Source organism: Lampris incognitus, chromosome 7 (genome assembly GCF_029633865.1).
Source record: "Lampris incognitus isolate fLamInc1 chromosome 7, fLamInc1.hap2, whole genome shotgun sequence".
Lineage (NCBI taxonomy): Eukaryota > Metazoa > Chordata > Actinopteri > Lampriformes > Lampridae > Lampris > Lampris incognitus.
This window is the reverse complement of record NC_079217.1, coordinates 55,227,270-55,468,478: the sequence shown is the minus strand read 5'-3', so window position 1 is coordinate 55,468,478 and position 241,209 is coordinate 55,227,270. Positions and strand designations below refer to the sequence as shown.

Here is a 241,209-nt window from a genome sequence, read left to right as displayed (position 1 = left end):
AAATTTTCAAAAACACATGATCGCTAAGATAAGATAAATTTGGTCTTATCTTGAGAGCCATAAGTCAGGCTATACACTGTTGGCCTTCTAAAACAATCATCCACTTCTAAAAACAAGATGAGCAAGGATGGTTGGTTTCACCAAAGAGGGAGCACAGCTGACACTTTGTTAAGTTGACTTTTGGACCAAATCCTGAAGAAAATTTTAAACCTTCGCATTCATCATCATAGCAGAGTTTTGAGGTATTAGCCAGAGTGTTAGGGGAATGTGTTAGGGGAAGTCTTACTGTAAACCTCAGCATACCATGCATGCTGCCAAAAAACCACCCTGGTGGTTTGAAAGGCAGATAATTCAAGGGAGGTGAAGAGTTGAGTTCATTAGTACTGGAGGTGGATTAATAGCATAGTAATTATCACCCTCCTCTGGACCGAGGAAATAACCAGGAAATAGAAATGTCAGTAAAACATGCAGATGTATGCTGACCCGTGTCCAATCCAACCAGTGTTTAATGTAATCAAAACCAAATGTGCCTAAAGGGTCTAATCTACAGTATAACAAGTTGGACTGGCAATTCCACAAAGTGCTTGCAAAATCATTTGAGTCGCAGTATAATACAGAAATTTTGTGACCCATATTTAGAAGATCATATTGAATTTTATCAATGCCAATCAATCCGTAGCTTTTCATCTGACAGCCTGCTTTTAAAGGGAGACATTCAAAGTTAAGGTGGATGTAAAGACAATAGACTAGTTTTAGATTGTCATGCAACCTCCACATTATACACGTTTTTGGAAACTTCCTCTCCTGTACTAATGCAAAATAGATGCAGGATAAAGACATTATACACTGGCTGCCACTTTGTAACAAGACTGGATGCTATCAGTAGACATACAGACATACAACACAGTAAGTGTCATCTGATGAAAGGAAACACAAGTATGCCACCAAAAAAAAAAAAAAAAAGACCTCGATCAAATTACTGGTTAAAACGGATTCATTAACTTCACTTTTCTTGACCACCACAACGCAAACAAACAGGTTTTTCTCAAATTTGCAAACCTCATTCAGCTTGCAGTTCAGACAGTTAACAACCTGCTCCTGGGTATCCTGCCCTTATCTTTGCTAATCTACATAGTATCAGGTATGCAAATGCATGGACTGGAAACCTGGCATGGTGTTTGTTGTTTTATGTCACTCTACAGCAACTATGACACAAAAACTAGGCCACAATTCAAAACAGTTGGGGGCGTGGCCGGGACGTCGAGGATGTAGGACACGTTTCTCTATTGCTCCTGAGTTAGTGACCAAATTTATATATTTAATCTCGCTAAATCGTGCATGTCTTTGGTGGTCAAGCGTCTAAAGAGTCCTTTAAACGATTCACACTATATTTGAGGACTTTGAAGGTGAAATGACATCTAATCGACCGAAAACGGAGTCTGCAAGAGCAGGCCGCAATAAGCCTGCGCCCTCTCCTGAATCTGATCCGCTCCCAACATCGGGTGCTACAGCTAGTGCTGACAGCATGACAGTACTGACCGCGGAAATGCTACAATCCATGATGGGCTCCCTCAAAACCGATATTTTCGGTAAGATTGACACTTCAGCTACCACTCTCAGATCAGAGATGATACTGGTCAAAGACGAGCTTAAAAGATCTATCGAGAGGATCCAGAATAAACTCGACGCACATGGAGTCGTTTTATCAGAGCTGGAGCGCAGTGCTACAGATCACAGCACTCGGATTACCGAGCTAGAGGCGAACGTCGGCTCACTAACAACTAGGGTGACATACCTGGACAACAGATGCGAGGACCTGGAAGGTAGAATGCGGAGGAACAACATCCGTCTTCTGGGAATACCGGAGGGAGTGGAGGGCCCGCGACCGACAGAATTCGTAGCCGGGCTGCTTCAGGAGCTGCTCGGCCTGGATGAGAAGCCGCTGCTAGACCGGGCCCATCGCACCCTGCGGAGCCGACCCCGGGAGGGTGAACCTCCGCGACCATTTGTCATCAGGGTGCATTTCTTTCACGTCCGGAACGACATGCTGAAGAGATCTGGAGATGCGTCTCCTCTCCTCTACAAGGGCAGAAGAGTCTCGATATTTCCGGACTACACCACGGCTGTGGCCAAGAAGCGGGCTAGCTTCGGAGATGTTAAGCGCCAGCTGCGCGCCTGTCCCGGCGTGAAATATGGTCTCATCTACCCTGCGGTTCTGAGACTGACCCTGCCGGACAGCTCCACACACAGGTTTGAGGACCCGGCTGTTGCGGCCGATTTCATCAAAAACAGGGTGAAAAAAGCTGTCATGCCACCGCCGGGTCTGTAGCTCAAAATATCAGTTGGCTGGTCTGGTTAGCAGGCTAGTTAGCGGGCTGGCTGGTAGGCAGATTAGCTAGTGAAGTTGGTCTTGCAGTGCTCATTGTTGACATTTGAACGCAGCTGTTTTTTTATTTTCAGTACATGTTGGAGAGTGAAGCTAGCCTTGCAGTGCTCATTGTTGACACTTGAATGTAGTGGGTTTTTTATTTTTATTTTCAATACATGTTGATGAGTATACAGCGGACTACTCACATTAAGGTGATATAATGTGGAGATATATTTTATTCCACTTACATTACTGCCTACTATTTGTGTCATTCTCATTTCATTTTGTTTTGATCTGAGCTGCCTGCACTGCCAGTATTTGGTTGTTTACATGGTTGAAGTTCAATTTTGCCACTTTATAGATTTTGTACCTCTCTTAACTGAGTTAGTTTTCCTCGGGTCCTAATGTTATTGGAGACCGACTTATGCACATTTGCTTTATTCTAGTTCAATGGTCACAAATCTCAGGTAGCTAAGAGTAAGCTAGCTAAGTTGGTATGCGTTGCTCTAAAGGTTTTTTGTATTTAGGGGTTTGCTTGCATCTCAGTTGGGGAGATGCTTCGGCAAGAGGGATTTTGTGGGAGGGTTTTTTTCCTTCTGTATTTGTGTTTTGTTTTCTTGTGTTTTGTCACTTGTTTTTGTTTTTTGAATTTGCACTATTGAGGTCAGCCAAAATATTTAATTTGCATTATGCCTTGTCCTTAACATGTACTCTCTCTCTTAAGACATGACTCAGCCTGACGTAGCTCATCCTGCTGGAGGGAATGGTTTTAATTTTCTCACTTGGAATTGTAGGGGCATTAACAACCCAGTTAAACGCAGTAAGGTTCTCCACCACCTCCATCAGTTGAAAGCTCACATTATCTTCCTCCAAGAAACTCATCTCAAGGTACCACAACACTCAATACTTAGGTGCAGATGGGTGGGTCAGGTGTTCCATTCCTCATTTCAGAGTAGGTCAAGAGGGGTGGCTATCTTACTTCACAAATCAGTACCTTTTACATGTTCTAATGTGATAGCTGATCCCAATGGTAGATATGTAATTGTCAGTGGTAGGTTATTCGATACGAAGGTGGTTCTTGTTAATGTTTATGGTCCTAATTGGGACAATGGGGATTTTTTCAAATCGGTTTTCTCTACACTCCCTGATATGTCCTCCCATATGCTGATCATAGGCGGTGACTTTAACTGCTGGTTGGACCCACATTTGGATCGATCCTCCACTAAATCTACTACTTTATCAACCTCAGCTGGGGTTGTCCATACCTTTATGTCTGATTTCGCTGTTTCAGACCCTTGGAGAACATTTAATCCATCTGGGAGGGCATACTCTTTTTTCTCTTCGGTACACCACACTTTTACGCGCATAGACTACTTCCTTGTAGATGATAGACTTCTCCATTCCATATCTTCGTGCTTATATAATCCAATTGTGGTTTCGGACCATGCCCCTGTCACTATGGGAGTAGTCTTTCAAACAGCTAATAATCAGAGACCGCCTTGGCGGATTAACACTCAATTACTCAGTAACGAAAATTTTATTAACTTTGCTTCGGCCCAAATTGACTTTTTTATGGATACAAATAGAACCCCAGGTATCTCTGCGTCTACCCTATGGGAAACTTTGAAAGCTTATCTTAGAGGTGAAATTATTTCCTACACCACATATGAGAACAAACTTAAAAAAGATAAATTGTCCATGCTAACACGCCGCATTGCCCAATTAGATAACGCATATTCCGTTTCACCATCTCCAGATATTTATAAGGAGCGCTTAACTTTGCAAGCAGAATTTGACACTTTGCTAACAGATCAAGTTACTGAGCTGCTTGTCAAGTCTAGGAGCACCTACTATGAACAGGGAGACAAAGCCAGTAAGTTATTAGCACACAAGTTGCGTCAAGTTTCATCATCACATCAAATTCCCAAAATTCATACATCATCCGGAATATCATTAGACCCTAGGGAGATAAATGATGAGTTCAGAAGTTTCTACCAGTCTCTATATACTTCTGAAAGTGATGCTGATTTATCAGAATTTGATGACTTCTTCCACTCCCTTGATGTACCTTTAGTCAACCAGGATTTGGTTAAAGAATTAGAACAACCAATCACTGTTGAAGAACTGTCTAGAGCTGTCAAATCCCTTCAATCCGGGAGAAGCCCAGGGCCTGACGGTTACTCGACAGAGTTTTATAAAAAGCTTCTCCCCAAAATAGCCCCTATTCTAATTGAAATGTATAATGAAGCATTTGTTAATGGTATTCTTCCACAGACTCTCACTCAAGCGACTATCTGTTTAATTCTTAAAAATAATAAAGACCCTCTTGAATGTGCATCATATCGTCCAATTAGCCTGTTAAATGTTGACTATAAGATTTTAGCCAAACTTCTGGCAACACGCCTGGAAACAGTTCTCCCATCGATTATCTCTCCTGATCAAACAGGATTTATTAGAAATAGACATTCATTCTTCAATCTTAGGCGACTATTTAATATCATGTACAATTCCTCTGACACCAACACCTCGGAGGCCATTATATCCCTGGATGCGGAGAAGGCGTTTGACAGGGTGGAGTGGAAGTACCTTTTCTATACACTAAATAAATTCGGCTTTGGTTCAAAATTCACTACTTGGGTAAGACTTCTGTATGCGTCCCCCCAAGCCTCTGTCAGGACTAATAACACTCAGTCAGGCTGTTTCCCTCTGCAACGGTCAACACGCCAGGGTTGCCCTCTAAGCCCTTTATTGTTTGCTCTCACCATAGAACCCCTTGCAATAGCACTTCGTTCCAACCCTCTTATCAAAGGTATAGTTAGATACGGACATGAGCGCAAGGTGTCTTTATATGCAGATGACTTATTGCTATACACATCTAATCTTTCTGTTTCTGTTCCTGCTGCCCTTGCTACTATTACATCCTTTGGTCATTTATCAGGGTATAAACTGAATCTCAGTAAAAGCGAATTGATGCCGCTTAATGTGACTGCGGAAAAATTCCCATTACATACCTTGCCATTCAAAGTTGCTCATAGTTGTTTCACTTATCTTGGTGTACAGGTCACGAGTCGATTTGAAAACCTTTTTCGGGCCAACTTTTCCTCGCTTTTAACCCGCACTAAGGATGATTTTGAACGCTGGTCAGTGATGCACCTCTCTTTAGTAGCGAGAATTAATTCTGTTAAAATGAACACACTCCCTAAATTTTTATATCTCTTTCAGTGCCTACCGATTTTTCTTCCCAACACATTTTTCAAAAAAAATAGACGGCCTAATTCTACCTTTCATATGGGATAAGAAGACTCCTAGGATACGAAAACAGCTCTTGCAGAGACCCAAGTCAGACGGAGGTATGGCGCTACCAGATTTTAGATTTTATTATTGGGCGGCTAATCTTAGGGTCATTCAGTTCTGGTTGCGAGGTGGAGAGATGTCCCCGTCCCCAATTTGGTTAAAGATGGAAGCTGCTTCGTCTGTACCGGCATCATTGTCTTCCCTCGCTCACTCCTCCATTACAGGCCCTTATTCCTCTTTCACCAAGAATGTGTGTGTCAAAACAACATTGAGGATCTGGAATCAATTTAGACGCCATTTTGGGTTTCAGACAACCTCCCTTTCTGCTCCGATGGCCTCGAACCCTGCTTTTGCCCCATCTATGGTTGATAGTGCTTTCTCAATATGGTCTAGTCTTGGTATAAAAAGGTTTAAAGATCTCTACATTGACAATACATTTAGTACGTTTGAGCAACTAGCAGTTAAATTCTGGTCTTCCCAGGCATCATTTTTTTAGATTTTTACAGATCCGGAGTTACGTCCGCAATTTGGATCCTCATTTCCCCACCCTTCCTGGTGAAACACAGTTTGACACCTTTCTTACCCCGCTTCCCACTCTGAAAGGTACCTTGTCAATAATTTATAGACAAATTTGTTCTTTAAGAATTGCCTCACTTAATGACATTAAATCCTCATGGGAGGAGGAACTGGGGGAGGGAATATCTGATGGGCTGTGGGAGAGGGCACTCGGAAGGGTACATACCTCTTCGGTCTGCGCCCGACATGGTCTCATTCAATGCAAAATCATTCATAGGGCTCATTGGACCAAAGCGAGACTAGCGAAAATTTACAAAGACATAAATCCTAACTGTGTGAGGTGTAACCAGTCTCCTGCTAACCATGTGCACATGTTTTGGTGTTGCTCATCTCTTGATGGTTTTTGGAAAGATATTTTTAGCACACTTTCAGAAGTATGTGACACACAGATCAAGCCAGACCCTTTTATTGCGCTATTTGGGGTGCCCTCGCCCACATTGCAACTGACCAATATTAATAAGGATTTTATTGCCTTTGTTACCCTGTTGGCGAGACGATTGGTTTTGCTTAGTTGGAAATCCTCTGTACCCCCTTCTCATGCTCTTTGGATTAAGTCTGTTTTAAATTGTATAAAGCTGGAAAAAATTAGGCACACACTCAAAGGGTCCCTAAACAAATTCTGGGCAATGTGGACCCCCTTCTTTTCTTATGTTAAGCGACTTCATTTCCCTGTTATTCCAGAGTGATGTGTGTGTATATATATATGCATATTTTTTCCTTTTTATTGATGTCCTTGTTGGATGGAGGTGGGGGCGTGGCAAGCTCCGGTGATGAAGGAGGTAGGGTGTATGTGTACATGATGTCTGTGAGGGACTGTGCTGGGTTGGCTGGCCTGCGGACAAGTGCATTGGAATATGTGTACTTGTATTTATTTAGTTATTTTTATTTATTTTTTTAATTATTTTAGTTAATTTGTTTTGATTTGATTTGATTTTTTTTTCTCCTTTGAGGGTGTGTTTTTATTCCTCATTGTATTCTGGTGTGTTAGTGTATTGTTGGATGTGTTTTGTGTTCATGCTGTACAACTTACGAGGACAATTATTTTGTAAATGTTGATTATGCGGAAAATTCAATAAACAAAGTTATAAAAAAAAAAACAATTCAAAACAGTTTATGTCAGACAGAATCAGGATACAATAACCTACTGAGCAATAAGGGAGTTGGGAGAGGGGGTCATCCGGGTAGCATAGCGGTCTATTCCGTTGCCTACTAACGCGGGATCTTTGGTACGAACCCCCGTGTTACCTCCGGCTTGGTCGGGCGTCCGTACAGACACAATTGGCCGGGTCTGCGGGTGGGAAGCTGGATGTGGGTATGTGTCCTGGTTGCTGCACTAGTACCTCCGCTGGTTCGTTGGGTTGCCTGTTCAGGAGAGAGGGTGAGCTGGGGAGAATAACGTGATCCTCCCATGCGCTATGTCCCCCTGCCGAAACTCCTCACTGTCAGGTGAAAAGAAGCAGCTGGCGACTCCACGTGTATCGGAGGAGGCATGTGGTAGTCTGCAGCCCCCCTGGCAGAGGGGGTGGATTGGGATGCCTCGGAAGAGTGGTGTAATTGGCCAGATACAATTGGGGAGAAAAAGTGGGGAAAAAATCAACAACAAAAAAAAAACAAGGGAATTGGGGTTTCCCTTACATGGACCAGCTTGTCTGACTTTGAGGAAAAGTTATGCACTAAAAGCACACTGGCATTAAGATCCCACACTGGGTAATAATCCATAGACTCTTAACAAGCAACTTATATGTAATTAACAGGTGTACAGCCACGCTACACAGAAACACACACACCCTTATTCCGCCATTGATTCTGTACTCATAGACAAGCCTAAGGTCACATAAACATCTTGCAACTTACTTGATCTACAGCATGCTCACTACTTTACCCTTGGGTCCCCTTATACCCAAACACCTGGAGGTTCTTTGAAGACATTCACCAGCCCTCCTCTTCCACAGTTTACTCCCTCATGTGGCCTCTCAGCCTCTTTGCTACATATCTGGATCATCTATCTTCATCTTACTGATGGACTGACTGTGCTGATGGCATATACCACTTACCTCAACAAAGAGGCATCCGTGTTAACATTATGGAACATATTGGTCTGTCCTCTGATCATTTTCTCACTCTGTTTTTCTTCTTTTACTTTCCTTTCTTCTCTCTTACACAAACATACACATGCATGCATGCATGCACGCACGCACGCACGCACGCACGCACGCACACACACACACACACACACACACACACAGAAACCCTCAACATGCAAATAAATACTGTACACATTTTTCTTGGAAGTTGAAGAAGGAAGACTGTTGTGTGGCGTTCAGGCAGGAGTTAAGACAGGCACTGGGTAGTAGTGAAGAGTTGCCGGATGGCTGGGCAACCACTGCAGAAATAGTGAGGGAGACAGCTAGGAAGGTACTTGGTGTGTCATCAGGACAGAGGAAGGAAGACAAGGAGACTTGGTGGAATGAGGAAGTACAGCAAAGTATACAGAGGAAGAAGTTGGCAAAGAAGAAGTGGGATAGTCAGATAGATTAAGAAAGTAGACAGGAGTACAAGGAGACGCAGCGTAAAGCGAAGAGAGAGGTGGCAACGGAAAAGGCGTACGGTGAGTTGTATGACAGGTTAGACACTAAGGAAGGAGAAAAGGACTTGTACCGATTGGCTAGACAGAGGGACCGAGCTGTGAAGGATGTGCAGCAAGTTAGGGCGATCAAGGATAGAGATGGAAATGTGCTCACAAGCGAGGAGAGTGTGCTGAGAAGGTGGAAGGAGTACTTTGAGGGGCTGATGAATGAAGAAAATGAGAGCGAGAGAGAAGGTTGGATGATGTAGGGATAGTGAATCAGGAAGTTCAGTGGATTAGCAAGGAGGAAGTAAGGGCAGCTATGAAGACGATGAAGAGTGGAAAGGCAGTTGGTCCTGATGGCATACCTGTGGAGGCATGGAGATGTTTAGGAGAGATGGCAGTGGAGTTTTTAACTCGATTGTTTAACACAATCCTGGAAAGTGAGAGGATGCCTGAGGAGTGGAGAAGAAGCATCGTGGTACCAGTTTTCAAGAACAAGGGCGATGTGCAGAACTGTAGCAACTACAGAGGTATAAAGTTGATCAGCCACAGCATGAAGATATGGGAAAGAGTAATAGAAGCTAGGTTAAGAGGAGAGGTGACGATTAGTGAGCAGCAGTATGGTTTCATGCCACGAAAGAGCACCACAGACGCGATGTTTGCTTTGAGAATGTTGATCGAGAAGTATAGAGATGGCTAGAAAGAGTGACATTGTGTCTCCGTAGATTTAGAGAAAGCATACGACAGGGTGCCGAGAGAGGAGGTGTGGTATTGCATGAGGAAGTCGGGAGTTGCAGAAAAGCATGTAGGAGTGGTGCAGGATATGCATGAGGGAAGTGTGACAATGGTGAGGTGTGCGGTTGGAATGACAGATGGGTTCAAGGTGGAGGTGGGATTACATCAAGGATTGGCTCTTAGCCCTTTCTTGTTTGCAATGGTGATGGACAGGTTGACGGACAAGATCAGGCAGGAGTCTCCATGGACGATGATGTTAAGCGGATGACATTGTGATCTGTAGAAAGAGTAGGGTGCAGGTTGAGGAGAGCCTGGAGAGGTGGAGGTATGCACTGGAGAGAAGAGGAATGAAAGTCAGTAGGAGCAAGACGGGATACCTATGCATGAATGAGAGAGAGGACAGTGAAATGGTCAGGATGCAAGGAGTGGAAGTGACAAAGGCATATGAGTTTAAATACTTGGGGTCAACTGCTCAAAGTAACGGGGAGTGCAGTAGAGAGGTGAAGAAGGGAGTGCAGACAGGGTGGAGTGGGTGGAGAAGAGTGTCAAGAGTGATTTGCGACTGAAGGGCACCAGCAAGAGTTAAAGGGAAGGTTTACAAGATGGTTGTGAGACCAGCTATGTTATATGGTTTGGAGACAGTGGCACTGACGAAAAGACAGGAGGCAGAGCTGGAGGTGGCAGAGTTGAACATGCTAAGATTTTCACTGGGAGTAATGAAGAAGAACAGGATTAGGAACGATTATATTAGAGGGACCGCTCAAGTTGGATGGTTTAGAGACAAAGCAAGAGAGGTAAGATTGAGATGGCTTGGACATGTGTGGAGGAGCGATGCTGGGTATATTGGGAGAAGGATACTGGATATGGAGCTGCCAGGGAAGAGGAAAAGAGGAAGGCCAAAGAGGAGGTTTATGGATGTGGTGAAGGAAGACATGCAGGTGGCTGGTGTGACAGAGGAAGATGCAGAAGACAGGAAGAAATGGAAACAGATGATCCGATGTGGCAACCCCTAACAGGAGCAGCCAAAAGTAGTAGTAGTAGTCAGATAACACGGTCGAAGATGACAAGTTTAGGTTTGCTGAATGAAACTATACCTGTGTTCTAATGTTCTCATTATTGACCAGATGATGTGTTAAAATGCAGTTTTGTCACCTTTGTCAATGTAAACTGATTTCTGTGTCAACTACAAATGGTGTTATAAGAGTTATATATTTTTTTGCCTTCTCTGCAGAGCTGCAGCACATTTTTAAATGTCCCATGAAGTAGCATTTAGAGTATATTAAAATTCTGTGATTTAATGTATATCCAAATGAAACATGATGGCTGGATGAGATTTGTCAGGAGAAGGAGTTTGATGTGACTAACAGCCAATAACAGTCGGGCGTCTTTATTAGAACGTGGACATCAGTATGGTATTGGCTAGTTTCAGTTTGGTGGTAGAAGATCACCCGTCTTCTCTCCATCTCACTCCTAATTCATTCATTGGACATTTTTTGTTAAGTCTGCACCTGCAAGTGCAGGATGGAAAGTAACGTAATGTGATTTAAAATGCACATTAAGGAAAGCCAACAACTCTGATATATTCTAGTGTCTAAAGGAGGAGAGCTTCTTCTTTTGGCTTGTTCCCTGTTTTTCAGGGGTCATCGCAGCAGATTTCAGTTTCCATCGGTACCCTGTGAGGACACAGCACAGCAGCATTGGCATTGTTAACCTGGGCCTCGACCAATCCGGTATGGAGCTTTAATCAATCCGGTATGGAGCCTGGACCGATTCGGTATGGTCTTGTCAATTTGCATACTAATTTGGCAAACTGCTATGTTGGATGCCCTTCCTGACACACCCACTAACCCTGTGGATGTGGTCACAGGTAAACTGCTGGATGCCATCCCAGTGTTCCTGAACTTGCGCCCACGCCTGTCGTTTTAGTTTCAACACACTGCATGAAAACAAATTCCACTGGCCTATCTATCTATCTATCTATCTATCTATCTATCTATCTATCTATCTATCTATCTATCTATCTATCTATCTATCTATCTATCTATCTATCTATCTATCTATCTATCTATCTATCTATCTATCTATCTATCTATCTATCTATCTATCTATCTATCTATTACTAATGCAAGCTTTACATCTCATTTGCTTAGCAGTCCCTACCCTTGAACATAATCTGTCATTTTCCTCTTCTGTCCTCTTTTTCTTCCATCGTTCTCCATCTTTTTTCTTTTTTTTTAACTTTGTGTATTAAGTTTTACATGAAAATACAAGTGCGCCACCAGTGCATTACAAAATGTTTTTATCCAAAACAGGTATAAATATATATGTATATGTACATATACGATAAACTTCTCTATTATCAAAATACTGTAAAAAAGTGACAATCAAAAATGTTATACACAAAAACAGCATTACTGCCTCAGAAAATAAACTGAAAATAACAATAAAAAGGGAAAAAACAAAAAACAAAAAAATTAAGACAAAAACAAAAACGCAGCCAAAAGAGAGAGGAGGGAGAAAAAGAAGAAAACACAGAAAACAAAGAAAAACAAAAAAAACAAAACATCAGTCAGCAAACCGTGGTGTCCCCACTAGACAATACCGTAACGCGCACGGACAAGCAGACACGCCGGCCCCTGACCAACGGGCCAGACCCCCCAGCCAACCGGCCAATGCTGCCGCCCGCGGAGCGGGAGACACGGGCCAGCGCCCCGACTAAAGGGCCCGACCCATCAGCCAAGGACCAACGGGTCCACCCACCCAAGCACGCCACAATACATTGGTATAACAGCAGTTAAACTGCATGCTGCCCAGCATCAGTAGCACTGTAAACCATAAAAAAGTTTATCAGTCCAGGATAAATGGGAAACTTATGTGATTAATAAATTGAAAAAATTGACCCCATAATTTCTTGAATTTATCAGCAGAACCACTCAGTGAAAGTCGAAGTTTTTCTAATTTAAGAAAATAGAGAACGTCTCGAGCCCAATGAAAATAAGAAGGTGACACCTGTGACTTCCATTTAATTACTATTAGTCTCCTTGCCAAAAAAGTGGTAAAAGTGAGGAGGTCTTTTTTTAATTGCAGAGAGAGTTGGTAACATAGGAAAGACTCCAAACAACACACCAAAAGCATCAGGCTCAACTTTTTCCCCACTTATTACAGAAATTATATTAAAAACTTCTGTCCAATATTTATGCAAAGATGGGCAAAGCCAGAACATATGTATAAGATCCGCAGGTGAATGCTGGCATCTGGTGCATGCAGGGGACACCCCATCATAGAACTCTGACAAACAGGCATTAGTATAATAGGTGTGATGAACCAATTTACACTGAATAAGGCTATGCCTCGCGCAAATAGAGGATTTATGAACTCGTTTTAAAATCTCCGCCCAAATTTCCTCTGATATTGCCTCCCCCAAATCCTTCTCCCATAACATCTTAAAGGAATTTAAGGAGTCCGGACGTAAAAGATAAATTTGGTTATAAATATATGAGATCGAGCCTTTTAACCCAGCCACTGAGGATGCACAAGCAGTGCATCCTTAGTGCCGGTCCCAAGCCCGGACAAATGGGGAGGGTTGCGTCAGGAAGGGCATCCGGCGTAAAATCTTTGCCAAATCAAATATGCGGATCATAAATAAGACTTACATACCGGATCGGTCGAGGCCCGGGTTACCAACGACCGCCACCGGTACTGTTAACCAACAGGGTGTCGGTGGAAACTATGCTACTGTTGGGCGAAGGAGAAGGAGAGGGGGAAAGCATGTCCAGAGGCAGCTAGAGAGGAGGAAGGGTAGGCATGTGGAGGTGAGAGTTGGAACTTTGAATGTTGGCACTATGACTGGTAAAGGGAGAGAGCTGGCTGACATGATGGAAAGAAGAAAGGTAGGCATACTGTGTGTGCAAGAGACCAGGTGGAAGGGGAGTAAGGCCAGGAGTATCGGAGGTGGGTTCAAACTCTTCTACCATGGTGTGAATGGGAGGAGAAATGGGGTAGGGGTAATTCTGAAGGAAGAGTATGTCAAGAGCGTGCTGGAGGTGAAGACAGTGTCAGACAGAGTGATGAGTATGAAGCTGGAAATTGAAGGTTTATTGCTAAATGTTATCAGCGCATATGCCCCGCAAGTTGGGTGTGAGATGGATGAAAAAGAAGAATTCTGGAATGAGTTGGACGACATGGTGGAGAGGGTACCCAAGGAGGAGAGAGTGGTGATTGGAGCGGACTTCAATGGACATGTTGGTGAAGGGAACAGAGGTGATGAGGAGGTGATGGGAAGGTATGGAGTCAAGAAGAGAAATGTGGAAGGACAGATGGTGGTCGATTTTGCGAAAAGGATGGAAATGGCTGTGGTGAATACATATTTCAAGAAGAGGGAGGAACACAGGGTGACATACAAGAGTGGAGGAAAGTGCACACAGGTGGACTATATCTTATGTAGAAGGCGCCATCTAAAAGGGATTGGAGACTGCAAGGTGGTGACAGGGGAGAGCGTAGCTAGGCAGCATCGGATGGTGGTCTGTAGGATGACTTTGGAGACCAAGAAGAGGAAGCGAGTGAAGACACAGCCGAAGATCAAATGGTGGAAGTTGAAGAAGGAAGACTGTTGTGTGGAGTTCAGGCAGGAGTTAAGACAGGCACTGGGTGGTAGTGAAGAGTTGCCAGATGGCTGGAAAACCACTGCAGAAATAGTTAGGGAGACAGCTAGGAAGGTACTTGGTGTGTCATCAGGACAGAGGAAGGAAGACAAGGAGACTTGGTGGTGGAATGAGGAAGTACAGCAAATTATACAGAGGAAAAGGTTGGCAAAGAAGAAGTGGGATAGTCAGAGAGATGAAGAAAGTAGACAGGAGTACAAGGAGATGCAGCGTAAAGCAAAGAGAGAGGTGGCAAAGGCAAAGGAAAAGGCATATGGTGAGTTGTATGACAGATTAGACACTAAGGAAGGAGAAAAGGACTTGTACCGATTGGCTAGACAGAGGGACCAAGCTGCAAAGGATGTGCAGCAAGTTAGGGTGATCAAGGATAGAGATGGAAATGTGCTGACAAGTGAGGAAAGTGTGCTAAGAAGGTGGAAGGAATACTTTGAGGGGCTGATGAATGAAGAAAATGAGAGAGAGAGAAGGTTGGATGATGTAGGGATAGTGAATCAGGAAGTTCAGCGGATTAGCAAGGAGGAAGTGAGGGCAGCTATGAAGAGGATGAAGAATGGAAAGGCAGTTGGTCCTGATGACATACCTGTGGAGGCATGGAGATGTTTAGGAGAGATGGCAGTGGAGTTTTTAACTAGATTGTTTAACACAATCCTGGAAAGTGAGAGGATGCCTGAGGAGTGGAGAAGAAGCATACTGGTACCGATTTTCAAGAACAAGGGCGATGTGCAGAACTGTAACAACTACAGAGGCATAAAGTTGATCAGCCACAGCATGAAGATTTGGGAAAGAGTAATAGAAGCTAGGTTAAGAGGAGAGGTGACGATCAGCGAGCAGCAGTATGATTTCATGCCACGAAAGAGCACCACAGATGCGATGTTTGCTTTGAGAATGTTGATTGAGAAGTATAGAGAAGGCCAGAAAGAGTTGCATTGTGTCTTTGTAGATTTAGAGAAAGCTTATGACAGAGTGCCGAGAGAGGAGGTGTGGTATTGTATGAGGAAGTCAGGAGTTGCAGAGAAGTATGTAGGAGTGGTGCAGGATACGTATGAGGGAAGTGTGACAATGGTGAGGTGTGCGGTTGGAATGACAGATGGGTTCAAGGTGGAGGTGGGATTACATCAAGGATCGGCTCTTAGCCCTTTCTTGTTTGCAATGGTGATGGACAGGTTGACAGACAAGATCAGGCAGGAGTCTCCATGGACGATGATGTTCGCGGATGACATTGTGATCTGTAGCGAGAGTAGGGTGCAGGTTGAGGAGAGCCTGGAGAGGTGGAGGTATGCACTGGAGAGAAGAGGAATGAAAGTCAGTAGGAGCAAGACGGAATACCTATGCGTGAATGAGAGAGAGGACAGTGGAATGGTCAGGATGCAAGGAGTGGAGGTGACAAAGGCATTTGAGTTTAAATACTTGGGGTCAACTGTCCAAAGTAACGGGGAGTGCAGTAGAGAGGTGAAAAAGAGAGTGCAGGCAGGTTGGAGTGGGTGGAGAAGTGTGTCAGGAGTGATTTGCGACAGAAGGGTATCAGCAAGAGTTAAAGGGAAAGTTTACAAGATGGTTGTGAGACCAGCTATGTTATATGGTTTGGAGACAGTGGCACTGACGAAAAGACAGGAGGCGGAGCTGGAGGTGGCAGAGTTGAAGATGCTAAGATTTTCACTGGGAGTAACGAAGAAGGACAGGATTAGGAGCGATTATATTAGAGGGACCGCTCAGGTTGGACGGTTTGGGGACAAAGCAAGAGAGGCAAGATTGAGATGGCTTGTACATGTGTGGAGGAGAGATGCTGAGTATATTGGGAGAAGGATGCTGAATATGGAGCTGCCAGGGAAGAGGTGAAGAGGAAGGCCAAAGAGGAGGTTTATGGATGTGGTGAGGGAAGACATGCAGGTGGCTGGTGTGACAGAGGAAGACGCAGAAGACAGGAAGAAATGGAAACGGATGATCCGCTGTGGCGACCCCTAACGGGAGCAGCCGAAAGTAGTAGTAGTAATAGATATGAGATCGAGCCTTTTAAGGTTGGGATTGGTGTCAGGAAACTATCTAGAACAGAATCATTAGGTAGGTGGGGAAACATGGGAAACATGTTATGAGCAAAGCTCCGGACCTGCAGATATCTGAAAAAATGTTGCTTAGGAAGTGAAAATTTGTCTGACAATTGCTGAAAAGAGGCAAAAACATTATCAATATGCAAGTCTTTAAAGGTGTTGATGCCAAGCCTTTCCCACCTTAAAAAACACTATCCATCAGGGAAGGAGGGAAAACATGATTGGCGGCTAGTAGAGCATAGGTAGAAAAAGTCTGTAGGCCAAAGAAGCGCTTAAACTGAACCCAGATTCTAAGAGATGTTTTAACAATTACATTCTTAGTATATGGAGATGTGGAGGAATGGATAGGGGAGTGTAGCAAAGCTTTTAACGACGCAGGTTTAGCCGAATTGGATTCTATGATAAGCCATTCTGGAGGGGGTTGAGAGGCCTCAAGTTGAAGCCAGGATTTAAAAATTCTTATATTGGAAGCCCAATAATAAAATCTAAAGTTAGGCAGTGCCATGCCACCAAGCAGTTTAGGCCTGTGTAGATATTGCTTACGCATTCTAGGAACTTTCTTATTCCATACAAACTCCAGGATCATGCTGTCCACTTTGAGGAAAAACGTCTGAGGGAAGAAAAGAGGTATACATTGAAATAGATAGGAAAAGCGTGGGAGAATATTCATTTTGACCGTATTGACTTGTGCAACCAAAGAAAGATTAAGAACAGACCAGCGATCCAAATCCCCTTTAATTCGGGTCAGCAAAGGGGCAAAATTTGCTTTATAAAGATCCTCCATTTTTTGCGTGACTTTAACTCCCAAATATGTGAAACTGTGTTGGGCAATCTTAAAGGGTAGAGTATGCAAGGTATAATAGTTAGTGGCGGTATTAATAGGAAATATTTCACTTTTGCTCAAATTCAGTTTGTATCCCGATATCAGGCTAAACGACTGAAGAGTGGCGAGTATAGCAGGGACAGAGGTGGGCAAGCCAGAAACGTATAAAAGGAGATCATCCGCGTAAAGCGAGACTTTCAGTTCCATGCCATTTCTTACTATGCCTGTAATATGGGGATTGGATTGAAGCGCTACTGAAGGGGGTTCAATGGCAATAGCAAATAACAAAGGACTTAAGGAGCAGCCCTGTCTTGTAGAGCGGAAAAGGTGAAAGTAGTCAGAGTTAATATTATTCGTCCTGATTGAAGCATGTGGAGAAGAATAGAGTAACTGAATCCATGAAATAAAGTTTTTTCCAAAGCCAAATTTCTCTAAAGTGAAGAAAAGATAATTCCACTCCACTCTATTGAACGCCTTCTCAGCATCTAAAGATATTAAAGCCTCTTTAGTGTCAGAAGACGGAGTATAATAAATTACATTGAACAAACATCTAAGATTAGAGAATGAATGCCTATTTTGAATAAATCCTGTTTGATCTTGAGAAATTATAGAAGGGAGAACAGATTCAAGGCGTAGTGCTAGTAATTTGGATAACAATTTAAAGTCAGCATTCAGTAAACTTATTGGGCGATAAGAGCAGCAAGCTAAGGGATCTTTGTCTTTTTTCAAGAGGAGAGAAATAGAGGCTTGATTAAGAGTTTGAGGAAGACGTCCAGTGACAAGTGATTCGTTAAACATATCTAATAGTAAAGGCGCCAGCTTGTGCCAAAACTTCTTATAAAATTCAGACGGAAAACCATCTGGGCCTGGGCACTTCCCATTTTGCAGAGATGTAGCAGCTGCGTGAAGTTCTGAAATAGTAATTGAATTCTCTAATACTTTCACGTCTGATAGACCAATAGAGGGAATATCTAAATTTTCAAAGAAGGTATCATAATTAGGAGAGATGGACCTTGATCAGAAGAGTAAAGAGATACATAAAATTCCTTAAAAATATTATTAATTTCTAAAGGGTCAGTAGTTTTACCTGAATCTGTTTGGATCTGAGAAATGTGACGCGATGTAGCCATTTGGCGCAACTGGTGTGATAGTAGCTTGCTGGCCTTATCACCATGTTCATAGAACCGGGATCTCGACTGGAGCAAGAGCTCAGTAGTGCGATGAGTCATGAGGACATCGTACTCAGCTTGTAAGGAGACGTTCCTTGTAAATATCTGGGGACTGGGAGGAAGCATACAAGTTATCGAGTTGAGAAATACTCTTTGCCAGCCTAGATAATTTTTCCTCTCTAACTTTTCTCTCATGTCTTGAATAACAAATTATTTCCCCCCTAATACATGCCTTTAATGTCTCCCACAGCAAAGAAGCAGACACATCAGGTGTTTTGTTTACACTCACAAAAACGTCAATCTGTTGTGAAACAAAGTTAACAAAATTCTCATTCGATAGTAAGCATGTATTAAGACGCCATGGTGAGTGCGTGTTGATTATGTTTTTAAAAAAAATGTTCATTGAGATTGGAGCATGGTCAGATATAACAATAGCATTGTATTTACAGTCTGACACCGATGAAAGTAGTCTATTATCAACCAAGAAAAAGTCAATACGGGTGAAAGTGTGATGCACATGGGAGAAGAAAGAATATTCCCTTTTAGAAGAGTTGAAAAAGTGCCAGGCATCAGAAACTGCAAACTCTTCCATGAAAGACTGGATTACTTTGGCAGATTTCGAAGGTGAGCAAACCTTAGAGTGGTCCAACTGAGGATTGAGCCAGCAATTAAAGTCACCTCCTAAAATCAAACAGTGTGAGGACATATCAGGGAGTTGAGAAGAGACGTTTAAAAAAGGCCTCGTCGTCATAATTTGGAGCATATACATTTGCCAAAATCAAGTGAGTGTTATGTATTTGACCAGTAACAATAACAAATCTACCATTTGGATCAGAAATAACAGATGAATAAATAAATGGAAAAGATTTGTGCAGCAGAATGGCAACCCCCGTGATTTACCCTGGAATGTAGAATGTTATATCTGACCCACCCATCCCCTTTTCAATCTGGCATGATCAGAAGCTTTAAGATGGGTTTCTTGTAAAAAGATCACCTGAGCACCAAGAGTGTGAAGATGACGCAACACCTTGCTACGTTTTGTGGGGTTATTGAGTCCTTTACAGTTAAAACTAACGAATTTAATGCCCCCCCCCATATGAGACATGACTAAGCATATACAGTGCTATATACAAGGGCAGCGCGACTGTAGTAGAGCATAACACTGAAAACAAATGCCTGACTGATGCGGAAAAAAGAAAAAAGAGGACCAAGAACAAAAACGAAAAACAAAACCAAAACCAAAACCAAAAGCCCTTCCACCCACCCACTGGCAGAAGCATCCCCCCAAACGGGATGCGCGAAACTTGACCCCAAAAAACACACAAACTATCACGCCTCCTAGTAGCTCTGATAAAAACCCACCAAACACTACTCGGCATCCACTAAGAAAATGTGAAATTTTAAGGAAACAATAAAAATATACAATAATAAACAGGCTTATAGCCTAATAATGTAAATATGTATGGTCTAAGCAGCTACATGTAACTATTCCACCCTAGAAAAAGTAGACAAGCAGCATGAATTTGCAGCATCAAACAAGCTTAACATGAAAGTGACTCCTGTTGTTAAAACTTCGAAGTTGAAGTATTCGTGCATAATTAAACAGCAAACGTGTATTCAAGTTTTAACTGTAAACAACTTACGATTTTTAAAAAAAAGCAGCGAAAAGTGAACAGAAAACAGTGGTAACATCAGTCTCTAGCACAGACTGGTCTCTAACCGTAGGCAATCTAACGTCCCTGAAGCAAGGCACTATGGAAAATGTAGTCTTATCGCCTGGCAGTAGCGGCTAACCAACTAGCCAGTTAGCATGTCAGCTAAACTGCATCAGGATCGACAACTTTTTTAATGTTTTTCTCAACAAAATCTGATGCCAAAGCAGGGTCATCAAACCTGTGAGTTTGTCCACTGGGTAAGGTAATGCGAAGCGTTGCCGGGTAGAGAAGACCAAACTTGATGTTTGGGCAAGAGTGGAGCTCCTTTTTCACTTTGGCAAAGGCGGCTCGTTTCTTGGCCACCGCTGGAGTGAAATCCGGGAAAATCGAGATCCTCCTGCCATTGTAGGAGAGAGGAGAGGCTTCCCCGGCGCGTCGCAGAATCTGGTTCCGAACTTGAAACAGGTTAACCCGAATAACAAGCGGGCGTGGAGGTTCACTATCTTTGGGCCTTGCACGGGGGGTACGATGGGCCCGATCCAGTACAGGTTTGTCATCAAGTCCCAATAGGTCTTGTAAGAGTTGGGCAGTAAACTCGGTGGGTCGCTGGCCTTCCAGACCCTCAGACAGGCCCACCAGGCGTACATTATTCCATCTTGACCGCCCCTCCAGGTCCTCGCATTTCTTGGAGAGAGAGTCGGCCAGGGTGTTAAGCGTGCTAACATTAGCTTGAAGGTCGGCTAGCCTGCTATCGTGGTCGTTAGCCGAGCACTCGAGGTCAGTTATAGTCTCAGTCTGAGAGGCCAGTTTAGCTTCGATTGACTCCAGAGCCGCCGTAATCTCTCTTTTGACAGCACCCGAGAGGATGGATTCAAATTTATTGATGATATCGGAGCGCATTTCGTCCATCATCTGCCTCATATTCATTAACAGGGCTTCATTAGCATCTAGTGGCTGCTGGGGTTCTGGCTCAGGAGAAAGCCGAGGCTTGTTGCCGCGACCTGGTTTGGGAGCGTCGGATATCCCTCTATTTGTCATCATAGATCGTCCTCAGTCGGAAAAAAAATCACTTAAAGCAAGTAGCTGCAAAAGTAAAGCTCGAAAAGCTACAAAAGTGTAAAATAGTGCAAAAAAAGTATAAATTAAGTCACATTTCGGCGGAGCACCTGCAAAACACGTCCTACATCAAGCCTGCTCAGCAGCGCGCCCCCCCCTTAATAGTGAACTTTCTAACAAGGAAATACTCATCCCGCTGTGAGGGCACTTTATGCTCCTCACCCCCATGCTAGCTCAGCATGTAAGTGGGACCTAACATCACTATAGCTAAGCTAGAAAAAGTGCTACATAATGTGTCAGAAACTGTACCAGTAGCTAGCAAGACTGATGCCAAGTTGCACGTAAAACATCTTGTGTTTTTGGTGATATTTGTTGAGCTCTGTTTGAAACGTTGCATTTGAAATTACCTACTAGATGAGAAAAAAGCAACTCCATTTACGTTCACTCCCCTTTCGAAGATAGCAAGATACTGACGATAAGTACCGAGACCGTGAGTTTATTGACATCTAAACACATAATCCCACTGAAGGGAAGAGATGCGAATGGAAAAGGATGTGTTGAGGAGCAGTGTATAGGAAGTGTGGGAAGATAGCGGCGCAAATTCACACTTGCAGCGGCCTCACCCAGTACCAGTGTGAGAGGATGGCGGCACGAATTCACATTTGCGACAGCCTCACCCAGTACCGTCCATGCAATGTCTTTGTCCACGTCTAAGTTCGTCTTCATTTGATGGCTGGGAAAGCTGGTGCTGGATCGGCTGGGAGAGATTGGTCTGCTGCGTCCTGTCGGCCCAGGGACGACAGCCCTGCCTGGAGCTGTGCCCAAAGAGGTATAACACCGAGGGCAGTCTGACAGGACGTGGAAGCAGGGCAGGCTAAGCTAACTGCTAGCCCATGCAGACTGGCAGTTCCAATAACACCGAGGGCAGTCTGGTGGTGGCCTCACCTAGCCTTAACTGTGTTTCTAGTGTTGTTGTGTGGAGTGCGGGGAGGTGTGTTGAAGGTGTCTGGCTGGGAAAGCTGGCATTGGATCGACTGAGAGAGCTTGGTCTGCTGCATCCTGTGGGCCCAAGGACCACGGCCCTGACCGGAGCTGCATCTGAAGAGGAAACACTGAGGGCAGTCTGACAGGACGCAGAAGCAGGGCAGGCTAAGCTTACTGCTAGCCCATGCAGACCAGCAGTTCCGACAGTTATCCTGGCTGGTGTTCGTTCTCCTGGACAATGATTTTTTTTTTTTTAGTTTAGATATATGTGTTAGTTTGGATATATGTGCTCTTGTAGCTTTCTGATATGTGTTTTTGTCTTTATGTTGCAGTGCTGGAGGAAACGATGTTTCATTTCATGTATGCAAGTGCATGAAATTAAATGACTGTTTCTGATTCTTTCTAATTCTGAATGTGGGGGCGGAGCTGTGGGGTAACATTACTTTCTGATTTGTTGAGTGAGTTTCTCGATGGCATCAGCTGGAAGGAAGGTGCCATGTCATTGTTCCGATGGCCCATCTTATCAAAACCCCAACAATCTGAAAAATGCACCACCGGACTGAAAGTCCACCTGTCCAACAGCCCGTCATCCTGAAAACAAAAGCCCACTGCTCTGAAGGTCCGCCACCCCAAAAACACACATTCTCCCCACCCTGGACTTGTTAGTTCAGTGACTGCCAGTGTTACGGATAGCTTAACCTAATGTGATTTATAATGCACATGAAGGAGGGTGAACCACTCTTGACACATTCTAGTGTCCAAACGAGGCAATACCGGTAATAAACGGAATTAAAATAAGCAGCCCAGGTGTAAATCTCGTGTAATTAATGTGATTTAGAACATTCAAATGAATGTTCTAAATACATTGGAGTGTTGGTCCTCTGTAGCCTCATCAAGTTCTACAGGGTTTAGGGGACGGCAGACTGTTTGTATTTCTGATTTGCTGTTTGACACACAAATAGGATCACTTGATAGATAAAACAGAAGCGAGAGAGACTAGAGACACACTCGAGATTGAAGTTTGAAGATGTGAAGATTTTGAAAAAGATGGATGGTGAAACAAGAAAATGGAGAGACAGCAGTAACCTGGACATTAAGATGAAAAAGCAACCAGGCCAAATTGAGAATGATTTGTTGTCAACAGGTACAAGGAAATCTAGCAGGATCCACAGCAGGCTCATGATGTCCACTCTGAGTCCCTGAAACACTTGGAGGGATTCAAAACAACTCTTCCTGACTCTAAACCATCAAGACTGGTAGATGTTAAAGAAGTGGTGACAGGACAGCACTATTTCCATCTGGCAACAAAAACCACGCAGACAAGAAGGGACACAAGGTGCCTTTCAGAAAGTACTGCTGATGATCTCAAGTTGGACAATAAATCAAAGACTCCATCAGAGACCCAAAGATACCTGCCTGTTAGGAAGGATGGGTTGGAGAAGATGTCTACAGATGGAGACAGCCAAATGGTGATGGAAAAAAAGCCATGAGCAAAATCTGGAGGTGAAATTTGGTGAATTTCGCAGTGTCCTGTTTACCACTGAAAGTGAAGAGGTGGACACCAAACGTCCAGAAATGATAGAAGACAAAAGTATTTGGAGATGAATTGCCCTCTTTATCAATGACCAACTCAAGGAGCGAAACCTCTGAAAGATTTCCAGAACGTAAGAGTGTGAAAAGGAGGAGGGCCATCTGAATTATAATAATAATAATAATAATAATAATAATACATTTTATTTGTGGGCACCTTTCAGAACACTCAAGGACACCTTACAGAACACAGTAAAAAACAAGCAGCACTGTACCGGACAGCATAAAATCAAAGCAAAGCAGGGTAGACAATAAAAAGTTAATACAATGGATAAGTATAAAATCATCTTCTGCACAAAACTCAATGAACCGTGGATCAGACTGAATATAACAGTTTGAAAAGGCGCGTTTTGAGATGGGATGTGAAGGTTGAAAGAGGTTGCGGCTGTGTAGTGGAGACCAGAGCCGAGAGAGAGCAAACCAAAAGGGCAAAGCTGCTTCCCGTCTGGAAGAAATAAGACAAAGGTTTGAGGAGCAAATGAAAACCTATTGGGCCAGGAAGAGAGAGAAGAAAGAAGCCCTGAAGAGCAAAGAGGAAGAAAGTTACGAGAAATTGATGGATGAAAATGGACACAGCACAATGAACCCAGACTCTCCTGACACACCGAAAAACAGGATGACCATATGGGAGAAGAGATGGTTAAGGTGCATCATTCATATTCATACTATTTGAAGATAAAATAAGATATTTACATATAGGCATAGACACCAGTGTTGTTGCAAATTAGAAAATGTCTGAAATTTGAAATGGCTTTCTTGTGTTTCAAAGCGAAGGCATTCTTCATGCGTGTGCCTGCCCTGCAAAAATAAACCACCGACCTCTTGCTTCCATCTGAAATCCAGAAAACATCAATGAAGCATTCAAGGACATGACTACACATCAACAAATCAATTAATAAAAATTAATCATTATCAGCTACCATCATTTCCAGAAGCCTTTTTTAGACACTTTAAGTAGGCTTTCTTCTACAGATGCAAAGAACAACATTTTACATTTTGGTCATTCTGAATCTGCATCTGAATGAACAAGAAGGCACTCCCAATAAAACACACACACACACACACACACACACACACACACACACACACACACACAAAATAAAGCTCAAAATATGCATTTGTGTGTGTGTGTGTGTGTGTGTGTGTGTGTGTGTAACACTGACCACACACTTATGGGATACCAACCTATATTTGAAATTCATTGATTCTTTCACATGAGCTGGAGAAGGTTACACATTCCATAAATACTGGCAGGTGTTTGTTCCTTGATAGTTCATGAACAGGGGTGAGAACTGCTTCCCATCAGATATTGGAACAAGTCAACAGCTGCTGGGATACTCTGGTGTCCTCGGCAGGCAAAGACCGGCCACCGAGGCCTGACTTGTCTAGGTGGCGCTGCCCTGTAGGCGACCCAGACAACTGTGCTGCTACAGGGTTGTAATTAAATACAGGAAGAGATATCTGAACACGCATAAAAACTCTTTTTTCATCCCTCTAGCAGTGAATCTCCTAAACTCAGGACATAAGGAGGGTGTGTGAAATGAGGGGCTGAGTTGCATGTATTTGAAGGCACTTTATGTCTGCGCCATGCACTTTATGTCTGTTACTGCACTATCATGTATGTATTTTTTATGTGGCAGCCTTTATGTCCATGACAAATTTCGCTAGAGACAAATAACGTAATCTTGAATCCTGACTTCTGCTCACCTCATTAACTGTTGCTTACAATGCTGGTTCTTTGCATTAAGGGCAACATGTCAGAATTCCTCCAAGGATTGTCTCTCTTTCCACCTTTTAAATACTAACTTGTATAAATGACATAAGTGGCAAACAGATTAGAAGACTTCTGTTAGCTTAGCTCTGTGAATGTGTGTGTGCCTGTGTGTTTGCACATGTGCATACATGAGTTGTTCCTTGGCCTTCGTGATAAAAGCGTTAGAAACTGCAAGTCAAGTTCAGTAAACGAATCAGCAGGCCTGTTTGCAGGCACGTACCTCAGCACAGTGCAATGACTGTGTGGAACACTTCAGTCCCAATCCTCAACATTCGAAACCGATACCAACCCCTTAAGTAATTTATCTCCCTCACAAGCTTGCGTTTGAACTTGAGAAAGGAATGAATTGTATTTCCTGCTTTTGCGAGGTCCTATTCCCACAATAATATTAGAACAACCTAATGAATGCAATCTGGGAAATTGAATTTCATTAGTAATGCTATTTCAATGCAATGGCAATAAGTGAAACTGAAAGTTTTACTAGATGAAATTACCATTTGGCAAAGATTCCAGAGCTCTCTCTGGTAAACATCTGTACTACAATATGCATTCACTCTCCTCTTTTGTTTTTTTCTGTTGAAAAGGGTACAGTGTCAAGATTCAAACATCAGATGAGCAAAACTATTTTCTAGTTTTGCAATTATACCATCCCCTCTGTAAATAGAAACAGGGCATGCATGTAAACTCTCATAACAAGAAACATCCTCCTATGGATCCTTTGCTATTCCAAAAGGTAAGATATCACTACAGTGCCAGAAAAGGAAACAGTAAATTCACAGCTATTTGGCAGTGAGCAGTTGTGATTCGGTGCTGAGAAGACGAAATGACAAGTATTCACTTTTCTGTTTCCACCCCCATCTCCTCTGTTTTGGCCCTGGTGCAGCAGAAGGTCCTGACTACCTGTAATAGATTCACTTTGTTTCACTGCATGCTGAAAACTCCAAGTCGGCCATTTAACTACACGAGGCCTGATATCCACTTATGGCCCTTTTCAAAGGCAAAAAGTAACCTGGAATTTTCCACATGTGAAGGTTTTCAGAACCTATTTAAATTCCAAGATTATTGCTTGGTTCTTTAATTCAAGAACCACAAAGGTTTGGACACGCGACATCCAAAAATAAACAAACAAACAAATAAATAAATAAAAATTACGGCTTCTGTTGTGTGTCAGTTTTCTTGTGAAATGTAGTACTGTAGTGACCTACTTGCAGGTTAGATATTCACCATGCGGGCCAGAGACTGTCCCTTTAAGACAGTGGGCGGGGGTTAGCAAGGGGTATTGTGGGTACGAGGCTGAGGTTTTTAGCAGAATGAACTGTTGACTGAAGAGTTTGTTGGAGGAAATAAACGACCCCACAGCTGTGTGGTCAAAACGAGAAGTGGTCTCGTCTCCTTTCTTTCATCCTCCACATTGGTGACCCCGACATGAGCCATGGAGAACGAAGCTACCAGTGCAGCGGCAGTGACTAACGCCGTCTCGCTCAAACTGCCCGACTCCTGGGAAACGGCTGCGGCAGCATGGTTCGCTCACTTCGAAGTCCTGGTTCGCGATTAGGAATATCCGTGGATGAGACCAAGTACCACTACGTTGTGGCAGCACTCGGCACATCTACGGCGTCACGGATATTGGGCCTACTGCAAGCCCCGCCGCCCGTGGGTAAGTACGGTGCGATTAAAAGACACTTGCTGCAGGCTTTTTGAGCTAGCAGAGGTGGAGCGGGCGGACTGGTTGTTTTCGCTGCAAGGCTTAGGAGACGGCAAGCCATCGGAGCTAATGTACAAGATGCTGAGTATGCTGGGTTTGTGTGACCCCGCCTTCCTTTTAGGCCAGCTGTTCCTCCGTCAATTCCCCCCGCATGTCCATGCTGCCTTGGCCAGCTCCAATTTGTCCACCACCAAAAGTTGCTGGTGGTGCTGACAGGATTTTTCTCGACAGCAGTGTGCGGCCGCTCTGCTGCCTGTCCATGCTCTTCCACCACCGCCGGTTGAGGCTGCGGGCGTCGCCGCGGCAGCAGTTTCTCGTCTGCAGCAGGACTCAGGGGGACTGTGTTTCTACCATGCTAGGTTTGGAACCAAGACAAGCAATGCCGTGCACCATGCACTTTCAGCGGGGTGGGAAAAGCCAGGGCCGGTGCTCAGTATTACCCCTGAGCGTTGGCCAGGAAGGCAGACTGCTGTTTATTCAGGACACCATCTCCGGCCGGCGGTTACTACTTGATTCGGGTGCGCAGCGGAGCATCCTCCCTGCGACACCAGTGGACGCAATGGCTGGCGGATTCGGCCCCCCTATGGATGCTGCTAACGGCACCCCCGTAAGCACCTATGGCACGAGGTATGTGGAGGTCGTTTTTGGAGGTCGGCGGTTCGGCTGGGACTTTGTAATGGCGAAGGTGTCCACTGCCCTCTTGGGTGCGGATTTCCTGCGTGCTTATGGACTGTTGGTAGACGTTAAAAACCGCCGCTTGATTGACGCCGTCTCCTTCTGCTTTACCCATGTACGCTGGGGGAGGCGGTTCCCATCGGCTTGTCCAACATGATTGCCACCGGGAATGAATTTCAGCGTCTGCTCGCTGAGTTTCCGGACCTCACAATGCCCATCTTCTCATCAGCAGTCACCAAGTATGGAGTGGAACACTACATCACCACCACGGGCCCCCCAGTCTACGCCCGCACACGGCGCCTCGACCCAGCCAAGCTCGCCATCGCCAAGGAGGAGTTTGCCAACATGGAGCGCCTCGGCATCGGGCCCTGCTCCGGCAGTCCATGGGCCTCCCTCCCCCCTGCATATGGTCACGAAGGCTAATGGTGGCCGGCGCCCATGTGGTGATTACCGCCGCCTCAACAACGCCACGACGCCAGACCGCTACCCCGTCTGCACACCCAGGACTTCTCCGTGCACTTGCTGGGGCCAGTCATCTTCTCCAAGGTGGACCTCGTGCGCGGATACCAACAGGTGCCGGTCCGCCCACAGGATGTGCCGAAGACAGCAGTAATCATGCCGTTCGGCCTGTTCGAGTTCCTGAGGATGCCGTTTGGGCTCAAGAGGGCTGCACAGACCTTTCAGTGGCTCATAGACTCTGTGCTGTGAGATGTTTGTTTACCTGGACGACATTCTCGTGGCCAGTACGCAGGGGCGTCAATTCACCAGAAGCCAAGGTATGGCAAAGTCAGATGACGTCACATCTGACATCACATGACATCAAATCAAGTCCCTCAAAGTCTCATTCCAGCTCAACCATGTGGCTCTGTGCCGGTAGTTAGCTGCAACCATTTATTTCACTTATACAATGTTGTCACCCTAATACAGTCAGAGCCTTGACTGATTCACCTCAACATTCCTCATCGCCCGCAACGCAATTTTTATCCCCCGCCACAGGTGTAATGCCTTGGCCCTGCTACAGATTATAATATGGCAAGTATATATTATTGTTTTTCATGTTTTCAAAGTGAAACTTTTTTCCACAAAATTAAAGATGGCTACTAAAAACAAAAAAATGGTCACCGGTAAATCGACAAACCCCCACTGGAGAAAACCACACAGTCAACAATTTATTTTTCCAAGAGTATCAACGTTTCAAAATTGCTTTGGAATAAGGCCTGTTGGTCATAAATCTATGCCACTGGGAAATCCAACCACGTAGTTCGACTTTCTGATCAGAAGGGGCAGTTGCCAAATGCAGGTGGCTGGTGTGACAGAGGAAGACGCAGAAGACAGGAAGAAATGGAAACGGATGATCCGCTGTGGCGACCCCTAACGGGAGCAGCCGAAGGTAGTAGTAGTAGTTGCCATAAATAGATGATATAATGAGCGAAAATACGTGGCCTGCATGAACATTCTATTGTGCTCCTCCGCCCATTCTGTTACAATTAAGATGTCCAATAACGCGTGCAGATTGTGTTTTTAACATTTTAACTACACTTTGTTGACATTAGGCACGCTAATGGCAATTATCATGGAAGTGTTTTCCTTTTGCAGTTGCACCCGCAATTAGGCTACAATATTATTGTTTGCATTAAATAAAGCAGCGGTCGGGAACCTATGGCTCGCGAGCCATATATGGCTCTTCCGGTGACGGCATATGGCTCCCAGACAATTTTGAGTGGAAAATTATTTTTTTTTCAAAAAAATCAGTTTGGAACTGATTTTAAAATACTTGTGATATTTCTTAATAATACTGTGTCATTTTAAAGTAAACAGAAATTAGTTTTGAAGATAAATTTCACGGGTCACGGGTCACCCGTGGGTCGGGTCGGGAACCAATGGCTCGCGAGCATGTCCGGGTCATTGTAAAGGTGAAGAAATCAATTTTATCAGATAGCCAACTAGTTTATCCGCTTCAACCCTTGTAACGGAAAAGATGGCGAAAAGAAAAAAAGACGATGATTACCGTGCATTCCAGGCTGCGTGGACAGAGGAATTTGCATTTGTGGAGAGAGCAGGATCTGCGGTATGTCTAATATGCAATGATAAAATTGCATCGATGAAACGGTCAAATATAAAGCGGCACTTCGATACGCACTATGCTTCATTTGCATCGAAATATCCAGCGGGGGACAGCAGGAAAAGGGCATGCGAGGAGCTACAGCGGAGAGTGCAGACGAGTCAGCAGCAACTACGTGTGTGGACCAAGCAAGGTGACGGGAATTCCGCTAGCTTTGCGGGGGCTTTGGCAATAGTAAGGAATGGAAAGTCATTCACAGATGGCGAGTATGCCAAAACATTCATGCTTGATGTGGCCAATGAACTGTTTGATGACTTCCCAAATAAAGACAAGATAATCAAACGAATAAAAGACATGCCCCTGTCAGCAAGAACTGTGCACGATCGTAGCATCATGATGGCAAATCAAGTCGAGGAAACACAAATTAAGGACATAAACGCCGGGACATACTTTTCTCTCGCGTTAGATGAGTCAACAGACGTTAGCCATCTATCTCAGTGGAGTATCATTGCCAGGTATGCTGCAGGTGACACACTGCGTGAGGAAAGCTTGGCTGTTTTGCCAATGAAAGGGACAACAAGAGGAGAGGATTTATTCATGTCTTTCATGGAGTTTGCTAAAGAAAAAAAACTACCGATGGATAAACTTATTTCTGTCTGTACTGATGGTGCACCCTGTATGTTGGGGAAGAACAAAGGATTTGTAGCGCTTCTCTGTGAACATGAAAAGAGAGCCATCCTAAGTTTTCATTGCATCCTGCACCAGGAGGCGCTTTGCGCTCAGACGTGTGGCCAGGAGCTTGGCGAGGTGATGTCTCTGGTCATTCGAGTGGTCAACTTTATTGTTGCCCGAGCTTTAAATGATCGCCAGTTTAAAGCTCTGTTAGAAGAAGTTGGGAATCATTATCCCGGTCTGCTTTTACACAGCAACGTGCGTTGGTTGTCAAGGGGGAAGGTGCTCAGCCGTTTTGCAGCTTGCCTGAGTGAAATCCGGACTTTTCTTGAAATTAAAGGCGTCAAGCATCCTGAGCTAGACAACACTGACTGGCTCCTGCAGTTTCACTATCTCGTGGACATAACTGGCCTTCTGAACCAGCTCAATGTGAAAATGCAAGGTATTGGAAATACAATCTCATCCCTTCAACAAGCAGTGTTTGCATTTGAAAGCAAGCTGGAAGTCTTTCTCAGGGACATTGAAACAGGTCGTCTTCTGCACTTTGAAAGACTGCAACAATTTAGAGATGCATGCTTAGCAAGTGACTCCACTCAACATCTGGATCTCCAGCAGCTAGCTGGCTTTACGTTCAATCTCCTGCAGTCATTCAAAGCACGTTTTGGAGAATTTCGTGCGCGCACTGGTCTTTTCAAGTTCATCACTCATCCACATGAGTGTGCAGTGGACAAAATCGACCTGACATGCATCCCCGGGGTCTCTATCGGAGACTTTGAGCTGGAAGTTGCTGACCTGAAGGCATCAGACATGTGGATGAGTAAGTTCAAGTCACTTAATGGAGAGTTGGAAAGTCTTGCGCGACAGCGAGCAGAGCTGGCGAGGGAACACAAGTGGACAGAAATGAAAAATCTTCAACCTGAAGACCAGCTGATTCTTAAAACTTGGAACGAGCTTCCTGTGACATACCACACAATGCAGCGTGTGAGTATTGCCGTATTGACCATGTTTGGCTCTACATATGCATGTGAACAGTCTTTCTCGCATATGAGGAACATTAAGACCAACCTACGCTCACGTTTAACTGATGGAAGCCTCAACGCCTGCATGAAGCTCAACCTCACCACGTATGAATCAGACTACAAGGCCATCAGCAAAACCATGCAGCACCAGAAGTCGCATTAAAAGTAAGACATATTTAATTTATTATACGTTAAAAATACTATATGGCTCTCAATGAAATATATTTAGAAATATTTGGCTTTTATGGCTCTCCCAGTCAAAAAGGTTCCCGACCCCTGAAATAAAGAAAGAACAGTGTAATGATAGTTTATTGCATCCTCTTGACACTCTCGTAACATTTTATAGGCGAATAATAGGCTACGTTTTACTTATCAACCTAGATTAATTACATAAATAAAAACAAAGGGCCTACTAAAGCTATCCAATTAATTGATTCTGCGAGTTTCTTAAAACATCGTAAACGTAGCTTCTGTGAGGGCAATTCATATTTGATGTTTGCTTACTTTTAATCTTTCACCATGACCTTACATTGCTTAGATGGATGCTTGAAGTCCACGTGTAGTAGAACAAAGGTAGTCTTATAAAGTGTCTTCTCCAGGTGCACAAATAAGGGCCTATTGTTAAATGTTGGCTGTATGAGAGACTCACTGAGTGTATCAAGTCTGTATGCAGTAAATTGGAGAAATGGCCTTGGTGGATGAGAGCTGGAAGACATGAGATAAGGAGGGGAAGAATAGACAACTGTCCTATAAGAGAGACTGTACTGTATTGATCGGTGCACATTCAGGCACCTGGGCTTGGATGCCTATGATCAAATAATCATAAAGAAATACCAACAAGAAATGTTCAAATAAATCATGCACGGTAATAAAGCTCGATCAAAAGTTATGTTGTAGAGCCGAAGTAACGGAGAAGACCGTAGGTTCACACTTTAGCCGTGTAGGCAACTTTCTTTAATTAACGGTAAATCAGCGAGACAAACAAAACCCACAGCTCGACTGAGCGGAGGTGGCAAGAATAACCAGAAAACTGGCTGGACAACCATAACTTAACCCTGCGTTAACCTGCCAGGGCAACCATATGACTTAACCCTTAGTTCCTGGGTTGAATTCTGTCCCCAATACGTGTCCACCACATGAGCCCCCCCAGAATTCGCCCTAGTAATCGAAGTCAGGCAGGCGCGGGTGGACGACAGGCCGTCCGCGGCGGCTCCGGATAACAGGGGCCGGAGTGTCTGTGGGAGGCATTGACGCGGGCCTGTGGAGGTCAGCCTGAGGAGCAGAAGAGGCAGCTCGGGCCTCCACGGGGGGAGGAGGCGGAGCCGGGGGACGACCGCGACGAGGAGGTTGGGCTAACTCCAATGGCTGCGTCAAGTCCAGGTGTGCGGGTTTAACTCGGTCCACTGAAACATGCTCGGCCGTGCCCCCAAAATCCACCACCAGGTGCTTAGTTCCCCGTTCCAGGACGCGGAAGGGGCCGTCATAAGGGGGTTGCAGAGGGGGGCGGTGTGCGTCGTGACGGATGAACACGTAGTCCGCTGACTGCAGACCTGGGGGCACCTGGGACACCGGAGCGCCGTGTTGGGCGGTAGGGACGGGTGTGAAAGCTCTGACCCCGTCCAGCAAGGAGGCTCATTGGTCCACAGCTGACCAGGGACGCGTTGCATTGGGCATGAAATCGCCTGGGACTCGCAGCGGCGTGCCGTACACCAGCTCCGCAGAGGAGGCTTGTAGGTCTTCCTTCGGGGCGGTCCGCAGGCCCAGCATGACCCATGGGAGCTTGTCGACCCAGTTGCAGTCCTTGAGAGTAGCCCGAAGCGCAGCCTTCATGGACCGGTGGAAGCGCTCACATAGGCCGTTCGCCTGAGGGTGGTAGGCGGTAGTGCGATGAAGCTTGACGCCCAGAGCCTCACCCACAGCATTCCATAGCTCTGAGGTAAACTGTGGCCCGCGGTCAGATGAAAGGTCGGAAGGCGTACCGAAACGTGAGACCCACGACCCAATAAAAGCCCGGGCCACATCAGCAGACGTCGTGGATGCCAGGGGAACAGCTTCAGGCCAGCGCGTAGTCCTGTCCACCACAGTGAAGAGGTAGGTGAACCCATGGGAGGGGGGTAGGGGACCAACCAGGTCGACGTGGACATGGTCAAATCGTCTCTCCGGCACTGCGAAGCGTTCCAGGGGCGCCTTAATGTGGCGGTGTATCTTAGCCCGCTGACAGGCAACACACGAGTCGGCCCACGCTTTCACGTCTCTCTTAAGTCCCTCCCACACAAACTTAGCAGAGGTCAGGCGCACGGATGGCTTCCCGCCTGGATGAGAGAGGCCGTGCACAGCTTCAAATACGGGGTGTCTCCAGCTGTGCGGGACGATGGGCCTGGGCTGTCCTGTGGAGACGTCACACAGGAGGGTGACACCTGTGTCGCTGAAAGGAACGTCCTGCAGGCGGAGCCCCGTGTCGGAGGCCCGGAGACGGAGGATGCTCGGGTCCGTGGCCTGGTCAGCAGCCATCTGTGCATAGTCAAGGCCTAGGTGGACCGCTCCAATCACTGCCCTAGAGAGGCAGTCAGCTACCTGGTTAGACTTACCAGCGACGTGCTGGATGTCGGTAGTGAATTCCGAAATGTAGGAGAGTTGTCGCTGCTGGCGAGCGGACCATGGCTCGGCCGTCTTGGACATGGCAAACGTGAGGGGCTTGTGGTCCACGTATGCAGTAAACTCGCGGCCCTCTAGCAGGAAACGGAAATGCCGGACGGCGAGCCAGAGACCGAGGAGTTCCCTGTCAAAAGTACTATACTTGCGCTCTCGGGGTGTAAGCTGGCGACTGAAAAAGGCCAAAGGCTGCCAAGCCCCCCCCACCCACTGTTCGTGAACCGCACCAACAGCATAGTCCGATGCATCCGTGGTTATGGAAATAGGCGCTGTAGGTGAAGGATGCGCTAGCAGGGTAGCCTGGGAGAGCGCAGCTTTAGTCTCGGTGAACGCACGGTCCCGCTCTGCTGTCCAGTCGACCGCCTGGTTGGGGGACATGCCTTTCAGCGCCTCGTACAGTGGCCGGATGATAAAGGCGGCTCGAGGAATGAAGCGGTGGTAGAATGTCACCATCCCGATGAACTCCCTGAGCGCACGAGCTGTTTGGGGGCGCGGAAAGGCCGCCACCGCTTCCACCTTTGAGGGCAGGGGGACTGCCCCGACCCCAGTGATGCGGTGCCCGAGGAAATCAATGGCTGTCAGCCCGAACCGGCACTTCGCCGGGTTGACGATCAGCCCATGCTGGCTGAGGCGTGTGAAGAGGGCATGAAGATGGGACAGGTGTTCTTCCTCGGAGGCGCTGGCGATGAGTATGTCGTCCAAATAGACGAAGATGAAAGGAAGGCCACGGAGCACTGAATCCATCAGCCGCTGAAAGGACTGGGCCGCCTTTTTGAGTCCAAATGGCATTCGTAGGAATTCAAATAGGCCGAATGGGGTTGTCACCGCTGTCTTGGGGATGTCTGAGGGGTGCACGGGAACTTGATGATAACCACGGACCAGGTCGACTTTTGAGAAGACGCATTTGCCAGACAGGTTTGCAGAAAAGTCCTGAATATGCGGGACAGGATAGCGGTCAGGCGTGGTGGCGTCATTTAGTCGGCGGTAGTCCCCGCATGGGCGCCAACCTCCATCAGGCTTAGCGACGATGTGGAGTGGGGACGCCCACGGGCTGTCAGAGCGGCGGATGATCCCCATGCGTTCCAGGTGCTCGAACTCAGACTTGGCAATGGCGAGTTTGGCGGGGTCGAGACGCCTGGCTCTGGCGTAGACCGGGGGCCCCTTCGTAGCAATGTGATGCTCCACCCCATGCTTAGCGGTGGGTGCAGAGAAGGTAGGCTGGGTGAGGTCAGGGAACTCAGCGAGGAGGCGGTTGAACTTGTCTGCCTCTGAGAGAGAGTTGGCTAGACCTGCATAGGCCGCTTCCCTCCGCGTACATGCGAAGGAGGAGAAGGTTAAGGCATCGACCAGACGGCTGTTCTGAATGTCCACTAGCAAACCGTAAGCGCACAAAAAATCAGCTCCGAGGAGGGGAAGCGTTACATTGGCCATGACGAACTCCCACGTGAAACGTTGTCCACCAAAACACAGTTCTACAGACCGCACGCCGTAGGTGTGGATAGGGCTGCCGTCAGCCGTCGCCAACTGGGGGCCCCGCTCCCCGCCCATGATGTCGACGTCAGTAGCAGGGAGCACGCTTCTCTGTGCGCCCGTGTCGCAAAGAAATCGCCGACCGGAGATGGTGTCGAGGATGAAGAGTAGCCTGCTCGTATCGCCAACACTCATGGCCACTACTGAGTGTTGGCCCTCTCGTTTCCCGTCGGCCTGTAGTTGCAGGGGGAACGGCACCGTTTAGCTTTCGCACCAAATCGAGCGTGGTACATACAGAGTCCAGAGGGCTTGTAGCGGTCTGATGCTGTGGCGCCACCGTCGGGCCACGCCCGCGATGTCGGCGGGGGGCCAGTGAAGGTAGGAGCCAGCACCCCGGCATGGGAGGAACGTTGTGTAGCGACGAAGAATCGGTCAGCCTCCTTTGCCAGCTCACGGGGATCAGTGATGGTGGAGTTAGCGAGCGCAGTCTTGACGTGGGGCGGCATGTTGCGCAGAAACGGCTCCATAAACAGGAAACATGGCTTTTCTTGACCCAGTAGGTTTAACATCCTGCTCATTAGCTCCGATGGTTTGCCATCTCCCAAGCCCTGAATTGCGAAGAGGCGACGTGCTCTCTCCGTTGTTGACAGTTCAAAAGTTTCAAGGAGGAGATGTTTAAGTGCGGCGTATTTACCATCGGCCGGTGGGTTGGTTATGAAACCGCTTATCCTGGAAGCCGTAGCGCCCCCCAGCGCTGCCGCTACGTAGTAGTACCTGGTCTCGTCTGCTGTTATGTCTCTGAGCGCGAACTGTGCCTCAGCCTGCGCGAACCATGTAGCCGCGGAAGACTCCCAAAACTCCGGCAGTTTAATTGCAACGGCGTTCGTAGCCATAATGTGTGTGGTTTCAGAAAACTTATCCGAAAACCGACGTCGGGGTCACCAGTGTAGAGCCGAAGTAACGGAGAAGACCGTAGGTTCACACTTTAGCCGTGTAGGCAACTTTCTTTAATTAACGGTAAATCAGCGAGACAAACAAAACCCACAGCTCGACTGAGCGGAGGTGGCAAGAATAACCAGAAAACTGGCTGGACAACCATAACTTAACCCTGCGTTAACCTGCCAGGGCAACCATGACTTAACCCTTAGTTCCTGGGTTGAATTCTGTCCCCAATACGTGTCCACCACAATGTTGCTATTTGCAAAGCCCATTCTCCTTCACCAACTAAAATGGCTACGTCAATAATAAACAAGGTATTATTCTCAGTAATAATATGTATAATTAAGACATTATAATAACCAAATTAAAGACGTCCATTTTCAGGATTATGGCTCACTCTTGCCTGTTTACAAACTTTCAAGACAACAGAGATACTGTTTACAATCAGTGGCGTTGCAAGATGGGGGGGGGGCAACCGCAGTTTCGCTCGCTCGATTCATTTTTCCAGGACAGGAGAGAGATTCACGCATTGGAAATAAAAAACAAAAATTAAGACTTTCTCATCATTTCATTTTTTACTGGTCCCTTCTTTTGGGGGAAGGTTGGCACTATGAATAATCGTCCATTCAGTTAAATTAAAAAAAGTTTATTTCTCGCTGAGGGTAAACTAACCACTAACGACAAATATGGCCACGACCAACAGCCATGATAAAATTGGCTTACCACAGTCACCTGGCCTCTTTGAACACAATTTTGTGTACCTTATGTTTACAACATAGTATAAGATAGCACCGGAATACATGAATTGTCAACATTTGGCATTGACACATTTTAGAATTTACTCGCGAAAGAGTCAACAAACGTTCAATCTTATACAGAATACATGTTTTGGACGAGTTGCAGTTTGCGCCTCTGGACGCTAAGGGGGGCAGTGACCCTACTTGCCCTAGCCAAACTACGCCCATGACTCCAACATAGACCCAGGTTATGATATCTAAAGCAAAATTCCTAGGTGGGATTACAGACATTAAATCTTCTAAGAGTATTACATCTTAGGGTTATATCAGAAGTTCTGATGCAAGTATTTGTGCAATATAAATCGATGCATTATAGTTATATTGTGGGAGTGCAGGAGTGAGGCGACGGAGAGATCGAGTCGAGTCAATTCCTTTTACTCGACACACAAAACGACACCGATACAGCACAATCTCTCGTGGCAACCAGCTAACCGCTAGGCTGCTGCAGAGCCCTAGAAAGAGAGAGTTGCGTCAATGAGGGGTCAGAACACGAGAGGGTCACGTGGTTCATGTAGCCGCCGAATAGTTCCAAACGAAGTTTGGCGGTTCATTTAAATGAACTGCTTAGCCGCGATTTCTGGTAACTACTAACCAATATTTTCAGATTTTTACATTTGTCGCGGTTTTTCTATAGCCCGGATAACTATGGATGGAGGCGGGGACTTTTAGGTGCGACAAACCGGACTTCACCACCGTTAGCTAGATAGCTGCGCCAATGCTAGGGCTAGCCTGCTAGTTAGCTAGTTAGCCGTGTGCTAATGGGTTAGCTAGCTCACCTTGGGACCAGGGCTGGTGATGGAACAGGGCGGCTGAGCTCTAGGCGGGGCGGGAGATGGATGGCTGCTCTCCGGGGTGCGTGTCTCTCTCTCTCTCTGTACTCTGGCTCCGGTGTGACCGGGTGAATGTCTCTCTCAGTCTCTCTGGGGAAGCTCTCGGGGGTAGTCAGCTAGCTACAGGTACCGAGGCAGTCTGCTGCTAACACTACCACTGCTAGCCACCGTATCTACTGTCTAGCCCAGGATACGCTAGGTTTCCCTGCTCTATCCCACGCTAAGGTGACAGTCTACAATATGGTTGCTAAACAGTTCTGGCGCTTTGTCTCTCCCGCGGTGTCTAATATAGTTGCGTCTGTGACAGCGCGAGCTAACCTGTGATTGGTCCTCTAGCTGCACGAGCCCAGTGCAACATTCCAAGTACATCCTCAGGCATTTCCCACTACACTGCCCCCCTCCAGCACTGTTGAGTCCCTTCAACATAAATGAACAACAGACTACAAAGATCAGTCTGATTAATCTAACACGATAAACGGGACAGAACACCCGCGAAATGAACTAGGCCCGGAACAAAGGGCGTCAAACAAATGTGGGTGGTCGCTATCCATACTGGACTCTTGTGACTAGCCTAGTAACCCCCAAGTCAACTAGTCACGTCCATCAAAGTTAGTCTAGGAGCCAGGCGGGCCTCCGGACTGGCCGGCCCCGTCTGGTGGTGTACGGGAGATGGGACTCAGCGGCGTCGGCTTCGTCTCCTTCTGGGTCAGGGGCGTTGGACTGCCCGCCCGGAGCACAGGCTGCTGTCCCACGACGTTGGGTGATTGTCGACTCGCCTGAAGAGTAGCTGGCAGCAGTGTGTTGGAGCGGCTGGAACCGAGCCGGGGAGCCTGGTGTGCTGGGTCCTCCATCGTCGTTTGCGTGGAACAGGTCCTCCAGCCGGAGATCAAGGTCTTCATCGATCTCCTCCTGCTCTGTCACTCCTTCGTACTCCTCTGTTCTCTGCGCCCCCGGCTCCTCCATGTCAGCAGTGGGAGGACCTCCTTCAGGTGTTTCCTGCGGCCCTATGGCTGGTGCTGGAGCAGACAACAGAGCATGGCGCCTCCGCTGATCCTCATCCAACCCTTCACTGGCGGACTCATACAGGGACGACAGATGGTCGGGCAGACCCATAGTTGGTGACGACTCCATCCGTCGGACTGTGGCTGGTTCATTTTTTCGGCTCATGTCGTCCTCTTGTGGGGCCTGAAGCTCCTCTTCCGCCTCCACTAGCACGCCGAGGCAGGCTCCTTTCTTCAGCCTAACTTCTTTCGGCATCAGGTTACACAGTCGCACAGGGACGTGTGGGGCAACGTTGACCAACACACTGCCAGATGAAACTCCCTCGGTGAGGCCAGCAGGCTCCAGGACGGCGGAGATACCTGCCTTGGGGCTTTCCACCACACCCCAGACGTCCTGCTCGCTCTCCGCTGATAGTGTCAAAGAGTCCTGCAGCAGTACGCGAGAGACGGCGTACTCCCCCACGGACATACCCACGATAACTGTGGCCACTGGCTCCCCTTCGACGTAGACCTGGCCTCCCCCGGATACAGTGACATGAGCGGCCAACATGAGATCTAGGCCCAGGAGGAAGGGGTCGCGGATGGGCGCGACGAACACATCCCATTCGATGGTCTTGGGGCCCAAGCGGATGGTCACCCTATACTTCGGGGTTTCAGCCATGTCTTTACCCTCTTCAGCGTTACGCAGAATGGCGATTCCGACGCTCGGCTGGTCGGCCAGATTTAATCGTTGGAATGTGTCTCGGGACATCACCGTGGCTTCGGCCCCTGTGTCAACGATGCACTTCAGCTGCAGGCTGTTCACGGTGATGGGAATGACGAGACTGGGTCCATTCCCCGAGGCTCGGCCGAGATTGACTGATGGCTGCTCGCTGACCTTCCTCGGAGCCCTCGGGCTTGGTTACCGTGAGTTACACTCTCGCTTGAAATGGCCCTCCTCTCCACACTGGTAACAGGTGCCTTTGCTGCGGGAACTTGGGCTCGGGGACCGCTGCGCGCGTTGCCCCGTGTGCGCGTAGGTAGCCCGCTCAAGCGTCCTTCCCCGTTCCACTCCTACTTGTTCTTTGGCCATGTACCGCTCGATGTTTAAGAGCACCTTGTTAATGTTGTCGATGCCACTGGCCAGGGTCTTGAGCTCGGGGGTGCTCATGCTGTCTCCTACCGGCGGAGGACTTGGAGAGCTATCGCGACGCCGCTCGTCTTCCCATGCTACTCGCCGGATTCTCCCTTTTCCTTCAACCTCTCGCCCCAGCGTCGCTTTAAAGTCATACTCGCGTGCCTCAACCTTCCTGATTGCTTCAGCTAGTGTTTTGGGTTCTGCCCCCAGGACTTCATACGCGATGTTTTGGTTCTTCAGCCCGCGCAGAAAGGCTTCTGCAGCGTAGGCCTCCTGCAGTGTAACACCAACCTGCGGGTATGCCAGTGTGACAAGTCTCCTCACTTCCTCGCCAAACTCATAGAGGGTCATCTCTCTGGCCTGCTTAACCTCGCTGAGTTTACGGCGCGCAGTTCCCTCAGGCAGCTCTTTACCGTAGCGGCGGCGTAACTGGGTGATGAGCGCGTGGTAGTCATCTTTTATCGGAGCCGGCTGCGCGATGACAAAAGACATGGCGTTGTCCCTCAGTCGGAGATACAAGGCGTCCAAACAGGTCTCGTCGGTCCAGCCCCTCTTTCTCGCCATCCGTTCGAATGGTCCAACGAAACTATCCCAGTCGCCCTTACCATCAAAAGTGGCGAGGAGCTTGATGTCATTTTCGTGTCCTTGGTCGGGACCTTGTGAGCTTCGGTTGCCGCTCCGACTTTGAAGGTCTCCTGTCTGGCTCTGTTGACCTCTAGAGGAACCTGCCTGCCCTCCAACGCTGTCATCCAGCAGGTTTCGGCCGCCGTTGCTGTCCAGGGACATTTGGCCACCCTGCATCCCGTCGGGGGGTGGTACTGCAGTCGCTCCATTTTTTCCACCATGACCGATCGGAGTGCTGGTAAGTGGTGCGGGCTCACTGGGTCCATTTCCTGTATAGCGCAGGGCTGCTGGGGCCGCTTTGCTGCTCGGCCTGGCTGGCGTCTCCTCGTTGCGCCGGTCGCTCAAGTTAGCCACTGCGGCCATAGCTGCTGGCAACAGGTGATCAGCGCCGTCTCGCTGTCTGGCCCCTGGGTTCTCCCGGGCCGGGGTGAACTGCGAGAGTAGGCTCATGTCTTGCACCGTTCTGCTAGTTCGTTCTCCGAGCACAGCCCCTGCCGACCCTACACCACTATCGCTTTGAGGGCTACTAGGAGAAACCCCTTGCTTCACTACTTGAGCGATGGGTGACAAACCGGGAGGCTCACCTTGGATATCTGAACGATGACGGGCCCAATCGGTGCGCTGAATGGGAGGTGTGGGGGGACGAGATCGCTTAGCCACCGCTTCCGCTAGTCCATCGATACGCGCTGTGAGGGCCTCCATCTGCATCTCTATCTGGCGTTGCATCTTAACCTGGGTCTGGCGTTCCATGTTTTCCATCTGGCGTTGCATCTGAACCTGGGTCTGGTTCATGGTTTCCATCTGCGCCAGGAGGAGCTTCATCCAGGCGTGCTCTCCGGGGTCTTCTGTCCCCACACCAGCACCATCCAGACTCAACTCAGACTGTTCTTTTACATTTTCTTTGTCCTGTGACATTTTTATTTTTCCACTGATTTACGTGACTACTGAAGAAATTACAGTGCTTCACAAAATGGCTGACTCACTCAGTTGCTAGCTAGCTATAGCGATGCCGCCAAAAAGCTGCTAAATGCTGCTTTGAAATGCTGCAGAATGTCAATGCTAATTAGCTAGCGCCACTGGACGTCCTTTTGTGCACTTTCAGGGTGAAACTCGGTGAAAAACAATATCCTCACAGTGTGAATGGCGTTGAGAAACTAATGAGTCTTTTTATTCACTTTTTCGTTTGGGTTCCACTTCATAAAGAAGTACAAAATGGCTTCTTGCTAGCTGGGTTAGCTCACAGTGTGCAGGCTGAATTATGCCGCCATGTGACCGGGGCAGGATCCTCCGGTGTTGAGATTATGGCGAATCCCAACCTTTTATCCCACTTCTGACACCACTTGTCGCGGTTTTTCTATAGCCCGGATAACTATGGATGGAGGCGGGGACTTTTAGGTGCGACAAACCGGGCTTCACCACCGTTAGCTAGATAGCTGCGCCAATGCTAGGGCTAGCCTGCTAGTTAGCTAGTTAGCCGTGTGCTAATGGGTTAGCAAGCTCACCTTGGGACCAGGGCTGGTGATGGAACAGGGCGGCTGAGCTCTAGGCGGGGCGGGAGATGGATGGCTGCTCTCCGGGGTGCGTGTCTCTCTCTCTCTCTGTACTCTGGCTCCGGTGTGACCGGGTGAATGTCTCTCTCAGTCTCTCTGGGGAAGCTCTCGGGGGTAGTCAGCTAGCTACAGGTACCGAGGCAGTCTGCTGCTAACACTACCACTGCTAGCCACCGTATCTACTGTCTAGCCCAGGATACGCTAGGTTTCCCTGCTCTATCCCACGCTAAGGTGACAGTCTACGATATGGTTGCTAAACAGTTCTGGCGCTTTGTCTCTCCCGCGGTGTCTAATATAGTTGCGTCTGTGACAGCGCGAGCTAACCTGTGATTGGTCCTGTAGCTGCACGAGCCCAGTGCAACATTCCAAGTACATCCTCAGGCATTTCCCACTACACATTTATATATTGATATAGATATATTCCAACGTGACACATATTCTATGCGCATGTGTAGGAACATTAAAACTAATATTTTGTTTGAGGCCTCTGGGCTGCTGCAAACATGGCTCACCCCGGAAACCCTAAGCAGTCAGCACTCTGAATGTCTGCCTTGAAGGAGCAGCAGCCCCTGATGAATCTACCCTCATTTGTGTATCACCACAATATACCACTGTATTTTTTCTTGCCACATTTATTCAAATCGGTGAAGAATTATACCTTTCAGAGCACTCGCAAGCTCCATTAAATAGACCAAAACCACAACATTTGACCCATACAACAGTCGCATATTGAAATATTTTCAATTTTTTCATCTGGCACCGTGCACTGAACCATATCTATGCTATCACAATTTCAGAAGAGTAATCATGCACTTGAAATGTGATGCTTAACGGCACGAGTTCATTACATCTTCAGACAGGCTTGGCTAATAACACCCACAACCAGCATACAGAAATAAAAATAAATCCCAGAAAACCAAACAAACTAATTAGGCTACTTCTTACGCACAGTGGTCCAACTCAGCAACACATAGGCTAGTAGTAGCCTACACACTGCTAGGCACGGCGGCCATCAGAACACAGCAGTATAATAATAAACCACTTTTTCATCTTGCCTGTTCGTAGCAATTCCAATAAAGCAGTGAAACGTCACCCACCGAATAACTTGACATGGCAACAGTTCAATAACCCAATCTTTGCCAAATGATCTTTGCCAACTGAACTTGATCAAGGCAACAGTTAAAACAAGTTAGACTATTACTGTTGTCGCAATGAGGTCATTCTGTTTCCATAACGAAGCATTCCCCGACTCATTTGGGATTTTAAGAAGCTCTCCCTTTGAGAGTTTTCGTTTAATTTCAGTCATCCATTGCGTATGCTACAGTTATTAGCTAGCTACACAGTACACATGCTATTCTTCCTCTGTTTCGGGCGCCCGCGTCAGTTAGCACACGTGACACATGTGACACACGTTAACACACGTGACACATGCGCAGAGAGAGGGAAGGAAAAGAGAGAAACAGCTACTCTCACTATTGAGTCAGTGACGACCGAAAGACAGGAGTTGAGCCAAGTGAGGTAGCGATTCACTCAATTTTATTCGACTTCGTGCAATTCATTATTTTGCTAGAGTAATAGGATAATTTAAAACATTGAGAACTGTGTAACTGAAATATATTATTTCACACTGCGCTGGCTGACGCCGCCTTGTTGGCACACCCATCACCAACTGCCCCAGTAGCACTCACCATGGATGCCTCAGATTACACCATGTATCATTGATGAGTGTATGAGCAGTGGGTGGGCGGAACCTGGCAGCCGCTTGCTTTTTTCAGCCGCCAGCTGCGCAGCAGTGAGAGGAAATACAGTACCTTCGACCAGGAGCTTCTTGGCCTGTTTCTCGCCATCCCCCGCTTCCGGTTCCTGCTGGAAGGCTGCCGGTTCTCTGTTTGTGGACCACAAGCCGCTGATATTCGCCATGGCCAAAGCCACCAAGCCATGGTCTGGGTGCCAGCAGAGTCAGCTCTCTTACATCTCTGAGTTCACCACTGACATCCGGCACGTCGCTGGCAAGGACAACTTTGTTGCCGACTGCCTCTCCCGGGCGATGTTGGGGGCCATCCACTTGGGACTCGACTATGCAGCCATGGCTGCAGACCAGACTGCTGACACAGAAGTGCAGGTCTACCAGACTGCTGACACCAGGCTGCAGTTGAAGGATGTGGTGTTCGACGATGCCGGGGCCACGCTTCTCTGTGACATCTCCACGAGTCAGCCCCAGCCCCCATGGGCTGGCGGCGACAGGTTTTCGACGCCATCCATGGCCTTTCACACCCAGGTGTGAAGGCATCAACGAAGTTGGTGGGGGCCAAGTTCATGTGACATGGCCTCCAGAAGGACGTCAAGGACTGGGCAGGCACCTGCGTGGCGTGTCAGCGCTCAAAGGTTCACCGCCACACCAAGGCACCGCTGTCGTTGTTCCCAGTGCCTAGGAGCCGTTTTGACCATGTCAATGTGGACCTAGTAGGACCCCCTCCCTCCTCACGTGGTTTCACTCATCTCCTTACCATGGTGGACAGGACCACTAGGTGGCCAGAGGCTATTCCGTTGTCAACCACCACATCTGCTGAGGTGGCCCGGGTGTTCATCAGGTCCTGGGTGGCCCGGTTTGGCATGCCATCTGACCTCACTTCTGACCAGGGTCTACAGTTTACATCCGAGCTCTGGACTGCAGTCGCTGAAAGCCTAGGGGTGAAGCTGCACCGCACCACGGCGTACAACCCGCAGGGCAAAGGTGTATATGAGTGGTTTCATCGTTCTATGAAGGCCACTCTTCGGGCCAGCCTCACTGACAGTAGCTGGGTCGACCGGCTCCCATGGGGAGCTGGCACCCTGGTCTGCTGCCCGCCAACGGGCTGTGTTCCAGGACGCTGCCAGCGTTTTCACTCCAGTCCCAACTTCGCTGCACGGCCTCCCTCAGTCTTACATCCCCAAGGACCTGCTGGCTCACCTGGACTTGGACAGGCCGGTTCAACTGGCCCAGCCCCCTTGGCGTGGACGCCCCCCTGCCCCTACACCCGTCAAGAGGAGCCGTTTTGGTCGCATTATTCGTCCCCCGCCCCGTTGATTTTTTTTCCTTTTTGTCATGGTGAATTCTGGGGGGCGTGTGTACTGACCTACTTGCAGGTTAGATATTCACCATGCGGGCCAGAGACGGTCCCTTTAAGACAGTGGGTGCGGGTTAGCAAGGGGTATTGTGGGTAGACACGAGGCTGAGGTTTTTAGCAGAATTAACTGTTGACTGAAGAGTTTGTTGGAGGAAATAAACGACCCCACGGCTGTGTGGTCAAAAGGAGAAGTGGTCTTGTCTCTTTTCTTTCATCCTACACAGTACCATAAAGAACAGCTGCAGTGAAAGAAAGAGTAATCTTGTTCTTTTCATGTTTCACTGTTAAATGAGCATGAAATGTAAACTGATGTGATGCCAGAGGCGGGAAGAATTCCAAAAGAAGATGAAAAACTTCCGAGAGAGGAAAGGTGAATTGCAAAATCGACTTGTCAAAGCAACACCATGCATGAGTGACTCGAGGAATCACTATCGACAGCACTCCTAGCTCTATCTGAATGTTCCTGGAACTCAGACTTAGGATCAACTCCTGGCCAAGACCAAAATTAGATTCCAAGAACTCTACCCAGAGCCACGCTGTGACCCATGGAAAGACTTTCGGAAGCAGTAAACTTGGTTTGATGGTGCGGCACACGTCCGTAAGTTCTAATAATGGAAAAATGCTGCATTAGAGTAAGCTGCATGCCCATGTGTTGCAGTTTATCAAATGCCCATTTATCTATGTGAAACCATTCCTCCTTGCTTCCATCCATCCGTCTGTCCGTCCATCTATCCATTTTTCTTTTTACCAGGCACTGGTCTGTTAAAGATTTGATTATGTGTTCATTCCTTCATTCCTTCATTCATTCATTCTGCATTTATTTACTCATTTATGTTTGATTATCTATTTATCTAAAAATTAATTTCTTATTTGATTGTTTCTGAGGGAGAGGGTAACTCTTTTGGGGGTTCTACTCCATGCAGCTATCAAAATTGAGTTCCAGGTATCTGTGCAACAACTGGACAACTATTCAATTATTAATTACAATCATTATTAAGTAAACATGTCAAGAGAACCTTAGTTTCAAAAGAATTCCAAATAAAATGGTAAATTGACTACATTTATATAGCGATTTTCTAGTCTACCGATCACTCACAGCACTTTTTTTCTTTTTCTTTTTTTTGAGATACTTCATTGATTCCCATGGGGAAATTCTTTCTCTGCATTTAACCCATCCTAGCTGTGTAGCTAGGAGCAATGGGCAGCCGTCATGCAGCACCTGGGGACCAACTCCAGTTCATCTTTCCATTACCTTGGTCAGGGGCACAGACAGGAGTATTAAACCTAACATGCATGTCTTTATGATGGTGGGGGAAACCGGAGCACCCGGAGAAAACCCACTGCAGACACGGAGAGAAAATGCAAACTCCGTAAAGAGGACAACCTGGGATGACCCCCAAGGTTGGAAAACCCCGGGGTTTGAACCCAGGACCTTCTTTCTGTGAGGCGACAGCGCTAACAACTGTGCCACCATGCCACCCAATGCATGTTTACAATGTACGCCTCACATTCACCCATTCACACACATTCATATTTACACTGATGGCAGAGGCTGCCATGCAAGGCACCACCAACCTGCTCATCAGGAGCAGTTAAGGGTTCAGTGTCTTACTCAAGGACACGTCAACACACTCTCGACAGGAGCCGGGGATCGAACCAGTGACCTTCTGATTACTAGATGACCTGCTCTATCTCCTGAGCCATTCCTTCAGTTATATTTTTGAGGGGAGGTCAGGTCGCAATATTGCACTCAAACAATATTTGTTGACATAACTGTCAATATACTACATCTGTAGAATACATCTTATGTGTACAGCAAAAATCATGTGACAGGCAAGTTTTTTTCATTCTGTCTGTTATCATTCTATTTTACATTTTACCACCCACCACCATAATCCCTGGCGGGAGGATAGCAAACAAAATACAGATAGTCTCACAGGGTTTACAAATGTCTATGGTTACATCAGGGGGGGCTGGAAAAGCACATGTAACCCAGTGAAGTATTTGGGTTTACAGAATGAATGGTTAAACAAGATAAAATTATTAACTAAAGATTATGGTTAATATTTTCATATGATTTGAGGAGTGGTTTAATTTTATATTGTGCCAGTTGCATTATAGCTGAGCTACTTATTGATTTCAGACGTTTTTACCTTCATAAATAATGAAGGATTTTTATTTTGAAAGCAGGAAGTACGTTTTCTAGTTGAACATGCATGATCCGGTTTGAGCCGGTTGAACCAGAGTGTTGCTTGCTGGTGAAATAAAGTCAACAGAGTTGAGCAGAACGATTGAGAAACGAATTAGAAAGTATTGTATTCAATAGTAAAGTGAAGTATATAAACCACAGAACGCAAGGACGCTGGAAACCTCGGTTTCATCTTTTCTTTTGTGTGTGCCTTGCTGGGACTCGGTAAGCTAAAGCTAAGCTAGGCTAGCTAGCTGCTTTTCATCGCTAGATCTTCACGTTAGTATGGTGGATCGTTTTAAGTTAATTTCGTGCAAATATGTCGTAATTAATTAATGTAGTATGTTTATAAGATGTTGTATGTTGGAACTGGAACCGTTTGGGAAGGTTAAAGAGTGAATTTAATAGTACTATTTGCATATTACTGCAATCGGAAATAGGCGGAAATTAATTCAGTGAGTTGTTGGACCTAGCTAATGTTGGTTAACGTAGCCAACTGTCGCCATACTGTTGCCATACATGGTTATGGGTCACTATTTAGCAGTATGTTGAACAGTTCCAGATAATATAGTTTGTATATTAGATATTACTATATAATTTGATAATATGTATTTGAATTGAATACTTACATGAATGTATTGTGTTCAGCAGTACATTGCTGAATTTAGAATGAGTGATTGTGTTGTACAACAAACAGAATAGAGAAGAGCTGAACCTGTTTCTGTACAGGTCTGGTCTTTTGATTCCATCAAGAACCACCACAGGGATGGTCCCGATCTCAATAGATGGCGAGCTACCCAAATTGGATTTCCAGGATTGCGGATCAACATACTAGAACAGGAGTTTGACCACCATCGGCCTTGTGGTAGGACTGTGCCAGTCAGACTGAGTGGCACAGTGACACATACGTGCATGTCATCCTGAGACATTCTCAGATTCCAAGAGCTCCTACACAAAACTGACTTGACTAGATCTGATCCCAACGGGTCAGATTCGGATTCCAACTTCGACTCCAGACATTGGACACTTTAAAATTCATACAAAGAGACATTCACAGCATTTTATTTTTGGGCCCGTTTATTATTTTCTATATATTGTACATGTATATATGTTGTTGCATAATTTACATACAAGGTTGCAAAGTAAAAGTAGTAACCTTGAAATCAGGTGTGGTTGTGGTTATTGTACTTACCTCATACCTTACTCCTTACGAACCTAGTTTATTCTAGAGCACCTACGTCAACCAAGAGTGGGTTACACACAGCATCCAGGGAAAAGGACTAGAGGTGAAAGATCATTCATAGACAGCTGAGAAGCTTTAAGGAACCTGTCACAGAGAGGAAAGTAAGCATCAACAAGTGGTTCTATGGGAGAAGAAAAGGGAGAAAAAGAATTGTTTTTTTAAGCTTAAAAGCTTGTTTGAGGTTGACCCCTCGGTTAAGTGATGGATGCAGTCAATCACAGCCTCAACAATACCCGTTGAGGTTTGTTTCAAAGAGCACACCATAGTCATTAAGTCCTTATTCAAGTAGATACTGATCAACTGGCTTTTCCTTGTTCTCCATATCGTTGCTTGATTTCCTGTGAAATAGTAAATAGTAGAGACTTGAAATTTTGCACATTCATCAAAAATGTATGAAATGAGGATCTCATGCAATATGGCTTGAACTGAACAGATGATGGCACTATTATTGAAACTGCAAAGTTCTTTCTTTGTAAGGCTGTAACTCCCACATCTGTTTCACATCCAATTGATGTGAAACTTGGTACACATATTCTTCTGAGGGTGTTCTACTAGTCTGCTGGGTTTTTTTTTTTGTAGGTTTTCCACCATTCTACATCAAACTCGTTTCATAGCGGTGCCTGAGACTTTGTAACTATTTTCAAGGATTAGATAAACAATGTGGCAGCCAAAAGCTAATAAACTTTGTAATTGGCATGGTCTAAAAACCAGCTGTAACTCAAATACCGTTGCTGCAATCAATTCAAAACTTGGTATACTTCTTTCAGCAGAGAATCACCAGTTTCTCTGCATGGCATTTTCAAATCCTCCAATACGGGGCGCTACAAAGGCCAAATAACTATCTCCTAATCAAAGAAGGTTGAATCAGTTCGTCTGGATACAATGTTTCTTGACAAATACGTTTCATCACTCATCTAAGTGACATCTAGTTGAGTGATGAAATGTATCTGTCAATAAACTGGATTATTCAGCGTGCATCAAGACATGTATCTCCTACTCCATAAAATGTGATACACTTACTAAATAGCCAAGTAATAATCAAAATCCAGAGTTTGGTTAAAATAATTTCTGGTGGGCATATTTTATCATATAACTTGGCTTATATTATTACAATATGAAATATTTTAACTCAGATAAAAATTGAATATAACTCAGCCACTGAAAACAGTAATAAGTCCATTCAACTTTCTAAATATTTATTATGACATACTCATCAACTGTATATTTCATGTTTCATATTTCACAAGTTAAGTAATACACTGATGTCAGTGGGCCTCAATGACTTTTATTGTATTCATAACTCAACTATGGTTTATCATCTCCACTGAACTTTTAAAACTCTCAGCATCACTGGATGTGGCACGAATATAAAACTAATCTCTGAATGTCCATGTGATTTAAGCCCTCCCACTGAAACGCTTCCGCCTCATCAGTCATGGTTATTAAACCAGGTGGAAAATCTAGAAATGTGTCTGGCTTGCAGCTGTTCCACACCAAACCATGCACAAAACTAAATACCATTGGAACGTTGCTTTCTGCGCTTGGAACTGTCCACCCTTACTGTGGGTAAGAGCCTTTAGTATATCTAACCATACTTGGTACTAGCTACATCCAGTAAAAACTGATGTGAGCCAACTAATGTCAGATTTGACACAACTTCTCATGTTAATAACCGTAACTCAGTAGCCATCCATCACTGTCAAAGTATTCACACATGCTAAGGTTATGAATTGTACAAAAGCCCCTGTTGCTCACCTGTTGGGCTTAATCCCCCATATTGCTTCTTGCAGCTACAGTGGTTAGCACTGTTGCCTCACAGCAAGAAGGTTCTGGGTTGAAACCCCAGGCCATCCCAGGTCCTTTCTGTGTGGAGTTTGCATGTTCTCCCTGTGTCTGTGTGGGTTTCCTCCGTGCTCTGGTTTCCTCCCACCATCAAAAAGACATGCATGTTAGGGTTAATACTCCTGTCTGTGCCCCAGAGCAAGGCAATGTAAGAATACAATGCCAAATAAAGTGGCTTTCTTCCTCTTTCGCTCTTTTTAAACATTGAAATTTGTCTCTCAGATCTACACAATATTTTAATAACCCTGGTCGCGGTGTAAATTTAGATTAACCCTCCCTCTCAACTCATTCTCTTTCAACCTGTTTCTGTCTGTCTGTCTGTCTGTCTCTTTCTATCTATCGCCCTCCCTACCTCTTCTCTCAATGCTGGTATAATTGTGCAACTGTCCAGATGTTTCTGACAGAATTGTTTGAATTTTGGCAGAATTGTTGAACTGAATTTTAAATAGCTGAACTTTGGAGCAGATGTTTCTTACAGCCTTGTTTGAATTTTTGGCAGAAGTGTTGAACTGAATTGAAATGGTTGAACTTTCAACATAAAAGAATAGACAGCTTTATGGTGTATAAGGGCAGCACATTGGCGCAGTGGTTAGCGTGGTTGCCTCACAGTAAGAAGGTCCTGGGTTAGCGCCCCAGGGTAGTCCAACCTTGGGGGTCATTCCAGATCATCCTCTGTGTGGAGTCTGCATTTTCTCCCCGTGTCTGCGTGGGTTTCCTCCAGGTGCTCCGGTTTCCTCCCACGGTCCAAAGACATGTAGGTCAGGTGAATCGGCCATACTAAATTGTCCCTAGGTGTGAATGTGCGTGTGTGTGTGTGTGTGGGGGGGGGCTGTGATGGCCTGGCGGCTTGTCCAGGGTGTCGCCCCGCCTGCCGCCCAATGACTGCTGGGATAGGCTCCAGCATCCCCACGACCCGGAGAGCAGGATAAGCGGTTTGGATAATGGATGGATGGATAGATGTCCAGTTTTATGAAATATTGTAGACCACTTGGTCACAATACTTGTACAGCCTCACCTCAGCAATTCGCATGTTTTCTAGTTTCCCCTTCTATGTAGAATTTATGTCTGAATATTATTAGGATTTTTAGAGAGTATGTTGGATTCAGATTTAATGGGACTCAGCTTCCTGCCATTTTCTTGCTGTGCACATATTTTTCCCCTTTCTTCTTTATTGTGTTAATAAAACGAGTTTTTTTTTCTCTCTCAATGCAGCATAAATGAGACAAACGATGAAAAGCTAAGCTGTAAAGCTCACATTCTCACTCCTGGGGTATTGGCTGTTCACTCATCACATGGGCACAAGCATAATGAACTAATGGCTGCAATCATAAACCAATAAAGGCATTCCTCTGACTTTCAAAACCAACGTGAATGTCTTTACTAAATTATCTTCATCGGGGTAAGGTCAACATCAAATAACACAATTAAGACACCAAGACTTTTGTTCAATCTTGGGATTTCTTACTCAGGCTACTTTCTGCTTTAGAAACTGCAAAATGAGTGAGGTGTGTATACCCTCCTACTCCTTTTCGAACATGTAACAAATAATCTGATGCATATGGAGATCTGTTTGCTGAGTTTGATGTGGATTTGTTTATCACTTCATATTATTGGCAATGGCTTATCTGTATGTTATATCTTACTTATTTACATGTTCAAAATAAATCATCATTCATTCATTCAAACAGTGCAAATGAAAGATCAATAGACACGCAGATCCAGATGTATTTACAATAAAAATCACGAAAATGGCTAACAGCTATAAATTACAATATTACCGCCAAAGGTAATTCTGCAAAAATACGCATTAAGTCTTCCAAAATACGAAGAGCAGTGATGAAATCATGCTTGCTTAGACTATCACTGCCACGTTCAGGCAATGACATTTAATAGAAAGAACAGAAAGAAAAGGCTGTGCATGTTCTTATGTCGGTAATAAATTAGAGGGGATACCCTACATTGTAAATGTGTTGATTGAAATATTCTCAGGCCCCCCTTGGTTCAGGGATGGTCGTTCCCTTAAAAGTACCTTAAGAGTACATCTGTCGCTATCTTACAATGCTGTGATGCAATCATTCCCTAATCCTCTGTGAATAGTACACATGGCCTTTGTAACTCTATTTGACGGTCATGCCCATATTTGCATATGAAACTGATGGATACCTCAGTCAATTTAAACTAAAGAGGTCACTTAGATGAGTGATGAAATGTATCTCTCAATAAATGTTGTGCCCAGAGGAACTGAGTCAACTCTTTTTTTATTATTTTCTTACCTGGAGTATTGAGCATGCATAAAGATATAATGGACGTAGCCTTGACTGTGTTTATCTCTTTTGGAACACCGATTAGAGAACCACAGAGCAAAAGCCCACCAGGAAAGCTTAGAGGTTAGCTCGAGACGTCACTTTCCTGCCAGGAGTGAAATGTAATCCACTATTATCCATCCATCCATCCATCATTATCCATTATTATCATTATTCCCCACTGCCCCTGTCCCCCCCTCCACCCCATTGACCCCTTAACCACCTCCCTGGTCGTTGGCATCTCTATGGTGTGGGACGTATCCCTGCCCCAGTCTGCTGGCCCTTCTAAAACTCTCTGTTTTCTGGGTGCCCGGGTTGTGGATTTACACCACAGGCTCCCCACCATCCTGGCCAAGCAACCCAACCTTCACACTCTCATTCTCCACATCGGCACTAATGACGTCATGTACTGTGAGTCTTGAGGTTTTAAAAAATAATTTCCTTAATTTGTTTTCTTCCCTTTTAGACTTGGGTCTTAAGATTGTTGTTTCTGGCCCCCTCCCTACCCATCAGAGAGGACGTGAGAGGTGGTCTAGACTTTATGCCCTCCACCACTGGTTACAAAACTATTGCACAGCTGCAGGTCTTGAATTTGTAAATAACTGACCTGTTTTGGGCGAGACCTCTCCTGCTGAAAAAGGATGGTGCTCAGCTACTGTCACACAACATCGGACATTGCCTAGCTAAATGACATAAGGACTATGATGTGGGTAATATTCAGACTGTCATCTCAAATAGGGAGACCAGGGCAAAGAGTGTTTTGAACAGAGTCTTATTTGGTCCCTCTGAAATGCCTTGGCCCTGTAGAAAGGCCCAGCCATGATAAAAAGCTAAACCTGGCTCTGCTAAATATCAGGGCACTTACAAATAAGACCTTCTCTATAAATGATCTTATCTGTGAGGAGAAGCTAGATTTCATTCTTCTAACAGAAACTTGGCTTGGTTCAGATGGAGCTGCCCTTCTAGCTGAAGCTTCTCCTCCAAACTATAGTTTCATCATCTCTATATGTGAGGGTAAGACAGGTGGAGGACTGGCAGCCATTTTCTCAGATGTTTTTAAAATGTAAGCACTTGCATCTAGGCAGTCTCTCATCCTTTGAGTATCAGACGATCTTATTGGAAAGTCAATCTTCTGTGTTACTGGTTACTATTTATTGGCCCCCAAAGCATACAGCCTTATTTTTACCTGAAATATCAGAACTACTGTCGATTTGTTTTAATAATTATGACAGAATTCTAATTTCTGCGGACTTTACTTTGCATGTGGATAATGCCCTGGACGGCAAAGTTATGGAGTTTGTGCAGCTTTTGCTTTCCTTTGATTTTATTCAATGTGTTGGGCCAACCCACAACCTTGGCCACAGCCTAGATTTAGAGATCTCTAGAGGCCTGAATATTGCTGTTGACAAGATTGTTGATACTGACTTATCAGATCACTACTGTTTGTTTTTTCACGATTGTCTCCGACTTAGCAAAAAAACAACACAGTGTATCATAAAAAGACGTTTTCTTAGTCCTTCTGCAGTCATTAAGTTCCCTCGTCACCTGCACAGTCTTCCTATGTCAGCTGATATTTCTTCAGTACATGATAAAGCTAACCACTTCAACTTTAAACTAGAGTCAGCTCTCGACATAGTGGCTCGTATGAAAACTAAGAAATCACAGATTACAGTAATACCCTGGAAGACTGAGCAAATACGTTTGCTCAAGAGGGATTGGCGTAGAGCAGAGTGAATATGGAGAAAAAGAAAGCGAGACTTTTAGAAAATCTATATTTGTTTATAACAAAGCCCTGCACTGTGCAAGGCAGGCTTATTTCTGTGGCATTATAAATGAAAACAGGAACAACTCTAAAGTCTTATTTTCCGCAATCGATTTGCCTTATAAATCCTCCCCAGTCTCATGAGCAGTTATGCCCTGCATCTAAATCAAAATGTGATGAGTTTGCATCATTCTTTGATAAAAACAATCATTAATAACCGAGCAGGTATCATGAATAATGTTGTTAATGCAAACAGTCAAACTGCTAGTAACGACTCTCGGGGAAATCTAATTTCCTTTTGCACAATTAGTGAAGAGGAACTTCGTAAAACTGTCTTGCAGATGAAGTCACCAACCTGCTTTCTGGTTGCAATTCCCACTGCCTTTTTTAAAAAGGTCTTAGATAGTTTGATTGGTGATGTTTTGGATATTGTAAACTCTTCTTTAGAATCAGGTATCTTTCCTGATTCACTGAAAACAGCTATAGTAAAGCCCTTACTCAAGAAGAATAATCTTGATCTGTCGGTGCTGAGCAATTATAGGCCTCTTTCTAATCTGCCTTTTCTGGGCAAGATTTTGGAAAAGGCAGCGAATAAACAATTGGATGGGTTTTTGCATGAAAACAAGATTCATGATCAATTTCAGCCCAGTTTTAGAAAAGGACACAGTGTTGAAACAGTGCTTAAAAAGTAGTCAACGATCTCAGAATGAGCACTGATAATAAAAATGTTTCCATTCTTTTACTCCTTGATCTGATGGCTGCCTTCGATACAGTCAATCATGATATACTTCTAGAATTGGATTGGCCTTTCAGGCACTGCCCTATCATGGTTCTACACTTATCTTACTGGCAGAAGCTATTTTGTTAGTCTTTCTGACCATGTCTCGGACAAACATGCAATTTTCTCAGGTATTCCGCAGGGTTCCATTCTTGGTCCTTTATTGTTCTGTCTGTACATGCTGCTGCTTGGGAAAATTATCTGTGATCATGGAGTGAATTTCCATTTTTATGCTGATGATACTCAGTTATATTCATCTGTAGCGCCAGATGACCCCAATGCTCTCAATCCCTTGATGAATTGCCTGTCTAGTATTAAACAGTGGATGAGAGAAATGTTTCTCAAATTGAATGAAGACAAGACAGTAATTCTCATAATAGGTACTAGTGCACAGAGAGAAATGATATCAAGTAGAATGGAAAGTCTGGCTGTACAGAATAAGACTGTAGTAAAAAGCCTGGGTGTCATCATTGACTCTGAGTTGGATTTTAAATCACATATCAACAATATTACAAAGGGTGCCTTTTTCACCTAAAAAATATTGCTGGAATTAGACCCTACCTCTCCCTGGAAGACACCTTTTATCTCTTTGCGTCCAGACTATTGTAATGCACTTCTTACTGGTTTAACCCCGCCCCCCCCCCAAAAAAAAGTATTGATAGGCTGCAACTAGTACAGAACATGGCAGCAAGGGTCTTAACAAAAACCAGGATGAGCGATCACATTACTCCAGTTTTAGTGTCTTTGCACTGGCTTCCTGTAGCATTGAGGATTGATTTTAAAATTATTTTACTTGTGTTTAAAGTTCTACATGGTTTAGCACCCTCATACCTATCTGACTGCTTCTCTGATTATGTTCCGAGCTGCTCTCTTAGATCCTCTGGTGCTGGCTTGCTTAATGTCCCTAGAAGGAAATACAAAAGTATGGCAAAGCAGCATTTTGTTTTTATGCACCAAAAGCTTGGAACTGACTTCCAACAAATAGGAGAAGCAACATCCATAGATAGTTTTAAGAATCAGCTCAAGACCCATTTTTATGCTCTTGCTTTTAATTAATTCCACTTTATATTCCTTTTTATTCTTATTTTTTATATTGTACTTTGGTTTTATTTCTTGCCTTGTGTTTTGCTTTTTTTGCCTAGGTCTGTGTTTTATTGTTTTTAACTTATTTTATTTGTCCAAAGGAGATGAATCAAGTGCCAATGGATTTGGTATATATACGTGAAGAGGTTTCGCCTCTCTTATTTTATTTGTATTGTTGTTGAGTTTTATTGTTTCCCCTGTTTTTAATGTAAAACACCTTGAGCTGCATTTTATGTATGAAAGGTGCTTAAAAAACATTATTATTATTATTATTATTATTAGAGATCTACTTCCAGAACTAAAGAACAGTAGGAATAGAGTGCCAGTTTTAGAGCTCAATCATAGGCACATGAATAGAAAAATGTTTTGACTTGGATTTAAAAATTATTACATTTGGAGCACATCTAAGATCTTCTGGCAGTTTGTTCTTGTTGCATGCAGCATAACAGCTAAGTGGTGCTGTACCATGTTTGGTTTGACATCTTGAAAAAGATACCAGACAAGGTTAAGTTCAGGCATTTCCCCCAATGAGGCTAAGGTAAGGAGAAAGAGCGATTGATGGCTGTCAATTGAAACACATGTCTAGCAGCTGCAATGTGCCACTCATGGAATAAAAATTCCTCATGCAACAACCCAGTCTGCTGTTTCTTCCAGCATTCCCATAAGGGTCACTCCTACGTTTCACTTATCTGTAAAACGCATCACTTCCTGTGACCAGATTTCCAAAAAGGCAACATATCAGTAGTGCTCAACTAGAAAATCTGGTAGTGGGCCAGAGGTGAAAACAGACACAGCCATTGAACATAATAGATTGCTAGTAGGTGGATTTTATCTTGTAGCATCTTAAAACATATATTAAATGGAAAAAATATGGCTATATTTATTCATTTTGAAATATAGTGTTCAATGCACATTGATAATAGCTGTTGGGAGAGAGGATGTGCAATGCAATCCCTTGATCAGTCAGGGTACACAGACACACCAGTGATCGCCCTGTCAAAAAGCTAACTTAGTCACATCACCTCCATTTCCAGCAACTGGTAGTCACAAATGCATGACCTCTATCTGTTTGGGGTACAAATAGACAATCATACAGACCATTACCCCCAATGCACACAGCATTAGCCTTGTAAATGATACTTACTTAATACATTTGGAGAAATAAGGGACTAGATGTTTAGCATGCAGGAACTTCCCAGCCATATGGTAGCCATTATGGCCCTAATGAGCCTCTTCCTCTGATAGTAATGCTAGGCACGAAGTGCTCAAGTTGTTCAGAATGTTTGCCTGTCAAATCAGCTACCTTCAGGCTTGTGTCTGGTCCCTGACATGATTCCTGGCTCCTAACCATCACCAGCAGCCTTGGGAAAAAAATAGATGGGTATTTACAGCTTAAAAAAAAGAAACACTAGCAAATGCCCACTGACTACTACTGCCTGCTTATTCTAAGCTTTTTGCAATGATGTCAGTTTTGTCATCATGATGAGCTAGATATGGGAATGCAATTAAAATAAAATCAGAATTGTTTAGCTGCACAATTCATAATTATCGAGTCAAGACGGTTTTATATTGCTGCTAAACATATTGTGATGGAAATATGACAGATCACCTGTGTCATGTCACACAGCCTTATTCCACTTCCTGTCAGTAATAGAAACAGCCTGAACAAGTGACTGACATTGTATGTGGACCAAAACCCCAGTGTTATTGTAGTTTTGCACAGTAGCTTTAGTTGCACCTGTAATTCCAGGGTTTTACAAATCTTCCCAAAGGAAAACCTAGCACTCATACCATAGGCTTCTCTCAGTAATGCAGACATTTGTCCCAACAAAGTCAAACCACTCTTGCAAAAATTATTTGGCACATCAGTGACCATTCAACATTTTCTTCAGTTTTAACTGGAATTGTATATAAAGGTTCCTATTTTGTGGCTAATATTTCGTGGTTAAATGAACTGTCAAGCTAAAGCTGGCAGCCATTGTTGTATCTTCTAGAGTAGACTGCAACAGTTTCGAAACTCGGGTTTGACCATGTGATTAGCCTTCCTTAATTAATATCCCAAAACGATTTGTAATGTGTAAAAATCCGGGTGTCTCAAGGAAAGCAAGACCTGAAACAAAACATTTGTTAGCTGCCATGGGGATGGTCCCATCACAGTTTATTTAATTAATTTGTAAAGCCTCAGTCCTTTAATGTGGTCTTCAGTGAAAATTTGGGCAAAGTTCTACCAAAATGAACAAGGTGGCTGCTAGCCAATGCAAAGCCTAACATGTCAGAAGCAATCAAATGGTCTGTGCCGCACATTTTATGTAAACATAGCACATCATGCATCGCTATCCACAGTTGTGAAACTTCATCACCACAGGGGGCTACAGACAACGTTTCTATGAAAGACATCTTTGAAAAGGAGCCAAAACAAATAATGGGGCCTGTCCTCATTACAACCATCTGGTTCCCATTATATCTTAATTTAAAACACATTCTTCAGATTTGGCACAGTTCAAGCTTTTTTTAATCTCTTGACTAGGCATTTCAATTAGGCTCCTATATCCATGGAGTGTCAGGGTTAAATTGTGTTTAAAACTGGAGTTTGAAGAATAAATGTTACTCCAGATGAGATTATGGCATCGCCTCATCAGATGACAGTGATTTTGCTGCAAACTATCACGGTCTGTTGAATCTCTCCACATTTCACTGTTATAATAATACCATAAAAAGAAGCTGTTCAATAAGCTCATTTTACACTGGGATCCAAAACAAAATGCTTATAGCTGCACTAGTGGACGATAGTGACACAAACTGTAAAACTCCATGGAAAGACATTGGCCCCTAAAGAGGATAGATTCACCGCCAGCACTAAGTGAGTTCACAAACAGTGGAAAGACCTGCCTGACTTTCCGACCCTCTAAAATAGATCATTGTTCTCTAAGGCGGTGAGAGCAAATTTTGCAAAAACTATGAATTGGGTTTTCACCACTTCTGTATCATGTCTTAATTTGACCAAATCATACTTGGATTGATAATTTTATTAATTTATTCCCAATTACGACATTTGATTAAATATTTGATATATGTGAATCCTGAGATTAATTTTTCTTTGACTACGTTTTTTTCTGCTATAACTTTGGACTGCAAAACTGAACTGGGATCATGTCTTTGTGTTGAACTAGTTCCATAAATCAGCAAGAAACCTTGTAGTGTCTTCCGATTGTTATTCACAAAATTCTTTCACAGGTGCTCTATCTATCAGTCCAAAAGACAAACAGGAAAATGTATGACATTATTGCCAAGAGCAGGAGAAGACACTGTAAGAATTGAGCTGAAAATACTGACTAATGAGCCATGGAGGACATCTGAGATCTAGATTGCAAAATTAAAAATAGTTCTGTTGAGCAATTTTCCAGAGTTTTGAAAAAACTCCTCGACTTTCCAGCAAGGTTCAAAACCTGTCATATGAGGGTGAATAATATTGCCCTTTTTGCCTAACTTGAATAGTTCAGAGATCCAGGGATGAATGTGGAAATGAATCAAATTAACCAAAATGTGCATAAATTGCACCAGAAGACCAGATTTTTTTTTTTTGTGGCAACATCTGATTGGTGCTAAGGAGGACGGTCTCCAACTACAACTCTGCCCACAACAAAACCCCTGTGATGGTGAGACATGAGGTCGTCTGTCTAGTGCGTATTACACATGAGCACTCAGACATCTCTGTTCAGAGATGTCTGCACAAACACATGCATACTTCACCACAAACAAGTACACACACACACACACACACACACACACACACACACACACACACACACACACACACACACACACACACACACACACACACTAATACAAGGCAATAAAAGGAGGAATGCCCTGAGGAGTTTAAATGCAGAGCACTGAGTCAGCGTCTTTTTTTTTTCTTTTTTTTTAACCCCAGTGTTTTATTCACCCACCCCCGTCCATTTCTTCCTCTGCTAACTAGCACGTCATTATAGCGGGGCCACTTACTTTCCATGTCTGAATGCCCCTAAGCCATTTGCTTAGTGTGCTCTACTCCCTGTTAAAAGTCCTTACTGGCTGGCTGCTGTGGTTAAAAAAAAAAATCATTACTTTCTCTCAAATGTTTTCTCAGCATATTTCTTTGGGATGAACAGCAATGTACGACATGTATGGTGGCCATTGCATGCAACTGAATGTTGAATTAACACAAATGCAATTTTGAAAAAGTATAAGCAAATTAAAAAAAAATATGCAAATATGAAAAAGTAAGGAAAACACAAAAGGAACACAAAAGGAACACAAAAGAAGCAAAGCAACTGAAAACACTGACGCATACACAAATATTATTTCCATATGACCCGACTGGCGGTGGGGCCAGTCACTATTGCACTCTTGCATCTTTCTAACATGCCCTGTGGATCATATTAGATGACAGTGCTACTGTGGTTTTGTTCTACTCATTTCAGCAAGCGAGCGATGTTCTCAGATCAACATTTGACAGGATGTCCTTGGCTACCACGTCATTTATCCAATCGGATTCACGTACTGTCAGGGTTTGGGTTAGCCCAAGGTCAACATATCAAATGCTGATCTGAGAACATCTTTGATCTGCACAAATTTAGGATGGGCTATGTAGATATAAAAGCTAGCTACTCTGAAAGGCATTCATTTATATTTGCATTAAGGTGCCATGTTTAGTGTGACACTCAAGAGTGTCTAAAAAATAGATATCTACTATAATATGATCAAAAATCAAATTTAAAAATGAAGAGTTACGTTTTTATAAAGATTTTGAATTGCCACAACCACGAGAGGTTCTTCACTATACCGTCATAACTGTGCACAAATAAAATAGTAGGCTAACAGGTCCAGTATCAGGTCCGGACACACACACACACACACACACACACACACACACACACACACACACACACACACACACACACACACTCGTGCGACCAAACATAATCCCCTCCAGGCTACCACCAGGCAGAGATAATAGACAAAAAAAAGCATTTTATTCATACTTGAATTAATATTTTCTCCTTTCAGTCAAGTTTTCTGTGCACATCCATCAACTGGCCTCATCTGCAATTGGGTTTATGGGCAGAAACCACTTTCAGTCCACTTTCAGTGAGAAGTCCACTTTCAGTGAAAAGGGCATATCAAGGACTGATTGTGGAGTTGCTTGAGTTGAGTACCCTTTAGAAACGCAAAATGAGAAGTGAGACGTGCACAACTGAAGGACAGTGATTTGCACGTTTTTCTTTTGTTTTGCTTTTTTGTTTTTGTCTTTTTATGTTATTTATTTTCATGTTTTATCCCCTAATATTTGTATTCCTTTTTGTTACATTTTCATATTTGCACTTGTGTTTATGATCCACTGATATCTGTCAGATTTGCATTTGTGTTGCCTTAATTTAGCATTCAGTTGCGTATATCTGCTACCATACACATGGACACACACACTCTGAATCACCCCCACACACACCATCATCATCAGCGATCACTTGGGGTCGAGTATGACCTTCCTCCCTCTGGGTCCCTCAGGGTCCTCAGGTGGGCGTAGAGGCCGATCCTGGAGCCGTATAATGGGAGGACACCTGTGCGTGACAGCTTTTTACATGGAGTAGCTTATACGCCTGCAGCCACCACATAGTCCTTGGCAGGGGGTGGCCAGAATCCAATGGCATGGGGAACCAAAACGACTGAGGAACACCCTCTGTTGCAGCCTTCATCCGCCTTCACTGCCGTTGTGACCTGGAGACATCTTCCGCCAGTTCCGCCGTTGAGGTCTTTGTGGATGGCGCTTCAGCTGGAACCTCCCCCTTGACCTATCCACCTTGGGTGACCCTACCAGGAGTCAAGCTCCGGATGGCATAGCTCTTAGTACACGCAAGCTTCTCCACCACGGCAAGGTGACGATCCAGAAGAAGACCCCCCCACCCACCCACCCACACACACACACACACACACACACATACACACGATCTAATACGTAAGTGCTCTCCCCAACAACACAAACACATGTACGAAAAAGCATAAAAGAGCTTCAGCCCCATAGGGAAACAGGCGATGCAGAGCCCAGAGACATGTACTTGTTTATCACAGTAATAAAGAGCAAACTAGAGCCAAGAGTAGAAACTACCCTCTCTTAGATACACTCACACATTTATGACCAATTTCCTCTGTATAAAAGAGTTTAGCATATAATCAAAAATGTCAATGGCTCAATACCAATGTAAATAAATAAATCTTCACACACATGGTATCCTTTCTGCAGCGGTTTTTGAGGGATTGTCATTTGGATCCACTGAATAGAGACTCTTTAATTACTGACTTCTCATCGGATGCATAGAGCCTTGTTAGTAAGGCTGTCGACTTGCTAAATACCCCAGACCCAATGGAAGAAGAGACCTGGATGAGATGTTATTTTTCTGTATGGAAAAAAAACATAAGAATGGACATTGTCCTTCCCTCATGGGAGTCCTGAACTTTACATGACATTAACACACAGGTTGAAAGACCCCAGAAAATATTAGATTTGTATCAAACAAAAGTCATAACATTTCCTGTTTAAAAGTCCAGCCTTACATCGTGTCCTAACAGCAAGCAAGCATCCTATTATGGCATTGCATTTAGTTAGGACATGGTGTTACACTCATTTGAGCATCTCAAACACAGTGCAAAGACGTGACAAATGCCATCATTTTTAAGTGGACTGATAAAAATGCATTTGATGAAATTGGTAGATCAGGGAAAAACATCACCAAGGTAACCTCTAGTGAGGAAAATGTTGCACATCGTCACCCCCTAAATTGTCCAATTTTATGTAAATATGTAAAAAAAAAACATCCTGTATTCAGCTCTCTCATTACACAGCAAAGTCTCCTAACTGACTGAGAACAGATGCAGTTTTCAGGCTCTGATGGAGCATGATGACTAAAGTACTCTGAAGACAACTACTGAGAACCAGATGGGATCTGTACCCAGACTTTCATTGTTTCTGTGTTCACTCTTCTCACTTACTGCAGAGCTATACAGTATTTTCACCAAAGCAATGTTTGGTCTAACACTTAATGGAGTGAGACAGGATGACATTCACAGCCAGGAGTAAATACAACAGAGCTGGTCCAGAGTCTGAGTCCTATTGTGATGGAGCACAGGCTTGGGACACGGGCTCCAAACTGGTGATCCTCAGACCACAACACCGTGTCGACCCCACGGCCTTGGTGTCAGGAGCCGGCGAACATTACCACAGATGGCTCCGTTTGTCCGTTATCAGACATTAGAAGCAGGTGGGCAGTCCACACGAATGGCACACAGCGGATTCCACCACCGCCATGAATTGGCAGGAAAACCAAAGACATTGGTGTTCAAGTGGCCAACTGATGAGGAGTGCTGAAAAGAGGAGGGTAGGAGCAGAGCATGGATACTCTCTTTAACTGCTCCCAAAGGCAGAATTCCTTACATGCAGCAGTCAGGGTTCCCTCTCTCTGTCGGGGTCTAGTTGGGCTGATTCGTGCTGAAAAGATGTGGCCAGTAATCTCTGTACCCAGTAACCCAATCTCCCTCTCTTTTTCTTGTTGATTTTACCCTTTTTCAACAGTATCGTAAGCAGTAGAGTGGTAGTGACTTGACTTTGAACAGCAGTTTTCTAAGCATAAGATAAGCCAGTTTTATTACATACATATAATGATAATAACATACTAGGGCTTCGCATTACCCTACTATCTCCTAACTGGCAAATTTTATTTACACTTGCTGTGTAATATGTTTGTGATTTAACCCTTGGCACATAATTACGACAAACACACACAACAAAGCTCACAATATGCACATTTGAGAAAAAAGTGCATCTGTGTGTGTGTGCGTGTGTTTTATTGGGAGTGCCTTCTTGTTCATTCAGATGCAGATTCAGAATGACCAAAATGTAAAATGTTGTTCTTTGCATCTGTAGAAGAAAGCCTACTTAAAAGTGTTTAAAAAAGGCTTCTGGAAATGATGGTAGCTGATGATAATTAATTTTTATTAATGGATATGTTGATGTTTAGTCATGTCCTTGAGGGCTTCATTGATGTTTTCTGGATTTCAGATGGAAGGAAGAGGTCAGTCGTTTATTTTTGCATGGCAGGCACACGCATGAAGAACGCCTTCGCTCTGAAACACACAAGAAATCCACTTCAACTTTCAGACATTTTCTAATTTGCAACAACACTGGTGTCTATGCCTATATGTAATATCTTATTTTATCTTCAAATAGTGTGAATATGAATGATGCACCTTAACCATCTCTTCTCCCATATGGTCATCCTGTTTTTCAGTGTGTCAGGAGAGTCTGGGTTCATTGGGCTGTGTCCATTTTCATCCATCCATTTCTCGTAACGTTCTTCCTCTTTTCTCTTCAGGGCTTCTTTCTTCCCTCTCTTTCTGGCCCAGTAGGTTTTCATTTGCTCCTCAAACATTTGTCTTCTTTCTTCCAGACGGAGCAGCTTTGTCCTTTTGGTTTGCTCTCTCTCGGCTCTGGTCACCACTACACAGCCGCAACCCTCGCTATTTCGTTCCATTAGGCCTTTAAGTTTCAGTTCTAATTTCCATTAACCTGAGTTACTTAACCAGTAAATCAGAATGCCAAAAGTAACACACAATTGCATTACCCCATGAACAGTATGAATGAGTAATAAACTCAGCCGATACTGCAATTAACAATACCATATCAGATCAAAAATCAAAATCAATAACCAATGTAGGCTATAATCAGTCCTTTTTGGAAAGTCCGTTGTTGCGCCAATGAGTCCAACTGCGTTTTGCAGTAACAAACTGGAAATTTCAGTCCTACCACAATCCAGGTGCTCGAATCTGTAGGCTACTGTCCTGAGAATGAGCTGTCTGAAGCCGCAGACAGACCACATGGATTCAGCAGGGCTCCTATAGGTGGCTCGCCATCTTGTTTCCAGCTTGGGGTAAGAAACACCAAGCGCGATCTTCCCAATCCAAGAAAAAAACCTGGCCTGCATTATAACAGGCACATCACTCATGCAAAGACATTAGTTTACATATCTCTCAATAAAATAATCAAAAGAAAACAACAGAAGTGCCGATTGACATAGTCAATCTACCGACGTCTAAAACGTGACGCAGTTCAATTTCTGTGCCAAAACACCAGGCCGCTGTGGCCCAACTGGAAGTAGCCAGCCCATCTACTCAGTTACCACAAAAGAAAAACATTCTGAATTCGGTTCACAAAAGAAAAACGTAGCTCCTCAATAATCTTTACGCAAATTATGATCTACAACATAACTGAGCTACTTATAGCTTTAACTAGCCTATGCACACAGACACTGAAACGGAAAAGTTCGGCTAGTTAGCAATTGACTCCCCAAGTCCTGGATGACACTCGGACACAACACAAAACCCAGGGCCCGGAGAATGATCAAACCAACAAAATACTCAATTTGGGTAAAGAAAGAACCAATTGTAGCTCACTGCTATTTCAAAGTAGAACCTTTTATCTCTCGTTCCAGTGGCTTCTCTCAAGCGTTTGCCTGGCGTTCTGAAAACTGGCTGGTTCTGCGACGTCCTCCCTCTCGAGCAAGGCAGCTGATTGGCTAATCAGCACTGCACGCGCTGCGTTCAAGAAATAGCAATCTGAACCAACAATATGAATATGAATTTATTGGTACCATGAATTACCTATCTACTGTTCACTATTTACTTGCAAAACGATTAACTATGATTATTTATCTATTTATTTATTATGATTCAACTGTAATTATATGTAGGTTATTTTAACCTGGGTTATCTTGACCTGGGTTACACCTACCAAAACAGTAACTACAGTAGCGGACCATACATTTCAGACCTAGGCCTTCAGTGAGACGTCACCTCCTCATAATTACCCAAACACAGCCGTCATATCGCCATGCTACAATGTTTTAGTCGCAAAAGTGGTTATCATCACCATCATCAAGTTATTTGACACTGTGGTGACCCACATCTATATAACTAGAGACATTCACCTAAGAGAGAATGCACTTCCGCTTCCGGTCCAGAGAGTTCAGTGTCGTTGTCGAATATATGACATGTAAAGTTGGAGCTAGTAAACTACCTCGACTACGTCTACTCTCACGTCTCCTGTCTCGTTGTTTTCTAACTCCACATTGGTGACCCCGACGTGATCGAACAACTAATACGAGTATGTTTGACAACGACGACGCCGGTGCTAACAACATGGCTATTGCTAACGCTAGCATTTACGCCGCTACTGTGAAGCTACCCGACTTTTGGCAGCATAATCCACGGCCGTGGTTTCAACATGTGGAAGCCCAGTTCCAGCTGAGAGGGATAACGCAGGATGCAACGCAGTACTTCCACGTAGTGGCGGCGTTAGACGCATCGACAACGGCGCGAGCAATGACGCTGTTGGAAGCTCCGCCAGCTGCTGGCAAGTACGATGCTATAAAGACATTCCTCCTGAAACTATTTGAACTGTCGGAGCTGGAGAAGGCAGACCGTTTACTGTCCGCGAATGGCCTCGGCGACGGCAAACCGTCTGATTTAATGGAAAAAATGCTGTCTGTGCTGGGATCGGCTGATCCGGCCTTTCTTTTCACACACGTTTTTCTGAGGCAGCTCCCCGCACCTGTACGCACAGCACTGGCCAGTTCTCCTCTCGCCGCCTCCAAGGACTACCGTTCTCTGGCTGCTGAAGCAGACAGGGTTTTCCTGGCCAACCGGCAACAGTTTGTGCATGCCCTGCTACCCCACCAGACCGCCCCACCACCACCTGTGTACGACTATATGGACACCGCGGCTGCGGTGACAGCCCGCCGCCAACCTGACGACGGGCTCTGTTATTACCATGCCAGGTTTGGGGCAAAAGCAAAACGGTGTCGCAAACCCTGCAGTTACAGGGTTCAGGGAAACGCCAAGGCCGGCGCTTGTTAACGGCTATGGGCGCCGGCCGTGACTGCAAGCTGTTGTTCATCAGAGACTCCTTGTCGGGCCGGCGGCTGCTGGTTGACTCTGGCGCTCAACGCAGCATACTACCAGCACAAGCTGTGGACACGATGACCGACAGTCACGGCCCCCAGATGGACGCCGCCAACGGCACGTCCATTCGGACGTACGGTATCAGACATGTGGACGTGTGTTTTGGCGGCCGACGTTTCGGCTGGGACTTTGTGATGGCTGCTGTATCCACCCCGCTCCTAGGTGCGGATTTCCTCTGTGCTTTCAACCTGCTGGTGGATGTTAAAAACTGTCGCGTGATTGATGCCGTCTCTTTTGCGTCATACCCCTGCACGCTTGGGGGCGCTGGAGCGCTGTGCCTCGCTAACACACTCTCCACCGGGGATCCATACCAACGCCTGCTCGCAAATTTCCCCGAGCTGACCACACCCACCTTCTCCTCGGCGGTGGCCAAGCACGGCGTGGAACATCATATCACCACAGTGGGGCCCCCAGTTTACGCCCGGGCCCGACGCCTCGACTCGGCCAAGCTCGCAATAGCCAGGGAGGAGTTTTCGACTATGGAGCGCCTCGGCATTGTCCGCCGTTCTGACAGCCCGTGGGCTTCCCCTCTTCACATGGTTACTAAGGCCAACGGGGGTTGGCGCCCGTGCGGGGACTACCGTCGCCTAAACAATGCCACGACCCCCGACCGGTACCCCATACCGCACATACAAGATTTCTCTACCCACCTGGCGGGCGCTGCCATCTATTCCAAAATCGACTTAGTGCGGGGGTATCACCAAGTGCCGGTCCACCCACTGGATGTCCCAAAAACGGCTGTCATCACACCCTTTGGGCTCTTTGAGTTTTTACGTATGCCTTTCGGCCTTAAAGGGGCGGCGCAGACGTTTCAGCGCCTTATGGATTCTGTGCTCCGTGACATGCCATTTTTGTTTGTGTACTTAGACGACATCCTCGTGGCCAGCGCGTCGGCGGAGGAACACATGACGCACCTCAGACAGCTGTTTGACAGGCTCAGCGAACACGGCCTCATCATCAACCCAGCTAAGTGTCAGTTCGGGGAGTCGTCCATCACCTTCCTCGGGCACCACATCACTCCACAGGGGGCCGTTCCTCTCCCTGCCAGGGTTGAGGCTGTCACCATGTTCCCCCGCCCCCGCACTGTACAGTCGCTGCAGGAATTCCTGGGCATGGTGAACTTTTATAACCGTTTCCTGCCCCGTGCCGCCCACATCATGCGTCCCCTGTATGAGGCCCTGCGGGGTAAGAAGTCTAAGGACGAGCTGGACTGGTCTTCGGGGATGGACGAGGCTTTTGTGGCCGCCAAGACCGCGCTGGCCAACGCTGCGCTGCTAGCTCACCCGTCGCCTGCTGCCCCCATAGCCCTTACAACGGATGCCTCCGACTACGCCGTGGGGGCTGTGTGTGAGCAGTGGGTGGGGGGGGCTGGCAGCCGTTGGCATTCTTCAGTAAACAACTCCGTGAGAGCGAGCGCAAATACAGCACCTTTGATAGGGAACTACTGGGTCTCTTCCTCGCAACCAGACACTTTAGGTTCCTATTGGAGGGCCGACAGTTCACCGCTTTCGTGGACCACAAACCGCTGACGTTCTGTATGGCCAAAACCTCAGAACCGTGGTCTGGGCGTCAGCAGCGTCATCTCGCGGCGGTTTCCGAGTTTACCACGGACATACAACACGTGTCGGGCAAGGATAACTCCGTCGCCGACTGCCTTTCACGGGCGGTTGTTAACGCCGTTCACTTGGGACTCGACTACGCCGCTATGGCAGCGGACCAAGCCAAGGACGCGACCGTTCAAGACTACCGGTCGACCCCTACGGCGCTACGGCTGGAGGACGTGACGTTCGACGCGGCCAACACCACCCTCCTCTGTGACATCTCCACCGGTCAACCGCGCCCCCTGGTGCCTACTTCCTGGCGGCGCCGAGTTTTCGACACCGTCCACGGCCTTTCCCACCCGGGAGTGAAGGCCTCGACCAAATTGGTGAGCGTCAAGTTTGTTTGGCCTGGGCTCCGTAAGGATGTTAGAGCCTGGGCCGGCTCTTGTGTGGCGTGCCAACGCGCCAAGGTGCACCGCCATACCAAGGCCCCTTTGGCGCCGTTTGTGGTTCCAGAGAGGCGGTTTGACCACGTCAATGTTGACCTGGTGGGTCCCCTGCCCCCCTCCCGTGGTTATACGTTCCTCCTCACTATTGTGGACAGGGCCACCAGGTGGCCAGAGGCTATTCCCTTGTCCTCCACGACGGCAGCAGAGGTAGCACGGGCGTTCATCGGCTGCTGGGTGGCCCGTTTCGGCACACCGGGTGACATCACGAGCGACCGGGGCTCCCAGTTTACCTCGGAGCTCTGGACGGCGGTCGCTGAGCACCTGGGGATGAAGATCCACCGCACTACGGCGTACAACCCGCAGAGCAACGGACTTTGTGAGCGGTTCCATCGGGACATGAAAGCCGCTCTGCGGGCAAGCCTCACTGGCTGCGACTGGATGGACCGGCTCCCATGGGTCATGCTCGGCCTGCGTTCGGCCCCGAAGGAAGACCTCCAGACCTCCTCCGCTGAGCTGGTGTATGGCCAGCCCCTGCGAGTTCCGGGGGAGTTTCTTCCGGATGCTACGACTCCCTGGTCGGCCGCCTCTCACCTCAGTGCGTCCCGGAGCGCTGCCGGTGCCTTCGCTCCCGTTCCGATGTCTCAACACTGCCTCCCCCGGTCCTACGTCCCCAAGGATCTGCCATCGGCGAGGTACGTCTTCATTAGGCACGACAGCCATCGGTCCCCGCTGCAGCCCCCATACGACGGGCCCTTCCACGTCCTGGAGGCGGGGGATAAGAACTTTGTGGTGGACATGGGGGGCAGGCCGGAGCGGGTCGCTATAGACCGTCTCAAGCCTGCTCACTTGGACATTGGGGAGCCAATGCAATTGGCCCTACCCCCGCGGCGGGGACGCCCTCCTAGGTCGGCCCCGGCACCTGCCTCTGTTCCTGCTTCGGCCCCGCCTATGGCCCGGGTTTCGGCCCCATCTGTTTCCCCTCCTGTGAAGCGCAGCCGTTATGGCCGCAGGGTCCACCCCCCGACTCGTCACTTGTTTTCCCCGTGACTTTGCACTATGTCATTGACTGTTCTGTTGTAGAGTCTATTTTTATGTTCATGAGTTGCGCTTTTGCTGTTTTGCATTGTTTTGTGTAGGTGAATTCTGGGGGGGCCTGTGTGGTGACCCACATCTATATAACTAGAGACATTCACCTAAGAGAGAATGCACTTCCGCTTCCGGTCCAGAGAGTTCAGTGTCGTTGTCGAATATATGACATGTAAAGTTGGAGCTAGTAAACTACCTCGACTACGTCTACTCTCACGTCTCCTGTCTCGTTGTTTTCTAACTCCACAACACTTCACTTTCAAAACAGCGACATTGTTTGGTGACATGGTGTAACGTACAGCCTTACTGGGCATATCACGCTATTGTAACCGGTTATTATCTTGCCCGGTGCGGGATTCGATATGGAGTGTACTGCACCACAAGGCGACATCGCTAACCGCTCGGCTAAAGGGTCAAACCTGTTAGTTAGGGACTAACGTGTCTTATTAGTAGTTTACAGTCGTCACCCTCCCCGGAAGCGCGCCCTCGCACTTTGTCATTCCGAAGAGACTTCTGAGGATCTGCACACTTCCGGATCCCACCGCTGCCACCAACGTAACCGGTTATTTTCTTGCCCGGTGCGGGATTCGATACGGGGTGTACTGCACCACAAGGCGACATCACTAACCGCTCGGCTGAAGGGTCAGACCCGTTAGCTAGGGACTAACGTGTCTTATTAGTAGTTTACACTATCAAGAAACTCAACAATCCCAGCCGGGCCGCTGAGCATAAAAACAATCAAACATTAAGCAAATCAACTAACTGTGCAAAAACATACATTTGACTCACCAGTGTTGTCTATTTGAAGACAAAATCCATTCTCCTTTCTTTCTGGATGAAACAGTCGATCATAGAGCACTCCTTTGGCTTTTAAATCCATCGGAATGTCCTTTGGCAATGGAGGCCAATGCTGTGAGTCGTGTCTGTCCCGTTGTATTCCCGGAATACGTTTTTATTCTTAAGTGCTGAAAATTTCCTTTCAGCAGATGCCGTGGAAACCGGGACTGTCACAGCTAAACAAGTCTTGAAAATGGTGTGACAAATAAATCTGCCACCACATCATTCACGAGTTCTCCTTGAGACATTATTCTCATTAACAGCCAGCTAGGTTGGCTAACTAAATCAAAAACACAAACGCTAGCTAACAGTAGCCATCAACTACCGCAATACGCTGCAGAATGCAACCACAACGGTTTCAACCACAGACCTAGGCGCTGCTACTGATTGGCTGAACAATCAGTCACACAGGCTGTATAGACCACTGCACTTCAGCGTTCGAACGTTAGAGCGGGGGAGCTAGAGGGGGATAGAAGCCTCAACCTGGTTTGAATTTCCATGGTCTCATACAGGTATTTACACGGCGAAGAAAATGAAAAATTACAAATCACTGGAGGCTCACATGTTTTTTTCAAGTGGGTGGGTATCTGTTGTTGAACACTATAATCCATCGAAGGACATTACCGTATTCAGGACCCAGGTGAAGCCATCGTATAGAGTCAGAGAAACCCCACAATACATGGGTTGCTGCCAGGAGCACAGGAGCAATTCTGAGTGCTCACTGCGATTGCATGGCAGGGTAAGCCGACTAATAATACCAACACTACTATAAATAATAATAGCTACATTGTTTGAGGAAAGTAATGAGTTCTACATCTCAATATAACATATTGAATGAAATGACTGTAGTAAAAACAATCACTTCCATTTCAGACTCGGAGAGACATGCTCTCATGTGGCTGCATTGCTATTCAAACTGGAGACATCAGTCCGTTTAGGCTACACAAGTGTGGCACCCACCAGTATAGCCTGTGCGTGGAATAAAGTGTCAACTAAAAAGGTGGAGGCTGTTGTAGGGTAATGTTATGCAGCCAACAGCTCCCCCTGGGGGCACTGATTGACGTATACTTGCCCTGTGTAACATGCCTCAGTTGCGTTATGGGCGCAGCCGGTGAATACATGTTACTAAGCGACACAGCTCGACTCTGTCTGTTATTTATAAGCACCTACACTTGCAACATGGTGTCAGAAGCTGTATTGGAACCCAACGTGAGTCTTACGTTGCCTGTTGCTTGAACAGCGTGCGTTTATTTTTTTACTGAGCGTAGCTAGAAGTTTTAGTTAGCTTGCTAGCATTAGCATCGAGCCAAGACGATGGCTTCCAATATTCCGCCGCCGGAGCGCATGAAGATGACTGGGGATCTTCACAGCAACTGGGCTAGCTTTCGATCAGAGTTTGAGGATTATTTGCTTGCGACCGGGATCGACAAGGCAGAGAAGCCGGTGCAGGCAGCGACGCTCCGGAGGCTAATGGGGAAGGAATGCCTCCATGTTCACGTGCACAACCTGGGACTCACAGCGGAAGAGCAGAAAGTTGCCGGAGCGATACTCGACAAACTGGGGGAATACTTCACACTGTAGCGAATTCGGGGGGCAGTCTGGGAGACCGTCGCCATGGCCGAGACGCGAACCTGTGTCTCCCGCTCCGCAAGCGACAACGTTAACCGGTCGACTAAAGGGTCCGACCCGTTAGTCAAGGACCAACGTGTCTACTTATCCATGCACGTTACACTACCCCCCTCCTTCGGGAAGCGCGTCCCCGCGCTTAAGCATATCAGCTCCTTCACGCCTCAGGGCGCCTACGCTTCCGATCGCTCCATCCCACTTCTGACACCAATGTAGCGAATTCGGGGGGCAGTCTGGGAGACCGTCGCCATGGCCGGGACGCGAACCTGTGTCTCCCGCTCCGCAAGCGACAACGTTAACCAGTCGATTAAAGGGTCCGACCCGTTAGTCAAGGACCAACGTGTCTACTTATCCATGCACGTTACACTACCCCCCTCCTTCGGGAAGCGCGTCCCCGCGCTTAAGCATATCAGCTCCTTCACGCCTCAGGGCGCCTACGCTTCCGATGGCCTTACGGTCGCTCCATCCCACTTTTGACACCAATGTAGCGAATTCGGGGGGCAGTCTGGGAGACCGTCGCCATGGCCGGGACGCGAACCTGTGTCTCCCGCTCCGCAAGCGACAACGTTAACCAGTCGACTAAAGGGTCCGACCCGTTAGTCAAGGACCAACGTGTCTACTTATCCATACACGTTACAGCACCTACCAAAAACGTCATCTTTGAGAGGTATGTTTTGGGCAACCTTAAACAAGAGGAAGGAGAACCTGTGGATGCTTTTGTCACGAGACTGAGAGAAAAGGCTGCCACATGTGAATATGGAGCTATGTTGAGGGCGCCAGACGACGCATGCTAAGAGAAAAGGAGCTTAAGTTGGAGGGAGCTATTGACATTTGCCGTGCAGCGGAGGTGTTGGACAATAAGTTAAAATCTATGTCACTTAGCAGCTCTGTGCCTGGGGAGAGCATCAATGTAGCGCATGGACAGCGACCAGGACGGAGACCTACGAGCAGGCCATCCGAGCCCACCAACACATCTGCACAGCCACAGAGAGGCACAGGTGAATGCAAGTACTGTGGCACACCGCACAGACGGGGGCGAGACCTGTGCCCCGCATTTGGATAGTCATGTCGCTTGTGTGGCACTGCTAATCACTTTGCCAAAGTATGCATGAAAAGAGGCCGGCAAGCACGTCAGTTGAACGCTGTGGATGACCCGCCGCTAGGGGACCCGGAGGACAGCGACCGCGATGAGAGGGATGTGTACACGGCTGAGAGCGTGGGGGCCGTGAACACTCAAAGGAAAAAGTGGTTTGTAAACCTGCCACTGCACAGAGGGGTCCAGAGGTGCCAGCTTGACTCTGGAGCCACCTGCAACGTGATGAGCTTGAAAGACAAGATGAGACTGGCGCCTAGAGTGCCTCTTCAGAAAAGTCTCGCCAGGCTGAGACTCTACAACAGTGAGTGGATGAGCTCAATGGGCGTGTACAGCACACAGTGTGTCATCAGGGGCAAGACGCACAGACTGGACTTTGAGGTCGTGCGCACCAGCCAGAAGCACTTGCTTTCAGGGGAGACATGCGAGAGACTTGGCTTGATACGCTTCACCATTCCCGAAGAGCTGAATAAAGTGGAGCACTGCAAGACAGGTGAGCTAACCAAAGGCTGTCTCATTAACACTTACAATGACGTGTTCACCTGCCCAGTCGAGTCACTGCCGGGTGATGTTCACTTCGAGTTGGATAGCACTGTGGCCCCTGTCCAGTGCGCACCAAGAAATGTCCCGGTGGCCCTCAAGGCAGCTGTTAAGGCGCAGCTGGACCAATATGAAAAGGATGGACACTTAACCACAGTCACTCATCCCACAGACTGGATTAGCAATCTGGTCATAGTGAAGAAGCCGGACAAATTGAGGCTTTGCATCGACCCCAAGCCACTTAACCGAGTCCTGAAAAGGTCCCATTACCTCATGCCCACTTTAGATGACGTGCTGTACAAGCTGCCTAAGGCACGTATCTTCACCCTGGTGGATGCGCGCGACGCATTCTTGCAGTGTCGCCTTGATGAGGAGAGCAGCCTGATGACAACGTTCTGGACGCCGTGGGGTAGAAAGCGATGGCTGAAGCTCCCGTTCGGCGTGTCAGTCACACCAGAGCTGTACCAGAGGAAACAACATGAGCTGCTGGCCGGTGTGAAAGGAATTGAGCCCATAGCCGATGACATCCTCATAGTCGGCTGTGGGGACACGGAGGAGGAGGCCGTTCGCAACCACGACGCAAACCTCATTGCTCTGATGGACAGATGCAGGGAAGTGAAGCTGAGGCTGAGCATAAAAAAGCTACAGTTTCGTGTGAGGGAGGTCCGCTTCCACGGCCACATACTGTCGGCGGAGGGCCTCAAAGCTGATCCCGAGAAGGTCAGGGCAGTCCTGGACATGCCAAACCCCACGGATGCAAAAGGCGTTCAGCGGTGTGTCGGCTTCGTTAACTATTTATCGAGGTTCATGCCCCGCTTGTCAGAGGTGTGTGAACCACTGAGAAGGTTGCTGGACAAAGGTGTGCTGTGGCACTGGTTGCCCAAACATGATGCGGCTATGAAGGAAATCAAGACGCTGGTCTACTATGGAAAAGTGTTATTAAGGTGTTAGTGTAGTGAATGTAATGAAGGCTAGTATTGAAGCTAACTGACTGGGTTCTGAAATATTTGCCGGTCGATTTAAAGACACGTGGATGCGGTCCCACACAAATGCAAACATGCTAGCCTAGCGTAATATCACCAGTCTTCTACTGTGGAAAAAATAACTGGTAGCTAATACGTTTCGAGGGTAGTAGTAAAGCTAACTGTGTCCCCTCTAGTCTTTGAACGAATGTTAGCAATTACAAGGGTTAAACTAGTGAATAACTGCTAGTAACTATGAATCACTGCACACAGGAAAAACAGCAGCATGAAGCAACAAATGTAGAGCAGGCTGATGATGAATCAGGAGCAGAGTTTCAGGTGAGGTGTTGACAATGTCTATTAGCATTTTTGTTTGGAATAAAGATGACATGATTGCAGTTCTTTGTTTTATGATGCCTTGCAGTTGTAACCTATGAATCTCATCATCATGCTGGTTATTTTGAAAATAAATGTTTGATTTTCATAATTAAGGGTGTCGAGGTTATTCTTCAAATGTTATCCAAATGTTTTTTTCTTATAAGTTTGATATGTGTAATGTATATAAAGATTAAATTTTATTTATTGATGCATTATTTTGAAATACATTCAGGAAACTCAGAAATCCAGTACAGATGTAGTGCAGGTTGAGGAAGCAACAGCTGGAACACCAGGGCTTCAGGTGAGGTCTTAAAATGGTTCTGTGATGAGATATCAGCAATGAAATTGAAGGATGTTTGGGTTTTATTTCACCTTAGGCGGGGGGGGGGGCACTGCTTGGCAGTGTCCCTACCAATACTGAGACCAAACTTACGCCCTTGATAAGCCACCAGAGGAACAACAGATGGCAGATCTACCCAGCAACTATGTTGATTGCTCACCACCATTCACCTACTGCGGTAGGAACCATGTTGGTCCATTTCATACTAAGCAAGGTCGCAAGGAACACAAACGGTATGGTCTCCTTTTCACATGCCTATGCTCCAGAGCAGTTCACATAGAAATGTTGGAAGACATGATGATTGATGCATTCATCAATGCCTTGCAGCGTTTCATGGCAATCCGTGGAGCTGTTAGACATGTCAGATCAGATCAGGAATCCAACTCTGTAGAAGCAACAAATGAAATAGAAAGAGCCCTAAAGGAAGTGAACAAAGAAAGAGTGGCTACATATCTCAGGTAAGCAGTGTGACTTCCGCTTGAATGAGCCAGGCTCAAGTCATGCTGGAGGCATATGGGAGCGGCAGACCAGGAGAGTGAGGAGTGTACTAGGCTCAGTCATTACACAGTGCTGGAAGACTGAACGATGCTTCTTTAAGGACATTTTTCTACGAAGCCATGTCCATCGTAAATAACTGCCCACTTACTGTTGACAGTATCAGTGATCCCACAAGTCTGGAGCCATTAACACCCAACCATCTGCTCACCATGAAATCCTCTGTTCTACTACCCTCACCAGGTAAATTTGTTAAGGAAGACTTGTTTGCCAAAAAGCGGTGGAGATGAGTGCAATATATGTCTGAACAATTTTGGAACAGATGGGGAAAGGAAGATCTAGTCAACATCACTCTTAGACAATGATGGCATGTGCCAAGAAGAAACATGCAAGTTGGTGATACTGTAATTGTCAAGAAAGAAGAGATCCCTCGTAATGAATGGAAACGTTTAAAAAAAGGGGGTGAATGCCTCAGCAAGTCATCCGTTGTTGAACGACCCATCGATAAATTAGTTATTGTAAAAAGCAACAAAAAAATTCTGCCTTCCAACTTTGGTCCAGTCAGTCACTGATCACTTATCCTCCTTTTCTAGGTTAGTATAGAAAGGTTGTTATTGAACCTATGTGTTTTGACAGCAGTGCTCTAAATTGTTATTGAAAAATTCAACTATGTGTTGAGGTATACTTAACATGTCACTTTTCTTTAGAGGTTTTATAAATTGTTAATCAACAAAATCAGATTGAGTGACCTTAACAAAAAGCTTGGACATTACCATTGATTTATTTTATTAAGAGTGTGCAATGTATTAAAGAGCACGGTTGTATATTTGGTTATTCATTAATCAAAGGTAATTTGGTAGGAGTGTAGCTGATGCTATTAAGACCGGTGTATATGTGTTGCCATAACAACACCGGAAGTCAATATATGTGATATTTTAGGATTTTTTTTTGACGCAAATATCTTACATCTTGTTTACTGTAATTTCGGGTACTTTGTGAGTTCAACTCATTATTATGTTGCCTTTTGTTATGTTCATGATGATGAACAAGTTTTTTTTATTATAAGTCACATGACTACATGACCCACATGTTTTGGGAAAAGTTCAGAAAAGGCGAGGGAAATGCCAGACAAAAGCAGCGAACTTTGCAGGAATCAGGAAAAAATTATTGTAATTTATTTCGTGTACTTGCGTACACAACAGAAACAAAATTCCATTTCCCCCAGCCCACAGCAGTGTGACACAAAAGACAAAAACACAGAGCCTAAATTTCCAAAAAATTACACCACCAAAAACATACAAAAACAGAGAACAAGCAAAAAAACACACACACACACACACACACACACACACACACACACACACACACACACACACACACACACACACACACATACACACACAAACACAAAGAGTTAACAACACAGTCGACTCAGTGCAACTCAGTCCAAAAATTCCGCTGTCCAGAGAACGTACGCCAGCCAGGATGACTGTCGAAACTGACTGTCGAAACTGCATGGGCTAGCAGTTAGCTTAGCCTGCCCCGCTTCTGCGTCCTGTCAGACCGCCCTCGGCGTTTCCTCCCCGGTCACAGCTCCAGGCAGGGGCCGTGGTCCTGGGCCCATCGGACGAAGCAGACCAGGCCAGGCTCCCTCAGCCCACACAACGCTAGCTCTCCCAGCCAGACACCTTCAACGCACCTCCACCACACTTCACACGATGACGCAGACAAAAACACTGCACAGTCGTCGCCAGGCGAGGCCGCCGCCAGACCACCTCGGTGTTTCCTTTCGGGTACTGCTCTCCCGGCCATTAAACGAAAAAAAAAAAAACTTCACACGACGACACAAACAGGCGTACACGTGGCCAAAGACGCTGCATAGTCGGCACTGGGTGAGGCCATCTTCCCACTATAACTGCCGGTGAGTGTGGGAACTTCTCACACCATGTGCCGCATGCGGTACAAATAAGGTTGAGGAAGAAAAAAACATGAATGATTGTCAGTCCTTCCCCCTCGAACACAAGCTTCAAATTCAGAGACGTGTGTGCTATGGTTATGGATAAAAGAGTGGTCTTTTATTCATATGGAGACGTAAATGTGTGGAGAGTGCAAGCGACAGAAAACAACACCGGGGAATAGAAAATGGCGTGTGTTCTATTATAACAGGTGTCTGAAATTCAGATTTGACCAGAAATGTAAAGCGCTTTGAGTGGCTGTTGCAGCTAGAAAAGCGCTATTTAAAATGCAACTTGATTGACTGATTGATTGAAGAGAGCGTGTGTTCTCGGGGCGGCGGACCTTCGAAGCAGTGCGTAAGGCGGCAGAATAGTGCCAAAAAGCACTCGCGCGATAAACCATGCATTCGGGCGTATTGTATTATTTCACACACGTAGATATTAACTGCGAGCGCGCAAATTATCTATGTGCGCGCGCACTCCGAGGAAACTGCTCCCCGAGCGAGGAAAAAAATGCTGCGGCGCACAGAGATAATTTGCGCGCTCGCAGTTAATATCTACGTGTGTGAAATAATATAATACGCCCGAATGCATGTTTTATCGCGCGAGCGCTTTTTGGCACTATTCTGTCGCCATAAGTGGGCTTTTGTTTTCAGGCTGGCGGGCTGTCGGACGGGTGGGCTTTCGGTCCGGTGGGACATTTTCGGACTGATGGAGTTTCGGTATGATGGGACATCGGAACAATGGCATGACACCTTCCTTCCAGCTGATACCATCGAGAAACTCACTCAACAAATCAGAAAATAATGCCACCCAACAGCCCCGCCCCCACATTCAACACATCCTTTCCCCATTCTCACCCCTTCCCTTTAGTGGGATCAGGCGTTTAGATGTCAATAAACACGCGGTCTCGTCGTCAGTATCTTTCTAGCTTCGGAAGGGGAGTGAGCTTAAACGGAGTTGCTTTTTTTTCCATAACTGGGAGGTGATTTCAAATGCAACGTTTCAAACAGAGCTCAAGAAATATCACCCAAAACACAAGTTGTTTTATGTGCATCTTGTTTATCTGTCTTGCTAGCTACCAGTACGGAATGCTGACACTTCGCGTAGCACTTTGGCTAGCTTAGCTAGAGTGACGTTAGGTCCCGCTTACGTGCTGAGCTAGCACGGGGGTGAGGAGCATAAAGCACCTTCAATTCGGGATGAGTATTTACCTGTTAGAAAGTTCACTATTAAGGTTAGTGTGTGATAGTTTTCACTCTCAAAGATGGAGAAAGATGAAAGAAAGACAGGACAGAAGAGGAAGATGACACATTTAAGCAAATGAGATGTAAAGCTTGCATAAGTAATAGATGGATGGATAGATAGATAGTTTATTAGCCACATGGCCAAGGCCAGTGAAATTTGTTTTCGGTGCAGTGTGTTGAAACTAAAGCAACAGGCATGGGCTCAAGTTCATGAATACTGGGATGGCATCCAGCACTTTACCTGTACCTGTGCCCCCATCCATAGGGTTAGTGGTTGTGTCAGTAAGGGCATCCGATGGAAAATTCTGCCAAATCAGTATGCGGATTGACAAGACCATACCGGATCAGTCGAGGCTCTATACCGGATTGGTCAAGGCCCGGGTTAACAACATCTGCCATTGGTGCTGTGCACTCACAGGGTACCGATGGAAACTATGAAATCTGCTGTAGCGACCCCTGAAAAACAGGGAACAAGCCAAAGAAGAAGATCTCCTCCTTTGGACACTAGAATATGTCAGAATTGTTGGCGTTCCTTAATGTGCATGTAGCGGGCATAATAAGCCACGCCTTGTAGGGGTAGTAATAGTACTTATTTACCTTGAAAGTATAGGTTAATGAAGGGATCTGGGTCCCCATTCCCAATGCAATTAGTCTCAGTACCTACGTGGGTAAGTATGTGGATGCCTATCCTGATGAACAGAGTGGCTAGTACGTTACGCCCTATAAGATATCGTGGGGTGGGCTTCACGCTAAGGTATTTGACACGGCGTCCCCTGACGTGTAGAGTGTATGCTGCAGAGGTGGGACCAAGTCATTGTTTTGCAAGTCACAAGTAAGTCTCAAGTCTTTGCCCTCAAGTCCCGAGTCAAGTCCCGAGTCAAGACAGGCAAGACTCGAGTCAAGTCCCAAGTCAAGACCGACAAGTCTCAAGTCAAGTCCCGAGTCAAGACAGGCAAGACTCGAGTCAAGTCCCAAGTCAAGACCGACAAGTCTCAAGTCAAGTCCCAAGTCCTACCGTTTGAGTTTCGAGTCCTTTCGAGTCCTTTTAACAACAGAGAAATAATATTTACACAGATCATGTATGCTTTTAAGATCTGTATTTATTTATCAAACCTTTTTTTGCAAGAACATTGTTCAAACACATTTGAAAGAAACAAATGCAAATGTAATTTGCACAAAAAGTGCTGACATTGTATTTCCATAGCATATTGCACTATAACTAGTTGCACAGCAGTTTCTGTCCTGTATTGTATTGATCTCATATCATATTGCAAAACCGTTTTCACCTTCAACTAGACAGGTCTTTTTGACTCCTTTCAAAACTTAAATCTAGCCTTAACCTTTTCCAAACATGTCATCACTTAAAAAAAAAAATCCTCACTCCCCAAAAAATTATCTGAATTATCACTTCTGAAAAACTGCACCGACTTTCTGGAAGTGTCTTCACTTTTGAAAAATTTCCTTAAGATTCAAGTGTCCTGACTTTCCAAAAGTGTTTGTTTCTGTCTCAAAATATCCTCATTTTTGTAAAACAGTCTTCACCTTAAAACTTAAATCTAGCCTTAAACTAAAAACCATGTCTTCACCCTCAAACAGGTATTTAGATGAAGTGAGGATCACAAAAACAGTCCTCCAAAAAATGTTACTTTTCCAAATGTGTCACCACTTTCTAAAAAATATTTTTCAGTCTTTTTAACTCCTTTCAAAACCTAAGTGTAACCGTAACCTTTTCAAACATGGCACCACTTTATAAAAGATATCCTCACTCCCAAAAAAATGATCTGCATTCTATTAAAGTTTCCTGACTCTTCAGATGTGTTCATCTTCATCACAAAATATCCTCAGTTTTGCAAAACAGTCCTAATTTTTGTAGTTTTCAAAAATTTTCTCTAAAAATGTCTTCACATCTTCAACATATCCACTTTCCAAAAACTCTCCTTCCACTCCAGCGTGTTCACATCCTCCGTTACGGTCCTCACAGATATAGAAACACGCACAAACATAAATCTACATGTAATATATTCACGCCTCTATCAGTTCCTGTTGCTCCCTTGATAAAAATGTTTGTGTATATATACATATATATATACACACATGGAGGCTAAACCGCTAAAATAATTGGTACGCATCCATAGAGAGACTGAGACTGGTGTTTGTGTGTGTGAGTGTGAGTGTGTGTGTGAGAGAGAGAGAGAGAGAGAGAGAGAGAGAGAGAGAGAGAGAGAGAGAGAGAGAGAGAGAGAGAGAGAGAGAGAGAGAGAGAGAGAGAGATTGGAAGGGGGGGGCGGAGGGCAAATACATGAACATAACAATGAGCAGGGTTGTGCTTTTCTATGTCAGGGCCCTATGCTGCATTGCATTTGCAAAAGATCAAATTGGCCAAAAGTCTGTCAGTCATTTGTGCACGATGGGGACGTAGTATGATGCCACCATGGCTGAAAACTCGCTCCACTGGAGCACTAGAGGCAGGCACCGCCAAGACTCTGATGGCCACTCGGAAGAGTGAAGGAAGAGTCTTCATGTTCAGTGCCCAGAACAAAAGGGCAGCCTGTCCTTCGGCTATGTCAAGGTAGTGACTTAGCTGTAGTGCTGGAGTGGTCCCAACATCCTTCTTCTGCCTCTTATGGTATGCAGCAAACAGCCCTTCTCCTTCTCCAAGATCCTCTTGCTCTTCTTCATCAACCAGAGACACAGGTTGCTCAGTCTCTGCAGCATCTTGCAGGATTAATTCTGGCAAAACATGTAACAGCAACAGCAGAAACAAAAGAGCCCTTATTACCATTGATGTTGGTGATAGTGTTAGACTGAAAAATGTAATTATTGTTGCAGTCAATTAGATCAGATTATGAGGAAAAAATTTGCATTAAAGTCAATAATATTTACCTTTAACTTGTTGTGCCACCTCTGCCTTGATGTCACGATTGACCAGCACATGGGGCTCCACCCACAGCAGAGAAAAGGCTGGATCCAAGGCGGCTGCTTTGAGGTAGACTGGGTCTGAAAAGGGGGCAGTGATCCCATCTTGAGTCCTGGCCATTTTCACGTTAATGAAGATCCCAAGAAATCTTTTTTTCAGGGATACCTGGAGACTTCTGACCAGGCCGCTCAGGAAACGAACTTGAGACTTCAGCTTCTCAAGGTGGTGATTGAGGGACAAGACGGATGGAACAACTGCACTGATTGTGATGACCTTCTCCACCTGTGTCAAATCAGTTGCTTCTCCAAACGGCTTCAAGATGTCCACCAACTCCTTCAACAGAGTCCACTCTCGTGGTGTGAATGACAACTCCTTATGCCCAGCCTTTTCTAGAACAGCACAGAGTTTTAGATGATCACACTGGAGAACTGCCTTCACTTGCCTCAGTGTTGAGTTCCATCTTGTGTTGACTGCAGCAGGGATGCCTTTCTGTTCCCCAAATTCACTATCAAACACATCTTTGAATGTTGTGCTTGTGTGCTGCAGTGAGCTAAGTTTAGATAACTTGGAAAGAGAAGGACATACCACTTTTGTTTCTTTCAAACCGTCTCCCACCACCAGTTGAAGAGTGTGCGCAAAACACTGCAGGCGCTGTTTCTTTGCCATAGCAGCATCTACCGTTTGCTGATCTTCCAGGGTTAAGTCACACCAGAGCTCAGGGTCATCAAGATGATCTCCGTCATCATCATCCTCTTGTTCACTGGGGAAGCACACAGTGAATGCCTTTCGCATGTTAGCAGCATTGTCACTAATAATGTAGTCCGATTTATCTTTGATGTTGTATTCATCACATATTGACTCAAATTGGTCACAGATTCGTTCAGCTGTGTGTGAGCCTTTGAAGCGGCTGAAAGCCAAGAGATTAGTCTTTAGCTGTATCCTCTCTGCCTCTTTCTCTATCCAGTGGACAGTGACACCAAGGAATCCCCTCATCTTTCGGTCAGACCAAATGTCCACAGTGACTGAAACATGGTCAGTGTTGCTCAATTGAGTTTTTAATTTTGAACGTCTCTCCTCAGCGAGGCTCTCTGTTTTTGATGTTAACGTTCTGCGACACACTGGGCTGTACTTACTGTCAAGTACCGTCAGAAAGTGCCGGAAATTCTTGTTTTCCACAATAGACAGGGGAAAGTTGCAATCAATAATCAAGTCGGACAGTATTGCATTGGTGATAGCTCTATGCTGTGGATGACTCATGCTGTAATGCCCTACACGACAGTCCAGGAATTGTGAGATTGAAGGCTGTTGTGGTTCATTTATGATGCTTTTGTTCATCTGGTATTCTTCAAATCTGTAACAGGTAGGCATATGAAACAGATGTCAGAAAATCCCTTATAGCCACACATGAATTGTATTTGAAACTACTCTTTACTCATATATCAATCGTAACATTGTGTTAATATTAATTTTGTGTTAATATTAATTGTATACTGTATTAGTGTGTGTGTTGTAACATTACATTAATAAAATCAATTTCATTGTCATTGTACGCTATATTCATAATATTTTCACTGCTTTACCTTGCCATCAAACAGCCCTTTCCGTCAGGAAACTGAAGTTACATGCTTGTTAATTCACTCTCTCCAGCACACCAGATTCCATTGACAAAAACAGCAATTTTACCTCGCATCACACCTCAATGAGGCAGCAGTAAACAAGCAACTCCCGTGTGCTGCAAAGTAAAATTGCTATTTTTGTCAATGGAATCTGGTGTGCTGGAGAGAGTAAGATATACTTCGCTTTCCTGTGGGAAAAACTCGTCTGGCAGCAAGCTAAAATAGTAACGTACACATATTCTTAACATAGAGTACATTTAAACTGACCTTGATTTGATTAGGTTTGCTTATGTTTTACTGCTGACAGCAGTCTACTGTGTGTGTGATACACTGACTAAGCACCTTAACTAAGCACCTTATACAATCCCGCTTCAAACATCCCAAACTGTCCTGTTACAATATGATGAGTAGGAGTAAGGGGATGAACCCGCAGTGGATGCAGATTACCGCGTTTGCAAGGTGACGTTAACAGTGAGTTGACACTCTCATTGATTTAACTATGCAGCTAGCAATGACGTTACTTAGCCGATAAGCTAGTGTTAGCTTTCATTCAAAACTTACCGTTCTTTGTGCAACTTCAAATGTCGAACGAAGTTCGAAGTTGTTGCGCCTCCGTCCGTAATCTTCGACCCGCATGTTTTACATACTGCAATTCGTTTTCTGTTGACCACCTCATAATTTTTATACCCAAACGAAACGATCTTTGGTATCATTTTGCTAACTGGCGCGTTGTTATCTGTTATTCGTCATTGGTTGTCCTGTAATTTGATTGGTTGGATGCTGTCGGCTCAAAACAACGTGGATCTAATTTGATTGGATGTCGTGCCGACAGCGCGCCATCTCTCACACACACACACACACACACACACACACACACACACACACACACACACACACACACACACACACACACACACACACACACACGCAGATGCACACGTGTATGTACAAAGACAGATAGAGCGGTCCATGTCAACATACTTTTTAATCTTTGGGTTTGGGGAAAGTAGCAAGTCTTTTCAAGTCAAAAGGGTCAAGTCTAAGTGAAGTCACGAGTTACTGATGTTAAAGTCCAAGTCGAGTTGCAAGTCTCTTTACATTTTGTCAAGTCGAGTCTAAAGTCATCAAATTCATGACTCGAGTCTGACTCGAGTCCAAGTCATGTGACTCGAGTCCACACCTCTGGTATGCTGTGCTATGGGTCCAGCTCAGCATAACCCTCCCTCCCCAGAACTAACAGGACAGTTGAGAAGCCCCTACTCCAAGGTAAGTACACAACTCCAAAATACTAATAAACCCTCAGGTAAGTATTGTAATAAGCCCTAAACTCCAAACACAGTGAAGATGAATCAATAGGCAACAACAGTTTAGTATTAATTGAATGTAATACTATAGGATGGTAATAGCAAAAAAAATAAAATGCAAAAAAAAACATAGAGTTTGACTTTCTTTGTATACACAGTATCTCTTGGTATACACAATATCAACACAACCTCAAATGAGAAACTCACTCTAAATGTTGAGCATCAAAACCAATTAATGTTTAAACATAAACAGTTCAGTTCGTTTTTTTAACACAGTCTAGTAAAGAGTAATAACGAAATTGACAAAAATACCAGTCTATACTGGATTGTTTGTGAAACGCTTACTGTTTGTGATAAACATGTTTGTGAGGGACGTTTGGAGTGCCCTACTTAGCTTGTTGCGACCGCGACCCGACCCCGGAGAAGCGGCTGATGATGAATGAATGAAAATGTTTGTCATTTAACCCTTTGTACATAATTCCAATTTAGCACACACACACACACACACACACACACACACACACACACACACACACACACACACACACACACACACACACACACACACACACACACACACACACACACACACACACACACACAATAGGGAGCCCCAGGAGCAGCCTTAACAGGTGCTTTTCCTGTTTGCAATCGTTGCTGTTTCAACATGGAAATCTGGATTGTTAAAATGTATTGCTGTTGAGAATGGCCCAGCTTGCAGCAGATGAAATGACTTTGGACCATGTTTCCAAAGAGTGTTTTATGAGCACCGTCTGAACAGCACCTTGATCGTTCTGTCAGAATATTTCTGGTTCCCTGTCCAAGCTTCAGTCGAATGGACTGACAGACAACCAGTCATAAAAACAGGCAGAAAGACAGTTGGACATGCAAAACTCTCGGGCAAACGTGCTTTCATAACTCGGACATGTGTTTTACATAGAGCAGGAATAAGAGCATGTTTGGGAGAACATAAATCAACTAAATCTACAGGGGTTACTTTTACTTCCATCTGTCGATATCCTGTATCTGTACCCCCCCCCAATCTCTCTCTCTCGCTCTCGCTCTCCAGCCTATAAAGATGGAACAGATGCATAGCCAGATGAACAGATGCATCAGGTACAAAATATGTTGCTACTGTTAGCTACTTGCCGTTGTGTAGGATTTAGTAAAGCTCCCAATAATGTACTAATAAAGTGAACCCTGCAGAGCATGGATGTGGCTAAGTCGGCATATCTGAATATCCAGGTTCCTGTGCTTGGGTCTTGTCTTTTTGTTACTTTGTTATCCTCTGTGCTGCAAACTCAAACAAAAGCAACAAACGCTTCCTAAGGAATGAGGGAGGATAACCCAATTTTTCAAGGAAAGATACAAAGCCACACACGTACATGTGCACGCACGCACACACACACACACACACACACACACACACACACACACACACACACACACACACACACACACACACACACACACAAATACTTTCCTGGTTGCGCTGGAAATTTTTCCTCTGAATAGGTTTAGCAGTCACAGGACACACAGGGACTGGACGTGCTCACAACTTCATCCTTTCTCCCCTCACAACAGTGTGAAAAGGTGGAGACTTCCATGACACTAGCTTATAGGCACCATGTCAGCCCAGTATACCTATTATGACTATACAATATCACATCTTTGAACAATTCTGAAACCTTAAGCTAAGAAAAACAAAAAAACAAAACAGTTTCTTCAACAAAGTCAAAAACCTCAGATCTTTAAAACATCCAAAGGGATTCTCCAGGTTTTCTATTTGAATTGATTTTGTTTCAAAAAAGGCTATTATACTTTCCAGTGGTAAATTAAAAGAGAAAAGAAAACTTGGACGCTGATTCTGAAATATGATTGCACTTAGATGATTTCTCGAAAAGATTCCCAAGAACTGTTTTTATGCATGCTCAGTCTACTACTACTACTTTCGGCTGCTCCCATTTGGAGTCGCCACAGCGAATCATCCGTTTCCATTTCTTCCTGTCTTCTGCATCTCCCTCTGTCACACCAGCCATCTGCATGTCTTCCCTCACCACATCCATAAACCTCCTCTTTGGCCTTCCTCTTTTCCTCTTCCCTGGCAGCTCCATGTTCAGCATCCTTCTCCCAATATACCGAGCGTCTCTCCTCAACACATGTCCAAGCCATCTCAATCTTGCCTCTCTTGCTTTGTCTCCAAACCGTCCAATTTGAGCGGTCCCTTTAATATAATTGTTCCTAATCCTGTCCTCCTTCGTCACTCCCAATGAAAATCTTAACATCTTCAACTCTGCCACCTCCAGCTTCGCCTCCTGTCTTTTCGTCAGTGCCACTGTCTCCGAACCACATAACATAGCTGGTCTCACAGCCATTTTGTAAACCTTTCCTTTAGTTCTTGCTTCTGTTGCAAATCACTCCCGACACTCTTCTCCACCCACTCCACCCTGCCTGCACTCTCTTCTTCACCTCTCTCCTGCATTCCCCATTACTTTTTTTTACAGTTGACCCCAAGTATTTAAACTCATATGCCTTCGTTACCTCCACTCCTTGCATCCTCACCATTCCACTGTCCTTCCTCTCATTCACGCATATGTATTCCATCTTGCTCCTACTGACTTTCATTCCTCTTCTCTCCAGTGCATACCTCCACCTCTCCAGGCTCTCCTCAACTTGCACTCTACTCTCGCTACAGATCACAACGTCATCCGCGAAAATCATCGTCCATGGAGACTCCTGCCTGATCTTGTCCGTCAACCTGTCTATCACCATTGCAAACAAGAAAGGGCTCAGAGCCAATCCTTGATGTAATCCCACCTCCACCTTGAACCCATCTGTCATTCCAACCGCACACCTCACCATTGTCACACTTCCCTCATACATATCCTGCACCACTCCTACATACTTCTCTGCAACTCCCGACTTCCTCATACAATACCACACCTCCTCTCTCGGCACCCTATCGTACGCTTTCTCTAAATCTACAAAGACACAATGTCACTCCTTCTGGCCTTCTCTATACTTCTCGATCAACATTCTCAAAGCAAACATCGCATCTGTGGTGCTCTTTCGTGGCATAAAACCATACTGCTGCTCGCTAATCGTCACCTCTCCTCTTAACCTAGTTTCTATTACTACTTTATGCATGTTCAGTAATCCACTGTAATCCAATAATTGCAATAATGTGATTGCAAACATTCCCAAATCCTCTATGTACTAGTACTATAGCCATTAAAACTAGTTAATAGTCATACCTCTATGTACTAGTACTATAGCCATTAAAACTAGTTAATAGTCACACCTATATCTGCACATGAAACTGGTCGTTGGTTTTGGTCGTTATGCAACTATATTATTTATAAGGGTGGGGATACCTGCAGTCAGTTTAGACTGAAGAGGTCAATTAGATGAGTGATGAAACATATCTGTCAATAAACGTTGTATGGGCGTCCGAGTAGCGTAGCGGTCTATTCCATTGCCTGCCAACACGGGGATCCCAGTTTGAATCCCCGTGTTACCTGCGGCTTGGTTGGGCGCCCCTGCAGACACAACTGGCCCTGTCTACAGGTGGGAAGCCGGATGTGGGTATGTGTCCTGGTCGCGGCACTGGCGCCTCCTCTGGTTGATCAGGGTGCCTATTGAAGGGGAGGGGGAACTGGGTGGAATAGCGTGATCCTCCCACGCGCTACATCCCTCTGGCGAAACTCCTCACTGTCAGGTGAAAAGAAGCGGCTGGCAACTCCACGTGTATTGGAGGAGCCATGTTGTAGTCTGCAGCCCTCCCCGGATCGGCAGAGAGGGTGAAGCAGCGACTGGGACGGCTCAGAAGAGTAGGGTAATTGGCCATATACTACAGTTGGGCAGAAAAATTGAGGAACCCCCCCCCCAAAAAAAATACAAACAAGCGTTGTATCCAGATAAACTGATTCAACTTTCTTTGATTCCCAAGAACGTTTTTTTTTAAGATAGTAGCACAGCCAAATTGTTCTAAAAATGACTTTGTATCTGGACCGAAAGCATTACAATGTAAGGATCACTGTAATGTTAAGTATTCGCTTCTGCAGCAAGTCATGGTAGAAACGGGGGAAAACATGCTGAAAGCAGAACCTTGGCTTAATCCGTGGGCTGTATAATGACTCTGGCACAAGCAGAAAGAGATAAATCCATTCCGAGAAGTGAGTAAAGGAAAAACCTTTATGGATAAGAGAAGGGACACAAGGTGAGTTCTCGCAGAGGGGAATTGAAGCACAGGCAACGGAAAAGATGAGGGAAAGGGGGAGGCAAAGGAGAGGGAGATCTGTTAAATATGTCTATTTTCTGTACCCTATTGGCACTGCATTGTGTGAAAAATCAAAGACCCCCTGTCAACCAAACGTGCAGGCAAGTTACCTCAAACAAACAATGACACGTTCCTGTGAAATCTCCTGGCCAGAGAAAGGCTGTTGTAAAGGACCCTTGCAGGCATCAGGCATCAGGCATACCCTTCTGCCTGGGAACGCTGGGGGAATCTGTGAGAAAGCTCCTATTTGTGTGTGTGTGCGCGCGCGCGCGCACGTGCCTGCATACCAAAAGGGTCAACCCACCACCGTCTCTCTGTTCTGCTTTTTCTCTCCCAAACAACGAACAAACATCACCTTGTCTGTTTGAATGTTGATCGAGACCACCAGAGGTCAAACAGAAGACAAGGAGAGAAAAAACGACTGGATAAAGACGAGAATATCTTGTGCAAGCTCAGGTAGTTGCCATCATGCTTTGATGGGGGGCGGGGCGGGGCGGGGGGGGCGTTTCAGTCCTGCCTTGTAAAGTACATTCAAGCCTGGGGGCACCTGGGAAATATTGTGCTGGACATTCTGTTTTTCTCCCTCCTTTAAGCTTCCATTTTGCTCTCCAAATTCCCTTTCTAATATTAGATGGCACCGTAGCGGTTTTGCTCTGTAAAAGCTCCACGATATAGTCGATACTGCTGCCAAGAATTACACATACCTGTATTTCTACCCTACAATATGCTCCAGTTCTACGATATATGACAAAACCCCTTGCAGTGTTCAGTTTGACATAACTTTCTTAGCCACTGGGAGACAGAGCTGCACAAGCTCTCATAAACATCCAGTTTTCAGAAAACAGGGGCAGTGTTGAGTTAAACAGAGCACCCCAGGCTCCAGCCTTCAAAGGAAACCAATCCTCCCAGAGAGCATTTCTACTACCTTTAATTACCCCCAACACCCCCCACAGAGTCGCCTCAGCCACTCACAGCCCAGAACTCTGCAGTTTGCCAGAGAGGGAAGCACAAGGTCACTTTTGGGTCTATTTGAACTTTAACAACACGCTGTCCTCTGAAGATGTTGGTCATTTCATTCACACAACGCTGCACCTGTGGAGTTAAATATTTGCAGTGTTGTTGAAGTCACTGCAGACTCTGGGATGGTAACTCACCATACTGGCATCGGGACCCTTGGAAGCCCTCAGGACACTGACATATCTGGTCTCCACTTTCTGCACACTTGCCTCCATTGAAGCAGGTAGTGGCGGCACATAGTCCTGTTGAACAATGAAGTAATACATGTGTACACACGTCATGTATTACATACATACACACACACACACACCTATCTATATATATCTATATATATATATATATATATATATATATATATGTATGTTAGCTGATGAGTGCGCGACACACGAAACAGGCCTGTACTGCAATGTATTAAAACTTTTTCCCTGTATCTGTGTTGATATATATATATGTGTGTGTGTGTGTGTGTGTGTGTGTGTGTGTGTGTGTGTGTGTGTGTGTGCATATACACACACACCAATGCATATACTATGTATGTATGTATGTATGTATGTATGTATGTATGTATGTATGTATGTATGTATGTATGTATGTATGTATGTATGTATCACTCTCTCCTTACGAACCTACCTTTATTTATCGAGGTTAGTATCTTTAGCTTAAATGTCTCATAAAAATACCTTAAAATGGATATGAGACAATAGCACTACAACATGCCAAATTAACAAAACCAATTTAGTATTATGCAGAAGACTGTTCACTCACGCTGCAAACAGCCCAGCTCTTCACCCCTCTGAATCCAGCCAGGACAGCATTTATAGATGGTGTGCATATCCATACTGTACACCTGCCTGTAGGCTGTATAGTATCCCGTTCTGAGGGAGAGGAAATATGTTACAGTCCCAAATTGGGGTTTTATGTAGGATGTTCAATGGCTAATGTACATAATAAAGTTTATGATTAGCTCATGGCTGGTAAAAAAATTAGCTTTTAATTACTTTTTTGAATCATTGCAATTCAAAGTACTGATTATTTTACTCAAATGTTAAAAAACAATACAATCAATACACAGATCATAGATAGATAGATAGATAGATAGATAGATAGATAGATAGATAGATAGATAGATAGATAGATAGATAGATAGATAGATAGATAGATAGATAGATAGATAGATAGATAGATAGATAGATAGATAGATAGATAGATAGATAGATAGATAGATAGATAGATAGTCTATATGGACAGTTAAATAATACTCTATACTGATACTCTAGGGTGCTACCCTACATTTTATAATAAAGAAAACTCGACACTGAGACACTGAATCCCATCTCCCTCATCGGTGTTGTTCAGCAACCAAGAGCATCAGGACTTGCAGTATATGTACTTTATATGAGCGAAACCTTTCCCCCCCTGGAACCAGTCCCTCTAGCTGTTCTTTATCAACGAGTTGTTAGTATGTTATGTTCTTTAAATAAGGAGGGATTTGTGGGGGGGTTTTCGGTTGTGAAAATGCGCTTGCCTTCTCTCATAGCCCATACACCAGCGTTGGCCTGTGCAGCCCTTATTCCACACTTTGACCATGCGTGTGAAGGCCTGGACACAAGGCTGACGTGCCCCCAACACTGACATCTCTTGATCCGCACACACATTTGGCCTGCAAAAGCAAAGATATAAACACAGATTGGAAATAGACAGACGTGTAAGGCGGCTAGACAGACAACAATAAGTACAGCTGGATAGTGGCAGTCTAAATTATTATCAGTGTATTTTGCTAAATATCAACACAGACTACATCTAAAAACAAGAAGTAGTAGCAGTTTTCATAATGACTTACATATGCTACATAAGAGTGTTTTACATGGCAAATTTTAAATGTTTAGAAATAAGGGTTAGCTGAAAGGTAGAGCTGTACAGGGTGGTCTGTGCCTGCCCTAAAAGCAAATGTGTACAATCCAACAGATTTGAAGTTTATGCGTTTTTTACTGCCACATGTTCCACACAATCCCTGGATTGCAGCGGAATCAACTCATCCCTCACATCTGCACGACCATATTCTAGTTTGGCAGGATGCCATCCTAGTTCGGCAGGATGCCATAGTTCATCGTAATGAATTTGCTTTAAAAAAAACTGCTAAGGTTTGGGCATTGTTGGAACATCTAATAATCAACCAATGATAGTTCAGGCAATGCCCTCGTCTTTTTTTATGCCATCCAAAGTGTGTTCATATTGTAAACTACTAATAAGACACGTTAGCATACATTGGTGGCAGCGGTGGGATCCGGAAATGTGCAGATCCTCAGAAGTCTCTTCGGAGCGCGGGAATAACAAAGCGCGAGGGCGCGCTTCCGGGGAGGGTGACGACTGTAAACTACTAATACCACACGTTAGTCCCTAGTTAACGGGTCTGACCCTTTAGCCGAGCGGTTAGTGATGTCGCCTTGTGGTGCAGTACACCCCGTATCGAATTCCGCACCGGGCGAAAAAATAATCGGTTACAATGTGTTTGAGAGTGCACATGCAAATTTGCGAGCATGAGCATGTCACTCTGTGTGTTAGAGTGTGGTGACATTGTTTGGGAGTGTGCATGTATGCATGCATGTATGCACACGTTTGTATTCATTTCATGATACTGAAGTAAGTAAGTAAAATTTTATTAATATAGAACTTTTAAATACACACAGCTACAAAGTACTTTACACTCAATACAGAAAATACTAGTAAATACATAAAATAAATTGAATGACTATAAAACGGAAGGTATGTACTGAGCAGCAGTCTTCATCATAGGTAGCCTATGTATATTCTGATATTATCAGGCAGGTATTCAAGCCATTCAAAGGGGTCCTGTCCTCCAAACACCATCTGGCTTCAATACAGAGCAGCCTGAGGTTAATTAGTGGATATATAAAGTGTGCCTGGTAATTAAAAAATACCGCTACTTGTCAAACTCGTTATCTTATTTCTGAAACCTCTCATAAAGTAGCATGAAAATAAAAAGTATATACCACATACAAGCTCAATGTATCATAGGCAACTCCATAACACAGTCTCCTACAGGTATACCAGGAGAGAGCGACCCCTAGTGGATTCGCAACTACAATGCTGGTCACATAAAAGAATGAAAATGAACCAGAAAAAGCTGCGCAAAAAAACCCAAAAAGCAACAGCAACAACAAACAAACCAACAAACAAACAAACAAAGCAAAGCAAAGCAAAGCAAAGCAAAGCAAAGCAAAGCAAAGCAAAGCAAAGCAAAACAAAACAAAAACAAAGTACGGTGAATTTGCTGTAAGTAAACTTTCACTGGCCAAAAAATGTACGCGGAGACCACCGTGCAGTTATATGTCATTTTAAAGCACCTAGATGCAGTTTCTCCATAGACCGATTAACGACCAGTACTCACAGAGTGCGGCTCCGTTACAAAGAGACAAATTCGTGTGGCAAAAAACAAATAAATAAAATACTTACATGCCAAGTTGTAACTCCAATGACGATACGATGTGTGCATTGCTAGATATCAAACACCAAATCAAAATATCAAAGACCATCATTCAGACCGGCGGCTGACAGAACGAGCAGGAGCGGTAGCTGCAGTCGGTGCTGCTGCTGCTGCTGCCTTTTGTCTGTCAAATGAAGAGCATCCTGGCGCCGCAGTGAATATTGGGACAGGCTCCGAAAAGTTGGTTCTGGTCTTTTCGTGCTACTTCTCTTCACTCCGGTTTTCCAGTTTCCTCGTAATATTCTGCACCGGGTATACTGGTCCCGTGGTGACTGACTGACTGGTCCCAGTCTAAACGCCGTTGCACGCGCCACCCACAGTCACTGGAGCCGTCAGCTCTGACCTGATGGTCATATCCCTCACTTTCACTCTCTATGTCCATACAAGCAGCTCCGCTCCGACATCGCCTCTGTGTTTACCCAAACCGCGAGGGAAGTACATTGGCAATCCATAAAATCCATCCTAATGTGATCGATTGTTAATAGATAGCCTTAAGTTCATAGATATAAGTCGATTACAATGAAGCCGCCCCATTGACGATTAAAGGCAGCAAATGTGCAAATTCGTGATGATCTTTATAATTTACCTTGTGTTTATGAAGACGCGCGCGCGCGCGTGTGTGCGTGCGTGTGTGTGTGTGTGTTCTATTAATACAGACTGCCGTTGCAGTAGCCAACAATAGCGGCTACATAAGTAGTAAAGTATTAATGAAGATGAGTGCAATCAAGTAAGATTTCATGTGATGGCTTTCCAGTGTTCACATTCAGATCTGCATGATTTGAATCTAACAGGTGTGGGCACAAAGCTACTGGAAGCTCGCCTTGTTTTGAAGGTCAAGTATCATAGTCTTCATTCCGATGACCAGGTTTTTAAAACATGGTTAAGAGGATGCCGTTAGTCTTTGTCCTCTTTTAATGGTTCCCTCCTCTGGGGTGTACGGTGGCCCAGTGGCACTGTTGCCTCACAGCAAGAAGGTTCTGGGTTCGAACCCCGGGCCGTCCCAGGTCCATTCTGTGTGGAGTTTGCATGTTCTCCCCATGTCTGCATGGGTTTCCTCCGGGTGATCCGGTTTCCTCCCACCATCACAAAAACATGCATGTTAGGGTTCATTCTCCTGTCTGTATCCCTAACCAAGGCAATGGAATGAAGAACTGGAGTTGGTCCCCGGGCGCTGCAGCTGCCCACTGCTCCTATACAATACGATGGGTTAAATGCGGAGGACAAATTCATCATAACCTGTACAATGACAAAATAAATTGGCTTTCTTCTTCTTTCCCTTAAATTTGTTAAAGTTGTCTGAGAATTCTTTGAGGCTTCCCACTGAGCTGTTTTCTGCTCAATAATGTCACCTACTCTGGGTTTATTGGTTAGGTTTTATTTAGGGAACCAAACCGTACTGTGAGGCCTAACGTTTGTATTGAGCTGTTAAAGCAGCTGCAAAAAGCTTGCAGCTCTGACAAGTTGATGTTCCATCTTCTGAGTTTTCGGAGAGAAAAAAAAGACTCTTGACTGATATTTAGCATACCCTTAAGTCTATTCCAAAGGTCATTCTGTCCACTATGATGACATCCAGGTATTTTTATTCTTCCAATCTGTCTGGTGTTTCTCTTCCAGTGGTTAGATGTCTCACGTGTTTTCTGCCTGAAGTCTTTAACCATGTCCTTTGTCCTCTGCACATTGAGGCTAAGGAAATTTGCCTTGAAGCATTGTTGGAGCAATTCAAATTGCATAACAGTTTTAGTGCATTTAATTTTGACTTTTTGTTATCCCATAATGTTCACATTTCAGCTCACAATTTACATGTCAATTGCTTTATAATCAACAAATCAAACATGGCATTCAGAGTGCCCCTCTGGGTGGACACAGGAGGTCTCATGCTTAAACTATTTTCCAGGACTGAGCAGGCCAATTTATAGATAAACACAAGATATAAAACAATAACGTAGTTAATAAGCAGACATAACACAAAAGTAGGCACATTGATCTTTTTGCTTCGCAACCCTATTGCTGCTGTTGGTGCAGACCAAATTCAGTCACTGCTGAAATCCTCAGCTGTTGTGTTTTGATCAATGCTGAAGAATAGTGATTTACATAATGCTAACCTTCACTGGTGTAACCCGCCTTTATTTTACAGCTTGTCTGTTCAATGCAATTTTTGCAAATAAACAAACACTAACAACTAATGTCCTTCACCAGCGCTATCAAAGTGGGGGAGTCATGGTCGTGCAGAACTGCTTTTCTATGACAACTGGGGCTGCTTATGGGAAGTATGGGATGGCCCCATTATCTTACACATTGCCTCAGTTGCATCAATTTGGGGATACGCAAGCCTCATTTAAAACTAATTTTGCTGAAGGCTTAAGTGAGCATACATTTCCAGATTGAACTTGAGCTGTTGACTTGATTTTTCCTTTACCAATATACTAAGCAGGCATTTTCACAAAAATAAGCTAACCATGTGGAAAAGAATACAATATTTCCAACTTTGTCTGATTACGCACACCAGACTCATTTTTCACTGGCTGTTGAGACTTGGGACAAAACATGTTCCATTTAAAAAAGTGCCATTCTTGTTAATTGAAACTCTTGCATTTTTCCAATTTCACCCTGCAGTGAAGGCATGTTATGTACTCCATCACCCCCTCACAATGTGGTGTGAGGACCACTAACTGCTAAAACCATTTTATAAAGCTGCATTTTATCATAGGCTGAATATGTACTGACAAATAATATGTTTTAAAACAGACATAACTTTATTACTTTAAAAACTTAACAAAATGACCTAGTAAGGTCCACATTGTTCCCATGTCAACGAGAAAGTGTGTCATGATAAACATCCAATGGTAATCATAGTTGACTGAGACAATTTTCATGATTAATGTTGTCAGGAAATCAGTCATCAGTGTGACATTTTTACTTGAAATTTGTTTTAATTTCTCCATTGCTATGGGAGGAAATAGTAAAATTTGATTTCGCTGTTTAAGAGTTATTAATGGCTGACAGCTATAAAATGTGATACCGGGAGTGCAAAAAAACACAAAAAAACCCCAAAAAATTAAAAAGAAAAAACAGAGAATTGAAAGTCAGCTAGTGTTAAAATGTGAATTTCCGGTAAAGGAAAGACAAAGATGTGACACATTTTCATCAAAGCCGATGTGTTTCATATTTGGAAGGATTGTCTCAGAGAACAATACAAAACCAGGAAATCTTCCTTCCCTGTATTCCTCCTCCACTTGGTAAAAGTTTTTGGACAGAAAACACAGATCTGCTGCAGGGTACCATCTGATGATATACAGTGCATCCGGAAAGTATTCACACCCCTTCACTTTCCCCACATTTTGTTATGTTACAGCCTTATTCCAAAATGGATTAAATTCTTTTTTCCCCTCATCAATCTACATACAATACCCCATAATGACAAAGTGAAAAAGGTTTTGTAGAAATGTTTGCAAATTTATTAAAAATAAAAAACTGAAATATTGCATGTACATAAGTATTCACACCCTTTACTCAGTTCTTGGTTGAGGCACCCTTCGCAGCGAATACAGACTCAAGTCTTCTTGGGTACGAAGCTACAAGGTTGGCACACCTATATTTGGGGTATTTCTCCCATTCTTCTCTGCAGATCCGCTCGAGCTCTGTAAGGTTAGATGGGGAGCGTCGCTGCACAGCTATTTTCAGGTCTTTTCCAGAGATGTTCAATGGGGCTCAAGTCTGGGCTCTGGCTGGGCCACTCAAGGAAATTCACAGACTTGTCCCAAAGCCACTCCTTCGTTGTCTTGGCTGTGTGCTTAGGGTCGTTGTTGTGTTGAAATGTAAACCTTCGCCCCAGTCTGTGGTCCTGAGCGCTCTGGAGCAGATTTTCATCAAGGATCTCTCTGTACTTTGCTCCATTCATCTTTCCCTCGATCCTGACTAGTCTCCCAGTTCCTGCCGCTGAAAAACATCTCCACAGCATGATGCTGCCACCAACATGCTTCACTGTAGGGATAGTATTAGCAAGGTGATGAGAGGTGCCTGGTTTCCTCCAGACGTGACGTTTGGCATTCAGGCCAAAGAGTTCAATCTTGGTTTCATCAGACCAGAGAATCTTATTTCTCATGGTCTGAGAGTCCTTTAGATGCTTTCTGGCAAACTCCAAGCGGGCTGTCATGTGCCTTTTACTAAGCAAAGGCTTCCGTCTGGCCACTCTACCATAAAGGCCTGATTGGCAGAGTGCTGCAGAGATGGTTGTCCTTCTGAAAGGTTCTCCCATCTCCACAGAGGAACGCTGGAGCTCTATCAGAGTGACCATCGGGTTCTTGGTCACCTCCCTGACCAAGGCCCTTCTCCCCCGATTGCTCAGTTTGGCTGGGCGGCCAGCTCTAGGAAGACTCCTGGTGGATCCAAACTTCTTCCATTTATGAATGATGGAGACCACTGTGCTCTTTGGGACCTTCAAAGCTGTGGAATTTTTTTTTACCCTTCCCCAGATCTGTGCCTCGATACAATCCTGTCTCGGAGGTCCACAGACAATTCCTTTGACTTCATGGCTTGGTTTCTGCTCTGACATGCACTGTCAACAATGGGACCTTATATAGACAGGTGTGTGCCTTTCCAAATCATGTCTAATCAATTGAATTTGCTAGAGGTGGACTCCAATCAAGATGTAGAAACATCTCAAGGATGACCAGTGGAAACAGGATGAACCTGAGCTCAATTTTGAGTGTCATAGCAAAGGGTGTGAATACTTATGTACATGCAATATTTCAGTTTTTTATTTTTAATAAATTTGTAAAAAAATCTACAAAACCTTTTTCACTTTGTCATTATTATTAGGCTGTAACCTAACAAAATGTGGGGAAAGTGAAGGGGTGTGAATACTTTCCGGATGCACTGTATGTATTGCCACGAACACAAAGGAAGCAAATTAGTTGTTGGTGTTGGTGTGGCAAATGGAACAGGTATCCCAAAATGGGTCTTAAAGGGACTGACTACTCCAGATAGACCTGACTGATGTAATAAACTGCAGATAATATCCAGAAGCCTTAAAGGACCATGTTAGCTAAAGTTATTACTGTAATCATCAAGATTTTCTTCACTCATGGGTCAACAATGGGGTTCAATTCAAAACAAGCTCGCCTACTGTAGAAAGGGTTATGCCAATTGAGGATATACAAGTCATATTAATTGAGCCATTATTAAGAGGTCAAACAATCAGTACATAATACTATTTGACTGCTGAAATAATGGATTTCAGGATAGAATAAAGAATGTGAAAACGTTTTTGAAAGCGAAAAAACATTTGTTTATTATCCCAGTTGATAAACACACACTCAACTGCAATAATAATAATAAGCCAACCAATCCTCGTCGCATTCGTCATTTGCTTAAATTAATAAGTGACTTGTGAACGCATCAGTACGTTGTATTTCATTCACTCACTCAAGCCGCTGGAGCTGGAGCCTATCCCAGCAGTCATTGGGCAGCAGGCGGGAAGACACCATGGACAGGCCGCCAGTCCATCACAGGGTATTTATTATTTACAATTACACATTTCTCAAAATAAAGTAAAATGTGGCAATCGAACGATGCGGCACTGTTCGTTTCGTTTAACGTAATTTCTTGGTGTAAATTACGTAAATTACGTCTTGACGTAACTTCCTGTGCTTAATCACAGTTTTTCCTGTTTGGGTCCTTCTCCACGAACAGAGGGGTCCTTTTGTACAACAGTTCACGAGGATGCTCGTCCGTTTCACCATTGCGTTATCAAGTTTCTTGAGCTGAATTCATTTATACTTACACGTCTGGGTTTTTGTGCAAAGACTTCCGCTGAAACGTCTCCAACAACACACCGTGAGGTAAGAGACTGAAACGAACGCGCTTAAGCTAGCCTGTTAAATGACGCTAGCTGATATTCTGCAGCCAAAATTATCGGCGGCTTCCATCAGTTGAGGTCAGACAAGCCCAAGATAGTTGCTCACCAGAAATTCACTTAGCCGCCCAGTACGAGAGGAAACGTAGTATGTCAACCTGCTCAGTCAGAAAATCAGAGTAGATTCTGTAGATATCCGAACATGTCTATTTCACTATTTATCGTGCATTTAGATCCACTGTCATGCTGTCTTATATGACTTGTTAACAGTTAAAGGTAGCTAGCTAGTATTAGTCATGTGGTTAACTTGTCTGAGTATAGAGATAACAGTATAGCTAAGCAGGCTAATCAATGTCGAGTTTCTGTCAGCCGTAAGAAGACTGTTTGATACCGTCTTATGACAACATCACGAATATTTAGAAGCTTGACTATAGCACATCAGATGTACGACATTCTCTGAGGTTGAGGAAATTCTATTAGCGATATTGCTTCATGATTTATGTCTCTACATATGTATACTCACTAGTTTAAGACGGTGGAAAATTAGAGTATGAAGAGGAACATATTTTCAGTAGCATAAGCTTCACTGTTAGCTTTCAGTGATTGCCATAACAATGCCATCTGCCTATAAATGCGAAACAAGAGTTTGAACAGGACTGAAATAGAAAAAAAAGAAGAGAAAACAGTTTTCACTTTTTAAAAACTCATATTCTTCCCTTGATCATCACTGTATGATCAACAAGATTTGTTCTCAAACTTAAGGACTCTTGTGTTGTACAGCCAAATGAACGGGGCAGCATTCCCATCCCCTACGGCAGAGATGGCCGAGATGAACCGTATCCACTTTGAACTGGAGTACACAGAGGGGATCAGCCAGCAAATGCGCATACCAGAGATGCTCAAAGTTGCCCCTTATGTCCCCGAGGATTCTGATGCTGGATCGCAGCATCTCCCTCACAGTGTTATGATGCAAGTCCCAGAGAGGATTGTGGTGGCAGGTAGGCTTATTGTTATAATCTCTTTATATAACATATTTTTCTTCTGTACCATTCAAAATTGAACTGGCTGTTGCACGGCTCCAAACTAACTTTTTTTTTACCAGTGTCCTGGAACCATCCCAAGACTGTCCCAAAGATGGTGTAAACCATCCCAAATTCTACACGTTATATTTTTACTCTGTTATTGTCATCTATAATGGCTATTTGCATAAACACACACTATTCAGTTGATTAGGAAATAAATGATTGTATTTTTATTTAAATAATTGCTTTGATTAAAAAACATCTTATTAGTATCTTTAATTATGTATTATAAGCTGCTTGGAATTAGTGTTAGGGAGTTAAACTGGTTATAATCCCCTCTCTAATATCTATTTTATATTGCCGTCAACACAATTTGTCCTTCAAACAGCTGTGTTTATTCAGGTTTCTCACCAAAAACAAAATTGTACGAGAACATTTGAACACATTATGATAAGGTACAGAGCACAGAGCTTCTCTTAAGGTCTGAAAGAGTGAAATTGTCTGTGTGTGTGTGTTACAAGAACATTTGAACCCATCATAATAAAGTACAGAGCATCTCTTGACGTTTTAGAGAGTTAAATTGACTTGGGGGGTACAGCCAGCTGTGGAGCAGCAGCGGTCCGCAGCTTTGCTCTGCTGGTCTGCTATGCTCACATTTTAAAGAATGTACAGTGGTTTGCAAAAGTATTCATACCCCTTGAACTTTTCCACATTTTGTCACGTTTCGACCACAAACATAAATATATTTTATTGGAATTTTATGTGAAAGATCAACACAAAGTGGCACACAATTGTGAAGTACAAAGAAAATTATACATGATTTTAAATGTTTTTTAAAAATAAAAAACTGAAAAGTGCGGTGTGCAAAAGTATTCAGCCCCCCTGAGTCATACTTTGTGGAACCGCTTTTTGTTGCAATTACAGCTGCAAGTCTTTTGGGGTATGTCTCTACCAGCTTTGCACATCTAGAGACTGAAATTTTTGCCCATTCTTCTTTGCAAAACAGCTCAAACTCAGTCAGATTAGATGGAGAGCGTTTGTGAACGGCAGTTTTCAGATCTTGCCACATATTCTCAATTGGATTCAGGTCTGGACTTTGACTGGGCCATTCTAACACATGAATATGTTTTGTTTTAAACCATTCCATTGTAGCCCTGGCTTTATGTTTAGGGTCGCTGTCCTGCTGGAAGGTGAACCTCCGCCCCAGTCTCAAGTCTTTTGCAGACTCCAACAGGTTTTCTTCCAAGATTGCCCTGTATTTGCCTCCATCCATCTTCCCATCAACTCTGACCATCTTCCCTGTCCCCGCTGAAGAGAAGCACCCCCAGAGCATGATGCTGCCACCACCATGTTGGGATGGTGTTTTCAGAGGGATGTGCGGTGTTAGTTTTCCGCCACACATAGCGTTTTGCATTTAGGCCAAAAAGTTCAATTTTGGTCTCATCTGACCAGAGCACCTTCTTCCACATGTTTGCTGTGTCCCCCACATGGCTTCTGGCAAACTGCAAACGGGACTTCTTATGGTTTTCTTTTAACAATGGCTTTCTTCTTGCCACTCTTCCATAAAGGCCAGATTTGTGCAGTGCACGACCAATAGTTGTCCTGTGTACAGATTCCCCCACCTGAGCTGTGGATCTCTGCAGTTCGTCCAGAGTCACCATGGGCCTCTTGGCTGCATCTCTGATCAGTGCTCTCCTTGTTCGGCCTGTAAGTTTAGGTGGACGGCCGTGTCTTGGTAGGTTTGCAGTTGTGCCATACTCTTTCCATTTCCAGATGATGGATTGAACAGTGCTCCGTGAGATGTTCAAAGCTTGGAAAATCTTTTTATAGCCTAACCCTGCTTTAAACTTCTCCACAACTTTATCCCTGACCTGTCTGGTGTGTTCCTTGGACTTCATGATGCTGTTTGCTCCCCTAATATTCTCTTAACAAACCTCTGAGGCTGTCACAGAACAGCTGTATTTGTACTGAGATTAGATTACACACAGGTTGACTCTATTTAGTCATTAGGTCAACATTCGATCATTCAGCAATCATCAGGCAACTTCTGAAGGCAATTGGTTGCACTCAGAGAAAAGGGGGCTGAATACTTTTGCACACCGCACTTTTCAGTTTTTTATTTGTAAATTTTTTTTAAATCATGTGTAATTTTCTTTGTACTTCACAATTGTGTGCCACTTTGTGTTGGTCTTTCACATAAAATTCCAATAAAATATATTTATGTTTGTGGTCGTAATGTGACAAAATGTGGAAAAGTTCAAGGGGTATGAATACTTTTGCAAGCCATGTTGCTAATTTTGATGTATTATTTCACCACCCATGACCCATCCAATGTCAATCAGAGAGTCTGACTAAAGTTAGTTATCTAGTAGCAAGCAGCTGGCTGGACTTTTTTCAATCCAATGACTAATAACAAAATACAGCCATTTAAATTTGTCCTTGGACTCTTGAGTTTGTAAGCCTACTCGGGTGTGATGAAGGCGATGCAGTGCCCTCTTGGTGCTTGATTTGTGCTTTGTTTAACCAGCAAAGCATATTTGTGAGGTCCTGCCAGCAAACTGTTTGTGAATGAGGGGATAGATGGACCAGTGCCGCAAGTGTATTTCAGGTCTCACGCTGAGTAGCCAGCCAGTGATAGTATCTATAGTAACAGCATGAGAAGTCGCGCTTCATTGTAGTCAGTACTCGGTTCAGTTTGTCATTTGCTATGAGATAGTTTGAAATAAAATATGGAAACATTATATATAAAATCCCTTTCATCCCGGAGGCATCCTGGGGAAGATTTCCTTTAGTCCCAAACACATTTTCTATCGTCCCCGGGACAATGGGACACCGTTAGTCTGGAGCCCTGGATTGTTATTACAGACACTAAACTGCATATCACAATGACTATCAAACTGATAGCAATCTGCACTATGAAATGTTTTCAGAGTTGTTCAGCACATTTCAGATGTCACCATCAGTGAGTGGCTGCGTTCTTTGTGCATTGCCCATACTTAGTAGTAAAAGAAGTCTGTTTTCTAAGTCTTGTCGATTCAAAATGAAAATTCAAAACTGCAGTTATAATAGTACATCCGTTTTTAATGTTAGTATACATTGGATTTGAAAATATGAAATGTTTTGCATTGTTTGAATGCAGAAGAAAATCCACATTTTATACTGATCAAAATAGTGATATAGTTGATCTCAATCACAAGATAAGAAAACTGTCAAATGTATTATCAGGTAACAACGATGACGCCAGGTTTTCCAGACCAAGGGATCTTGACCTAATCCAGTCCACACCCCTTGAGATGCTGGCATTAAAGACTCCACCTAGGGTCCTCACCCTTAACGAGCGACCCCTGGACTTCCTGGAGACGGAACAGAGTGCAGCTCAAGCTGTGTCCAACGAAGAGGTCAGGATTTCTTTGGTGCAGGGTGAAATCAACGTTTTATCCAAGTAGTGTTACAATGATGCTTGCAACACCTGATAAAAATGCAAAACACTTCTGTGATCGAGTCCAAGCAAGTAAGGACTTGGTGAATTTGTGTTCATTAGGACTTAGGCAATTTGTCCACGCAACTGTAAAAGAATGCTTCCTGTATTTTGGTATTGTCTTCTATGGAAAGACAGTTCTGTGTACTGTCTTCAATTTGAGAACTCTCCACCCAATGCAGCGACTTGAGCTCTCTTGAGCCTAGAACCATGACATCTTTCCAGTCTTGGGAGAAAAAAAAATCACAATTTTAGGAAAAGGGAAAAACAGGAACAAAAAAAATGAATGACTGGTGATAATAACACAAAAACGCTATGTCACATTTTTATATATATATATATACACTACCGTTCAAAAGTTTGGGATCACCCAAACAATTTTGTGTTTTCCATGAAAAGTCACACTTATTCACCACCATATGTTGTGAAATGAATAGAAAATAGAGTCAAGACATTGACAAGGTTAGAAATAATGATTTGTATTTGAAATAAGATTTTTTTTACATCAAATTTTGCTTTCGTCAAAGAATCCTCCATTTGCAGCAATTACAGCATTGCAGACCTTTGACATTCTAGCTGTTAATTTGTTGAGGTAATCTGGAGAAATTGCACCCCACGCTTCCAGAAGCAACTCCCACAAGTTGGATTGGTTGGATGGGCACTTCTTTGAGCAGATTGAGTTTCTGGAGCATCACATTTGTGGGGTCAATTAAACGCTCAAAATGGCCAGAAAAAGAGAACTTTCATCTGAAACTCGACAGTCTATTCTTGTTCTTAGAAATGAAGGCTATTCCATGCGAGAAATTGCTAAGAAATTGAAGATTTCCTACACCGGTGTGTACTACTCCCTTCAGAGGACAGCACAAACAGGCTCTAACCAGAGTAGAAAAAGAAGTGGGAGGCCGCGTTGCACAACTGAGCAAGAAGATAAGTACATTAGAGTCTCTAGTTTGAGAAACAGACGCCTCACAGGTCCCCAACTGGCATCTTCATTAAATAGTACCTGTTAGAGCCTGTTTGTGCTGTCCTCTGAAGGGAGTAGTACACACCGGTGTAGGAAATCTTCAATTTCTTAGCAATTTCTCGCATGGAATAGCCTTCATTTCTAAGAACAAGAATAGACTGTCGAGTTTCAGATGAAAGTTCTCTTTTTCTGGCCATTTTGAGCGTTTAATTGACCCCACAAATGTGATGCTCCAGAAACTCAATCTGCTCAAAGAAGTGCCCATCCAACCAATCCAACTTGTGGGAGCTGCTTCTGGAAGCGTGGGGTGCAATTTCTCCAGATTACCTCAACAAATTAACAGCTAGAATGCCAAAGGTCTGCAATGCTGTAATTGCTGCAAATGGAGGATTCTTTGACGAAAGCAAAGTTTGATGTAAAAAAAATCTTATTTCAAATACAAATCATTATTTCTAACCTTGTCGATGTCTTGACTCTATTTTCTATTCATTTCACAACATATGGTGGTGAATAAGTGTGACTTTTCATGGAAAACACAAAATTGTTTGGGTGATCCCAAACTTTTGAACGGTAGTGTATATATATATATATATATATATATATATATAATGTCATGTATATATATTATATTATCACAGTATGACTAAAGACAAAGGAGGAATCATTATTTTAGGAATCATTATTTTATTGTGCAACTTTGTCATTTGGTAACAACAGGTACTGCACATCCTCCTTATCCTTCCATCCTTCAAGAGCTCTCCTCCAGTGCTAGTAATGTTTCTTTGAAAGAGCTCTCCAGTGGACATAAGGACTAATTCTATATGTGTTCAGTAGGCATGAGGCTTGCAGGTGCATATTTCGTTAATGAGTTGTAAGCAACATATGATAGGAGGAAAAATGGAATGAACCATCTCACTGGCACTTACAGGAGGATTAACACTGAGTTGTTTATTTTATGTTGTTCTTAGATTTGTTAAATGTTTTGTATAATTTCTTTGTTTTCATTTTTAAGCCAAATTGAATACCATTGAGCCCTGCTACCAATTTTTTGTTGTTGTTGTTTCTTTGCTTCTCCAGAGATGGATTAAATAATCATACATTTTTATATGAGAGTGAGTTCCTTTCCCAAGTCAATGAGCTGCTTTACATCCAAAAATCCTAGTCAAAAGTCAGCACCAGAGCCACTTTATCACTTTCATTACACGAAGAGTCCTGAGAGAAATAGATTGATTTTATTTGTTGCTCACAGGTATACACAACATTAAGTGGAATTGTTTAAATGTGCGCCACCGTATAACCTTTGCGACACGGTGGCGCAGTGGTTAGCGCGGTCGCCTCACAGCATGAAGGTCCTGGGTTCGAGCTCTGGGGTAGTCCCTCCTTGGGGGTCGTCCTCTGTGTGGAGTTTGCATGTTCTCCCTGTGTCTGCATGGGTTTCCTCTGGGGGCTCCGGTTCCCTCCCATAGTCCAAAGACATGTAGGTCAGGTGAATCGGCCGTACTAAATTGTCCCTAGGATTTGCGCGCGTGTGTGTGTGTGCTCCCTGTGGAGGCCTGGTGGCCTGTCCAGGGTGTCTCCCCGCCTGCCACCCAATGACTGCTGGAATAGGCTCCAGCATCCCCGCGACCCTGAGAGCAGGATAAGCGGTTTGGATAATGGATGGATGTTTAAATGTTTTACTCAAAACTCTATTTTTGATTGCACAGATAAGCTTAAGGATCAGTGAGACCCTAACCACTGTTACTACATCTGCCCAGTTTAGTTGTCTATATAGACCCAGGAAAAAAGAGTTTTAATTCCTACTTTTTTGACATAATGAAGTGTTGGGGTGGTGAAAAAAACACATTGCAAAGAAAAAAAATGTTAAAACTTAATTTTATTCAAATTTTTCAACATATCAACTGTAGTGGACATCAGGATTTTATTGTTCTCAAAAGTGAAACATTTCCAGTGGAAAGATCCACTGGAATTATCTGGTAAGATACACCATAGTAAAACTCCACATATAAAACAAATAGAAAATGTAGATTTTGTATTAACTTCAATGTATTAACTTCACCATTTCACCTGAACCTTTTGTGATTTCTTCATTAGTTGTTTGACTCTAGTAGATGGTATTTCATGAAGCATTCTGACTTTTCGGAGACACAGGAACATGTTTCACTTTATACATCTCACAAGGTTTTGCTTTTGCATTCAGGCATTCTGCATCTGGAAGCATTTGGAATGTTGACTATTTGGGGCAAATGGATTGCACCGTATTCCCATAAGCTCTCATCTGGGTGGGCTTCCTTTTCTTGATTTCTTGAGAGAATTCTTCGTCACTTGAGTCAGTTTCATCTCGTTGACATACCTGTGCCTGGGATATCAGTTCCTGAGCCAAGAAGAGTTTGAACTCCAGGTATTGGGAGGTTTTCTTTGCAGGTTGTTGCAAGGCCTGGCTCTCTTGTCGGTATTTAATCCATGAGTTGGTCATTGCTACATCAGTGAAGTGGAGCATGGTATGAACTGTCCACTTCTTGGTGCGGCTTGACATTCTGTAGTAGCTGAGCATGCGATTGCACATATCAACACCCCCCATGTTGCTGTTATATTCCACTACCACTGCAGATCTTGGGACTTGGACTTGCTTGTTTTTTTGTTGTTTTTTTTTTACCAACTGGAACAGGTGTTCTGGGGCTCAATCCCATGCACGGTCGATAGCATGACAACAGGCTTGTTGTCCACCCACTTGGTGAGTGTGATTTCATGAGGTCTCCGTACAATCATTTCTGATGACCCTCTTCCTTTTTTACTCAGGAACTCGTCAGCAGTGAAGTGGCACTCTTTTGGAATTTGATTCTTCTGAATTGTTCCTGTATCAGGAAGGCCCCTTTTCAGAAGAGCCTCCAGAAGTTTGATGGTGGTAAAATACCTGTCAAAGTACACCAATGTTCCTCTGGGAACCATCTCAGTCAAACGCAGGACTGCATTTGGACCTATTCCCATTTGGTGGTCTTGAACAAAGGTGTTCTTTCCCTGGTAGGTCTCAAAGTCCAAAACAAGGCCACTTGAAGTTGCAAGAACAAACACCTTTAATCCCTATTGGATTTGGTTTGCTGGGAACATATTGACGAACTGGACACTGGCCTGTGAAAACCATTTGTTTGTCAATTCAGACCTTTGCTGGCCAGGGTAGGCTATTGTAACTTTGGACCACTCTCTTGAGGAGTGTTCTTACTTTCCACAGCAGGTCCTTTTTCTTATCATCTTCTGGCATATCCAGATCATTGACCATTTTCAGTGAAGATCTGATCTTGTAAAAATGATCTCGTGTCATGGAGTCAGTTATAATCAGGACTCTTGTTTTGGCAGCCCAGTACATTTTAATTCTTGGATATCCAAGGCATGCCACGTACACTGAGATTCCTGAAAAGGTCTTGATCTCTTCTGGTGTTGTGTTCCAGCTGCAGCCTGAATCCTGTACCATGTGCTGGTTGGTGAAGACAGACAAATCCTGAATTAGTTGCTCATCAGTGTACTGCTGGAAGTACTGCAGTGGGCTCCAGCTGCAGCCTGAATCCTGTACCATGTGCGGGTTGGTGAAGACAGACAAATCCTGAATTAGTTGCTCATCAGTGTACTGCTGGAAGTACTGCAGTGGGCTCCAGTCTATGGCTAAGGACAGCATCATCTGGTGTAATTCTGCATTCTTCAATAATTTAGCACAATTAAAATGTTATAAAAATGTTAAAGGGATAGTTCACTTGAGAACACTGTTGCCCTTAGTTTCATACATCCATCCTTCTAATGAATGTGTTAGCATTTTTTTCGTCATTAATTTTTTCATTAGGTTCAAAAATAAACTGTTGGGATCTGTTTCCTGGAACACATCTCTGTAGGTTATCCTTCCATTGTTGCACTGATTAAAAGCCTCAGAACCCTGCGTGTCAGTTTTGGCCCACAGAGGACGACAGCACACTTGATCTGGTTCTGCGTCTTGGTCCACCTCATCTGGGTCCTCCTTATCTGAACTTTCACCCTCTGCTGTCTCATCCTCTCTCACCGGACTCTCATCCTCTGATAGATCTGTGTCTGAATCTCTCTCAGTGATTCTGTTAAGAATCCCTGCTGCCACTGTCATAGAGCTGTCTACTGAAAAATGCGAAACAAACATAAGTACAGAGCCCTGACGTCCACTACAGAGTACATTTATAAATTAGTTGTTTTTTAAATGAAAATACGTAAGCTCAGGTCTGAAAACTCACTCAAATATTCCTGAGATGTTTACTTGCCGAAAACAATGAAAATATAACGTTAAAAATGTTTTGATTATGAATATCATGCTTACCTTTCTTTTTTCCATAAAATATGCTTGTTGTGATAGGAGCCTTTTTGAAAAGACAGGCGCAGGCAAATTCACACCCCCCACACGTGATGTCATTTTAAAGCCCCAATTGTCCTCTTTAAGGAACAACAGAACTTAATGGAGTGACATGTATAGTATGAGTGATATGAGCAAAAATGTAATGTCTACTAGAGTGGACAACAATGAATTGCAGGGTCTCAGGAGTTAATGAATCACCCTCACTGACCTTGAAGAAATTTTGCAAATGCAACCCATAGCAATTACAATGCTTTTTATTACTTACCCTAGTTGCGACCCCATGGCCGGTTACGACGGGAACGGTCAGCTAGTGAGAATGCAGCCATCCGTCACAATGGTCAGTTGACCAGAAATGATTCCATGTAAGTATCAACATGAGCTTGCCACTGTGAGACTTGAGCATGCCCCCTCTGATCTGTTTTACCCACTAGTCTTTTGCACCTTTCTTTTGCTCCCCTCATTTATAATTTTTGTGAATTCTGTGAACTTACTTAGTTACCTGACTAGTATTTGGTTTATGTACATCACTCGCATTGCATATCTCCATTATCAGTTTTGAGGGTGTTGCTGAGCTTATTGCTGTTTACAGTGTTAAGCATTGTCGTGCATGTCATTGACACTGATCCATTAACACCTTGCAGTCAAACTGTTCGTATACCAACATTTTCAGACTATACTAGTCTAAAAATGGTGGAAATGTAACAAAAATTGAAAACTGGATAATTGCAAAAAAAGTTTGGAGAGGAATAGAAACATATTGCAGTTCAAGCCCAATATGCTTACTACAAGAATTTTACAGTGGACTTCCACCCATTTTATTTGTTGCATTTTTCATTTGATATAAAGAAAAATCTCCAGCTATAGAAATACATGGTCATGTTGACATCCATCCATATTGCCCAGACATTATGAGCATACATGTACCTAAATAATGAAATTTTCAAAAATCAGTCCAAAAATGTAACTAGAAACTGGTAAAAGTCTGGACTTCTGACAGGGAAAATGTATTGGGGAACATAACATCCCCTTTCACTCATTAGACTACGTTTATCAAACTACGTTTATATAGTATCCCTAGTGCTATTCTTTTTCTCAACTTATCATTTATTCTGCAGTTGACTGCTATTTCAGTGGTCTTTCTTTCTACTCAGTGATTCCGCCATCTAGGCAAACATGCCATTGCTTTCATAACTTGCCCTCCGTCTGTTTTCAAGTGCTTGGGTGTTTGTTGGTGGAGCTCTGCTCGTGGTTGCCAGGTTTAATTCCATTGTTATCGGGCTATCACAACATGTTTTTATTTACTACTTTCACCTGGTGGCTGTTTGTATCGTTCAGTTGAGGACAGTACATTTTTCCTCACTTTCTCCCCCCCCCCCCACCCCTCCCTCCCTCCCTCCCTCCCTCCCTTCCTTCCTTCCTGGCTCCCTCAATGTCCCTTTTCTTTTCCTACCTCTTTTCTCTGGCATGGCTGCTCATGTTGGTGGGCACTGAGCAGCATGACCCCATCCCCCCCTGCCCCTGTCCGCCCATGCCCACCTCTCACTGTTGCTGAGGACGAACAGAGCCTGTACAGCGCTAGTGGCGTTTTGTCTTTCATCCAGTCCACCACACGTCGGGCCTACCAGCAGGTCCTGGAGGTCCTGGATGAGAACCATCGCAGGTGACCTGCCCATCCCCTGACCTGCTTAGGGTCTTGATTCTAGCTGAGACCGTGCTTTCTCTTTACATTGTTTAGAAATGTAGAATTACTAGTGATATTCCTATAGACATCTTGCTTGCATTGAGGTCATGAATTCAGTTCCTGATAATCTCTCAAACTGGCAAATTGATTAAGGTTGAAAGGGTCCAAGGGTCATTCTGACGTCATTTATCTTATCTTTGAATTGTGATTGGGCCACTGGTTTGACAGCCATTGCTAAGAGGGGCTATCAGAATGCATCCGCTGCCTTTACTCTTTTTAAGTTGGTAAATTGCCAGTTAATCATCAGTTGAATTGCTGCTGTAAAGTTTGTCTGTTTAAACTTCTGAAACACTGTATTGGCATTTGGGTGTGTTTAAAAAGCTTCTGAGTGATTTATTTGGCATAGTATGCTAAGTTATGTGAAACAGCTTTCAACGTGACTATTTCTAACACTCAGTAACACATATTAACCAAGCATCTTAATCATTTCATGATAGATGTGGCACGATTTGATATATGTTAAACTGTGGCTTCCCCAAGGGTGTTTTTACGCTATTGTCAATTTGCTTTGAGCCAAATCAAAGGAATAGTTTTTATATCGTTACAATTTTCCATGTGTGGTGTTACGTTTACCATTGTAAAATATCAAGCAAACTATGATTTAGCAAAAGAACCCATATGAGGGTAGTCGTCGCTGGCATTGTTCACAAATTTGGTACTCAGAAATGATACTTTTCCGTGATGAAACAAACATACAGCGTCAAAATCACCTGTTTGAAAAATGTGCGATTTCACTAGCTTTAAAACAACATCTCGATAACAATTTGTTTCACCTCATTTAGAACATGCTGCCTGGGAAAAAAACTTCTGACTAAGATATGTTTAACATATCATTCCCAGTGCTTCTATATTTGAGCCATATCCAGATTGGGATCCTTTTCTCATCCATAAGAACTGCCCTAGACTTAATTTGGACCCACAGAGACCAGCTCCTCAACCCAGTCTTATAGTTGTCCACACCAGAGTGTGATTGCCGTGTTCTCACCTGCCCAAATCAAATGGGCTAAAGGGGCAAGTGTACCAGTGTTTGAAATAACTGTTCTAAATTAACTAGGTGTGACAGTACCTTAAGATTTGGCTCAAAATATTAAGAAGAGAGATTTCTTTTGTCATCATTACATGGATTTTAATCTACAGCTAGTCAATGGAGGTCCAGATAGCAGTGTCATCATATCAAGTTCTCTGACTTGGGGGCAGTTGTACTATGACCTAAAATGGACAGAAATAGCAGTTCACATAAATTGAACCTCAAACTTTAATTGCTGATGCCATATTCCTTCTTTGAGTTTTTGGCCTTGCTAAACCATTTGCATTCTCAGTCTTGGTTTTAGCAGCAAAGAGGAAAATGGATCATTTGTTAATACAACCTCCACTTTACCCTTGGTCAGGTTACGGTTTAAAAATTGCTAGGGGTCTTCTATGGAAGGACAGTTTTCCTTTTTTTTTGTTTTTTGCACTATATGTATTGTATTAAGTTTCATGTTACAAAGCTTGTAGAGTTTGGTCTTGGCTCCATTTTCAAGAAGGACGTCAAATAAGTATGCAGGGTAGATGCGAGTTGTGTCTGCATGTGTGCAACACTGTGTACCATGTATGCTGCTCTATCTCTCTTGTTTTCCTTTTCCCTCTGTTTCTTCCCCACCTCTTTAGTAGACCGTCACTGCGAGGGGGGTCAGCATCGAGCTCAAACCCCCTGCATGAATCGAGGTAACTCGACCTGGCACCCAGAGACTCCATTTCTTTCCTCTTTTGGTTTTCCTTCTTTTTCCCCCTCTATCCATTCTCATTCCTGACCAATAAGGTGATATGCATATTTAGCTAAATTAACTAGTGGTGGAGAAAGTCCAGTAAAGTAAATTTTCCTATGATACCTTATACATTGTGCAAAGGAGAGATCCAGTCTATTCATGAGCCTCTGAAATTTTGTTCTGGCTCAGTTTTGTTTTTGTTTATTTCCTCTTTAAGACTTGTGTTATCAACACTTGACACCACCTTAGATGCAGGGTCTGATGACATGGCTGTCGTTGATGCAGCAACACTTCGTCGCCAGGTGAATTCAACCTCCATTTTTTGTGTACTGAGCTTTTACCGCGAACAAATCTTTTGTGAGTGTGAAATTAAGGTTCTTTCTCATTTTAACAATAGATCATCAAGTTAAATAGGAGACTCCAACACCTGGAGGAGGAGAACAAGGAACGAGCCAAGCGTGAGATGATCCTGTATTCGGTCACTGTGGCTTTCTGGTTGATCAATAGCTGGGTGTGGTTCCGCCGTTAAAGCGTTTACTCATCACCACAACAACTGTGAGGGGAGACTGTGTCCTCTCTCTTAATTCTTCATGTTTAATGTTAGCAAAATCTACTCGCTGTACTATACCCTCCAATAAGCAAGGCCTTAGTGTGTGTGCACAAGAGAAAATGCACAAAAAGATGTTTTGATTTTGTTTATTGTAAACATGTACATTTTATTTTTTTTTACAAATCTGTTTTCACCCACCCACCCCACACCCCCCATATTTAGTTCTTATTACCAATCCTGTAGCTCAGTGATGCTAAGTATGGCTGGCTGTAAATATTTGTTCATGTTGCTCTGGGCAGTGGTGATCATCCTGTTCTTGTTTTTAAAGCATAAGTGCACTGTATCAAAATAGGAAAATGGAGTCACAGTTTAAACCTAGAGCATTGAGCCATATGGGAAATATTTATTGAGAACACAGTGATATGTGAATAGATTTGAGGAATATAATGGTAATGTTGTCAGAAGATATTTGTGTCATGTATTTTTATTGATACACCAAACTGAATGCACAAATTATATTGGTCTTTATTTTGCTATTCTGTGATACAAATAACAAAATATCTGCCCAGCTTTGGCATGACGTGCCTACAAAATTCAACATTTTCAGTTATTACTGAAGCACTGAAGTTTTCTGTTGATGCATCTGCCTTATAATGCTCATAACCGTGTATTTCATTATAATAAATGCTTATTATGGTACCAAGATGGTCCAGCTTTTTTGTCAGATACACAGTACACCTCTCAAAAAACAGCAGTGTTATAATTTAAGATTAAGATGTACTTTATGAATCCCTGTGTGGAAGTTCATCCTCTGCATTTAACCCATCCTAGTCATGTAGCTAGGTGCAGTGGGCAGCCGCTGGGCAGTGCCCGGGGACCAACTCCAGTTCTTCTTGCCATGCCTTGGTCAGGGGCACAGACAGGAGTATTAACCTAACATGCATGTCTTGATGGTGGGAGGAAACCCACACAGACACGGGGAATAATATACAAACGCCACACAGAAAGGACCTGGGATGGCCGGGTGTTCAAACTCAGGACCTTCTTGCTGTGAGGCAACAGTGCTAACCACTGCACCTCCATGCTGCCTCAAGTTTAGTGTAACTTGTCACACTCAATGTTAAAATGTTTCATAAGTATGAAGCTACTGCATTAGGTCAATCCAAGATGGAAACTAAGGTTTTGTAAAACAAAGAAACAATGTTTGCTTGGTGTATACCCTAAAAACACAATTAGCACTAAGTGATTTTGAAATTAATTTAATGACAAGTTATAATCCAGCTCATTGACATGACAAAAGATAGTTTTACTAGTAACAAAGTGAAAAAGATCTTTCACAAAAAAACAGTATAGGCACTACAATCCCACTTTACACATTTTTTCTAACTTTTTACTTTTGATTTTTTTTACACAAATTCACTTGAGTTTCTTGTGTTCTAATGCTATACCTCAATTAAATGCAATTTGTTTAACATAAAAAGGTCTGATCAAATTCTGAAAAAAAATATCCTGGATAGGCTGTGTACAATGCATTCTCATTTGATGTTCTCAAAAAATGCTCAGTGTCCCCAAAGCTTCAGTCTAGTTCCTCAATTAGACAACATGGTGGGGGAGTTAGGTTTAGTTTAGACTTTTCCTCTGGTTTCAAAATCATTACCTTAGGGGCATCCCCAGTCTGTGGTTCTGCCAATGATGTAGAGACATCATCTAGTACTTTGATGTCATGCTTGATGAGCAATACATCATTGTGTAGACCCAAAATGGATGCGGTCTTTGCGGGCAATGCTGCCTCTCTCTGATCTCTGACTGGTATGTCTATATTGCTTCCACCTGATATGACCTCTATTTTTGGCCTGGGTGCTTGCTGACAAGAGAAGATTGTTGTGCAGTCCTGATCTTCTGTGTCCACATCCTCGAGATCGGGCAGATCATCGATACAAAGTGAGCAATGTGGTTCTAGGTAAAAGGTCTCCCGGTGCTCTGCTTCATGTAGCTCTATCACCAGTGGCGCTGGGCCATGTGCTGCTACTGCCTCATCTGGTTCAGAAGGGGATCTCATGGTGAGAAGGGGCTGTTTTGACTTAGACTGCTCTTCCTCTAACACCTCACCATTTGTCTGCTCATTCGTTTCCTGATTTCTTGCAGACTGCATTCTACACACTTGGTTTATCCCTAACTGTTGTTGAATATCTTCTGATATCTCCCTTATTGTCTCTGCTCCCATCCCTTTTCCTTCTTTCTGGTCTCTATCAAATTGCTCTGGATCTTCTTTTTCTTCTTTCCCTTTGTCAGATTTATTTATCTGTCCTTGGCTTTGGTCATTATGCTCAAACTGCTTTCTCTCACTAATTCTGACTAATTCCTCACCGTATTGTTCTCCCTCCAGATTCGCTTTGTCAACATTTTCATCTGTCTCTTCTTTTGACTCTCTCTGTTTCTGTAGGAACTCTTCATGTGCCTGCAAGCTGTCCTGCACAAAATTCTGAATCTTCTTTTCTCTTGATAAGCTCAAATTCTCAGTGTGATTTCCCTCACAAGGACTCTGAGACTCTGGAATGGTGGCAGCCTCAGCCTCACCTAGAACTAAACAGATCACAGTTTTTAAAGCTTCAAATAGTCAAGTATGTCAGGTATGTTGTGTGTGTATTTCAAGAATGAGGATTGGGAATAAATTCAAAAATGTGCTCACCTCTCTCTTGTAGTTCTCTAAGGCACCATCTCTCCTTGGCTTTATTTCTGATTGCTGTCATTGCATCCAAGCCATCCTGGATTTTTCTTCTCTCTCGTGTCTCCCATAACTCCCTTTCTTTGCGCTCCCCCTCCAACCCTCCCACTGCCCATGCCTCGGCACATGCCCTGTCTTTGGGGAATACGGGTCGATCATCAAGGTAGGTAAGCTGTTTGAGACGTACAATCATGGTCTTTCTGTAGTTGGATACTTTTCTCAATACTTCATTACCCATTAGATTTAGTACTCGCAGCTGTGGAATTCTCTCAAGTACACCGAGGATCTCTGGGTCATTTATCAGGTTGTGGGACATGTCCAGGACACTTATCGAGGGACAGTTACTTAGATGCTCTAGGTCTTCTACCGTTTCCAACTTGTTGTGAGCTATTTGCAGGGTGCTTAGCTCAGGAAGGCAGGATATATTCTCTATTATGCTTATGTAGTTGTTGGAGACATTCAGGATGCAGAGCTTGCTAAGAGGTTCAAGGTTTTCAAGCTTATGTATGAGGTTTTGTTGCAGGAACAAGCTACGCAGATCAGTTTGGGCATCCAGATTCTCAATGCGTCGCAGCCCATTGCATTCTAACCAAAGGCACTTTAGTCCCGAGTACTCCTCCAAATTCTCAATGCTGGAAAAACCTCTGAAATGCAAATACAAAGTGTCATTCAGACAAGGTGTCGAATAAAGTTTGTTTTTCTTGCAGTGGTCCTTCAGAAATTCCTTGGTAATTCTTGGCCCCGGTTCCTTTTCTGTTTTCTCTTGTTGAGTGGCAGCTTGTGATGGCTTTCCATGTCTATTTTCTTTCCTGACTTGAATTGTTTCAGAGGAAACGCAATTGATCGTGAAATCTTCTCCATTTTTGACTGAAGAATCGGGCAATATATCATTTCCACCCTCAGACTTAGTCGTTTTCACCTCCTCTTCTCTCTTGTCTGTGATTTCAGCAGAGTGCATCGTAAGAATATGTATAGAAGTATATAATTATTGAGCCCGTCCTACGTTTAGTATATAGTTAAATATATGATGATATTTGGCGAGTTACAAAGTCTATTTCACCGGCTAGATCTCATTACACGATGAAGTCAGTTTGCGAACGTTTTCTTGTTTCTATGGTAACGGTGCGTCGTCGCGCTCCTTCCTGACCGGATATTGGATTTTGTTCTCTGTCGGAACACTTTCAATGTGACACATGCTGAGACCGTAATGGCGTCAGCGTTTATAATAAATCGTGGTACACTAGGTCTAGGAATTCGCTGCCGTCGTGTCAGCGGAAATATCACATTCACACAGATACGAGAGAAGAAGCGATGGATGAAGGCATATACCTTCTATTTGGCAAAAAAGTTAAAGATTGAAGGACCACCACCGCCGAAGCCACGGTAATGCTAGCTAGCATTAGCCAATTTGGGAGTTAGTTGGAGATCAATCCAAGGCCATCGGTGATGGTGTCAGTGGGAGATGCTAGTCTACATTTTGCATTCTTTGCGAACAGAATTATAAACCTGCTCCCAACAGCCCCGTAGTATTTGTTTTACTTGTAAATGACTAATTTGTCTAAAGATTTTGATAGCGATCAAGAGAGCTGTTGAGCTGAAATGAATAGTTTTAATTTCATTTCAAAACCGACTGACAACTACTGAATAGTCAGTCGTTGTCAGTCGGTTATGCCTTACTTTGCTAGCCACTTCCATGTATTTCTAGCATGAACTTGTAAATGTAGTTTACTTGACACGTATGTAAAAGAAGCCCTATTTTCACTGTTTTACAGCTGTCAAAAGCCTAACTGGGATTATCATGCTGAAGTTCAGGCTTTTAGTAGCCGCCTTCATGAGAACTTTTCCTTGGAGTTGCTGAAAACAGCCTTTGTGAATCCCTGTTATCTGCAGTCAGAGCAGGAGAGGAGGCAAAAGTTGGACATGGACTCTGAGACAACAGCACTTGTCCTTAGAGATAACGTTCAGCTGAGTACACAAGGCCTTGGTTTCACTCAGAGCTTCCTAAATGACTGGTGCAGGGCCAGTTTCCCAAGATTGCCTGACGAGGGTGTAGCAGCAATTGTAGACCAACTGACCAGTTCAGTAGTTGTGTGTCATGTGGCACAAAACCTTGGCATTGAAGACCTCACCATGAGTGCTGAGTTCCCCATCCCTGAAAATGTGCTGTATTCAACTTTCATGGCTGTGATTGGGGTGTTACAGGGGAGTAGTGGAGCAGAACGAGCAGGATTTTTTCTCAGGGTAAGAAGTTTACTGCATAATATTCCTGATCTTCAGTATTTCAATATTAAATATTTGAAGATGATATTGCACAACTGAAGATAGATATTGCTTTCTAATTATCTTTGTTGCATTGCTTTCTAATGATCTTGGTTGCTCAAAGGCATAGAAGGAAGCTATAGTCATTACTAGCATGGATGCATCCTGGAATCTGACTGATTTACTTTTCTTTCTCCTTCTTTCTGTCTCCCTTTTGCTCTCTTTTTTCTTTGTCCCTTCCTTACACCCTTTCCCCTCCTTTTCACCATCTTATTTCCTTTACTTTTCTCTTTCTAGGATTTCCTGGTCACTCAGCTGATTGGGAAGGACCTCTTTGATATGTGGACAGTGGTTGACCCCATGGGTCTGCTGGTGGAGGAATTTACTCAGCGGAATATTCCTCTACCTGAGCCTCGTCTCATCAGGTCAGCTGGGGCCAGCACTGCTCTTCCCCTACACTTTGTTGGGCTGTACAGGTATGTGAAACATGCTATTTGGTGAATGATTTTATTTTAAGTACAGTGGTTTTTTTCTTTCACTTTTTTTATATTGATGATGCAGTCAGGTAGTGAGCAGCAAATCACTAAAGCCAGCAACATGCTCCATCCACTGAATTGTATCTTGACTGCTTTCTAAAGTGAGGGTGCAATTTTTGACAAAATGCAGAGAATCAATTACCTTTTTCAGATATTTTTGACTTACAAATTATGGATGATGAAATATTTGTCTTCATGTTGGTCTGTCTGTCTGCATGTTTTTGTGTATTTCCTTTTGTGGCTCAGTGATAAGAAGCTTCTGGCTCAGGGCCCAGGAGAGACAGTTCTTGCTGCTGAGGAAGAGGCAGCTCGGGTGGCCCTGCGTCACCTTTACGGCTTCACTGAGAGCCGCAAACCTTCTGATTATTCCCCACCACAGCAGCACCAGCACCATGCTCCCCAGTCTATCATGAGCTATTAATAAAGTCATATACAAGAGAGCCATTTCAAAAGACCAAATCCACCTTGTCACCAGAAAAGTCAAGATAAATACCACTTATGATTTTAAGGCAAGAGGTGAATGAAATCAAGGTCACTTTCCCCCTCATTAAACAAATTACGCTTTGTCCACAATGTCTAACGGTATGATGTCTACTGGTTGGATTTGATTCTGTGAATGCAGGCATATTTATTTTGAGGCCCAGCAGAAGACGAAAGCATCACTGTCCAAATAAAACGTATCTTAAAGTGCATTTAAAGCAAGATCTGTTTTCCCTTTGAGAATGTGCGAGTGTAAAATCTGTAAAGTCTATGTGATATGGCATAATTTTGAAAACTTTGGAGGAAAAATTTGGTTTTCCAGATTACCGATGACTGACTGCAATAATGGTAAATGTTCTACATCTGGGGAAAAATGGTAAATATATTGTCTGTTCTTCCATGTGAATAATATGATTGTCATTTTGCTTGTTGTGTAATTAGTTGTCTTATGGTTGTCAACAATAAAGCCTCTTTGTACATCATACATGTGTTTGTTTGGCCTATATCCTTTTTTGACATTACTGCAATATAATTTTTTTAAGTACAAGCTGCATTACTAGGTTCCTTTGTTACCTTCGGTCTGAAGATGCAATGAAAATGTGTTTTGTGATTGCTAAAGAACTCTCCAAATTGTTCGAAGCAACATTGAGAATAGAACTTGACAGGTTGATTTTACTCATAGCTGATTGTTTTGTTTTGTTTTTTTTGTTTTGCTCCAAAGCTGTTCAAGAAGACTATTCCCAAATATTACTATCAAGTATTAATAATTAGGGATCCCCAAGTAATAATAATAATGCATTTTATTTGTGGGCACCTTTCAGAGCACTCAAGGACACCAAACAGAACACAGTAAACAAAAACAAAAAAACAAAACAAACAAGTAGCACTGTATCAGACAGCATAAGATCAAAACAAAGCAGGGTAGACAAAACGTTATTACAACAGATAAATATAAAATCATCGTCATCAAGTATTCATAACTCTACACACATCTGGATTATTTTAATGTCCTATGCACATAACACAACATAACAGATGATATAATACAGATGATACAGATGAGATGTTTGGGCAAACTGTTTATTAGTATCAGTGAGGCGCCACCTGCACTATTTTGGACTTTATGAGAAATGTGTTTTGGTCTGGAAATGCACATCCTGTTCTATGGATATTTAATGTCAGGTTAGTAAGATTTCAACTTAAGTTTGTGGCAAATAGTTCTCGATTTTTTCCCATTAAGAACTGTTTAGCATAGGGTTATGTTCACGCATTAAGCATGAAATCCTGCTTCAGGGATGTCCGAATAAAAGCGCCCCTGATAATCATCCCTATTGCAATTTATCCAGGATTACAGAAGGTGGACATGGTGTTGGTACTTTTATTTGAATGGTGATAATGGACAGCAAAAATCCACTTAAAAACGGAATCCTTGATAATTCGCCGAACATTGGCAGGAGGGAAATTTTAATTTGAAACGTTTTTTTAATCTAACATGGAATTAATATATTTTTTTCGGACAGGTAGACTTTTTTTTGCAAATAACAAAGTTAACATTAATCCTACCAATGAAACGAAAAAGATCGCGTTCCCGTGAGCGATATTATGAACCCTACATAGCCCTCGCCAAAATCCCGTACCCTGTCCCAAATCTCGCGAACGGACGCCGGATTTCCGCTGCGTTGCTAAGGAAACAATCAACTATCAACTCGGTGCGAAGCAAAGCTAACGTTAGCTACCTTCAATTTTGTAATTTTGTATTTTTCGCAATTTTGGACAGCTGGCTGCTTTTGTAATTTTGGACTGCTGGCTGTCAACAACAGAACGGAGGTAAGTAACGTTAGTTGTCTGAAAATGAACATACATCTAATAAATAGACTTTCTCACATTTAAGAAAGCTGATCAGTAAGTTGTTACCTGTGTATAAATGTAAAAGTCATATTACTACAATATAGGAGCTCGTTTTGTTTGTAGTCATGATAAGGGGTGAAGTATCCTATGCTCAAACGTGGAGCAAGCAAAGATTGAGTTAAAAACGTTAATGTTGATTGTGGATAACTTAGACAGGTTAAATTGTGGGTGTACAGCGTTTCCTTGATGAGCGCTAACCCCATAACAACATATTTTCGCGTTGCTACGGTGGCGCACACGTGACAAAGCCAGAAACGGGATTTTGGCGAGGCCTATGTAGGGTTCATAATATCGCTTCCCGCGACGGATATAAAAGCACGGTTTGCAGTAACAGTGCTCGGGAGCTGGGTAGCGCTAGTTCGCCTACGTGCCCCCCTTCCCTCAACTCCCTGGACAGGCGGGGGCTGCCCCTGACAGCCGCGCTACCTGCTACTGCCTCTCAACGGTCTGGACAGATCGGTAACAGACATAACGACGAGGTCCTTCTGTTTCCATTCCGCCGGTCGGCCATAGAAATACGCCCTCCTCCACCTTGGGCATATTTTTTTTTATCTTCTATTATTTTTCCATCTCCAGTCCGTCCCTCACCCACCATGGCGGCGAGTGCGAAGAGAAAGCAGGAGGAGAAGCACCTAAAGATGCTCAGAGAAATGACGAGTATGCCTCCCAACAGAAAGTGCTTCGATTGCGACCAGCGCGGCCCGACCTACGCCAACATGACGGTGGGCTCCTTCGTCTGCACCTCCTGCTCTGGCATTCTGTAAGTCGATCACACAAGAAACAAAAAAACTGGGTGTCCCCGGCTAGACATGGCGCACACATGTCGTTATCCCTTTAGGCCGGTGTCGCGTGTGGTTTAACCCCCGGTCAGCGTCGGAGATGCTAACGTTGGGTGACTAGCGTTAGCCGACATGAAGTTAGCTTGCGCTAACTAACGAGCTAGCTAGCGTTCCCCTGGCGTTGTCCCGGTGCGCTGGGTGGGGTGGAAGTGTCGCTATTTTAGCACGGCAAGTTGCCGACTACCCGGTCAGCTAGTTTGCGCCATTATATGTTAGCTAGGGACTGAGCTGACACATGAAAGGTAGATTTAACACAGTTATTGGACCACCTTGCTATCCACAATAGCCACAAGTTACTGGTGGGTTATAACGCCGTGTTGCAGAGCTGCCTCTCAAACCATCATTCCCCCACAGACGCATTAAACATTACGCGAGCTAACGTTTGAAGAACATCTTTATAGTTGCTCCGATATCCACATTGGCCCATGTACACGGATTATATACTTGTTTGTATAACCTGCTTTAGCTTTGAATCCATAGTTCAAATTAGGATTTCAACCTCTAGGAACAGACGTGTTTTAGCTGAACGTAAAACAAAAGGTGGAAAATGGGCCTTTTGCTCCCACCCACTCATGAAAATTAGTATCGTTGTGAATGCTGTCACGAAAAAAATTGTATCCACATGTAATGTTCCTGACCAGTTATCTGTTTCAGTAGAGCGTTACAATATCATATACCAACCAAGCTCAAACGTCATTGAGCAAACAGTGACACTAGTTCTGCCCAGCCAAGTGCTTGCTTACTCCTTTACAACCAGTAACATTTCAATGCCACCCAGTCCAACCAGTTTGAATTTCCATAGACTTAATTGATAATTTTATCAAGTGTCTTGTCTATCAGTTTGACTTTAATCGGTGTCTATCAGATTCATAGCTTTGCTTTACAGTTGTGTAACCAAGCCATCTGTAGTTTGGGATTAGTGAAGCAGCCCATTTCTCCTTATTAAAATAAAGATATTCTACCTCAAATCACATGGCAAATGTTGCACAGTGTGAAACATGGCTAAGCGATGTTGACTGGCAAAAAACAGCACTTAAAGAATCCAACATCCAGCATATAATATGAAAGTTTCTTTATCAATTTAAACCCTTTTACATTATGTGATAGCCTATATATTGACCTACATTGGAAGTCATTATGCTAATCCCATAGTAATCTTTCCTCTGAACACTTTTGAGGATTCATGTATTATTATGGATTCCTGTGTGAGTGCATACCTTCTATGCACAGTTGTGTTAACATACTGAGTTCTAAATACCAATGAAGTTATAAATTCCCTCTCATTCTTTGTACACCAGGTGATTATTTCTTCAAAATATACTTTGACCTGGTCTGCTTTAACAGTTGTGATTTCAAGGTTCAAGTATCTCTACATTTGTACAAGTGAGAATCCTTGCTCCTTCTTTTCCACAATGTCTTGTCCCTCTTCACCAACTGTTTGCATTGCCTTTTGCAAACCTACAAATGATGTTTGCTTAGCACAAAAGTGTGTGGCTAAAACAACTTCTTCATGCCAGAGGAAAGTCAATTGAGAGTTGGTTATTTAATGGAAACTCAATAAGTCATTCATTGCAAAACTCATCCTGTTCTGCTCAGTCACACAAGCAGCAGTCTGCACTTTTGCTTCCTTAATTTATTTGATGTTATGCAGCCATTCGGAATTTGTGAAGATAGGTCTAATAAAGATACAAAGGGGGGAGTGTGTGCGGCGTTCTCATTCACCACCGATCTTCTTGTTGCTTTTCTAGTGGGAAGTTAAATGTTTGTCCTCTATGATTTAGGTCATGTTTTACCCAAACTGCTTTTGGAGTGCTCCACATCTTCCTGATATTATTTGCGTTGCACCACAGCTACACTTAAGTTTGTTTCATTCATAGGGTCCACTCTGACTTTAAACTCTATTCTGTCAATATAAGTTGAGCTATTAATGCATTGCATATGTTAGTATGTCTGTCACCACTGTCCAACGTCTGTAAACACTGCAACGCCTTGGGGATAATCATGGTGCATCTGAATCGGCGGCTGTACCCAGACATGTTGGCAATAATTAAAAATCAACTTTAGATTATTACTCTGCACTGGAGAATGCTGATGTGTTTCTAGGACAGAGCAATGAGATTCACGAAGGAAATGACATGACCAACACGTGTCATATTTAGTGACATGAACGCAAATTACGAGCGGTCTTTTTGATGGCTCATTGTCGTTTTAATAACTTTTTTTGGTGCAATTGATCTAAAAGTCATTTTAATGCAAATGTATGCAATTTTAGGAGCATTCAGGGAGCCGCAAGTCTGTGTCTTCCCCCCCCCCCCCCCCACAAAATTATTAAACTTTGAAAATCCAAAACCATCAAAATGATGGCCTCAGTCGTTCTAGTGTTAAACTGGGCGCATTGCTGATTCTGGTTCTCTTTAATGACGTGCACAGGGAGTGTAACAATAAAAAGCCTAATGGCTTGTCCGATAATGTGTAAAGCATCCCCCTCTTTCCTCATAATTCCTCTGCTGGCATTTATTTGAGTTACCTAGTTTTTCTGCATGTACTGCTGATTCTGTTAACTGAGTTGTTAGATCCACAGTTCTACAATGTCTCACTGTCATACATTCGCTGTTGGTGATTTTTTTTTTTTAAATTAATTTCCTGATGGAGATGTAAGGCCTTGCTGATTTAATAGACAATGGGCCAAACCTCTCAAGGTGGGTACATCAGCTACCTGTCTTTTTTTTGCCTTTTAACCTAGGGCAATCTTATCTGAACTGCTTGGTTTTATTTCTAAATTGGGGGGGGGGGGGCTGAATTTGAGCACCGTAGCTCAAGCAGAGCAGTGCAAGTGTGAAAGGATTGATGTCAGCCTCATGTATGCAGGAAGCCTGGTGTGACTGTAGTCAGGAAATGGCATGGCTCCACTGCACAGCTACATCAGCAGCATGTGATGGTTTAATGTGCAACAGGAAGTGGTAGAGGGGTCACTGTCTGCTTTGTTGTCCCCAGAAGGCGGAGGACTAGTGCTTTGAGAAGTACAGAGGTGTAGTAGTCATGTTCAGACTTGAACATGATCTACTGAAACAGTTAGCTTTTTTTTTTTTTTCTCAAGATAGCAAAACAGTCCCATAAATCCCAACCTTAAACTGCAACACAGAAATGTAGCCTGGTATACTGTGTTTACTGCAGAAAGGTACATTGATAAGGCAAACTGAAGTACTCTAACCCTTGAATATTTTATCGGGAAATCATGTTGATGAGGCAGTTGATTGGTTAATCAGTGTATTGAAAAATGTGGCCTTAATAATTACTTGGCAAACGCTGGTCTCTTGTTAATCAAGTCCATTTGTTGCCCACAGTAATGCCAGTTACCTAAGTGAACCTTTGGGGCGAGTGTCACTAAACAGTTACCCCAACACTTTCTCGAAAATTTTGTGCTAGCAGAAGATTATGTACAGTATAATGCGGATTATTGACATTTTTTCTTAAGCATTTACATGTTTGTTTGTTGTTGGGTTTTTTTTCTTACTAATCTCACAAACCTAGTGAAAATGTTCATTCACTTGTAAAGGAGAGATAGTAGGGATGCCACTACCTCCTCCATCACCAACCCCCAGTGTTTAAATGGGTGGAGTTGGTCGACAATGTAAACACATTCCAGATGAAGGTGGGGGGATTCCCAGGAGTAACGCTGGCTACAATGTGTTTACTTTTTTTCTTTTCACTTATGTTAGGATGTACCACCACTTTGCTTGGAGTTTCCTAAATAGGTTGGGGCCGCCAAATGACTTGGCAATATTGTAATAAGAGTAGTGACAACAATACAGAGGAAATGATTCAATATGTTGTCAACTAGTAGAGTTAGTTGACAGATTTTTTTTTTTAAAGTTTAGACATTGGAGTTAACATTTAATTTTACTGTACTTCTAACATTTAATTTCACAGAGGTACACAACATTGTTCAATGCACAGCTGAAGTGGTAGACTAACTGTTTTTTTTTTTTTGTATAACTGCTGAGCCTTGAGCCACTGAAATTAACTTTTGGAGGCACCTCATGAAGTCTGTTTTGGGTGGTACTAAAAAAAATTTGATTTTTGATTCCTTTGCCCACATTTTCCCAGTCAATCCACAGAACTGGAATATCTGCCAGTTCAACTACATCTCCATCCCCACCCCTTTTTCCTTTGGATCTCTGAGGAGTTATAGTTGCAACACAGAGGAGGGTGTATAGCTTTTTCTTCTGTCAGAATTTGGGTTTTTGTACTAGCCAATTTCTTACCCTGGAGCTGTTACAGTATGCAAATGAGCATACAGTGCTCTTTGTTGAGCTTGTCTGATTTACAGAGCTGGGTTGCAGTTACTGAGTCATTTACTGTGTATTCTGGGAGCCTGTACTCTGACTAGGGCTGTCAAAATTGGCCAAAATTGCTGTTTGATTATTCATTCTAAAAAGACACATAGGTTCAAACCCATTCGAATATATTTTTGCGCATTATGTCCATAAGAGGGCAAACCAATACGAGACATAACTACTTGTATAAGAATATTTATTTCAACATAAACATGTCTTTTAAAAGATCCACATACCTACACGTTACAAAACAAATAAAATAATGTCCTATACTGTAAAACTTCATTTAAAGACCATATACCTCTCTCGGCGCCTTGGTTGGTGCTAGAGTGAGAAATGAAAATGTGCTGTTTCTTGGGAGCAAGATGAGTGATTCATAACTGATGTGTTATTCGATAGCCTACTTTTTATATAGATTAGGTAATATTCATACTGGTTTAAATCAACAATTTGATAGCATTTTTCCATCTTTGCTGAGCAAGAGTTTTGTGCAAAAGGAATTAATGGTCCCGACTCCTGTCCCAGATATAGGCTGGTTGTATTCAATGCTCGCTAACTAAAGCTTACTGCTAACTGTAGTTTACATAGCTTGCATACAACTTTATCTCGAGGTTCCACAATTTTTTTTTCGTTTTCTGACCAAAAATCTAAAGTATTTCCACCAGGGCTTTTTAGATTATTCGGAGTGAAAATCACTCTCAACGGCCGAGTTGGGTTGTGAACTCTCTGTCATCTTTACCACATGATTGTTGTTGAATTATTTGCTTGTTTCAGCTTGATCTAAATTTCATTTTCAACCAATGAACGTGACGTGTGATTTTTTTTTTTTTGGTCCATCATGCAGCGTATTCAGTGCAGTGGCCAAGGCTCTCATGAGAATATGAGAATTCGCGAGGCAGACAACTGCGGTAGTGCTGCCCCCCCCCCCCAACGAATATTAATTTTCACGCTTGAATGTCTATATATTCAAATTTGGAATGTTCATTGACAGCCCCAACTCTGACACTGCATGATAGAGAGTGCGAGTATGTGTACTTTTTTTTTTTTTTAGGACAAACACAGGCTTGGAGTAGAACTGTTAGAATTCTTTTCTTGTACCATTAGGCAGCGATGCCATCATCATATTGAGACCTTGAGGGCTCTGTAACTCCCTCCCAGTATCTGACCTAGTTTTTCTCATTAGACTGGGAAGTGATCATTCACCTGCCTCAAGGCATTGAAGAACACAGGCCTACTAACACACAGATTTTCTTGTACATATGCACACACACCAGAGCCACCCAAAGACCATAGTTGGTGAGTAGGTCAGGGCAATATGGTTAAAGAATATCTTGATGTTTTTAAAACTTCCGACGACATTGGTGTGGAAGAATTTTCCTACAGAAAAATAAATTCTCAAAGTAGGCACTTGTTGAGTGAAAATTTCAGTTCGCTTTAATCTTGCAATTGCGAGCAAGGGAGACCAGCGGTGTAGCTACACTGGTTCTGATGGACTTGCTCCCTGAATGTAGAGAAGCAATTGCTTTTAATACAGTAAATAGCCATACACAGGATGTAGTTTAAATTCACAGGGTTTTATCAATTCCATTCACAATGGCATGGGCTTGTTTAAAAAAAAAACAACAAAAAAAAAAAACACTCGGGATCATAAACTCGAGTGCGGTGCAGGTCGCCTTGCCCTGATTTACCCGCTGTGCGCCTCCAGGTACCCGACTCGCCCCTCTCCTCCGGGAAGGTGGCGGGGGGGGGGGGTTTAATGCCTCCCTGCATTGTGGCCCCATCTGTATCGTGCTAGCTAATTACAAAAGTCTAGAAGAGACGAGTGGGACAATTGACATGGAATTTTTAGATTGGTTCGTGGAATTAATTGCGTAATTTTCATAATAAATGTCCAAGCATAACCACACTCAGTTCAAATACAATATTAGGAAAGTTAACAAAAACTTAAATGACAATATTTCGAATGTTGATTGGAACTAATTTCTAATACTTTCTACATGCTTACTATTGGGTACATAAGGCCCCAAATTACATCGTTAGGAGGCTATTGTGGATTTGGGTTCCCGTTGGCTTTAAACTCTAGAATTTTATATGTAGGCAATATTATTAGATGGGCAGTTTTCTATTGCCAATGGCCTCATCTCATTCCTTTCCAAGTAATGTATTTGAGTCTAACACCCACCAAAAACGTGTTTGACTTTGTGCCAAGAATGCGGACACAACTCTCACTTTGGTTATACAAAGACCGAATGGCTGGTAGCAACTGCCCCAGGGTACACGGTCGTAAGCCTTCCCCAAGTCCACAAAACACATGTAGACCGGCTGGTCAAATTCCCATGCCTCCCTCAGCACATCCCGAAGGGTAAAGAGTTGGTCCGTTGGTCCTTGTTCAGCCTGACTGCTTCCCTCATTGCTGTGTCCACCAGCAGGTTCTTCGGTGCCTGTCGAGGTGGCTACCTATCACCAATGCTCCTACCTGCCGCATCTACAATAGAGGCTTTGAACATGGCCCACTGAGACTCCATGTCCCCATCCTCCCTCGGGATACACGAGAACTTCTTCCGAAGGTGGGAATTGAAGACCTTATGGACAGGGGCCTCTGCCAGATGTTCCCAGTTCAACCTCACTACATGTTTTGGTTTGCCAGGTCTATCCTGCAGCCTTCCCTGCCATCTGATCCAACTCACCACCAGGTGGTGATCAGTTGACAGCTCTGCTCCTTTCTTCACCCGAGTGTCCAAAACATACAGCCGCAGACCTGATGATATGACCACAAAGTCTATCCTTGATCTTCGGCCCAAGGTGTTCTGGTACCAAGTACACTTATGAATGTTCAAACATGGTGTTTGTTATGACCAATCCACGATTCGCACAAAAGTCCAATAACAAGGCACACTTGGGTTCCTACCGGGGAGTCCATTTCTCCCAATCACGCCCCTCCAGGTTTCTCCATCATTGCCCACGTTCGCATTGAAGTCCCCCAGCAAAACTATAGTCTCCAAGCGGAACTCTATCCAGGGACTCCAAGAAGGCCAGATACCCCAAACTGCTATTCGGTGGATAAGCACACACAACAGTCAGAGCCCCCCCCCCCCCCCCAGTGACTCGCAGTCGTATAGAGGTGACCCTCTCATTCCCCAGGGAGAATTCCAACACGGCGGCACCCCATCGGGGACTTGAGTACCCCCACACCCCCCGGCGCCTGTCACCTTGGCCAAAGTAGAGTCCAACCCCTCTCCAGGAATTTGGTACCAGAGCCCATGATATGTATGGAGGTGAGCCCAACTATAGCTAGTTGGGCTCACTAGTTGGGTTAAGTTTATGATTAGGGTCGTTTGTGCAATATATTGCGTGAAAATTTTGTTTCTTGGCATTTAAGATGAAAAGACAGGAACTCCTTAAAAAGGTCAGTCAGTTCTGCTTTAGTTATGTTTCACAGTCAGCCCTCTCAATTATACATGGCCTTCAATCAGGGATGGAAATTAGCGCCCGCTACACGCCAAATGCGGGTGGATTTGCGTATTGGTGGGTGAATTTGCTCAAACTACCAGCCACGGTGGCGGGTAAAGAAAAGTAGCAATTTGTGACGTCCTGAATCGCGAATCTGCCTTATTTTCCTCCCTCTGACGCGCCCTGCTCTGCCTCTGATTGGCTAGTACTTGTTGCCATTGTTGGTTAGCCAATCAGAGGCGGAGTATAGGGACGCTTGTCTTGCGAGTCTGTTAATTCACACAGACACTTTCGAGGACGAGGAGAGAGCCAGAAAACACAATGTGGCGTTACATCGCAGGGGTTAAGAGGTCTGCAGAGAAAACATCCCAGGAGGCGACACAGGTTAAAGAGGCGAAGACGAAACGAAAACGTTTTTTTAATGAGAAGTGGAGAATAACTGACAACGGAGACCGAGAGTCCCGTGATTGGTTAGTTTACGAGGAGACAAGCCAGACAATGTTCTGTATGGTATGTCGTCAACACGCTTCGGATGCCAACAAGAAAGCTAACAGTTTCATTATTGGGACTAAAAACCTAAAATTGGAAGCCATAAAAGACCATGAATCATCCAAATGCCACACCCATGTAATAAAGATAGTACAGGGAAAATCGACCCCACAGGATACTGCTGCCATGAAGGCACTAAACAGCCTGAAGACGGCCCAGTTGGAGAAGATGAGCCTACTGTTTAGAAATGCCCACGCAATCGCGAAAAAAGGAAGGCCATTTACAGATGACGTGTGGCAATGCAAGTAAATCGTAATTTTTTAAAAATCTATTCATTAAGGTCAGAATATAGCTGTCATGTAATGTCATTAGCTAGCTAACGTTACATGTAGTTAGCAAGTAAATCGTCATTTACTAACATTAGATTAAGTGTTGAATTAAGACCCATACTGACACAATTACTTTTACTTGTTACAGTCTTGGTTTATGTAATAATAAAGGGAATTTTGGTGGCACTGATACACTGGTTATTTTTTGACAAATATGTTAAATGTTTTAAAGGTAGTGTACACAATTTTGAAAACCATAGAAGAGTAAACTAGATTTTGAAAATAGTATTTTAAGAGTTTAAATATTTAAAATAGCCTATTGCTTGAACATTGTAGATCTTGTTTTATTATTTTTCACATGCAGTTACACACTGCTGGTTAAAACAAGAAAGTGGCTGGTAAAAAAATTGAGTGGCTCGTAGATTTTGGAATCCACCAGCCACAGTGGCAGGTGGACAAAAAAGTTAATTTCCATCCCTGCCTTCAATATACAAGTGCAAATATATAGATTTGTATATTTTTCAAACCTCCATTTTAAACATTTTTTTTTTATGTACGGTTTTCCTCAATATATCAGTTAGAACCCACCCACTACTTTTACCCACAGTTTTAGCAATGGCAGTAGGATATTAAGATGTGAAGTGCTGAATTATTTGGATCAAGTATAGAAATGTGACCTTTTTCTCAGAATAAATCTATGCTGGAGAGTTGCAGCACTGTTGACAGTGCAGATGTCACTCACACTGTTAGGTATTTTCGTGATGACTGGACAGTTTGATGTCTTATAACTAGGGATCGACCGATTATCCATATGACTGATTATTGGCATAGATAGCTGCCGTTTTCGGTCTGACATGAGAACTCGACAACAGGTTGTCAATTCAAACAGAGAACAAAATTTCCACTGCTGTGCTTAACCCTCAAATGTAACTAGGCTAAAAGAAAAAAAATCCGTGTGATATTTTATTTACATACAGTGTTATTGTCAGTGTTGTGCATGAACACACTAAAAGAGTGGCTGTCATTAAACGTGGTATCATGTACAACATATTTTGATATCATATACAACATCGTTAATCCCAGATGACGATGTCGGGTGGTGACTGCCACACATGTTATTTGTGTCATTGTTTGATGTTTTGTTTACATATATTATGTAGTTTATTTTCATGAATATGAATTCGTTTTGTATTAAACCTACGCAGGAAGTATGTTTATGTTCTGTGTTGCACAGGGACATGTTTAGTTGTTGCAATTTCCTCCAAGAAGAAACGTGAAGTGGGAGACGTTTTTATACTCCGCTTAAAAGTTTGAGTTTAAAAGTGATATTGCATTGACCATTTAAAAATTTTATGTTTGTTCAAGTGGACTCATTCCCTCTTGCTTGTGTGCAGCCAGCGAGGTACATTATTTGTGTTTTTTATGCTTCGTCGTTCATATTTATAGTTGGATTTCTACAGTTTGTGTGTGATATGAAGGCGTGCTTATTCTGTACATTGCCATGTATTTGAACAGTTTGATGGTGATGTTGAATGAAGTGCAATTAAGATGAATAAATCTATCAGTAACAGAAGCACCAGGATGTCGTATATTTCCTGGAGGAAGTGATGCAGAGTATTTCTGATTCAACATGGTATTATGTACATATTTTGAGGTCATATACAACATTGTTAATCCCAGATGACGTCGTCAGGTGGTAACGTGTTGCTAAAAGAGTGGTGGTCATTAAACGTATCATGTACAACATACAACAAACCCCAATTCCAATGAAGTTGGGACGTTGTGTAAAACGTAAATAAAAACAGAATACAATGATGTGCAAATCCTTTTCGACCTATATTCAATTAATACACTACAAAGACAAGATATTTAATGTTCAAACTGATAAACTTTATTGTTTTTTTTTTTTTTGCAAATATTCACTCATTTTGAATTTGATGCCTGCAACACGTTCCAAAAAAGCTGGGACAGGGGCATGTTTACCACTGTGTTACATCACCTTTCCTTTTAACAACACTCAATGTACGACTTCAGTTGCTCAACAGTCCGGGGTCTCCGTTGTCGTATTTTGTGCTTCATAATGCGACACACATTTTCAGTGGGAGACAGTTCTGGACTGCAGGCAGGCCAGTCTAGTACCCGCACTCTTTTACTACGAAGCCACGCTGCTGTAACGTGCAGAATGTGGCTTGGCATTGTCTTGTGGAAATAAGCAGGGACGTCCCTGAAAAAGACGTCGCTTGGATGGCAGCACATGTTGCTCCTAAACCTGTATGTACCTTTCAGCATTAATGGTGCCTTCACAGATGTGCAAGCTACCCATGCCATGGGCACTAACACACCCCCATACCATCACAGATGCTGGCTTTTGAACTTTGCGCTGATAACAATCTGGATGGTCCTTTTCCTCTTTAGCCCGGAGGACACGACGTCCATGATTTCCAAAAACAATTTGAAATGTGGACTCGTCAGACCACAGCACACTTTTCCACTTTGCGTCAGTCCATCTCAGATGAGCTCGGGCCCAGAGAAGCCGGCGGCGTTTCTGGGTGTTGTTGATATATGGCTTTCGCTTTGCATGGTAGAGTTTTAATTTGCACTTGTAGATGTAGGGACGAACTGTGTTAACTGACAATGGTTTTCTGAAGTGTTCTGAGCCCACGCGGTAATATCCTTTACAGAATGATGTCGGTTTTTAATGCAGTGCCGCCTGAGGGATCGAAGGTCACGGGCATTCAGTGTTGGTTTTCGGCCTTGCCGCTTATGTGCAGAGATTTCTCTGGATTCTCTGAATCTTTTGATGATATTATGGACTGTAGATGATGACATCCCTAAATTCCTTGCAATTGTACATTGAGAAACGTTTTTCTTAAACTGTTGGACTATTTGCTCACGCAGTTGTTCACAAAGTGATGAACCTCACCCCATCCTTGCTTGTGAACGACTGAGCCTTTTGGGGATGCTCCTTTTATACCCAATCATGACACTCACCTGTTTCTAATTAACCTGTTCACCTGTGGAATGTTCCAAACAGGTGTTTTTTGAGCATTCCTCAACTTTCCCAGTCTTTTGTTGCCCCTGTCCCAGCTTCTTTGGAACGTGTTACAGGCATCAAATTCAAAATGAGTGAATATTTGCAAAAAAACAATAACATTTTATCAGTTTGAACATTAAATATCTTGTCTTTGTAGTGTATTCAATTGAATATAGGTCGAAAAGGATTTGCAAATCATTGTATTCTGTTTTTATTCACGTTTTACACAACGTCCCAACTTCATTGGAATTGGGGTTTGTATATGGACAACAGTATTGGGCTATCTGGCCATTACACCTACAGGAGCTTTTATGACATCCCATTCTAAATCCATAAGCGTTAATATGGAGTTGGTCCCCCCTTTGCAGCTATAACAGCTTTTACTCTTCTGGGAAGGCTTTCCACAAGATTGTGGAGTGTGTCTGGGAATTTTTGCCCATTCATCCAGAAGAGCATTTGTGAGGTCAGGCACTGATGTTGGATGAGAAGACCTGGTTTGCAATCTCCATTCTAGTTCATCCCAAAGGTGTTTGATGAGGTTGAGGTCAGGGCTCTGAAGTATAGAATTGTCCACAATGTCTTGGTATGCTGAAGCATTAAGATTTCTCTTCACTGGAACTAAGGGGCCAAGCTCAACCCCTGAAAAATAACTCCATACCATTATCCCTCCTCCACCAAACTTTACAGTTGGCACAATGCAGTCAGGCAGGTAACTTTCTCCTGGCATCCGCTAAACCCAGCCTCGTCCATCAGACTTCCAGACAGAGAAGCGTGATTCGTCACTCTAAAGAAACACATTTCCACTGCTCCAGAGTCCAGTGGCAGTGTGCTTTACACCACTCTATCCGATGCTTGGCATTGTGCTTAGTGATGTAAGGCTTGCATGCAGCTGCTCGGCCATGGAAACCCATTCCATGAAGCTGCCGGTACAGTTTTTGTGCTGATGTTAATGCCAGAGGAAGTTTGGAGCTCTGCAGTTATTGAGTCAACAGAGTGTTGGCTACTTTTATGCAGTATGCGCCTCAGCACTCGTTGACCCCGCTGTGTGACTTTATGTGGTCTGCCACTTTGTGGCTGAGTTGCTGTTGTTCATAAACGCTTCCACTTTTCAATAATACCACTTACAGCTGACCGCGGAATATCTAGCAGGGAAGAAATTTCACGAACTGACGTATTGCAAAGGTGGCATCCTATGACAGTACCTTGCTTGAATTCACCGAGCTCTTCAGAACGACCCATTCTTTCACAAATGTTTGTGACTGCATGGCTAACTGCTTTATTTTATGCACCTGTGGCAATGGGTCGGAATGAAACCCCTGAATTCAGTGATTAAGAGGTGTGTCCCAATACTTTTGTCCATATAGTGCGTTTTGATATCATATACAACGTCGTTAATCCCAGACGATGAGGACGGGTGGTAACGCCGAAATCCTATTAGGGACGTATTGTTACTTATGCACTGGTGGCAATGATTGCAGGCAGGGGATGGATGGGTAGGAGGAGGCTCTTAAAGCTCAGAGCAGCTCATTTAGAAAAAAAAAGAAATTAATGTGAACTTAGTGTAAAATTGAAAATAATGAACATGAACTAGTTCATTTTAATCTCTAACAGTTTCTTCGTCTTTCTCCCTCTCCCACACACACATCAAAGAGCATAATGTCAGTCCAACATGAACTCGACAACAGAGAACACAGTTTGCTGTGCTTAACCTTGTTGTGCTTACCCTCCAAATATAACTAGGCTAAAAGAAAAAAGCTAATGTGTGATATTTTAGTTAATAGTGTTATTGTCAGTGTTGTGCATGGATGTGTCCAGATGGCCTATTCACATGGAACTACATTCTTTGAACTGCAGAATGTCCATCTGATTCTGCTGATCTGCGGCGTAATAACGTGTGCTGCATAGGTGCACTAACGTGAAGGAATACGGACATTCTTCGGTTGAGAGAATGTAGTTCCACATGAAAGGTCTGTCTGATGGCAAGATGAAGTGGTGAAAATATTTAAAATAGCGTACACTTAAACAGATTTTATTTTTTTAGGTGAGCCTTTTCTTAAGTGGCTAAAATGCATTTTGTCCATCTTCCGTGCCGGCTACTACTGCTGAACCAGAGCGGGAGCGCACAGACTCCCATCTACTGCAGGTATTACACTGACTATCGCGAAGTACCTCAGAATTCCACTCAGATTGTTATCTAGAGCCTTGAACGTCATGTACTTTATTTTTTTTCAAATATTTTCTGTTTTACACAAAATTCAATCAAACATATGTTCATTTAAAGGCAGCCTTGTGTTAGGGTTTGTGTAAATTTTGGCACACAATTTTTTACATTTACTGCAACTGAATATCTGCCCCAAATATCAGCTATCGGCCCCTATAACTTACCAATAATCGGTGTTGATATCGGCCCTGGAAAAAAACCAAACAAAAACATATCGGTCGACCCCTACTTATAACACAGTGAGTACAAAATATAGGTTTCATATTCACATTTTTTTCCCAAAGGATTTCTTTACATTCCACATTGTTGAAAATTTCAATAACTTGTGACTCTTAACAGGATGAGACTACTCCTGTTTTCATACCGCTTGCAATTTTAAAACCACATATCTCCGTCAGGAAAAAACCACATATGCAAATTTGACGGTTTTCTTTTTATTACATAAACGCAAGTGTGTGTGTGTGTGTGTGTGTGTGTGTGTATGTATGTACACTACCGTTCAAAAGTTTGGGATCACCCAAACAATTTTGTGTTTTCCATGAAAAGTCACACTTATTCACCACCATATGTTGTGAAATGAATAGAAAATAGAGTCAAGACATTGACAAGGTTAGAAATAATGATTTGTATTTGAAATAAGATTTTTTTTACATCAAACTTTGCTTTCGTCAAAGAATCCTCCATTTGCAGCAATTACAGCATTGCAGACCTTTGGCATTCTAGCTTTTAATTTGTTGAGGTAATCTGGAGAAATTGCACCCCACGCTTCCAGAAGCAGCTCCCACAAGTTGGATTGGTTGGATGGGCACTTCTTTGAGCAGATTGAGTTTCTGGAGCATCACATTTGTGGGGTCAATTAAACGCTCAAAATGGCCAGAAAAAGAGAACTTTCATCTGAAACTCGACAGTCTATTCTTATTCTTAGAAATGAAGGCTATTCCATGCGAGAAATTGCTAAGAAATTGAAGATTTCCTACACCGGTGTGTACTACTCCCTTCAGAGGACAGCACAAACAGGTTCTAACCAGAGTAGAAAAAGAAGTGGGAGGCCGCGTTGCACAACTGAGCAAGAAGATAAGTACATTAGAGTCTCTAGTTTGAGAAACAGACGCCTCACAGGTCCCCAACTGGCATCTTCATTAAATAGTACCTGTTAGAGCCTGTTTGTGCTGTCCTCTGAAGGGAGTAGTACACACCGGTGTAGGAAATCTTCAATTTCTTAGCAATTTCTCGCATGGAATAGCCTTCATTTCTAAGAACAAGAATAGACTGTCGAGTTTCAGATGAAAGTTCTCTTTTTCTGGCCATTTTGAGCGTTTAATTGACCCCACAAATGTGATGCTCCAGAAACTCAATCTGCTCAAAGAAGTGCCCATCCAACCAATCCAACTTGTGGGAGCTGCTTCTGGAAGCGTGGGGTGCAATTTCTCCAGATTACCTCAACAAATTAACAGCTAGAATGCCAAAGGTCTGCAATGCTGTAATTGCTGCAAATGGAGGATTCTTTGACGAAAGCAAAGTTTGATGTAAAAAAAATCTTATTTCAAATACAAATCATTATTTCTAACCTTGTCAATGTCGTGACTCTATTTTCTATTCATTTCACAACATATGGTGGTGAATAAGTGTGACTTTTCATGGAAAACACGAAATTGTTTGGGTGATCCCAAACTTTTGAACGGTAGTGTATGTGTATATATATACACACACACACTCCTTGAGGTTTGTGAACACCTCAGTGTTCCCTGACAAAAGAACAAGTTTTTACATGTGGAAATATAATGTTTGGTTGTAAAATGGTGAAATGGCAATGCTTTTTTTCATCTCCTTTAAAGCGAGCTCCTTTGCGGATTTGTAGGTTTCGCCTGACAATGACAGTAATTGCCACAGTGAAACTGGCTGTAGTGTGGTGTAACAAAAGGCTGTGATGACCAAATGGAGTAAACTTGGTGAACCAGACAAAAATTTCGCTACTCGCTGGAGTGGACAGCATACCAACACCTCACCTCTCCTACCCACTAATAGGACATTTCTAGGGGGAACACAGCCATTGAATGGTGCCTGCTTTTAGATATAGTTATTTTCAGTGATATCAAACCTCACTCTCAACATTACCTGTTGTTAGTGACACTCTATATAACGTTCTGCTGATTGGTTGATGAGGTGTAGCTAGAGATAGAAAAATGGGTGGAGCAGGGAACAAGTGCTGCAAGAGCAGTGAATAATTTAGCAGCCTTGTCTACCATTACACTGTCTCAGCTCAGACTCCTCTATGGCTGTTGTTATGTCACCAAGGAGATACTGTTTGTGCTGTCCTTCCTACATCAATTCGTGTTGGTGGTAGTGATGAAATACACACACACACAAACCAAAAAAAAAGAAGGTATTGGCTGTTTTCTTTCTCTCGCTCTCTCAACTTTGAAGCCTTTTTAACTGCACAAAATGTTGTACTCTATGTATATTTTTACGCATTTTCTTTAACAATCTGTTTACCAGGGCTAATCATGCTCACCGGGTGAGTGTAGAGCCAAGAATTAGGCAGCAGAATGTCAGGTTCTTTGATACTACGAAGTATGGTTTTTCCTACAGGCTGGCTGTTTACACATAGTTAGTCCCCTTCCACTCATGTTTTAAGACATGTAAAATGCTCTGCTTGATATAATAAATTGTCTGATATGTTTTTTTTCTGCAAAATAGGTTCAATTATCTAGTTAAAATCCTGAAAATCACATCTTACTCCTTCTCCCTCATTAAAATATCCAGACTATATGAATATGCAAATTATCCCTGACCCTAATTAAAATCTCGCATGCAGCTCCCTACCCCTCTGCTGCTCCCCCTGTAGTGCATATACCTGGTGCTCCTCATTGACTCTGCTCATCAAAAACAGTAAACTCTGCTTGTTTTCTGTTTTGCTTGCTACTGTACGCTACACAAGACAAGTGTCTTTATGCATGCTCAACAATCCAGGTAAGGAAATCATAGAAAGGTGAATCGGTTCATCTAGACACAATATTTATTGAGAAAAACGTTTCGTCACTCGTCTAAGTGACCTCTTCAGTCTCAACTGGTTAACACTGTTGCCTCACAGCAAGAAGCTCCTGGGTTCGAACCCCAGGCCATACCAGGTTCTTTCTGTATGGAGTTTGCATGTTCTGCCCGTGTCTGCGTGGGTTTTCTCCGGGTGCTCTGGTTTCCTACCACCATGAAAAAACGTGCATGTTAGGTTATTGCTTCTGCCTGTGCCCCTGACCAAGGCAGTCCCCGGGCGCTGCAGCTGCCCACTGCTCCTATACGTTCCCTCTTTACATAGATGGCCTCTTTAACTCCCTGTCCAAACCAGCGTTCCTCCCTATCAAGGATGTGCACATCCTCATCCTTGAAAGAGTGGCCACTGGCCTTTAGATGGCTGAAGACTGCGGTATCCTGGCCTGACGCGTTAGCTTTTCCGTGTTGTGCCATCCTCTTGGCCAGTGTCTCTTTGGTCTCCCTGATGTACAAGTCACGGCAATCCTCCTGGCAATGGCAAGTGGTAATATAGGAGTAATTTAGCCATATATGTTCAAACCGGAAACTGATTTCGAAGAAGAGAAATGTTGACAGTGTTGCTATGGCTTGTTAGTGATAGCGGGGAAGAGGAGGCAAGTTGGTGTGATTGTGGCGCCTTTATCACCCCCGTTGAGCCCCCAGTTCCCTCTCTTGGGCCAGCATGGCAAGCGGAGCCTCAGCACGATCGCCACACCAGGCGGGGCTAAATATCCCAGATGACTCAGATGGAGGAGACAGACGGCAGGCTAGCGCAGACAGACGGAGAGAGAGAGAGAGAGAGAGAGAGAGACGGAGAACTCGAATGAACTGACGCCATGTAGGAGTGCTGGGCCGTGGGCAAGGGATCAAGGGAGATACCGCGTGTTCCACGGACAGCACACTGTGCCAGGCAGGGCCGTCGCCAATGGCTGTCTCTGTGTGGAAGCAGAGCCGGGGAAGGGAGGAAGGGACGTGAGGTGCACCAGGAAAAGACTGGGAAAGCTTTCCGTGCCGGCCAGATCTGTAGCTGGCTCTACACTGTGTCCAAACCCCCTCATGGCAACAGACTTGCCACAATTGCGTACAAGTGGCTCGATCAGAATGGTAATGTATTTTATGTATTGCTTTCTACAACGTTAGAAATGCAACAGTAACATATAACCTCATGTTATCAGTCAGCTAATAACGTGTTGCTAATGTTCGGTAGACCTTGGTCCTGCTTGCCAGCTCTGACAAGTTATGTACCTTGTAAAGATAAACACTCAGATGCGCTGTTAGGAAGAAACGCTTTGAACACCATAGAAAGTCTCTGGAGAAAAAAAAATAGACCCATCGGCTGACCAACATGTTGGCTTGTACTCGCTGTGTCCCCAGGATAAATGCATTGCATTGCGTCGAGCTTCAATATAGGTTTTATGGCATGAAGCACTTTGCTTATGATAGCCAATCACCAGCCTAAAAACATCTCACTCAAATGGAGAACAAACGCATGCTTCCCCAGTGTATATAGTCCACAACAACAGTTGGTTGTGAAAGACTGCCATCCTTTATTCATCTACAAAAAAAAAGAAAGAAAGAAAAACAGGTACTGCAGTACTTAAAAGCGAACAGGTTTAAAGTCAAAACAATCGGCATTGTAAAAAACATACAAAACTATCCCGTACAGTGCAGCTATGTGCAAATGCCGCCGTAAAACACAACTTAAATGTGTATGACATTCCAAATAAATAACATAACATTAACAAACACAGTTTAAAATGACTTTACTGACCTAGCTGCTTGATTTTTAAATTCTGCATTCGGCTGTTGGATTCCCCCCCCCCCCCCACTGAAATACTTCCACACCACTTACATGACTATTCCACAGGTAGTTAACGTTCATACACTTGCGAGTAATTCTATTACTGTTGTTGTCACTTGACACACTGCATCACTTAACCAGAGGTGCGCGGCACGGAAAGTGCTAATATGAAGAATCCAGAAAGAAGATGTTACACATTCTTGTACAGTAGGTGGCGGTATGCAACTTAAAAGTTGTTTGCGATCTGCCAGTAAACCGGGAGAAGAATAAGAAGCAAAACATGAAGACGGCGACGAAGAACTAATATAAAAGCATTTAGGCAATGGTTTAAGCTAGATTTCCCAATGGATTGTATCGGATTATTTTTTCCCCCTCCCCTCCGATATCCGATCCAGCATTCTGGGCCAGTATTGACCCGATGCCGTGGATCGGATCGGGACACCCCTAGTTAGTACTCCTGTCTGTGCCCTTGACCGAGGCATGGCAAGACAAACTGGCGTTGGTCCCTGGGTGCTGCATGGCGGCTGCCCACTGCTCCTAGCTACACAGCTAGGATGGGTTAAATGCAGAGCATAATTTTCCTATGGGGATCAATGAAGTATAAAGTATTTACAAAAAAACAACAACAAACAAACAAATAAAAAAACCCAAAACAAAACAGTGCTCTTAAAAATGGCAACTGCAAACCCACGTTTTCTCTGGAAGTTTGGTTGGGACATTACAACTTTTCCAAATAAACTGCACCCATTTTTCTCAGATTTTCAGATCTTTTGGTAACAAATGAAGGGTCACGGTTAATCCTTCTGGAAAAGAAAAAGACATGTCTGCCATCATTTTGGAAGTAATGGCGCTGGCACAATTAAGATAAGTAGCTACGCCCAGCTTCTCTGGCTTGCATCACCGAAGTGGGTGCACATTATGATATGTAAGGCACTACTCCATCTTTTAACGAGATTAGTTCCTTCAGGTTTGTGACATATGAAACCCTGCCTGTCTGAATCAGTTTTTTTGAGACTTCCCATGCTACACTGCAGTTTCAATGCAGATAGGCTTAGCCTTGGTGTTGACTGCTTGGTTTGCTCCTGATATCTTGTACAATTACCCTAACACCACATGTACATGCTAACAAGGTTAAAAACTTGATTTTCATTGGATCGGGTCTTAACCCCCCCCCCCCCCATTTTGTTGACAATTCATTTAGTAAGTTCTGCTCCAGTTTCTCATGAGACATTGAAGTGAGTGTTGACTAACTTCCACTGCAAGTTAATTCTTTAGTTAACACAGGTCTGATTATCACTAGTTTTCTGTTGTGCATAAAGCAGATTGAAAGCCAATAGGTAACTTTAGATTTTTCTGTGAAGTAAGTGTATTTGTGCCTTTTCAGTAGTCATGGTGGCCTTCATTGGTGCGAATAGATGAAATACCACTTGTGACGAATACCAATCACTACTTCTAAACAGCACTGAATCAGTAACACTAACTACTACTATAACTTTCGGCTGCTCCCGTTAGGAGTCGCCACAGCGGCTCATCCGTTTCCATTTCTTCCTGTCTTCTGCATCTTCCTCTGTCACACCAGTCACCTGCATATCTTCCCTCACCACATGCATAAACCTCCTCTTTTACCTTCCTCTTTTCCTCTTCCCTGGCAGCTTCATATTCAGCATCCTTTCCCAATATACCCGGCATCTCTCCTCCACACATGTCCAAGCCAACTCAATCTTGCCTCCCTTGCTTTGTCTCCAAACCATCCAGCTTGAGTGATCCTTCTAATATAATCGTTCCTAATCTTGTCCTTCTTTGTCACTCCAAGTGAAAATCTTAGCATGTTCAACTCTGCCACCTCCAGCCCTGCCTCCTGTCTTTTCGGCAGTGCCACTGTTTCCAAACCATATAACATAGCTGGTTTCACAACCATCTTGTAAACCTTCCCTTTAACTCTTGCTGGTACCCTTCTGTCGCAAATCACTCCTGACACTCTTCTCCACCCTCTTCACCTCTCTACTGCACTCCCCGTTACTTTGGACAGTTGACCCCAAGTATTTAAACTTATATGCCTTCATCACCTCTATTCCTTGCATCCTCACCATTCCGCTGTCCTCCCTCTCATTCACACATTGGTATTCCGTCTTGTTCCTATTGACTTTCATTCCTCTTCTCTCCAGTGCATACCTCCACCTCTCCAGGTTCTCCTCAACTTGCACCCTACTTTCGCTACAGATCACAATGTCATCCGTGAACATCATAGTCCATGGAGACTCCTCCCTGATCTTGTCCATCAACCTATCCATCACCATTGCAAACAAGAAAGGGCTCAGAGCCGATCCTTGATTTAATCCCACCTCCACCTTGAACCCATCTGTCATTCCAACCACACACCTCACCATTGTTACACTTCCCTCATACATATCCTGCACCACTCCTACATATTTCTCTGCAACTCCCAACTTCCTCATATAATACCACACCTCCTCTCTCAGCACCCTGTCATATGTTTTCTCTAAATCTACAAAGACAATCAGTCAATCAGTCAAGTTGCATTTTATATAGCACTTTTCTAGCTGCAACAGCCACTCAAAGCGCTTTACATTTCTGGTCAAATCTCAGTTTCAGACACCTGTTATAACAGAACACAAGCCGTTTTCTGTACAATTGCTACCCATAAGACACAATGTAACTCCTTCTGGCCTTCTCTATACTTCTCTATCAACATTCTCAAAGCAAACATCACATCTGTGGTGCTCTTTCGTGGCATGAAACCATACTGCCGCTCGCTAATCATCACCTCTCCTCTTAACCTAGCTTCTATTACTCTTTCCCATTTCTTCGTGCTGTCGCTGATCAACTTTATACCCCTGTAGTTGATATAGTTCTGCACATCACCCTTGTTCTTGAAAATCGGTACCAGTATACTTCTTCTCCACTCCTCAGGTTTCCTCTCGCTTTCCAAGATTGTGTTAAACAATCTAGTTAAAAACCCACTGCCACCTCTCCTAAACATCTCCATGCCTCCACAGGTATGCCTCCTAATCAATAACACTAAACACGCGTTCTATATTAAAGCTGCTACAAGGAAGTTTTCACTGATTATCAGTCTCAATTTTGATGCCTTTATATGACTTACATAAGCAAATGAGACCAATAAAGAGAAAAGTATAGCTATGATTCCAAATGCTTGTCTTCAGATCGTATTCCTTGCAAAATCTGATGAAACAATTTCTGGCATAAAGGCAAGATACATAGCTGAAATTAGAGATACGTTACTCTATTGCTCGTCGTCGTCGTCGGCGTGTCTCTTGTCCGAGGATCCATTCCAAGAGATTAAGGTGTGTGCTTGAAACTATATATCTTGCAAAAAACATTTTTCCAAAACACCATTACATCTCACTTCTCTTCAAAACAAATTCACAAGATACCAGAGGGAGAAAGTAGATCTTCACAGCATGAGGCAATACTTGCATACATAAATTGAAGTTGGTCTTCTATGAAATATTGCTTTTGTCCACAGGTGGAAGCAGAGACATCAAAAGTCCAAAACTCCCTGCAGCAGTTGTAAGCACAAATGCTAACTTCAAGAATCTGCTCCTTTTTATTACAATGCTCAAAATGAATATGATGAAAATTTACTTAGGCTTTGGCTAATAAACCTAGGTTGACCACACCAATATTAATGTTGTATGGGAAATTCTGATGTCAGCTTTGTGAGGTTTCCATTTGTGGTGGGTAGTGTGGCTGAAAATGTTAATCAAATAATTAAAATTCTCATCAGACGTTAACTATTTGTAGTACTATTCAGGCTATATCATGTTTAATGGGGAGGAGTCTTCATATTAACATTTTCCTCAAACAGATGAATGTGGAATGTGATCTACAGGAAGTGGAAATCACTTCCCAATTTACAGAAGTGTCACGATACAATCTCAAAGATAAATTCTCCTTAAATCTGATGTTAATCAGATGTCCATTGTCAGTTCTAAAATGCACCATAATTTAGGCTACTTTAGACTTCCCAAGATTCTCTTAAAAGTATAAAGGAGAAAGGGTCGACACATACTCTTCACCATGCACTTTCTAATGGTGTATAAAATTTAAAAGCCCTGACATAACAACAGACAACGAGCTAATCTGCCAGGTATGTGTGCAGGTTACCACCCGCCACTACTTGTTAAATTGAGTTTAACAGTAGAATATCTCATTTTCATTTCTGATAGATCAATCCATCTTCACATGCTCTGATTGGGACAGGACAGAGGCCAAGGACCTCCCTGCACTAGGTATTGCTATGGGCATATTGAAAGTTGAAGCTTTTCATCTTACAAAGTTTGTATTTGTGATGTGCTCTATGCGGCACAACACTAGATAAGGACTTGATAAGGAAGTTTTGTCTTACTGGGGATCTGGATGTGCTATACGGATTGGACAGTATCATGAAATGTGATGTATATGCATGTGCAGGCAGACTAGGCAGGTGGTGTTGAATGAGACTATAAGAGCAGAACATTTCTTGTGTGCAGGTGCGGATGTCTATTCCAAGACCTTGACAAAATTATAGTCAAATACTTGAGCAGAAAATGTTGAGACCATGATTAATTCTGCTAGCAACATAGCAGTGTTGTAGAGTGCTTTTAGTGGGGGGGAACTGTCTGGCTAGATAAATGGATGCTAAAAGTAGGTTGGATTAAATATTGGATACCTTATTCAGCCATATTTTCACTCAGCTCCCCTACTCTTCCTCCACAGTAGAGTCAGGCCTGCGCAAAAAACAGGAGGGTAAAGACAGGAAATTGCTCTTCTATTCCGTTCTTCCATCTTACACACACACCAAAACCAAACACATTAAAGCATTTTGTAATGGTACTTGCGCACCTGCTTAGAGTTCTGTCTAGCCGGTGGAAAGGCTTATGTGGTGTCATTACCCATGGGTTGGGTTCTCTAGAAGTTCAGGGGAAGTGTGGGTGGAAGTTTTAACACTCTGAAAAATGAGAAGTAATCCAACAGCCCTAAATCTGAAAACACAAAATACATGGCATGAGATTAACATACATTGTTAGTATTGAGCCTAATGGGGAAAAAAAAGGATAAATGGCAAAAGGTTTCTGATGGATCTTTTTAAGTACTGCAATTAATAGATTCGTAATTTGGGTTTTGATCTTGTGATGTGTTATGACCTTGCCAAAGAAACCAGAAGGGCCTGTGTGGGCTAATGGGTGTTGCTCTATAATGGGAGTTTCTATATTAAGTCAGCTCTCTTGTTCTTGTGCTGCACTAACAACTCTGGTTCAGTCAATGGCATTGTTTCACCCACTGCTATTGTTCTTTTCTTCTCCTCTTGGTTTTCTTTCGCTCCCTCTTTCATTATCTCCCTCTCATTTCCTGACTTGTGTGTCGCTATCCTCCTCGTCCCAGTTTCACACACCAATAAGTCAGCGTGATGCTAATTAAGTGGCCCTGCCTCAGAAGTAGGCTCTGGATCTTGTCAAGAGACGAGATGAGGTTTTGACGTGTGATGTGTTAAAATTAGATTAACCCCTGCTCCTCTGTTCTCATCCTTCCCCAGACGAGGACTCAACCCGCCCCACAGAGTCAAGTCCATCTCCATGACAACTTTTACACAACAGGAAATTGAGTTCCTACAGAAACATGGCAATGAGGTAGGCTCGATGACTTCTGCACTCATGACTGTTCATCTAAATGGGTCCTGATCCAGGTGGTTCACCAGGCTTCCCTTTTGAAACTGTTGATCTATCTTGGCTTCGCACTGCTGTTACACTGATTTATTCAATCTTCCCATCGGCTTTTTTATTTACACTGTTAATGGAATAAAAAAAAAAATGCAGCCGGATTGTTGGGTGGTATGGTTGAGGGAATGGTCTGGTAGTCTTCTGACATGCATGTATATTCATTTGTCAGGTAAGGGGCAACATTTTCAGATGTGATATAAAACTGACTTACTATCAGAAAAAAATCTGCAGTTATCCTTATTTGAGAAAAGCTTCTTTCAATTCAAAAAGCTGAATTCTTCAGTAGAGAGAGCAAACGCCAGTGGATTGGCTAAGGAGTGTTTTTCATGAATGCAGGTATCAAAATACAGCCGCAAGCGGTGATTCTGGGGTACAAGCCAACACATACTGTTAGAAGATGAAAGCTTCAACAGCTTAATTAAAAATATCCAACAAGTTTGATATTTGGACAAACTGTCATTGATTTATGGCCAAATTTGCACCAGGTCAATGCACATGTTTGGAACTGGTGGTGCTCCCTATGGAGCAATTTCTAAATAGGTTTATACATGTGGTTCAACATTGATATGAAACATGTCCGGTGAGTTTTGTAATGAATGGACAAACAATTTCTGATTCGTAGTCTGATTTGTGTTATGTCAGGCCCCCTTTTTTTTTTTTGTATTTGTTCCACCCCTAGTGGTCGGTTTTAATTAAACTTTCAGGGTATGTTTCAGGTACATATGTGGATATATCCTGCAAGTTTTGTGATGATTGACCCACTGTCTATTTATGTGCTGGACCATGCCCTTTTGGAGTTAATTGGTCAATATTTGGAAAACTAAATAAACTATCAACAATCTTTATACATTGATAGGCCTGGTCCAATGATCCACAGAAAAGCTGGTAACAGTCAGACCTACAGTTTAGGAGGAGATGTCAAAAATGTTAAAAAAAAATTAAAAATGGCAAAAAATCTAGTCGGGTAGACTTTAGTGGTTCTTGAGGCAAATATGTAGCATGAGGGTTTTGACCTTTGGTTATTGTGCCCCCCATCTGGCCAACTGGGGTCATATTTCTTGGGCAGCACTTGGACACATCTTCTAATCAATGGGCAAAATCTCATGTCTCTACCATTTACCATCTCACAGAAATTTGTGCAAACATTTCTGAAGAAGAAAAATATTATTATTATGACTATTAAACTAGCACACAAATAGGGTTTATGCCCTTCGGGCTTGAACCCTAAAAATAGGTGCTCTTTCGATCCAGTGACAAATCGTGAGACCAAAAACGAGAGAGGTTAGGCTAGTACTTCTTTTTGATCAATAAGTCATGACCAAAAAATACCAAGGCACACTGCTATGCAAAAATTAAAAAGCCTTCATTAAATGGGCTTAGTGCGTACGCGTTTCAACTCGGTCTTCTTTCTGCCAGACAATCAGAGTTGCACTGGATAATTGACACAGGTGCAGTCAAGAAAGTGGCTGTTTACATTTATCCATGCATCATCCAAACCGCTTATCCTCCTCTCAGGGTCGTGGGGATGCTGGAGCCTATCCCAGCAGTCATTGGGCGGCAGGCGGGGAGACACATGTACATGATTAAGTAAATTCTAACATGGCATCAGTATCTTTTAAGGTTAGCAAATCCATTCACAGTCATATAGAAAAACAATTACATAGAAAAATACCTGTTGTTATTACTACTACTGCTACTACTTTTGGCTGATCCCATTAGGGGTCGCCACAACGGATCATCTGTTTCCATCTCTTCCTGTTCTCTGTAGCTTCCTCTGTCAAGCCAGCCACCTGCATAGTAAATATATCTTGGTATTGGGTCCGCGGTGGTGTAGCGGTCTAAGGATCAGCTTTGTGTCAATGCAGTTGTCCACTGGGGACCAGAGGTTCGCGCCCCGGTCTCGTCAGCTCCGACTATGGCCGGACTCGATGAAGCAGCAGTAATTGGCAATGCTGTCTTCGGGAGGGGGGCGGAGTCAGCTTGTGTTCATCACATGAATGCGTCTCTGTGTGTGTCAGAAAAAGCGGTGGTTCGGCCTGGATTCGCCTTCTCACGAAAGTGGCGAGGCCTCTCCTTCAAGACTGCCGGCCGGAGAGATGCAGTTGGCAAACACATGCAGTATGAGGATAGGTGTTTGAACTAAAATAGGGGCTCTATTGGCCACTAAATTGGGAGAAATCAGAAATAATAAGCTTGGTATTTTTGGGCACTTTTCATACAAATGAATGTAACACGAAGTGCTTCACACAATAAAACAATGAAATCAATAAAATCTCCCCCCTCACAATAAATAAGTAAATAAAATTACAGGCAAATTTTAGAAAAGTACAATCAAGTTTTAAACTGAGTAAAATGAATAAAAGTGCCACAAACACTGGTTAATGAAAAGTAACAACAGAGCAGAATATATAAAAATAGCAAAATATATAAAACACACACACACACTGAATTTAGCTGTAGGCTGTGTTAAAAAGTGAGGTTTTTAACCTGCTTTTAAATGTGTCCAGTGTGGGGGGCCTCTCTCAGATCCTCAGGCAGGGCGTTCCATCCACTTGGGGCGTAAATAGAAAATGTTGCTTCCCCTGCTCTAGACCTAGCACGAGGGATGGTTGAAAGACCACTGCCATTGGACCTGAGAGCTCTTGCTGGTTTATAAGGAATTAACATGTCTTTTATATAGCGTGGTGCAAGGCCATTTAGCGCTTTGTATACAGTTAAAAGAATTTTAAAATCAATTCTAGTTTTAACGGTGAGCCAATGCAGAGATCTAAGAACAGGTGTAATGTGCTCATACTTTTTAGTTCTGGTGAGAACACGTGCTGCCGCATTTTGAATTAATTGTAGTTGGTGCACAACTGATTTTGGGAGGCTGGTGAATAGTCGATTGCAGTAGTCTAGTCTACTTGTTATAAAAGCATGGGTTAATTTCTCACAGTCTGTTATTGATAGAAAGCCCCTTAGTTTTTAAATGTTTTTAAGATGGTAGAAGGCTGATCTTGTGAGGTATTTGATGTGGCTCTTAAAATTTAGATCACTGTCCATGATTACACCAATATTTCTAGCTTCACCTTTGCACTCCAGAGACAGAGAGCTGAGATGAGCTGCAATTCTCTGTCTCTGAGTCTTTGCACCAAAAATGAATATTTCTGTCTTGTCTTTGTTCAGTTGTAAAAAGTTATCCAACATCCATAAAGTAATATCGTCAGTACACTGAATTAGGGAACGTATGGGAGCTAGGTCATCAGAAGATAGGGATATGTATAGTTGTGAATCATCTGCATAATTATGGTAATTTATTTTGTGTTTCTGTATAACATGTGCAAGTGGGGGCATATAGAGATGGAATAGTAGTGGTCCAAGAATCGAACCTTGGGGTAACCCACACATTATACCCACGTTGTCCGAGGAAACGTCTCCAATAGACGCAAAGAACCGCCTGTCCTGAAGGTATGTTCTAAACCAGTTGAGAACCGGGCCAGAAAGACCGAAACATTTTTCTAATCTCTGTAGCAAAATATCAAGATCAACAGTGTTGAAAGCAGCACTGAGATCCAGGAGCACAAGAACAGACAATTTATTAGAATTTGTGTTCATATGCAGATAGTTCCCAACTTTGAAAAGTGCTGTTTCTGTGCTATGGTGAGATCGAAAACCTGATTGACAAATGCCTACAAGGTTGTTAGATATAGATAGCTATTAACTTGAGAATAAACTGTTTTTTTTTTTCAAGGATTTTGCTGAGGAATGGTAAGTTGGAGATGGGCCTGTAGTTGGCAATAACTGTCCCATCAAGATTACTCTTCTCCGCGGGTCCGTGGTGGTGTAGTGGTCTAAGCATTGGCTTTGTGTCGATGCAGTTGCCCACTGGGGACCGGGGTTTGCGCCCCGGTTTCGTCAGATCCGACTATGGCCGGATTCAATGAAGCAGCAATAATTGGCAACACTGTCTTCAGGAGGGGGGCAGAGCCAGCTTGTGTTCATCACATGAATGCGTCTCTGGGTGTGTTGGAAAATGCAGTGATTCGGCCTAGATTCACCTTGTCACGAAAGTGGGGAGGCGTCTCCTTCGAGACTGCCGGCCAGAGAGATGCAGTTGGCGAACGCATGCAGTACGAGGGTGAGTGTTTGAATTAGAATAGAGAGCGATTGGCCACTAAATTGGGAGAAAAAGGAAAAAAATCAGGAATAAATTGAAAAAAAAAGATTACTCTTCTTCAGAAGTGGTTTATCAACAGCTGTCTTAAGTGCTGCAGGAAATATACCTGCCTGAAGAGAGTAGTTAATAATTTCTAAAACGTCACGTGCTAAGCAATTTAAAGACTTTTTTTTTTAAATTGGTAGGGAGAGGATCCAAGGAGCAGGTGGACGACCTGAGCTGCCTAACAATATTGTCTAGACTTTTAATGTCTAGAGTGTCCAAGTGAGACATGGTGCCAGTGATATTTCTGGAGAACTGGAGGGTAGGTTCATTACTGGATCTTGAGGCACTAATGTTCTGTCTAATGGCAATAATTTTGTTATCGAAGAATGTAGCGAATTGCTCACATTTTTCAGTGGACAGCATCTCTGAAGGGTTTGGAGATGGTGGATTATTAATAAGTCAGTCAATAGTAGAGAAAAGCACTTTACTATTGTTAATATTTTCATTAATGATTTTAGAGAAGAAAGACTGTCTTGCCTGTTTGATTTTTTTTTTTTGCAGTACTTGTTCAGTCTATTCTTGTAAATTTCATGGTGAACCTGAAGTTTAGTCTTTCTCCACTGTCGTTCTGCTTGGTGACAGTCTCTCTTACGCTGCCTAATAACCACTCCATTTCTCCAGGGGGCTTTTTGTTTTTCTATGTTTTTAGTTTTAACAGGTGCAATGTTGTCAAAGATATTTCGTATTTTTGAGTTGAAGTCGTTCACAGGATCCTCAGCTTGTGATGACATGAACGGCGACAACTCATTTACGGTTTTCTGAAAGGTTTCAATTGTGTATTATCAATGAAGCGTTTTTTTGATCATTCGAGTGCTCTTCTGTTGTACAGGAAGAGAAGACACGTCAAAAAATATACAACAGTGATCAGAGATGGCAACATCCATGACACGGGGTACAGTAATATTAAGTCCTTTTGATATGACTAAGTCTAGAGTATGCCCCTTATTGTGGGTGGGTCCGGAAACATGCTGAGTGAGAGCAAATGCCTCCAGTAAGCTAATTAGGTTTCTAGCATCGGGGTCTGTTTGATTGTCAACATGAACATTAAAATTACCCAGGATGATGAAATAATCATAATGAGTGGAAACCATAGACAGTAGCCCCGAAAATTCATCAAGAAAGCCATGTTTAGATTTTGGTGGCCAATAGACAGTAATTATTAAAATCATAGCAGTACAATGTATGGTAAGAGCAAGGTGTTCAAAAGACGTAAATTTCCCGAGGGGGATTTCCTTGCAGCTATAGGAATCGGAGAAGACAGCAGCTATTCCACTGCCTTTCTTATCAGATCTGGTGGTTTGGATGTATTTGAAGCCAGGAGGTGCAGTCTCAATAAGCGCGACTGCGCCATTTCTATCCAGCCAGGTCTCGGTCAGTAGGGTGAAGTCCAGGTTATAGGTACTTATAAGATCATTAACTAAAAATGACTTATTAGTTAGCGACCTGACATTTAATAAAGCCATTTTTATTGTCTGAGGTGCATGGCTTTGTGGGGGGCTGATAACTGAAGTCCGAACTGGCAACAAATTGTTTAGCTCCCTGTATGTTACAGGGTGATTACGTGGTCTGTGTCTATGGTTTATTATTACAGAAATTAGTATGGCAGAGTGACAGTCATTGGTATGATGGATTGAACTCACCAAAGGACCTGAATAAGTATGGTTTATAACGGGACCAAAATTGAAACCACTTTGCTCCTGTGGACGTCAATTAGTAACGGAACTGTCCGCACCTGTGTGTGGGCACCAAACATTATTGTCGATAGCACAAACACGAGAGTTGGAGACAATGGAATAAAACACGTTTGCAGCCAGAATTTGGGAGCCTGCTCGATTTGGATGGAGTCCATCACGTTTAAAAATAGAAGAGCGCCCCCAGAACAGATTAAAATTGTCAATAAAACCAAATTGTAAACAAGAGCATTGCGAATGAAGCCAGGTGTGAAGCTGCAGAAGTCTGCTAAAACGACCAATGCCAAGGCCGAAAGTGGGAAGTGGGCCAGAGATAAAACTTCCTTTTTACTAAGTTTTAGAGGGTTAAAAAGATGCATGAAATCCAATTTTAAAAGCTCTGACTGCTGCCGTGGAATATCATTTGTGCCAACGTGAACAACAACGTTCTCAACAGAGGTATGTTGGGATAGTAGACTAGGAAGTTCTACCAAAATGTCATTTACCTTGGCACCTGGAAAGCAGAAGGTGGCTGTGGAATGGGTGCAGTAGAAGAGTGCACCCGGCCATCATACACCAGTGGATGGGGGGCTCCCAGCCAGTGTGGGGGAAACTGCACCGGGGGGATGCCACCAGTGGCCAGTTTAGAGCCGGCAGTGTTTGGACACTGCCTCCTTCAATAATCTACGTCGAACGGATGAGGTTTCTTTTCGGGATCCGGGGTGGTGAGCAGTAGCCGATGGTGAGCGTTCCGCTCCTGGATGCGACACACTGGTCAGCGGAAGGAAATCTTTGTTGTCCAGAATGTCAAATCCATTTGCTGAAAGGTCAGGAGGAGCAGCCGAGGAAGGACAGCCAGCTGGATCAGGATGTACTGAGGGAGTTGGGGAGGTCAGACTTGAAATTTATTTCCAAGCTGGAAAGCCTCATTTGAAAGCGTTTGGAGGCGGTGTTTAGCCAGGTGGTTTTTACAGTTCTTAACCTGGACCCAAGGCTCTGGGATGGATGGCGTTGAGCAAACTTGGGTCTTAGGTTTTCTCCAAGGCTGAGCCACACGTCCTCCCCCAGAGTAGAGAGGCCTGTAGAGTGGATTGCTGTAGTGGTATCATTGTCCTGGGTCGATGCTGTATGGTCTGGGGGCAGGACGGGCTGGCGCCCCTCTGATTGCCCAGGAGAGAGAGGTGTTTTGATTGTGCTGTGGCCACGGATGATAGGTCCAGGATTAACTTGTCCTTCTCCTTGCGTTCAGCCTGCAGTCGGGTAATGTCAGTCTTCAACTGTGCAATGGTAGGATGACAAGCCACACACACAGCCATGTTTGTTGTCCGGCAATTAACAAGCAAATTGGAATAAGACTCCATAAAAGTGCAAAAAAGCTTAAAATCCTCAAATAAAAAGCGACTGGCTAGCCTAGCCACAGACTAAAAATGAACCTAATTAATCTGGCAGCAGTCGAAATTAAGATCTGAAGGTCCGATGAAAAAAAAATTGTTTTAATACCGTGTTGAAATATATAGGTAAAACAACCAGGATTTAAAAGTGTAGCGTAAAATTGTGGCCAAAAACTAGACAAAAAACGTCAATTCATGGCGGAGCCTCTACAATGCAGACGGTTCACTGCTGCGTTAGTTTTAGACAGCATTCCGGAAATATTTGGCTAATCCTATAAAGTTAGATTAATAGGCGGCATGTGTGTGTGCACTTAGAATAGGGTGGCGTGCTGTAGACAGAGCTGTTCTCTCTTAAAAGATGCTGCAGTGCAAGTTGCTCTGGTTTTCTCATGCCATACACATGCACACACCAACATACATATGGGCATACACACTCAAAAGGCAATGTTAGCTCAGTGTTTAATCTGCCAAGTTGGATTTTGAACAGTGGTAACACTACAAAATTTTAGGGGTGTTAAAATCCAATCTAGGCCCTGCTCTTTTTCTTTTGATGCCTAGATGTATTATATTTGTGGCAGGTGCTCTCTGGAAAGAGGAGAGGGAAAAAAATGATGGCAGCCACAGCCTTGATATAGCAACCTTGAAGGATTTATGCATCATCCTCAGCCTCGAGTCTCATGTGTGTCTGCCTGCCCTGACACTTTGCTTTTAATAGTCTCTGCTTCCCATTTGGCATTGCTCTTTTTCATACAGAGTTTACAAAAATGGCTTTTTGATGGTGATGCTCTTTTTCAAACCTGTTCCAAGAGAAAACACTAATATACAATGGTGCTATAACGTTTGGGAACCTTTTTTGAATTTTCTGTATTTCTCCATAAATTTGACCTACATTGTGATCAGATCTTCATCTAAGTCCTAATGCTAGATAGAGAACCCGATTAAACAAATAACCAGTGCATACCTCCACCTCTCCAGGCTCTCCTCAACCTACTCCCTACTCTCACTACAGAGATCACAATGTCATCCATGAACATTGTAGTCCACAGAGACTCCTGCCTAATCTTGTCCGTCAATTTGTCTATCACCATTGCAAACAAGAAAGGGATCAGAGCCGATCCTTGATGTAATCCCACCTCCACATTGGACCCATCCATTATTCCTACCGCACACCTCACCACCATAAATGGTAAATGGACTGCATTTATATAGTGCTTTTCTAGTCTACCAACTAGTGCTTTACAAAGTATGCCTCACATTCACCCATTCACACACACATTCATACACTGATGATGGAGGCCGCCACGCAAGTTGCTAACCTGCTCATCAAGAGCAGTTAGGGGTTCGGTGTCTTGCTCATGGACACTTGGACATGCTTTCTGGAGGAACCGGGGATCGAACCAGCGACCTTCCGATTACTAGACGACCTGCTCTACCTCCTGAGCCATGCCACACATATCCTGCACCACTCTTACGTACTTCTCTGCAGTAGCGGACCATGCATTTCAGACCTAGGCCTTCGGTGAGACATTACCTCCTCATAATTACCCAAAGACAGCCATCATATCGCCATGCTACAATGTTTTAGTCGCAAAAGTGGTTATCATCATCAAGTTATTTGACAATTTTCACGTTCAAAACAGCGACATCGTGTGGCGACATTGTGTAACGTACAGCCTTACTGGAAGTAATACCGCTGGGCATATTGTGCTATCAAGAAACTCAAACTAACACATCCCAGCCAGGCCGCTGAGCATAAAAACAATCACACATTAAGCAAGTCAACTAACTGTACAAAAAAAAAATGCATTTGACTCACCAGTGTTGTCTATTTGAAGACAAAATCCATTATCCTTTCTTTTCTGGATGAAACGGTCGATCATACAGTCATAGAGCACTCCTTTGGCTTTTAAATCCATCAGAATGTCCTTTGGCGATGGAGGGCAATGCTGTGAGTCATGTCTGTCCCGTTGTATTCCCGGAATACGTTTTTATTCTTAAGTGCTGAAAATGTCCTTTCAACAGATGCCATGGAAACCGGGACTGTCACAGCTAAACAAGTGAAATGCTGCACATACGTCTTGAAAATGGCTGAACAATCGGTCACGCAGTCTGTATGCAGCGAAGGCCCTATGACGTAGGGCAAGTATAAAAGAATACGCCCATCCGCTACACATCAAAATCTGATTGGTTGAGTAATCTATCAATCCAATATTAACACCTAACTTATTTAGATAGCGGAGACCTTCACTTGAGATGCCGAAGGTGCTGGCAGGAGGAGTTTTATGACACGGTTACAACAGACGGAAAAAGCTGATTGGATTATTTTATTTATTTATTTATTTATTTTGACCAAGAGACTGCAAGCAGAGCCTCCCGAATTTGTATGTGTAGTCGAAATTGAAATGTAATGCGATATTAACAGATTGATTAGAAGATTGTATTATATTTATGAAAGTGTTTTCCTTTTTCTGTGGAGTCTTAAGCCTTCGCCGAAGGCCTAGAAAGCCCTGACGGTTCACCGCAGCTTCTCTGCCACTCCTGACTTGCTCATACAATACCACACCTCTCTCGGCAACCTGTCATATGCTTTCTCTTAAACCACAAAGACACAATGTGTAACGCCTTCTGACCTTCTCTGTACTTCTCCATCAACATTCTCAAAGCAAACATCACATCTGTAGTGCTCTTTCATGGCATGAAACCATATTGCTGCTTGCTAATCATCACCTCTCCTCTTAACCAATCTTCCACTACTCTTTCCCATATCTTCTTGCTGTGGCTAATCAACTCTGTGCCTCTGTAGTTACTACAGCTCTGCACATCACCCTTATTCTAGAAAATATGTACCAGTACACTGGTCCATATCTCAGGCATCCTCTCACTTTCCAAGATTGTGTTAAACCAGGTGTGCCCAATCAGTCAATTGATTGCCAGTCGATCGCGAGAGGATTTTGAAAAATAGAGGTAGATTTTGAAAAAATAATTTTTTTTAAAATAGTCAGTCCCTTGTGTTCACACCTTGATTAACATCGAATCTGACTAACCATTAAGAGGCAAGGTCTGCATTAGCCCTGTATTAGTCAGATTCAACGTCAATCAAGATATTATTGGCAAATTATCTCACTCGCAAGCTCTGATGTATGAAGGCGTAATCTTACATTCACTGTCATTGTCAAAGTGGAGACGAGAGCTGCGACTAATGTTAACAAGATCCACTTCTCTTTAATTTTCTTTTGAGTGTTCGGAGATGACAAACAACAAAAATGGCAGAAGCCAAAAGATAAAAAACTTATCATTTCCACAATGAATGGGAGGAAGATTATTTTTTCATTTATTCCAACGCAGAATCCATCTGTCTGATCTGAAATGCTAGTGTGGCTATACCAAAGAAGGGTAATTTAGAGCGGCATTTTAAAATGGTGCACAAAAGCTATGATACAGATTTCCCAGTGAAAACTGCTCTACGAACCAGAAAACTGCAGGAATTGAAGTCTCATTTAGCAGTGCAACAGTCAATTTATGTATGTATATATAATTATTATTTTTTTCAGTTTATTAAACATTTTGTAGTATCAGGAAAAAAACGAGAACACATTTATGAAGGAAGCAAATCAATTAATAAATCAACCCAACCATAAAAAGAAAAAAGAAAAGAACAGAAAAAAGGGGGGGCATTAATCAGGAGACAGAGATTGAAGAGAGTTAAAAAACATCAAAAAGGGTTGCCATAGAATTTATCAGTTACCTCTCACAGTGTATTTGATCTTCTCTAGCTTAAGAGGACATGGTATCCCTGAGCCACTGAGTGCTAATATACCTTTCAAATTGGGAGAGACGCTAATATTTTTAAGCACAGGCCCCATGGGCCAGCCACCAAGCCCCTAAATTTGGTTGCCAAAGTAAATTTTTGGTGGCCCAAATGTAAAAACAGAAAAGGCAATTTAACACAACTTAACACTGTGACACACCAACAAACGAAAAGACATCAACAAAATTAAAATATATAACTTTATTTAAATTGAAAACTCAAGTTCATTTGTAAACATATATACATATTCTCTGTCTCTTACTTCACACTCTTTTTCGCACCTCCCTCCATGCCTCTGCCTCATACACGCTCTCTCTCGCTCCCTCCCTCCCAGCACCGTGCCTGTCAGTCATGTCTGCAATAAAAACATTACAAAAAGCAGTAGAAAACCTATAACATATACTTCTAACTGTAGCCAAAATTGTCAAAATACATGGGCAGAGTGAATATTCTTTTAATAATTATTTAAATTGAAAACTCAAGTTTTTGTAAACATATGGTCCATATATTCGCTCACAGTCTCAGTTCAGTCTTTTTCGCATACCTCTCCCTCATACATACTCTCGCTTGCTTGCTCTCCCCCCCAGCATTGTCCCGGCATTAGTCGTGTGCAATAAAAACATTACAAAAAGCAGTAGAATTATAATCCGCAAGAACCGGAATATAGTGGGCTTGGCACAGCTTCTCTAGTGTTGGTTCCCAGCTGTCATTGTAGATGTGGGGAATGAATCTACAATAGTAAAGTTGCCGACAACAATGTTGACACCATTAACTATGAGCAACTAGCGGCAATACAAACAGAAAATATGCTATGCGAGCAAGCCAACAATAGTCTACTGCTGATGAAGAGTAGCTAACGTTACATTATTTGTCCAATACATTTAGGTACAGTGGTGTAGTCGGGGCCATACGCACGTATACGCCGTATACTTACCTTTTTCCTGGGGCTGTTTGCGTATACTGACTTCTAAGGATCAATATTTGCGTATACCCTCTTTTTAACTGCTTAACAAGCCCGTAACATACTGTCTTTTTTAGCTTTCCATACCTCTCCCAGGTCACAAAGGGTTATACTGAGTAGAGCGTGGAACAGATGTAACTATGAGCGAATCGCAGCCTTTGAGTAGTATGGTTTCAGCCAAATGAGCCAATCAGTTGGTTGGACCCGCCTCTGACGTTGAGCTCTGTCACTGCCAGGCTCTGCATCGAGCAGCTTTTCGAGGCATTCACACTTCACAGACGTAAGAGAACGGTAAGAATATCACCCAAGTGAACCTAAATAATCGATATATTTGCTATAGCGTGATAAAATTACTTAATCACTGCCATACTTGTAGAACTAAGAGGCTTCATCCACGCTGTTCGTCGCTGCAGATACCACTGCTCGGATTGCCGTTTGCCATTTTTCTAACCTTAAGTTAATATTAGCTAGCTACCATGTTAAATGATTGTGCGCAAGGCTAACATTGCTAGCCAACTCTAAAGTGGACTGTATGCTTAATTCCCTTAGTTTATGCAGTTTTTTGGCCGGTAATTTTTTTCAGATTACCTGCCATTGGCAGATGAGCCAAAATGTCTTCATATTTTAGCTGTTTGACTGAGCTGATATAGCATAAATGACTGTATAAATGTAAACAAAAAATTTACTGAGCTCATTTAGCATGTGACTGTATGAATTACTTAATTGTATTATTATTTGTTTTTTTGGAGAAAATTATACACTCAATGTTACTAATAAACAAAACAAATTGACAATGAGCTGATGTAGTAAAAGTGACTATGTATAAATATATTATTTAATTGTATTTGTTTTTTAGAGAAAATTATACATTGTCATGTAATGATTCTCATAACATTACTAGTAAACAAAAACAAAATAAAAATTGACTTCTCTTGTGTCCATTTTTGGGCTACCAAAAATTGTCCTCGGCTACCAGGTTTGACCTGTTTATAAGTGTGATGTATTGTTGTTATAAGTGATTATTGTTGCTCTCAAAATATGTTAAATTGCATAGATTTATACTATAGTCTTCAAAAATTTCTCGGGGGGGCATGCCCCCGAACCCCCCTAGTGGGGCTGAGACACATGACCCTGTAGTACACCACTTCTTTTTTTAGGACTACACCACTGTTTAGGTAGCTGCTCTACTTAGTAGCATTAGCACTACGTTATATTTGCAAAATATAAACCTAATTAGCTAACTAGATTAGAATTAAACCAACCCGCCTTGCTATTGCTTTGTCGTTTGCATATCCATGCACCATGTCCACGCCGTTCTTGATGTGGAGTTCGATAAGCCCAGGGAAAGCACATAATGCGATTTCATTACGTACAGACAAGGCTCAACGTTTTTGGTTTTTATTTTTCAAAGCCATCCAGCCTGCCGAATTTCGCCACAAGAGGACACTGTTAGGTAACTTCACATGAAAAGGAACAACTTTTGGATACATGGAAACATAAAATCCGTGTGAAAATCAGTTTAAACCGAAGTGCTCCTTTTAAAAAAATCTGGGTATTTTTCAGTGAAAATCAGTAAAAACCGAAAACGCTGAGCCTTGCATACAGAATAGTATGCGATGTTGAAATTTTCAATAATTTTCTCCCGTTATCCACTCTCCATTTGACGTATTTGTCTCCCCATGGGTGTATTTTCAGGCGATGTAACTGCAAGGTGTACAACTGTGCACCTTAAGTGTTGTCCACTTTTTCCATGAATTGTGATGTGGTGTTTCCTGAAGTAGTGGGGCAGCTTAGCTTAGCTCCAATATTCATAAGGATTGTGCATTTTGTGATAAAAGCACCAAACTTGGTACATATGTAGCTTAATATATTTAGACGAAATTTGGATATGGAGCCACTGAAAATTAACCCCGTAGTGGCTATGGCAAGCATGGATGTTATTACATCGCTTTTAGCAGGGCTGTGGCCTCCCTAAATTTCATATCGGCCATCATGACAAGACAGAGGAGAAGGGTACCTTTCCAGAGATACCAATATTATTGTTCTAGTCCAAATAGAACCAGACATATGCCATTTTACATATCGGATGTCACCAATGCATGTTGAAAAAAACGGAAGTTGATAAGCAGTTACTTTTGTAAATAAAAAAACAATAAACACTGATGAAGTACTGAATTGTGTATGGTTTCCTGCAATCGCTGGTTCTAAACCTTGACCAACAGAGGAGTGTTTAGGTATAGATGTCTATACATAGTGTATAGATGAATAATGTCTCAAAAGTGACTGGCAACTTAGTTTTTTCAACATGCATTGGTGACATCCGATATGTAAAATGGCATATCTCTGGTTCTATTTGGACTAGAACAATAATATTGGTATCTCTGGAAAGGTACCATTCTCCTCTGTCTTGTCATAATGGCTGATATGAAATTTAGGGAGGCAACAGCCCCACTAAAAGCGATCTAATAACGTCCATACCTGCCATGGCCACTACGGGGTTAATTTTCAGTGGCTCCATATCCAAATTTCTTCTAAATATATTAAGCTACATATGTACCAAGTTTGGTTCTTTTATCACAAAATGCACAATTTTTATGCTAAGCTGCCCCACTGAAAGCATCGTTTCCGATGAAAAATGAGCTAGACTTCTCAGCTTGTTGGGGAAACTGGCGGCACACCGCAGTACATTACGTCATATTCTAGCCACTTAAACTCTTGCTTCCATTCACTCCTAAATTTTTGTTGCCGTTCCATTTTTTCATAGTCCACCTTTTGTGTTTGTGGTTCTTCTGTAGGGATCGTGTTCGCAGCTTGAGTAACGTTAGTCTTAGTAAGCCCATACTTCAGCAGCCCCGACATATCGGCAGCTAGCCAGCGACGAGTAAAACTAAGTTATTGTTGGCTGTTTTCGTAGAATGTTGAATTAAAAGGCGCGAATGAATAGGGATATTTGTGGAACTGTGACATTGCGTTTGCAAAGGGCAGTGGTTTTTTTTTTTTTTTAAATTTAACCTTGACTTGGTGGCCACAGGGGGCCATCTACTGGGGATATATGGTGGACACAGAGTCACTTTTTATGGCCACAGGCCATCAGGCCATGGTTAATGTCGAACCCTGAGTTGTATTGCCAAAGCGTTAATAGGATAGTATTCACTCTTGGAGATATTTACTTTATAGCCTGAAATGAAAACCAGAGAGAATTGCTGGTATAGAGTGGTTTGGATTTGAGACATACAACAGCAAATCACCAGCATAGAGTGAAAGCTTAAATTCCATGCCCAAACGTGATATCCCAGTGAAAGTGGAAAAAGATCTCCGAAAGATTGACAAGGGCTCTATTGCTAATGTGAGTAATAGCGGGGATAAGGGGCAACCTTCATGGGTGCCATGAGATTGAATGCCATTGGTGGCGATACTAGCTTGTGGGGATGCATAAAGTAGACCTATCCCTGAATTAAATACATTTCCCAACCAAAATTTGCTTACTGCAGCAAACAGGTAATCCCATTCAACCCTGTTGAATGCTTTTTCAGCATCCACTGAGATCCCTACTTCAGGGGTTGTTGTTGAAATTTTAGAATAGATAATATTTAAGAGGGTAAGGGCATTATAGAACAGCTGATGCCCCTTTTGTAATCCAGTTTGCTCATCTGAGACAACATTTGGGGGAATATTTTCCAAGCAAAGAGCCAAGGCCGTAGCAAGGATCTTAGCATCCACATTTATTAAGGAAAAAGGTCTGTATGAGCTGCAGAGATTTGGGTCCTCATCTTTTTTTAGAAGCGGACTTATGGATGCTTGTCTTGGAGGAAGAGAACCATAATTCAGTGATTCTTTATAGACAAAATGCAATGGTGGGGCAAATTTATCTTGAAATATTTTTAAATAATTCAACTGGAAAACCGTCAGGGCCAAGAGCTTTATTTGCATATTATTCACAGCAAGGGTGATTTCCTCTACCTTCAATAGTGATTCAAGTTCTTTAACAAAACTGGGTTTATCATGGGGAAATTGAGACTATCTAAGGGAGTGCATTTCAGTGGTGTCAGGTGGAGATTCAGATTTATATAAAGAAGAGTAGAAAGCGCAAAATATAGAGTCGATGACGGTAGGGTCCCTATGCAGTGTGCCAAGTGAGTATTTTATGTGTGGGATCATGCGCGAAGCTGCCTGTCGACGTAGTTGGTGAGCTAGGAGGTGGCTTGCCTTCTCGCCATGCTCGAAGTATGTTGCGCGGGAGCATAAAAGAAGGTGCTCTACATCAGTGGTTGTGATGAGATCAAATTCAGTTTGCAATTCAACATGGCGTTTGAATAGACTAGGAGAGTGAGAAGTAGCAAGTTGTTGGTCCAAATTACTAATATTAATAGAGAGCTCTTGCAGTTTGGCTTTACGGGTTGTATTCAAATGTGCAGAGTAGGAGATAATTTGACCCTAAAGGTATGCTTTTAGCGACTCCCAAAACAGTGAACGAGAAACCTCTTCCATCTCGTTCTGATTAGTAGCAGTAAACTCATCAATTGTAGCTGCTATGAATTTATTGAATGTATTGTCTGAGAGAAGCAAAGTATTGAACCTTCATGGAACTGAGTACAGAGTTTGTGAGGAGAACTGGATACCTAAAGAAAGAGGGGCATGATCAGAAATAACAATAGGATGGTAATTAACTGTAAACAATTTGGAGATTCGTTTGCCATCAATGAAAAAATAATACGAGAGAGAGACTGATTGGGGGAAAAAAAAGAATATTTCTTGGTGTGGGAGTTGCAGAATCTCCAAAGATCAATGCAACCATTCTTAGATATGAAATCAGAAACTGACCTCAACATTGATGATGGGGTCAGGGTACGCGGTCTAGACTGGGGTCAATTACGCAATTAATGTCCCCTCCGAATATAAGCAGGTTATTACTCAATGATGGGAGACGCTCGAACAGCATATTCATAAAGTGTGGGTCATCAAAATTTGGGGCATGAATATTAACTAATAAGGTGGGAATATGAGACTGTGACTGAGACTATTAAATATCTGCCATTTCTATCAGATAACTTTGGAAACTGAAAACTGAATTGACTTACCAACTAAAATTGCCACCCCTCTGGCTTTAGAGTTGAAACGATGGAGAACCCAGTGCTAACTCCACAAGGAGTCAAATCCCTAACACATATTCTTACGGCTATTGACCTATAAGTGATTAAGGTTTGGGCTCCTGCAAAACCTAGTAGTGATAAACAGCAAGGGCACCAAGTAACAAATTCATGCAAAGGTAAAAAGTACAAACGGTATATAAAAAAGTAAAAGTAATCACCAGTGACTGTGTATAATGGGGTGACAATTACCGCAGACTATATAATGAGGTGAAAATAACCTCATACGCTGGTGTCTTCTGGTGACTTAAACTCCTTCTTGGCACCATTATGTATATGTAACCCGGAGGTGCGGCGGATATAGCAGAGCAAAATGTATCCCCGGAATCTCACAGAGCCGGCAGCGGATATCATTGAAGGCAGCGCAGTAAGTCTTCGCAGTGTGATCGGGAAAGATAGAAATAGACATGTCCCCAATCTTGATCCGTTATTGGGCGCTGGCTTGCTGCAAGATATCGACACAGTCCGTGTGATAATGTAGTTGAGCGATTATGGGATGAGCGCGCTCACCTGGTCTCGGCTTCGACTGGAGAGTGCGATGAGCAAGGTCCAAGAGGGGCTGTTTTTCAAGTTTAAGAGCATCTCTTAGCAGAGTGGAGATGTGGAGGAGATGGGCGAGTCCTCCGGAATTCCCAAAAGCCTTACATTCTTGCACTGTAATCTCGCCTCAAGATCTTCGTATTTATTGTCCACTCTTACTTAATTTGGCTGACAGCTGCTCCACTTTGGCCTGAAGAGTGACGATGTCATCGGTGCAGGTGGACCGGGAGGTTTCCATTTCACCTACGGTTTTCAGAAGGTCCGTATTCCTTCGCATAAGTGCACCTATGCAGCACATGTTATTACGCTGCAGATCAGCAGAATCAGACGGACGTTCTGCGGTTGAGAGAATGTAGATCCATGTGAAAAGGCCGTCTGACACATTCATGCACAACACTGACAGTAACACTCTGTATGTAACTAGAATGTCACACATTAGCTTTTTTATTTTAGCTACATTTGGAGGTTAAACAGCAGCAGAAACTGTGTTCTTTGTTGTCAAGATCATGTCGGACCGATGTTATGGTATTTGTATGCTTTTTATGTGTGTGCGTGTGTGTGTGTGGGGGGGTAAGATGGAGAAACTAAAGTTACGGAGATTAAAATTAACTAGTTCATGTTCATCATTTTGAATTTTAAACTAAGTTCACGTTCATTTCTTTTTTTCTTTTTTTTAATGAGCTGCTCCGAGCTTTAAGAGCCTCCTCCTACGCATCCATCCCCAGCCTGCAATCATTGCTACCAGTTCATACGTAACAATGGGTCACTAATAGGATTTTGGTGTTGCCACCTGACGTCGTCGTCTAGGATTAACGATGTTGTATATGACATCAAAATATGTTGTACATGATACCATGTTTCATGACTGCTGCTCTTTTAGCAACGCATTACCACCCGACGTCGTCGCCTGTGATTAACAACGGTGTACCTACAGTGCATCCGGAAAGTATTCACACCCCTTCACTTTCCCCACATTTTGTTATGTTACAGCCTTATTCCAAAATGGATTCCTTTTTTTTCTCATCAATCTACACACAATACCCATAATGACAAAGTGAAAAAGGTTTTGTAGAAATTTTTGCAAATTTATTAAAAATAAAAAACTGAAATATTGCATGTACATAAGTATTCACACCCTTTGCTATGACACTCAAAATTGAGCTCAGGTTCATCCTGTTTCCACTGATCATCCTTGAGATGTTTCTACATCTTGATTGGAGTCTACTCGTATTAAATTCTATTGATTGGACATGATTTGGAAAGGCACACACCTGTCTATAGTATAAGGTCCCACTGTTGACAGTGCATGTCAGAGCAGAAACCAAGCCATGAAGTCAAAGGAATTGTCTGTGGACCTCCGAGACAGGATTGTATCGAGGCACAGATCTGGGGAAGGGTACAAAAAAATTTCTACAGCTTTGAAGGTCCTGAAGAGCACAGTGGTCTCCATCATTCGTAAATGGAAGAAGTTTGGATCCAACAGGACTCTTCCTAGAGCTGGCTGCCCAGCCAAACTGAGCAATCGGGGGAGAAGGGCCTTGGTCAGGGAGGGGACCAAGACCCGATGGTCACTCTGACAGAGCTCCAGCGTTTCTCTGTGGAGATGGGAGAACCTTCCAGAAGAACAACCATCTCTGCAGCACTCCACCAATCAGGCCTCTATGGTAGAGTGGCCAGACGGAAGCCTCTGCTCAGTAAAAGGCACATGACGGCCCGCTTGGAGTTTGTCAGAAAGCACCTTAAGGACTCTCAGACCATGAGAAACAAGATTCTCTGGTCTGATGAAACCAAGATTGAACTCTTTGGTCTGAATGCCAAACGTCACATCTGGAGGAAACCAGGCACCTCTCATCACCTTGCTAATACCATCCCTACAATGAAGCATGGTGGTGGCAGCATCATGCTGTGGGAACTGGGAGACTAGTCAGAATCGAGGGAAAGATGAATGGAGCAAAGTACAGAGAGATCCTTGATGAAAACCTGCTCCAGAGCGCTCAAGACCTCAGACTGGGGCGAAGGTTTCCCTTTCAACACGACAACGACCCTAAGCACACAGCCAAGACAACGAAGGAGTGGCTTCGGGACAAGTCTGTGAATGTCCTTGAGTGGCTCAGCCAGAGCCCAGACTTGAACCCCATTGAACATCTCTGGAAAGACCTGAAAATAGTTGTGCAGCGACGCTCCCCATCTAACTTTACAGAGCTTGAGAGGATCTGCAGAGAAGAATGGGAGAAATACCCCAAATGTAGGTGTGCCAAGCTTTTAGCTTCATACCCAAGAAGACTTGAGGCTGTAATCGCTGCCAAGGGTGCCTCAACCAAGTACTGAGTAAAGGGTGTGAATACTTATGTACATGCAATATTTCAGTTTTTTATTTTTAATAAATTTGCAAACATTTCTACAAAACCTTTTTCACTTTGTCATTATGGGGTGTTGTGTGTAGATTGATGAGAAAAAAAGGGAATGTAATCCATTTTGGAATAAGGCTGTAACATAACAAAATGTGGGGAAAGTGAAGGGGTGTGAATACTTTCCGGATGCACTGTACGTATATGACATAAAGAATTTGTACATGATACAATGTTTAATGACTGCCGCTCTTTTAGCAACGCGTTACCCACCTCGTCATCTGGGATTAACTATGTTGTACCTATATGACATCAAAATATGTTGTACATGATGCCACGTTTAATGACCGCCGCTCTTGTAGCAACATTTTACCCCCCGACGTCGTCATCGTCTGGGATTAACAATGTTATCTATGACATCAAAATAGGTTGTACATGATACCACGTTCAGTGACCGCTGCTTGTTTAGCGCGTTCATGCACAACACTGACAACACTCTGTATGTAAATAAAATGTCACACATTAGCTTTTTTCTTTTAGCCTAGTTACATTTGAAGCGTAAGCACAGCAGTGGAAATTGTGTTCTCTGTTTGAATTGACAACCTGTTGTCGAGTTCATGTCGGACCAACGTTATGCTCTTTGGTTTTTGTGTGGGAGGGGGAGCGAGACGGTGAAACTTATGTTATGGTGTGAGTTTTGTAACTAACATTATGGCATGTTTTTCTTACCAAAAAAAACATCTTATGGCATCTGGCATGTTCCTCTTACCTTATAAAAGTGGTCCGACTCCTCGATGCTTCTCTTCTGTGTTTGTGTTGTTGGAGTGAGTGTCGTGCTGTGCTCCGGGAGAGTGAAGGCTTCGTCAGAGGCGCACATGTTGCGCAGCAGACTTTGTTTAATTGGCTGGCCGATAAGAATATGGCGATAATGATAATGTGAAAAATGACAAATATTTAAGCCGATAATCGACCACACAGATCGGTCAATCCCTAATGATATTGACATTATGTTTTTTTTCATGACTATCTAAAATTTTTCACAAAATGAGGTCTGACATATTTGAGGAAGTCTAATTTGAAAAGTTGTTTGGTTTGACGTTATACTTTACATTACCAAGCAGTTCAATGTGATGAACCTCAGTTGGATTCTTAAATATGATTTTTGCACATCTAAACATATCATTTTATATGTATTGTAAAACCCCAAGGAGCAGAGGTGATGAAGGTGGATGAGTTTAAATACTTGGGATCAACTGTTCAAAGTAACCGGGAGTGCGAAAGAGAGGTGAAGAAGAATGCAGGCAGGGTGGAGTGGGTGGAGTTTTCTCCACCGGAGAAGTGTCAGGAGTGATTTGCTAGTGAAATGGAAGGTTTGCAAGATGGTAGTGAGACCAGGTATGTTGTATGGTTTGGAGACAGTGGCACTGACAAAAAGACAGAAGGCAGGGCTGGAGGTGGCATAGTTAAACATGCTAAGATTTTCATTGGGAGTGATGAAGAAGGACAGGATTAGGAACGAGCATATTAAAGAGACAGCTGAGGTTGGACGGTTTGGAGACAAAGCAAGAGAGACAAGATTGAGATGGTTTGGACATGTGGAGCAGAGATGCTGGGTATATTCAGAGAAGGATGCTGAATATGGAGCTGCCAGGGAAGAGGAAAAGAGGAAGGCCAAAGAGGAGGTTTAGGGATGTGGTGAGGGAGGACATGCAGGTGGCTGGTGTGACAGAGGAAGATGCAGAGGACAGGAAGAAATGGAAACAGGTGATCTACTCTGCCAACCCCCAACAGAAGCAGCCGAAAGAGGAAGATTGTAAAAGCCCTGTGATTATTGTGATCTTTTCCATATCACCCAGCACCAGTTTAAAACTATCATTCTACTGGCTGGACCACTCATCTTGCTCGTACAATGTAACTCCCCATTTCCATGTTATAGAACAGTGCAGAATATCATTTGGAAGGCAAAAAAATTCTATTAGGACCGGGTAAATTACAATTCTATTTTGTCAATCTGGTAAATCTATACAAGTAAATAACAGGAAAAAAATGCCTCAATATAATATATTTCAGTGTGATTATTATTCACCAAAATATTTACCAGAATACTAAATTATCAAAATGATAGCGGCACTAATTTTAAAGTTTGCCCCTGTGGCAACTTGGTACTGAAGTCACTTGCGTTCATCTTTTATTCTTTTTAGGGAAGTGATGTTCAACATGGCATGGAGAGCTGTATGTATGCGGATTTTCCTTGTAACTCAACACTACAGCAGCTGACCTTAATTGTCCTCTCCTGTTGAAGGACCAGACTAACACCTGTTAAAGGTGTGTTCATCAGTGAAATCAGCTGGTGCAATGCTGGGTTGGAATGAAGACCTGCATATACCACTGTTTAGGCAGATGAACTGTCAATGTTATTTAGCCAGAATTGTCTTTTAAATTAAATGGCTCCTAAACCTGTTCTACTTGCACCATCTGCTTTAGGTATGCAAACAGATCTGGTTAGGCCTTTACGATGACAGAACATCCTCCACACCAGACTTCAGAGAACCTCAGAAAGTCAAGGAGTTCCTTCAAGAGAAATATGAGAAAAAGAGATGGTAAGTCTTGGATTATAAACTGGCACTGTGAGGATATGCAAAATCTCTGGATGTGTTTAGCCTTGCTGCCCCCCCTCCCCCACATATGAGGCACCAGATACTGTTGTTTAATTGCACAAATGTAGGTCATACAAGTCAAGCTGCTCTAACTGAAAGCCTTTGTGGTTTAATGAAGATATACATCATATGTATTCATCTATGTATGAACTGTAGGCTGATTGTTGTGTGTAGTGTTTGTTTAAAAGTGTGATAGCTGATGTTCACACATTTCCAAAATCATAATGAATAAATGCATTACAGGCCTGGGCAAACTAGTAGTTGAGTTGTTAATGTAGTTGCTGTGACAGAACAGTGACTGGGGAGTGTTGGTTATGCCAGCAGGAAGAGAAAGCATGGATTTTTAGTTGAATTCGACACGGAGGCAATAATTTTTACTTTTCTAGGAAACTATCAACATATTTTCGAGCTGAAAAATGTAAAAATTACTACATTTTTATGTATATTTAGAGCCTAGCAGACTGAAAACCAAGCGTATCTAAAACAGTTCCAATAGTTGCAACTGCGTTTTAAATATGCATTATACATTTTTATCACTGCCACCTTGTATTTTCCAGACTATACAACTGCTTTTGTACAGGTCTGTCGGTGTTGTAGTCAAACCTACACTATATGGCCAAAATTATTGGGACACACCTCTTAATCGTTGAATTCAGGTGTTTCATTCAGACCCATTGCCACAGGTGTATAAAATCAAGCAGTTAGCCATGCAGTCACAAACATTTGTGAAAGAATGGGTCGTTCTGAAGAGCTCAGTGAATTCAAGCGCGGTACTGTCATAGGATGCCACCTTTGCAATAAGTCAGTTCGGGAAATTTCTTCCCTGCTAAATATTCCACGGTCAACTGTAAATTATATTATTGAAAAGTTGAAACGTTTATTAGGAACAACAGCAACTCAGCCACGAAGTGGCAGACCACGTAAAGTCACACAGCGGGGTCAACGAGGGCTGAGGTGCATAGTGCGTAAAAGTCGCCAACGCTGTGTTGACTCAATAACTTCAGAGTTCCAAACTTCCTCTGGCATTAACATCAGCACAAACCTGTGCGCCGGCAGCTTCATGGAATGGGTTTCCATGGCCGAGCAGCTGCATGCAAGCCTTACATCACCAAGCTCAATGCCAAGTGTCAGATGGAGTGGTGTAAAGCATGCTGCCACTGGACTCTGGAGCAGTGGAAACATGTTCTGTGGAGAGATGAATCACGCTTCTCTGTGTGGCAGTCTGATGGATGAGTCTGGGTTTGGTGGATGCCAGGAGAAAGTTACGTGCCTGACTGCATTGTGCCAACTGTGAAGTTTGGTGGAGGAGGGATAATTGTATGAGGTTGTTTTTCAGGGGTTGGGCTAGGCCTCTTAGTTCCAGTGAAGAGAAATGTTAATGCTTCAGTATACCAAGACATTTTGGACAATTCTATACTTCCAACTTTGTGGGAACGGTTTGGGGAGGGCCCTTTTCTGTGAGCATGAGTGTGCCCCAGTGCACAAAGCAAGGTCCGTTAAGACATGGTTAGGTGAGTTTGGTATGGAAGAACTTGACTGGCCCGCACAGAGCCCTGACCTCAACCCCATTGAAGACCTTTGGGGTGAACTAGAATGGAGATTGTGAGCCAGGTCTTCTTGTCCAACATCAGTTCCTGACCTCACAAATGCTCTCCTGGATGAATGGCCAGAAATTCCCACAGACACGCTCCAAAATCTTTTGGAAAGCCTTCCCAGAAGAGTGGAAGCTGTTATAGCTGCAAAGGGGGGGACTAACTCCATATTAATGCCTATGGCTTTAGAATGGGATGTCATAAAGGCTCCTGTAGGTGTAATGGCCAGGTGTCCCAATACTTTTGTCCGCATAGCTCCACATAGTCAGTACCATAACAGTGTTAAGTTACCTAGTGACAAAGAACCAAACTGAAGAGAGAGGTTTTCTTTTTTGGCTGGTTTTGTTGATTGATTGGCTTTGGTAACCATTTTCCAGGTATGTGCCTCCTGAGCAGGCCAAAGTAGTGGCATCGGTCCATGCATCCATCTCTGGCTCTTCAAACAGCAGTACCAGCAGCACCCCAGAGGTCAGACCGCTCAAATCATTGCTGGGAGAGTCCGCACCTTCCCTGCATCTCAATAAAAACACGCCTCCTAATCAAGTAAGATATATGCACATAATTTGTGTTTAAATACTACATTTGAAATCTATAAATCACGCTGAGCTGAAAACTTCTGTAAATCCATGAGCGTTCAACATATCAAGCAGTTTTGAGTCGGGAGGTTTTATTTTAGCCTTATCAATATTTGTTTATTGTACTTAGACCCATATCTGTGTTGCAATGATGCAATACTGCCTCAGCTATCACTTATATTTATTTTGTTTTGAAGGCCAGTGTTTACTCGAAACACACATCCTAATAATGGAATGTATTGCACACACATACTTTCAAGTCCTCATTTGAAATTTGCCTGTGATTAGCCTGTCTCTTTTTCCCCGGTCTTTAGTGGGAAACCTTAATGAACCCACATAGGGAGATACACCTACACCCACAATCATACATAGACTAAATTCAGCTATGTCTCATGTTTCTGCTAGTCTCCTGTGGTGAGCCGTGCACAGGTCCATCAGCAGCAGCTCCATGACAAGAAATTTGACCTCCTCAGTGACCTGGGAGGAGACATCTTTGCTGCCCCCTCCAATCAGAACACAACCACCGGCGTCAACTTTGCTAACTTTGCACATTTCAACAGTCATCCAAGTAAGGAATGGTTACATTATTAAATGATTGATGGTTTGTCTGTTTAAATTACTGACCAACATACTAAAGAACTGCACACTTGTTAGGGTTGCCCATTTAAATGTTTTTTTTTCTTTCTTTCTTTTGATCAACATTCACTCACATTCATCAACAAATAACTTGCAAGGGAGAAGCTCAACTAGCTACTCTTCTGGGTTACAAGGCTAGCACTCTGCTGCTTTACTAGAAAATCTCATTCTAATCAACTTGCATGAAGTCACATGGGTAAATGAACTGAAATAGTGTATTTTTGTTTAGAAATACTTGCATATCTTACTGTTTCAGATTAAAGCTTTAATGCACTAAGTTCACTGCCAGCTCCATGGCTGAGAGGACCTAATTGGTAAATTTTTTTTTTAATTCTATGAGATTACTGGTAACACATAATGAACATTTGTAGGTTGATTAGGCATCCTTAACATCAGAAAATATGAGGCCAATGCATGCTAAAGCAGCAGCGTCATCTCCAGTCTACCAAAAGTTACTTGTTTACTTATGGTAAACCTTTCCTGACACAAGTCAGCCATTTTCTTGTAGGGTTGATTGATCCATATGAAACCATGTAGCCTAAATGGTGACCCCTTTGGACAAAAGCGCTGATGTTTCATTCCCAGTCAAATAATACACAGGCCCTAAGGAGAAATGCATTTTATTTTCTACAGCTAAATATCTTTGGTAAAGCAAGTTAAACCTCAACCCAGTGTAAACTTACTCTCAAAACCCACTCTTTTTGCTTATTAATCATGCAACCTGATTGAACACATTGCAACATTTATCCAGCTTCATTGCCATGATTCTGGAACATCACATTTAATTTTCAGCTATTGTGAACATTAAGGGTTTTTAAAACAGCAGTGCATTATGAATACAACCAGAAATCCCATAGATGGACCAGACACAGCGTCATGGTTGCTAATGCCTCTAACATAAAGCTTGTTAGTATTTGTTTCCTGTAGATGATGATATCCTCATTTCCACATGGAATAACTATCAAGATCCCAATTTAATGCATTGACTAAAGAGCCATCCACAAGTCTCTACAGAGCAATCATGAGTACAAATGTATATCTGAAAATAATGATGCGCTTAATGAATGTCATTAGCACCATGTCTGTCATTGTCATCACTATCCTGTCATTACTGCCCAAATTTAGCACACAACTCATTGTTTGTATGTTAAACTGTCATCCATCTCGTCAATTATCATGTGTCTAAATCCTTCCTTGTAGATCTCATCCATTGTCTTCTTCCTTTTGTTCTGTTGATCTCTCTGTCCCACTCCCATCCTGACGTGACCTCCAGCAGCTCAGAATGCCAACGCAAACGCAGATTTTGCAAACTTTGATGCATTTGAGAGCGCATCTGGCTCGACGGCTGTCTTTCCCTCTGCTCCCCAAGCCCCTTTCCAACTCTCAAACACAGGTAGAGGGAATTGCTTTCATTGAACAGATGGTCCACAGCCATATCACTTGTCAGCATGTATTACTACCTAGACACATTGTTAGATATGCAATCATGCATTAAGACATGAACATTACTCATACAGAGCCCATTGTCACCTATGTTAACTGCCAATTAATTGACAGCCCCCCCCCATGAAACATGTTGCCTTTGTCACTGTTTTTGTCACATATGTTTATATGTTCTCTCCCAAATTGTAGCCGACACTGTCCATTCTTTGGGTCTGTTTTTGTCTGTGATGTTTAACTTCCATTGTATCATGGTCTATGTGTTTTGCTGTAACTCGATCACTGTCCACTTTGAATTCTTGATTCTGGTCAAAGGTCCACTTGTGTGCTTTTCATATGGTCATGTCACACGCATCACCTTAACTCTTATTGTCTTGGGCTATGCTTTTACTCTGTGGTTTTTAATGCGCACTCCCATGCTTCCATTAGCTGTCTCCCCCCACACCCTTACGTCGTGTGTGCGCCCACACACACAAACACACACACATGCAAAGTGCCACCTTATCCGCAGTTAAGGAAGTATGTTGTATTCCACAATGCCCCCTGCTGGAAAATGCAAGTCAGTAATTATCCATGTTCACAGCTGCACCCTGAAGTTCTCTCTTGGGATCTAAAAGATAATCTTTCAATTGGAACTGATTGCTTGCCAGGCTTCAACTGCCCATTCTTTAGGTGTATTCAACACTTCATAGTACCTACACTTTAAACAGTATAGTACTAAGTGTTGCAAAAATTTAGTTTTCACCGATTTAGTATGGCATTTTTTTTAATTATTCTTTTTGGCGGTGTACAAAAAATACTTTGATGTACAGTACATCATTAAGAACGCTGCCAATACTACTAGACGTTGCGTAACGTGGTTATTTTCAGCTCTTCTCATGCATAATTTAGTCATTGAATTACTCATTGATAATTTAATTCATTATGTACTATTTATATATGATCAAACCTGTTAATATACTTGTTTATCAGTTACATATTTAATTACCCGAGTTTCTTCGATTAAATTTTTCTTTTCCAAACGTGTGTCCTGCCCTGGAGCACCATACCATACGTCAATAACTATTTTTCTGTTTTTGCCTCAGTAAGCCTTTACTTTGGATGATTTAATTTATTTCATTCATTGTATAGGTTTCTTTGGTCGTTATTTTCCAAATGTGAGAAATGAAAATTCCTAAACATGAGTGAGTTCAGTAAAACAGGAAGGTCTGAATTTGACTGTACTGAATCATTTCCAATGACATATTTAATAGAAATCTCTGTAGATTACATGAGAGATGGCAGCCAACGAGCTACTTGGTTACAGATCTGCTCGTTAGCAGCAAAATGTAATCCTATTACAAATGCATAATTTAAGCATATCGATGAATTACCAATGCAGAAAAGCAGATTGCCTTTCTTGTTACCATGCGATATTTGCAGTTGTAAAAGCTTGGCAAGAGAGCTAGTTTTAAGTCAGGGTACTTAATATTTTGGCTATGGGGTTGTTGGAAAAATAGCACTGTTTGAGTATGCTTGTTTTAACTTTCTGCCAGTAATGACATGCTCAGTCTTTACGTCTATATGCAGTAAATATTACATATTTTGATATTTAGTATGTTGAGATGCTTTTTCGAACACACCGCTTGTCTGTTTCTCATGTCTTTTGCTTCAGCTGCAATTTATTTGCTTTTACTGTTCACTTTTTCATTATTACACTTGAGTTTTGTTGTCTTTGGGCTTTTTTTTTTCTTCTTTTTCCGTTCTGTCTTGCACCCCTAATTTTCTCCATCTCTTCTCACCTTCATCCTTCCCTGCCTTCCTTATCTGATTTTTGGCCGCTAGCGTTCACTGTCCTTTCATCCAGCCGCAGTGTGGGTGAATTTGGCACTGCGCTGCCTCTCCTCAGTGCACACAGTAAGTCTATCATTGGGCTCCCCCTCCTAACTGCTTTTGCCCTCGCCTGCCCTTTCCACTGACTATGCTAGTCACTCACTTCCCCCTCGTGTTTCTGATGTTTCAAATCATACCTGTCATCTTACTGGTTTACAACAATGATGTAATTTTAGATTGGTTATCATTAGGTACTAGGAACCGCTGTGATAGCTAGAGCCAATAAAAGGACAAAAGTGCAATGCCATTGTGTCCTTAAACTAATTTCAACAGGTCCAGTACTGTGACAGCATTGCCGTTTCACATTTCTTTTACTCAAACCATCACTGGATTAAAAAAGAAGAGATCAGAACGATAATGTCATACTGTAATAGCTGTGGAGTTTTAGATTACTGGGCACAGTGCTTACAAGCCTACTAATCCCTAGTATAGTGTAATGGTCTGGTTTTAACTGATATGAACTCAATACATTTCTGTTCTGTGAGTTATTGACCCATACAAGAGTATGTAGATATATCAGTGTTGTCTGTAAATACTTCAAATGGTGTTGAATTGAAATCTAGCGAAAGTATCTGAGCGATGTACTTGTGCTTTCAACCTTTATAATCATTTGCTTCCACAACAAAAAAAATGCAGATTTTTTTTGCACCTTCTTAAATAAGCACATTGCAGTGTGCTACAGAAGATATTTCTACAGATCTTTTACATTTTTGCACTCCTGTATGAACAGTAGCCTGTGACAAAGCTTCTGAGTTTCCCAACCACACTGTTGCCCCAGCTGTAGATCCCCACGCAGGTCCTTCTTTCCATGTCCACCCGTTAGGAGCATGGTATTCTTGATGCTGCTTCTCGAAACCACCAATTTAGGGCCCTCTCCCGTGACCTGTAATCTCTCTCTCTCACGCAGGTAGTGCCTCTGGGGGAGTAGCAAATGCCAATTTTGCAAATTTTGACAACTTCCCCAAATCCTGTAGCGCCGACTTTGGATCCTTCAGTTCCTCCTCCCAGAGTAACTCCACAGGGGTGGCCAGAGAGGCTGTAGAGAGTACTAGCGGCCCTGCTGATAGATATGCAGCCCTGGCCGACCTGGATAGCATGTTTAGCGCTACCAAAACGGAGCAAGGTAAACTTCTCCTGTCCAGTCCACTTTGTTTCACTAATTTAAAGACCTCTGGGAAGAGGCACTGCCAGGGTGAGAACTCAGTAGAATAGTGCAGTTTGTACATTAGCTTTTAGGCGCTTAGATTGAAGTCCCTATTTGCCTGGCTTCCAGTACTGGACAGGCATTGGCCAAGGTTTAGTCTAGTTGGTATTGCTCATTTTCTCAATGACATCTTTTCTGTGGTTTTGTTCGCATTCCCTTGCTACAGTTATGCAAGTTTTTTTTTTGCATTTGTCATTTTATTTTCATTTGAGTTTAACACAATTGCATTTTAAGATGGCCTGTTCTTGAGTGATATCTTAAGTTGGCCTCAGCCATTGCAAATGCCTCAGTTGCCCTGCTGTGAAAGGTGGGGATTGTATTCATACGAAGTCTCTCTTTCCTGCTGTCGATGGAGGTAGGTTTATGTTGTCTTAGAGCATACACGCCTTCTGGGAGTTCTGGATGAGAAATGCAAAATTTATGAATTGCTAAAAAAAGAAAAGATGCCTGACTTTTCTTTACATGCTCTTATAACCTGCCTCAAAAGTGGATACATTACACGTTAGTTCTCAAATGGATACAGTCTCGTGTTTTTCAAAGTGTGTGTAGCTACTTTATCTGCCAGGACCCCCAGCGTCAGAATGTATCAGGTTTGTACATGTGGGATTGCCAGCCCACAAAGAAGACCTGTGATTCTGCCTCAGAAAGTGACATCAGCAGGGTTTAGTGGTGCATGGTTCATATTTGTTTCGTACAAATCAAGGTGTTAACAATTTTAATTTATGGAATTTAAACTAGGAATAAAAACTACTGCCCTAATCATTGACCATTATTTTTAGACCTTTTGGGGAGTTTTCTGTCTATTAAAAATTAAGGAAAATGTACTTCCTGGGTTTGAATCCAACTCTATTTATCTATATGTTTCCCAGGAGGTGGTGTTCCTGTAGGGGTGAGCACAGGCCTGGCGTCAACAGTAGTTGGGGGTCTCCCTCACAGCAAGTCAGCTGCATCAACTGGAGGAGACCGCTATGCAGCGCTAGCTGAGCTCGATAATGTCTTCAGCTCCTCAGCCCCCTCTACAAGTGTCTACAACACCACCAGCACCTCGCAAGGGTGAGATATTGGGCATACACATGCATGCTCTGGAGTGGTCTTATTTTACATTCTTTTCCAGGAATTTTATTAATTAACAATGCTAGAATAGGAATAAAGAGTTGCCCTAGGGGATCGGTGCACTAAGTCTCTTGTCATGCATTTGTAATGTAGTGAGTCTGGCCCTCAACACTTGTTAAATTCCCTTCCTCATCTTGTCTTTTTCATCTCTGCCAAGTTTCAGCAGATTGCCTCAATTTTGTGAGTAGTTGTCACTGGCTTAACCTTTTGAGTATTGGCAATGGTCACATATGGCTTTGTCAGTGATGAGATATCATTAGTTAAGTTCAGAAGCTTTAGTGAAGACTTCTGGTTTTTTATTTGCTCTTGCTGTTTGCTCTTGCTGTTTATTTGCTCGTGCTGCTCTCTCAGCCTTCTTTCTCTTCACCGGCTGTCTTCGTGAATCTTTGTGTTGTGTTATTGCATTGCAGAGGAGCGTTTGGCTCAGGAACAGGGGTGTCGTCAGCCCGGGCACAACAGACACTACCGAACATGGCCCAAGGGTTTGCTGGTGAGTGAACCTATAGGCTGTTTCCACAGTCTGTCAGGCAACTTCTTGTCTCATTGAAGCAATCTCCGCTCCTTGCTTAGCACTCTACCAGTGGAGGAGAAAAGTCTAGCTATCTAGACATTTATCAAGTGCAAATAAAGGAGGAGTAAGTATCCGAGAAGGGTTTGGCTGGCTTCAACTAATTACATGTTCAAGCTGACATTTAGATAGATAATACATAGACACATTGTTATTCCCATGGGAGAACTAAAGATTTAATGGCAACAAAGATACATAAAACCTTCGCACATGCGACCAAAAATCTGTCAAGTGCGACTAAACATTTTTATTTGTCGCACCAGTGCACCTGAAATCTAGCACGTGTGTGCGTATGTCTGCGCACCTGTTGCGTAATTTTTTTCCCCTACCGCATTCTGCGAAGACATCCTACTCTGCCTCTGATTGGCTCTGACCCTGATAATCTTACCCTAACCATCTCACTCCTCATGCCTAAACCTAACCAATGTAAACAACGAAGGTGGTGAGTATTAGCCAATCAGAGGCAGAGTAGGGCGGGTCTTCGGGTGGATAAGACATGTGTGTATGTGTGAAACTGCTCCCTGTACTCCTTGCATGACATAACCTTAAAAAAAACGGTATTCAAAATGAAGGGAACCATTTGTTATTTTTTTGTTGTTATTTTTTCGTTAAGAAAAATGCTGCGGTGCCTGTGACACCTGACCCTGAAAGGCCCAGTCCAGACCCAACATTATCACCATTTTTAAGTTTATACAATTGAGGTTATTGTGATTTCTTTTTGAGTGTGCTGTATCATCATTTACCTAATGTGTTAAGAAATTACCAATGTTTATGGGAACTGACAAAAAAGGTAACAGTTAAAATGTATTATTGTGATGCAAAAAGGAGCAGTGAAAATCTTTGATCGCACCTAAATTGTGCTGTGCACCTTAATAAAAAAGTTAGGTGCACCAGTGTAAAAAGTTAAGAATTAATGTAAAAAATGTAAAATAAATGTAAAAAGTTAGTCTGGAGCACTGAACCCAAGAGGGTAAATGTGCATCGTCCTGTGTCTGAGAATCCGTCTGCTGTTGCTACCCTTTGAGAGACCAGGACAGACTTGGGCAAGGTCTGACCAGGTTGTGGTAAAAGAATGGAGTGGACTTGATTTCAGCTTCAGCATACCACTGAAGGCGTTACTTTGTGAATCATTTATCATGTCAGAAGAGGGTCAGTCCTCTGCTTGTTTATAAGGAAAACTTGTCTAGAAAGCGGGGTTTTGTCCACTTGAAACATTAAGATATCTGGAAACCAAGTTTTTATCTCTTAAACAGTTAAATTTATTAACTTTTAATAGTGGCCTGTTAATAAGTCCTGTCAACATGGCTTCAGGCATATTCTGTTTGGCCTAATAGCACTACTGTTGAAGGGATCAGTTGTTCCCATGTTGATGATCCAATAGAAACTGTCTTTACCAAAAGCCCCCCAGAGATGACCTCTTTTAAGAAGCCCTTCCTTGAGGAGAACCATTATTTCTGCTCTGTTGTGTTCCTTTTTATCATTGTGTAAAGCCACTTAACTGTAGTGATTTTGTGTTACAACTAGTGATTTTTACATGGCTCTGCCAACTACTGTCACATCCTCGTTTGTCTTCTTTCCCTCCTGTCTGCAACAGCTTCATCGACTAACCCCTTTGTTGCAGCGGGGGTTTCCCCGGCAACAGCTCCCACCAACCCCTTTCAGAGCAATGGGAGAGCAGCGGCGGCAGCGGCAGCAGCAGGTGTGTGTGTGTGTGTGTGTGTGTGTGTGTGTGTGTGTGTGTTTTAGTGGTCGACCGACATGGGTTTTTTCAATGGCTGATATTTAAAGAGCAGGGTGGACAATATCATATTGTTGTTGTTTTTTTATTTTTTTTTTACATCTGATAAAATACAACAATTTGATAAAAAATTAGACAACATTGCTGAACTTAAATGAACATTTATTTAACACTGTCATTGTCTGCATTGTCTCTGACATGCATTTAATGCTAGCTGGTAGCATTTTTAGATTAGATTTGCTAATCTAGGGTGCATGAGAGTTATAGTACAGGGCTCGAATTCGAAACACATTTTTTCACCACTTTCCCAAAATTGTCCCGAAGCATGTTTGTTGACAGACTTGTTTACAAGCCACATAGCCAATCTAAGTGATCAAACACATTAAAAATTAATAACTTTGTTCACTCGCATTGCACGTCCTGCACATACCAAGTGACTAGAGATGGGGGAAAAAAAGTGATAGAGCAGAACTTATGTCCTGTGAATCCACTTCTATCTCTCATTAAACGCTGCTAAGTTAGCTTGGTGCATTGAAGCACAGACAAACGCATAAACGCATACATACACATACGCACATGCACAAGAGGGAGAGAGATGTGCACACAAGTACAGAAATGTGATGTTAGCTAGAAGCTCATAACATTCGTTCCCCAAAATGTTGTTGGCAAGTTGATAACATTAACTCTAGCTTTCGAACTCCTGTTAATATAAGTCCACTTGTTGAATCGAGGCTATCTCTACCCCGTTAGCAAATGCAACCGACTGTAAACTAATGTCGGGTAGCTTATAACTATCAAATCACTTGCTTATGATAGCAGATTGTTGACTTGAGATGAGGAGAGGTTCATCAATCCCATCTTCATCCTCTGCCTCAGCTGACAGCAGGTGCTGCTGGCTTTGCCCACTTGAGTATAGTTCTGCTAGCTGGCTTAATGTTACTCTGCTGCTGGAAAACTTTGCACTGGCATGATCATGAGCACCACTGATGAAGAAAATGTTTATCTAACATGCTTAACAACAGCAGACCACAGGCTCACCAACAATAAAAGGCTTCATATATATATACCTCTTAGTTACTTCCTTCCCACAACCATCCAAAAATCACAAATCTGATAAATGTTTTGTGACCCCAGTGCATTGGTAGTAGGAGTGCGGGCTGGGGGTGCCCATACAATAGTTTTTTTTAGCCCTGTAGGCTAGTTTAGCTGATTGAAGGCTTGCTGCTGTTACAATTACCAACTAAGGTTATTCACATTTCTTCACTAAAAGACCTGAATCAGTCTAATTGTACAGACAGTGAACATTGTGTATGTTATTAAGAGTGGCCAGTTGAATATGTTGAACTTTGAAAGCTAGGACTCTAAGTCTTAGGTTTTCTCTCAGGTACCGTTACATCCAGCATTGGCATGTTTCCCCACCGTTCCACAGCACCCACTGGCATCTGCCCGTAGAATGGTGAAATGGACACAGGGGGGAGCACTAACATCGTTCCACAGCAGCCAAACTGACAAGGTTGCCTGCAGATGTCTGCCGACATTTTTTTGTTTACATGCCTCGTGAGCGCAGACATCAGCCGATGTCGATTATCTCAAAATGTCAAGATATCGGCCCGATTACTCAAGCCAGCCGTTTAATCGGTCGACCACTAGTGTGTGTGGTACATCACAGATCATACAAATGTTTATTAGCGTTTAGTTAAGGAAATCTTTGAAATGTGTCAACAGTTTTTTGCTAAAAAAAAGAAGAAAAAAAAAAAGAAGATTGTTTGTATGACTGGATCAAGGTTACAAAACAGTGGGCAACACAGATATGTTTCAAGTCTTTTAAGGAGATGAAATGAAACGATTTGAAATGTCAGACTCAATTGTCTTACTGCTCTTGTCATGCTGGACAGGCGTGATGGGGGCTCTTCATGGGCAGGGTTATCCTCCTGCTCATTTTGGTAGGTCTGCTCTTGTCCTCCTACTGCTCACTTCTCCCTTCCTGTGATTTGCTGTGGCAGTGCTTTCTTGTTCCTGAGTAACTGCTAGAGGGGGAAAAAGTTGGAGAGGTCAACACTCAAAAGAAAACCACAATGTGTGACTCCAAAAAAAGTTGTTTGCACTGACATTTTGGATGCATAGACCTTCATTGGACTGCAGTTTTTTTGTTTTTGTTTTTTTTGTGGCCTTTCCTACTTTCTCCCTTGTCCCTGGGTTTTTGCACTGGTCTGGTGTGTTTAAAAAAAAAAAAAAAAGTACTGACTTTTGGATAGGTCGACATTGTCTCAAGAACCAAATCAGTTGTGAAACACTTGCCTGATTTTCCCATGATAATGCTGAGGGTTTTTTTTCCCCATGCATTTTGGTGTATAAAGAACCTCTTGTAATTGTTATCCTGGGCCCTGATGACTCGAACAATGTTAATGGATTCCTCTAAATTTTCCTGCAATCAGTTGGAAAAGCACATTCAAATCCTAAACTGCAATGTTATGGAACATACAGTCCACCACACCAGCTGTTCACTATGATTTTACTTTTAACACTGTCAATCCCATATGTATTCCTTCTTGGGAAGTAGGAGAAGAGGGGAGACGTCATCACAGGAGTCAGACACTTTTTGCCCCTGCGTTTATTGTACCATCATAGAAAACCTCATCTGACTCATGAGCTGATTAACCTCATTCTTACAGCTCCTCTGAGTATCAGAACTCAGCTACAGTGCCTTCAGAAAGGATTCACCCCCCTTTAACTTTTTTGCATTTAGTTCCCATTTCACATCCAAATTGTATAGCATTGCAATTATTTTTTACCCTTGACAAACAGAGTAAATTAAATGTATTTATGAAACAAAATAGGTTGTGTTCAATAGGAGTGGGGCAATTCACAAATCTCACAGTTCGATACGTCTCACGATTCAGGGCTCACAATTTCGATTCAGTACGATACAGTGGATGTCTTGGTAAGCAAGAGACTAAACACCACTGCAGTTCTCTAGTTTTCATTTATTTTAAGAATTGGGCCCAACATTTTGGCATAATCAAGGCACATATTCAAATGTAATGCAAATGCAAAAGTTTGAACAAAATTTTGTGCAATCTTTTCTTGTTGTGTAACACAATTGCTTTACTTTAAAACTTCAAACTTTAAAAACTACTAGAACGACCAAGGCAGTCATTTTGACCGATTTTGGATTTTCAAAGTTTAATAACTTTGTGAAAAAAAGATAGACCTGCCACTCCCTGAAAGCCCCTAAAATTGCATATATTTGCATTAAAATTAGTTATGCATCAGTTGCACAGAAAAAGTTATGATCTACCTAAAACGACCATGAGTGGTCAAAATGACTGCGCGTCGTTGTCACTATTTATGTGTTCTCATGATTTCATTCGCAACGTTCAGTTGTTGTTTTTGTTTTTTTTTACATTTCACATTTCATTAGACCTTGTTACATTTGTTAGATTAGCAATATGTGTTTTCCGTTTTTTTTTTTTTTTTTCAGGTATTATTTCCAACATGTCTGGGTACAGCCGCTGTTTCAGATGCACCATGACTACCACAGAGGTGTTGCAGTATTTACAGGCATTGGACAGCGGCGATTTTAATTGTTTGAAAAATGGTATTGTAATGATCACGGATGTGTAGACTCGCTAGCCTGTTGGCTAACGGGTCGGACCCTTTAGTTGACGCCCGTGGTGCGGGAGACCCGGGTTCACATCCCGGCTGCGGTGGTTCCTGGCTGCCCCCTGAATTCGCTACAGCATAAAGTTGTTAAAATGTTAATTTTGGTGTCAGTCATTTCATAACAAACATACTAACATATGCAATGCGTTAATATCTCAATTGGGTATTTTTCTTGACAGAATATAGAGTTTGTAAACCAGTGGTCATTTTGAATGCCTATGGTCGCTTTAGGTAGGAGTGAAATCCCGGTTGTTCTAGTGTTGATAACACACAATCTCACAAAACGGGGCCCATCTCGAACCGTGAAGACCATATTGAACGATTCAGAATTCGATCCAGTCAAAAACACATTTTTCAGAAATTAAAGACTTGCATTTATCATGTGCAAAAGTGTTCTTTCAAGATTCATGTTGGAACATGAATGCAGATAAATGCAGATATATCTTTCTGACTGAAACGGATTCCTCCTCAAGGATTTGCCTGTATTTGGCTGTATCCATCTTGCCCTTGATATGGCAATAAGCGTTCCACTCCCTCCTGCTGAAAACCAACCCCCATGGCATGGTGCTGACTATGCCATGCTTGATATATTAGGGATTAAGTTACTTGGATGGTTGGTTGGACTGCCTTTGTTTGGTGTTAAACATGGCACAATGTCGAGGACAGCTTTGGTAGTGTGGTTTAGACTGAAGGTGTCAATGTTGTCATAGAACGCCTCACCCCAGCTTCTCACAAGTCTACCCAGTTTAGTTGGCCTATAGCCAGCATTGTCACCCGTTGTACTCACCTCTTCTTTTATTGGTCTAACACGGTGGGGTTTTATTTTAAGGAGTTGTTCCTTATCCGATGAGAGGGTGTAAGGACAGGATGTTGTGTTGCTATAAAGCCCACTGAGGCAAATTTGTAATTTGTGATGTTGGGCTATACAAATAAAATTGACTTGACCCCATGTGTTACCTGCCTCACATGGGTCTTGGCTTCTTTGATGCCCCCATATTAAGTCTGGAAATCGGAGGGGGTTGATAGTAATGTGCCTTTTCCCCCTGAAGTACGGAAATACAAAGACTTTCTCCCTCAAAGTGGCCATGTGATATATCTTTTATTTTGTTGAATTTATCATCAGTTCAACCAGCCTAGGCTCATACCAATGTGTTCTCAGCTCATCCATCCATCCATAATCAAAACCACTTATCCTGCGCTCAGGGTCGCAGGGATGCTGGAGCCTATCCCAGAAGCCATTGGGTGGCAGGCAGGGAGACACCCTGGACAGGCCGCCAGGCCATCACACGGGTCTTGGCTCAAAAAAAAAAAACTAATAATAATAATAAAAAAATAATAAAAACAACTTGATTCTTCAGACATTGGGTCTTCTAACAGCGGGACTGATCTCATCTGCTGTTTCAGTTGTGAGACCTAAGAAACTCAGTGATAATATATTGTGCAGTCATGCTACGGAGCACAAGAGGATTCAAAATCAACATAGGTGGACCTTGTTAACGTATTTAGTGTGAAATCTCAAGGAAATTGTCTACATCCGGCCAGATTCTTTTCATGCACATAAGATAAATATTTTGTGATTTGAATTTACATGTAAAATTAAACGGCCTAATTTTCAGGTTTTTATCAATGTAATTCTAAAGAAACTTAGTTACAAGGCTTTGTTTTGATATAATAGATATTTACCTCTGTTGTAATACAAAAATCACATTTAGAGATGTTTCTATTTGACTTTGTAACACAAGAAAATTGAATCATTATCAATGGGGGATGACTTCTTTCTGAGGGCACTGTGTACATGCATGTTTTTCAAATGTACTGCAACACAAATACATATTTTTAGAAGAGGCTTTCTAGCAGGAGTAGCTCTGGTAAAACCTGATGTGCCAGTTTGGCCATAAAGAATGATACTAGAATTATACTTGCAGAGTGAGGGACATTATGTAAACTTTTTTTTGGGGGGGTTTTTGGGTTTTTTTTTTTGGTTTTTTTTTTTGGGGGGGTTTTTTGTACCCCTAACTCTCTCCCAGGTGGCAACCATATCCTGGCCTGCTTTGTCTGTTGTAGTATTTCCTCAGTGCCACCATGCCTTTCAGACATGACGTCAACCAGACCTTTTCTGGCAGACAGACTAGTTCATGATGCCCAGTTTTTCCATTCTCCCACTGAACTAAGCCAACTCGTACTGCACATTCTTAAAATGATAGTTTCTCCTCTTTGTTTTCTGTTCCTGTTGCTGATGGTGCTATCATTGTGTCACCTCCTGTACTACTGTGAGATAGTGTGTGTGTGTCCCTGAATAACTGTAAGATTAACTTTCTGATATATGAAGAAAATCTGAAAAGGAACAAGTTGTACCATTTTGTCTGTTTACATGCACTGGCAACAAGTGAAATATTTGTTTCACTGAGATGTTTTAGTTTTTGTGGAACCTTATTCAGGCCTCTGTAACTCATTCTCCTCCCACTGTCTTGCAGCTACATTTGGTACTGGCTCCATGAGCATGCCAGCTGGATTTGGGAATGCTGCAGCCTATAACCTCCCCACCAGTTTTAGTGGAACCTTCCACCAACCTTTCCCTGGCCAGGCTCCCTTCCCCCAGCCTCCAGCATATCCCCAGCAACCCAATGGTGTGTGTTTGTTTCTGTTTTTGTAGATGTAGGCATAGCTAATATACACTGCTCAAAAAAATAAAGGGAACACATAAGCAGTGCAATTTAGCTCCAAGTCAATCACACTTTTGAGATATCAACCTGTCCAGTTAGGAAGCAACACTGATTTGTGAATCAATTTCACCTGTTGGTAAATTGTCTAATTGTCTGCCTGCCCTCATCTTTTGTGGCCGATCTTTGGTTAGTTTTTCATTTTGCTAGTGCCCTCACCACTAGAGGTGGCATGAGGTGGTATCTGCAACCTACAGAAGTTGCTCAGGTAGTGCAGCTCATCCAGGATGGCACATCAATGCGTGCTGTGGCAAGAAGATTTGATGCGTCTCCCAGCACAGTGTCCAGAGCATGGAGGAGGTATCAGGAGACAGGTCAGTACACCAGGAGACGTGGAGGGGGCCGCAGGAGGACAACAACCCCGCAGCAGGACCACTATCTGGTCCTTTGTGCAAGGAGGAACAGGAGGAGCACTGCCGGAGCCCTACAAAACGACCTTCAACAGGCCACTAATGTGCAGGTTTCTGCTCAAACACTGAGAAACAGAATGCATGAGGATGGTATGAGGGCCCGACGTCCACAATTGGGGCCTGTGCTCACAGCCCAACACCGTGCAGCCCGATTGACCTTTGCCAGAGAACATCTTGGTTGGCAGATTCGCCATTGGCGCCCTGTGCTCTTCACAGATGAGAGCAGGTTCACACTGAACACGTGACAGACGTGAGAGAGTCTGGAGACGGTGTGGAGAACGTTCTGCTGCCTGCAACATCCTCCAGCATGACCAGTTTGGCGGTGGGTCAGTGATGGTCTGGGGAGGCATATCCTTGGAGGGCCGCACAGACCTCTACGTGCTAGCCAGAGGTACCATGACTGCCATTAGGTACCGGGATGAGATCCTCAGACCCATTGTCAGACCATATGCTGGTGCAGTGGGCCCCTGGGTTCCTGCTCATGCATGACAATGCTCGTCCTCATGTGGCCAGAGTGTGTCAGCAGTTCCTGTATGTCGAGGGCATTGATGGTATGGACTGGCCTGCACGTTCCCCAGACCTGAATCCAATTGAGCACCTCTGGGACATCATGTCTCATACCATCCGCCAACGCGATGTCGCGCCACAGACTGTCCAGGAGTTGACCGATGCCCTGATCCAGGTCTGGGAGGAGATCCCTCAGGAGACCATCCGTCGTCTCATCAGGAGCATGCCCAGACGTTGTAGGGAGTGCATACAGGCACGTGGAGGCCACACACACTACTGAGCCTCATTTTGAATCGTCTTGAAGAATTTCCACAGAAGTTGGATCAGCCTATGTTCTCATTTTCCACTTTGATTTTGAGTATGATTCTGAATCCAGACCTTAATGGGCTAATGATTTTGATTTCCATTGATCATTCTTAGGTTATTTTGCTCTAAACACATTCCTCTGTCTAATAAATAGATTTTCAGCTGAAATATTTCATTCATCGAGGTCTATATTGTGTTTTTAGGTGTTCCCTTTATTTTTTTGAGCAGTGTATAACTGCACAGGCATGAGTGCTCATATCTAGTAATTAAAAATAGCTGACAAACTGTTTGTCAAAATGTTTGTATTTGGCTAACTATAAAGTTACATCAGAATGTCAAGCCAGTATAAGTCAGGTTATTTATTAAATCAGTTTATTTAGAACGGATTAAATTAGGTTTATCACTTGATCTCTGTTCTGAATGTGTTTTAGGTGGAGGGTTTTCAGCCTTTGGCCAGGCTAAGCCTGTGGTGGCTCCCTTTGGGCAAGCAATGGCTGGACCTGGTGTCTCCAGTAACCCCTTCCTGGTAAGAGAGTATGACTTGTGAAAATATGTTTTTTTTAACACATTAGCCAAAATTATTGGTAATTAAAGATGAGGTTGTTCTCTAGCTTCCCATTTTGGTTCTGATCCATGGTTCTACAAAATACCACATCGCTATGGTCGCTTTTGTTTGTGTCCACTGAATTCTGATATGCTGGGGAAGAAATGTGACCAATAATGAGGTTTAAACTGGAAATTGCTCTTCTTTTGCGATTTGCTAAGTTTAGACCTTACGTTCACTTTTTTTTTGTGTGCCAGATCCTAATATATTTATCCATTTCTTTTTCTCCCCTTCTAGGCCGGAGCTCCATCTGCACAGTATCCCACAGGAAACTCAACAAACCCCTTCTTATAGCGCTCCATCCAATCAGCACCATTGCAGGGTCAACAACCAGGGGCGCTTGCACCTCATGCACTGTTTTGTTTCACACATAGCTTTAAACCACAATGTTTGTAAGAATTTGTATTTTCTATTGTAATTTGAAAAGAATTGCAACAATAACAAAGGCAGTGTTGTTGATGGTGTCCATGGCAACAAAATGAAAGATGATTGTGTGCACAGGGGCAGACGTTGAGCCGCTTTTGTCCTCTATTAAACCTGTGAACTGGCCTGGCCTCTACTGAGCCACAGTGTGTTTTCAAACTGGCTGATAACTAAGTTATTACAGCTACCCCATTCATTATGCTGCAATTCTGTTTTGTTTTTCTGTAGCAGAAATTAGCTCTTTGTGCATATCAGTATTTGTATCCAACACACAAGAATTGTAAAGGCAAAGATGTTACTCAGAAAAACTGAGGGGTACTCCCAGTTAATGTAACAGTAAAGAAACCAAAAGCAGTTTACTTGTGCATTATGGTTTTAGGCGAGTTATTTTTTACTGGGGGGGGGGGGAATCACATTTTCCATTTATGAGAGATGAAATTGCAATTCCTGCATCAGAGAGTGGCGGGGCACCCTTTTCTCTGCCATCCTCTGTTCTACTAGTAGGGACCCAGGTTCCCAAATGCATTTTAGGGCCAGGATCATTTGGCTTGTAATCAAATGGGCTAAGGCAATCTCAGTGTTAATAGGATGGTTTTGGTAAACCAAATCCACAAGGTCAACCATAAGGACTGATGAAACCGAAGACCACTTATATTGGGTATCAGAGAATTTTAAGTTAACATGTAAATATATATATATATAAATATATATAAAAGAATTTTAACTAAGAAATGACCAAACCATTCATTAATATTGCTGTACATCATCTTATGTGTAAATGTTTGTTTTTTTTTTTATAAAAGGATTTTTATTCATGGTGTTGCAGTCAGTAATTTTAAGGTTTTTGCATTGGAACCAACTGGACACAACACGGGCCCAAATCGGCAGTGATTATGTAATATCTCAGTTGGCAATTCCTTATTTAGAGCCTGGCTTCACAGTGGACATCAGGGTCTTGGGGAACACTTTTTCTTAAGCGTTGACTCCAACTGGGTTTTCTTTCCTCTGCAAATGGTGAATATTCCCTGCAGACAGAATATAATGGCAGTGACTGAGTAGTAGCTGGAATATATGGTAAACTGCAAAAGAGTAGGACTTGAGTTGTGTTGTAAAGTGGCTACAGCTAGGCATGCAGTAGACAATAAGGGACTCTTCCTTTAACAGGTGACTTACCTGCTGGACGATGTGCAGACCAAGCCCTCCACTGTCGACCACTATGGAGGTGATAATGGTCTGTAGAGCTGAAGCTGCAAAGTTGTTTGCTCCAAAGATGAGTGCAAATCTTTCTAGTGACAGATCAGCTGCACTTGGAACCTGAGAAATATTCAGAACAAATACTTAAGTATCTCACCGAATTAACACAACCCACATTTGATCAGTAATTGGCCTACAGACTTAAGCTAGAAACTGAATATTGAATTTGGGCTTCAGTGTTTTTCCATTCATAAACTTTGTATCATAAACAAACCCGTACATGGATATGGTAATTGATGGCATGTATAGGCACTTGAAAACGATGTAGCCAGTGTAGCAGACCCAGATATTGCCTGCGAAGGTCATTGCAAAGAGTGCTGCAGCCCCCAGGACAGAGAGGCCACCCAGGGCTAACTCACCCCAATGAGCCCAGTTCACCTGAGTGAAGCCTACACTGTAGGCTGTGGCTGCACCTGTAAGAGAGACAGTTGTAGTTTGACTTGCATTGTGTTTTCATTTAAACTGTCAGGAATTGGTGTAATGATATGGATATTCATCCGACTTGTTTGGCTTTCTGCTAGGAATGTTTTCATTCAGTGCTGCTTACTGAACAGGTTTGAAACAGCCTCCACCCCTCCATTGTAATTCTGGGAAGGCTGCACATCCTCCCACAGTACCTACAGGGTGGGTTTCAGGGATCGTTTATGTACTTTAGATGCATCATTTATGTATTATTGAAGCTCTTGGTTTTTTTTGTCCTGATTTTCACACCTTATCCTCTGCATTTGGGGGGACAGTACATTACCTAAAACTGGGAGCACCCCTCTTGCCTCACTAGCTAGACAATAAACCATCTCATGATCAATGAGACCCAACTTGAATTTTTAGATGCAATTTTCTCTTGAATAATCCTATCCCAGATTCTCACAACATACAGACACACCTGCACAAATTAAGTTTATGAAAGTTAAATCATACATGTTTGAGTCAATTTTTCCAGCCTTTTCAGTGTTTCCTTGTGACTGAGCTGTACGTAGTTGGCAGTCTGGTTGTAGCCACAGGTGGCCAGTGCCCACCAAACTGACCAGTATAGCAGCTGCGGGGAAGAGTAACACTGGAGGAAGTCCCTCCACAGCTGGAGGAGAACCTGGACAAGTCCCTCTGTACGTCCAGCCTCCTCAGCATCCTCAATCTTGGGACCTGTTCTTTCTTCCCTGCCTTCACCAGGGCTTTCTCTTTGCTCTCGTATTTGTCTTTTCCATACAAGCCCCCATCAGTATACTTTCCTGTGTCCTCTGGTGCCTCGTCTCTTCATCTGCAATGGAAAAACATGCTTTGCTGGGCATTGGCAGGAGGTAAGATGTGAAGAGAGCGATGGAGATGAGGACCAGGGTCAATACCAGGATGTAGTGGTAGGACATGAGATTAAGACTGACCAGTATATGGCCCAGCATAGATCCCACTGTGTAGCCCAGGAGTTGGACACTGGCAGTAAAAGGTAGCCTTATGATTCCTGTCCAGATCCACCACACTAATAAGTGTATTAATGTGTCTGCCTCAAGTCATATCCTACATATTCCACAGAGCCACGCAATAACATAACTCAAAAGATTGTGCCAAATTCTACACATTTTAACAGTTTCTCAGTAGCTTGAGCTCACTGTAATACTACCACTACAACTACCGGCTGCTCCCGTTGGGGGTCGCCACAGCGGATCATCTATTTTCATTTCTTCCTGTCTTCTGCACCTTCCTCTGTCACACCAGCATGTCTTCCCTCATCACATCCGTAAAACTCCTCGTTGGCCTTCCGATTTTCCTCTTCCCTGGCAGTAAGTGCACCGACCAGCAAGACCTCCTATAGTGCAAGTATGTTTAATGATTTAAAGCTAATGCTAAAATGGAAACGAATGAATTTACTACTCACATTTTGCCAAAAGCTAGGGGTGTTTGGCTCCATCATATTGCCAACAGTAGGGATGTGGGACATTCAAGGTTCATGAACGATAACTGTGCAGATACAGAGCTAAGTGAGAGCTCAGACTACTCCTGTTAATCAGCTCATGAGAGAGAGTCCCCACTCTTCTACTCCTGGTAGTGATGTCGATGCCATTCACCATTTTACAGACTTGGTAGGGAAGTTAGGCGCCCAAATTGGTGAATTCATTGTAGCAAAGTTAATGTCATCTGGTGTTGTAAATATAAATAGTGACAGCCATACTACTGCCACAACCCTAAAACACACACTGAGATGTTAACAGACATGACGTTCCACAAGTGTCTGTCCACGTTAAGTGTTACGGGTTGTGCAGGAGGACCCAGATCACCACACGGGAGGCTGAGGACTCTTAGTAAAGTTTAATGAAAATTAACAAAGGGGGAAAAATCATGGAGAGAGAAATGCAGGATGTGTATGGTGCTCAGGCAGTTTTGTTAGTGGGGTGTGTGAATACGCTATGTGTAGTGACAGGCGGTAATGTGTCTAGCTATGTGTTAGTGTAAATTATCCTAAGTGTGTGTAAAATGTGAATGGGGCGTTGGGTGCTGTGTAAGTGTGCGTGTACCAGCCAAAGTATCAAGTCCGAGGGCAAAGGGGAATCGATGAGTAGTCCGAGCTCACAGTCTAAGTGGTAGTCCGAGGAGGTGGGTGAGCCGGCTCTGCGCAACAGGTCAGAGATATCCTATGGGAAGATCTGGCAATGAGTTTGAAAGAAGGCCAGGTTCTTGTAGGGGTAGAAGTGATTGCAGATGGGGAACAGCTGAGATGATTGTAGATGGGGTACAGTTGAGGGAATGAGTGACCGGGGAAAAGCAGAGCCGTGCTGCCAGTCTGCCAGCAGATGGCATCAGTGGCGCCGTAGGGCATGCCGTGCCCGTTGGGAGGCGCTGGGGACCTCAGGATCAGAGTCCGGTGATGGGGAACGTGAACGCTCCCCAACTCTGGTGGTGAGGAGTGGATACTCAGGTGAAGCCGAGCGTCGTGGAGGTCCAGAGGGAACGGAAGAGGTAGGTTGCAGGGGTTGTGAGGGTGAAACTGTAACAGTTAAGTCTGATAAAGTACTCCAGACATTCAGAGGTGACAACTCGGCCCAAGACTGGCTTGAAATGATCAAAACTTACCTCAGAAAGCAAGCGATCCCTGTGTATGAACAAGCAGAAGACATTATGAGTCATTTAATGGGCAAGGCCAGAGGTGGTGAAAATGGCCTTACGCAGTGATCCTGCACTTGACGTTAAACATAAACCTGAACTGATATACAATGTGCTCCTCCACTATTTCAGTGAAGCTCCGTCATGTCTCCCCATGCAGACTTTTATGCCACTCTGCCCAAACACAGGGAGAACCCAGTTGATTACTGGATAAGATTGAATAAAGCAGCAGTCTTAGCTCTTGAGGGCCTGCACAGACACGGTAAGCGGACAGAGGACATGCACAAAGAAGGGGCTCTCATGTTTGTCAAACACTGCCCTGACCCAGAGCTATCATGCACCCTGAAGTGTAAGCCAATTCATGAGTGGACCTCACGTGATGTTCAGCTGAGGATTGCTGATTATCAGAGAGAGTTGAGGACTAATGGCAGAGCCAGTGTATAGTTAAAGAGTTACATCACCACCATCACTCCTGAGCAGACCAATCCACCATCAACAAGCCTAGCAGAGTCTGAGCCGTGCCACACTCCCAGTCCCTCACCTCTTTCCCTCCAAGCTCAACGTCATGTGTGTCATCCTCCTTGCCCCTCTCCAGCATTTGTCCCAATTCAAGGTGTGTCACCGTGCTGCAAGTCATGCCTCTCTACCAGTTGTAGCACAAAATTTCCAACTGTCAGAAGAAAGACTTCTCACCCGTATGGTTAACATGTTTTAAGAGATGATGGAGAAAATGCAACAGCGTAATACTACCCATTCAAGTCGAGGTGGGAGGATTCAGCGTGCCCCCCACAAAAGACGTCCCAGAGAGGCAGCTTGTAAAGTGTGAAATGATTCAAGCCACACCACCATGTCACACTGCATGTCAGAGACGGTGTTTTGCTTGCCTCGTCCCTGGCCACACCAGACAAAGTTGCCGTGCAAACAACTCCACCCAGCCCCAGCCTGAGGGAAACTAGCTGACCTATATTCAGAGGGAAGCAGTACAGTTCGCACCACAAACTCCCTAAATGTTGATATGTCTGATGCTGAATCGGTTTACACATCTGTGAAAGACTCATGTACTCACTTTAAAGTTGTTTATCAGAATATTCACAGAGTTGGCAGCAGTGACAGTCTTTTTCTTCACACCTGTGGTGATGGGTGGGACAGTGACAATGGGTGGCATGTTGGACAGTGGTTCAATGGCATGCAGTATCAGTGAAACAGCTGAAATGAAATTGAGAGAGGCTGGAGTGATAACTGATCAGAAATGAATAGATGTAAATCTGATCCTAGTTGGATGTGGTGGGCTACATGTAAAGCCCAAATGTGCTTTTAATGTGGAGATGGAGGTGTATGGTGGCAAGATGCTGGTTCCCACACCCGTTGTTCCAGGACAGCATGATGAGTTGATATTGAGGACCAATGTTATAAAACACATCCTTTGTCAGTCCAAGCTTTGTGAGTCCTATTGGAAGACATTGTCAGGCCTCTGTTCAACCAATGACCCAGACACTGAATGCTTCCTGTCCATGCTCTCTGGTCTGAACCCCTGGAGAGGTGAAGATGTCCCTGATAAGGTTGATACAGTCAGGTGTAATTCAGCTACCTGTCTCAAGCCTGGTCATGAGTATCTCATCTGGGGTAAACTACCCAAAAACACTGCTATTTCCCCAGGCAGCACAGTCATGACAGAGCCAACATCGTCCTGCTCAGCTCCCAGAGGTGTTTTGGTCATAAAGCTTGTGACATCAATGCGGGGAGACAGGTGGGTCCCACTGAAGCGCTTAATACATCTGAAAGGCCTGTGCTGTTGAGGTGCAATGCAACGCTGGCTGATGTCTACTCCCATGTAGCGCTTGAAGACATGGATGTTCCTGAGGCCCTGATGTTCCCCTGGCCAGTTACACCCAATCTGCTGTGCCATCTGTTGCTGATGTAAACTCCGTCAAAGATCAGCTCATGTCCGTTTGGCTCAGTACTGTTGACATTGAGTCATGTGAAGTGTCAGAGAACTGTAAGAGGAGATTGACTGTCCTTGTGTTGCGGCTGTCTTTTCATGCCACTATCTTGACTGTGGGGAGGCAAAGGGCTTTGTACACCGCATACACCTGTCGGACAACAGACCATTCAGGCTCCCATACAGGAGAGTGCCCCCTGGCCAGTACCAAAAACTGCTCCAACTGCTGAATGTGATGGAGGAAAGGGAGAGCATTTGAAAACTGACAAGTGAATATGCATCTCCATTGGTGCTTGTGTGGGAAGAAAAAAAAACGGAGCTCTCCGCATCTGTACAGACTTTCACTGGTTGAACAAAAGGACCCTGAAGGATGCTCATCCCCCTCCCCACCAGACAGACTGCTTGGCAGCGCTGGGAAGCAACTGCACGATGGATTTGACCTCCGGTTATTATAACATGCCACTCCATGAGGACGACAGGAAGTACTCTGCCTTTACCACTCCCATGGGCCTGTATGAGTATAACGGTCTACCCCAAGGCCTCTGCAACAGCCCTGGGAGCTTTATGCTTATGATGACCAGTATATTTGGGGACCAAAAGTATCTGGGTCTGCTGTGCTACTTGGATGATCTGTTGGTGTTTGCGCCTGATGAAGAGACTGCCTTACAGCACCTGGAGATGGTGTTTGACAGGCTGTGTGGCCACAACTTGAAGTTGGCGCCCAAAAAGTGCTACTTCCTCAGGAGGTCTATCAAGTTTCTTGGCCACTGGGATGGTCGCACTCGTAGCCACACATTTGTAGTTCATTTTGTTTTAATTTTCGGTTGCTGAGTTACCAGTGCTCGGGATGCCGCTGCTGGTTGCCACTGCTGGAGGACATCTTGTCAGGCCTGAGCAAAAGATGCACTCCACAGAGCAGAGCTGTTAAATACAAGGTGGCCAATTGGGCTCTACCAACTACCTGCCATGTCATAGGGGGGAATGTTATTCTTAATTTAGATATTTTGTTTGTTTCTTAGGAATATGTTAGGTTTTGGTTCTTTGGCTTTGGTTATTATTTAAATGGGTTAATGTATTGAAGAATTGTCTTGATTTTTGTTATTTGTAGTTTAGTTGGTAGATTGTTGTTTGTGTGTTACCCCGTTTCACTGACCAGCCAGTATATAAGTTCCCCCTTGTGTTTAGTTTGGTGTTATGTTCAGTTTGTTATGTTCAGTTTCTTTGTTTGGCATGATTTGAGGTAAGTTTTGTTTAGTTGACCTCTTTTATGGGTCCAGAGCTTTTTGTTATCACAGGGGAATGGTTTTGGGTAAATAAAAGCTTATTTTTTGAAAAAAAAAAAGACCTGTGATTCCTCTTGTCTACCAGCTTGGTCACTTACAGCCACATAATAGATGAGAATAGTGTTTCGACAGATCCCAGTAAGGTTGAGAACATTACAAACATGACAAGCGCTGACCTCATGGAGCCTGATGGTGTGACCCCATAAGATCCTTCCTAACGGATGATAAATTACTATCAACACTTCGTGCTTGGATACTCTGCCACCGCCAAGCCACTCTTTGATCTGTTAAAGGGAGAGAAAAGAAAAGGCAAACAGGCTCATACAAACCATGTCCAAGCAGGATGTTGTTCCAGACAAGTTCAATGTTAAGGCTGTTTGCAAATCTGTGTTCCAGGCTTTTGCTGACTAAATTCGTAATCAGATAGCCTATGTCTTTAAATGACTGAAAGTTTTTGTATTGGTATAATGTTCCATGGTTTTCTTTTTCTTTACTGTCTTGGGCCTACACTGCAATGTGTTAGGGTCTTGTGGGGTGTACAAGGCACCCTGTTGCCAGTTGTTGGATGCCAGTTGAGGGATAAGAGCTGCTCTCATACCACTTCATCCTTCATCCCACTGCATCCTTAATGGGATACAATTGATGTTGGCTTTCTTTATTATGACCCTTTGTGATTTGAAGTGTTTTTTATAGTCCGTACTGTGTAGCTGGTGCTCAAATTCGATAAAATTCAGTGGGGGTGGGTGAAACAAATAATAAAAAAAATGCTCTTGATTAATTTCTTTATTTCCAATTAGTACTTTTGAATTTATTTATCATTTAATAATTCTGTTAAGTATTTGTTATTATTTCAATTTACAGTTATTAATATTCCCTGCAGAAATTATGTTACTTCACATCAATCCTTCTGTACCACTGAATTTCCGTAGCACCCGTCCTCCTCATAGTGCCATTTTGCTTTGATGAAGACAAGCAGAAGAGATATCAAAAATGTGTTGTGTTTGTCTTCTGCAGAGCCAATAAATGCTGAAAAACAGTCGTTGAGAGTTGCTTCCTTATTTGCCCTATCCACATCCGTTACACTTGCAAACCCGTCCACACAGTCTGACTGGGTAGAGGGGGTGTGGATGTAGCCACACTCTGACTGACAAGAACAGTCTCTAACATGGTGGTTCCGTCAGAGTGGGTGTCTGTCCCTGTGCTCTCACCGGATGCTGTTGGGATGAGCTGGGGAGCCGGCCCTGGTTGGAGGTGACGGCGGTTCCGCTTCAGCTCTGCTTCTTGCTGCGTCCTGATGGCGAAGGATCTCAGAGTGGTGCTCTCACTTGAGATCACCGCTGGCAGAGACCATGACTTTTCATGGTCCAAGTTGGAGAATACAACATCTCCTGGTCACAGGGCAGGTAAGGGCCTGGCTCCATGACAGCGACTGAAGTAGTGAGCCTGTTTAGCCTTTTCTCTCCCATCTTTTCCTTTCACAGCTGTTCTGCTGGGCCAATTTGGTAGGAGATTGTCTCCAAAGCAGGGAGTGTGGTTCTGATTTTTTTCCCCAATCAACAGTTCAACTGGGCTGTAGTCTGTGGAGGAGCAGGGAGTGGACCTATAGCTCATTAGAGCCATCACAGGATCTTCCTGTGTGAGAATTTTCTTTGCCATCTGTACGGCTCTCTCTGCATGCCGAATGCCCTGTGGGTGGCGAGGGCTGGATGTGCAGTGCTTGAAACTGAGCTGCCTCGCAAGCTCCTGGAACTCTGTGCTTGAAAACTGGGGTCAATTATCGCCCACCACCTCATCTGGAATGCCAAACCTGGCGAAGACTGTTTTCAGGTTTTGGATAACTTGTGCACTCGTTGTTGAGGGCAAGTGCAGTATCTCTATAAACCTGGAGTAATAATCTGAGATTACCAGGTAGCTGTGGTGTTTGTGCTCGCAGAGGTCCATTGCAATTCTCTTCCAAGGTTGCTCCAGAAGTGGTGTAGAGATGAGAGGTTCCTTTTGTTGTGCTCTTCTCAGTTCACGGCACACCTGGCATGACATCACGAGCTTGTTTATTTCCATAGAGTCCAGACCACCACACAGATGCACCCGTTCTCTCCCTACATTTAACTAGGCCCTGGTGCCCTTCGTGAATTTTCTGAAGGGTCTCACCTCTCACTGACCTTGGCACGACGATCCTGCTTCCTCTGAGGACAAGGCCATTGTATTCTGTGACAAAGTGGGTGAGAACACACCATTTGTCCCATCATCCATCTCAGGTGTTGACTTTGAGTTAGCTGGATACGAATTGTTGGGGGGGGGGTTGCTTTGTATGTGAGCAACAGCCTCAATTACAAGGTGGTAGAAGTTATGTCAACAGCTGTTGCTGACATGCTGGAATGTATCATAATTGAAATCTGTATGGAAAAAAGAAGAATGTAATCATAAATTGTATGTACAGATTACTGGGATCAAATACTGAATTATTTAAGGACTGCATAAAAGACACTCATTCAAAATCAACACAAAAGAATATGTTCATATGTAGGGATTTCACTATCGACCCGTTAAATCCAAATAAGCACAACAAGACAAGAGTTCATTATAGTTTTGGTTTATATCCTAAAATCACCGGACCTAGCAGAATCACACCACACTGTACCACCTTAATAGACAATATATTCACAGACATTATAGAAGGCAACACTGAGAGCAGGCTTTTGATAAATGACATCAATGACCATCTACCAGTTTTTAGTCTATGACTGTAATTTTAGGGAGAACGAAGTTCCCAACAACATCAAATATATGAGTAAGAACAGAGGAACCCATGAATGCTTTCAAAAATTAATTACTAACACATAACTGGAATATAGTATACAAAGAAATAGACATTGATAAAGCTTACATTTCATTCCTAAACATATTTCAATCCTTAATTGACAAAATTGACCAATAGAACAATTCAACAGTAAAAAGAAATATGAAGATAGTCCATGGATCACAAAGGGACTACGTATTGCTTGTCATAAAAAAAAAGCTCTATAAAGAATTAATTAAGCACAGAACCATTGAAGCAGATCTGAAATACAAAAAATATATAAAAACAAGCTAACAAACAGTATGAGGATATGCAAGAGGGAATACTATAATAAACAGTTAGAGACCAATAAAAACAACACCAAAGGTATATGGAATGTGTTGAATAGTATTAGAAACTGTTCTAAAAGCCCAAGCTGCCCTCAATACTTTACAGATAATGACAAGACTAGAAATAAAATGGAAGATGTGGTTAATGGCTTCAACAGATTCTTTGTAAATGTGGGCCTAAAACTGGCAGGAAAAATCAATGACACACAAACAATCACAGAGGGGAATGATAGTGATTATGTGAACAGAAATCCAAGTTCCATTTTTTTCTTAGAACGATGGAAGAGAAGGAAATCATGGACATTGTAAACAAATGTGAGAAAAAAAAATCTACTGACTGGAATGATATTGATATGACATAGTTCAGAAAGTAATCAAAGGTATTGCAAAACCACTAACCCACATCTATAACATGTCCTTTCAATCTGGTAAAGTTCCAAGCAAAATGAAAATAGCAAAACTCATAACCAGAGAACGACACCAATATAAAAACTACAGACCGATTTCATTATTGTCACAATTCTCTAAAATATTGGGGAAACTATTTGCTGCTAGACTAGACAAATTCATTGTGAAGCACAATCTGTTGACCGATAGCCAGTACAGGTTTTGACAAAACAGATTGACATCTCTGGCGCTCATTGAATTAATTGCAGAAATAACTAATTGCATAGACCAAAAAAGGTTTGCTGTGGGAATATTTATAGACCTTAAAAAGCTTTTGGCACTATTGACCACAACAGTTTAATAGATAAATTGGAAAGATATGGTATCAAATGGGTGGTGCAGAACTGGCTAAGAAGCTATTTAAGTAACAGGCAGCAGTTTGTAAAGATAGGTGAACATAAATCTTCATGCATGGATATTACTTGTGGTGTACCCCAGGGGTCGGTTTTAGGTCCAAACTGTTCATTCTGTACTTAAATGATATATCCAAGATATCAAAAATATAGAAATTTGTTTTATTTGCAGGTGACATGAATATATTTTGTTCTGGTGAGAATTTACAGCAGCTTTTGGAGGTGACCACAATAGAAATGGAAAAATTAAAACGGTGGTTTGACAAAAACAAATTATCCTTAAATCTGGACAAAACAAACTTTATGCTGTTTGGAAATTATAAAATAAACACCAAAGTAAAAGTAGTGATTGATGATGTCCAACTAGAAATTCAATTCAGTTCAATACTTTATTGCAGGCTCAGGGTCCATAACAGACAAAGACAAGGTTAAAAAAAAAAGCTATAAAAGATAGAGCCATTGTTGAAAGAGAAACCCTACACAATACATAGAGTAAACACATAAAAGGAACAAATCACTGTCTTACAAGAAGGCAGCTATACCAGTGGTCCCACTGCTGGGATTGGTAGCATGTGGCACTGAATCTTATATAATCTTATATTAGTTAAACCCATAATGATTTCATTATCAGATTCATTGGGCCGGCAAATAAATCTATACATGAGATTTCTTAGAGCAGCCTGGAAGGTATTGTCTCCTGCAGCCACAAACATTTCACTTGCACTACACCATCTAGGTCTTTTTAGGAGTATTCTCATATCATCATTATAAGCTACTCGAAGTCTCTGTAAGCTTGTTTTGTTGTAGTTTGACCACAGGTGAGCAGTATAAAGTGGTACAGTATAAAGTATGTTCTGAACAGAGACATCTTCACACTAACTGAACATATACCAAACTTGTGTGAGAGAGTGTTTGCTTGTACATACATTATGCGGTATTGCCTATAAATATGATCATCGTCTGTCATTTGTTCAGTAATATAAGGTCCAAGATATTTAACCTTATACTGCAAGATTATTATCAGACAATTTAAAATCAGGAAATTTTGGATAATTGACTTTTTGGTTCTGCAGATCATGACAACACACTTACTAGCATTGCATTTGATATCATGCTCCACACCATACACAGAACATATATTAAGGAGCTGCTGGAGACCAGCGCTACAGGGACTAAGGATGAAAGGTCATCCACATACAGTGCATCCGGAAAGTATTCACACCCCTTCACTTTCCCCACATTTTGTTATGTTAGAGCCTTATTCCAAAATGGATTAAATTCCTTTTTTTTTCTCATCAATCTACACACAATACCCCATAATGACAAAGTGAAAAAGGTTTTTTAGAAATGTTTGCAAATTTATTAAAAATAAAAAACTGAAATATTGCATGTCTGTGAATGTTCTCATTCATCCAGGTCATGGTTATCCAAAAGAAATTGAATCAAGTGCAACTGGACTTGGTATATATCCATGAAGACGTTTCACCTCTCATCCAAGAAGCTTCATCAGTTCGTGCCTTTCTGACTAGACCAAGCTAGTCTGACTGGCTGGTGATGAAACTTAGATATTTATCCTCTTTGGAGTCGTTATCAGAGCTATTGATGTCCATGGCTCTTTTACGGTCGTTATCAGAGCTGTTGATGTGCATGGCTCTTTGTCATCCGATGTTAAGCAGCGACGGTCGTTGGAGGTGTTAGTTTCGACTTCGTCAGTGCTCCATTCAGTGGTCATGAGTCGTTGGAACCGTTAGTGACCTACTGTTGTTCTTGGAGGCTAAGCTTCTTGAGTCTCCTGGGTAGAGATGAAAGGACGGCATTGTAAGTGGGAGATAGGTGGTGTCGCAGACCTCCTCCTCTGTTGAGGGATGGTTTTTCCAGTTTCGCATAGATGGCTTCCTTCACCCCTCTTTCAAACCATCTATCTTCCCTGTCTAAAATGTGTACGTTGCTGTACTCGAAGGAGTGTGTCTTCTCCTTTAGGTGTAGATAAACTGCTGAGTCTTGTTCTTAGGAGTTTGGCCTTCTGTGTTGGGCCATCCGTTTGTGTAGTGGTTGTTTGGTTTCTCCTATGTATAGTTCTGACAAAGACTGGTTGATCCCAAAGATCGTGTACCACACACCCAAAAAAGCAATCTGGTGTATGCTGTACAATGCAATGAGGATTGCACTGACCAATACATAATATGGTTCACCAAGGTATTACCAATCATGCACCCAGTGTTACAGACTTTCAACTGCTTGGACAAATCATCAATATATAGATTGTAGATAAGTGCAGACAGAATTCCCCCTTGTCTGACACCATTGCTTACCCCAAATGGGGCTGAAACGCTATCACCCCATTTCACTTGCATAGTCTGGTGGGCATACCAATAAGCCAGGATTCTCACAATGTATTTAAGCGCCCCTCTTTGACTCAATTTAACAAACAACTTTCTATGATTAACACAATCAAAAGCTTTGGAAGCATCAATAAAACACATAAGAACCAATGAGTTTTGGCCTCTATATTTGTTAACAACTTCCTTTAAGGCATATTATGCATAAGTCAGTGCCATGTTTAGCTTTAAAACCAAACTGGTTATCCATGGAGTTAAATGGAAACGGATGATCCGCTGTGGCGACCCCCAATGGGAGCAGCCGAAAGTAGTAGTAGTTATCCATGGAGTTGATAAACTCATGCACTCTATCCAGCAGGATTCTTTCTAGGACTTTTGACCGGATACTGGCTAGAGCTATAGGCCTGTAGTTATCTAGGCTGCATCAGCTTTGTCCTTAATCACTAGAGTGGGCAATCCTATCCAGAAAGGATAAGTCTGGGTGAAGGTTTTTGTTCCAACCAAGCAGTTACACACCTGATCCCATCAATCAACTTTGCTGAGGAACTTGATTAGGAGACACAGGTGTGTAATTGCTTAGTTGGAACAAAAACCTTCACCCACACTGGCCCTTTCTGGATAAGATTGCCCAAGCCATGGACCATAAAGCCAGTAAAACAAACAGCAAGGAGAGGAGATATCCTCGGCCTGGCATAGTTAAGGTGTTCAGCAGTAATGTGATCTAAAGCACTTGCTTTGTTAACAGGCAGCTTGTTTATAGCTTGGTTCACCTCATTTGACATGATCATCGTAGAATCGTCGCTCTCAATATTGCCCACCTTATACAGATCACTTTGGACACAGTTGAATAAGGTATGTAGCTCCTCTAGCAATGAACACGATGAGTCGAGGCATGAGTTCTCGGTTTAGAATACTGGGCTTTATTGTCTTGGTTGGACAAACCCGTAAAAAACTGCGTACAAAAGAAAAGATATGAATGAGTGAATGAATAACGTTACAGCATGTGTTTTATACACACTAGTATACAGCCGAACGCTAGCTACCATTAGCTATTAAGCTAGTTAACGCAGTCAACATTACTGTCAAATGTAAACAATGAACATACCTCGTAGGCTGCCTATGACACTAGAGGGGCTAGTAGGTCTTGTTTTGCTTGTAAGCTATCTTATTCTTCTTTACAATTCGATCATGAAATAATAAATCTCTTAATATTTATTTGCGCTTGAAATATGACCTCATTTTTCGCGCTCCTCTGTGTGTTTACATTAATCAATCCCCTGGTAACACATGTCATGAAGATTAGTTCCGCCCCGGTGAAAGCCTACTAAATGTGAGGTAAGGTAGGAACCAAAAACCAATGCTGTGCTCAACTGATGTGAAGCAGTTGCAGGTACTATTATGCTATCGCCATAACACAGCAATATTGTCTGTACTGGAGATACAATCAACAGTGCACGGTAGAGATGTTTTATGCTTGTTGAGAACACTCACTTCTTTCCAGAAATTAGCAACATTATTTCCTAGCCGCTTCTTAGCCATGGAATCTGCCCTCATGGCTTGCTCATTTTTACAATTGAAGTGAATGGCATACTTGTATCTTGCGTTAGTGAGCTTCTTGTGTTCAAGCTCAGGTTCAAACTCATTCCTAGGTGTGATACTAGACCACAAAATCTGCTGGAAACCTCACATAATGTGTGAGCAAAGCTCGCAGCAAGGAGCGCTGCATTCATGGGAAAAGCAAGACGCATTCATTTTTTTTCTCATATTGTTCGCAGTAGTTGAGTTTGTGTTGTGCCGCCCAACTTGCATTGCATTTGAACTATACAGTACAGTGGGAACTGAGTTTGAAATGTAAAGTTGCTGAATTAACGTAAGAGTAGGTAGAAGGGGTAGGAAAAAAATAAGTGTATACTCCCTCCCACTCCTTTTTGAACATGTAACAAATAATCTGATGTATATGAAGATTTGTTCGCTGAGTTTGATGTGTGGATTTGTTTATCACTTCACATTATTGACAATGGCTTATCTCTATGTTATATCCTGCTTACTTAAATGTTCGAAATAAATCATCTCATCATCATCAACCTATACTCCTCCTGCCATTGCTGATGGCTAAAAGGTTTGCCCCAGTATCACAAAGGGCCCCCAGTAGTCTGTAGATCGTGATCAGAAGCATGCAGCAGAGATCGCCACCACACTGGGCTCTTTTGCTCCTTGGTCTCTCCTTTTAGCGCTGCAGTGATACGTACACACTGTGTATGTCCCTCGAATCAGGAACAGCGCCGAAATGGCAGCATAGTAGCTGCCGTAGATGATGAACTGCAGAGAAAAATGGCTTATGTCACACTTTGCGAATGCAGTATAGTTTAGTTTATGACTTCTTTGACAGTGTGGTTAGATGCAAAGGTAAGGGTACACCACCAGGTGTCACTCTCCTCGTAATTATGTTTTACCAATTCGGTAGAGAGCTTAAATCAAACAGTTTTTGCCAGGGCACACCAAGAGTATTTAATAGTTTTAGTATTTAGGTGCCATGAAACACCATCAAAACAACTGAATGGAAAAACACCCTTTGATGCTGTAGTTATGCTGAGATTTTAATGTCAGTACTTTTTGGGTATGTCTGCTGAAGAAGCAAGTCCACGTAATGTAGTATGAGTTTTTGAATATGATACAATGTGTGTGTGTGTGTGTGTGTGTGTGTGTGTGTGTGTGCATACCTGTGTCACAATATCCAGTCCTAGCACAGTTTCATCTATTACGATAGCTGTGACAATGGTCTGCAGTGAGAGAGCGACAAAATTGTTGATTCCAAATGTCAAAGCATAGCATGCCATAGAGAGGTTGGATGCAATCTGAAATCTGAGAGAGAAGTCAACATGTCATTCTTTAGATGACAAAGATACACAAGAATATTACAACACTCATTTTCATTAATGCTGACTGGACCCTGGAAGCTAATTGACCTGTGACTGTATATGGCGCTGCTTTTCTGACTTTTCCACCGTGCAGATACATGACCATGAAACGAATAGCATTCCGATGCCAACTTATCTTTATTTATTTATTTATCTATTTTTGTTTAGACCTGACTAAGAGTGTCAGACAGAGTGATGAGTATGAAGCTAAAAATCAAAGGTGTATTGATGACGGTTATCAGCGCATATGCCCCGCACGCTGGGTGTGAGATGGAAGAAAAAGAAGAATTCTGGGGTGAGTTGGATGAAGTGGTGGAGAGTGTACCCAAGGGGGGGTGGAATGGACTTCAATAGACATGTCGGTGAAGGGAACAGAGGTGATGGGTAGGTATGGTGTCAAGGAGAGAAATGTGAAAGGACAGATGGTGGTGGATTTTGCGAAGAGGATGGAAATGGCTGTGGCGAATACATATTTCAAGAAGATGGGAGGAACACTGGGTGACATACAAGAGTGGAGGAAAGTGCACACAGGTGGACTATATCTTATGGTAGTGAAGAGTTGCCGGATTGGTGGGCAAGCACTGCAGAAATAGTGAAGGAGACAGCAAGGAAGGTACTTGGTGTGTCATCAGGACCGAGGAAGGAAGACAAGGAGACTTGGTGGTGGAATGAGGAAGTACAGCAAAATATACAGAGGAAGAGGTTGGCAAAGAAGAAGTAGGATAGGCAGAGAGATGAAGAAAGTAGAGAGGAGTAAAAAGAGATGAAGCATAAAGCGAAGAGAGAAGTGACAAAGGCAAAGGCGTATGGTGAGTTGTATGAGAGGTTAGACACTAAGGGAGGGAAAATGGACTTCTACTGATTGGCTAGACAGAGAGACCAAGCTGGGACTGATGTGCAGCAGGTAAGGACAATTAAGGATAGAGATGGCAATGTGCTGACAAGAGAGAAGAGTGTGTTGAGAAGGTGGAAGGAGTACTTTGAGGGGCTGATGAATGAAGAAAATGAGAGAGAGAAAGTTGGATGATGTGGGGATAGTGTTTCAGGAAGCATGGAAGTGAGGTCAGCTATGAAGAGGATGAAGAGTGGAAAGGCAGTTAGTCCTGATGACATACCTGTGGATGCATGGAGATGTGTAGGAGAGATGGCAGTGGAGTTTTTAACTAGATTGTTTAACACAATCTTGGAAAGTGAGAGGAGGCATGAGGAGAGGAGAAGAATCATACTGGTACCGATTTTCAATAAGGGCGATGTGCAGAACTGTAGCAACGACAGAGGCATAAAGTTAATCAGCCACAGCATGAAGATATGGGAAAGATTAATGAAGCTAGGTTAAAAGGAGAGGTGACTATTGGCAGTAGTATGGTTTCATGCCACAGAAGAGCACTACAGATGCGACGTTTGCTTTGAGGATGTTGACTGAGAAATATAGAGAAGGCCAGAAGGAGTCACATTGTGTCTTCGTGGATTTAGAGAAAGCATACGACAGGGTGCCGAGAGAGGAGGTGTGGTAATGCACGAGGAAGTCGAGAGTTGCTGAGATGTATGTAGAAGTGGTCCAAGATATGTATGAGGGAAGTGTGACAGTGGTGAAGTGTGCAGTTGGATGACAGATGGGTTCAAGATGGAGGTGGGATTACATCAAGGATCGGCTCTGAGCCCTTTCTTGTTTGCAATGGTGATGGATAGGTTGATGGACAAGATCAGGGAGGAGTCTCCATGGACTATGATGTTCACGGATGACATTGTGATCTGTGGCGAGAGTAGGGTGCACGTTGAGAGCCTGGAGAGATGGAGGTATATGCACTGAAGAGAAGAAGAGTGAAAGTCAGTGGGAGCAAGACGGAATACATATGCGTGAATGAGAGGGATGACAGTGGAATGGTGAGGATGCAAGGAGTAGAGGTGACGAAGCCGTATGAGTTTAAATACTTGGGGTCAACTGTCCAAAGTAACGGGGAGTGTGGAAGAGAGGTGAAGAAGAGAGTCCAGGCAGGGTGGACTGGGTGGAGAAGAGTGTCAGGAGTGCTTTGCGACAGAAGGGTACCAGCAAGAGTTAAAGGGAATTCAATTCAATTCCATTTATTGTCATTAAAAACAATGTGCAGGCACATGTTAAAAATGAAATGAGGGCTGTGGCTTCACCAAACAGTGCAAGACAGACACAGACAAACACAGGAAACACAGTATAAGATATACACACATGAAGACCAAAAGTTAAAAATAAGTTAAAAAAAGAGCAAGAGTACAAAATATTAAAAAATATCTACAGACATTTAGTGGGTGGCCAGGTTCAGGTGGGCAACAGCTTGTGGAAAGAAGCTGTTTTTGAGCCTGGTAGTGTGGGCTCTGAGGCTCCTGTAACGCCTCTCAGAGCGCAGGGGGGAGAACAGTCCATGGTTGGGGTGGGTGGGATCTCTGCTGATGCTCAGACTCCTTCGAAGGCAGCGTTTGTAATAAATGTCTTTTATGGCTGGGAGCTGGGTACCGATGATATGCTGGGCTGCCTTGACGACCTGCTGCAGAGCTTTCTGGTCTACTGAGGTGCAGTTGCCGTACCACACTGAGATGCAGCTGGTCAGGATAATCTCTATGGTGCAATGGTAGAAGTTGGTGAAAATGTTGGGGCATAGATGGGTGCTCCTCAGCCTCCTCAGGAAATGCAGGTGTTGCTGGGCCTTTTTCACAAGGGCCTTTTCCACATCAGCCAGGAAAGTTCCTGGCTGATGTGGACTCCAAGGAATTTAAAGCTGGAAACACGCTGCGCTTTCACTCCATTGATATGTATGGGGGAGTGGCTGCAGCTTCTAGACCTCCTGAAGTCCACAATCAGCTTCTTCGTCTTCTGCACATTGAGGACAAGATTGTTGTTAGTACACCATGATGTGAGGTGCTGAATCTCATCCCTGTAGGTGGTTTTGTCATTGTTGGTGATACGGCCAATGACTGTGGTGTCATCTGCAAACTTAACTATAAATAACATTTGAAGGGTGAGTTGGCAGGCACTGATGAGTAAAGAGGGAGAAAAGGAGGGGGCTCAGAACACAGCCTTGAGGGGCACCTGTGCTGAGGGTCAGGGTGGAGGAGGTGTGGTCACCTAACCTACCAGACTGAGGTCTGTTGGTCAGGAAGTCCAGGGTCTAGATACAGAGGGAGGGGTTGAGGCCAAGGGAGAGGAGTTTGGTGGTTAGTTTGGTAAGGATAATAGTGTTGAAGGCAGAGCTCTAATCTATAAACAGCATCCGGATGTATGTGTTGCTAAGTTCAAGGTGGGTCAGAGCAAAGTGCAGGGCAGTGGCAATGGCATCCTCAGTAGACCTTTTGGGACGGTAGGCGAACTGATGTGGGTGAAGTGTGGGGGGATAATGCTTTTGATGTGAGCCAGAACCAGTCTCTCAAAGCACTTAATGGCAATGGGGATAAGTGCTATGGGTCGGTAGTCATTCAGACATGAGGATGTCGGTTTCTTGGGTACAGGAATGATAGAGGTGGTCTTAAAGCATGCCGGGACTATGGATTGGGACAGTGAGAGATTAAATATAGTTGTGAAGACCTCAGCCATCTGGTCGGCACATTCCCGGAGGACCCGACCCAGTATGCTGTCTGGTCTGGCAGCCTCCGTGTGTTCACTCTGCGCAGTGATTTTCTGACCTCTGTGATCGATAGAGTGGGCACCTGGTTTTCTGGGTGACTGGGGATTTTTGTGGCTGGGTCAGTATTGTCCTTGTCGAAGCGGGCATACAAATAATTTAGCTTGTCTGGCAGGGAGGCATCATGGACAGTGGGACCGCTATTGGAGCTTTTGTAGTCTGTGATAGACTGAATGCCTTGCCACATTCGCCGGGGATCGGAGTTATTGTGAAAGTGGTTCTCTATTCGTAGGGAATATTTATGTTTGGCTGTTCTAATGCCTTTTTGAGGTTGGATCTGGCTGCGCTGTAGGCCTCGCAGTTATCTGACTTGAACGCTGCATCCCGGCCTTTCAGCAGCTGCCGGACCTCACTGGTCATCCAGGGTTTCTGGTTTGGAAAGGAGCAGATTGATTTTTTTGTTGTGACACTCTCAGTGCAAAAGTTAATGTAGGCTAGTATGGCAGATGTCTATTCATTACTGTCTATATGGGAGCCATGGGTAGCTGAATGTGCAAAAATACTCCAGTCTGTGTTGTCACAACAGTCCTGGAGTTCAGAGACTGCTCCTTCTGGCCAGACAGTGATTGTCTTTACTGCTGGCTTGACCCATTTTATTAAGGGTTTGTAGGCTGGGACCAGGAACAGGCAGATGGTCAGAATGCCCCAGGTGGGGACAGGGAGTAGCTTTGTATGAGTCCTTAATGTTTGTATAGAGATAGTCCAGGCTGTTTTGTCCCCTAGTGGGGCAGGAGACATGCTGATGGAATTTGGGCAATACAGTTCTGAGGTTAGCCTGATTAAAATCACCACCTATGATAAAGGCATTGTCCGGGTGCTTGGTCTGTTGTCTGCTGATGGCACATTGTAGCTGCTTAAGTCCTACCTTAGCATTAGCATGTGGGGGGATGTATACAGCAGTGATGGTAATGGCCATTAGCTCCCTGGGCAGTTAAAAAGGCCTGCACTGAATCATAATGTAGCCGGGTGGTAAATCTGTTAAATATGTTAAATGATTTTCCACTTAAATTTAGTATAGTTTAACTGTTAATATATGTAATTGTTACACTGTCAAGCCATGTAAAATGTCATTTGATGTATTTAAATTGTGAGGCAGATTGTGAGGGTATTTTTATAGTTTTGCTTGTCATTGCATGTTTTGACCAGTAAGTGGCAGTGGCGGACTTTTATTGTAACTCCGTGCAAGTTATCCAAGTGCATGTTGGGTATTCTTTCTTTTTTTTCTTGTGTGGAGCGCCTGAAGATTGCGGTGTGACAGTGCTCTGACTCCGTAGTAAGTAAGGGTAAATATCTTGTGAAATATACCTGTAACATTATTCCAACCAATATTGTATGTCGGTAATTTGACAAGATGGTTTGATTTAGACGCTACTGGAGTTGATGTTCGGTGATTTTGGGCGCGAGCCGTCGACCGCTGTTCGCCATTGCAGGCATGACAAGGTAATGTTGGCGTGAATAAAGCCACACCATGCCATTGTATTTGGGATGTAAAGGTTTATATGCATTTTAATTCTGTTTAAAGGTAACTGACAGAGTGAGAAGTTGCGCGATCTTCAGGAAGTTCCACATGTCTTTGTTAAACCCTGTTTAACGTACATAGTCCACTGCCGTATTTTGCACCGTATTTTGTATTTATTATTTCCCTTTTTAAAATCTTTTCTGTTAAACTTGCCACATCTGTGAACATTTATGAGCTGTTTGCTCGAAAGACACAGGAATGTATGCACTCAGTAAAACGATCTGCATTCGAAGGTTCAAACAATAAAATTAAAGCTACAAGAACCCCGGAAGTAATTGTGTCCTGTGTGGTATCTAATTCCACGGGCTACAATAAGGAGCTCGAGATCAGCAGAGCAATGCCTTTCAACGATCTTTATATTGTAGCGAAATCCGGGGACAACGCAAACCACAGGAACTGCCACGGCCGTGAAGCGAACCTATATCGCCCGCACCGCAGGAGACATCGCTAACCGCTCGACTAAAGGGTCAGACCCGCCAGCCAGCGGCCAGCGTGTCTTCTTATCCATGCACGTTACAATATTTTTGCACCAAGAGTTATTGACATAAATACTCAAACCTCCTCCGCGGATTTTGCCGGAGTCCGTTGTCCTGTCGGCACGGAAGGCTGTGCGGCCCGCTAGCTCGACTGCCGAGTCGGCTATGTTGCTGTTGAGCCAAGTCTCCGTAAACATCAGCAGACAGCAGTTCTGCAGCCATTTCTGAGAGGACAGCCTGAGTCTTATCTCGTCCATTTTGTTAGCTAACGATCAGACATTGGCCATTAATATGCTGGGGAGGGAAACTTTGAAGGGAGCGCTACTTAGCTTAGCATGTAGCCGGCCTCGTTTCCCCCTCTTCTGTTTACGTTGCCGACGGGGCCAGCGTTTCCACTGCGAGACCGGTGAGCGGATAATATCGATGGGGAAATTGTCCATGATGGAGGAGGGAAGTGAGTAACCTGTTGTGAGGTTTAAAAGTTCCTGACGGCTGTAGAAGAGCGCGTGACCTACACTTGTAAATAAACTTAAAACTAACATAAATAACAAAGAAAACACAACACTGAACAGGGAGCCGCAGTAGCCGCCAAGTCCAGCGCGCCGCCATCTTGGATGTGGGGTTTACAAGATGTTTGTGAGACCAGCTACATTATATGGTTTTGGAGACAGTGGCACTGACGAAATGAAAGGAGGCGGAGCTGGAGGCGGCAGAGTTAAAGATGCTAAGATTGTCATTGCGAGTGACGAATGAAGACAGGTTTGTGAACGAGTACAGAGGTTCCCATTACAGTAGAACTGGATACCGGATCTAAAAATGGCGCCTGTTCATTCCTATGAGAATTGCTCACCTGGCACATACGCCGAAAAAGTTTCTGGCTTCCGGGTTACTTCCGGGTACCTGGGGCCCACTGAATATGTGGGATTCCGTCATGCCTCTAGGCTATGAGAACGGCTCGTACACAGCCGTGCCGTCATGCAGGGGAAAAAAATTCTGTGCTTTTTCTGGGCTTTGGGAATTTTTTTTAAAAGATTAAAACCCCATGGCTAAAAAGTATTGTAATGTGCATGGATAAGAAGACACGCTGGCCGCTGGCTGGCGGGTCTGACCCTTTAGTCGAGCGGTTAGCAATGTCTCCTGCGGTGCGGGCGACACGGGTTCGCTTCCCGGCCGCGGCAGTTCCTGTGGTTGCGTTGTCCCCCGAATTCGCTACATTGGTGTCAGAAGTGGGATGGAGCGACCGTAAGGCCATCGGAAGCGTATGCGCCCTGAGGCGTGAAGAAGCTGATATGCTTAAACGCGGGGACGCGCTTTCCGAAGGAGGGGGTAATGTAACGTGCATGGATAAGAAGATACGCTGGCCCGCGAGTCTGACCCTTTAGTCGAGCGGTTAGCGATGCCTCCTGCGGTGCGGGCGACACGGGTTCGCTTCCCGGCCGTGGCAGTTCCTGTGGTTGCGTTGTCCCCCGAATTCGCTACAGTATCCAATTCAAAGAGTAATAATTGACCATGATTATAGCTGCAGGTGTCCTGTCAACAGTTTTACAGGCGTCTCTTTTACGATGGTGGTCTATGGGGAAAATGCTTTTGGGCCGCAGGGGATTTTTCGCTGCAACACCGGGAGTGACCACTGGAACAAATTGGCTGCAAGGCTGAGCGGCGGCGCCGTGTCCAGTTCTACTTTATTACATCCATGGCCGTGAGGCAAGTCCAGGTGTGCCGTGGGATTTTGTGAAAGCACACATTGTTATTACAATATACAACTAAAAAGTTAATAATTAATTTCTAATTTCCTGTCAGTATTTTTTTTACACAATCATTTCCCAATCTACCACTACTAAGTAGTAGTAGTAGTACTACTACTTCTACTACTACGTTTGGCTGCTTCCGTTACGGGTCGCTACAGCGGATCATCCGTTTCCATTTCTCCCTGTCTTCTGCATCTTCCTGTCACACCAGCCACCTATATGTCCTTTCTCACCACATCCATAAACCTCCTCTTTGGCCTTCCTCTTTTCCTCTTCCCTGGCAGAGACAAATTATCCGCCTAAAAACAATTTCTTTAAAAACCTTCTGTCAAAGGGAACCCCAGTTTTCACCGTTCGCGCAGTAGATGTGGGAATTATTAGAGTGTGACACATCAAAGGCCCTGATTGACAGCCAGTGTGAGGGAGGATAACAACTGTGAAAAGACTGTCAGTAGACAGTATCACGAAAGCTACATGTGTTACGGCTTCAGCCGGACCGGGGATGTCAACAGCCCTCAGCCCGAGTGCGTCATCTGCCGGGAGAAGTTGGCTAATGCTAACATTGGTGCCAAGCAAGCTGAAGAGACTTGGAAACCAAACATCCCTTACACATTGATAGACACTTGGCATACTTCAAAAGAGCACGGGTTCTGAACCAGAAGCAGCAAGATCGTTTGATGGATTGTGTGAAAGTGTCTGATAAGGCGTTGGAGGCAAGTTATATGTTAGCGGCGCTTATTGCAAAGCAGGAGAAACATCACAGTAGCTGAGACACTCATCCTCCCCGCTTGCAAAACAAAAAACAAAAACTGCAGGTGTCATGCTAGAGCCAGATGCCGCAAATGCGGTATCAGACGTGCCTGCGTCCGACAATACAATCAAAAGAAGAATCGACGACATGTCAGATGAAACTGAGCAACAATTGACCGAGAAACTGCAGATGAGCGGCAAATTTTCTCTACAAATCGACGAATCCACTGACATAAGTGGGGCTGCCCAACTTCTGGCAAACGTCAGCTACGTTGATGGTGACTCTATTAAAGAGACTTTTCTCTTCTGCAAAGAAACTGAAAGCCATAAAATGGGAGGAGAAATATTCAGGGTAACATAACTTTAAAAGAGAAAAGTCTGACCTGGGATATGTGCGTCAGTCTTTGCACAGATGGTGTGGCATACATGACTGGGAGAGTGAGAGGATTTATTGCCAAAGTGAAAGCACAAAACCCAAATATTGTGACAAACCACTGTATTTTTCATCGAGAAGCATTAGTTGCCAAACCCATGACCCCGGAGTTGGCTGAGGTACTGGATCAGGCTGTACAGATGGCACATTACATCAAATCAAGGCCCCTGAAGTCTCGCCTCTTCTCCAAACTGTGCGCTGAGATGGGAGCTGATCATCAAAGCCTTATCCTCCACACCGAGGTGTGTTGGCTGCATGGGGGAAAGTCCTGTCCCATCTTTATGAGCTTCAAGAAGAGGTTTTTGAGTTTTCAAGTGAACAAACACATAAGGACAAGCTTGCAGATGAGACGTGGTGCGCCAAGCTGGCTTACCTTGCAGACATATTTGGGCATCTTAACGAGTTAAACGCCAAGCTTCAAGGCAGGAATGAAAACATTCTGTCATCCACAGACAAGATTCAGGGGTTTATGGGCAAGTTTACACTGTGGCACGAGGCTTTGGAGCAAGGCTCCAGGGACATATTCCCACTGGCATCAGCCGCGCCACAGGCAGCCAGGGAGTGCGCTGTATTTGCCGAACACCCTCAGACATTAAAAGAGAGGTTTGAGCGCTATTTTCCAGGTGTGGCCGACATCGAGGACTATGACTGGATTCAAGACCCATTCAATCAGGAATCCTCAACAGAAAAGCTAATTTTGAGAGAGAGAGGAATGCGCAGAGCTCCGTATGGACCGCACATTGAAGCTCAAATTTAGTGAGTTCCTACTGGATCAGTTTTGGTTGGCTTTTGCACCCAATCTCCAGCCAAAGCTATTGAGCAACTTCTTCTTCTCCCCACTGCCTACCTGTGTGAGTTGGCATTCTCTACTCTGGTTTACATGAAGAACAACAGGAGGTCACGGCTCTCTGTTGAACAGGACTTGTTAGTGGCCCTCTCGTCAGTTTAAAAAGATCTGCGAGCACCAATAGGCACATGGGTCTCACTAGTTTGGAGGTAGGCAAAAAAAAAAACAACCCCAAAAACATATTTACGATAGCAAATGCTTTAATGCGGCAAATTTAAGTTACATTTACAATTTCCGACTAAAAGTTTTCTTTTCAACTCGATGTCAAGTGCGTTGACACTGGTTATATTCACATTTTGCATGAAAATTCGTTTTCATTCTCAGTGCGTCTTTTTCCTTTACAAGTTTAGACTACAGTTATGTTTTCAAATCAATGCTGTTGACATGAATTTACTCAACCAGGAACGCTGCTCTCTCTCCTCCTCCTCCTCTCTCCCTCTCTCTCACACACACACACTCTTCTGTGTCTCCTTCTTTTCAGTTTTAATTGTGTGACCTGTCTGGTTTAAATGGTTGTGTTGCTGCTCTTTTTGACGAAATTTTACAAAGTTTAAAATCAATTATTGAATTATTTTGTTAACAAATATTTAATGAGTAATGTAGTTGTTTGTCAATTTCTATTTGGCATTAGTAAATAAAAATAAACATTTACAGAGTGATAAGAGTGATAACGGTTTATAGAGGCTATTTTGCACAGATATGAATACTAGTGTGCCTTGAGATTGTGGCTTGTTCTTTGGTGTGCCTTGAGCAGAAAAATCCTGAAAACTACTGTATTAGAGGGACAGCTCAGCTTGGACAGTTTGGAGACAAAGCAAGAGAGGCAAGATTGAGATGGCTTGGACATGTGTGGAGGAGAGATGCTGGGTATACTGGGAGAAAGATGCTGAATATGGAGCTGCCAGGGAAGAGGAGAAGAGGAAGGCCAAAGAGGATGTTTATGGATGTGGTGAGAGAGGACATGCAGGTGGCTGATGTGACAGAGGAAGATGCAGAGGGCAGGAAGAGATGGAAATGGAAGATCCACTGTGGCGACCCCTAACGGAAGCAGCCAAAAGAAGTAGTAGTCGTAGTAGTAGCACCTTTGTAGTTTAGACTTGTCTCACTCCTGTTCCCATCGTTTTTCTTTGGTGAATGAATTCATTCAGCTTTCATTTATGCCATATAAAATTTTCCAGATCAATGCCTGAAACTAAGTGAAGGTCAAATTTTCCTCAACAAGATCTATGTGCATAAAAAGTCTGTCTAAAACCAGTTTGTAGCTTTTATCAGAGGACAGCCATGCAGACAAATCAATTGTCGAAGTCCCATTTTTATTTCATGCTTGATGCAATGTTACTGTACCATCCCTCCACCCACAAAGAAATGTTAAAAAGATCCTGCTCCACCAGTGCAGAATCACTGACACAGGCCAGCAATATATCTTGTTTGTGTTGTTGGGAACTTACGTCGTAATAGTGATGAGGAGCATGTAGGAGGCTTTGAAAACAACATAACCAGCATAACAGGCCCAGATGCTGTTGGTGAGCCCCATGAGAAACACGGCTCCCGTTCCCACTGCTGAGAATAAGCCTAAAGCCATCTCTCCCCACACGTCCCACATCACCTTGACATGACCCACAGAGAGGGCAGCTGCAGCACCTGGCCCGGGGAAGGAACAAATGGAGTGATAAACCTGCTGTTTCGTGGAGACGACCCTTCCCGAGTGTGCCAGCGCATCAGCACTGTGTTCTCCAAAACAATTTGCATTTGTGCACTCATTCATTAACTCTAGAAATAAGCTCCCTCTTCCTGGACACTGGCGGAGGGGAGGACATGGTGCCTACTTGATTATGGGAAACTGTATGTCTGTCCATGCACTTGCTCACCAGCCCCTATCCATCACAGTCAACCACTTAAATCTATCTCTTAGAACCCAGCTATCAGCAATAATCAGAGGAACCATTACACGACAACTCTATCTCCTTCATTGAAGCAATTACTTATTTCTCTCTCATACTGAGCCAGTTTGGAAGCAAACCAACAGGACTGTGAAACCATTAGTCCCCTTTCTCAGTCGATACATATTATCCATTTAATCAGCTGTCCTATATTTACAAGATTGGGAATGCTGAGTTCTCAATTGCAGACCTTTTATAGGTCTGTCTGTAATCGGACATGGTGGCTTTTACTAGTGTCATACTTTTTTATGTGTGCACTTCCTACATTGCCTGTCTGGCATCTTCATCCCACTAAGGATCCTGGTACCTGTTCTAAAAGTGTCGAGAAGGCAATCCTGATCTTTGACCTCTATCAGAGATCATAATTTCTGCTTTCTATCATGGAACATTTTCACTCACAACAATGTGATCTGATGTTATTTGGGATTCTTAAGTATTAATTTCAACACATACCTTATCTAAATATTTCATCTTGTTTATGAGCCAAATAATGTTGCAGCTCAGTTGAAAAGGTTTATCTCAAGTATAAGGATATGGGATCATATCCGGAATAATCTGTAGTACATCTCTGTCTCTTTCCTTTGTATTTGCCACCTTTTCTGTCTCTCTCTGTCCCTCTCATTCCTGCTGTCTTAAGTACACAATTAGAGTGACCTGTCCTACCTACAAGAGTGCAGACAGCCTCTACCCCTCCATTGTAGATGGATGATGTTGCTGAAGGCTCAATGTGGTCCCACATCAGCTGGATGTAGTTGAAGACCTGCACATATCCGGCTGTGGCCAATGCCCACCACAAGGACCAATAGACCAAATGCCTAGATAATCATTCACATTTAAGATTGTAATGACAATTAGTACTTCAAGTATAAAGACATTATTACTGTTAATCACAACACCTTGTGAGGAAGAGCTGAAAATAGGCATGGAGAAAACAAAAGGTGATTGCTCTGCACACATCCTTTTCATTAAATATGATGTCTACTGACAGGGGATTGTGGAGTGACTAATTGCTAAGGAAAAAAAATTGCCTGGAAGAGTAGGACTCCTTGAAGCTTCTCCAGAGCAGCTGGCTAGCATGGACCACGTTATCCCTGCTGCACCAATTACCGCTGCCCTGCCTTTTTGTCTTCTGTGCCCCTGTGCCAACCTCTTTCTCATTCTTCACGGCCTCTTCATCACCCCCCTTCTTCTCCTCCATTACCTCTTCCTCCCGCTGGGACCCAGCTATTTTACCTTGGAAGAAAATGCCGCGCTGAGGCAGGGGTAGCCAGAGGGACACAATAAAAGCTACACTCATTATCCCCAGAGTGATAGCATTGATGTAGAAGTAGTCCATCCCTGTAAAAAGGAGGTAAAACTTGATCATGGCTCAGCTCTGAGTTTAGAGTTTTGTTTCAAGTTATGCTTCAGTACAGTTCCTTGACAGTTTTTCTTCACTTAATTTTGCCATAAAGTAAGACATTCTTCATTTATTGTTATATCCATCAAGGAATATTCTCTTTTGCTGGACACACACACACACACACACACACACACACACACACACACACACACACACACACACACACAACCCCAGAGAGGCAAATGCAATATTGCTCTTGTTTCACAACAAAATTCCTATGTTTAGCATGGCAGCATTCAATCATTTCACATAATATTGTTTGTTGCTAATTCTGGCATGGTGTCGTTAACTCAGATTCCATCATTTACTTTCTGATTCAGTGTTTATGATATATAACCCCAAACCCTACCTGCCAGGGAGACCAGCAGCTGGCCCAGGGTGGCCCCAAAAGTGTACCCAGCCAGCATAGCACTGCGCAAGTAACCAGTGGCTTGCTGGTACCTCTCAGTTGGTATTACACTGTAGATGTAAGAGAAATAGGCCACCTCTGTGGAAGTTACCACGGCATAGTTGACCTGTAGGTGAGTGTACTGTTACAATCAGAGGGCCCGATTCTTTGAACTAATACTACTACTACTTTCGGCTGCTCTGGTTAGGGGTCGCCACAGCGGATCATCCGTTTTCATCTCTTCCTGTCCTCTGCATCTTCCTGTCACACCAGCCACCTGCATGTCCTCTCGCACCACATCCATAAACCTCCTCTTTGGTCTTCTTCTTTTCCTCTTCCCTGGCAGCTCCATATTCAGCATCCTTCTCCCAATATACCCAGCATCTCTCCTCCACACATGTCCAAGCCATCTCAATCTTACCTCTCTTGCTTTTTCTCCCCAAAACTGTCCAAGCTGAGCTGTCCCTCTAATACAGTGGTTTTCAGAATTTTTCTGCCCAAGGCACACCAAAGAGCAAGCCACAATCTCAAGGCACACCAGTATTCATATTCATGCAAAATAGCCTCTATAACCCGTTATCACTCTTATCACTCCGTAAACATTTTTTTCCTAATGCCAAATAAAAATTGACAAACAACTACATTACACATGGAATACTTATTAACAAAATAATTCAATAAATGAATAATTGCCTCTCTTGCTTTGTCTCCAAACTGTCAAACCTGAGCTGTCTCTCTAATATAACTGTTCCTAATCCTGTCCTTCTTCGTCACTCCCAATGAAAATCTTAGCATTTTCAACTCTGCCACTTCCAGCTCCATCTCCTGTCTTTTCGTCAGTGCCACTGCCTCCAAACCATATAACATAGCTGGTCTCACAACCATCTTGTAAACCTTCCCTTTAACTGTTGCTGGTACCCTTCTTTCGCAAATCACTCCTGACACTCTTTTCCACCTACTCCAACCTGCCTGCACTCTCTTCTTCACCTCTTTTCCACACTCCCCGTTACTTTGGACAGTTGACCCCAAGTATTTAAATTCATACGGCTTCGTCACCTCTACTCCTTGCATCCTCATCATTTTGCTGTCCTCCCTCTCATTCATACATTGGTATTCCGTCTTGCTCCTACTGACTTTCGTTCCTCTTCTCTCCAGTGTGTACCTCCACCTCTCCAGACTTTCCTCAACCTGCATCCTACTCTCGCTACAGATCACAATGTCATTCGTAAATATCATAGTCCACGGAGACTCCTGCCTGATCTCATCTGTCAACCTGTCCATCACCATTGCAAACAAGAAAGGGCTCAGAGCCAATCCTTGATGTAATCCCACCTCCATCTTGAACCCATCTGTCATTCCAACCGCACACCTCACCACTGTCACTCTTCCCTCATATATATCCTGCACCACTCCTACATACTTCTCTGCAACTCCTGACTTCCTCATACAATACCACACCTCCTCTCTTGGCACCCTGTTGTATACTTTCTCTAAATCCAGAAAAACACAATGTAACTCCTTCAGGCCTTCTCTCCACTTCTCAATCAACATTCTCAAAGCAAACATCACATCTGTGGTGCTCTTTCGTGGCATGAAACCAAACTGCTGCTCGCTAATCATCACCTCTCCTCTTAACCTAGCTTCTATTACTCTTTCCCATATCTTCATGCTGTGGCTGATCAACTTTATACCTCTGTAGTTGCTACAGGTCTGCACATCGCCCTTATTCTTGAAAATCGGTAACAGTATACTTCTTCTCCACTCCTCAGGCATCCTCTCACTTTCCAAGATTGTGTTAAACAATCGAGTTAAAAACTCCACTGCCATCTCTCCTAAACATCTCCATGCCTCCACAGGTATGTCATCAGGACCAACTGCCTTTCCACTCTTCATCCTCTTCATAGCTGCCCTCACTTCCTCCTTGCTAATCCACTGAACTTCCTGATTCACTATCCCTACATCATCCAACCTTCTCTCTTTCTCTCATTTTCTTCATTCATCAGCTCCTCAAAGTATTCCTTCCAACTTCTCAACACACTCTCCTCACTTGTCAGCACATTTCCATCTCTATCCTTGATCGCACTTACCTGCTGCACATCTTTTCCAGCTTGGTCTCTCACACAACTCACCATGCGCCTTTGCCTTTGCCACCTCTTTCTTCACTTTACACTGCATCTCTTTGTACTCCTGTCTACTTTCTTCATCTCTGTGACTATCCCACTTCTTCTTTGCCAACTTTTTCCTCTGTATATTTTGCAGTACTTCCTCATCCCACCACCAAAGTCTCGTCTTCCTTCCTCTGTCCTGATGACACACCAAGTACCTTCCTAGCTGTCTCCCTCACTATTTCTGCAGTGGTTGCCCAGCCATCCAACAACTCTTCACTACCACCCAGTGCCTGTTTTATCATCTCCCTGAAATCCACACAACAGTCTTCCTTCTTCAACTTCCACCATTTGATCCTTGGCTCTGCCTTCACTCTCTTCCTTTTCCTGGTTTCCAAAGTCATCCTACAGACCTCCAGCCATTGCTGCCTAGCTACGTTCTCCCCTGTCACCACCTTGCAGTCTCCAATCCCTTTCAGATCGTGCCTTTTACATAAGATATAGTTCACCTGTGTGCATGTTCCTCCACTCTTATATGTCACCCTGTGTTCCTCCCTAGGAAACAACAAACAAACTATGTATATATGTTTTCCCTGAGGAAAACACATATACAGGATTGAATTTCTACGATGGCTCCTGTCTGTGCTGTTCTACAGAAAACATTTTGATTTACGATAGTAATGTCTTTCGATAAACTTCTAGGGTAAACGTGTGCTCTATAATCCTGGTAAGAAAATCAAAGAAAGTTGAGTCAGTTCATCTGGATACGTTTATTGACAGATACATTTCATCACTCATCTATCATCTAAGTGACCTTTTCAGTCTAAATTGACTGCAGGTATTCCCACCCTTATAAACAATACAGTTGCATGACTGAAATCAGTATTATAGGGAGGAACGTTGGTTTCAACGGGGAGTCAGAGACCATCTATGTGAAGAGGGAACGGCCATCCCTGAACCGAGGGAGGGCTAAGAGTACAGCTTACCATCTTACAATGCTGTGATTGCAAACATTCCCAACTCCGCTGTGACTAGTACACATGGCCATTGAAACACTTGCTAATGGTCACAGCGATTTGTATATGAAACTGGACATTGGTTTGAGTCGTTATGCCACCGTATTGTTTATAAGGGTGGGGATACCTGCAGTCAGTTTAGACTGAAGAGGTCACTTAGATGAGTAATGAAACGTTTCTGTCAAACGTATCGAGATTAACTGCTTCAACCTTCTTTGATTCTAGGATCATGCCCTGTAATCAGAACAAAATATTGAGAACATTATTGATTTATAAATGCTCGTTTACTATGCTAGCAGTCTGGATGAAATTGTAGAAATGATAAATAAAGAAATAGATATATAATGGGTTCAAATCAGAAAAGAACATATTTTCAGACCCCACAATTGATATTTATAAGCAAAGAACATCTTTCATAAAAAACCTGAAGGAAGGTCATTGCAGGCAGGCTGGAGGCGAAGCAGAGCAGGATATAGTTGGTCACCAGAAAGAGCCCCTGTAGAACAATGAGGGGCTTGTACCTCAAGAAGTCAGTCAGCAAGAATACAGGGAAGAGAATGACCAGGTAGGAGTATGTCCAGATGGGGAACAAGTAATTAGTCACCTGTAGAAAAAGACAAAGCAGTAAAGCAAGATAACAAGTTAACATTTATTGTAAAGACAATAAGCAAAAAAAAAAGGGGGGGGCAAGACTCAGTGCTCATCAGCATAAAAATGGCGATCTTTGGTCATAGGTAAATTTCTCACGTAAATGACTTGTGCATGCTTTTCTGAGATAAGCACTGCTAACAATGTGTGTGTGTGTGTGTGTGTGTGTGTGTGTGTGTGTGTGTGTGTGTGTGTGTGTGTGTGTGTGTGTGTGTGTGTGTGTGTGTGTGTGCAAACGCAACATCCATTGCATGTTGTCCGTCTTGGGAGAGAGATTTCTCCTCTGTTGCTCTCCCCGAGTTTTGTTGTTCCTTATCCGATGTGAGGGTCTAAGGACAGGATGCTGTGTTGCTGTAAAGCCCCCTTTGAGGCAAATTTGTGATATTGGGCTATACATATAAAATTGATTCGACTTAGGGCTGGGCGATATGGCCTTTTACTAATATCCCGATATTCTTAGGCCATGTCACGATACACGATATATATCTTGATATTTTGCCTTAGCCTTGAATTAACACTTTGATGCACACAATCATGCCAGTATGATGATTCTACGTGTCTACATTAAAACATTCTTGGTCATACTGCATTAATATATTGTAACGTGCAGGGATAAGTAGACACGCTGGCCACTAGCTGGGGGGGGGGGGGGGGGTCTGACCCTTTAGTCGAGCGGTTAGCGATGTCTCCCGCGGTGCGGGCGGTACGGGTTCGCCTCCGGGCCGCGGCAGTTCCTGTGGTTGCGCTTTACCCCGAATTCGCTACAATGTGCTGATTTTAAACATTCATTACTTACGTTACTGCGGACGTTATCTCCTTCTGTTTTTGACTATTTTTGTCGTATGGTGTTGTTCTGGAAAAAGAAGACGCCAGGCTCAACTGCGTCAGTGCTGGTTGCTTCGGCACTTTCTTCGATATGGCACTGGCCGGAGATGCGCTCGTGCGGAGTTTCAAGCACTCTTGGTTTTCTAGCGGGTGGGTTCTCAAATGGTGAAATAAATTCGTTGTACTACCACCTTTTGTGGCGACGCTTTTGTGGCATAATTTACATATTACGTTTATTTGTTCAACGTCCTCCCTCTTATACCCAAACCACCGCCAGACGATGGATCCTGCGTTGTTTTTCTTGGGAATTAATTCTCCCTCCTCCATTTGTCATAGCACGCGCTGCTGCTACATGCTGCTGGGCGTAGGACGTTGCAGGCACGACAGCATGTGACATACGTAACTAGGTGCGCTTGTTTTATCTCTCTGTGCTGAGAGATGCGAAAGAGTGAGAAAAACCTGTAGTTCAATGCCCGCGACTAAAAGCGACTGCGTGACAATTGAACGTATACTCGAATATTCACGATATAATAATTTTCTACATCCCACAGAGAACAAGCCGCGATACATCGAGTATATTCGATATATCGCCCAGCCCTAATTTGACTTGACTTAGTACACATCTGCATGAATGACCACATGAGCGTGTTCCTTTCAATCTTACCACTTCTTCAGAGATGTTCTTATGTGGTCCAATTAGGTATGGTGTAAGAAAGGGCTCTGCCACTCTACAATTGGCAAAAAATCCATAGAGCGAAAGCACAGCAGTGGGATAAATCCAACCAGAGGACCTCAGCTTGGCCCAACAGTACATTATTATATCTCAGTCGAAATCCCTGGAGAAAGTCTTTGGTTTGGAGCTTCCCAGTATGCCACCAAAATATTCTGGTCTCAGAATAATGTTTTGCTGCTACCACTGGCACGCTTCAAGCTTTCTTTCAGCTGCTTATTGTCTGCATGTGCCCCATTGTTTACGGCAGGACTTTGACCTCTCAGGAAATAGAGGAATTACAGAGGCATGATAAAACAAGCCTTATGTCAGTCTTACTTCATTTATAAATTCCACTAGACAAGAAAATCACATTTCATGAGATGTTGAGAACATTTCAAGTAATGCATATCACCCTGTATTTTACAGACATATTCTGGTAAATCTTCATGTCAAAGATAATCCTGGTCTGCAAGGAAAAAATGAAATTTTTATAGAAGCCTACTGTCCATATTACTGTTTACTGCTTCACCAAGCTACTGTAGATAAGACAGATGCTGCACGTGCATCCTCCACACCAATAACACGTGTTGCAAGCTTGCAGCCACTCAGATCATCTCACAAACAGAATGGTAATTTGTCAAAAATCAGTTATTGCTAGCACTCAATATTCAAGGAGGGTAGAGTTAGGTTTAGTTTCAGGGTGAGGGTTATGTTTAGGGGTAGAGATTAGGTTAGGGTTAGATTAAAACCTTGACCGTCATTTCTTTGAATGGTTCGTCAGGTGACGGACAACCACCAATCACGTCTCGTCACGAGATTTTGGCATTGTACCCGTACTTTGCATGCGTGGCGGCCCGCATGAGAGCGTGACTTGCATCCATCGCCATAGCAACAGTTTGTTTTAGTTTTTTTTAAATAGCAACTGTTTTGTTTGTCTAGGATATACTGAATGCATGAATAAATGACAGACGTGTGCCAAGTTCAGAACGAGTCATCTCTCAAAGCAAGTAACAACTCCCCTATATCCGGGGTCATGCATCAAACATCAAACTAGTAGATTGCCGATGCTATTGATCTAACTAGACCATGTAACATCCTCCTTTTCCAATGTAAACACCAACACATTAGAGCATAGTGCAAGTACATAGTACAACATGTCACAATATAACTTGTAAATAAAATAAATATTTTCCTGTATCAAAACAAAACTACTGTTTGTCCTCATTCCTTCTGGTTCTCTTCCTTTTTTCTTTTTTTTTAGTTTTTTTTTCTTCTTTTTTTTTATGGCAACCTCCATTGGCAAAAGTCAGGCAGTTAGAGCCCCTCATCACAGAGTTCAGGGCTGACCAGGTCAAACAGCTGATCCTCAGACTGCAGCAGAAACGGGGCCAGCAGGATCACCAAAGGTTCTTTCTTACCAAGGTCAGAAACAGAAACTGTATTTGCATTACTAGCCAATAGTGAATGGGCAAATCAACATGCAGTTAAATAAGACTACTGTTGTAGGGTAACCTACACTTGCAACAACTACCTATACTAACCTATTTGATTTACAACAGGGGCAGTGATTCTGAAAGTAATGTGTATCTTGCCTGGTTTTGGGGAACACAGAAGACAACACCTCTAGTTCCTCTCTTGAAATTTCCTCTATTATTTGATTGTGCTAGATTGAAATTATTTGAATGCAGTAGACTGAGGCTACAGAGAGGGCATCCAGGTGGCTTTGGATTAGAAGGAGTGATCTGTGGGCCAGTGCTGCTGGGACACAAGCCAGGGCCTGATCAACCCTGGCTGGGTCTCCTGAGAGAGGGTGTATGATGTTGAAAGACCTGAAACACCCAAGGACCTCAGGAAACATCACTGATCTGTCCCAGTGCATTCTAGGATGAATCTTCAAATCAAATATCAAATTTTTTTCCCAATGTCTGATTCAGGCTGAAATGTCTTTGGGCACACAAATGTTGGATCAGATCGAGGAAATTAAGCAGTTTTAGACCGTTTTCTTGTTGTTAAATTTGTTACTCAATGACTTTTGTAAGTTTACAATCAAACTTTGGATGTTTAAATTTTCAGAAAAAAAGGTTAGTTTTTCAAAATTTACTAAGACATTTTAAAATCTGAGTTTGCTGTTTTGCTTGGTGGCAAGAACCAGTGATTATTGCTTTAAAGTGACACTAGAGGGAAGCAGCGGTCAGCATACCAAGTCTATCCAGCGCATCAAAGTCAAATTAATTATGCATGGAAGTGACACCAGTAAACTTAAATATTTGAAATTGAACAAATTCAGTGAATTAAGTATATCCCCTCAGAGTTAGTTTTCTCATGATCCTTCTCTGGTACCCTTTCCAGGTGCTCCAGGCACATTTACTGCCTCTGAAAAATGTTGCCTTCAACAAATTGGGGTTGAGGTAAGTTTATCTGCAGCACATGGAGAGCTGCCATTCTGGCTTCTAGAAAACCCTGGGCATTTGTTTCTTGGGTTCAGAGAGGGTGAGCAGTACCCTCTCCCCTTTGTTCATTCACTCTCTGTCTATGTCTATGTCGCTTTCACTCTGTCTCTGTCTCTCTCTCTCTCTGCCATCCTTCAGTTTCATAACTGGAAGTTGTGACATGCAGAATGTGGGACACCGTGTCAGGCACTGAGCTGCACACACTAGACACAGGGGTGGGCAATCTTATCCAGAAAGGGCCGGTTTGGGTGCAGGTCTTTGTTCCAACCAAGCAGTTACACACCTATGTCTCCTAATCAAGTTTCTCAGCAAAGACTCTACTGGTTGATTAGTGGGATCCGGTGTGTAACTGCTTGGTTGGAACAAAAACCTGCACCCACCCCAGCCCTTTCTGGATAAGATCGCCCACCCCTGCGAGAGGGTCATAGGAACGTGGTATATGCCATTGCATTCAACAACCCCTATGGGTAAGGAGTTGTTTTGAAGAACATTTTAGAAAGAGTTATGAGGAACTCAGTGGCTCCCTCTGACACTCAATTATTTCTTGTTCATTTGTTCAAAGCCACTTTGTTTTGTTTTAAGATATCCTGTCTTTGCTCTTTTTTTCTGTGCTATTTGATATTTGCTTCTCTGTTCCTTAAACTCGGGGACAAGATTGCCGCTGGTTCTTTTGATAAGACCTGCAAACTATGGAGTGCAGAGACTGGCAAATGTTTTCATACCTTTCGCAGACACATGGCAGAAATAGTATGTTACACATCTTTGTTAAATTCTAAAAATGTGTTTTTCATTTAAGGGTTGCTTAGTGTGCAACAAGAGAAGTTGTCAGTATGAAAAATAACAATAGTACCACTACGATAACACCATTACAGCCACTAATACTAATACTTAAGCTACTATTACAGCTACTGCCACTAATACTACAACTTATTATTATCATTATTATCTATACATTTTCTATCTTAAAGACATTTCTCACATTTCAAATAGCTACCGTAAAGCGTCTTTACGATAGTCACAACAGTCAATAAAGTATATCAAAAATCAAATTTAAAAAAACAAAATAAAAATCAGTAATTCAGTAAGGTGAATTTGGATTGAATATTCATCTCAATTTTGTTGTATTAAGGCATGTTTGGATTTCCTCCGGGTGCTCCGATTTCCTCTCGCAGTCCAAAGATATGTAGGTCAGATGAATCGGCCATACTAAATTGTCCCTAGGTGTGTGTGTGTGTGTGTGTGTGTGTGTGGGCCCGCCCTGTGATGGACTGGCAGCTTGTCCAAGGTGTCTCACTGCCTGCCGCCCAATGACTGCTGGGATAGGCTCCAGCATCCCCACAGCCCTGAGAGCAGGATAAGTGGTTTGGATAATGGATGGATAGACAATAGTCAATAGTGACAATAGTCAAAATTAAAAAGCCTCCTTTCCAGAACAGGACTATGTTTTGCCAAGTCCAGGACAAACTCAGCATATAAATCATATGACACTGAAAGAAATATTAAATGTTTGGAAACAACGGCCCTGCTTTAGTTGATGGTGTTTTGGAATCATATAAGATACTTTATTGTCATTGTGCGCACACAAGGAAATTTCATTTGGTGACTCTCAGGCCAGCAGCACTAGACAAGGTTAATGATTAACAACAGATAAACACAAGGACAAACCAAATTTAGTACAACAAGTGAGGTAGTAAAAATAAGTGAGATAGCAAAAATGATAATGAGACAATAAAAGATAGCAGTGGCTTTTAAAGTTCAAAATAGTGTATGGGATTATTGCACATAGTTGTCCATATTGCAGCGGCTTTAGTACCAGTTAGCCCTCAGCAGTTATAGGTGTGTGTGTGTGTGTGTGTGGGGGGGGGGTGATGGAGGCTACAGCTCTGGGGAAGAAGCTGTTCCTCATGTCTGTTAGTCTAGGTTTTGATGGTGGGGTATCTTTTCCCCGATGGCAAGGGAATAAACACACAGTGACCTGGATGTGTTGTGTCTTTGCGGATGTTGCTGGCTTTCCTCTGTAGGCGGCCAGCATTACACAGCATCACAGTTTGGGAGCACAACTCCCACAATCCTCTGTGCTGCCTTTACCACCGGGGCCAAGTCCTTCCTGTTCTCTGCTGTGGAGCTGGCATACCACACTGTGACACATTGACAGAGGATGCTTTCTATTGTGCTTCTGTAAAAGTTGACCAGTAGCTGAGAGGAGCGACCAGCTTGTTTAAGTTTCCTGAGGAAGAAAAGCCTCTGTTGTGCTTTCTTCACCAGGTGGGAGGTGTTGAGTGACCATTTGAGTTCTTTGGTTATGTGGATTCCCAGGAATTTGATGTTATCCACAATATGCACCTCTTTACCGTTTATGTGCAGTGGGGGTGGGGTGGTCTTCCTGGATCTCCTAAAGTCCACAGAGATTTCCTTTGTTTTACTGGTGTTCAGGACCAGGTTATTGTCTGAACACCACTCAGCCAGATGTTGGACCTCCTCTCTGTAGTGTGTCTGCTTGTTGTTGGTTATGAGTCCCACTATAGTGGTGTCATCAGCAAACTTGATTATAGTGTTGAAGGAATGAATGGGGGTACAATCGTGGGTGGAAAAAGGTGAAGAGGGCTGGACTGATCACACAGCCCTGTGGCACACCTGTGTTCAGGATGAGGGTTGAAGATTTATGGTTGCCTATCCTGACATTTTGTGGTCTGTGAGTGAGGAAGTCCATAATCCATGAACAGAGTGAGGTGGTTAATCCTAGGTTGCTGAGTTTGTGTACCAGTTTATGGGGGATTATTGTATTGAAAGCAGAGCTGAAGTCAAAAAAGAGCATCCTGACATATGTGTTTGGATGCTGCAGGTGGGACAGAGCTGTATGAAGTGTAATTGAGACTGCATCCTCCATAGATCTGTTCCCCCAATAGGCAAATTGGTGGCTGTCCAGATCTGTGGGGATGATGTCCTTGATGTGAGAAAGTACTTCATAATAATTGGGGTGAGGGCAACTGGGTGATAGTCATTGAGGCAGATGACTGCTGTCTTCATGGGTACAGGCACAATGGTGTTGGATTTCAGGTAGGTGGGGACTACAGCCTGTTGTAAGGAGAGGTTGAAGATGTTGGTGAACACCCCTGTTAGTTGGTCAGCGCATGTCTTCATTGTGCAGCCCGGCACTCTGTTTGGTCCTGCCGCTTTGGCGATATCAATTCTCCTCAAATTGGATTTCACCTGATGGTGCTGTAGGACGAGTGCATGCTCCTCCTTGGGCAGGGTCATTTGGACCCTCACTCTGTTGTTCTGCATTTCAAAGCGTGCAAAGAACTGGTTAAGCATGTCAGGGAGGGCGCTGTCACAGGTGATGTGTGGGGTGCTGCATTTGTATCCACTATGTTTTTAATACCTCTCCACATGCTCCGGGGGTTGTTGTTGTGTGTGAAGTGCCCCTCAATGCACCTGCTTGTACCTGCATTTAGCCTCTCTAATGCCCTTTTTAAGTTCCTCCGGGCATTTTTGTAGGCCAGCATGTCATCTGTCCTGAAGGCAGCATCTTGAGCCCTGAGCAGAGACCGAACATTCCTGTCCAGGCATGGCTTCAGGTTCAGAAATACCTTGATGGTTTTGGTAGTTGGTACTGTCTCAGTACAGAAGTGAATGTAGGCCAGGACAGCTGACGTGTATTCCTCTAAGTTTTCTTCCTGTGCAAACACTTCCCAGTCTGTGCTTCCAAAGCAGGCCTGCAGTCATGAGGTGGCTTCCTCACTCCAAACTTGGACAGTTTTAACAGCTGGCCTTGTTCTGTAGATTAGAGGTTTATAGGATGGAATCATAACCAGTGAGATGTGGTCGGATAAGCCGAGGTGTGGTGATGGTGCAGCTTTGTATGCTCCTGGGATGTTGGTGTAAACTTCATCCAGAATATTTTTGTCTCTGGTTGGGAAGTTGATATTCTTGTGGAGTTTGGGCAGCACTGTCTTTAGTTCTGAGTGGTTAACGTTTCCTGCCAAAATCACAGTTCCCTCAGGATGTGCATTCGGCTGGTTGTTGATAGTGCTGTGCAGTTCCTCCAGTGCTATCTTAGCGTTAGCATGTCATGGTATGTAAACAGCTGTGATTAAGACGGCAAAAAACTCCCTCGGCATATAAAATTGCCTGCATTTCACAGCCAGGTATTCTAAGTCCGGGGAGCAGTGTGTCCCAATAATGTCCGTTCAAATTTGGGAGAACAAATCATATGCAAGAGCTGAACCTGGGGATGCTAACTCCTAACAGTGCTTTTTATTCGTTTTTCTTATGATGCAGTGTGGCATTTAATCCCCAGAGTACACTGATAGCCACAGGCAGCATTGGACAATACTGCCAAGCCGTGGGATGTGGAGACTGGGGTGGATCTGGCCACTCAGATAGTTAGTTATCTAGTTATTTTTTTAACATTTATTTTTCATTACTGTTCTGTGTGTCCATTTGTCCATGTCTCTCTTTCACATTTTCTCTCTTGCTCATATAAATCCAATAATGATTTATGAATTCATTCATTCATTCATGTCTACAGTAATTATTCATTCACGGTGAGCCATTAACCTTGTGGATTCTCAGCTCCTTTTCCGGTTCACTTATCCTTCTGTCATCTGATTGGGAATTGTACTTAAATGAGGCAGTCTTAACCCAATGTGCGGGGAATACAGATCTTTGTTTTATGCATGAGTGGCACATGGGTACGTGTTGTGACTGGTTGACTGACTAGCTGGCTATGTGCTAAAAAAAAAACGGTTCTAAAACTTTTGTCTTTCTCTGTTCTCTTTACAGCCCAAAAACTTGAAAAATAAATCAATCTCCGGTCAAATTAATACAAAAACCAATGTGTGCATTCCCTTTATAAGAACCTACTTTTATATGACTTCTGGTGGAGAGAGGACTGGAGTAGATGCATTTGCCGTACTCTCCCATGACTTTACAACCCATAACTTTTTTATATCGTGAACCTTTGTCTAATTTTTTTTACTAAGGGCAGACACCATCTATAAACTGCCCTATGGCATCCCAAACAAAACATAATAAAAAAGAAGATGGCAAAAAAGACGAACATTCCACTGATGCAAGAGGGATTATTAGCATGCAGGCCCTCGCTAACTTGCTGGAAGAGCACCGCGTGTCTATGTCATCAGCCTTTTCTACCAAATTTAAGTCAGCATTTGCATCTCGTGAAACCAAATTAGATGTGATGCAGGCAACAGTCACTGATTACGGGTCTCTTTGAAGTCATCAAGGAAAATGTCAAGCTGTCTCCAGTAAGGATACTAGCAGCGCAGTGCCAGCATCCTCACCTAAACATTTTTGCTTTTGTTAAAATTGTCTGCATTTTTGTCAGGTAACACTGTGAATAATGGGAATTGTGACTGAAAGAGAGTAGTGAGTATGGAAAGAATGGAAAGTTGCATAAGGTTTTGGCTTCATTATTATTATTCTTTTTGTTTCCTTTTTCTCTTCCCCTGGCTATGCTGTTATCCCCCCCCCCCCCCCCCCGCAGGCATCATCTGGACACATGTTCTGTCCCCAGTGTTTTGTGAACAATGTTGAGCATAACATCTCAAGGTAAGGGCTGTTGGTTTGTCTCATGGAATTTTAGGCGTGTCAATGGAGTCACCAAATGAGGTTAAGTGTTGGCACACCTAAAACAGCTTAAAGGGGATATTTATTTCCTGCAGGAAAACCATCTTATGCTTTCTGAAATTTCATGCATTAAGAGATCCTGGATGAGTCATATATTTCACTCCAAGTATTCCAAAAGGGTGAGAGGGGCAGCTATCATAATTGATAAAAATGTAGCATTCGATCTTCAAAATCCATTGAAGATCCCACTGGTCGATTTGTAGCAGTATCGGGCAAGCTGTTTAACATACCTGTAGTTTTAGCATGCGTCTATGCCCCTGTCTGGGATGATGACAGATGTATTAACCTTTTTTTTCCCCTTCTCTCCCTGATGTAGATAGTCACTACCTGCTCTTAGATGGCAATTTTAATCTCCTCCAAGACCCTGACCTTTATGGGTCTTCCTCTGGACCGTCCACTTTGTCTAAAGCTGCCACAGTACTGAATTCACTTAAGGACCAGCTTGGTTTGAGCGACCCTTTGAGGTCCACCCATCCATCTGTAAATGCATACTCGTTTTTCTCCCACGTTCACCATTCTTACTCGAGACCTGATTTCTTTCTTGTTGACAACAGAATCTTACATTGGATTAATAGCAGTATGCACCATAGTATTGTAATCTTAGACCATGCCCCCACATCAGTGGACATACACTTCCCCAGTTACAACTCTTCACCCAGACAATGGAGGCTCTCCCCACAATTGTTAACCAATATGAAATTTAAAAAAAGTCTTTTCAGACGAAACCTCTCACTTTTTTCCCCAGACGAACGACATGCCAAATATTGCAAAAGGTATCTTGTGGGAAGCGTGCAAGGCCTACCTGTGGGAGCAGCTATCTGCTTTGCTTCTCAGTTGAAAAGAGCAGAAACATTCAGATTGACAGAGATCTCGGATCAACAGAGGGCTGATGTGCAGTATGCCTCCACTCCCACCTCAGTGTTTTACAGCCAACGACTTAAGCTTCAAGCTGAGTTCAATTTCTTGTCAACCACCAAGATTGAAAGACAATTATTACAATCAAGGCAATGCTACTTCGAAATGGGAGAAGAAGGTGGTAAACTTCTTGCTCACTGGGCCAGGACAGCGGCTGTCTCAAGACTGATCCCAAGGATAGGATCACCACTGGGGATTATTGTCTCCCAACCCAAAAATGGTGAATGACGTTTTAAAAAAAAATATTCTGACCTTTATTCCTCTGAATATTCACCTGAAGTCTGGAATGGCCACAACCCTTTAGAGTTGATCATGTTTCCGAGAATCAGTGTCAATTACACCAATGAGCTGAGAGCTCCGATTTCAGCCAATGAAGTAAGGGAGGCAGTCAGACTGCTGCAAAATTGTAAACCCCCAGGCCCGCACGGGTACATAGTAGAGTTTTATAAAGAATATTCAAATTTAATCTCTCCACTTTTAGCTGATGTTTACAATGAATCCTCCACTAATGGCCAACTACCTTTGAGTTTATCTGAAGCCACCATCTGTCTCTTACTAAAAAAAGACAAACACCCTCTTGAATGTAACAGTTACAGGCCCATATCTCTCTTAAATGTAGACCAAGAGATTCTAGCAAAGGTTTTAGCTTCACGTTTACAACGGGCCCTACCAAATTTGATTTCAACAGACCAAACTGGTTTCATGATCGGAAGGAGCTCCTCTTATAACACCGGAAGGCTGCTCAATATGATCGGCTCCCCCAACCCTGACACTCCTGAGGTAGTAATATCTTTAGATGTGGAAAAAGCATTTGACAGGGTTGAGTGGCGATACCTTTATTATGTCTTAGAAAGGTTTGGTTTTAGCTCTGACTTTTGCATGGATTAGACTACTCCATGGAGTGCCGGTTGCTTGTGTTCTCACCAGTGGTGTGAGGTCTCCCCCTTTTGCTCTCCACCGTGGCACCAGACAGGGGTGCCCTCTCTCTCCCCTCTTATTTGTAATTGCCATCGAACCCCTAGCCATTTGGCTTCGAGAGGAGAGGAGGTTTCAGGGCATCACCAGGATGGGTGTCACTTACAAACTGTCCTTATATGCAGACGATCTGCTTTTATATGCCTCCAACCCAGTTTCATCCCTCCCGGTTGTCAAAGACATTTTAATTAAATTCGGCAAATACTCTGGATATAAGTTAAATTTCCAAAAAAGTGAACTTCTCCTCATCAATGCTTTGTCCAAGAAAATACCACAGTCTGTCCTACCATTCAGAGTAGTCTCTGAAGACTTTAAATACTTGGGAGTGTTTATCACCACCTCATTTAATGACCTTTTTGCCAAAAACTTTCAAACCCTTGTCGATAAATATAAACTTGACATAATTCGCTGGTCCTCTCTCCCCTTGTCTTTAATTGGCCGTGTTAACCTTATAAAGGTGTTGATCCTCCCCAAATTCCTATACCTATTTCAACACATTCCAATTTTTATGAAAAAGTATTTCTTTCATCAATTAGATGAGATGGTATCCTCATTCCCATAGGCTAATAAACTGCCATAACATTTTACAACTCCGAAGAAAGTCAGGTGGTCTGCCACTGCCCAATTTTATTCAGTATTAGTGGGCATGCAATATTGGAAAATTACACTGTTGGATCGATAACAGGGCTGAGACACGTCCCCTATGGGCCCAAATGGAGCTAATGTCTTCGAAGCTCTCCCTCCAGTCTGTCATTACTGCACAACTCCAGCTTAAAATTCATCCATCCATTATCTGAACCGCTTATCCTGCTCTCAGGGTCGAGGGGATGCTGGAGCCTATTCCAGCAGTCATTGGGTGGCAAGTGGGAAGACACCCTGGACAGGCCGCCAGGCCATCACAAGGCCCGCACGCACGCACGCACGCACGCACGCACGCACGCACACACACACACACACACACACACACACACACACACACACACACACACACACATTCATACCTAGGGACAGTTTAGTATGGCCGATTTACCTGACTTACATGTCTTTGGACTGTGGGAGGAAACTGGAGCCCCCGGAGGAAACCCACGCAGACATGGGGAGAACAGGCAAACTCCACACAGAGGCTGACCCGGGACGTCCAGGCAACCGTGCTAACCACTGCGCCACCGTGCCGCCCTGTGTCAAACATGTCCTGAATAAAACAATTTAGTGAGCACAGCAGAAATAATGGTCATTATAGAAGAGAGACAAGCAATATGTAGACAGGAAAGCTAAACGTGTCTGATAGTCTTTTTAGAGGTCTATAGGCTTGGGCCTACCTTATTTGAAGAGAAGCTCACATCAACGACCTTTCTGGGATACAAACAGGTTAATCACCATGTCATTGAAGTCCGGTGATTTTCCCAAAATCCAGTCATTACCAAGTCAGTTAAGATATGGGTACAATTCCGTAAGCATTTCAAATTGGACAAACCCTGTACTTTAGCCCCAGTCTTCAAAAACCACTTATTCCCACCTTCTTCCTCTGACCCCATTTTTCACATTTGGTGTGACGAGCTTACTTAATATCAAAGATTTCTATAAGGAAGGAATCTTCACTGATTTCACAGAGCTCTCAACCAGGTTTAACCTGCCTAAATCCCACTTCTTTCGCTTCCTTCAAGTTAGACATTTCATTAAAACCAACTACCCCCATTTCCCTAATCACCCTCCTGGATCCGCTATTTACCCCATTTTTACTCTGGACCCTGTACAGAAACGCTCAATTTCCATAATTTATGGCTCCACTGACTCCCTTAACCCCAATCCAGCAGCCCATTTGAAGGAGATCTGGGAACAGGAACTTGGTGTGTCAATACATGACAACCAGTGCGACCATATTCTCGAACTGGTCCACTCAGCTTCTATGTGTGCTAGGCATGATCTAATCCAGAGTAAGGTTCTGTTCAGAGTACACTACAACAATGTCCGACTGGCAAAAATCTACCCAGCTATCAATGATACTTGCAATAGGTGCAAACAATCACCTGCAAACCATACTCACATGTTTTGGTCCTGTCCAAAACTGACAGATTTCTGGTGTCAAATTTTTAACACACTTGGGACAATATTTGGTATGAACCTTAAGCCTGAACCTCTTACAGCCCTATTTGGAGTCCCACCATCTACAGCACCTAATTTGTCTTTGATAAAAAGTGCATCTTGGCCTTTACAACTCTTTTAGCTAGGTGCCTAATTTTATTTAAGTGGAAACATGTCCCCCCCCCCACACACACACAATAGCTGGCTCAAGGAGATACTATCTCACATCAAACTTTAAAAAAATAGATTTTCAATTAAAAACCCTGGTAAACCCTTTGACATGACCTGGAAGCCCTTTATTGATTATTTGAAGATGGCTACCATTCACCCAGATGACAACTAGATGCCCCTTCTTTTTCTAATAGCCAGTGGGAAGACTTTGGGCAGGAAATGTTATTGGGTTAATAGGTATGAGTGTACATATATTTGCCTTTCACTTAGTGTTTTTTTTTTCTTCTTTTTTTTGTCTTGTAACAAGTGGTTGGGATTAGGTTGGAGGAATTACGGGGCTAATGGGTACATGAAGATTGGGTAAGAATTAATTGGAATAGGGATTGATTTCTGTTCTTGTTGCTGTTTTTTTTCTACTCTTTGTATACCCCACTATAATAGGTTCTGTTTATATATGTATGAAACCAGTTCAATTGGACATTTTGTATATATAACAATGTTTTGTATGCAACACTGGTTCAAAAATCAATAAAAAGATAAAAAAAGAACCTACTTTTTAAAGTGTATTCTCATGAAGTCTTACAACTGCAGAAAAAATACATTCCTAGTCTTTGATGTGCACATGTCTGCATCCCCATTTAACCATTGGGAATCCTTCTCTTTCTTCTTCTTCTGTCTCGCTCTTTAATTCTGCTTATCCAGGGTCACACTGCAGAGGTCATTGCTTTGTCCTTTAACACACTGGGAAACCAGATCGTCACTGGCTCCGTTGACCACACTGTCTCGCTGTGGGATTTTGCTTCAGGGAGGTCAGAAATCATTAATGCACCTAAAATGTGTGTGTGTGTGTGTGTTCTCTCTGCATGCCTGTCTATTTCTTAAAAGATAAATTCTGTGGGTATCTGCATCTTGTGACTATGGTCTTCACCACATGCAGATACTGCTGTGTACATGCTTATTCAAATGTGTGCACACGTGTCTTAAATTGTCCCACATTAATCACAGTGTGTTTTCCTCCGCTGTATTCATACCCTGATAGGTCACCAAGGAGAGATTGCCAATGTTCAGATGAACTGGGACTGCTCCCTCATAATCAGTGGCTCCTTGGACAAAATAAATCATGCTCACAAGTCAGAGTTATTCACATCACTGCGTTCCTCAAGGGGAGCCGGGTAAAATAAAGCCACTTAGGCAGCTAACAGGTACATGTTAGAATGCTAAGTGGGTTGGGATGTGTGTTTGGGCACACGCTTGCAAGTTCACGTATACATAAGTGTCTGTGTGTGTCTGTGTTATTACGTGAATGTGTTGCTTTTTGTGTGTTGACAACTTTGGGGGGCAGCTAGTGGGAAGTGTCTGGCAACCCTCACTGGGCCCAAGGAAGAGTTGCTGGATGTGTTTTAATTTAACTGGTCACCTCATTGCTACTGCCTTTGCTGATGGTGAGACTAATAGCGGTGTTAATTTCTATAGTGTTGTAGATAGTACCTAAACATAACCAATAACAGGATTTCTTTTTTTTCTTTTTTCCAGATGTTAATGTTTTCTATATAGAACCTCTTTTTTTGGTGTAGATTCCTGCTCTTTTGCTTTTTGTTCCTTATTATTTTTAGTTCTTTGTGTCGTTTAGGTCACAGTCCTAAAAAGTGTTTGTGCTACAGCATTTTAATTTAAATTATTTTGCCTTTTTTGTGTAAGTACAAAAAAGAATGTGTTTTAACATCAAATACAGTGTGCTAGTGTGTTAACAGTTCAATGTCAGAATATACCTGTGTTAATAGTATGCAATATTAGAAAGATTTGACTTAACATAGAAATATTTCTTAGGGTTATATAATGACAAATCAGTTTTCACATTAAGCTAATAAAAAATATGGGCAACTGAAAAATGCACATTACATTGACATGCCCCTCAAAGCCTTGTCTGTCCTTTTTCCCTCTCCAGGTACAGCCTGTGTGTATAGTGCAGCCACACATCAGTCTTGTGAAGCTGGGGGGCCACAAGGGAGAGATCTCCAAGGTGAGTCATTTAACCCAAAACAGCTTCACAGCCAATGCTTGAGTATTTCTCCCCCTTCACAATGTTGAAGTGTACATCTGTTTGGCTGGAAAAAAGTAGTTTGCTGGAGAGCATCCCTGTAACAGTTTTATGAAAAATGTTTTCACTTAAGTTTTATTGAGTTTTTAAAAAGATATAAACAGAACAGTACATCAATATCAACACCCAAAATAATACAGTAAGATATACAAACAGATAAAAATAAAAAACAATAAATAGTTGTCTGGAAATATTTCAATATTCACACGAATATTTTAATTAGGCATTCATTTAGCTGGTGTCATTTCCCATATAAATGTTCAAATTTTCCCAGTTCTTTTTAAATATATTCTGTTGGACTCTCAAAATGTATGTCAACTTTTCCATAACAAAAATGTCTTTGACAACCTCCATCCACTGTTCCTGTTTTGGAGTGTTTACATTGAGTCAGTTTGTGGTAACGGCTTTCTTACATGTGGCAAGTAAAACTTTAGTCAAGTAGAGATCCTCTCTCATCACAACATCATCAGTGTTACCAAGATACATCACAGAGCAGGTATTTGGGATTTCATATCCCAAAATATTGTTGGTATCTAAGTTTACATTCTTCCATTATAACCTAATCTTTGTGCATTTCCAGAAAATATGTGAGTGGTCAGCCTCCATGCTCCCACACAGCCTCCAACACTGATGTTGTGCAGCAAGTTGCCTGCCTTTTATTTTGGGTTTTATGAAAAAGTGAGTTAAATTCTTCCAGCAGAATTTCCTCCATATTTCTGAGTTTGTGGCTATACATTGTGTCTCACACATTTGATACCATTCTTCCTCTGTTATCTGAATCTTTAACTCTGCTTCCCACTTTGCTTTTATGTAGAGCACTGAATCCCCCCTGCTTCACCCCAAAGCTCGGTCGTCGTCGTCGTTGGCGTCTCTCGTGTCCGAGGATCCATTCCATGAGATTAAGATGTGTGCTTAAAAACTTGGAGCCATTCGCTGAAGCCTTGATTAAAGTGGTGATCAGGTCGCAACGCTGGTCCACACTGCTTGGCCTGGGAGGATCTAGTTCCATGGCAACACTAGAGTGAAGACGATGGGATCCATCACAGGTTGCACCCAAGTGATGGTCGGATTGGGAGTCCGGACTGCCCACTTGTTAGGCACTTACGAGCCAGGGATGTGTGGGATTTTTATAACCGCCAGTTTGTGGTCCCGTTAGGCTTTAGCCAGCTGAGTGCTGCCCAGGTTACGCCAACTCCACAAGTGAAGTCCGGTCAATACCACGAGAAGGGGCCTATCCGGGGTTTGTCATGCATGCAGGAATCAGTAGCCTGTACCGTTCAGCCTACATCACATGACGCTTCAGCAACCCAAAGCTTGGTACAAAGCAGAGATGACCCTAAGCCCCTTCTTTTTGTATGCATACACAATCACCCCAATCACATTATTTTAAGTTTCATCTGGTTCCAACCTTATCTGTTTTGTAAAGTAGTCTCTTAACTGAATGTATCTAAAAAAAAACTTTGTTTTTGAGACCATATTTTGCCTTTAAATCTTGGAAGTTCATAAATTCACAGTTTTCTAGAACTGTACAAATTGCCGTAATGCCTTTTTGTGCCCATTCTTTGAATATTGGATCATACACTCCTGGCTTAAACTTTTGAGTCATATGCAAACCACCTCAGTGTGCGAACCCCTCCCTTTAATTTGTATTTTTCTACTATAACATTCCATATTTCTAACATAAATGCTCATATTGGATTCATAACATGTTTCA

At 43.3% G+C, this 241,209-nt stretch overlaps 6 protein-coding genes and 1 pseudogene across 16 annotated transcripts in view; 4 read left to right on the top strand and 3 right to left on the bottom strand.

Annotated features, from left to right (window-relative positions):
* megf6 (multiple EGF like domains 6) overlaps positions 1-95,003 on the bottom strand; it is a 206,303-nt gene extending 111,300 nt beyond the window's left edge. The window contains exons 1-4 of the mRNA XM_056282899.1: positions 94,924-95,003; positions 92,975-93,109; positions 92,215-92,324; positions 91,587-91,691 (exon numbers count right to left, since the gene is read on the bottom strand). Coding sequence (XP_056138874.1) covers positions 91,587-91,691; positions 92,215-92,324; positions 92,975-93,109; positions 94,924-95,003 — 430 coding nt within the window. The remainder of the gene's footprint in view (positions 1-91,586; positions 91,692-92,214; positions 92,325-92,974; positions 93,110-94,923) is intronic.
* Positions 95,004-100,618: 5,615 nt separating this feature from the next.
* mffa (mitochondrial fission factor a) lies at positions 100,619-115,368 on the top strand. Of its 5 annotated transcripts, XM_056283412.1 has the most exons (8): positions 100,619-100,794; positions 101,589-101,806; positions 105,056-105,228; positions 110,909-111,000; positions 112,134-112,298; positions 114,033-114,086; positions 114,345-114,429; positions 114,525-115,368. In XM_056283412.1, the coding sequence occupies exons 2-8, from the start codon at positions 101,593-101,595 to the stop codon at positions 114,654-114,656; spliced, it is 915 nt and encodes a 304-aa protein (XP_056139387.1). In that variant the 5' UTR covers positions 100,619-100,794; positions 101,589-101,592; the 3' UTR covers positions 114,657-115,368. The 5 variants fall into 5 exon arrangements, with proteins under 5 accessions (XP_056139387.1, XP_056139390.1, XP_056139389.1 ...); XM_056283415.1 differs by lacking the exon at positions 112,134-112,298; XM_056283414.1 differs by lacking the exon at positions 112,134-112,298 and having other exon boundaries at positions 114,030-114,086.
* Positions 115,369-116,253: 885 nt separating this feature from the next.
* dnaaf1 (dynein axonemal assembly factor 1) lies at positions 116,254-118,360 on the bottom strand. The gene is made up of 2 exons (XM_056282898.1): positions 117,367-118,360; positions 116,254-117,254 (listed from the first exon to the last, which is right to left on the bottom strand). The coding sequence occupies exons 1-2, from the start codon at positions 118,358-118,360 to the stop codon at positions 116,254-116,256; spliced, it is 1,995 nt and encodes a 664-aa protein (XP_056138873.1).
* Positions 118,361-118,598: 238 nt separating this feature from the next.
* mrpl44 (mitochondrial ribosomal protein L44) lies at positions 118,599-121,153 on the top strand. The gene is made up of 4 exons (XM_056283939.1): positions 118,599-118,785; positions 119,175-119,643; positions 119,959-120,137; positions 120,444-121,153. Exons 1-4 carry the CDS (start codon positions 118,610-118,612, stop codon positions 120,616-120,618), a joined length of 999 nt encoding a protein of 332 aa, XP_056139914.1. The 5' UTR covers positions 118,599-118,609; the 3' UTR covers positions 120,619-121,153.
* A 1,827-nt stretch (positions 121,154-122,980) lies between these two features.
* On the top strand, positions 122,981-190,752 carry agfg1a (ArfGAP with FG repeats 1a). Of its 7 annotated transcripts, none has more exons than XM_056283394.1 (13): positions 122,981-123,345; positions 147,670-147,763; positions 170,404-170,519; positions 172,546-172,711; positions 173,149-173,311; positions 174,656-174,772; positions 177,599-177,814; positions 178,765-178,948; positions 179,419-179,498; positions 181,171-181,275; positions 187,452-187,604; positions 189,352-189,446; positions 189,762-190,752. In XM_056283394.1, the coding sequence occupies exons 1-13, from the start codon at positions 123,179-123,181 to the stop codon at positions 189,816-189,818; spliced, it is 1,713 nt and encodes a 570-aa protein (XP_056139369.1). In that variant the 5' UTR covers positions 122,981-123,178; the 3' UTR covers positions 189,819-190,752. The 7 variants fall into 7 exon arrangements, with proteins under 7 accessions (XP_056139369.1, XP_056139368.1, XP_056139374.1 ...); XM_056283393.1 differs by having other exon boundaries at positions 174,653-174,772; XM_056283399.1 differs by lacking the exon at positions 177,599-177,814 and having other exon boundaries at positions 174,653-174,772; positions 178,768-178,948.
* Positions 190,753-190,894: 142 nt separating this feature from the next.
* On the bottom strand, positions 190,895-225,257 carry LOC130115285 (uncharacterized). Its single transcript, XM_056282896.1, has 19 exons — positions 225,108-225,257; positions 223,395-223,574; positions 219,811-219,976; positions 219,088-219,397; positions 218,723-218,874; positions 217,568-217,760; positions 206,499-206,640; positions 205,977-206,097; positions 199,662-199,718; positions 198,605-198,850; positions 195,358-195,497; positions 194,774-194,934; positions 194,262-194,280; positions 193,925-194,175; positions 192,175-192,394; positions 191,749-191,818; positions 191,416-191,614; positions 191,121-191,253; positions 190,895-191,026 (listed from the first exon to the last, which is right to left on the bottom strand). The coding sequence occupies exons 1-19, from the start codon at positions 225,255-225,257 to the stop codon at positions 190,895-190,897; spliced, it is 3,042 nt and encodes a 1,013-aa protein (XP_056138871.1).
* Positions 225,258-225,400: 143 nt separating this feature from the next.
* LOC130115284 (dynein assembly factor with WDR repeat domains 1-like) lies at positions 225,401-240,411 on the top strand (annotated as a pseudogene).
* The last annotated feature ends 798 nt before the right edge of the window (positions 240,412-241,209 follow it).

Bases quoted from the DNA above. Each gene is read 5' to 3' on its own strand.
- mffa (XM_056283412.1), top strand. From the start codon at position 101,593: ATGAACGGGGCAGCATTCCCATCCCCTACGGCAGAGATGGCCGAGATG. The intron at 112,299-114,032 runs GTGACCTGCCCA...CCTCTTTAGTAG, and splicing joins CTGGATGAGAACCATCGCAG to ACCGTCACTGCGAGGGGGGT. The intron at 114,430-114,524 runs GTGAATTCAACC...TTTTAACAATAG, and splicing joins CAGCAACACTTCGTCGCCAG to ATCATCAAGTTAAATAGGAG.
- dnaaf1 (XM_056282898.1), bottom strand. From the start codon at position 118,360: ATGCACTCTGCTGAAATCACAGACAAGAGAGAAGAGGAGGTGAAAACG. The intron at 117,255-117,366 runs GTGAGCACATTT...GTTTAGTTCTAG, and splicing joins TAGAGAACTACAAGAGAGAG to GTGAGGCTGAGGCTGCCACC.
- mrpl44 (XM_056283939.1), top strand. From the start codon at position 118,610: ATGGCGTCAGCGTTTATAATAAATCGTGGTACACTAGGTCTAGGAATT. The intron at 118,786-119,174 runs GTAATGCTAGCT...ACTGTTTTACAG, and splicing joins CCACCACCGCCGAAGCCACG to CTGTCAAAAGCCTAACTGGG. The intron at 119,644-119,958 runs GTAAGAAGTTTA...TTCTCTTTCTAG, and splicing joins GAGCAGGATTTTTTCTCAGG to GATTTCCTGGTCACTCAGCT.
- agfg1a (XM_056283393.1), top strand. From the start codon at position 123,179: ATGGCGGCGAGTGCGAAGAGAAAGCAGGAGGAGAAGCACCTAAAGATG. The intron at 177,815-178,764 runs GTAAACTTCTCC...TATGTTTCCCAG, and splicing joins CGCTACCAAAACGGAGCAAG to GAGGTGGTGTTCCTGTAGGG. The intron at 181,276-187,451 runs GTGTGTGTGTGT...ACTGTCTTGCAG, and splicing joins GGCGGCAGCGGCAGCAGCAG to CTACATTTGGTACTGGCTCC.
- LOC130115285 (XM_056282896.1), bottom strand. From the start codon at position 225,257: ATGTACTGTTGGGCCAAGCTGAGGTCCTCTGGTTGGATTTATCCCACT. The intron at 219,398-219,810 runs GTAGGGTTTGGG...TCCTTTTTACAG, and splicing joins GCTGCTGGTCTCCCTGGCAG to GGATGGACTACTTCTACATC. The intron at 217,761-218,722 runs GTAGGACAGGTC...TCCCCGGGCCAG, and splicing joins GGCTGTCTGCACTCTTGTAG to GTGCTGCAGCTGCCCTCTCT.